The sequence below is a fragment of the Anopheles marshallii genome, chromosome 2 (assembly GCF_943734725.1).
Source record: "Anopheles marshallii chromosome 2, idAnoMarsDA_429_01, whole genome shotgun sequence".
Lineage (NCBI taxonomy): Eukaryota > Metazoa > Arthropoda > Insecta > Diptera > Culicidae > Anopheles > Anopheles marshallii.
The window spans coordinates 32,385,519-32,672,176 of NC_071326.1; the positions used below are offsets into that span (position 1 = coordinate 32,385,519).

Consider the following 286,658-nt stretch of genomic DNA (forward strand, 5'->3'; position numbering starts at 1 on the left):
ATTTGGTATGTTTCTATTGAATGCACGTTTTTCACAGCATCCGAAATAGACAAAGGATATCAATCATTCTGGTTTATTTCAATATGAAACTACATGATGCAAGTGATATGTCCAGTATAATGATGCCTGTACGCGCGACGTTCCTTTCAACTGTACGTATGAAATTATATTTATATACGTACTCATAACAACGGAATGGTTTCATTTTAGCCTATAATATGAGAGCATTAAAAAAAATACAACGTCAATGTCATAACTACGTTGTTCAGTCGTCATAACACAACCTTTTGTTCAGTTAAGTAATGGATACATTTTAATTAATACTAATGGAATTAAGTTTTAGTAATATATAAGGAGTAAATTTATTTATTTTAATTGTCTGGTAGTATTGATTGAGTTGTAAGTTTATAATAAGGAATAAACATCTCACTCACAAGTGAACCTTCGTCTTGTGTAAATAATTAACTTATGGATATTGCCATCACTGAGAAAGAACATTAAATTTCATTAGTGAATTTTATGTGTTTTCAAATTAAAATTTTCCTAAAAAAAACAATTAAAATAGCTTATTTGTTCTAGTGCTTAGCTTACTCACACTTTTTCATTCAACTACTGTACATATTTACATACAAAACAATTGCTGCTCATTTCCCTCTCAACAATCGATTAAACATATAAAGATAGAGCCAAAAAAAAAAGAAACTCATCGCTTTTCCATCCTCCAAACTATCGTTCCACGAGCGATCCTTCCGCAGAAGGATTGCGCTCGAAAGGAAACGCGCCTGTTCGCCTAACATAACAATCGCCCGATGCTCGAATGCTCAAGAAAAACAAAGCGCGAAAGCCTTTTCGCTGCAAAACGCCACAACTTCACTGTGCGGGTAGGCAGCAAGGTCGGACGGATGGGTGCGCATGGTGTCTCATCCAACCAGCCATTTGTTGTGCTAAAGTCCTCCAGTTCTGTTGGCTGGTGGTGGTTTGTGAAAGAGTGTGCTGAGCAAAAGACAACAGAGAGTTTGATGAAAGTTCTAACGCGCGCGCCGAGAGCATCACCATGGGAGTGGGAAAAATCGACGTGAGCACGAGAAACAAACGAGTGAGTGCGTGAGCATGAGTGAGGCAGCGAGAGAAAATTCGCGCGCGCTCATCGTTCATCAACTGCTCGAAAAAAAACAATGCCTGATGAAATTGGTTGCGAAACTGCGTACATAAATCACACATAAATCGACCAGTATCAATCAGCTCGCCTGCTGGGCAGTAATTAATAAACAACACCGTAAAAATGTATTGCACGCACACTCGTGCCCGGTTTTGAAGGGCCCGGTTGAAGGCAAAGCTGGTGGTCAATATTATATCGCTTGGTTTATGGTTACGATCATTGCGCATAACTTTTTTTATCGGCCGATCATGGTAAAGTGTTTGGTAGCGGCACACCGGCTCCTAACCGGTCAATTCGTGTTATCATGGTGTGTTCCGTATTGGTAGTGGATGCAATCCCGTGCCTGCTGCCGATCAACCCCCGGGGACCGCAGGAGCAAATGAAAATCCGCAAATTAATTAACCGAATTCTCGTTCCAACCTACGAAAGTTCGCCTCTGCCCAGCAGAGGCACCGCACGTGCAGGTTGTAATAAGCCGAAAACATGATTTTTTCTTCATTCCATCCCACCCTGGACTGTTTTGTTGCCTTTTATTTGGGCCGTAGCCAAAGGGTATTCCCAGCGGGCGGTATGGCTTTCGGGTTGAAAAACAAATTTTCAATTAGAACTCATCCGTACGATTGTGGAGTTCATATGTTTGGCAATTGGAAAACAAAAGGTGGTGAAAAAGTATTTTTGCAAAACAGCACAGCGTTTGTTGACTTTCCCTTTAGAACCATCTTGTGAACCATGGTCTGACTTCTCATTGGGTAATGCCCAGTCCGTTTCTTTTTCCTGTGGGAAACCCTCGTTTCACTCATTAGGAAGGTGTTGCCTTTTCCGTGTAAGTGAAATAACGCAATAATAATTTACATCAATATACATGACTGTGACAGCAAGCATCTGCCAGAGCTATACCGCCCTTATCCATTTCCGTAAATCCTGGGTCTCGATGCTACTCAGGCAGGAAGCTTTTGTCTGTCGGGGAAATATCTCACAAAGTGCTTTCCACTTTCCATCAGCATGTTGAATTACAATTACTCTCAACGGCGCACCACCCAACCGAGAATGGTTTAGCCCCCCTCCTTCCCCCTTCCTGCTTGCCCTGTATTTCCTCGCATATGCTTTGGATACGTTTGGCCCCCCTTTGGAGCCCGGCATACCGAGACAGAGAAAAATGATCTGTTTGATTAAATATTCAACAAGCTGCATGCGGCTGACCCGATAGCCCACGTTCGTTACCGGAAGACGGATGCTTCGGTTCGCCCCGGTTCACCGGATTGCTGCCATGGTATGGTATGAATCTTTGTCGATGCACACAGGATTTATTTGAACGTCTGTCGCTTCCCTAATGGGGCCGGCAAGGAAGCCAGGGGCCGGGTGGCGTTGTGTTGTTGATGGCAGTGGGGTGGAATACATTTCGTGATTGGCAGGGATCCAAGTGTGTGCGTTGGGTGCGATGGTTCAATGTGGTCGGGTGTGGGTACCGTGTTGGTAATTGATGGGCAGCAAGCAGGCATGCAAACTGGTGCCCACCTGTAGTAAGTCAGTGCCCGAAGCCATATCCGATAATCGGGTGATTAATCTTGGACAGGTGAAAAGATGTCCTTCGTACTGAAAATTGCCTTGCTAATTGGCGCACTCTACTCTGTGTGTGTGTGTGTGTGAGTCTATTTGCATTAGCTTTTATTCTTTTCCGTCCAGAACAAACAAACAGAGACATGATGAAGACAACTATCGGCAACAAGATCGAATGAAGATCGTTTTGCTTATCGGAAGACCTAAGGCAGTGGAGACACCATTAACATACACCGGGGGAGTTCTTTATCAACGCACGGCACGATATGACAGGGGTGAAGGTCAATTTGCAATACAATCAGCTGCCCGTTTGGTGGAATTGTATGTTAAAAGCTCATTTAACTTATTTCGGAGCGTGTACGAATCACCCGGGGCTAACTTCCTCATGCCAATCCAATTAGAGTGGTCTCATGTAAGCACGATGTTTATAGCCCGGGGTCATTCTCTAGCATTGGCAGTCCACATGCTACATGCGGTCTTAGGTGGTGACATAGAAAAAGAAAACTAAACTAATGCACCAGATAGCATAGAATGTTCATTCCACTGCTCTTTGTTCGGTAACAAATTTGTGCGTACGTTATCGTTTGCAATCCTTTTACGGTTGGCCTGTTCTCAGAATTACATCCGGATGGGTGTGAAATCGGTATGGTACTGTTTATTCATGTTTGTTGCATGTTCACGAAACAGTGTCCATAGAGAAGGTTTTGCTATGATTTAAAAGAAGCTAGACGTCTTGAGGCTGTTGTGCCGATAAGGAGAAGGAGTTCTATAGTTATTGTATTAATTAGGATTGTCATATCATATAATGCAAATTAAGTATGTGTATTCCAAGGTCTATAATATTAGTTCAATATATCTTATATACATCTTATGTATATTTGAAAAGAAAACCCAATTTACCTGGGAAAAACACCGATTGGTAAATCGGGATTTTTCCCGTGGGAACTTTCCCCAAATTTGAAAATACTTGATTTGGTACAACACTTGTTGGGACTTATCTACATCATCATCAGTAAGTGCAAACAGTCTTCAGCAAACGGTCACGCAGAATTTAGAAAAAAATATGATAGTTCTTGATACTGTTTATAAACTTTGCATAATCAAAAAATCCAACCGGCACGGCTATTGAAAAATTTTCCGGTTAAATGATAAATAAAAACGATCAAATTATTCGTCTTCAATCAAATTTTTAATTCACAAGAAGTATACCTTGAAACATGCAATGTAGCGTTCCTGGAAGAGAAGAAGCAGGAGTTTATCTGGTTTTTATCGTGCGTTAATCTAGTTTGAAATAATAAATTGGCTGTAAAGAGGAAGCAATCGTAAGAAGAGGACCAGTTAGCTAATGCAGTAGAAGCTGAGTGGTCTGATGATGGTCTGTTCGACGAAAACAAATCATAATAATACAATTAGATTGTACTTTATTTTATCTTCACGTTTACTACGGCTGAAGAAAAATGTAGAGAAGGTCGGTTCTTCACCAGTAAGTCAATCTAGCCCAACACGCATAATCCTGCTAGATTACTATCATTGCTGCCAAGTTTAGCAGACCAGCAGAAAGCAGCCCGTACACCGACTACCCCGGATGACGGGTTGCATACGGTGACTGCTATTTTTCTCCAATCCTTCTCATTACCTTTTACTACTTTTCCATATAATTTGTTCGCACTGCCGAGATTAGCTCTCGTTTGGGAGCGTATTTCCCGGGTTGCTTTGTTGTTGATGTTGTTGTAAAAATCCCTGCTCGGTTACGGTTAGGCGTTGTAGTCTAATGCGCGGAAGCGGCATTATATATCGCCCGTGTCAGTTGAATTTATTGTCTCAATCCGGGAACCGAAAGCAAATCGGAAGAATCCGGTGTTTGAACTTGGCAGCTCGGTTCAAATATCGAATCCGAAGAATCCGCTTCCGAAGCGAGATTGATGGAGATCATTTGCATTGATTGTGCCCGTACGGCACTCGTAACCCTACCCTACACAAACGGGGGGACAGTGAACAGCATACAGCAATGGTCCGTCGGTTTAGAGCATTTCACAAAGCGGTAGATTCATCTATCGCAGCGGTACAATTTGATTTCGGGGTGAAATGGATTGACTGTTTCGGAGGCAAATGTCCGAGCGTTCCTTCCTGATCCGGTGAGCGCTGCTCGCGTTGCCACGGTAAAAGGGATGTCGGTTCCGTTGTTACGACCCGGTTGTCCGGTCGATCGATAAATTAGATAAATGCAAAAAGCGGTCTCCTTTATTCATTTGCAATAATTTAATGTGCTCCCTGCTGAGCAAACAAATGCCGTATTGATCGAGCGATGGTATCTGCGATGCCCGAACCCAGGTTATGCTGCAGAGCTGACCGAATGCTGCGGTAGTTTTATCTATGATGGAATATGTAGCTACCGTGTGCGGACAAACAAGCCCACAAGCATTTGAAAGTGCTTTGTCCTGCCAGCGAACCGAGGGCAAGGCAACAAGTTGCTGGTTTTAGTTATATTAGGTCACAAATAGAAGGGTGCTGTGTGTGTGTGTGTGTGTAAATTAAATCTGGCGCATGGGTGGCATTCACACTGGCAGTTGTTTACTCTAGCGGATTTGAAGTTAATCTTATGAAACATTGAAAGTTTTTAATTGTGATGCCATGGAATGGGAATCGTTTTTTATCACACGAGAGCAAAACAAAAAAAAAACAACTCCACCCTGTTGAGAGTGTAGCTCGGTCACTCTGTTCATTAGCTATTATTATGTGTTGCCTTGTGTGAAGGGAAAGCATACAGCAAAACAAAAAAAATAAATAAATGGGGGTAAGCGAAGAGTCTCTTTATTACGCATTTCTTTTCCAATACCAATTAAACACCCACATCGCACACCGATAAACGTTGATTGCTCTCACAGCACGACACAATTAAAACGATAGTGCATAATGTGCTGCAAACGAGAGCCAGGGGAGTTGACTTGCTTTTCGAGGGATTATCCGCTTGGACGCCATGCAGCGTTGTAAAACAATATTTCCCCTGTGTGTTCTAGGTCTATCTATCCATCACATACTTCGCTACCATTCTCTTACTCGCTTTCTGTCCCGATACTTTCGTGGCAATGGAATCGAGCAGGGTTTCAACAGTGCTAAAGGGTATTACATCGGTAAAATGGTTCATCCATCGCGTCCTAAGCGCGGAGCGAAACTGCCACTGCAAACCGGTTCATTATTGTTCACAGACGGCACTTAATTAGATGGTGACGGTGTTGTGTTGAGCTTAGTGGAATGGGTGATGTAAAGTGCATTAATGAAAACTGAACTGCTGAAAATAGATCGTGATTATTTCCGTTTTGTGCACTGTTTGCGAGTAAGCTAGCCATTGATTTCGCTTGTAATGAATGCCAATATTTTGTGTGCTACTTGTACGAAAGGAAGTTAAGTAACGTCTATCCTGTAATCCTGCTGCTAGTGGAGGACGCCAAAAAGCTGGGTAAGTCATTTAATACAGCTTCATTAGTGGACGTTCTGTACATGTATAAAGCGTCTATTTTAGTGTAACGATACTATGTACGGTTAGAAGTATCTTAAACAAATACCAAATATATATATATATACTAAAACAAATATTTCTCGCGGTACTTTAAGTATTGATTCCTTCTCCGGTATGCATAACAACTTGGAAAAGATTCGCTACATATGTATTAAAAATATGATCAGTTTTCAGGATCAGGTTTTCAGTTTTTTTCAATCGATTTCCCTGTTGCCTAATAAAGATCCCATTACTGCTTTGTAGCTATCCTATAAAACTGCTGCAGAAGTACCAGAGCGCTAAACAGAAATCATGCGCCTTCCTCTCGACGACAGATTTCACCATAAAGTACAGCAGCACATTAAGATGAAGATCAAAGGATAAGTGATCTCTTCGTTCCCTTTTCGTTCACACCAAGTGCTAGCCATCGGTCAAACAGTGAAGAGGAACACTGTTGTACTTTGTTGTTTGGAAATGTCAGTCGAGTCATCATTCTGGAATATCTGACCAGTAGGCAATCTCCTAGAAAGCTGAAAAATGTTGGTCCTGGTGAAAAATTTCATTTCGTTTGGTTTGGATATCACGTGTTACCGAAGAACAACAAGCCTCCTAATGCCGCTCGGAAGCGGTAGAAAGCACATTTCAATGCAATCTTCAATCAGAGCATCGAAGCCAACGCGGTATGATAGTTGATAGTCGAGGTCACGAAAATCTAAGAATTCCGATCCGGACCCAATAGGATTTTGGAGTATTTTTCCTGATTGTATATCAATCGTAGGAATCAAACGATTTTTATTGCACTCAGGTTGCATTTTCAGCTTGAAAAACTATCCAAACTTCGATGTATGCTACTATGGCGCTTATCAATTTTGTTGATGTAAATTTCGCGTGAAATATCCCAGATGTTTTCTACCATTTTTGATGCAGAATTGCAGAGATTTTCTACATTAACTTTTTGAGCAACAACACTTAGAATTTGGCAAGAGTATTTTTCAATGCATACGTTTTTAATACATTTTTTCTGTAGGAAAAAGAAGTAGTACATAACGAACGAAGTAGTACATATAAAATTTTAACTAAGATTAAGCTTGTGTACTGAACATTTTTGCTACGACTTAGCAATTTAGCATATTAACAATTTAATTTATAATTGTAATAAACTTTTGTTTCTCTTTCGCGACATGTGTTTCGAGAAGTAGATGATAAGCCATTTTATCTTTTCGGTATGGAACGTGTGTGCTCCATCACGTGAAATAATTGCGCTACGACAATCACCATCTAATCACTAGACTTACCACGATAGTAAGCCACCAGTTTCCAATTACTTTGGTGTTCTACGATGCCCGGGTACAGTGGTTTGGAGCCCATACGGTACGCGCTCCTAACGGCATAACAATAGCGCACCATTAAGCGTCTTATTATTCAAAACTATCCTCGGCGACATCTGTGATACGTGGCTTACGTATCAACTTCACCGAAGGCCACGAAGGCAGCAAGCGGACATTAACGGACGACTACTTTCTGAGAAAGGTCGTACCCTGGAGATCGATTTCTAAGTGTGATAGTGAAAGCAATCGAATGTTTCTCTTGCCCTGGGAAGTGCTCGAGTGTATTCCGTCCCACAAGGTACGCATTGTCATGCCCTCTACCAGGGACACGGGGACCGGTTTCCGTTCTTCTTCCGCACGTTGTCCATCTTGTAGTGGTGGTGATGTGGTCGGGTGAAAAGGGTCGGATCTTGTTTGTAAAACTATTTCAATTTGCCTGCTCAGACAACCGGTGTTGCATTCCCAGGGCGTCCAAAGCGTTGTTGCATCGCGGTGGTGCATCAGTGCAAAAGTGTCGGTTGGCGATGTGGACGGAACGGTGTGAACGACGTTTCCAGCAATATTGGCACAGCGCACTGCCTTTACGTGTGCATCGGTGGCACCGGTGGGAACAGGCAGGTTTCCGTGTTGGCGAGATACTAATACGGTCTGGAACAACGATCGCGCTAGCTGTTGTGCTGATAGCGAGTTGTTTTCTCCATTTTCCACCCAAATAGGCAAACTCGTGCTAGTACTCGACACATTCGTTCGAGGTGGTGTTGAGTGGTAATGGACTTTCTCCAAGTGGGCCATCGAACGGTGGCGGTTGGACCATTGCACAGTGCTCAATCGCCATTGTCTCGATGCAGCCCAAAACGGAGAACTGTTGAACGTCACACAGACACACAGATGGACAGAAGGAATGATGGCTGCCTTCCGTATCCATTACAAATTCATGCCGATTATTTCCAGCACGGTTAGATTATGCGAAGAATGTTTGCAACCATGGTTTGGATGTCATCCAATGGAGGTAATCCTTCATGATTGGATCGAGAGTGGGATGTAATTTGATACCCTTAAGCAGCACGTTTTGTTGTGGTTTTCTAATCACCCATACAACACAGCTTTAAGCTGTAAGATTTGCCATGTGCGGTTTTGGCTAACTCAAGGTTATCGTTTGTGGTGTATTTGATTTTATTGATCGCTGGCACGTCTAGGACGTACATCAGCATCGACTCGTTTGTTGCAAGGACCAGTGCCTAATCCTGTCTTGTTAATTGTTAATCATCATAAAGGTAGGCTAAAAATGACAGGAAACCATCTACGAGGTTGTATTCAAAGGCTGATGCTACGGTACACAATCATGTAGAAAAGGACTTTGCCTAAAGCTGACGGAACCCTCTTAGTCTCGTTCCAGAAGAAGTTGATCAGAAGGATTTTTGACCGGCCCGTATGTCTGGAAGCATCCGACCCAGACAGACAAGCATCGAATGTATTATTTCCAACAGTAAAAATAATTTTATGAAAAGAGACAAGCTCCTGCAACAGCTCAAGACAAAGAAGCGGTCGTTTCACCGGATAAGTAAGTAAATAAACAATACATTGGTTTATTTCTTGTCCCCTGGCCAAAGATAAAGCCTATATAATCAATAAATAATAATAAAAAGCATATTTTTTTATTCGATTGTTTATACATTTATTAATTTTTAATCTGCTTCTTGAATGATTTTTTTGTAGTTTTATTTATGAGTTAATTATTTAGCTTAGTTTTTAATTAAACACAGCACTTTACGCTTAAGAGACTCAACCAGGGAGCAATCGATTCCATTTTTAATGTAACATATTACTATTTACTTACTTGATAGGTGCTCTTGATCTGCTGCAGGAGTCCCCTAAAACGCTCACGATTAAAGGCTGTCGTCTGCCAATTCATTATCCTGGTCTTTTTGGTGGACGCACCAACGCCATCAATTCATCTCAATTTGGGCCTACCACACCTTCTCCGTCCATGTGGATGACTTAAAAGCATTTTACGGGCTGGATTGTCCGGTGTTATTCTCATGACATGACCAGCCCACCGAGGAGCCTGACGAGTCTAATCCGCTGTAGTCCATCCGTAGCGATTCCTCGATTGTCCTTCCACATATACAGGGCACGCTCCTTCCTTCTGAGCGGCTAAGAAGGTTTCGTTGGTTTGGGACAAAGTCCATGTCTCAGGGTCGCATGTAAGTACTGGAATTGCATAACTGCATATTATAATAGTGCAACATATTATAATAGTATACATTTAAACAAAATACGTTACTATTTCAACACATTCCTTTCCTTTCTTAAATTTGCGATTATGTTGCTGTTTAGCATTAATTATTAATCGAATTAGATTCAATCGCGATTGTAAGTACTAATCAATATTCACTTATGAAATTAAAAAATCAAGCAGACAAGCACACACACGCACACACAATGGCAATCTAACTCCCAGAATTACCCAGCAACAATGCAACAACATTATCACTCGCTGCATCTGTACGCGAAACACGTACGTTACGCCACAAATTGCACGGGACACGATATGATAAACTTAAACCGGTACCTCAAAGAGTTCTCACAAACAAGCGCCAGTATATGAAGTATGCACGATAATAGCGAAGCATCCACCCCTATGCAAATTGCATTTACCGCCCAGATTCAATACGCTCGGTGCCGGCGCTCGGTGCCGGTCGGTCCGGATTGTCTGCAGCGGTTCCGGCGTAAAACGACTCTCGACCTGAAGTTTGTCCGGAAGGGTCGGTTCCCATTCGGTGCCTTTGTTTGACGGAGGCTCTCGTTCTGTTTCCATAAATGATGAAGTATGGCTTCTTGTCGCCCAACAGACACACACACACACAGTGACCCGGCGAACTGTGAGCCAGCAAACCGTTGCAACCTGAAGCCCCGAAACAGATGAAAGCGTAGCGTAAGTGGGTTAGTACGGGTGCGATAATCCATTTCTCACCGTACCAGAGCAGGATGGGTAAAAGTGAGGACCTTTCCATTTGCTGAAAGCTTATAGTATCGACGTGGATCGGCCATACCCCAGTGTGCAAGTTCGTGTACGTATGGGCGAGTTGCATATTTTTCCGTGATCGCATCTAAAGCCAGTCAATTGAGGGGGGATGAATCGGAAGCTTGAACCCCGTTGCACTTTCGGTGCGGTCAGGTTAAACAAACTACCTAGCCCGGCAATTATTCAATCGAAGAACCACACCGACACATTTATCCGTGCAACAATGTGTTGAAATAATACGGACGGTGAAACGTGCACGTGCAAACGGCCGAAAATTTCGACTCATCATGTATGGGTAATGCACAAATTAAGTACCGCCCCAGGCAATCAATATCAACCTATCGTTACGGATGTACCACTGGTGCAGTATCATGCGTTTTTAGGTGACTTTCAGCATGTCTAAATCTTACCCGATATGAATCGTACTGATGTGCGTTTTACTTTTTTTATGACGCGCTATTGGGATAGTTTAAAGTAAAAGGAATTTAAAATCATTTTTTAAAAAAACAAATGATATTTAATATACGTTAGAAAATGTCGAGGAATTTCCCAAAGCTTATTGCTTAAAGCATAAGCATAATTATTAGCGTAGCCTAAAATAATTCGTTTATGTTATGAATCATTGGATTTATAAAAATGTCCTGCGTGAAATGAACTTAATTATAGCACAATTAAATCAGACACATATTATTAATCTCCGTCAAGTAGCGATAGGCAACATCCTATCCTAAGAGTATCTGTTTGGTTCACTGTTACCTTCCACAATATTGCTTCGGTTGATTGATTTATTAGCTTCGAATTGGTTTTTTAATTCAATTCTTCACACGAATGTTTCATGATTCAGCCTGAGTCGACTTGAAATATTTAATACCGAAATTTTATTCGGTAAAAATGTCAACTACCTCCAGTCGCGTTAACACCGCTCCAGCCAACCTCCCGCTCGCTACTAGGGAATCGTTTTGAAACAACGAACAACACACATTAATGTGTGGCTCTCGTATTCTACAGCTCATGAAAACAAATGAAAAAGAAAGAAAAAAGAAACAAAAGCAACCTTTTTCCGTACGATCTGCAAAATGTCGTAGGAAAATAATAACGACACAGCCGAACGACATGCCGCCTCGGTACAGTGTGACACATCGCATCGGTTGCATTGGGCGTCCCCCGATGGTGGGATGGGATGCCCAGGGTTATGCCATTTGCTCGGCCGGCATGTATCATCGGAATTATGTTTCGCAAACTATCCGTCCCTCGTGCGTTACCTTGTCGTCCCATCGCTTCCCGTGCGGTCGGTGGGATTTGGGCGTTTGGCTGTGAGCAGCAAACAAGGGTAATGGGGTTCCCGTTCTCGATCTTCCCAACGGTACCCAGCTCGTGATGATAAGTTTCAATAACCAAGGCATCAGAACAAAGGAATTAGCTAATGGGGAGGGCGTGCACTCGGGTGTGCTGGCGCTGGCGAACGAGACAAGCACGACCGGGAGGATGTTTTCAATAGCATTTCTTTCACGCATCCGTGCATATATATGAGCTATGCAGGCGTAATGCAAGCGTTATGAATGCGAGCGCATGAATTAACAGAAAAGAATATACGGATCCCGTATGTACAAATGCGCACATTGCTGAAGGTGCTGAGAATTTATCCGGCATTACCATACAGCCAATCATAAAAACACCGATGCACCTCCGGATAATTTTCATTGCATTAATCTAGGCCACTCATGGCTGGTGCGACCGGTGGGAAGAGAACACTTCAAATCACATAATAGGAGGTATTAAAATGTTTAAAATGATTGAGCATGTTTATAAATGTGTTGGTATTTTACGAGTTTCGACCAGTATCAAGAGCCAAAAGTATTTTATTTTCTGATTTTATGGTTGCAGTGTATTAGTAAAAAAGGGAGTTACCTTATGGGCGTACGATTGACCTTGGGCTAATATGTATCTGAAAAGAAGGCGCTTTGTTTTTACACATAGCCTAAGGTCACACAGACCTCCATACGATCATTGGTAGACGAACCAACCTTCCAAAAAATACGTTTTTCTATTTTTAATTTTAAGGGTTTATAAAAGATGATTTAATGCAACATTAATTAACGTTAATTAACTCATTCGTACAGTTTTGACATGTTTTGCATTGGTAACTTCTCTGTCTTCTTGAAGTAACGGACTACTAGGTCCATGCCTGCCATTTCTGGCTTACTAGACTTATTTTACCACGAAACCGGAGTGAAGTCAGCCCTTGCTTCGGGGGATTGGCCCGGATTCCGGGATTTTGGTCCGGTCCGTTTGTGTGAAGACCGGTGCCGCTATCATCATGCCACCGGGTCGCTCCTTTGGTAACTTTAAGCATGCTGAATTTCCCTTGATAAACAGTTTCATTTGTTGATTTTTTTAACGGTAATTTAAAGGGAAATCTTTCACTACAACACAACACGTCTATAATAAATGTTGTATAACGCTTTAACATAATTTTAAGGTGTTAATTAAAGTCTAAGCTTAATTATACTGCCTCTTTAACTCAGGAGTGAGTCTACAGACTGATGAAGAAAACTGCTTGAATGGATCAACTAAAAACCGCTATCTGGCTGGGTAACTTCAGTACTAAACAGTATATCTTCCTCCAACAGTTCGGCACCGGCAAGGGTGCAAAGATCTATGTTAGGGGTTTAGATCCAATAGGTCTTATCCCGTCAACAACTATCCCTCAGGAACATGTATGCGATGCATAAATATGATCCACAGCATCTTAGAATCATTATTCGTCCTAGAATCTGCACCGCGGAGCGTATTTTAGCAGCAGATATAGCACCATGCATGTGCTCCTCTTCAAATTGCCGTTGGTGACCTTCCCAAGTTAGGTTCAGCGGACATCATGGAGCTACATCAGTGTAACTGGACACTTCACCTTAACCTGAGCAATGTATAGACGATAGATGGCATGCGACAAATCATTCAAATTCGTGTGGTTAGAAGATTTTCGATGTTATTGTGCAAAATAATAAATCTTTTTTCTACACTAAGCTTATGTTGAGCAACGTCACAAGTGCATCAAACGTTGGTTCTCTGGTGGTATGAGTATCTTGGAAATTCCATATCTGGCCATTGATGCGATTTCGGCACCGAGCAGCAAACACCGAATGCAAAATTTTGTATAAATTATATCTTCTGTTAATCAATACCTTTCAAATCAATACCAGCAGAAAATTGCTCCCGGTGCAACATTAGTCAAACCATAGAAAATGTTTCACGATCGAAAAAGCCATTTTAATGCACGCATCATTATGCAGCTCATCCTGTCTATTCAACACATCGTCACGGTGAAGAAAATTATCAATCACTAACGTTTTGCCGCAGCACCTACGGCGATGTAAAACGATTTAGCCGTCACATCGAAAAATTATGTGGCAACTAACAGTTTTTCCTTTTGCTCTCTTGCACAAGGCCAAACTTTGAACGCAAAATTATTGACTGAACTTCCTGTTGGGGGGGGGGGGAGCGCTGCACAATTACCGCTGCCCAAAGATATTCACCATGCAGGGAGGCTTCCGGTCCTTTTTCGACGAGTGTGCAAGTGGAAGAACGACACGATGTCAGTGCGGCTTCAAAGTTGTTCGACACACGTTAACATGGCGTTAGGTATGATGGCACCTGGTTAACAATTGCATCCAGCAACGCATCGTACAGGTGAACTTGGGCAAAGGGTGATGTTTCCATTCGAGACGTTGGAGAACGTCTGGCCGTACACGTTGTACACACACGGAGTAGTTGGTTGGCCTGGCAGAGTGAAACAGTTTTCCCGCTAATCTGTGTGTGCGTGTGTGGTTTCGCAAAGTTTCCAACTGTATCCGCCGCAAGTTTGACTGATCTACATACTCCACCGTGCTATGTAAATAAGGAGCAAGTACTGCCTCGAACGTTTGCTCCAGTGGAGCAAGCTGCAAGTGCAATTCATTGAACCGATGGTAATGATTTTATTTACATTTCCCTGCTAGTATTATAGCATGATCAAATTCCAACCGTTTCCCAACCGAGCAATGGCAAATAGACTTCGCTGCAACAAACGAACAGCAAAACTTTGATAATCTGCAAAAACACAAATATAGGCGAAGAAAAAGAAAAAAGGCAAGCGAAATAGACGGAGGCAGCAAATAACACGGTACCGGTGGCCCAGACGCTAGGAAGTTTTACATGGTGTTGATACAGGGGATTAGTTGCGATCAGATAATTGTTTGAAAACGGTCAACCATAGTGCCACCGGCGCAGTGCACTCGAGATTAAGCGAGTGTGAATCTCGCTCTCGCTCGCCAAGCGAAACTAACATTTGTTGTCGGCAAAGTTCTAAAATTTATCATCAAAGGCACCACTTTTCGTGTGAAGATGGTACGAGAGTTTGCTTTCTTCCGCTTCTACTTGGAGTAACATTTTAGATGAAGTTTGAAATCACTTCAAAAGCTTCCACGGGCGATGGAATAAAGGTGAGGTGGTACAATGAGAGAGAGAGAGGGAGAGAGAAAGAAGAAGTTGAAACAACAGACTGTTACAAACAAAGTCGGATTAGTAATGCTTTTTGCTTACGGAAGCCCTTTTTCTGGTAGATCGTTTCGATACGAAAGCAGTGTAATATTTAATGAGATTTTCCATAAAATAGCATCAAGCGAGTTTTGGTAGGTAAGCAGGTAACTGATCGGGCTTATGAAACAGTACGGAAAGCTGTTATTTTTTTTTTCGGGGAAACAAAGTAAAGACGAGGATTTATTGGACATGGATAAGAAAAAGGATTGTATCGTTTTTTTTTTGCTAAACGCTAGAATGGTTAGACCGCATGTCTATATGAATCTTACATAACTATGTGTTTTTTAATAAATATTATTTATATCATCAGTTTTAAAACCATTTCTACGTAAGTTGGTTCACCTGTGTACTTGCTAACTTAAGCTTAAAAATTATAGCACATAACATTCAAATTTGACAACTTATAGGCAGCTAGAAGAATTTAGTTCGACTGAACAACACTCGTTGCATTTCTAATTTACTGAAATTCTATTCAATCGCTTTCATATGTATCTGATAGATAGCAGTATTAGGAAAGGATATTGTCGGAGTCTTAAACGTTTAGAATTATTTCAAAAACATTTTTAAAAGTCGCTATTTACTACAGTAGTCATATTCTGAAAATTTAATTCTGATTGAATGTAGAAGTGAACTCCTTAGTTCTACCGATGAAAAGTCAACACCCCAACATTTAGCTATAATCACCAATTGTATATTATAATATATAGTATACTCCCACCGTTATACCACCATATACTCCAGCAATACTTAATAAGCTTAATGGGGTAACTCAACAGCTTGAACACTTAATTAATGACTTTAAGATAGGACAGTTTAGTTCTAAAGTTGTTTATGTTTTGAAGATTTAACTGGTTCTGACGACAGTAGCTCAATTAACAATTTTAACAATCTTTTCTTTTGGACATAGAATTTGGTCGACTTTTACTGAACTCTTACTGAATTTCACCCATACCGAAAGACTGGAAATACCAGGGACTGTAAAAATTACCAGTTCGTTTGTTGGAGTCATCAAAAACATACCTTGGATCATAAGAACTCACATGTTTCCTGCTTGAAAACCAGTTACGCAATCAGCCTTGGATGAATGTTTGCTTTTTGTTTATTTCACAATGAAACTATTGATGCTGATCGAATACATAAATGTGTTATAAAAGTTTCGTCCTATTCTGAGTGTTTTGATATTATGGTTCCTACCCGTTGGCACATTTGGGTCTTGTTAGTATGTTTAGTTACTATAGCGACTGTTGCCTAACTTTATGCTGATTCCGTTCATTCTGGGTTGATATTTTACGTTTCGTTTGATATTTTAGATATTTCGTTCAATTTGTGCATCTTTAGTTTTCTGTGCTTCACTTTTTTTGTGATTTTCTAGCAATTGATTAGTTTATTTATATTTTCCGTTCTTATTTCAAAACCTCTTACCACATCAACGAAAGAAACACTACCCTCCTCAATAATGTCATCCTCGTTTGTTCGCACTTGTGGACAAATCGTTATCTGACGAAATTTAAATTCCAGATAATACCATATTCCGCACGAACATACATAAAGTCACACCATAAAGCGTTATGCAGATCACGGGCCGGCGTGATGTATTGCGATTGCCCTGTCTGTACCGTTCCGATGAAGGAAAATTTACCGTTTTCCATAGGATGTAAACGTGAGACCAAAATCCCGGGTCTAGGGGGAAAAAATGTGTGAAAGCAAGTTTGAAAAAAATAATCATATCCTCTATCAGATTGCTACAAGAATTGTCGCGATCGGGCTGAAGCAGTGAAGTTTTCCGTGTTCTTTCTCCGTTTATTCGGCGCACTCGCTTCTCAAAGTTCTAGTCCGAAACGGAATTCCAGTGTTACATGCACGGTTCCATGCCGTGGAAGTATGGCCGTACGTGACTAGTGGTGGGTTAGTAGTGTAGCTGTTGCGGTTTCCTTCCGACACGGACCGTCTCCCTGGGATGGGTTCCGTAAACCACGTACGCCGAACGCAACGGATGATGCTCATTTCCCTTTCTGGTCACACGCAATGTTAGCTAAATTGAGTGTTAGGCAAAATAGGGTACAAACTTTTGCACAAATCTTCAAATTAGATTGCATCAAATTGCGATAGTGTGAATCGGGGCACCGGCGAGCGTTTCTTACACTGTCGATAGATTGTGCACGACGGAACACGGTGGACGCCCAGCATTACATGGTTCTGATTTTCTGAACCAATGCATTCGATGAATTATTTTGTGCACAACCATCGCGTACGGTGGGTTAGTTTGATAGAGGTTGAGTTGCTGAAACTTTCCACATCCAGTTGCTATTATCCGTCGGTGCTCGTCCCGCTCGGAAAGCACTCGAGCGCAGAGTTTGGCTACAGTTTTCGCTCACCAGTTCACACCACACCAGACTGGGCGAGCTTTCGCTAGGTGAGCAGATGGAGCGGATGCCAGCTCACCTTCGTACCTTGGCGCACGGCTTGACCGTACCCGTTGGGAGGTGCACAAACTGCACCGGCAAATAAATAATGGAGGAGAAAAAAGGCGACACGAGCGCTACCGCCAACCATCGCATTGACACCACACTTTAATTAAAGAAGCTGGCTAAAGTTTCTCCGCGTCAGCCGTGTGCGCAAGGATTATCTTGTTTTGAGTTTTCGCGTCAATTAAATTAGGAAAAGTTTCTCCTTCATTCGCGCGACGAATCGGCGGATAAAACCCATCTCTCAATCGTGGCCGCTCGGTGCTCCGGTGCTCGGTTTAATTTCAAAAGAAACATCCGGCCCTACCGGCCCTGTTTCCCGACACGCTGCCCAAAAGAAGGGGCCGTGGGTTGGAAAAAGTTTCAAGCAGCTTCGTTTAGTTTGTTTTTTTCTTCCGTCTCTTTTTTCCGTGCTGTTGTTGTTGTGTGCTGAGCTTGCCCGTGTTATCACCGGTAGGGAGGGTGAGTTTACATGGGAACACGGGCCAACCAGCCAGACAGGTACAGCCACCTTTGCAGTGTTTGGAATCGTTTAATTTAGCGCCCAAACAAGATCTTTACGGTTCGTTGCTGCAAACTAACACTGTTTACAAGCAGCGGCAGGAGACGGTGTACCTGTCGACGGCCCGGTGACCAAGACCTTCAAAGTGCGCGATGATCATGTTTCACGTGTATCAAATGATGATCGCTTTAATTAAATTAATGTCGTTAAGTGGAAATTAGTGTTCGTTTGCAATATGCGTACCAAAAAAGGATTGGCGAGTTATCTTTAGTTTTACGCAAACTGTACGTACAAACTTTGGGAAACAGTTGATTACAGGATGGTTGTTTGCTTAAAAATTGTTACATCACTATTTATGTTTTGATGATTTTTTGAAACTCTCTCTACACCACGTTATAGCGTACATTATACACATTGAAGCTCTCATACTTGGACATTACACTTACGGACAAGCTTTGAATGCGCCTAGAACACAAACACTTACCATGCTTGGTTTCGCCATCAGAGTAGATTGTAGCTTGACTACCCGGAATTCCTGTAAACTTTATCGTGCGGCAATTGAATGGATGGATGGATTACAACGATGTTGGGTTAAAATATTTGCTTGTTATTTCAGTAAATAGTTTCTTTATTTGTTGAGAGGTTGATTGAAATGTTCAAACCCTTATTACTGTACTCGGTCTACTTAGATTTGTCTTTTGTGCGACATATTACTACACGGCAAAGAATAGATGTTATTGAACACACTTCATAAGAGTAACAGTACAATGAAAAGAAATTTATTTGTAATTTTCTACTTGAAGCATTTTTTAGGAATTTCTTACCATAACACTTACAGTAACGAAATACGAAAACAAAACTTCTCCTGCAGCGGCAACGCATTCACCATCGTACTGATACTGTGTTGCGTGTGTTGTTCTACAATTAGTTTATCCTCAAAAAGGGGTCGAAAGATCAAAGTAAACTTATCGTTGCCCTTACGCTGCTTTGTCCGTCACACGTTTGTGGAAAATTCGGTTATCATGCGAACCTAAAACCGACCTAACGTTAGGAGGGAAATGTGTTTCATTGAATAGTACAGCCTTTGAAATGCATCGTACCGTAACAAAGGTGCACGTGGTGCGATAGTCTGTGCTCGTTCCGGTTGCTGCCCACTCCCCCTGGTAGCAGAGTTTTGTTTTAGTTGGTTCGAAGGGCAGAGTTTTAAGAACGCGGTAGATATGAATTAATTTGTAAATGTTTGTTTGTTTTTTTTTGCTGCCTCAAAAATGCTTTATAATTCTACGAAAATAGAAATTGTCATATGGTGAAACCACGTTCCAATAGCCGCGTACGATTGATAGGTGTGTTACCATTGTCGAAGCATCCAATATTTATGGAAGCAATTAATATGCACAGTTTGTGGTGCGAGTGGCACACGTCTGAAGCGGCTATTAAAAATAATATTATTGTGCAACGTTTTAGATGTCTCGTGTGGTCGATTACAATTATTGCAATCGTTTCGCAATATTATGGAACGTGATAATGGTTTCAATGAGCATTGGCGGTGGTATTATCGAGCGGTTCATATTTCTATTTGTGTGCAAAATATTTTCCAATTTTTTTAAATTATTTCGTATTAAATGATTGAATTAAGTTGACGGTTTAAAAACGGTTAACGCTCAATTTTGAAAAGAACTTTGATCGTTTTTTTGTGTTTTTTTTCGGCATAATTTCTTATGAAAATAAAGATACAATAAATGGGTTCCTTTTAAATTGGTTTGCTTTAAATCTTCCATACCATCGTAAATAAATGGCTTCCTTTGAATCTTCCCGCACAGCATCTTTATAAAACGTACCTCAAATTTTCTTACAGATATGAGGGCTCACTTTCCCAGTGACCCATCAAAGATTCTCTAGTGGCCTGGCATTTTCACGAAATACGATTGGTTTTACGAAGTATCTAGATGCCCCACAGGCAAATTACAGTACACTAAGGTTAGGCCAGAATCTTTATGCACCATGTACCGGGATGGAATGAACTAACGAATACCTAACAGTGAAGTTGCAGCACTGGAACACGAAATTAGTCAAATTGGTACTGATGAATGGAACATTATGGAATGAATTGATTTATTGTAATTGAAACCTTGACCACATCCTAGCAACTGTGACGGATACTTGCTACAACACATTTTCTCAATTCATCAGTCTCAAATTGACATTGTTTCTATGTTGAGCTAATTGGAATGTGCCAGACAGATTGCAAGAACAGAAATTCAACCACTTAACAGAACTTTTTTGATAGGACGAGAATATTCGACAAGATGGCGGAACAAAAGCTGCTGGTGTTGCTTTTGAAGGCGGGTGTACGATGGCTTCATAAGATAGATTACATTCCAGGTAATGAGCATCTCTCAAGGCTCTTTGCCACTGTAAAGGGGGTCTGTCGATTCTATCTGGAAATCCTGGAAAGTTGTTACCATTAGCCAGGTAATCAGAAATCATTTGTTTATTGCTTCGCTATGAAACAGTTGATTAATCGATGAATCGTACAGATTAGAGATAAATTTCGGATAGAGATGCTTTCAGGATAAGTTCAATTCGTCGTTTACAATTCGGAACAGGGGCGTACATTATGGACTAAGCGGTACGAATTATAAACTCTGTGCCTGGTTGATGGTCTCTAGGTCATACTATTCTTAGATAAATTAAGTGGAAGCAACCTACATGTTTTGTAATGATATCAAGACCATGAAAGAGCAGAGAAATTAACAATTTTGAATGTGTCCATGTCGAGGTCCAGCTCAGAGAACCTGTGCAACATGGCACACCATCAAATGCTATTGGTGCCAAGGAAGTAATTCATTAAATTGTCATGTGGACAAAAATACAACCACAATCAATTGGGCCATTAGACTCTCACTCAGTTATCACCTCGTACATGCATTACAGTTATCACTTAATCACAGACACATTAATTCTTTGCTTACGTTTTACTAAACCTCAACCCAAAAGCATCGTTTCTTATCGCCTTTCGCAGGGCGAGGTTCAGGTGCATGCCGATGGAAAGATTATCCGGATTTTAAGTTGCTCAACAAGTTACATCGATTGTTGGACAGCATTTGAATAATTCCCCCCTCCAAAATACTGTCCGTTTGCTTGGTGGTGGAACACCGTGAGTTTCACCATCGTCCCGGGGATTCGCGATCGCAACCCACGCGCGCAACGGTCAGTGCGAGTCCCTGCGAACAGTCGGGACGAAGTCATCTCGCTTTAATTATGGAATAAATTTGAATAAATTGCCCAGTGCGTACCGAAATTGGACCATCGGTTCGAAAAACCTTGTTCCGTCCATTTCGTTCGCCGGCGGTCAAAACTTCATCGCACACCCGGTATGTACGGCTGGCTTAGGGGCCACGGATGTGGGGATGCGGTTGTAATGGAACGAAACTTCATTACCACCCGAGCCCCAGAGTTTTGGGTGGTGAAACTAGCCCGAAAAAGATATATTACTTAAGTTAATTGTTGGCAAATTATTCTCCAAGCATTCGCTTTAATTTCCGTCACCCTGCCATGGTGTTTCGGCCTGGTCTTACAGCTGGGGTGCGTAGACGACCCAGATGACAGCAGTCTCGTATGTTTGTGCGCCTAGCGAGGGTTTAGCAAATATTCATTAGTATACCGTTGTGGAACTGGCGGTGCGCTTAAGATCACATTTAGTACTTAAATTTACATTTTGTTTACGCCAATCCTGCCGACAAAATCTGTTGCAAAGTGATGTCTTGATTTCAACACAACACAGAACCTCCCGCAACGGGCTTTCACCATTTCGCTTCACCTGCCGTGGAGGGAGCGTACCGGGCGAAGCACCGACCGTAACCCATATGATGTTTTAAATATTTTAGCATCAGAATCTAGCGAAAATATGCAGACGGTGACCGAGCCTTGGAAAGCGGGGTTTTCGGCAGAGGAATGTTCACGGCACGGCGCCGGAGCTGTAAGCACCACGGGCCGTACGGTGCCGGTCCCCCGTACCCAGTCCGTTCATCACATTCGGGACATTAATAATGTACACCTTTCGTTCCCATCGGAAGTAAAAAGAAATATTTTAAGGCAATGCCGTCAGGTTTTGGAGGCATTCCTTACTACCTTCCACACCACAATCTTTGGCTTACCATTAATGTTTTCTTACCTTTTTTACCGCCATACCCGACTCGCTACCCTGTTGCTGTGCAGTGGACGAAGAAAACCAAAGAAAGGGAAGAGAGAACCAAGAAAAAAAAAAACACATCACAAAAGACAAATAAAAAAGGGCTTCCGTTTGCCCGCTTGCGAGTGTATCCTTGAACTCAGCATCCTGTCGCTTTCGGCGTTCGCCGCTGGCCACCGGATTGACTTTTGCCGGATCAGGGCGAAAGCATCGATAGCAGGGGATGAATAAATTACAGAAATTATTCTCCAACGAAACCTAACCCGCTTCGGTTGGGGACCCGGAGATGGGGAGCGGAAACAGCAAGGTAGAAAAAGTTTTGGCCAGCAGCAAAGAATAGAGAAGCGAAAAATTCGTAGTATCCTTTCAGAAAACCGGGAGGGACCCATTCAGACCGGTACGTACGCAACGCTGTAAAGGGGAGGGCGCCTTTGCGTAAGTCTATTTTTATCAACGTTTGCGGATTTCATAATCGTTTTCCCGGGGTTTGTTAAGGTGGAATGCAAAATTGTCCACAAATTGCACTTGCCGCATGGTACACAGGTTCCTATATCATTACCCAACGCCACGAGTGGTTGAGTGCTGATAATGTTGGTAGGGAGCATAAAAAGTGGGAAAGCAAATTACATAATCAGAAAACGACAAACAACGGCAGCAATTTTACTGAAAGCAAAATAGAACCGACAATCCGAGTCCGAGAATCGAATGGCCAACCGAAAGCATAACGTAATTATTTTTTTTTGCCGCCCGTACAGAGAACATGGACACATGGATTTCCGGGAAGCGAAAAGATATTGGACTCGGGCGGATTACGATGCGACCGCAGTTAAGAATGTATTTTTAAGTTTAAGACGATTTTCGTACAGTATTATGCGGGCTTGTTAAATTTTGCTGTTGAGTGTATGTGTGTTGGCATCCGAGAGATGGTTTCCGACACACGGTCGAGGCCCACGGGCACCGATGTATTATTATTGCACGACGAGCGAGCTTGATTTAATGCGAAGTCTATATCTTCTAATTAATCATAAATTAGATGAAAATTGTGTTAAATACTTGTTTCTCGTTGATGCTAACGAAGTCAACGATGTGGTTACAAACGCGAAACCATGGTACGTAGTGCAGAAACAGCTTCGAGGCGGCACTGGGTATGGGAAGCGTGTAGAACCATCGCTGGCAAAGTGTGTACAGGCGGGAAATTTATGATGCACGCCTAAGTTCAAAGCAGCAACGGAAGCACTTACGCTCAGGTTAAACGTACCTATGCAATCTAAGCGCTCAACATAGGCTTTTATGAAAATTTATATTAAACACGATAACGAGGGCCCTCCGCTAACGGTGTAGCCGGCGTGTGCCCTAGGCTCGACAATAGATTGAAACGGAACTCGATCGGAGCGTCTCTTGTGTCGATTAATGCGTGTATACCTGTCGGTTAATTGCTTAATTTGCGGATGAGTTATTGAAGCAACAAATCTCTGTATGGCACCGATACGGTTCAGGAGTTCGTTGTGGAGCGGCGAGCTCCGTCTAAAGGGTTTTATTTGTAAAGCACTTAATTTATTCAGTTCTAAAATAAGAATTTTCTTATTTACTATTATTAATTCTTATTCACACATTATAATTGCTAGGCAGATGTTAATTTATTTTGAAATTTTTATAATTCGATATTAATGAAATGTAAGCAAAGAGGATTTTTAAGATTAAATAAGTAAAAGTATTTGTTCCTGGATTTTCCTTGGCTTCTATTCTACTTTGCTTAATTGTTCTAAAGTGTTAGACCTTTTCCTAGGAGGGTTTTGCTCGAATTTTTACCAATTCTGTTTCATGTTTTCATAAAGAGTTTACTTTAGTTTTATCGACTCATTTAATTCTCAATTCTTGCATGTTTTTTTTTAATTATTCGAAAAATCCACCAATAAGGTTCCCCTATTTTTGTACTTGTTTTACGTTAACTAACAGGATGTAATTGCTTCCGTGTTTAGAATACACGTAACGGTAGCCATTACCACAATGGTTTCGGATAGCCTAGAATTACATTTATTATTTTAAGTAAAACAAAAAAAATACACTCTTTTTTAACATTTTCAAAAGATTAGACCAGTAAACAATATAAACCTTATTATATCAATAAGGAGAATGCGAATTTTTCAGCTTGAAAAAAACAATGTGCATTTTGATATCTTTTCTTGTTCCTGAACTTCCTGAAAACGGAAAAAACTTATTATATCAACCATTAAAGTTTTGCACGTTTTTCCACCTCTTTCACTCGATGGCGATAAATCTTTCCCTAATGTTGTCGCAAAGACAAGTGTGCGGAACCATCACCTTGATAAGTCGGACAGGAACAAAACTAACATTTCTGGATCACTGCCCAGACGACCAGAACTCGACCACCAGCATGAAGTGGTAGTAATTACATCGGTAGGCAATCAATTGTTCCACCCGTACTTGCACCCATCACCATCCACCGTATAGACACCTAGGGACGTTGCCATTAGCCGTTACAGGTAAATTCGCAGCCTTTCATCGTAATTACAAATCGTGCACATCACCAGACCTGACCAGCGTGACCCAAACCACCCCTGGCGAAGGTGAAGGATGGAAGACAGGAAATCACGTTTCCAAGATTAATCATTTGGCGGGTGGGTAAGGTTGGAAGCGTGGAAGATTCCAGCACGCGCGAGTTGGAATGTCGCGTAGAGCACACAGCAGATTCAGGCCCTGTTTATACGTAACAACAATTAGCTATTCTGCAACAAGATAAACATTGTTACTTGCCAACGATGATGACAATGGTCGACGGTGACCACCGTCGTCCCGTAAAACCAGAAGCGTCCAGGGGAGTGTTGTTGTCCTTCAAACACACCGTTGACTGTACACCATTTCTTGGGCTGCGGTTGTGGTTCACCAGCCCTAGTGTGCTAGCGGGTCAGAACGATTCAGCACAAAGCGCGGGAATTGTGACCAGCGCACTGGTGAATGGCATGCAATGGAGCCCAGGTGCCAAACCCCGCCGACCGAAGCACACCCGGAAGGAAAAAGCACCGCAACGATAATGCTGATGGACAGCCTTGTTCTTCGCTTCGGTAGCAGAACAAGACACCACCAGACCAAACCGACGGCGTCCACCCCGACCGTGCGTTGGACGCTGTTGAATATTTAATCAAATAGATCATTTTCCGGGTTATCCGTTACCGGGCGATCGTTCGCATCGCGTTACGCGATGCTGCAAAATCCTGACCTCCATGTTGACCAGCATTGATGAAATTAGTGAGTAATGGCCCGGTTGGTGAGGTGGGTTGATGTAGCGGAGAGAAATGTTGATTAAAAGAATGGTAAACAGAAGCCGGCGCTCACCGTGAGTACGGCGCAAAATGTAAAATTGACGATATTTACGATTATTTGCGTGGTTCGAACCGAACACCGGATAGCTCGGTTCGGGTTTGTAGCTAATTCGAATATTACGATAAATATTTGCCTCCCAATAGCCACATGTTGCCAGTGGCGGCTATGAAGTTCGAATCGCAATGCGCCGTCTGACGACCAGGGTGTCCCTACAGGGGTACTGCCCCCACCGTGTGCTTCCACGGTTCGGAATGTACATCGGCCGTTGCATGTTTTCTCGGGAGCATACACAGCAAATGTGTGCCGCAAGCATACGTACGCTCACGGCCATCTCATTCTGTAGCGCCGGATGCTGTTGTTGTTGCTGGGTACCAGTGTACCTTGGGAACCGGATTCCATTTAGCATGTGTGGCAAGGTATTGTACGTACATACGGGACTGATTCCCATCCCCTGGCGTGCACATGTTCACGGATGATTGGATGTAATTGAAAGTGGAGAAAACTTTACCAGACCGCTGTCAGGCCTCGTCCAAGCGCAAAAACCGGTGTAAAATAATTAGCATTCGAATTTGTGTGCGCACATTTCGGTGTTAGCATGGTTTTTAATAAGCAAAACACTGGTTCGGAGATATCTGTGCCGTGCTTTTGAGTATTTCCGTCCATCGTGACCGGGTGTACTAATGCTGATATGTTACAACACCTCCATTATCGTGTATATTTGGGTGTTTTGTTGTTAATTTTCCTCGTCTTCAAAATAATCCGATCTTCTTGTTTCATTTCAGCTCTTTACCCAACACAGACATCGTGCTAGTGACGTGCTATCTTCATCTGTCAATGTTAATTGAATACCTGGTACCTGTAATAGAAAAAAAATAATTAAGTGAAAATCATCGCTCTTTAATGGGTCCCTCCGCACTTTAATGCTTTCCTCGCCGATTTTCTTCGCTCCAGTAGAAATTGGGCTGTTCTGAGAGCAAACGAAACAAGCAAAAAAACAAAAAAACAATGCACCCAAAAAAGAATGCTCCCAGCATCATCTAATCCCCCATAGCCATAAGCCGAAAAGTAACCGCTGTCTTTCATTGCTGCCCTCGCCCCATTTCGGCCCATGTCTGCGCGTCTGTCACGTATGGGGGCATGGGGGTAGAGTACCTAGGGGAGGAAAAAAAAACCCCACACAGCAGCCCGCTCGCTGTAACGTTGCTCAGCAACCGAAACAAATCACACGCGAACGGGCAGCAACATTCGTGCAGCTGTAGTAAACAGTGAGATTTCACCATTTTCGAGCAGTTTACCAGCGGGTGCTCATTTTCTTTAGCTGTTCCTGCTACTTGCCGCTCTCGCGTATTCACTCTCATTTTCTCCGTAGCGCTCTGGATCTCTTTTTTGCCAGGTGAGCAGGAGGTGTGTTGGTTTGCACTCGACAGAAGACGCTTCCGGTGACGAGTCCAGCTTTGGTGCCGTTCAGTACCGTGTTATCCTTGACCGCGTTCGCGTTCGGCGAGGGAGTAAACCGTCAGCGTCTCGCTGGTTTCGCTTCAGGAACCATCCGGCCAGCTCGGTGGGTGTTAACGGGCGTCAGAACAAGCACACCCGCAATCGTTCCCTGTGTGCGCGTAGTGTCATGTGTTTCTCTAGGCTCTCGCATCAACGATCACGTGTGACGCACCGGTCCGAGTGTGTGTGTGTTTGTGCGTAGAGATGTTTTGCCTGCGTCTGTTTTTGTAGTTGCTCCTGGCTGATACCGTCCCGCAGTGTGGTAGTGGGTGTTTGATGCTGTAAAGAAATATATATATGTATACATCTAAAAAGAAAATGTTGCAATAAAATGTGACAGCTCTCACTTTCGCTGATGCCATCGAAAAAACCGTACCAATGTCAACAGTCAGTGGCAGTGTACCGTGTCACCGGTCGCTGGGGCCAGACAACTCGACGACACGCAGTTGGGTACGGTTCGGTACGACCGGCCATGCCGTAGTGTTTCGCCGCGTGCGGGGTTTCGGGTGGAAAAACAAGTGTCACGATCCGTTGGGTAAACAAAGGCAGTTCGCACGCGTGAACGCGTTGTTTTGAGTGGTGTGTCTGTTAAATGGAGTGTACGTAAGTGACGGAAATTAGCTCGCCCGTAAATAATAGCACAGAGCGCAGTTTGTGGTGAAAAAATCGGTGCAAGAAAAAAACACATAAATCTGCCTGTGGTAAAAAAAGAGAGTAACAAAGTGCAAGAATTCGTGGTAGGTGTCAAAATTTGTGCGATACCTTCGGGCAAGTTTGGCAAAGTGTACCCAACAAGGTGGCACCTTTAAAAATAATTCCAATCCGCACCCTTCCTTTTATGGTGCCAAGTGCAATTTTTACAAGTGGCAAAGTGTTCCCAAACCATTCTGTGCGTGTGCCCTCAATAGCAGTTCTCGTTCTCGGGCACTGGTGCGAGATTCGCTTGCCGTGAGAAGGCATTTGCAAGCCGTATTTTCTTTTGCCCACCCACCTCACCCGGCCTTGGTTCATCTACCGCAAAGCGTATTACGCCAGCACCAGGCAGCAATAAGCGGATCCCGAACGGGGTTCGAATTAGCATAATAATTCAACTTCAACTACTCCGCGTACCGGGCGAAACCCTGGCCGGAACGGGGGCAAATATTCATCCGAAAAAGAGGTTTTAGTGGCTGGTGTATGAAATATCGGTCACATTACCGCTAATGCTGCTGCCTGATCCTTGGGACCGCACCGAAACCCTACCGAAGTGTTACGGGTGGGTTGGCCACGGTGCGCACTGGTGCTGGTGGTGAACGTGCTGGTGACTAGTAGTAGTAGGCGAAGAAAGATTTCTTTTATTTGGATGCCAACAGACACAGCGGCCGAACGGTTACCAGCAGCACGGCCATCGGTCCCGTAACCATGAGGTATTCCATCGCTGCGAAGTGGAAATTTATCGTCTGTGGATTAATTTTGGCAGCATCCTTCATTACCGGTTCCGGTACGAGTAGAATTTTCGGTAAGATTGTTTTGCATGTTTCGATCGGCACTAGTGCGGCGCCCGTGAAGCGAACGAACGGTACCGGCCACTTGAATGCGGCTCTCAGCCCGGGGGAGAGAAATCCCTGCTACAAACTGCAACTGCGGAACAGAAACGTTTGCTGGGCACGGGAGTTGATGAAGTCGTGTGCCGACAAAATGACGAGCTGCTTAAAAAGCTATTCTCGACACTCTTGGTTTGCAATTTGTTGCTTCGACCGTACGTACCCTATGGGCAAGTGTTCCACCGAAAGTGCTTTAACGTAATGCTGCCTCGCAACAAGCACTTAAAGCACACATTCTTGCAAAAGATGTTCGCTTTATGCAGCAGCAGCAGCAGAAGTAGCAGCAGCGACAGCAAATGAAATGCTACAACAATTCCCCGATGCGATAAAACACACTCCACTGGGGAGGGATTGAGAATCAAAAACACACGGCTGGTTAGCGATTCCCACCGTAGTACCGCTTCTTCAGGTCGGCTCACCATAAAGGCAGTGGGTTGGTCCTTTCTGCCTAACCGGCTTGTCTTTATTGGATTTTTATTAAACGCTCTTCTTTAACTTTGAAGCGTTCCTGCTAACGTTATTACGTGCATCATATCTTGAAACAGGGATAAGCAGTTGATGCTCACGGGGTATGTTGGCTCACGCGTTAAGCTGGTTGCTCTCCGTGTACACACCCGGCGGTGCGGTTCGTCTTTCACGTGCACCTACACGGGTACGCCACCTTTGGGGCCCTAAACAGGCAGCTTAGTGTAACCAAGTGTTGGATGGATAACGAGCTGATTGTAGCAAACAAGGTAAAGTATCCGTTCAGTCGGTGAAGCATAACAGCACGGGTTTGTGTAACTCGATCGTATCGTATCCGTTGCGATTCCATCACCTTTATCGATCGTTAATTATCGACCCCCGTTGCTATAGGAGAGGAAGTAGAAACGAACAAAAAACAAAAATCACCACATTGAGAGGAATGGCTTAAGACTGTTTTTTATGCAACCTACTTATACTTACGAATAAATACCGTTTGGGTCAACCGCTTGAATACTGTGATTTCCCAATTAATTCCATTCACAGTTCCTTGTGCGTTGAAAGTCACCAGTAAAATTAGTCATAAACAGAACAGGACATTAGAGTCTTTGGACGTTAGAGAATCTTTGAAGTATTGTTTACTAGCAAAGTACATAAAATGTGAATTCAGAATACTGTTTTTTTTAACCAACTCAAGTTTATGTTTTAGTTACAAACGAACTATCAAACGGTTTTATTACTTTCTTTCCTGATAATCTTTTTGTAAACAATTTCGATTGATTTTGTGGAATTTTTCACTATGTTAGACTTGTGTGAAAGACTACTATAACCTCATTGTTTACTACACACATTAACGTGTTTTTCAAGCAACTGTCTTAGTCAATAATACTACTGCGGTAGATCTAGTGCTTAGAACGCTAACCTAAACATTTATCAAGGCTTCTTCTCTTTGGACCGTTCAATACATACAATCAAAAATTGGATTTTGGCAGCTTTCTAGATACGATTTCAATTTGCTCGGAATTATTCTTGCTGCAGTAGTACCTTAAGCTGATTTTTTTTTCACTTCGCGTTATATTTAACGAAAGCTTGTAGAACGCTGCGACAAAACTGCTATTATACAGCATGTATTTGCTACTAGTATCTGATGATCGTATAGAATTGCTCTGTATAAACAAACAAACCTGCATTTAACGTTGGAAAGAATGAAGTTCTGTTCCCATGGCCCCGGACTAATTTCAATAGAGACCTGAAAAAGACCTCGTATATTGTAGTGCTTCGTACATGAATGAAGTCCAGATAGTCAGGATCTTTCGGTCATTAGAATCACACTAGTCGATCGGTATACTTTGCTTCAAAATGATTGGCGCGATGAGTTATTGTGTATTTTTCAAAATTTCCGGTTTTACAACCACTCACCAAAGATAATAGCAGTGCTAAAATAGAAACAATAGGATCTAACCTTTCTATTTGGTCCAACATTTTAATGGTAACCATTGTTAAGTTATACAGTACTACGAAATGAAATGCAATTTATTATTTACAATCGCTAATTATTGAAGTTTGAAATATTGAAGTTCATTTTAGAACTTTCTTTTTCTTTCTGACGTATTAACATTACACGGACCTATGTTTCCAGCGCATGTTCACGCTTTGTAACATCTCGTGCGTTACAAGGATAATTTAAAAAACAATAATCCATAGAAGCGTATTAGAAACATAGGACAAAAAGCCATACTTTTTTTTTGTTTTTTGCATAAATCCATCACAATGTAATCAAATGAAACGTATGGCGGAACATTAGCAACAACAAAGGTTAACCCGTTCGGAACTCAATATCATCGCTCCCGGGCGCACACATGCCAACCCCCGTGCGTGGTAGGGTTTTGGGCAGGGATAGGTTTCCATCGGTTTAATATTTCAATATTAGTCAAATATAACCGATTGACTCGCGACGCATCGTGAGCAAAATCAATTGGAAGCTAAACCTCCGGTCGCCGGTGTAGCCGCATCAGGGCACACTCCAGAAGGGGGTAAAAACCTCCCCGTTTTGCCACTCGCAACACACGAGTTTACGCAAAAGATGAAACACATCATCAAATTCCCAACATCCAACAAACGGCACGGCAAGCCACAGCGGGTCTGGTACGACAACAGTGCTGTTGTCGGTCCCGGTGGGAGGAACGATACATCCTTGTCAATATTAGCAATTTAAATACACATTGCCCCAAACGTTTCGATTCTGCCTGCCGCTCCCGGTCACCTCCAATACGCAAAGCAACCCGGTACACAACGAATCGCAAACGATACGAGAGACGATGTGGGAGTTTTCGGGGGCCTCTTTTTGTGTACTGAAAAGACCAAACAAAAAAAAAAAGGGAACACATTCAATGCAACCCCTTTCGACCAGCGACCGGCAGACCTCTAAATTTTCCCTCTGTTAATACCTTCGTTTACTTGGCACTTGCTGCTTCCCGCCTCCCTTTACGTCTCCCGTCCTCGCCCTTCCTCCATCGCATCCCAACGCTCGGGGAAAGTTTATTCCGGACATTTAAACGAGCTTTTCAAACCATCCGTCGCAACGAGGTATCGCGGTCGGCAGCAGGCATCCAGCCGTGTCCCGGGCTGAAGTGTTTCGACAATTTATTCGACGATACATTACAAATGATTGATTTCGGGACGAGCACGACAAGGACGACTGAATGTTTGGATGTTGTTGTTGTTGTTGTTGTTGTTGTTTTCCTCTTCCTCTTCCTTCTGTTTGGCCGTGCGCAATCGAGGCAGAAACGTCTCCCGTTTTCATGGCCTACGCTTCGTGCGAACTTTCTTGCGGGCAGCAACCCCCGCCGCTTACGAAAAAGGTGGAAAGGGCCGTTCTGGGCAAACAAATCACAACTGAATTAGGATGAATGGTGAAGTATTTGGTTGAATTATGGTTCACAATTTCGGGCGCACGGGACGTGTGGGCGCGCCGGCGGGGTATTGGTGTCGTCCCAATGTTGTTGAGGTTAAAATGAACGTCCTCTGACAATCGTTTCAATCAGAACCGGGAGCGCAGTTGGAACGCCACCGGCTGGATGTTTTCTTGTGTTCTTTGCCGAAATGGAATATAATTAATGTACCTCTTTTTTGTTTGGGCCATTTGGAAGACGATGGTACATTTTCCGATGAACACTGATTCAATGGTATGTTTTCCCCATTGCGGAAAAGTGTTACTGCGCGAAGTGTTTAGACGACTGAGTAGTAAGGTGTGCAGTGTCTTTTGAATGTATTTGTTGTTTTAGATTTTATAAAAACCATTCATTTAATGGCAAAAGACTCAATTTATGTTAACGCATGGTTGGCTGAATCTTAATCGTTGTCGAATATATAATGGGTACCTTATTGCGTACTGTGTGGTGCCTTTTGTTGTAACTTCACAAAACTGTTGGGATACAGAATGCCATGTTTGTTTTTGTTTTAGTAACGTTAGGCCAGTATATTGTTAACTTTGTTTTTTTTTTTACGCATGACAACCGATCGGACCGTATCGCTTATAGCTATTAGTAACTTAATCTATTACAATTCACGTTAGTTTGAAGATTTTTCCTTCTCCAAAACAGCGGAAAGGCACCTTATCCCGGGAGTATTCGGACGTGTAGCTGCGAGTTACTCCGTCATCCAATAGAATGGTCCTTGGTGATCTGCTTCGTCGTTGATATGCCAACTGTGCCATCGGGTGAATATCGATTTCGCCGGTCTTCCATTTATAAAAATTTACAAAAAATCAAATTCGTTTGCATCGCTGATTCACCGCGCATGCAGGGCACCGTGGTGCCGAGTTCACTATTTAAGTTTAGATGGCAGACTTCTTTCGAAATGAACCGGACACCACGCGGAGTGTGGAGGCATTAATATCCTTTAAGCTCCAGCCATGTTCCTCTTTCGCTTGATATGTGGCGACTTTGACTAACCAAATTTGATCACAACGAAACTGTCCCTATAGGGATTGCTGATGGGAATGATTTTTGCAAATGATTCAGTGTGTCTCCCAAAAAATTAGGTTCATTATAAACCAAGAATTTCAGGCAGCCTGGTGGATTATTTGGAAGGGACGCTTATACTGACACGACAGGACCAGCGCAAAATCCCATCCGGACTGATTATGGACTGACTATCCTTCTTCTTCTTTATCGGCACAACAACCTCAAGAGGCATGTCTTTATCTTTATTCTTTATCAGCATCATGCGGCCCCACCGCACCGGGACTGACTATCCAACTACGGGTAAATAAAGTTAAAAAAGCCAAAAATGACTGTCATAGACCCTTTGAGGTTGTTGTCTACAAAAATATGCCAAGCAATTAGTGTGGGTTTACGAAAGAAATATTTAAATTTTGATAAAAAGTACGGAAAATTGGAACAAACTATTGCAATAAATGCGAAGGCTTACAAATCACTTACTATCAACACTCATTTAATACACTTATTCGACACTAATTTTCTCCATTCACTGAAAGATATACATCGTCAGTACACAAACACAGTCTAATTTTGATTGACTTCTGTTGCATAACGTTAGTGGGACTAACAACGCAGAGAAAGTCCCAACCCAAAACCAATTGCCAGATTTTCCCGCAACGATATGTAAGGGATGCATCCAGCTTTTCTGCATCATTTAACACGCACACAACCAGACGAACCGAACGTCGACACTTATCTTGTTTACATATGGACAACTCCCCAACAAGTCTGCCAATATGGGGGAAAAAATCACCAAAATCTCCCCCTGTGTCCACAAAACAGGGAAGAATCATAGAGGTGCTTGAGCGCTTGGTTGGGCGTATCAACAAACATGGCATTAAAACATTTCATTACGCGTCAATCGTACGTGTCCGTATTCTTCCAGCTTTCGCCACATAATTGACAAATGGCTTACGACTCGTAGCTGGAACGCTCATTTGCACCTTCTTAATAATCCAATTAATTTAGCCCGAGGTCCTTCGGCAAACAAGATTATCCTTAAACCGAAACGATCCCCGACTCGCCGTGTCGCCCGCCACCCCGGTGGCCCGGCCTTATGATTTGGTAATTTGATTCTGGAGAATTTTCCATTCAGTTGCGAAGGAGGGACGGTCGTCTGTGACCGTACCGTTCACCCTGCGCCCGTACTTGTGAAACCTACTTCTTGCCATGTGCTCCAATTCGGAACGGCTACAAAATGGTACCGGCACCTTCGTGCGCTCCGTCACCACGTCTCCAGCATCCAATCGGGGTGGACGAAATATTTATAATCCTACCTCCGATTGATACCAACCGACTGACATAATGGGAGGGCCAAGCGCTTTGGAACGACGCTTGCTAGAACGCTTCCTTTTGTTGTTCGATAACTGTGTGAACGAAAGGCTAGAAGTAGGTTTACTTATTCGTTCTTTTTTTTCGTTTTTTGTTCGTACGTTGTCGTGTGTCATTCCAGCTTGATAAAATGCCACAGCCGGTACGGTGCGGATTCTGCATTCGACAGGTTCTTGGTTCTGCAACGTCAACCACTCTGACCGTCGCTCCGGCCGAACTGCAAGCCCCCCCAGCTTAACGGGGGGTTTTCTTTAACGGCGAAGAAAACGAACTGCGCGAACAGTTGTCTGTTGCAGACGCGCCGTGAGCTACCGCTCTCAAGATTGAACGTCTTAGTTTTTTTTTTAACGTTCACTAAGAACTCTTGAGTGTTGGCGGGCGTGTATGGGAGTGCATGTGTCTATATATTTTTCGCAGCGTGCAGATTCGTAAAAACTGATAAAACTGCGCCGTGGCGAAAGGAGAAAGTTTTTCCCCTTCGGAAAGAAATACGAATCCACGGGTCCCGTGCCCCAACGGTTGCTGATCGAAGAAATCTGTGTGTCTAGGTTGGCATCTTCGCGTTCTAGCGCGGTTTTACCGGTGGAAGACGGTACCGTAAGCCAGGTCAGAACAAAGAAGCCTTCCGACGGTGGACGGTATGGGCGAATGCGCCCCGGGGGTCGGGTTCCGATGGAAGATCAGAAAAGATAAGTTTCACTTCAAACAAGTTTTGCGAGCAACTCAATCAACCGGTTAAACGAAACCTTTCCACTTTCCACCGACGCAACCGAGCCGAAAACGGCGGTAGATTCCGTTTCGTGTGCCTGCTTCTTGTTGTTTTTTTTTTGTTATTTTCTTATTGCACTCCCAATGTGCGTCTTTCGCGCGGCGGTGAAGTCAGCTGTGTGCAAAAAAGCTGTTTTCGAATGACTAAGCATTCGCGCAAAGCGCTGCGTGTGTATGTTTGTTGGGCGTGTTATTGAAGCTTATCCCGAAAACTTGTCCCACACTATTGCGCCCGGGCTGTGTACCTACTCCGTTGCTGAGGGTTGTTGTTGTTGATGTTGAGGAACGCCGGGAAAGGGAGACTAAGGTTCGTTTTATCAAACAATTATCTGATCCACTTCCTAATCGTAGTGCGGAGTGTGTTCAAACTTTTGCCCGTGTCTGTCTGCACTGATTTAATGTTTGGATGTAGTTTGGCCGGGGATGCTGTTTTTTTGTTTTTTTGGTTGGCTTCTTCATTGGTTGTACAGCAAGTGGGCGAGATTTGTGGAACGATGATTCGTTTGTTGGGCGATTGGTTACGTGGAAAGAATACTGAAATAATGTTACCCTTGCTCGGGGAAAGTTTGGGAATGGTTAAGATAATGTCAATCGTGATTATACTGTGAATGAAGCAACCAAGTAAATTACACCAGATTAATGTATTAAGGGCCATTAAAAAACATTACGTTGAACACAAGAAAAAAAACCGCAACCTGATCATTGGTGGTCCTACAAATATCAAATTTTAAAACATTTCCAAAACAATCTATCCCGAAACATCCTTTAATAGGTATTTGTTTAGTATACTAAAATGCGTCCCAGATTAATAGCCACTCTCCTGGTGTCAAGAAAAAAAAATCGAATGTTTTTCAATAATTTCACAGCTTCTGTACAGCCTCTTACTGTTGCTCAGCTTCATAGACCTCTTGAATCTGTATTCTCCAAACATTAGCTAATGTCTTATGAAAAGGATAGCCAGGACATTGTGTTGATTTCTAATGGTTGTAAGTGGGCTCTTGTTGTCTTGCTTGGGTTAATGGTAGCGTTGTCCTGCTGATAATATGTCACCTTATTAAAACAATTGTCATATCACTATTACCATGGCTGTTAATCGCTGCTCAAAACATGACAAATTTCTCGGTAATACTGAGTTGGTAGGATTTTCTACCAATTAAATAACGACTGAAGTATGCCTTTTAAAACTACATGACCTTTTCTGAGCTTTTGAGTGTACGTATCCCGTTAAATGCACAAACATGATCGGATCGACATATAATGCATTCAATGACTTTGGCTCCTGACACAACGGTACTTAAATATGCTCATTTCGTTTCATGTCAAATGTGCTTTACATGAGAAGAAGACGAGTTGCTACTATCTTAACCCCCTCAAAGCATACAACACATAGTTTTCTAACACCGAAGGACTCTTTTCGAGCTCTTCTCGGCTGCCATGTTGCCCACAGTGATTTGATTTCTTCAACTTCGATTATAATACTATCAATAAATCAAAGAGAAAGTTTCCTTCCGTCACAGAGCAAACACAGTGCCGGATGAAAGGGTTTCACGCAGACGAGATAAGTTTTCATTGCATCATTTGTTTTCACTCGCAAAAATTGAAGCAAAATAAACGTCGAACGATTTCACAATAAAACGGATCGATACGGTTTCCTAGCGTCAACCTTTGTGGGTAGTTTTTTTTTCTTCCCCAGCAATATGCTTACAGTAGCAGCAAACATCGATGATTCGATTGTGGATCACGGGGGAATGTCTTTTGCAGGTAACCAGTTGGAGTTTGATCCACACTTGAGATGTTTTTCTCCCACCCCTGGTAAATGTAATCAAACTTTTGCAAATGGTTTCTTGGTCCCATTGGTATTTTTTTTTTTGGTAGAATATTTGATAAACTACTTATTGTACAAAGAGTATGTCATGTAACAAGTTATATCCATAAAAAACTGATTAGTTATAATGTTACACGTTTAATGTTGTTGTTTTGTACTAGAACCGATTACATTGCACTAATGTATGCTTGAATGGTTCATGGTTCTTCATAAAGAAAAAAATGTTTAATGACACTCTATAATATTAACTCAATAATTAACGAAACAAAAGCACTTATCAATATCGCCGTAAGCTTTATCAATCAGTGCATGCTTTCACGAAGCAAAACTCGAACCCATCGGCACGAGTTCTTATGCTTCGACAGATTGCCGTTCGTAAGAAAAACTATTTCAATTAATTCCAAAAGTTATCAGTCATTAAGTTGCTACTTCTCAACCGTAAGCCACCGGTCGTCCATGTGGCTCCATCCGTCGGCCGTGGAGTAGCATAACAGAAACCAAAACTTTCTACCGTACCGGAATCTTCTGTCGGCTTTCCCGGACTTTCGCCCGTTAGTGGGAAGAAAGAGGCCGGCGGAATAGATTTCATCCCTGCGTTTGTTGCTGGCATCAACAACAAAAACTCATGACCGTGCGTTGCGAGCTACCGGGGATAGCGTAACGCGCATAGGGCGTAAAAAGAAACTTCCCAACAAACTAATAACATCGCCCCGAATGGTTTGCTGTGGAACGGATTCGATCGGAGGTGACATATTTACAGTGTGTTGCAAAATTCGGTGGGTTGGGCTTCGCTACAAAACAACCTCGTCGAGTGAAAAAAGGGAAGAATGCGTACAAGTAGCCAACCGATATAGGCTGAGATGGATGAGCGAGTGTGTATGTTTTCGAAGATAATAGTGGCTCGATGTTACCAATGGGAGAAGGGATGAAACGATGACTTTCCCCGAATGGGTGCCATATTGTTCACAAACAACGGGGCTGTCCTCACGTGCCGTTGCCGAGATGTCCTTTTTAATCGATTTAAACACCACCCATTGTGCACTGTGGGCAACGACAGCGGACGCATGTCAGCTGCAAAATGTCTGTGGGATTGTTAAATTAACCTTTCGATAGTACAACCTGTGTGTTATGTGTGTATATATGTGCGTTATTATAACCGCTTTTAACTGAAATATAAGATATAAGAAGATATCGACTGCATACTGTGCACATGTTGGCCATTAAGCTATTGAAAATAAATTATTGGTCTGATTTTGATGTTGTTCCTAACCTACCAAATGAACTCATAAATATTTTCTTGCAATCTGAAATTGCTTTTAATATCATCATTTAACCTACCCATACTACCTGCACAGTGTAGGCCTATTAAAGTTAAAATACATTATTCGAAAGCAATAAATCCTAACGCAACCTGTGTTATCCACTGTGTTGCAGGAACCGCCGAGCCCGCGTTGCTTCGCAGGAATCGAAACATTAAATTATGTTATGGCGTAAAGCCACTGGCTTTAAATTTACGCATGTTTGATGTCACGAAAACATGAAAAAGAGAAATCCCACAGGTCAAGTGCAACACATTTACCATGACGGCCATTAATCATCGTACAAAAAGTGGCAAGCAATCGGTAGGGAAAACGAAAAACAAGGCAACACAAAAAAAAACCCCACCTCCCCATTGAAACGGCCAACGCGATCCGCCACGTTCTGTAATGGACATCATCATTTTTCACCCAGTTGCTTCCGCCGCCCCGACACACCGGACCGTCCGTTCGTTTCGCTTCACTTGCGTACCGTTTGGGTATCCACCGTACCCGACCAAACAGTGCATAACTCTTTGCGCCCATATTCGCTGCCCTTATCGTTGCAGATATTGAAAACATACCCGTGGTCAAGTACGTGGCGGTAGCGGGCAAAAACATTACCCTCGACTGTCCGGGCGTTAACGAGCGTTCGCTGGTGGAGACGCTGGTTTGGCGTACGTCCCATACCATTGCCGAGTACGTCAACGGTTTGCCATTGGTCAGCAATCAGCGGGTAAGTGTACGATGCTGTTTATCGTCGTGTATTATGTTGAGTGGCCACCATCGACGCAAAGCGTGTGATACACTGTGGAGTATTAAAGGTGCGCACATAGCGGGAAGGATGGTAAGAGAAAAATTCATCTGCTTAACCTGGTGATTAAGGTCGGCATAGTTATGTTCTTTTCTAGAATTTAGGAAAACTTTTTAGAGTAATTTTCCATGGAAAACGGTTCCGATTACCACACCTTAGAGAGTTTCTGTTCGTAGTAAACATAACTGAGTATTGTTTGTTGTTGCAGGTATAAGCAGAGTGTAATGTTACATACTACTCTTAATATTGAGTCGAATTCTCCATTCTTTTTATATCTTAAAATTCCAGTAGCGACATTCCATGCTTCGCACACGTGTCCACCACTGGGCGTCTCCATTACAATTTCTAATAAAGCACCAGGCGTCTCCATATTTCATACTGAACTTCTATAAACTAGTCTTTATCGTACATGGAAGTAACCCATTTTTTGTGATTGTAGCTTGTGGCGGTTCTCCTGTAGCTGATACGTTTTTAAATTTCCATTTAAAATGATGTGGTGAATTGGGCTGCTAACAGAAAATCCAAATCATTATTTTCGACCAGGTTCTCGACTAGTGTTAAAAGAAATCAGTTTTCAAAGTCGTTAAACAAAGTAGGCTATCGAAAAATCGAAACCAACATGCAATAATAATTCGTACTAATTGATTGCGATACCAATTAATTTTACGTTCATTTAAAAAATGAATGAATTTTCCGTTATGTTTTCATGGAAATTCGCCATGAAAATCCCTTCGGTACAATCATTTGTTACAAAATCAGACAAAAAGGTTTCGGGGTAGAATAAAATAAATCCTGCAGAATGTTACAATCTGGTTTCAATGGAGCGCTCCACATCTGCTCGATTTTCTAGTACATGCCGTATTAAAATATTAGCATCCTACCTACAGAAAGCATAGCCACAAATGCGGTAAAACAAATTGTTATTGACGCTTATCAGCTTTCTAGTTTATCTTCGGTAGGCTCTGTGGTATTGCTTTTGTTTGCGAGAAAAACTACTTTCCATAATGTGTTTCAATAGAGTTTACTCAATAAAGCTCTCGAATTAATCCACTGGAGTTGCATGCCTTTATCGGCTCACTGCTTTTACTACCAACTGTTTACTTTCTTTCATTCTGTTCTATAGCGCTGGTACTTCACTATGATGCCATTATCGCGTCTTTTCATGAAACAGTGTAGTGCGTGTAAGATTAATTAGTGCGTCTTCGGTACAGCAAATATACTAATGAATAGAATTAGTCCAATCGTACACATTTCACCGGCAGCCTTACAACGTGCCCAATCACAGCGTACCGTGAAACACACATACAAACGCTTCCTCCAAACAGCTTAGTGTTGCTTGAGCAGCTATTAACGCTCAAAACCATAACCCATAAGCCTGGCCGCCCGGTCACCTTTTGGCATCCCATTCATTACCGAGCAAAGCTGATGGTCGGTTTGCTTGAGCGAAATTTCGCTCATTTATCCCAGCCTTGAAGACACTGACATCCATGCTGACCTTTCCTGCACTGTACGCCCTGGACAGGGTTGTTGCAGGAAAGCAACAACAACGACCGGGGGAAAAAAGTACTCCCCATCACATCCGCATTCAGTGAAATAATGATGTAACTCATCATTTCGCTACACATTCTGGTTCCAGCTACAGAGGTGCCCACGCTCAGGGTGGACCCCCGTGTGTAATGATGATGCTCGAGTGTAATTATCGTCAGCTTTATCGACACATTTCTGCTCCAACACTCGTGTGTTTCCCCGTTTGTGCGTCTCTTGATGGTGTTCACGTCTGTTTTGTCACCTGCCTTGTTCCTGTTTCCGTGCGTCTCCGTGCGGTACACTAATTACTACAACGACTTCTTTGTTATTACCCTTTTTGCTCGTTTCAGCTCACACTGGTGGTTGATAATTTTAGTTTAGTTCTCAGCCCTGCCGCGGCGTCAGATACGGCCGAGTACAGCTGCCTGCTGAACGACCGGCACAGTCCGGACGCCATCGTTGACTTGCTGGTACAAGGTAAGCACAGTAGGTAGGATCAAATTCTGCGTGCGGACCTGAAAGGTTGCCACAAGCGGATGTGGAGGCTCCGAGCCACCCCTTCCTTCCTCCCTTCTCCTTTCCTTTTCCCCACGACACCACGGCAGCCCCATCCGGTCAATGGGCGGATGAGCGGTACGGAGTGGCAGTAAATCTCTTGCAACGTTGCCAAAGCATGTGAAACTCGCGGACGGTACAGATTGTCGGCATTTCTTCTGGCCACCTACTGGCTGACAAGAAAATGTATCATTTTCTTCCTGCCCCCCCCCCCCGAAACCTAACGATCCGACATCTTGCCAACGGGACGACCAGGCGCTTGGTTTCTTGCTGCCATGCTAACACTTCTACTATCTTCTGCTTGCTTGCTTCACAGATGTACCTGACCCGCCCGGACGTCCGCTGGTCGTAAGCTTCACGTCACGTTCGGTCGATTTATCCTGGGCCCACTCGCAGGACCCCCGAAATGCACCGGTTACAAATTTCATCATCGAAACACGGTAAGGACAAACGCCCCGTGAAGGGGGTTTGGGGTAACCCATTTCGTCGACATTATGTTTAGATTTACACCGACTTTCCGACTCCCGTGTCTGGTTCCCGGGTTTACGCCGTCCGGGAGCGGTACTTCCGGGTAGCTGCTAGAATATTTATTTTACAACCTTTTCCTCTTCAGGAACAAAGACAAAAAAAGTAAATAAAAATCCCACTAAAACCTCGGTAGCACATACCTTCGCAAACAACGAGTTAAGTGTAAGATAAATTGATTCCACTGGCAACTGGTTTTGTGCCGGCGGTCGTACATGCTGGCGGTTTGATGCTGGTGTGAGGTATTTACGCCGGGCGCCGGTTGGATGCCCTTGCAATACTATAAATTCTCTTTCGGTATTGATTTAGGCAGGATCGGTTAGCGAAGGTTCTCTGGAATTTATGGTAAAGTGCGGTGTGCAGCGTGTTTGAAGAAAGAGTTGTCTTTTGCGCTGCGAGTGGAGCGAATGGGGCTGTTGGACTTTAGCAGATCAATAACCAAAGGTAAACACTTGGCCAAGAAATTGGGGAAGAAGTGTAGCGTTTTTTTTTTACACCCCGTCCCCGGGTGGGCTTCGTTGTATTCATGAATGAAGTAATGAATGAAGACTTTATTGGGCGTGTATTAAGTGGAAATGTAATCCATCATTAATTTTAATCATGCCAGTAGTTTGCATTTCATAACTCAAGCAGCAATTTATCATTTTGTTTTTTTTTATACTTTATGTATGCGTTTTATGTATGATATTTTTTTAAAGCTTTTCGTTGGTTTGGTTTATTGAAATTTGAAATATAAAATTAAAAATAAAAAATGTATCATAACTCGACGTAACGAATATGAATACACACAACAATTAATGAATACAAGAAATATATATGACAAATTTGTATTAGAGAAGCTATACTTTTGTTTCATAAATTTTCTCCCTTAACGGACAAATGAGTGATCATTGTCAATCAAAACACATGATAGCAAAACTTACGCTGTAATAAGACACTTTTATTACAATAAGTGCTCGTCAAACGTCACTGGAAAGCCAACAATTTAACAATATTATGAAAAAAGAAACTTTAAACTAAACCCGAGCCGGATGTGGAAAATTTCAATTAATGACATAATTGTGTTCGTTAAAATAAAAATATGTTACCACTTAAACTTTTATGAAGCTACAAAACGAACCAACCCTAACATAAATGCTCTCGTCAGTTGATAGTAAAAAGGGTAAAGAACTCTTGATGAAAATATGGACGCCTTAAAAGTTCTGGGTAACGATTTAATTACATGCATTTGCATTAAAGATTCAGTGTACTATGATTTCATTATTTGTCGGTGTATTGATTCAATTTTCTTTACTAAATATTTTTGAAACTAAATTGTTTGAGCAAATGCAATTGATTTTTTTCGAAAATGCTCACTGTAAATTTCCGCTTAATGTGTGCCTCACATTGCTTTGGCATGGGGCTACCCCTAGTGTAGTGCGATGGTAGGGGCACCGGGTTTCACACGGCAGTACCGGTCCAGTGTGCCATCCGGGTCAGTAGCAAGGACTAACTGACTATCCGGCTACGTGGTCTAGTAAGTAAGTAAGTAAATTCTAGTAAGTTAGCAATAGTAGGCATGACCTAGTAGGTCGTTACGCCAAGAGGAAGAAGAAGGGGATGCCAAGGGGTGCTTAGATAAAATCATTCTTCTAGCTATATTTGAGTAGCGACACTACGAAACACGAGTGCTATGATTGTTTTAATGATGAGACTGTGGTAAGATATTGCTACAGATACAAGTGACCAATTTTTGTAATTTTATTACAAAATTTATTTATCTCTTTATTTATTTAGAAAAAAAAATTGTCTACCACATTAATTATTGAAAATTACGGCTCTTCACCGTACTGTATTTTGTCTGCCAGATGTTTAACACAAAATTTGTCTTACCTGCAAAGGAAGATGAGAGGGACAGTATGACAGTGTTCTGTTAAATCCTTTCGTTAACTTCAACCAAAAGCTTTTTGTCTAGTGTTGCTGAGCGGACTTTCGAACAGGCCCCACGATGGAATGGCCTCCTAGTACGAGAGTATCGCTGGCAGCAGCAAAATAAAATTGTGAGGGAATCTGTACGAGCAAGGCACCGTTGATCTCCAAGGAGGTTCCAACCTTACCGCCAGTTGTTCCAGATACCAAATAATTTTGGGGAATCAATGCCGCAGAAGGGGGAAGATCGGATACTAGACAGTTCGGATATGGGCAGAAAGCGTTTCGAAATGAACGATTACCTCCTCGTAAGAGCGATTGATGGAATCTGCTTTATTATGTACAAATTTGGTTCTTACATAGTAAAATTTCACGATCCTCCTTCCTTTCTCTTTCTCCATTCTTCTGCCTGTTGTTCTTTTCCATATGCACATAGCATTCCGGTTTTTTTATGAATTGTTATTATAGGCTGCATCGTGATACGTACGCATACCAAAATTTGTGAATGGCGGTTAAATCCTGGAATCCTACCCAAACATCCATCAGCGATCTCAATGGTGGATATATTCCAATCGGTATGATTTATGAGGCGTTTTGTTTTGCGTTTATAACCGATTTCCGCTATGTCATAATGTGCATATGTTGATATGTCCTGTTGTACCCTATGCCCTTACTTTTATTTCTGACGCGTTTGTTTCCAGTCTCGTGTATCGCACCCATCGATTTTCGTATGTTTATTTGGGCAAACGATAACGATCCTTCCACAAAATTCACAACACTTTTTCAAACTGACCCGTTGCGTTCGCAACATCCTGAATCTATGCACAACATAAAGCAACAAGAAATTGAAAACGAACATCACAGAATAACCGATGAGGCTGCTACATTTTGTTCCATGGCTAATTAATGGTTATGTTATATCGATGAATACAAAATCTGTTAAACACGTTTTTACCACCAGAAGCTAGAAAACGAAATCTTTTCTTACTAAAATTATAATTACACAATTTAACCGCCCTGTTTCGGCTCGCCAGTGCTCGAAGCGTGCTTCACGGAGATTTTCTACTTAATCATGACACTTTGGATTTTGTTTGAATTTCAGAACAAATATCCCTGAAATTATTTTCACCCAACAAGGGCCTCGTGCCGTCGTTGCGTTTATGTTGCTTAGCTCCTTGACATACCCCCGGTGGGCATGAGTACAGCGAAACCCGATTCCCGCCCGTAAGCCCGGCCAAATCTGCATCCCGACCGAATGAGCATTAGCAAAAGTGGAAACTTTCCGAAGCAAACGCCATTGTGCGACCGAACCGAAACTTCGTCCGAATCTTTTGTTATTATTTTCCACCTGGCTCACGGAGAAAAGACAAACATAAACTCTCGGAAATGTGATCCACCCGCCTCCCGCACGAAAATACGCACAATCACGCACATACGCATACGCGCACGCCGGCGAAACGCGGAGCACATGTCCTCCTCCTGCCAAGCCACCCAGTATGGTGAACGGTGCCGGGTGCAGACACCAGGGAACGTCAGACGTGGGTACGTTCTTAAAATGGGGGATTATCAAACATTTCCTCGGCCTCGGCAGGCGAACGTACACTTGCTGCCTCGCTACCAGGTTGGCGGTGTCGTAACAAAAGTTATCTCTATCAGCGCGGGAAAAGTGGGAAATTGTGGCCATTCGGTTTCGCCGAAAACCACAACCAAGATGAAACGGTTTCGGTGGCACGGTTGGGTGAAATTTTTAATCTTCCCATAATACCTCAGCGTACTCGGCTTCACTACGAGATAGGCTTTCGGTTTCGGTGTCTTGGTCGGAAGGATGTTCGTAGCATTTCTTTTTTCCCGTTCTGCTCCATGCTTTTTTGACGTATGTTTGCTTATGTTCTCCGTTAAACGGAACTTGGAAGGGCTGCTGTTGTTGTTTTTTTCCATTGCCATTCTTTCCTCTGCTCATATTCATTCTGTTCTCTCGGTCGCCGGAAAGCTCTGTGGCTTTGCCGGCTTTTAAAACGTGTGGAGTGGAACGGATCAAAGTGCGAGGCAAAAATATTAAATCCATCGGGAGGTGTGCGTGCGGAGACTGTGTTTGGTGGTATTTTTGTTTTCAAGCACTGCGATGAGTTGAAATTTATGACTTTGGCTACACCTCCCGCGTGTGGATCGCGACTGTTTGCCCAGGCACGTGCAGCCGCATATTGGTTTGTTTGCTGACGGGAGAAGAAGCTCTTATCACAACGTTGGTTTGCTACACCCGTCCCATGGAAACGAATTTGTTAAATGCATCGTAGCCACACAGCATGAGCAGGATGATAAAAATTAGTATCGAATACAAGCGAATTACTTGAGAGCAAGTAATGGGGGAACGGGCGTAGAGGGTAACGTGTAGCAGTAAACACCCATCTTTAAATTTGCAATGTGGGTTTCGAATTCAAAACACGACTGAACTTGCATGCGATAACGTGCCTGGGGATCAAACACTGCCCTGTGACTGCTTGCCGGACGCTCTCACCATGGTAGAGCGTGCGTTAGAGACAGAGCAGAGGTGTCGTTGACGATCTCGAGATTTGGTATGGGGAATTTTGCTTCTTTCGTACGATCGTGCATACTTTCTGTACATACCATAGACATCTAACTTCTATGATGTATAAAAATCCATCGCGATCCAAATTGTGTAACGATCAATGTGCAACATACATCGAGTTCCTATTCGTCAGGAAGTGCTTGAGTGGTCTTGGACAATACTGTCAACGCTCTCGCCATTTCGAGCAGTGGATGCTGCCGTCTATCTTTGATGGCATTTGTAACCATGGCTACCAACTACCAGGGTTTGTTCGGTGTATCAGACATCCTGACCACTGCCGGGCGTAAATGAGGTGGGAAAGGCTGTAGGAGATCGAATGGTGTAGGAATGAAGGTGTCGCATAGCAATTCTGCACTGTAGTTCCTGGAAACCTTGTACCAAGAAGAAGCGGAATATTATTGGTTCGCTTGTAATATGTGGCACGGTTTTCGGTATGTTTCGTCATACGTATGCATCAGGCGCATATTTATTTGCACGCGCGAACATATTTTACGAGAGCGTTATTCAGTTCGCGTAACTTTTGAAAAAGCTGTTCGCTGGAATACTGGAGAGGATTCTCTTAATTGAAGCGATGAAATCGTTGAAGCCATATTTTGGGTAGTAGGACATTCAATACTTTGGGAAGTAAATACAATTTGCATTGCAAAGTTAGGATGGATACCCTCCAGTCCGGATGGTCTAACAAGTTATGTTGTCTATTTCGTTACCCTCGTCATGGAATGTTCTCGTTATGAATAATATTTCTGGTGAAATGACGACGGAACGGAATTTGCTCGCTTCGCACAATCACAGGTCAATTGCAACAAACTTACGTTAATGTATGAAAATATTTTCGAAACGTTTAGTTATAGAATAAAATTTAATTGCCTCACGTGTTACATGTAAATTCAGCTTCAATTTGAAAGAAGCATGGAACACTATCCCCTTTTCAAGTAATGCGATTTTGGTTTTTTTCTTGAATTTGACATAAAAGGATGTTGAAACTCTCTGAAATAAGTATTACTTACCAATCTGACTTGTGACTTAACCTTACCTTTTTTTCATCTAAAGTACCTTTTTAATCATTATGAACTTTACTCCAACGTAAGCTGCACAGTTTCTTTTGATATAATGCATAATAATTTAACGTGTAATGTACAACACCTTCTTCTTTCCGACGTTTCTTGCAGAATTGGCGAAAATGGTGACTGGGAGCAGGAACCACCGATACACACCAAGGGAAGCCAGGCCGCCCACCAGGTGACAGGACTGCAGCCCTTCACGGTTTACAGCTTCCGGGTCATCGCCGTCAACAAGCTTGGCCACAGCCAACCGTCAAAAGAATCGTACTACTTCGTCACATTGCGCGAAGGTACGCTCCTACCGGTCGAGGTGTCTTTGGTTCGAATATTTCTTCGCACGCGCCACCATAATTCAGCACCGTCCCGCGTACATTTCCCCCTCGCACCGGCATCCAATTAAGCTGTCCAAATTGGCAAGGCCCTTTCGCACAATTTAAATTGACCCACGGTACAGGAATGTCGACCACGACGGTACGACCCCCTGCCCAGCGGTTGAATTCGAGGCCGTGGGCAAAGTAACACTTAAATTCCGCGCGTACGGAAAGCGTGAAATGTCTGTGCCCATGAAAGCCGCCTACGCCACGGACTTGGTAATTGTGGAATAAATTTAAATACATTGAATACCTGTGCCGGCGCCCGTTCCTATTGGGTTGCGTGGCGTGTTTTTTTATTTCTCTCTCTCTCTCTCTTTTTGTCTCGAAATAGTTGATGTTTACGCGATGAAGCAGTATGTCCGGATGGGCGCTGTAATCGTGTCGGTTGTACGGTAAAGCCCAAACGCTCTACCGATGCGCTGAGGGTTAAACCGTACGAAGGAAGGCTCCATTTCGAAGGATGGACCAATTGTTAGCGCGTCTCGATGTCGGTAGAGCCCGGCAAAACGGCATCGTTGCGTGAAAATCAATTAACGTTGCCGTAAGTGTCAAGGCGAAGCTGCTTAATTTTTGGGCTGCCCGGCCCCCAGGTTTTCGGTGGAAAGTGGACGATAAAACCTCATTTCATTGAAATTGGAAAATGGAACCATTTGCCGGATTCTCAGTTGATAAACGTTTTCCTACCAGCAGCTGCTGGGAAGGCCATGGGAAGAGTATTTTACGAGCGTTCAGTGCTCTAGCGCTTATATAGGTATCTCTGCTACATTACATAGCTCTAGCCATATTCCCATGAGTAAACTCATTCTCATTTTACTCATTTCACTGGTCTTCTAACGACAGGACCGGTCAAAAGTCTCATCCGGACCAATCCCCCGTACGCAGGAGAAAAAAATGTCAAAGTAATCCAGATATGGCAGACCTAGGACTCCTTGATGTTCTTCTTCTACTTCTTCTTCACTAAACGACCTACTAGGTTTGCTCTGATATTTCTGGCTTACTAGACATATTTCATCACGTAGCCTGATAGTCAGTTTTGGCTGCGGGAGATTGGTCCGGATGGGATTTTGAACCGGTCCGGTGGTGTGAAGACCGTTGCCACTACCATTACATTACCTTACTTCTTAAGATTTTTGTGCCGATAAAGCAACTCACGACGAAATGCGAAAGGGCTTCAATAGCCTCAATGTTCAAATGGGGTTTTCTCCTTAAAACCTCGTTTTGCACATCAATACGCAGAATATTTTGAAGTCCTGTGAATCAATGGGTTAGCTATTATCAGAAGTACATTACACATTTTAATAGTGATTTTCATTCGTGAGTTGTTTTCATTGAAATTCTCTGGGGTTGGGATTGTTCTCTGGGCAATGTATGAACTAATGTTTAGTAAAAAATCGCTTTTTTATTTAAAAATGTCCCCTTTTTATAATAAATTAGAAATTCTATAAAACCTACATTTCAGTTACTATTATTTAAGTTATTTTATTAATTTTTTTTCAGATTTTTTGATTGTATGACTTTTAATGAATATCCTAAAGGGTACCCAAAGCGCAATCCCCAAGGAAAGAACTGTAAAAATGTGTTAGTATGTGTTCATTAACAATTTCATTACGTAGGCTTGAATATGTATAATTTTGTTTATTTCTTTAAAAAAAACATCTCAAAAACTGTCTTATAACAATGTGTATAATAATGCAAGATCAAGCGTACCTATGCACGCCAAACCACTGATATCTATTATTAACATTCAGTAGTGCTTTTAATTTAATTTAATTACCATTAAGTACGTTCGAAATCACTCGAAAGAGCGTAAGCGCGCGAGAGAGAGAAACAAAAAATTAACAACTAAATGGGCTGGTATTTTGGGATAATTTTTCCCTTCCGGACTTGGCTGTGGCGCGTTTGCGGTTGTATACCACCGGAAACCGCATCCTCGCCGAAAGCGGAAGCACGCTAAAATAGATAGTCCACCGGGGCTTGTCCTAATGATCAAACTTAGCTAATACCATTACCGACCAACTTGACCGACCCCTAGTGTCCGTATTCTTGGGCTGGCACGGGCTGCCCGCAGTGGCGCTGGCCCATTTTTCATTTACGTATTCTGTTTCGCTTGATATTGATTTTTTTTTTTCGCTTCGCCTGTTACTCTCTTTTCAATTTACTCCCAATTCCAGCTCCGACGGGAAAACCGGTAACAACAATCGCACACAACACGTCCGCCACCTCTGTATATATCTCCTGGAAGGCACCGCCACCGGAATCGATACTCGGCGAGTTTCTCGGCTACCGGATAACGTACCGGCCCCGGGACTACCACACGGACGACGTCAAGGAGATCTACATTCGCGATAGTGCCGTCGAGGTGAGGACGACCAAATTCGATTTGCTCGTGCCGGGGTTTTTGCTGGCGCCAGCCGGGCGTCTGTCCGCACGATTGAGAAGATGGGGATGCGGGTTAGGGAAGCAGGCAAGGCCGGCCACGGGAGCTGGACAGCGCGGAATCTCCGAGTGGAGAAAGTGAACAGCTTTCCGGTGGAAGTGCGCACGGAATCCACACGTTGCACGCGCGACCATGAAGTGCAGCTGCGACTGCAATTGCATCGTAGTGCACGGCGATGCAGATGGTTCCGCGCTGGCACATAGTTCAGTAAATTATCCAATTTACAAAACCCTGCTCTGGTGCGCTACCGATCCAATTCAGGGTTGTCCGCGTCCCGGAAATAGGAAAGTTTTCCGTAGTTTACCTCACGAAGTGGTACTAGCTAATGGCCAAAAATGGAAGTAGAACGAAGCGACGAGAAAAAGAAAGTTAATTTCTAATAGAAATTATCACCATTTCTCCTACCCATGACATAAGCAAAAGGAATAGTCGCCGTTTTTTGCCGTGTGAGGACGACTTTCGACCCAAAAAGTTAATGTTTTCAGTTCAGGCTAATCCATTTACCAAACCGGGCAGCCCCCAACCCGACACGGCGCGGCTTGCAGTGGGGAGTTCATTTTTACACGACATCATATAGGAATGGTTCTGGTCCGGTGAGGACAAGGACCAGTTGGCTAGTTGCATTTTTTTTTCTCTCCCGTTTTTAGCATTTTTAATAAAGATTTATCTTCATGCCGTTTGTCCGCTCTGTCTCGTGTGGAACAGCATGTAGTGGAAAGTTTTAATGCTATTAAACTTGTTCATTTGCTGTAAGGAAAACTTTCGGCACAAAACAGCCGAGCGTAGGCTGTAAAATGACGTTCTAACGGAGGTGCATATAATGCGCCACATCGATCGTACCGATGCGAGCAAGAACACAGTCACCAACATGTGTAAGTTGGCACCCCACATGTACGGGATGTGAAACAGTGAATTTGACGATGCCGAACACTTAAAACAGATTATAGTTAGTTGGCCATCAGATAAAGCCGGATAAAACAGAGAACATATGACAAAGCCAAATGGAACAGTCGTTTTTCCGGAACATATTGGAGAACTTCATCATTTGCGATGCTGCAGAATTAAGTATCAGATATGTGTTATGTTGTTTGCTACCTTCCACACTCTCTCGGCCAATTTCTCACAGAGATTTCAACAACATATTCCCAGCCGGAGAGTACTGAAGAACTACAGGCCTATTTTAAAGGTCCTTTTGAATGTTCAACAGGGAGCAGGAAAATTGATAATCAATCCGTACAAAAACTGGAGAATACTGCAGATGTTGAAGAACTCCCCGGTCGAACTTTTAAAATAGTATTGCGACAGCATGGAAAATATGTCGTTATAGTAAAGGAGTATGGTTTTACATTGCTAAAGTTTCCACAACGAATCTAAACTCGTTGGGAAAGAGCCAAGACAGGAGGATTTACCGTCCGACTTGGCGAGAACAGTCAAACGCTAGTTCTTGTTGAGTTCTGGTTTGAAAGTCGCTTTATTAAAGAATTATTCTAGCTTATATACTAATTTTCTGCTGACCGATCGTGGTCAGCAGTTTTATACAATTTTCAGTTTTGTTTAACTTAATGCTGACCGATCGCGGTCAGCAGTTTTATACACTTTTCAGTTTTGCTTAACTTAATGCTGACCGAATCGCGGTCAGCATTTTTATCCTGCTCGATATCGTTTGTTTTTTAAAGTTGTCTTGCATGCATTTTGTTCCGTCGACCGGCCGTGTTGACCCAATCATGCGGTGCTGTCGTCAACAATTGCTGATGAGGTATTTCCACTTGAATCGACAAGCGCTTCTAAGGACCTTCCGGAGATCCTCGTTTATATTTCATGCAATGTATTATGCCCTTTTAGTACTATCGAATTGGGTGGCCCGGTGATACATTGGTTGCGGCTCCCGTCTTCACACGACAGGACCGGTCCAAATCTCATCAGGCAGAAATCAGCAGGCCTTAGACCTCTTGAGGTTGTTGAGGTGCCGACGAAGAAGAAATTCTATCGGATATAGGTGATCGTCTTTTAAGGAGGGAGATCTTGATCTTTTCTGAAATTGTTCGTCTTTTTTTACACGTAGCTGGTTTTTGGAGCTTACGGGGATGATTATGGATGAAATTTGGTATTGTCCATGTCGAGTGAAGACCCCTTACGCTTCCACTTTGCCACAGGGAACTACTAACAACTAAGCCTTTTGTGTTAGTATATCATTATAAGTCAGATATACATACGATATTATATGACCGTTTGTAAAACGTGAGGAGAAATTGTATTTAACGCCAAACGATTAAATTTCCCTTTCAACTCTACAAACCAAATTACAGTGTCTGCAAACCGGTGCATAATGTCAATCAATTCCATAATTGTTTTGTTATCACGGTTGGCATAAATAACTTCCTGCCAGTTATTACGCTGCACCGCCAGGTTGGCGACTGTACCACCATGTACCGCTTTGCCTCCACCGAACCATTCAAACGGGAGCAGTTCGATTATAAATTTGCAAAAATAAACCACCTACTTTTTGTACACTATTTATACACACGCCGTTGCCGTTCTATTGGCGGTAGAAAAGTGTTGGCAAAAATGAAAAGCGGAAAAACACCGCTACGCAACATTAAGGAAACCCGTGCCGTCCGCCACGGAACGGCACGGAATTCAATTAAACTTTACGCCCCGGCGTGATTTGCGATCACTCATTGTTTGCTGCTCATTGTTAATTTTTTTTTTGCTTTTTCTGCTGCTTCGTCTTTTTATTCTTCTGCTTCTTTTGCCTTTGCTCCAGTTCTACTCAGTCCCATTGCTTTAGATTTTCCTCGCGAGAAGGTTCTCCGGTCGCTAGGCAAACCTTCCCGCTGCCTTCCTAATTCCGAGCATAACCATCCCGGGCATCTGTGCCGCCCTCGACGGAGTGCGCTTTTGGCGCCAGTATTTGCACAAAAGTCGATGCTCGACATGGTGTTGCCGATGGGTGCTGGTTCCACAGCAATAGGCATGGCCGTCGAGCGATACCCCGCCACTTTTGTTTTCTTACTCCTTCACTACGTTCGATGTGCTACGGGGCAGAAAATGCATTCATCAGCAAACAATGCATAATAATTCTGTTTACACACGTAAATGCACCCCGTGCACCGAACTCCTTCCGGCCTTCGTATCGGCACGGTGGCAATGCAGTTGCTGCTGATGGTGCTGAGTGCACGAACGAAATGCTTCTTTTATAACCGGGCGTACCCCGCCACGACCCGTGCTGATGGCTTTGGCCTTGTACAAAGATCTTGCATCCCTTCTAAATATGGCGCTGCTGGGCAGGTTTAGATAGCACACGAGCCAGCGTACTGGTAGAACGCAAACGCAAAACCGGGCATACGGTCCACTGGGTACCGGGTTCTCGGGCAACGCGGAAACGGGAGATCCGTTGGGGCATGAGCAGGCTGAGAAGCCAGCAGTGTTGGCCGTATGTTTTATGGTTTAATGGCTTCCGTCGTCGTTGCAAGTGGAAAGTCATGTTTTCGGGAGCTTTCGACACGGGTCCGGGTGATTCGCTTCATCCCGCCCGGGCCGGTTGGTTGTCGCAGGTCTGTGCGCTGGTGTGGTGCGATTCGGACGGGGTAGTGGAAAATCATAATTACCACTAATTTAATGGTGCAAATTCTAACCGAACTGTAACTGCAATTTCGACCATTGCGGTAGTACGGTACACACCCCGACTATTAGGAGAAAATTCCGATGGTTCCGTTTTTGGGTACGCACATCCGTACACCCGCTCCGCTGGTTCGACTCCCACCTTCAAAGCTTGAAGCAAAAGGGATTAGAAATGTTCAAATCCCCGTCCGGTTTGTCCGGAACGAAAGTCCGGGCCGGGAGGTTGTGTAAGTATTTCAAGGGTTGTCAGGGGGAGAAGCAAAAGAAATACGAAAAGTACGGAACCACCATCACGAGGCCCGTTGTAAAATGGGCTTTACATTTATTTCTCTTTCTTACACTCGCTCTCACTCGCTATCTCTCTAACATTTTTCCATTTCTTCCGTTCACCCCCAACACCGTTACAGAACCACGAAATTCATAACCTCGAAACGTACACGCAGTATCTGGTCTCGATACAAGTGTTCAACCCGGAAGGATTAGGACCGCCGACGACCGTTCTGGTTATGACAGATGAAGGAGGTAAGTGTAAACCCCATGGGCCCGTTGTTGTTTGTTTGTTTTTTCCACTCCTGTTGTATGCATGTTGTTCGTTCCATTCCTTAACAACGTGCGTCCCATGTAACCGTAAAGAGCCAAGCCTAATGGAAGCAATTACAAGTGCAACTCAAAAAGGATTTGGGTATTGTACATCCATGCGAAACACTAGTGAACGTTTACCAAGGTAAACAGAATGGGAGCAAAACCGCGGAAGCATCCAAATTTCATTCACAAATCGCAGATCGTTTACTATACACTTGTTGTTTAAGTAATATAAATGCAGTGTGTGACTCTGCTACACGTCATTAATCGTAAACTGTTCGTTGAATATGCTCAATTTGTGTTTAATTGAAGCTATTCCAGTATTACAGTTGCAGTGGTTAGGCTACGCACAAGTCGCATAACTTTTTATGTGAAATCATAGATTTTAATACATGTTACTGAATTGTTACCATGAAATTTGAGTTATTGAATTTTATTAAATATTGGTGAAATAGAAATTAAAATCTCATCGATCTCACATCGGTTTGTACCGAGTCGAGTTAGTAATTTACGCTTAAAATAATATAATTATTAATAATATAATATTATTATAATATATATAATATAAATAATAATAATATAATATAAGTTTGTGTGTATTTATTTCGAAAAGCTCTTACGTGAAACTATATCCAATAATTTCTCCTAGTCATCCTTTGATATACAATGATTGTGATAATGTGATAGAGAACTCTCGTGCAAAGATAACGATGTTGGGTTTGTCCATTGTCACATCGCAATAACATTAAATTTTATCAATTTTTACTTATTATTCCAATTTTTCCCTATTCAAACTTCCATATTTCTGTAGAAATTATATCAAAATTTTGTAAAGCGCGCTAAACTCCAACATATTGAGTTAAAGTCTAAAGACCTATAAGAAATTAAAATTATAAAACAAAAACTATCAATAAATATGCACTACTGCTACTACTACTACTACTGCTATTACTACTACTACTACTACTACTACTAATACTACTACCATTATCAATTTCTACCACCAGTATAAGACTGAAATCATAGATTTCTTCACTGTGGGCAAATAATCAGTTAATTTGCAAATTTAATATGCGTTGCTCAAAGTTCTTGAACCCCGTTATGGTATTTTTTATGTTTAATTGACAAATTGTGAGAGGTTGAAGCTATTGAAATATTTATTCATAAGTATGATGGCAGCGAAACATTAGCAAATAACCTCTATTTAGCTCTAAGACAAATGGGTAGAGAATAAACGTATTCTCCTCTCGAGTGCAAACAAAAGATTTTCGTCAATTTTGCACACATGTCACACGTCTTTGGTCAGAAAGAGTTCTCGATAGTCTCAGCTATCATCGTTTCTACAAATATTTTAATTGAGAAAGCATTTTACAGCACAAAAAAACAGAACAGAGTGAATGTTTGGATCATCGGCATATAGTAAACAACCCGTGCCAGAAAAAAACTATATATTTTCCATACATTTGAAGGACCACTCAATTTATTAGCTCTACCAAATGAAAAACAAATGAAAAACCCCAAAATCAAGGTCTCGCGCCTTGTTGTTTAGTTTCGTACAGCACTTCGCGGATTGCACCTCATAGCGATCGAATCTGAGGAATGCTTGTTCAGCAATGTGGTTACAATAAATCTGAAAAGCCATTACGTACCAACGTATTATAGGTCGTTAGGTCAAACAATGAAATCATTTATTTGGATAATGGCTGTTACTGTAATTGGGTGAACAGCGAACAGTAAGCTCGTTTCGGTTGAGATCTCTTTGTCATTAACATATTTACTGGTTGAAATGTTATTTCGATTTCCTTTCGATTTCTCGCACGAACCATAGATCAGAATGCATTGATAGTGCTCATATCAAGTACGATCACCTTCTTCAGATAAAATGCGATTCCAGAAACAAACCAAAATGTCCGATTAACCTAACAACAATCTTAGCAAAGTGTGACAAGGATCAACAATGGTTAGTTTAAAGCTAGTTAAAGCCGGCCTTGGAGTGTAAACCGCGGCTGGAATGTAGAAAAAACCGACTTGCGGCTGCCTGCTCTCATACCACTAGTCCACATTTAGGATGTTTCTACATTGTGACAAAGGTATTTCCTAAGGAATATTGATTATAAAAACTAATACCATGTCTCACAGGAGACACCAACACCAACCCACGCAGTAATGATTAGCGAATAGATTGCAGAAATAGCTATGCTCACAAACGTACTGTTCGAAAATATTATCATTTTATTCTAAATATGCGAAATGAAAAGAGATTTTGTAATTTCATTTTCCTATGACGATCTTACGATCCGATTTTCTGCGACTAGACTTGCTCGATTGATCCAGAGAGCTATTCGTCGTACTTAAAAGATGAGGGAGTGGACCTTCAATGTCCAGACCATTGGCCTTGAATTAAGGCAAATATGCTTTTCATCGTGCACACAAGCAGAAGGTTGATTGCTGAAAAATTGTTCAAACCATTCCTATCCTTCCACTACCCCGGTAGTGATGGTACACTCTGAAGTAATATAAAATCCATCACTACTATCCCAAATATGCTCGTTTCTTTGGATCGTAAAAACAATGCTGGTGAAAAAAAATAAATAAATACATCTCAAAAAAATGCCCCAAAAAACATTCCCCACACGTACAGGGGTAGGAAATTCTTGTCCGGCGTCCGAATATCTATCACTGATGCTACCAAAGTACCGGGGAAAGGCTTTCCGGCTGGTGATTCTGTTTTTTTTTTGTTGTTGTTGTTCATCTTTATTAATTTCACACCTCGTACCTAACGGTTCGCTATTCGAACAGCAAGTTTTGAACGGCTTTTTATTTACATCACGCGCCCTATTCGGTGCTGGTATAGAAATAAATGGATCCGTAAGGTTCGAAATGTTCCGATACAACCAACCGGAATCTTACGGAATGCTTTGGAATTGCGCCACCATTGGCGGGGGGAGGGAGGAAGCCATTGGAAACTAGCACATGAGCGGGATCGTTGTGTATCTGCATCGTGAAAAAGGGAATTCGATTGACGCGTGTTCGTGTTTTCGTTCTTTTTTCTCTTTTTGTAATCCTATTTTATCGTGCTAAACCATGTCCATGCGGGTTCTTTTTTATTGTGTTTTTTGTTTTTGTTTTTGGTTTTACAACCAACACCATTCGGTGGAAAACTGTCAATGAGAAATAGAGACATCCCAGTGCGGGGTAGCAAAAAACTTACAGATGGTTTGCCGGGCAAATACCTTTTGGTACACGGGCCATGTTTGAATTTTATGAGCTATCGGTGGGTGAGCTCGAAGGCTTTCCCGCGAGTTCTGTTTGGTTCAGTGTTTTTTTTTTTGTTTCTTTTGCTCATCCAGCCCACCGACATGGAATTTACAATTTTATGTGATTGCACGATCCAGCAACGCACAGTAACGAGATCATCCAAGAACGCAACAAACACCGTCGTTGCATCGGGCTGATGATGCGCCGTGTAACGGCAAAAACGGCAGCACCATCGCCACGGCCAGCCCGGGCGTAGAACGGCAAGCCCAACGGTGTCCGTCCAATACCGCGAAGCCGGTTTGCTTGTTGCTTGATTTCGTGCCGTTTTATCGACCTTGCCACCGATCGGCGGATGGCAAGCAACCGAAGATCCGCCAGATCGGTACGTACGTTGGCCGTGGCGAGATAAAATTGACCCGACGTGTCAAAAACGTTTGTTTTGCCAGTCGTTTGATTTCTGGTGCACGTTTTTATTGGCGAAGAATTTTTGCCCGTCTGTACGGGGAGTGAAAAATTCTACACTTACCGAAAGAAAAAAAAAAAAGGACAAACCCAAGCATCGGCCCGGTGGGGCTTTGGGGTTTTGGGGATCATGCTTTTAATTTTCATCCCCATTCTATCCGTTGCGTATGCAAATGGAGGGCCAAAAGCACCCAAAGCCGTGCATCGATGGACGGATGGACATCGCGTGGTATCGCATTTCCTGCTGGGAGATACAGCGAGTTCCCCGTTAGTTCGTTAGTGAATGGCAACGGGTTACTTTTTTTTCTGCTGTTTCCCTCTATGCAATTGCACCACGAAACGGAACAACCTGTCCATTTTGCATCCGCTGTGTGTGTATGTGTGAGTGTCGTTTATGCAATCCATCTGTTATGCAATTTCTTCCGCTGCAAAACATAATCATTATTACGGTCGAACAGAAAAATATCTCTCTAGCATCGTGTGGATTACATTCTCGGGCCTCGCAAACCAGGGCCTGAACCTTCCCACGGATCCCTCCCGTGGGAGGCACCGGCATAGGGGGATGGCGCGGAGTGGGTGGTGGTTGATGTCACCAAGGCAAAATGCAAAGAACGCGAACGCAATCGGCCGGAAGGCATGCGATGCGATGGTACACTACAAATATCCCGAACTACCCCCCCCCCCCCCCCCCACCCACCGCCACAGCTCAGCCCAGGGAAGGGGGTGGTTGGTGTTTCGTTGGCACGAAAGGTAAGGTACATGCCACTGCACTGCAGGCGGCTTCTAATGTACCGTTTCGGGCGTGAAATGATGTCAACGGTAAAGGCAGTAAAACTTGAAAGCAACATCATCTTCCGTGCCGCATTAATCCTCGGGATGTGTAACAGTTTTGCAATTTGCAGCCACCGAAACCCGTCCCAACCGAGAGCGAAACGGTGACAGTTCCGCGCCCGTTAGGTAGAACGTGCGGGGACGGGGGTTGCGGTGGGAAATTTCTCGGGAAAATGCAAGCATTGAAGTCTTGTGCTTTGTCTTGTTGCTGGGCGGGGAGGGAAAGGTTTGGTGCGGGATGGCAGACGGGAAGGTGAAAGGGACACAGAAGTGATGTGTTGTCCTCGCCGGTGTCATCGTCGTGTGCATATGGCTGGGCGATGAAGACAAAGGGCGTAGAGGTTTTTTTTTTCTTCTTCCGTGTCGTGATGAACACGAACCATTGCAGTGCCGAAAGGGGTAGACAAGTTTTCCGCCCACCTTCCACTCATGGGCATCCGCCGAACCGGGTGGTTTGCGAAGGATCGAGACCAGGCGACGTATAAATGGTTCATCATTAGCAAAGTACATCTCGCAATGGGAACAAGAAGGCATCACATGTACGGGCCACACAGAACCGCTGGGATCTCGATTGCAATGACGTTAAAAGGTTGGGCGCACAGCGGGCTGAAATGGCGAATCCCGTCCGGACCGACCATCACGAATTGCAAGACACGCAAGGCATCTTCTCCGGGCACGTAGTACAACTAACATGACATACAGCAACAAAAAAATAAAGGAAAAGAAAACAACGATTCCCCGTACCTTCAAGGTGCAACCTACCTACTGCACCGTGCAAGATGAAAACCAGACGCTAGATTAAGAACGACTCAACGCTCCTTTTGGCGAACTGGCTGCTGCTTGTACCGTCCCCACTGTCGTCCGTCCCGGCACTTGATGTCTGTGGCTGTGTTCGCCATTCGCTCAAGTGGACCAAGTGGGCGAGAAGAACGACAGAACGACTGGAAAAAAAAATAGTACTGACATCCATATAATGAGCTTTGTTTTCCATTCGAGCTGTATGATTGCAACGTCTCCATCTTGCTAACGCTAACGATTGCGGCAAAGGAACTCGGAAGTAGGGTTTTTAGTGCTCATGCTTTCCCGCCCATCCCACCAAACACACGCCCACACATACACCATTGCATGGTTTTGTGCGCTTTCCATTCTGCGATCAACGCAATCGAAAGCTTTTTAGCCCATTTTTTTCTTTGTTGCATCGTGGAGCATCGTGGTCACAATCCGATCGTGGGGCACGATCCGTGTTAAGTTGCGGTGCATTTCAAAGTGCGCTAGGGAAATTAATTTACAGATTCGGTGTTATTTATAGCTGTGAAAGTAGAAAGCGTATTTGCTGCAATTCGGGTTTCATTTTCGGATGATAATGTACTAGTGATGGGTGAAATCCATTTTTTTTTTTTGGGAGTTAGAACCATCTCCAGCTCCAACCAACTCCAGCACATTCGGAAGTTTAACTCCGGAACAACCCCGGGTGATTCTGTGTGATTCTGCGAGAAAACCCCCAGGAAAGGTGTTGGAAAATTCGAGGAAAATTGGACGAAAGTTTACGCGTGGAAAACTGCACAAGATTGAAAGAAAACTGCAGTAAACTGTTCAAACTCTCCATCAAAATCATGAGTGGTATTGACAGTGTGGACTGATAAATAGCGTCCGTGCTTTAGCGCAACACAACAAACGCATAGAAACTTATAGAAAAATCCCTCCAAACCAATTCAGCAAAACTTGCCCATAAGAAAGGAAAACATTGCTGTCTGTGGAAATCTCCATGACGAAAACACCATGAAACATGAAATGATAGTTCTCAAATACGGGAAACTGGGAAAACTTAACGAAAATAATTAGAAAATTCGAGGAGATTTGTAAAAACTCCCAATGCTATATTATAAAAGTAGCAAAGTACAGTCATTTCCCGAGTTACACGAATTCAAGTAACGCAAATATCAAAATTTTGACAGTTCATATAATTTTGTACCAAGAATTGAACTTTTTATTTATCAAATATCAAAATTTCCTCCTAAATAGGTTACGTTTTCACATTGAAAACATTAGCTTTGATAAAAACTTACTCTAATTGTCCAAATAAACGTAGAAATATCAATTCATAAAGTGTTTCATAACGTGAAAACAATAAATCGATTCACTGAATACTAAATATAAACGATATTATAATGAGAATTCGAGTTACGCGAATTTCTCTGGCTGTATATTACTCATTCAAAACTCGTTGGACAGTTATGCAAAAGTGTATGACAAAAATACAACGCTACACTAAGAAAACTCTAAAAAAAAGTGAAATTAAAAATCTGAAACTGAATTAAAAAAATTAAGGATGAAAACAGAAGTCAAATCTGGGGTCCAATCCGAAGTGCTAAGGTCGGATTAATTCGCATGGTTTCGCGAAAATCGCGTTTGAAGTTTTGAGTCCTTTGTCAGAGTGCTGCGACTTGTCCGTCTGTAAGTGTACGAGCGTAGTAGCTAGTGACTTGGAGGCTGTACTATCCGCTTAACCACAGTACAAGTGGCATTCCGAGTAGTACTTTACTTTTAGCTAATCAATTCAAATTATTGCGTTTTGTTCCTCACACACCTATACCAACACACGGCACGAACGTGACTCCTCTTAATGCCACACGTATCGGCTACACCAATGCGCGCGTATTTCGGGTGAATCCAAAATTGCTCCAACTGGAATCACATTCCGTTACGGGTTTTGGTCTGTGCCAATAGAACGGCGGTGTCTCCAGCGATGCCTAGACTCATTGGCAGCCCGTTTAACGGAGCATCATCGATTCCACTTTTCGTACTGCGGGTTTGCCTAATAGGATTACCGAGAGATGAAATGGGTTTCATGGTTAGGGCGCACTCTCTACCGGCACTGGTGTGAAAAATGCCCCGCTCTCTAGAACATCACCGACATAGGCCAGACACGGGAAACTCGACCCGGCGGGCAATCATTTTCCATCGAAATTGCAAGCAAAAAAAAAAAAACGAATTGAACTTTCTACCAACTTAACTCATTCCATTCTGCGGTGATCTGGTTGGATAAGTTTGTCTCTTTTTTTTTTTTGGTGGCGAATTTTGATTACCTCTCCATGTTCTAGATTCTGCTCCTTCCACGGTGCTCCCTCGTGGATTGGAACTGGAGGCGGAAACATTGGGCATTCAATTATAAAAGAAAATTATCACATTTCCACATCTTGGCCCAATGTGTAGTTCCTTGCCCCTGGGGTAACTTTCATGAAAACCATCCTTCGCTTAATTATTATAATCGTCTCGTGTGCTTCTGGTATGTGGCTGGCGGTAAAAGAAACGATTGGTGCATCTTGCTTCTGTGGTTAGAATTCTAACGAAGAGGTCAACAGTTTACGATCTAATATTTTTGGGAACATATGCTCTTATTACAGTGTTAAATTCATCTGTTTGGAGTAGTTACTGAAACTAATGGTAAATTCTATTTTGTTCATCTTATACATATTTCGATTTCTTGAAGGTTAATAGGAAACATTGAAACTTGATAATTATTGATTTCGAATGCAATTCAACCAACAAAGGACGTTATTTATTTTTTGCAGCTGTAGATTAATTTGAACAGCTGAGTTACGAAACCCACCGCTAGAGAACGCCCTGCGCGTTCGTACCCGGTGCGAAAACGTTTTTCACTGAGTTCCACCCTGTGTCGCGGGAGTGGCATCAAGCGCTGAGCCGTGTACGATAAACGCACACTGCGGTGACAGCCAGACTGTCAAAACAAATATGGCTTTCGGGCAAACCCCGTACCGTAGGCAGGGTAGTGTTTAAATATGCTAAAATTTAAGGTGAAAATGCGTGCACTAAATTAGACGCTTGGTGGTAAATAAAACGAGAAAGTCTTGCGCTCGTTTCTCTACACTTTGCTACAGTGCAGTGCGGGCCGGTGTGGTGGGTTTTGTTCGCACCCTTTTCCGTGCGGGCTGAAACAGAACCGTGAAGAATAAGAGCAAGAAGAGGCGCACGCATTGAAATCGATCGAAACACCAGTGCGCCCGTCGTACGCTGGAGCAAACACACACAACAACAACAAAAAAACCCGCCCTGACCCGTGAAAAGTTTGCACCTAGGCCCTTGATGCGCCCGAAAGTGAACCGCTACTTCCCGTTGCACCCCGTCACTTGGCATCACGCGACCCGCGGCCCCGTGTGTGTAACGCCTCAATTGATGGCAATTGAAAGCTGTGAACGAAACATCCGCCGAGAATTAGTGGGGCGGCCACTTAACTGACCTTTCCCCGTGCAGTTGACTTTTTTCCTCTTTCCTTTTTTTTGCTTGCACTAAACTGATTACACGTATACGGCCGTACTGATCGAGTGGAGAGTGTGCCGTGGTTAGTGTTTCTAGTGAGACATATGGTTCCAGCGTGTGTATAATGAAACGAAAATCGAAACTGTCCCGTGCAATGTCTATGGCACAGTGTGCCCCCATCATGGAAGCGGTGCTGTTTTGGGTGTAGGAACAAAGAACTTCTTCGCTGCAGGAAAACACGACGGTCTTCCACAAGGGAGCATAAATCGGCAACGCGAAACTTGTGCTTTCCTCCCTTCCCCAGCACGGTTTGCGACAAGCGACCGGCGCGACGTGGTGTGGGCAAAGTGAAAATAACGCAAAGAGTGCAAAATCACACCCGAATACCGGCCTACGCATAGGCGTTTACGCCCTACAACCCCTGTACCGTCTGTCCCTAAACGGGCCTATCGGTAGCGAACGAAAAGAGAAAAAAAACGGCATTTGAAATGAAGATAAAAACTTTTCACACAATGTTCCCGGTGTTACGGGTAGTACTGATAATGGGTGCTACTGGTCCCAGCACAGTATGGGCACTTCCTGCGGAATCGTCATCGGTTCCGACACGCTCGAACAATTTACCACTGGACCTAATTTCGACAACGACACCGTTACCTTCGGAAAATTCCGAGAGTACTCTACCACTGGCCGCAAACGAGCACGAACCCATAACGTTCAATCTCCACCCGTATGATGCCGGCGATGGTAGCACTGGTGACGACGATTTGGAAGAGCAAGACTTTGAGGAACCCCGAGTACTTCCGCTGAAATCTTCCGCCACACCGGCAGTGGTCCGCGTTGTACCGATAGAGCAGTCGGCGAGCAACGATGAACCGCAAACTTCCACACACGATCCGACCTTTTCCGCGGATGATGATATTGGTAAAAAGCATTCCGTGTTTAGTAGCTGTATCGTTGATTGATTTTAAAATACTAGCTTGAACGAAAAAAAAGATAGTATTTGTTTTATCACGTTGTGATGTCTGATAAATGGGACACGTCTTTGCCATCAGCACATGATATGACGATCGTGTTTTTCCCTACACTTTGATAAACAAATCAACGAACGGTAAGCGATATTTAGTATATGCGTTTTGTTTGTTTTTATCTTCCTTTCCCAAACAGAACCAAGCCCACCCCAGAATCTGACCGTGCTGGAGGTAACATCCACCACCATCAAGCTAACATGGCGCGAACCGGAAAAAGCGAACGGAGCAATCCATGGATACCGGGTGTACTACATCCATCAGAACCAAACCGATCTCCACATGCCGATCCTGAAGCTAAACGAAATGCAAAACTCCGTCTACCACTACACGCTTTCGAATTTAAGTGAGTATCAGTGTACATCTTGGTTCGTTTATATCTGGATGGACAACACATTTTACCACTGCATTTTGTGTTTTTATTTTTGTAGAACCCTTCGCCGAATATCGCATCCTAGTGACGGCATTTACAAAGAAACACGACGGCAAACCGTCCGAGGTGACGCAGCGTACCGATGTCAGTGGTCCGAGCGCACCGAAAGTGGTCAACCTGACGTGCCACTCGCACAACGCACTGTACTACGGTTGGCGCATACCGCAAACCTTCTACAACACGATCGATCTGTACATAATCAGCTATCGGAACGTTGCGTACCACGAGTTTCGCGAGATTCGCATCACGGTGAATGCTTCCATCATGGAAACTTCGGTACGGAATCCGCTCATTGTAGTTGTACCGTTGAATGAACGATACTGATTTTTGTTTCCTTTCCTTTTACCACCAGCTGATCATTCCAAATCTTACGAGCAATGCGGTGTACGAGGTGAAAGTGCGTGCGGCATCGGCAAGCGTTATCAATCCCAAACAAATCATTCTCGGATCGTATTCCGAACCGCGCAAGGTAAGCAACAAAGACAGTGCCTGGGATGCTGATTTACTAATTACTGTGTTTTCTTTTCGTGTTCTTTTGTCAGATTTCTCTCCAACCGAACTGTGAAAAGGCTCCGCTAAAATCGCAGAGACAGGCATACGATGATTACGACTTGGCCGTACTGGCCGGCATTGTGTTTAGTTTTTCTGCACTGCTGCTGATCGTGTTGGGGCTCATCCTCTGGAAGTAAGTTATCTTTTTGTTTCTTCTATAAATTTATGCTCAACATTCATAAAGCATTTCCCGAATGGTATTTTGTGTACCGTATATGCACAATTGCTGTCAACTGGTCCGCGACGTGTTTGGGTACGTTTTGATATTAACCGACAGTATGTTTTGGCGTGCAGGCATTAAAGAGTTGTAAACGCACCAAATCAAGTGTGGCGATTGCGTGACAAGTTTAGTAAACAATTGTTGAGCACGTGCAGTTCCGGGATACACTTTCGATTTTTGAGAGCGCATAATGCGGCTTATCGCTTGGCAGCGAGGAGTGCGTTGCGTGAAATTGGTGCACATTGTTAGCATTAATTTGTCACTGGATGTCAACAAAGTGTGGGACAAAACAAGAAAGAGAGAACCAAAACATACCAGAAGAGCAAAAGGTAGAGAGCGTTGGGGGTTTTTGCTAGAAGAACTGGAGTAACGCAGTGCCATATGGTCAAGAGCGTTAGAATGAACGAGAGCGTAAAGCGAATGCCGGAACACTACACGCGTATCCAATTTCAAACATTATAGGGACTCATTCAAAAGGTTGTCTAGTGTCGACTTCGTAAACTGCGCGATACGACTAATGAAGCCCATATAGATCCACCTATGAGTGATGAATCTAATCTTAAAGTGTGCTCTCTCCTAACATGATCTTCCGACAGTCCCCAATTCTTGGGTCAATCATGTTGAATTTCACTGTTTTCTTCAAGTTATTCAACAAATGTAGCTTATGTATACGAGGAAAAACATGGGCGACGATCAATCGTTAGCTTCACTCCGTTCCGTGCCAAACCTCTTCGTGCCAAAGCAGGTGCCGTAAGAAAGATAACAGCCTCGCAGCAAATCTCAGCTACACGAACTGCTCCCATATCTCAACGCTTCTCCGCGGAGAAGGTGAGCGAATGCCGTGAATGTGCTGTTCAGTTTTAGTTTTGCATCACACGCTGCACACTCGCGAGCAGCGTCCGGTGAGTCAAACCGGTCGAACGGTTTGAATTCTAAGCAACGATACAACGACGACACAACCGTCGGTCAGCAGTGACAAGGACGATCATAAAAAAAATAAAACCTTGGATCTTTCGCAGTGCAGTACGCAACCGTTTAATGACGGAACGTGTGCGGAACGCGCCGATGTGATGAAGATGTGTTTGATTTAAGTAAAAAACTGAACGGTTTGGTGCTATTTAGATGTAAACTGTGTTTTATTCGGCCTGCTCATGTTGCATGTAAGAAGTGAATTAGAACTCGGAAACTGTAACGTTTAGAAAAAGCTACGTGGCACTAATCACGGCACCCAGATAAATGGTTGTTAGAAGATATAAGTTGTATCTGTTATCTATGTGGCGAGACAGGCCAATGTTTTATAACTTGTGTAATCACTTGTGCATTTGCCTCGGTTAGGCGGATCATTGTCGCTTGCTTCATTGCATGCAAACCACAATGCCTTCGTGGTGTGGATGGATGAGGTGAGTTTTACAACCATTACACGAGGGTTTCACGAGGGTTTGGATCATTGGCAACTGAACGTTCGCTATGCTTAAAAAATGGCCACAATTGGATAGTGATTGTAAATGGTTTGTTTCACCCTTATTTCCTAAAAGCCTGCTGTAATACTACGGTTAACCTTACGATATCATTGGCTGTGATAGAACATTTCGATGACTACGATCACCTGATCATCTTTATACCTTGACATCGATCTTACGTTATGAGATCAATATTTGCAATGTATATCAGCATTCCTTCGGTCGCTTACCTGTACATAACAGAACACACACCAACTGGACGGGAAACCATTTGGTCAAACACTTCGTCTAATCACTTTCCGGTCACGTCAAACATTTCAATTACGATGGAATGAATAATTGTGGTAAAGGGGTGATGCGTGATTCATCATCCATCGAAGGGGGTGGACCTTATGGAGAAAAAAATATACACAAATGTCATTATATAACGTTATCTCACCTGTACCGAAACCTAAATTAGCGTTAAATAATTACTCAGTCGCGGATCGGTTCAGACCCAGGGGTCGGCAACGAAAAGGTTTAGCTCTCCAGCCGATTCCGTCAGCAAGTAGTCGTCTACTAGATTGTCAATAAACTTCTTCCGATGACTTTCACATTCATTTTGTGTTCAATTCCATTTCTCTAAGTTTTCTTTTCTTCATTGTTTTGCTCGATAATACATCCCCTGAAGAATCTCAAGCTCATTTCCAGCTGCATTTGTAACCTATTTATTTGTGTTTTAGAAGTCAAGAACAAAATTGTTGAACAAAAAACCTAGCTGATAATTAGGGACTGATATTGTTGAACTTTTCCTCGACGAGTAATATCTTTTCGCAGTCTACAAATCATCCCCATTTTCATAACCACCTTTTTATTATGTGATTAATGTGCCTCGTGTAATTAAGGTTATCGTAATCTACAATTCCTGAATACTTAACTTATTTACCTACTTCTATTGAAACACCGTTTCGATCATGTTATTAGGGTTTCTGATCGTTATCATACATTTTTCTTTTTTTTTTTCTCTAACTATTTGAATGTTTTTGCATGGTACGCATGTAATGAATTAGTCAGTTCGTTCTATTACTTTCGTTAATAAGAATGACTGTGTCAGCGGCGAATAAATTAATATCGCAATGCTGTGAACATATAATTTATGTATATGAAACTTTAAATAGCTTGTTTTTGTAGGTGTTCATTTTATTCATTTATTGGTCAACTATAATGTGGTTATTTGTTCATATATACGAGATAGAATTGTAATATAGTTTGTACATACTGAGCGTCAAGCTTAGTCCAATTTAAAAAATATACTGTCTGGTAAATATAAAAACAAATTAAAGCATTCCATCGATTATGTAGATAACAAGATGTTAGCTATATTGGAACTACTGTTGCAAACGTTTGCCGGCCCCTGACCGTCGTGTTCCCTTTCAACATCGCGCACTCAAGATCATGGCATTGGGTGACAATGACGGAAATGGAAGAAGGCAGCGCTTTGCGTAAAGGGAAAAGGAGATATCGTGTGTGTGTCTGCGTCTGTTGGACGCTTTAATTTATGGCCTGTTTTGGGGAGTGTTTAATGCAAACTCGTTAGACACTAGAGCACGATATGCCTCATTCTAGGGTGGGCGGACACTCCCAAGTGTGTGCTTCCTGGTGCCTTGCACCGCCGGCCCCCTGAAACTCTGGCGACGGATACTTTTACGGTTGCTTTGTTACGGTAATATCGTGACAACGATCAGCTTCTTATCACTTTTTTTTCAGTGAGATCGTATCACGGACAACATTCTGTCGGTGGCCAAAATCTGATGATAGAGCTGAGGGAGTTTGGCAAAAATAAAATATATTTCGTGTTTTTCATCGCCGACAATGACCAGAGTAACTGCACAGAAGGTTGGAAGAAATAAGGATTTACACGAAAATGCTTCGTTGGTCACCAAATAATTGATAAATAATTCCTGGTGATGTTAGAATGTGGAACATAATGATGTGACACTGAAACAATTCTCGTTTAGTATCTGAACTGCCGTAAACTTTTATTTTAATTCCGTTTTGCTTGTCATTTTAGGAAGTGCTTCCATGCCGCCTATTACTATCTCGACGATCCACAGCCCTGTCAGGGCGCGCAGGCGGGTCTCATAGACTGGGAGGGACCGAGTGAGGTGGGAGGTGAAGTACGCTGCCCTGTTCCAGTGGCAGACTTTGCCAAACATGTTGCCCAACTGCATGCGGACGGTGACATCGGTTTCAGCAAGGAGTACGAAGCGATTCAGGGTGAGGCGCTGAACGATGAGTACCCATCAGAAAACTCTCAGCATCCGGAAAACAAGGGCAAGAATCGATACTTGAATGTGATTGCCTGTAAGTATGGTTTTTTTTTTGCCGAATCTGTATGCAAAACAAGCAAAAACCTTTGCTACATTGCGATATAATCTGTTTACAGACGACCATAGCCGGGTGCATCTGCGACAAGTGCCGGGTCAGAAGAAACATCTTGACTACATTAATGCGAACTTCATCGATGGTTACCAGAAACCGCGCGCATTCATCGGCACGCAGGGTCCGCTGCCTGGCACATTCGATTGCTTTTGGCGTATGGTGTGGGAGCAGCGCGTCGCTGTAATCGTAATGATAACGAACCTCGTTGAACGAGGCCGCCGGAAATGTGATATGTACTGGCCGAAGGATGGCACCGAAACGTACGGCATTATACAGGTACGGTTGGTGAAGGAGGACGTGATGGCGACGTACACCGTGCGAACGCTTCACATCAAGCATCTGAAGATGAAGAAGAAAAAACAATCGCAAATGGAAAAAACCGTTTACCAGTACCACTATACGAACTGGCCCGATCATGGTACACCCGACCATCCGTTGCCGGTGATCAACTTTGTGAAAAAGTCCACCACCGCTAACCCGTCCGATGGTGGTCCGATTGTGGTGCACTGTTCGGCTGGCGTTGGCCGAACCGGCACGTTCATCGTGCTGGATGCAATGTTGAAACAGATCGAAGCGAAGGGTTCACTAAATGTGTTCGGTTTTTTGCGATACATTCGCGCGCAACGGAACTATCTGGTGCAGACCGAGGAACAGTACATTTTCATACACGACGCACTGGTGGAGGCGATCGCAAGCGGAGAGACTAACATTAAGATGGATGCGATTGGAGGATTGGTAAACCATCTGGATTACATCGATGCACAGTACAAGGTAGGGGTGCAGTTCCCTGAACCGTAACACTTAACTTTGTATCGAAAGCACAGATTGGATAATGATTTTCGCCCCTCTCTATCTCTAGCTTATCGTGAGTTATCAACCAAAGGAAATCAATTTGACCTCCTCGTTGAAGCCGGTAAATGCAATCAAAAATCGCAGTTCGTTGGTACCGCTGGAGGGTAGCCGGGTGCATCTCACACCGAAGCCGGGCGTTGAAGGAAGCGACTACATCAACGCAACGTGGCTGCATGGATTCCGCCGGCTGCGAGACTTTATCGTCACCCAGCATCCATTGATCGAAACTTTTAAAGACTTTTGGCAGATGGTATGGGATCATAACGCTCAAACTGTGGTGCTTCTGTCGTCGGTAGATAATATGGTGAGTATTACGATGAGCAGAGGCACTGCTGTCACTGCTTAAATGTGCGTCATTGCTTAACCGCTCCGCTATTTTTCCTTCGTTAGTCTTTCTTGCAATTTTGGCCTAACGAGTCGGAACCGATTGAGAGTGACTATTATCGCATTCGGATGGTGTCGGAAACGTCGGAGGACAATTACATCGTGCGAAACTTTGTCATCCAGTCGATACAGGATGACTATGAGCTGAGCGTTAAGATGCTGGAAAATCCGGCCTGGCCCGATATGAACAATACTCGTTCGATATTCGATTTTGCCGTGCGCGTCCACGAACGCTGCAGCGAGTACAGGAATGGTCCGATCGTAGTTGTTGACAGGTGAGTGAATTGATCTTTCGTCACTAGTGATTTAGACGATGGCGAAGAAAGGAGTCCATATTCTGGGCAGCAAAATGTGAACGCAAAACTTTCCCCTTTTCTGTTTGTTTAGATACGGCGGATTCCAGGCATGCCAGTTTTGCGCCATAAGCTCCCTAGCAATGCAGCTGGAGTACGATCAGACCGCCAACATCTATACCTACGCCAAACTGTACCACAACAAGCGGCCAGGCATCTGGACGTCGTACGATGACATCCGGCAGATATATCGGATACTTTCCTACATGCCGAAAGATCTCGGTCTGCTCAAGTGCACGGAGCTGCGCACGGAATTCGACGATGCCGCTATGATGACGGCAACACCGGATCTGTACAGCAAGATCTGTAGCAATGGCAGCATTAACAATCAGCTAACGGGCGGTACACCGGACGGTGTAGGCAACGGTACGGCAACGACAACTACAACGACCACATCGATTAATCCACCGCCGGCGGGTATGACGATTCCGGGGTTGGTAGCAGGCACCCCAAATACCGTATGCCCACCGATGGTTGCAGTGGGTCCGGGTGGAACGACACCACCGCCACCAACCCTCCAGAACGGTGGTACGGTCATCGTGAAGATGAACGGCGACGACAACGATGAGCTGTCGGTGGTGGTGGCTACCGGCAACCATCATCTGAACCTGGACCACAATCAGGCGTAAATGGTAGCGTAGCAACACGCTACACAGTTCCAGCCAATGCTTCCTCAGAGACGGGAGAAAAAAGTATTTATTTGCATTTAAACATTTCCTCTCTGTTTGCATGGGGTTTTTTTTTCATAGCAAGTGAAGTTAGCGCTATACGTTGCGGTAATACCCGGACCCCACTTTCCGTCGGTTGATGATGCCGTTTTGTCATAGTTTTACAGGACGGGAATGACGCTTTTATACCGTTTATCGACCAATTTATACCTAAGTTAAGAACAGTATTTAGTATATCCGTAGCGTAAGCGAACACACAGGCGTTTGCTTGTGCTTTCTTTGCGGAACGACAGTGAAATGCACCACTGATGGTGAGATATTACCATATTTAGTACTCGTTAATCCTTAAAGGACCCGAACCTCCCGTACATCTTATTCCTGATAACAACTGCGAAACACTAAATCTAGTCGTCGAAAGTTCGATAACACACAAACAACCGTAATTGATGAGCGTTTTCTGCCAAATGGTTGTTTTTTTTTTCATTTGCCTACTAGCCCTAACACCGTATGCACTGCACATTATTTAACAAATCAGCCCAGCACGTTGCTTGTTTAGTCGACAAGAATGTGCTTAAAATTATACCGTATACAGCTCATGTGTTTGCGTAGCGTAGTTTTTTTTTTCTTCATCTCCCGTTGTTTGCTTACGTTGAGGGAAATTTCTATCGAGAAATAATCATATTGATTATGATGGCACAGTTTTTTGGCTGTTTTAGTTTTGGGAACCGTAGGACGCTTGCAGCGTCGATGGAAACAATCGTACGTACACGCTTGGTTCGGCTTCTTGCTTCGGAGCGTTTCCTTGCGTTCGCATTGTAATAATGATCGATATGTGTATGCGAGTGTTTGCAAACGCTCGTGGTAGCTGCTTAATAAATGCGTTTTATAATATGTTTTGCATTGTGTAAATAGTTCATAGTTTTTTTTTAAGCATAACGGTTAATAAGCATTGTACCGCCGGAGGAATAAGAATGGCACCCCGAAGGATCGACTGATGACGAAACAATCAATCCGCTGGTTGTGTTCCATACAAACCGTATCGTAAACCGATTGAGTAAGAATTCCATATGTTGTTGTCGTAAATGGCCAGCCGTTCCACCAATCACTTCTCACCACCGGATGAGATAAAGTTATGAAAGCACAATTGAGGGACATCCACTACTACAGCAACCATAAGCCATATATACCATTTACCATTGAAACACGAACGACGAATTATGGAGTAGTAGAAACATACTGTAAGCGAAGGAATCGTTACGGAAGTGGGAAAACGATGAGATATAAAGACTGGTTTTCTAAGCTTCTTGCTGTTGACATCACAACCGGGCAAAACGGACAAAAGACACAGCACAAACAAAAAGGACCGAACAAAATCACCACCAAACCACACACACACACACACACACACACAACCGCGAATTGAACAAAGGCCAGCATAAACTTTAGTGCATGTTGAATGCAACACAGTGAAACAAAGCGAACAAAGCAGCAAAGCATAACAATTAAAATATCAAACTGATGTAGGAACTTAGGAACGAAGGAGCGAGAATGGTCTGACAGGATATTTCATGAATCTTTGAAGGCGGACAAATTAAATGAAAAAAACAAAACAAACAAACAAAACAAAGCAAATGTGCCGTGTGCCAAAATGAACAAACTATAACATATAAATCATTCACTGCAAAAGACGCGGTTCGGTTAGGAGTGTGAATATTTCAACCTTGTTTGGCACTCCCGGATGTGCAGCACAAACGAGCTCCTCCTGTATTTCTTAGTAGCATATTAAAACATCTTGCAAACAATGTACGAACAGCGCCCGGCAGACGGAAGGGGACGCCGAGCGAATAATTTGTTTAAGGGAAAAAAAGCGCGTGAATTGTACGATTATTATACAATGTGATGAACGGTAGTTTATAGTAGTATAGAGAGCCGTAGCAATACGAAACCAGTCGGCCATGTGGGCTTCTCGCTGTAATTTGCGATCATGCAGGTGTGTCTTTTTTGTTTGTACTCGAACTCGTCCATTCTTTTCTAGCAGATTCACACGTTCTCTGTGCCACGTGCTGCCTGTACGGCTAGTTTCCATTTACTAGAGAGAGTACAACAGAAGTAGAATAGTTTAGAAGAGAAAAAAAAACGGACACAAAACTACATTAGCCCACGTGTAGCACGAGTAACCAACATAACTTAGAGCAAAACTAAAAACCCAGCCGGAAATTGGATTCTCGTTTTCGATGAAACGGAATGTTGTCTACGCTCATGCACATTTTGTTATTCATCAAACAGGTTGCAATTTATAGTTCCTTGCCCGTCAAATAACAGAAATCGCTACATCCGTGTGCGGTCAGATTCCTTTCCCTACCGGGTACACACTAGGTCAACAAATAAATCTAAATAAAGTCACAATTGCACACACATAAGATCGATCGAATGATAGAATAAATGCATTCCCTGCGATCCGTGTTCACCATTCCATAAAAAAACAAAAACGCATGGAAACACACAGTATTAGGAACGAGAACAAACAATGTCCCATTTAACTCCCCCCCAGTCCGAGTCAGTATTCCGTAGAAAACAATACATATTACGTCCTTGGAATAAAAGGGTCATACTTTTCAAACGATAGGCGAACGGGGAAGTAAGCATTAACAAAAACAGTAAGCGAAACGCGTAGTAATAATAACTTCGAAACGTAACGTAGCTAACGAATTGCGACATTCGGAACCTAGGACAATTTTTTGCCGATTTGATGCGGAAGAACACCGACGATCGACATCGACGCTCAAACAGCGCGCGGTAAACGATAAACGGACAAATGGAGGGTGGTGTAAGTAATGTTAAAATTAAAATGTCTCATAATAAATTAAAAAAAAGGCACTCTCAATGCCACACCGTGTACTACAACAAGAAGGTAAAACAAAACCAAATTTAAATTAGGCTTGAAAATAAATTAAACTGAAACTTCCCTGTGAAACAAAAAAAAACAAACAAACAAAAGGATAAAATTGCATAACGCCACAGTGAAGGGTGGGAAATGAACAGCAAAAAGATGACTACTGCGTATCAAAGCTGAAGGAAAGCAAACGTGCCGTAGAAGGAAGCCAATCGCTCACAACTGATCGAGGACAAATGAATCGCAGCAAGCATTGTTTTCTAATAGAACGCTCAAGGAAAGTTTGCATTTATGAGATACGTACGGTTCATTTGATCCTACACGACGAACTACCATCGACGAAAAGGTCACGGACAATGGATGGGCGAAAGTAATAAGAAATTATTCGACTAGATTAGAAATTAGATCGACCTGGGGCATGAGGTCCATACCTGACAGCACAAACAGAGAAATAGCTCGGTTTTCCGGACGCCAGCATGCACAATCCTTGCCCGAAAATGCATTCAGCAGTGGGAGAAAGTATGCGAAACCGAACGGTTCTCGGGAGCTGACCGGGAAGAAGGACAAGGCGAGAAAGAGGAGATAGCGAGAGCTTCTTCCTCCTTACGGTGCAGCTAGAAATCGAAATAAATACATGTAATATTTTATGTGAAAATTAAAACACAACTGATAATACAAACAAACGACCCGTGTCCTAAGTGTCTTTTTCGTTATGCTACTCTTTTTGTTTTTTGGTTTATTTTGTATGCAACTCAACTCAACCGTACGGCGGCTCGTAGTTTCGCGGAGCGACTTCTCGGATTTTCCGCCACCTCACTGTCCGTCGGCACCAACACATGCTTGTTGATCTGCTTCCAGTTCGGCTTCATCATCTCCTGCATCGTGTCCGTTTCGTGGGACAACGTGTGACTAATGTACTGAAGCGGAACCTTACTCGCAACATCATCCACCACGTGCCCCGTCAGATGGCGCTTCACGATCGTATCCTCCAGCGAGTGGAACGCGATCGTAACCAGCTTCCCGCCAGTTCGTAGCAAATGTTTCGCCAGCACCATGCCGTAGTTGATCTCGTTCAGCTCATTGTTTACGAAGATACGCAGCGCTTGAAACGTTTTTGTTGCCACGTGCGCTGGGCGGCGAAGTTTATCCTGCCGGAAATCGAACGACGGCCCACCACCGGTCTCACCCTGACTCAAACAGTGCGAAACGATGCTCGCCAGCTCGGCTGTCGTTTCGATACGCTTGACCGTGAAGCGTGCGCTGACGATAGCACGTGCAATCTTTTTCGCTTGCTTCTCTTCCCCGTACACCTTCAGGATGCGGACGAGATCCGGTTCCTGTATGCGGGCGAGTATATCGGCCGCCGACAGCTGGTCCGGGCAGCGATCCTTATCCATGCGCATATCGAGCGGACCGTCGCGCGATATCGAGAATCCTCGGGACGCTTCGTCAAACTGCATCGATGAGCAGCCGAAATCGAACAGTATGCCGTTGTAGTGTCGCTGCCGGTCAAACCCTTCCACCGTGCGAAGAAGCGCAGGCAGTTCGGAAAATCTGCCCAACAGCGGTACAATACGACCCGGGTACTCTTCGGCCATTTCGCACGCCAACCGGTGTGCGAGTGGGTCACGATCCAGGGCAATGATCGTCGAACCGGGTGCTGCCTCAAGCAGGGCTTGCGTATGACCTCCGGCCCCGAACGTCATATCAATAAACACCTGCTCACGCTGTGGTTCGAAGAATTTCACCGTTTCCGTGGCCATTACCGCACGGTGAAGTGGTGGTGTTTTTTGGCCAGCACTAGTATAACATCGTCCGTAAACGTTTAACCTAACTAAGCTAGCTTGACTAACTATTCTACCCAAACCGTGCCACACCATCGCACACGCTAAGCTTTCTTATGCAGTATCTGTAGAAACTCAGTGGAAAGCACCTCACGGCACTGTTCACCCGAAAGGCCGGTTGCGGTCGAAACTAGACTGCGCGGATAACGATTGGCGTGCACGTCGTTCACGATATTCTCCAACGAGCGGAACTGTTTTTGCAGCCGATCGTCCTTTACGGCAACAATGTTGGACGAACCAAGTACGGCGGTAAGCTGATCTCGCAGATATTGACCTAAATCACGGCCCACCTTACTTTTGTCAATAGGCCACCGCTCCAGAAGACTGAGAAAGTTCTTGTAGTGCTGGGACATAGTTTAACACGCGCTCCAACGATGAACAGGTGTGAGGTGGATCTATTTCAAATGATAAAGAAATGCTGTTTAAAGGTAATCCGAGGAAAATGAAAGTAACAGAAAATTGGTTACTTACTTTCGTTTGTGGACTAGATACGCTCTACATTGAAGAGCGATTTTTCGAAACGGCAAAAGATTACGCCAGAGATGAAATCTCCGTGTTGTGGGTTGGGAAAACAGAACGCGCAACACTTTTTGTTGACAGATGCACAGCGGTCGAACAAGTGGAACACCTGTCGGTCATGATGAATGACACCTATTTGAAAACATCGTTTATTATTGAAAGATATAGTTTTTGAAAATACAAATGGGATTTGCTCTTCTATTTTCGAAAAGGTCAAGACGTCTTTCTCAAATAATTGAATGCATCATTCAACACACGTAAATAAGACCCACATACATTTTTTGAATAAGGATTTGAAATTGAGCCCAAACGAATTCATAACAACAATCAATTAGTAAAAGATTGTAAGTTTTCCGAACTGGTTTGCTATAGATATACATTTTCCTCATTGCGCTTTAATAGTATTTTACTATATTTATAGCATACGCCATTCGCCGACAAACGACGGATTATCTACAGGCACATTTGGAGATCACACAGATATGGCTAGCTGAACCAAAGATGAACGATAAAATTACATCCGACACCTGAGACCTAACCGGCCGCCAAGTTATGACACGCGATCGGTTGCTATTTGCATGACTACGTCACGCTTCACATCGAACCGCGACGTTTGGCAAACCAAATTTCACTATCTGGATGTCGATCGTCAAGTTCGATATCCGATATCCCACCGAACCAACATGATCGAACCATCCAACCGTGAACCGTGGCCAAATGTCGCATGGATCCCGTTGGGTTTGGGTAGCTGGCATACGTTCGGCAGGGAATGAACGAGTTGGCCACCCTCCTCAGGGTTGATTAATATATCATTGCCACCGTTTTTCCAACGCCTTTGGCACCGGAAACCAACAAACAGTTGATGACGGTAAGCTGTCAGGGAACGATTTTTCACTGCAAAATCTCCCGGCCGCAAAATGCCGAACCTCCAGCCAACTGAACGATCTTCCGTCCCCTTGTATGCCACTTTGATGATGCCGCTGGGCTAGGTAGGGCGCAGGTATGCAAATACATGTACCGTTTGACGGGTACTTGCGCACAGAGCTACTCGTGTGTGTGTGTGACGATTATCTAGGGATGGCTTTCCTAGGGTAAAGTGGTCGCAATAGACAAGCCTCGCAACCCTTGGTAAAAAAGCGCGCCAAATACGATGACAGTTGGTTGCACCGCTCACCGAAAGCCAGTGCATTCGTAAAGGTGAAATTGTTTCCAGTTTGTGTATTTGTCCATTTTGTAACAATAGTTCAAAATGCAACGTCGTGGTAAGCAATACACTTAACGTTTATTCTATATGTGACCTGTACAATTAGCTCTAGAGATTGAAAATTACTCCCAAAGGCCAGTTGTTTTGATCGCAAAGCAACCCGGACGCAGCAAGCAATCTGTTTGTTTGCGTTTGTCATAAGCCGTTTGACTGATGTGCATTTGCGCTTTGTGTAAACTTTTTCATTGTTTTACTTTCACTTCTTGCTTTGCTTGCTTCGTTTATCCTTCATTTCACCTACGGCAATTGGTTTGCTTATTTATTTCTAATATTTCATCGAAGCTACCATAACTTATGATTTACCACTTTGTTTACCCTTGAAGTAATGAATTTCTTCTGATCAACCGGAAAAGTGTTGCACTCCAAATCATCCTGCAAAATTCCCCTCATCGATTTGATCGTCGATAATCGACCATTCGTCGCACGGAGCGTTCAAAGATGTGTCACGTCCTTGCAAAATCCCACCATTGGGGCATATAATCAACCATTTCCTGCCACTGGAACGTGGTGTGTAGCAGGCAGGCTACGCAAGATTAATGTGCCGTCGACGTCATCATCTTGCCGTCACGTGTCGTAAGCTCGGAGCTCATTTTTTGATTAATTTTTGCCACATCCCCCATCCCATAGGGGGACCATGCAGCAGTTGCTGCAATCGAAGTTCGATTAAACCTAATTTTAACCACCAAATCTGTCCCGTTGCATTATTGTGGTGTGACCCGCTTTCGATCGCCTATGATTTGCTTCTGGTTCAGCTTTACCCCAGAGCATAGCATCCCCATTTTTCGATTTATCATGTTCGTTTTTCTTCTACATGGAGATTAATACGGTAATTTTTCTACAATGTATTCAACTATTTTATAAATTGGGCATAATCTTTACTCACTTTTCGTTACAATGTTTACATAAAAGATGAATAAAAATCCTCATTGATTTATTTTTATTTCATTAAACAAAAAAAAAATTATCGTTAATCTTCCTCAAATTCCTCAAGCTTCAAAAGACATTACTTAGATTTATTAAGTGACTTTACTGTACTGGCTCCACCAATGCATTTATCAAGATATTCATAGAAGAAAGTTAAAGCACAGTTGATAACATAAAAAAGGCTTCAAAGAACTTCGATTGAAATTACATATTTTCAGTTCATTTTACCTAATTATGGATAGATGAGTAATGCGATCAACCTTTTGCAAAATGTTGTCTTGTTCTCTTCGAAGTCTTCTTGTTGTTGCAAAGCTTTGTCTTGTTGCTGAACTCTCTAACATTGCATTTGGAATGTTAAACGTTATAGCAGTTCTGTAAGGTTTTTTTCAAGGCCGTATTGCTTTTTCTCAAGTACTCTAATGAGTGGTATGGGCGAATATGCTTCAGTAACTAAACCCTAAACAAAATCCCAATACTGTCAAGGAATCCAAGAGATTCCAATTTTCTGCTTGTTGTTGCAAATCGACAAGCCACAAATACGCTAAGCTAAGCACAACATTTTCCCTTCATATGAGGACGTGTGTGATCTGCGAAGTGGTGAAGCTACCAACCTATCGCACCAACCCTCGCCTATCGCCATTTGATAGGGCACTTCGCAACCTTTCTCAGTCTCGCGCACGAAGTCACCCTTTCGCCCGATCCGCGATCTATCCCGTTCGATTCACCCAAAACCCGCAAACCCTCCGCGGGTTTCCTGGTTGCCCGTTCGGATGGCCGTCAGAATCGGCAGATGCGATAAAGCGGCATGATTGCGAATGACACTCGGACCCCGTACGATCCAGTTGCGCACCGAAGCTGCTGCGCGATTGCGATGCCTCGCCGGTTTCTTCGGTCCCTTCGGTCCGTGCGTTGGCAGGCAACGGCCTCCCCATTAACCCTTCTACCAACCCGTCCAACGGCCATCGGTACAGCGTACGATTTTCATTTTCAAGCGCACCAGTCGGCGCTCAGTACCATCGGAACACTGGTCGACATCGGTACGGCAGCACTAGACACGTCCCGGAAGTTTGTGAACGAGCTAGTCCTACGGCCACCTGACGTTGCTGAGACCGTCTCCCGCACGAAGGCACCTGGTGAACGATACAGTAGCAGCAACAATACCCGTGACACAATGCTGAGCGGTGCAAAGATCCTTTCCGGCACGGATGTGGCCAAGTGAGTTGCTGCTTCAACGCGTTTCCATCCTGTGTGTTTCCGCCTCTTTCGCCCTGTGTGTAATGGCGTGTCTGTGTGTGTGTGGGTGTGCCTTTTCGCAGGGAAATACGTGAGCGGTTGAAGAAGGATGTGGCGGAAATACGGCGCCAGATACCAACCCTCGTACCCGGGCTGGCGATCGTGCAGGTCGGTGGGCGCGAAGACTCGAACGTGTACATCCGGATGAAGATCAAGGCGGCGGAAGAGATCGGTATGTACGCCGAGCATGTGCAGCTACCGCGTTCTACCACGCAGGACGAGCTGTTGGCAACGGTAAGTGTTGTGTTATTTTACAATCCACCGATGATTTGTGTTCTTGATAAGATGCGGCAACATTGCTGGGCTAGAGAAGCGCCCCGGCTGTTTCCAAAACATCTTCGTCCGTGTGGTGAGATGAAGTGAAACGGGGAGAGGAAGGGATGAGGAACGCCCATGCAGCAGGTTCTATCACACTTCGATCCGCTAATTTCCCGCGTAATGAGAGCGTGTAGTAATTTGATGGAAAATCTGTTGACACCTTCACGCGGGGCCGCGAGCGTCTGCTTGATGGGTCAAATTGCTGAACATAGATTTTTCCCTTCGTATCAAGAGGCTCGAGAGCTCGAGACGCTACATGGTGGGTAAATTAGTTGGCCACCAAAAGAACGTCATCTCGCTTGGTAGCAAAATTAATGTCGTACCAGGCACGGTGATGATCGTGAAAAGCGGAAAACATGAGTTAATCCGTCGGTTGACATTAGACCGATCGCGATCACCACTTCCCGATCGCGATGCTTTGCTGCTGGCGGCTGGCTGTTATGGGCAACATTGTAACTCCGTGGTGTGGTAAGTGATGCAAACAGCTGGCCCATTTTTTGACCGATCGAACGATCGATGTTCAGTGTTTCGTTACAAACCGCTCTCAATATTTGTGTCGTAACGATAGTAAGCAAGGTTAGTTGCTGACGTATGAAAGAATGCGAAGGAAATGTAAATATTTTTGCCCACAACGTGCTCTAACCGTATCAATACAATGTCGAGGACACGAGAACTATCTCCACAGCGGTTGGCCGGGAAAGTGAAAGTTTCGCAAACGTTGTCTATAGTGATAACGTGGTAGAATATGATTAAACCGACGTGTACCATGAATCGATGATGAGGGTGTTGTTCATAAATGTTGTGTTTCTTTAACGAATCCGTCCTATTTATTATGGATCGTTTATGATCTATGCGATCATGACAAGTATTAGCATTATAATCAATTATGGTAATATGTATTGAATTATATCAACTACTAGTAGTAGCCTTGTATTAGGTATAACAGACACAACAACCTCAAGAGGCCATTCAAGCCTGCCATTTCAGGCTTTTATTGACTTCATTTACACGTAGCCGGATTGTCAGTCCTGCGTACGGGTTTGGGATTGGTTCGGATGGGATTTTGGACCGGTCCTGTCGTGTGAAGACCGGAGCCGCTACCCATACACCACCACTCTAGGCCCAACGGAAAGGCTACTCAATTATATTCTTATTAAGCTTTCGAGCCTATCGATTCCATTTTTTTATTAAGTTGCGAATCAAGAACATCTAAATTATACAAAACTTAGCTAAAATAACATTATCTGAAAATATTTACATCTGTAACATGGACTCTGTCCAATATAGACGAGACCCTCTTAGCCGCATTCGAGAGGAAGATGGTCAGATGGTAAATCTTAATTCGGCGCTTTCTTGGATGGTAGTACAATGGAGCAGCCACAATAATATCGATCTCTACAAATTGTACGAATAAATAAACCACCGTGCAACGTATTAGACTCGCCAGGCTAATTAAACGGCGTACGTTATTAGAGGTGACAACTTAAATCTTTCCCATATGGACCAGAAGAACAGAGGAGGCTCGGTGGATGGTTCGAATTTCGGTGATGCAATGACATGGATGCGTCCACCGGAAAGGCCGGGATAACAGATTGGTTGTCGATGGCACTCGACCGTACAATCTCCTGCTTTCGAACTTGACCAAGAAAGTGGCAGTGTCCCTGCTAGCAGATGTTACAAAATTTCCAGGGTAATCAATTTTTGGAAAAAGTACTAAAGATTCATTTTTAAAGTACCATCTAAGGGCCGCGTACGTGTTAAACAGCTTCAAAGCTTCATTAAGGATAATTTACTTTTTAAACAACCTGAAAGAGTTTGATTTTCTTATGTAAGGTTCCTTTGGGTACGAAACTTTCAACGTATTCGATTTTCTGATTTGTAATTTAAAGCACTCCTCGCTAAAGTTTCATATGGATGACTCTTTTCAAAAGATTCATGAAGCACAACAGTAGTTAGAACCGATTATCAAATGTGAATCGCGTCAGTAGCAGCGTTTGATTTGCAAGCGCCACGTCCGGCACGTCATAAACGCCAAATATTTCAATAAATTGTCCAGTAAACGAGAACGAGTGTCAACGGGCAAAGGAGGTTTTCGATATCTTCCCGCACGGTCCATTTTTCATGCCAAACCCCCTCCGTAATACGGAACTAAGTGCTGGTTTCAAAAATAACGCCACCGTAAACATATCACGCGCAGCGCGATTTGCGATCGTGCCAAAAACTAAACCGAACAGAACGTTTGGTCGCGCGCTCGAAGTGCCTTGGCATGCCATCCTCTGTAGTGCAACTCCGCTGTATGTCTGTGGGATCGATAGGAAATATTATCTGTGCACCGTACTGGTGACTGCACGCACTTATCTTCAACCGATGCCAAGGACAATGATTGACCCTTTGCTCCCTTTGCTTTGCTTTTGCGCCAGGTCAAGCGACTCAACGAGGACCCCTGCTTCCATGGCATCATCGTGCAGATGCCGCTTGATTCGGAAACACCGATCGATGCACATCTCGTCACCGATGCAGTTTCGCCGGAAAAGGACGTCGATGGGTAGGTACATTCCGTCCCACTTCCATATTGACATCGTTTTTTAATGCCCCCTTTGCACTGAATCGAACTCACACACAGACTGAACACCATCAACGAGGGACGTGTCGCAACGGGCGATATGTCCGGATTTTTGCCCTGTACGCCCAACGGTTGCATGGAGCTGATCAAACGGACCGGCACACCGATCGCGGGCTCGTACGCGGTTGTGATCGGACGCAGCAAGATCGTCGGGACGCCGATGGCGGAGTTGCTGAAGTGGGCCGATGCCACCGTAACCGTGTGCCATTCGAAGACGAAGAACTTGAATTTGCTGATCAAGAAGGCGGACATACTGGTGGTGGCCGTCGGCCGTCCGGAGATGGTGCGGGGCGCTTGGATTAAGCCCGGTGCCGTTGTAATCGATTGCGGCATCAACTCTATCCCGGGTGAGTACTTTATTGGCGGATTTGCTGATAGATATTCGAATGATTTGTTGGTAGGAAAAGGGAAAAACTTCAATATAATCAGTAGAGAATCCTCGCGTATCATGGATGGTCTGTTCGGTTACATGATAAATGCATCTCCAATAAGGATTATTCAGGCAGCATACCTTATTACCGACAAGGTCTTTCACATAAACAAAAAGAACTCTCAATGATGAGGTTATAGAGTATACTCTCCTAGACGCACTGATATTGCGGAATTGATACTGCTCAAACTGTGATTCTTCAGTCATTCCTCATTGTACTTCACTGTTAACAGATTCCTTAACACAAATCCAACGAAGTTCACTAAGGTTTCAAAATATTTGCTGGATTCAGGATAATTTATTCTCTTTATTTGTAGCTTATCTTAGAAGAGAGTGAAAGGAATTTAGAAAAAAAAGTATCATCCCAGCTTGTGTTACCTGATGTGGTCCTAATCGTATTGAAGTCCCAAAATACCCTAATGATCCCAACTGCTGCAACGGCTGTTAAACACGGCTACGTTTGACTCATCTCTGACAAACCGATACGGCAGGAAGATTAGAATGTTATCAGTCGGCTGGGCGCATGGTTCGGCACTCACCCGAATGTCCTCAGCGAATGTTCGCACGATTCGTCAGCAGTGGGGATGCATCTCATCTCCTAGCGGAAGATCTTAGCGCACAGTGCTGCCGCACGCACACATGAAATAATACACTGTCCGTTTTCTGCCCCATTCGCCGTACAGATCCGACGAAGAAGAGCGGTCAGCGGTTGGTCGGTGACGTGAAGTACGAGGAAGCGCTTCCCGTTGCGTCGCACGTCACACCGGTCCCGGGAGGCGTTGGACCGATGACAGTAGCGATGCTGATGCAGAACACCGTTCAGTCTGCCCAGAGAGTTGCCCGGAGATTGATCGAGATGGAGTTCCGCTGGTGCCTGAAACCGTTGCCGCTGAAGCTTACCGAACCGGTTCCGAGGTGCGTGCGTGTGCGTTGTGCACAGTTGTGTGCGGTGCTGTGTTTGGTTGGTGTTGTTTTTTTTTATGTCGCCTAACATCCATTTCTTATCGGTACACACAGTGACATCGAGATTGCGCGTGCACAGGAACCAAAGGATGTGTCCGTGCTGGCACAGGAGATTGGTTTGATACCGTCGGAGGTGTCGCTGTACGGTACGAAGAAGGCTAAAGTGTCGCTGAAGGTGCTGGAGCGTTTGCAGTACGAGGACGACGGGAAATATGTGGTGGTGGCCGGGTAAGTTCCCCCACGAAAACGAACCACGTGATGACCTTGAAACGAAACGATACGTGTACGGAAGCTGACCCGTAGCAGTTGATTAGAGCCACTTGTATTCGCTTTTATTATCGTATTAAGCTACACGATTGCCGGCAGCTTTTTGGCTGTTCATCGAATGAAATTAATTCGATGCGTTATCAGAAGAAGCGCAGCACGATGAGTTCTAACAAACCTATGCAAAATATTGTATTGTAGAACCATTGCATGGTGATGCTCTGTTTGGAAAGTTTTACATTATTCTAGACTTGAGGCTACGCATTGGTTTAGATTCCACATTACTAGGCGAACGTAATGCTGCATGTAAATCCCCCAAAATAACTCCATCCACAGTTATACAAGACTCCAGTGCAAGTCTTATAATAATCACTATCTTCTACCTAATCACGCTATTCCGTCTTTCCTGTGGTGCTCGTTGTTGATGCTAAGACTAATGATTTTTCATGACTTGCCGTTGTTGTGCGGCAGTAGAGATAATGATGCCCATTTCGTAACTCGATCGCACTACGGACATGGGTGTTATGAAGAGTAGAATCAGAATCAAACGCAGCAGCAAAGGTGGTCTTTTTAATGTCTCGATGAATGTTTCCGTTTCAGCATAACGCCTACTCCGCTGGGCGAAGGCAAGAGCACCACCTTGGTCGGTTTGGTACAGGCTCTGACTGCGTACAAGCGCTGCAACTCCATCGCTTGTCTGCGTCAACCGTCGCAGGGACCGACGTTCGGTATCAAGGGTGGTGCGGCTGGTGGTGGGTACTCGCAGGTCATCCCCATGGAGGATTTCAATCTCCATCTGACCGGTGACATTCATGCGGTCACGGCGGCGAACAATCTACTCGCCGCACAGCTGGATGCGCGCATCTTCCACGAGGCAACCCAAACCGATCAGGCACTGTACGAGCGGTTGGTACCGGCCATCAAGGGTTCGCGCAAGTTTGCTCCGATTCAGCAGCGCCGCTTGAAGCGGCTTGGCATCGAGAAGACGGATCCGTACGCGCTCACGCCGGACGAGATCCGACGCTTCGCCCGGCTGAACATTGATCCGCACAACGTGGTGTGGACGCGCGTGCTGGACGTGAATGATCGGTATCTGCGCAAGATCACGATCGGGCTGTCGCCGACGGAGAAGAACCTGACGCGTGATACTAGCTTTGCCATTTCTGTGTCGAGTGAAATTATGGCCATTTTGGCGCTGGCCACCGGGTTGGAAGATATGAAGCAGCGTCTGGCGAAGATGGTGGTTGCGTTTGACAAGACCGGTGCCCCGGTTACCGCGGATGATCTCGGCGTTACTGGGTCGATGATGGTGCTACTGAAGGATGCCATCGAACCGACGTTAATGCAGACGCTCGAGGGTACGCCGGTACTGGTGCATGCCGGTCCGTTCGCCAACATTGCCCACGGTTGTTCATCGATCGTGGCCGACGACATTGGGATGAAGCTGGCGGGTAAGCGCGGTTACGTTGTGACGGAGGCCGGTTTCGGGTCGGACATTGGTATGGAGAAGTTCTTCAACATCAAGTGTCGGGCATCGGGCAAGGTACCGAATGCGGTTGTGCTGGTAACGACGGTGCGTGCGCTGAAGATGCACGGCGGTGGCCCAATCGTGACGGCCGGCGCACCGTTGCGACGCGAGTACATGAGCGAGAACCTGGATCTGCTGGAGAAGGGACTACCGAATCTGCTGAAGCACATCGAAAACGGACTGAAGTACGGTGTGCCAGTGGTGGTCGCGATCAATGCACACGGTACCGATACAGCGGCCGAACATGAGCTCGTACGGAAGGCGGCAAAGGCGGCCGGTGCATTCGATGCGATCGTATCGAACCATTGGGCAAAGGGTGGTGAGGGTGCGGCCGAACTCGCCCAAGCCGTGATCGACGCCTGCGATCGTCCGTCAGAATTTAAGCTGCTGTACGAGGTGGACATGTCGATCGAGGACAAGATCATCCGTATCGCTAAGGAAATGTACGGTGCCGGTACGATTGAACTGAACGCCAAGGTCCGGGACGCAATTCGTCTCTACACGGAAAAGGTAGGTGGAGTATCCTCATGATCCTATGACATCCTCAGCCGAGCGCAGTTATCGATTTGTTCGGTATACTTACAGGGTTTCGGCAAACTACCCATCTGCATGGCCAAAACGTCCATGTCACTGACCGGGGATCCGAGTGTGAAGGGCGCACCGAAGGACTTCAAGCTAGTTATCAACGACATCTGCCTATCTGCCGGCGCCGGTTTCATTGTGCCAATGTGTGGCGAAATATCGAAAATGCCGGGTCTTCCGACACGTCCCTCCATATTCGATATCGACCTCAATACCGAGACGGGTGAAATCGAAGGACTATTTTGAGGAACGTCCCAAACGATGGGATAAGCAAAGGGATGACGCATGGTAGATCTTGTGCAACATTTTAGTAACGACCACCAACGTTCATCGAATCGTCTTGGTGGGACAGATGACTTTTTTTTAAAGAGGTGAAAACATACACAATGTTTTCTTCCCGTTTTTTTAGACTATAGAAATAAATGAAACAATCTCACTGAAGCTTTGTTGTTGAACAATTGTTTGCTGATCCCGTGATCTTATCCTGCAACAGGGTAGTACTGGTTCATACCCGAAAGAAAATATCCTAGGGAAGAAGTTGCATTTCCAGCAAATAGGAGATCTTCACTAATACTATTACTATCACTATTACTAAATGTTTCAGAAACAATGCATGGATATAGCTGCAACTGAGCAATGTGTTGCACATCAATGTAGTTTCATGTTTATGGAATGTATGGCACACTGAAATTTCAGTGCGTGTTGCTGAGCGGGCTCTCGAACGGGCCCCGCGAAGGAATGGCCTCCTAGCACGAGAGTATCGCTGGCAGCATCAAAATAAAATTGTAAGGGAATCTGCCCGAACCTATGGAACCTATACCGCAGGAGGGGGCGATCGGATACTAGACAGTTCCACATGCTCATAGCATTCCGGTTTTTTATGCATTGTTATTTTAGGCTGCATCCTGATACGTACGCATACCTAAATTGAGAATGACGGTTAAATCCTGGAATCCTACCTAAACATCCATCAGCGATCCTAATGGTGGATATTTCCAATCGGTATGATTTATGAAGCGTTTTGTTTTGCGTTTGTAACCGATTTCCGCTATGTCCTAATGTGCGTGTTGATGTTGGTATGTCCTTTTTACCTGTTTAATTGCTGTCTGGATTTTTTTGGATAAACCCGAACGCGCTTGATTCGGTTGAGTTGTTGTATTGGCACGGGCCTTTACTTTTATTTCTGAAGCGATTATTTCCAGTCTCGTGTATCGCGCCCATCGATTTTCATATGTTTATTTGGGCAAACGATAACGATCCTTCCACAAGTTACAAGTATTAACGAAATCATTTCAAACCGACCCGTTGTTGTGGTTCCGCTAGGTGTAGACGCACGGTAATAAATTTTATCGTATTCATAAAAAAAGAAACGAAGTCGGATAATCCGTAGGTTTGACACGCCTGCTTTATGTCAATCTGTCGCTGCTGTCAAAATGTGTTTATTGTTCATTTATTCACCGAACGGGAAGCCTCGTGGACGTATGTACGGAGAAAAGAACGCTCTCGTTAAACTAAGGAAATATAAGTGACCAAAATGGACGACGGAAACGATGAGCTGTTGGACTTTTTCGATTTTTCCAAACCCTTCAAACGTAACATGATATCTGGCATAATCTCCAATCGGCCAGGAATTCCGTTAAATGTTCAATCGATACCGGAACGGGAACTACATGGCACCGAGTACGCGAAAGAGATCGTGAAGGTTGAAGAGTCCAGAATAATGGCGGTCAGTAACGTCTACAGAATGCGGTAAGGGGGCAAAGGTGCCGGTGATAATGTTGCTTTCTGTTTTAGGATTGGGCACGCGAACCTATTCCCAAAACGACAGCCTCACGTATGGATGACGTAGATGATATATCGTCGATGGCCGAGGTCGATGATAACGAGCACTTGAACCACGTACGGGCGAAGGAGCTAATGGAGCCCATCTTCAATAGATACAACCTCATGGTGAACCACAACAAACTAACGATTCATCACTCAAAGGACCAAATTTTGAAAGCGATCCGTGAGAACCCGGTTGTGGTGATTCAGGGTGCGACAGGATGCGGTAAAACGACCCAGGTACCGCAGTACCTGCTCGAGGACGCATACAATCGGAAGGAATGGTGCAATATCATTGTCACACAACCGCGTAAAATTGCCGCCACTTCGATCGCGCGCCGTGTCGCGGAAGAGCGTTCCTGTGAGCTTGGTTCGCTAGTAGGATTTAAGGTTGGTCTGAAGGAAAAACTCAGCGGAGATACGCGCCTACTGTACGTGACGACGGGCGTTCTGCTGAATAGTTTAATTTCGTCGAAATCTCTCAGCCAGTATACGCACATCATTCTGGACGAAGTGCACGAGCGTGAGGCGGACATGGACTTTCTGCTCATCATCGTACGCCGCCTTCTGGCACAGTCACGCCACACAAAGGTCATCCTGATGTCAGCCACAATAGAGTCGGCCGAGTTTGCCCAGTACTTCAAGATACCGGGGCCGAACAGTCTGTTTGCGCCCCAGCTGGCTGTCACCAACGCTCCGCAGCACGATGTGACGGTGTTCTATCTGGAAAACCTGGAAAGGCTAAAGATCGACTTTGACATCAAATACGAACAGCCAGAGGTACATGACAAGATGTACTTCGTTGCGGCTAAAGTGGCGATCGTGTGCGATCGCTATATAGACGAATGCGAAACGGAGTCAAACATAGATTACAAACCTTCGATCATTATGTTCCTACCGGGGATCAACGAAATCGAAAGGATGGCGGACGTGTTGCGTAATTTCGTAGGTGACAGCAATCCGAACTTTCTGCAGACAAAGTTTACGGTGCTGAAGCTACATTCGTCGCTTCCTTCGGAAGAGCAGGCACTGGTATTTCGCAAACCACCACCGGGATATCGGAAAGTTATCCTGTCCACGAACATTGCTGAAAGTTCGATCACTATACCGGACGTGAAATTCGGTAAGATTGCTTGGATTAGGCTTGAATATTGCATTACTGTATAGCTGATGTTTGCTTTCTTCCTCTCCATTGTTACAGTGATCGACTTCTGTCTGCATCGTTTGCTGGTGGCCGACACATTGAACAACTTTACTACACTGCGTACACAGTGGGCCTCGCGAAACAACTGCATACAGCGGGCTGGCCGTGCGGGTCGCGTGATGAACGGTCGCGTCTACCGCCTGGTGAATAAATACTTTTACGAGAATGGAATGGCCCAATCGCCCGAACCGGAAATGGTGCGCTGTCCACTTGGCTCCGTTGTGCTGAAAACCAAGATACTGGACATGGGACCACCGCACACAATACTCGCCCTAGCCATGTCACCGCCGAACCTATCCGACGTATCGAACACGGTGCTGCAGTTGAAGGAGGTCGGTGCATTGCTGCGCACCGCCAAGGGCGTGTACGACGTGCAGGACGGTGATATAACATATCTAGGACAGTTAATGTCCCAGTTACCGCTGGACATACATCTGGCGAAGCTTGTCGTACTGGGCTACGTATTTTCGGTCCTCGAGGAATCCATCATCATTGCGGCTGGCATGAACGTGCAGAACATGTTTTGTTCGATGCGGACGGTCGAAGCGCTGCGCATTAAGCGCTACTTTGCAAACGGCTCCGCCTCGGACGGTATTGCGATCCTAAACGCGTATAATTGGTGGCGATCGGTGAAGGAACAGGGCACGGGTGGCGATACGGTCGGCTGGTGTCAGCGGTACATGCTAGATCTGAAATCGCTCACCGAGATGGCAGAGTTGGTGCAGGAAATAACGTTTCGGCTGAAGAACTCGAACATACGTGTTGTGGCCGGTGCGCGTAATGCGCGCTGGAACGATCGCGAACGAACGGTCGTGACGAAGGTGGTGATGGCTGGTGCGTTCTATCCCAACTACTTTTTGCCGGTGTCGTCGAACGAGAGCGAGCTGGGCGATCGGTCGGTGTACACGGAGATTGGTGGCCGAAATCCGTTCCGGACGGTGTTCTTCTGTGGGTTTGACCATGCGAACTATATCGGACCGCTGTACCGAAACGACATCCGTGCGTTGCTGACCGAGCGGAAACACGATCCGGAGCGAGAATCGCTCATAAAGATTGATTTCGAGCGGAGCACCAATAAAATATTCGTGCAGTATGAGTACCCACCCGATGTTCAGCCCGGCCAGAGCTTGTACGACGAGCGCAACCTGATGGACCGTATCCATCCGGGCGTGTACGAAGCGATCAAGCTGCGCCAGGTGCGCCGCAGCCAGTCGGAGCTATTGGTGATGCACCACAGTGATGCTGTTCGTTTTGCGACGCAGAACAATCTCGGCGCTTGGAAGAACAACCAATGGCACCCGCGCAACATCGAGATCCCGAACATGGAACTGTCGGTCGAGCCGCCTATCTACTGCAGGCAGCTAATTGCCACCGTTACGCACGTGCATCATCCAAACAAATTTTACCTCCGTCCGAATGACAACCATCACGTATACGCCGATATCGAACACAAGCTGAGCCAAAGCGTTCCAATTTTGCGCCCTTTCCCGCCCGAACATGTGTTTAAACCGCGCGACATAGTGGCTGCTCCGTTGCCGCATCTAGCCCTGAGAACGATTGGACGCGCAAAGTTGCTGAGAGAGCGCATCATTCGTGGAGTCGTGAATTGGGCGGTATTCTTCATGGATTTTGGCTGCACGGCCATCATCTCGGTAGCGAACTTTCGCCAACTGCAAGGCACAACGTTGGACACGATCACGAAAATTCCCGACCGTGTGTTCGAGGCGTCGTTGGCGGAGGTACAACCATCGGCGATGCGATCGCCCAAAGATGTTTGGACGGAGGACACGATTGCACACTTCCGGCAGCTCGTGCTGGGCAAGCGGTTGCATGTGGAGGTGTACTCCGTCGTGAACCGGGTGTCGATGGTTGTGTTGCGCCGTGCACCAAATGAATCCACCGAGCAGACCATTAACAAGGAGCTGATCGCGTCCCATCACGCGCAAGAGTCGGAAGAATCGTACGTCTCGAAGATGGACCATGAGAAGCGGCTGCGTGTGCAGAGCGACATGGCGATGGATCCGATGTACGCGGCGCAGATACGGAACGATCACTCCGAGCAGCAGTGCTATCTGGAGGACGATGATCCAGCAGTTTTGAAGTTGCCACGGGACATGCTGAAGGTGCGACTAATGCTACGTGGTCCTTACAGCCCGCTGGAGATCAAGTGCAGTTCGACGGTGTTTTCCGGGTACCGGAAGCGTGTCAACATCGAGAACGGCTCACTGAACTCGGTGCTGCTTGACACGCACCCGCAGAACCCGCACAGCAAGCTGATGGTGGCGGGCTGTGTTAACGAATCATCCGGCAATACGTTGATAGCGCGGTTAACCACTATGATGCCGAACATTCCCGGTCTTCCGGTGCTGATGGCGCTCATCTTTGCGCCCACCTGTCTGCTGAAGAAGGATGCGGATGAAACGCGTGTGGTTGGTGTGCTGGCTGGGTTGGGAGTGGATCCACGTACGGGCGCATCCCTTTATCCGGAACATGATATGTCACTGGCGGTGGACATTAGACTCGACGAGGAGGATTTGGGAGATGTAAGGTTCAAACAATACTGTCGATACGTAGTACCTTGGTTTAATCGATGTTTTACTGTATTGTTTCAGATCAATGCATTGCGTTATACGATGGATTCCATCCTGCACAGTGGACACAACGAACAAACGCAACTGTTTGGCGAGTACAGCATCGAGTCGCTGATGGGCAAAGTGAAAGAATACATAATCAAGTATGTTCACTCTCGTTACCTTGGAATTATGTGAGTCCTAATCTACGTTCTTTCCCCTTCGTAGAATCCTCCAACGCGAACGAACTGTCCAGGATAATCGCAGTATGGCACATGATTTTAGTTGGAACACGGGTGCCAATGCGGCTAGTTCAAGCCGAAAGAAATCTCAGAATGCGTCGATCGATATCTACACCAAGGCTATTTTTCCACTGTACGACAAGCTGAACCTTCGTCCTTTGCCGGCCAGTCGAATGGAGTACCTGCGAAAGCATTGCGCGGAGTTGCATTTGATAACAGAATCGTACGTAGATAAGCAAGCCACCAGCAAATCATTTCTCACTCATTCTTTTTATTACATTTTTCCATCTCTTCAACACAGGCGAGTGTCGTTACCGAAAGGTGGCATATTGTGTCAGCTTTGCAATGTGAACCTAGAATCAGAGCACGCCTTACGGATTCACTTCTGCTCCAAGTTGCATCGTGAGCTGGAAAACCAGATCCACTTCCGACGTTGAATTATGCGGGCATAATGCGTACGTTCATTTGATTTACTTTAATTTCTTCCTTTTCTTCATCCATTTTACTATTGACTTATTTCATTTATTTTTGTTTACGAAAGGGTATGCACTGCATACGTCTGATTTTTTTTTCGCAAATTTGTTGCACTCTTAAAGTAGATGAGTTATAGCGGTAGCTATTTCACAAATAAGCTATTTTTCTTGAACTTTTAATGACTTTGAGACAAGCTGAGTTGAACTAACTATACAAAGCAATTGACATTCTCATGATGAATGTTTCGTGATTGAAGTGAACTAAACATGATTAATATTATGGTGTATTGCATCAACCATTATATTTTGACAAAAACCTCCCTAAATTAATAACAATTAACATGCTCATATGGGAAGTGTAGTGATGGTAATGGTTGATGTATTATACGAAAGATAAATTTACAAAGCAATTAATCGAGCTGATTGATATCTACATGTTATTTTTTAGAACTTTTAATGACGCAAATTTTTGCTGCTAGTGAATTTTTTACCAAATATATATAAAAAATAATATTTTCTTGTCGTCGGGAATTTGTCGTGTTTGACTTGTTATGTGTCGCTTGATATTCAAATCTTAAATATTATTTACGTCACATTTTCGCACCAATTTAGTGTCAACAATGTATTTATAAATATGTTTGGTTTGTATGTATTGTTAACATTTTCCGAAACTTAACTATAAACTGTTAGGATTAATATAGACAGAAAAGCTGTTTCACTGATTGAAATTAGGTTATGCGGACTAGAACTGGCTTACTAGTATTAATTTTGGCGTTGCGTTGCGCGAGCATTGGCGTCCACCACCTGTATCGTTCCAGTTTCCAGAATTCAACAATATTAAACAACAATAGCTCATTAAAGAAGGCTTGAGTAATTAAGCAATATCGATCTATAATTGGAAAACCTCGAAAAATTTAAAATTTAAAATATTAGAAAAGAATTTTTAAAACATCAGAAATTGCGAAAGCTAAAGCTGTAGTGTCATTCTTTCGAGTAATTCGTTGTGAATGAGAAGCTTTAGCATTTTTTTTGTTCAATAGATTCGCCATCTTGTGGTGTTGAACCGATGCCTAAATTTAGCAATAAACAAACGTTAGATTACCATTTCTTATCGTAAAAATGGTACATAAAATGAATGAGGCACGTGCAATGTCACATCAAACTTCCGGCCTGGGTGTTACGTGTGCTTAGAAGTGTATGAAATGCACAGTTTAACTGCTCTGTTTACTGTAGCTACACGATCCATTAGTAGTTATTACGTTATTAAAATTTACAACCAATTTAATAACATTCCTCACACGTTTGCAGAGGAACACCGAAAAGCGGAGGATATATGTGCGAATATACGTTTTTAATACTTTAAATTGAATTCCAGCCACTTAATATGCAGCTCTGTGTGCGTCCAGTGATTGCGTGTGTGGTGAAAAACTTGGTGAAAAATAAAGTCCCGTGGGGAGACGACGACACTGGTCAGCAACGTTGATACACGCTCAAATATCCGTCGACCGTTCCGATGCTAGCTGGGTATGGATTGATCCATATTTTATCCTTCCCATCGTATAAAGTGTCCGTTTTAATTTGCATATATTGTGCACCTCCCGAGAAAGCGAAAAGGGATTAACAAACAAAAAAAAAAACCCCTAAACCAAACCCCCGAACCACAAACTCCAGATAGAATGATGTTTTACATCCTACGTTTCTTTATTACATACAAAAAAAAAAAACTGTCACAGCCGAACCATGCCTGTTTAGTAGCTTTTACGGCGCTTGTGTATCGTTGTATCAGCAACAAAATGGCCATGTTGAGGACTCCATATTGCTTTTCGGGTGGGGGAAAAAAGGCCCATCCACATATACGCACGCATCTGATATCATTCGTGTAGGTGGAGGTTGTGGCGATTAGAAATGTGCAGAACACTGCTCGGCACCTTCATTATCACCACAGTTCATCCAATAACAGTAAAACGTATTTACAGCTAAAAATTAATACGGAAACAAGCCATTAAATATCCCGCATCGGTGCAGCTAGAACCGATGGGACAGTTCGTCGTCGGTTTCGTCCAGTTTTTTATGATTAGTGCCATCGCCGGGTTCGGCGCTTTTGTCCCGTCCGTTGGCCATTGGATTTAACGAGCGCTGGCGTAGATGCTCGAGGAAGGCAGGATTGAGGCTCTCCTGTTGGTGGAAGGTGGATGGAAAAAAAAGGGGAAACGTTATCGCTCTGTCCGCGTTCATTATGGTGCAGTGTTGAACCATACCCTTCGCTTCGGCGAGAAGATATCCTTGTCCATATCGTTGAAATCAGATTCTTCCGATTGAAGGCTAATGGTAAGAGATCCAGTGCACACCCCACAACACAATTAATCGTTTTATGTTGTCCTGCATCAACGCTAAACCCCCACCACCATTCGACTTACCTAAGATCGTCGTAAACTCCGCCACCCTTACGGCCAAACTCGTTATCGTTAAGCACGGGGTTGGACCCTTCGATGGAGAAGATATTCGTTGTCGGTACGTTGCGCGTCGGCTTCCCGTTCAGCTCGGACGAAATCGAACCAAAGTCCGTGGCGGACAGTGCTTTGAGCTGACGGTTCAGGCTGCGAATCTTGATGAAGAACGCCACGAACAGAATCACGCACAGCACGGCTAGGGCCGCGGCCACCACGATCAGAATGATCTGGAGCGTTTCGTCCGCTTCGGTGAGCGATTCCGCGGCCGGCGGTGGCACATCCTGCAGCGTCAGGTTGCGACGGAACAGTGCGGCCTTTAATTCGGTGACGAAGGTACGGTTCGAGGAACGCTGCTGTATCCGGCTGGCCTCCACGGCCTGATTGTCCTGGATGAAATGGGTACGGACATCCGTCAGGGCGGTGCTGCTGGAACCTTCCTGCCGGTCGGTGAGCGTTTGGTCGATATCGTCTATGTTGCATTCCATGCCGTACGATGCTCGCAACGTGATGGCCAGCTAAAAAAGAAAAAAAAAAACCCGCCCCAACCACGCGCCGACACAAATATTTAGTTAGGATGGATAGAATCACGAGGGCAAACCAGCTTGGTTTGGGGCGTGCCAATCTTACAAACTCTCGCACGTCCGGCTGATCAATCTCCGGGACGCTGTTCATAAACACGAATGTCACACGGTTCGACTCGGACACGATGTACACCTTCGCCTCTACCGTATCGTTGTGCGTATCGTCCTTATCGAACGCGATGATGGTGAACTGATAGTATCCCTTCTGGTTCGGTTGTACCTTCTGCACCAGCGTCAGCTCCCCGGTGGTCGGATCTAGCTGGAAGGGCAACGTGTCCGTTGGCAGGTTATCGCCAACCGCCTGTTCAGAGCCGGCGACCACCTCATACCGGATGATTTCATCCTCGTCCGGATCTTCGGCGTACACGCGGAACAGTGACTTCTGCACGCGGTCGTTCGTGGTGATGCCGGCCGCGTAGAACCGTTGCTGGAACACCGGCGGATTATCGTTCACGTCGTTCACCTTGATCCGGACAACCAGCAGGGACGAGGACGTATCGTCCAGCGTTGCCGGTGGACCGTTTTCGTTGTTGGTGGCTACGATGCGTATTTCGTGCGCCGGTATCTCTTCCCGGTCCAGCAGCTCGGCCAAACGGAGCACATTCGCTTCCGCATCGAGCGCAAACAGGTGGCTGGCGTTGCCGTACTTCTCTGCGGGCGGTGGAGTTGAATCAGAATCGTAAGTGTGAAAGCCCTGCTCTACCTACCGTCGATGAAGTAGAACACGTTGGTTTGGGCACCTGGTGGCAGACCGGCATTCTTCGGATCCTCAGCGAATGGTAATTGCCGTCTCTCGTCTAGACCGTCTTCATTTTCTGCCGAATTAAACAGACGTACGGTGAGTGGTTTTGAGGTAGGTCTTTCGACTGCTGCACGCTAGCTTTTTCGAGCCAGTGCCCTTCCCGGACGTAACGAACTTCCGGGTCAATGACGGGCGTAAAATTACGTAGTAAACTTATTTTTGGTACCCTTGTTTGATATGACTGCAAGGGGGCTGGTCTAGAGATGCGGTTCGATTCACACCCTTGTTTCGACGCGTGTTAGTCCGGATGCCAAAAGGACAGAAAACCCTAGAACAAACTTTAACGGTGTACTGAAAATAACCTCAGGTTTAGTGTGTAAAAACAAAAAAGTTTCACATCACCGTCCCGTGCTAATAATACTAAGATGTTTGCTTCGTCTAATTCAAGATTAAATCCAAGAATGACAAAAAAAATGCATAAATTGGTGTGATTTCGACTGAAACCGTGATGTCTCTATTATATCCAAAAGTTCGTGCGGAACATAGCCTTGAGGTCGGCAAGAGTCGTTCAATTTACCTGTGAAATCCGTATCGTAGCTCGTTTGCGAAAAGACCGGTTCGCCCGTCATATTGATAAAGACGATGTAGATAGCCGTCTCCGACTGCCTGTCGCCCCCATCGCGAGCAATCACGGTAATCTGCGGGAATAGAATTGTGTCAATAATGACAATCATCCGGGCAGCATCTCGGACCCCGGACCACGGCATCGTTTCTCGCCGCCCAATACGTACGCTGTAATTTTTCGGAAACGGTTCCACTGCTTGATCGTTTTCCAACACCAGCCGGCCCATTTTCTCGTCCAGCTTCTCCACCCGGAACAGCTCGTGGTCTTGCCCGTTGTCTGGCGCCAGGGAACGTAAAAGTTCAGTTCATTAAGGCGTGTGAGGCACCACAAGCTTTCGATGGCAGTTCGGTCCGCTGTGTGTACTCACCGTTGGTGCTGCGAAGGGAGAACGTAACGTGTCCGTATATGCCACCGTCATCATCGACGGCGACAAAATTCGGCAAAGTAGATCCGTTGGTATCGACCAGGGCCGTTCCATTTTTTAATGATTCATATCTTAACGTGGCAGAAAAAAAGGAGAACAAAATGTACACGTTATCGGTCGTAGTGTCTCGTCACCAAAGCCGTGGTAGCAGCTTACTTCAGTCGGAACTGTGCATTTCGCGTGGGGTAAATAATGGTTGGGCTGTTGTAATTAAATGGCATAACCACCACTTCGTAATCACGTGTTTTGCAGTTATTTTCCGCTGGTTCGGGCAGTTCGATAATCGGATTGTACTCGCTACCTCTATCGCAAGCCTACAGAATGTGGGGATTTTTATTTTTTGGTAAAGAAGGGTTTAATTTAATGTGTAACCACATTTGGTACATTTATCATCAAAGTCTAACCGAACGCTCACCTCAACTTTCAGTGCCCATGTTCCGTGGAAGCCTTTTAAATCTTGTGTCACTTTTAGCGATGCACTGTACTCGTCCACCCGGTCCAGGGAGAATAATTCGTTATCGCGCGCTAAAGATGAAAAGCATAGCTTGCTTTATACTGTACCAAAAAAAACAAAGGTTGCTATGAACCACATGAACCCTACCCGGTAAAATCTCTCGCACGTAGTAATTGATCTTTGCGTTTGGCGTTTTCCTGTCATCTAGATCGGTGGCAGTAAAATCCACCTTTATGGTGTGTCCCTGTTTGGCGTCCTCCGATACTTGCAACTCTTCGGCCGGTAGCTCAGGCAGTTCCGGAAAGTGGTCGTTGATATCGAGCAGCATCACGTTAATGTTAGTTGATACACGGTTTTGAACTGCATTGGTAAAAAGGCATTGTGCATTAGTGTTGGATAAGTCTGGTAGAGATGCTGACCGAATGCATGACGCTAATTCATGCTTCACGCTTTCATGAAAACGAGATCTTCTGAGATGTAAAGTGTTGCATGTCTGCTAACATCTGTTAAGCATTTAAACGTTGCATATCCATCAGACGAAGGAGGGAACCAAAAAACCCAAAAACCCGAAATCTAACACCAAGGCCACACAAGAACTACATGACCTACCGCACAGCTCAACCTTCAAAACATTTGGCAGAACTGACCATAAACAAGCGTTAGGTTACAAGACCCGAACAATCAGGAAACCCTACCCTATGGGAAAACACGGAATCCTTGCAAACGTGCATATCATTATACCGAACTCCGAAATTTTTTTATGAGGCATCAGAGAAAAGTCCTCACACATGTCCAAGCACATGCGGAAGAGTTTTAGCGTGGGAAGGTAGGGCAGTTAGGTTTCCGTCCAAAGAAGGCGCAAAGGCGTCACACCAAAACACATCAACCCATAGACAATGATATATTATAAAGCCTAAACCCTTAGACGGACATACTTAATCTGGATTGGACCCACGGTGAGGCCTCAATGATTCTACCGCTATTAAGAATCCGAAACGTGATGTTCGCTTATTCGAAGTCCACCAAACGATGGTTTGAGAGTAGAAGTGAATCGTTGACTACTGGGAAGAGATTACACGGCAAGTACCAGTTTGTCACAAAATGATGTCCCTCATCAAATTGCATCGCGGTTGCAACGCTGTGGGAAATTAATTAGTTAAACGATCCTTTTCAAACTTTCAGGCAATAAAATACATCCCTTAAGTAAACTTTTGGCATATTCATTTCATTCATCTTCCATACCATAACCGTACGATCGTACCTTATAGTTAACTTCACTCATTAGATTCTGTGCAACATCTGGCTGCAATATATTCTGAGGTTAAACTCACTTTTTTCTTCATGTCTGTTTAAGATTTGTCCACTTTGGGATTCTTATTTAGTAGGTACTTCATAATAGTATGTTTCGATGGGTCTTAATTCTGGTGCAATTGGGGAGTTCATGTCCTTCGGTAAGAAAGTGAGTGACTTGGGTTCGAATCACTCCAGTAATAGGGAATAGTGGCACGAAGCTAGATCAGTTCAGAAGATCGTAAGGCACTCGTGTTGTTTCTACAGAGATAACACACGCAACTGTAGACATGTAGAAAGTAACGAGCTAACAAACGTGCATTAGTTTGAGCACATGAACAGATCGCTTCATGTATTTCCTGGCAATTTTGGTAGGATTCTGATACTTCAATTCATCAAGGATTCCTCAAACTTGTCCTTGGCGGTGAAGAACAGTAGCCCCGGATCCAAGATGAGACAACGAGGCTTCGTCAACAGTTGGCACTGAGACTATTTGCCACAAGTTTGCACAACATTTTTTCGTGATGTTGTTTCTAATTTGATGACATTTTCACCAATTTTTGAAAATTTTGTACCATTTGGAATATTACTTATCCTCCTAATCATGGACACCACCAGACATCATTGAACTCCAAGCGAATCACCCAGCTTTTGACACTCGACACATGATTCTAATGACTCTTCGCTAAAAATCATCTGATTCTTTAAGCACAACAACCGGTCACTTCGCATCCGCATACTTACTGCCAAATCCGCCCGCATTGTCCACCATCACGATATTGATCATTATACTTTCCAGACCACCATCCCGATCGAGCAGATCGTTGTTTTCCTTCACATACACCCGCCCGGTACCGTCGACCTCAAAGTATCGCTGCAGCTGCGGGAAATCACGATAGTTGATCTCGTACGACACCGTATGGTACGGTACATCGCGATCCTGATCTTTGCCCACCACCTGGACGATATCGGTGTTGGAGGGTATTTTTTCGAACTTGTACACCAGCCCATCGTCCGGGAAGGGATCGTGATACGGTTGCTTGTTGTTGGTGTCCATCAGGATGATCGTAAACACGTGCCAGGTGCCCCATTTCCAGTCCGACACGGTAATGTTCTGCCGGACAACATCGGTCGGCGGTGTGTCGCAGTCGATGGATTGGTTCGCTTTAACCCTTATGATACCGTTCTGATCAATATCCATCCAATCTTTATGGGCGGGATCTATTGGTCTGTTGGTGGGGAAAGAGAAGTGTACAAAGGATTACCCTGGTTGCATTCAATTTTCCGGTCCGCCACTTACTCCATTGTAAAAGTCATCTCGTTGTTGCCCGGTCCATCAATGTCGTATGCTATAATGTTGCCGATAGTTACACCGGCATCGGACTGTTCCCTTACCGAACGTTCGACCTTCAGCGTATCCTCATCGAAGAAGGGTCGATTATCATTTTCATCATCTATCTGGATCGCCACTACCATCTCCACCATGTTGGGCATAATTGTTTGATTTCGATCGAGCAAACGAATCGACAGGAAGAGCGTATCGTACATTTCGTAATCTACTTCCAGCTCAAACTCTGGATTCACCCTAATCGTTCCAATCGTTCTTTGGCGACTTTCCTTAACCTCGTGTATGTAGAAACAACTAAAATATCAACAAGACCAGCATTATGCAACTGTGCAGCTGTAGGCGGTAGGAATTAAATGATTACTTTTCGTATGTTTCAGCCTTGGCACGAACTCCACTCTTTGTCCCATAGCTGTTGCTCCAATCGATGCTAAATTCCAGCTCCGCTTCCGTATCTGGATCGGTACCGATGATCTGTGCCACTTCTTCCTCACCAATGATAACCTCACTTTCTGCGACTGAATTCTCTAGGATGTGCATCGTACCGCGGGGCTACAATAGTTAGCAGAAAAAACACCAGCATTGCGTAAAGATCGGTCGACCACATCGGCAGCAGATAACTTACCAAGCTAATCTGCGGAGGTTTGTTGTTCACGTCGATTACGGTGATGGTCAGTTGCGAAAAGATCTGATGTACTGGTTCATTCTTTTCCGTACGCAGCGTATCTTCACCCTGCAGCTGTACGATCACCTCCTCGGCGATGTCGTAATCGAAAATGTCTGCCTGCTTGGTTTTTACTTCAAACCGATACAACGGTTCACCGGATGTGGGATCGGTACCGACCGGCAGTTGAACTACTTCCAAACTTTCTGACAAACGTCCCAAAACGGTCAGCTTGATGCTATCGTCAATGTCACGATCGGTAACGGTGACCGTCGCTAACAGTGTCTCCGCACCGGTCGTTTCTTTCACGCTGGTCTGATAATATTCCTGCCCGAACTTCGGCACCTCATCGTTCCAATTCCGAAGCCGTATCGTAATGGCTTGAGTGTTCTGGTGCGTCTCGTCGATCGGTTCCTGGGCGGTAACGTGCAGCAGAAATGTCTGCCGCTCGGGCAGCTCGTAGTCCAACAGGGAAGCGTTGATTATGTTGATTGTGAACGACACCAGCTGGTAGCCACTCTCCGGGATGATCGTAAACGTGGTCGTTGCTTGCTGTACACCGCTCACCGTTTCCGCCAGGCGTACATCGTACCGGGCGTGTTCGCCCAAATCCCGATCGTTGATCGTAAACTGCTCGAACTTTAGCTCCATCACGGTGTTTTCCCAAAATTCCAACTCAACCGGATGCATAGCTATTTCGGGGAAGTTGTCATTTTTGTCGTTCAAAATGATGGCACCCTCGCTGGAGGTACTCAACAGCCTGTTGTGGCATTTGTAGGCTTCAATCTGGTTGGATAATTGCAACAGATGAAATCATTAAACAATTATGCATTGCGTTGGCCAGTACACGCGCGTAAACGTACCGTAAATATGTACAGTTCGTTCTGTTCCTCGTCACGATCGATGGGATGCACCGTGAGCCAACCGTCCTCTCGTCCAATTTCGAAATATTTTTGGTCTATATGATACAAAGCCATAAGTATAGGTAGGAACATTGCTCGTAGTGTAGCTGTGTATGCTTACATTTCGGTTCAGCAGTCTTCAGTTCGTAGCAGATCGGTTTGTTTAGACCGGTGTCTCTGTCGATGGCGACCACGCGCGTCTCAAACTTTTCCTTTTCCATGATGCGTTCGCTCGTGAACGGGCGACTGAAAATTGGTGGACGGCTATCGACGTTCAGCACCTGCACGATGGTGCTCATGCTGAAGGAGTGTGTCCGATCCAGATCGTACACGGTGGTGATAAAGTTGAAGATAGCTTTCTCGGTGTAGTCTAACGCTTTGACGACTCTGAAATGTTAATATTTTAGCTATTTAATAATCGCCTGGTTGTAATTAAAATCGTTTGTGGCAGTGATGGGAAAGTTCCACATGGGATGTAACACAGAGTGCAAGCATACATCAAAGAAGTTTTTGCATGCTAATCATTAGATTCGTATGTATTTGAAGGCTTTATTATTTCCCTGTTTTAAATACAGGTAAAACCCCGTTTGGTAGTTGGTTGGTTTGTTGAATATGCAACATAATCAACATTCAACTAATTACCCAACCAGCTTATTACATTGCATGAGTTGAAAAATTCAATTGTAATGAATGTTGTCGGATGTAATAGGTATTGTTGTAATTAAAATATGAACCGTAATATAATATCGATTTTAAGAAAAAACCTCGACTGTTACAAAGCTCACATCAAAGGCAACATGACATTCACGCTCAAGGGTTCTAATTAGAAATCTGATGCATTACTGTGCATGGAAGCTTAAATTAATGGGTATGCAATATAAAAAAAAGATCTTAAACGATGTTGGGTATTGACGAAAATCACAGATGAGCTGCTACATTCGAAATTTAGCTTTTTATTTTAGCAAAGTGCCCAAATCACCATTAGTGAGGGTTTAGTAGGCTGTGTTTTTTATGATCGATTCGTAAACACTGAAAGACAAGGATGATGAGGTACGCTTCGTAAGTGTATCTACTCTTTTCTGTTATCTAAACGAAGACTGCAAAGCGATCAGAAAGAAAGATACGTTTTGTTAATAACTCGTCCATTAACTTAAATAGCTCTTAAAAGGCGCAGTTGAGAAGGTTTTATGGTTCTCTAGCAAAAGAATTTGCTATGAGCCATTACAATTACGTCAGTTAAATAAAGTTGTCTATTAATTGTAACCTTTTTTTACAACAGCACAATTGTATTGTTAAACTCTTGTGGAAAGCAGCACACCGGGTGAAATAGGACGTAAGAATTTGTTTAAGTGTCTGGGTACTGGGTACACACAAAACTATACGTTGGACTAGATTGTAAGCCTTTGCGGGGGGAAATCCTGGAGCCTAGATGAAACACCTTTTTCTTTTTCATTTCTTAACGGTGCATCCTTGGGGAGCTTCTTCGTGTTGGTTTCTTTATTCTGTCTAATTAGTAAAAATACAATTTTCCTTAGTATCTTAGATCCTAGTCCTTGCTCGACTGGTACCATACAATAGTACCACCGAAATAAGCGCTCCATTGAGACTCTCAGAGAGGTCTCAAACATATGAGGCAAAAGAGAAAATAGTGAAAAAAGCGACGAATGCAATCATATTCAACCTTGTAGAAGGAGAATATAGAAAAAAAAACCCTGATGAACAAAAGGAGTGTAAACAAACGACGCATATTGAATGACAAGCAAACAGGAGCCAATGTCTTACGTTTGGTTTATCTTCAAACCCTAATTTTCCAGTGTCAAAACCATAGCAACCGTTCTCAACTACGTATTGGTGAGAAGTGCTGCATTTCGGTGAGAGATGGCAATCAAATTCGCTTATTTCGCGTTATTTTTCTAAGACTGTGTGTATCATATAACATAGTTATAAATAGAAGCCTCAACATTAATAGACCAGCTGTTATAGCATGCTTTACACGCCATGGGCAGATTAAGTTAACAGATAGCCTATCATTTAGATGCCTCTAAGTGGAGTCAGACATCTGTTGTAAAGCCATCAAATATAACTGTTTTAATTTTAAATTGGGGTTGCTATCGACAGAAGAGGGCGATTACGTAAAACACCGGAAGGGATATTTAAAGGAACGGAGGGAAGTAAAGTAGGAGCATCGGTATGACCAAGAAGGAGAGTGGCTATAAAGGAGTGTTCAGTATGGGAGTAGCGGACTTCCAGAAAGTCCAATTCAAGCAACCAACAACTGGACTCATACCGAGGAGAAGTGGAGGACGGATTTGCTAACAGCAAACCTGGTGAATGATCGGTTACGAATACGATTTATGATTACATTCAACTGGTTAAAGTTGAAAGTTGTCGATAATATTTAATATCTTTTGTTAGAAACACTTTTTTTTGTACAAAGTTAAAGCAACTTAGGTCTGCAAGCAAACGCAATCGCCACTCACCTCAAATAGTACAGCTTGTTGTAGTTGGGCTGGGGATGCGATGTAGCTGCCGGCTGGTAATTAAAATGCTCACCAGCACCGGCCGCATCGTCGATCTCGAACGACAGCTCGTTCGTGCTCGAATTGCCAATGCCGTTCACTTGAAACCCATCCGCATGGTAGACGTTGAACAAACAGTCGGAATCAAAGTCACCGCGCAGCTCTTCGATTTCACAGTTGCCCTCCGCCGTCATGATGGGCGCATTGTCAAGAATGTTGACCAGCGTCACCGAAATGATGTACGGTATGGCCGGGTTTTCCACCACCAGCAAAATGATGTTGCTCCGTATGTCCACCTCGTAGTCCTGGCGACGATTGATGTAGATGCACCAGCGGCCATCGTTGGCACGCTTCAGCTCCACCTCGAGGTTGGATGGGGCCGCCCTTATGCTTGGCTCGGGTGGTCCTGGTGCAAAAAAACGGGGACACGTTGCGTTTGAGTCAACCACCGGCTGCAATCGTTGCGGGCCACCATCTGTCACTGCATCGGTGGGTGACGATCCATCTTACTTACCTTGGTAGTTGAGACACAGCAGTACGAACGGGGCTTGCATCTCTTCCACCATCCACACATCCTGCTGCAGCAGCGCATCGTCAAACGCGGCGAGCGAAATGTTTTCCGTATTTTCGCTTACAAACTTCGGTTCACCCCACTGCTGGCAATGTACGGCAGCGATGGATAGCAGCACCAGCACGGACCACAACAATGCCGAGTACTGCAAAAAAAAAAAAATGAGTCGGCAGACGTAATTACCGTGTGGCAGTAAAATCACTCAAACACACGAATGGAACCCGACACACTTGTAATCTTATTTGTTTGTACGGTCACGCCGATACCGCCAAACGGGGATGCAAAACATGCTGCCCGTGTCATGTTTTTTTTTTACTTCCTGTATCGTTCGGAAGCTTTCTTGCCACCTTGCCGCGATGCCGCTGATGACGGTTTTCATCAATCACGGTGTGAGTGACACATGACATGGCAAACGTATGAGACATTTCAAACCCCGAGGAGACGAATATTGGCGAACAATTGTGGTAACGCACACCCATCAATGAACTTGCCAGTTTGTTTGAATTCGCAAAAAAAAAAAACATCCGTGTGAGCTGTGGTCAATCCAATCTCGTGTGCCTTATCTCGTTGCATTCGATAATACGGCGCAGGCGGAAGCGAACACTGGCCGTAAAGATTGTTGTCTATTGCTGGTATTTTTGATTAAGAAAATCAACCGTGCAACAATAGGCCGATACAGTCAAGTACCACTAGAGTGGTGATTAGTCACCCGGATCTGGTTGCTGGTGGTGGGACGTTATCGACCGTAGCCTTGTTTTTTTTTTTTTTCAAACGCAAACAATTTGATTTTCTATAGAATTTCACTACAGGTGAGTAGTTTTAAACCGTTGAAATCGATCGCAGCGCACAATTAAACACTTCGAGGTGCTTTAAAGGTCCTATCGCTGATCACGATGGGAATTTTCCATTACACTAATAACACATTTGGAAATTACCATGGTGGAATATCTTGCATCACATTTCATCGCTCTGCATTCACACACTGCTCACGTTTGCGGTACACATGCAAAATCGCTTCTTCTCACTATTCACTCACTCCTTCTTCTATCACTCACTCACTCACCACACTCCGACACTACGAACTACTGCGAATGCGAAAACTAAACAACAAAAAAAAGGCCACACTTTCCCGACAAAACGGTGCACGGGTACGGTCGACGGGTAGGTTGGTATTTGTTCACAATTAATCATGCGCCTGCAGAAGACAGCTTTCAACTGCTGACGCGAATGGTCTACCCGATTGTCATCGATTGCTCCTCACCGAACGGGGCATCGTCGGCGACGGCCAGATATCATCCGCTATCGGTGATAAGAACCGTCGATTGCTTTTCACTATTAAAAACAGCCTCCCCTGTGATAAGATAACGATGATGGTCGTCGAATACACGCTACCCCGGTTGATGCAGGTAGGTTAAACTTTATCACTAAGTGGAAAGCGAAACAAAAAAAAAGAGAGTCAGAGGGAGAACGAGAGGAAGAAACAGAGATTGTATATTATACATTCACCAACTCCGGTTTTGTGTTCTATTGTCCCCAGCTGGTCGGTGCGTTCGGAAATTATGTTGCCCGAGGAAAGATGCATTTGGTGTGATTGGCATTTTCAAGTCGAATCGATCATATCTGCTTTTTGTTGTTTTTTTTCTTTTTTTTTTTTCTAGCTACAAACTCAGACACACCTGACACTAAGAAAACTTGCAACACTGTGTGCATTGGCATTGGGTGGTGGAATGCGTCGAATTGCGTTCCGGAATTCGACTTCATGCTGTCAGGCTGTAGCAATCTCTTGCCGCTACCGTGAAAGTAGGTCACGAATAGTAATAAAGGCACCGAGTTATAACTGAACTATCTTGCACGGGGTTTTTTAAGGTAGTTCTTTCCATGCATCTTCGAGCGCAACTCGATTTCATCTGCCAAATCGTTCAATAAATGGTAAGAAGCACTGAAATGTTCGCACGTCATAAAGATGAATCGAAATTTGACATAGGAACAAGGAAGTCATTTTTATATTAATTACTATGTCGTGTGTTTTTGATTTTTTTGCAGGTAAATTCTCGTCTACTTTTACACTTTGTCCAAAACTTACGACACCCTCTTAGCCGCGTTCGATAGGAAGATGCGCGGAACGATTTTTTAGGCCCGTTTGTGTGGAAGTACAATGGAGGAACCGTTACGATGACGAGCTTTTAGAGCTGTACGATGAAGTCACTATCGTTCAACGAATTAGGCTCGTCAGGCTCCAGTGGGCTGGTCATGCCATGAGGATGATGTCCGGGGACCGTCTTTTTACGCTGTCTTCATTGATATAAAGTGGATGTGTTTAAAAAACGAAGGGGAGAATATTGTATTGTTTAGCAATGGCGCTTGACTGTGAGTCATTGAGACCATTATTAGACTTTTGTTAAACCACTTAACAAATTAAAAATATTTTTAGTTAATTACTTGTTATGCTGATATGCTGACATTGACATGTTGTTATGCTACATTTGGTATTAAAGTAACCGATACGCCCTATATTTCATAACCATCATAATCACAATATATTACTAAAGTAAAAGAAAAAAATGATAGGCCAGGATAGATTGAGCTTGTAATGTTACAGAAGAAGAAAAGACAACTGATCGCAGTTGGCTACCAGGCGCCTCCATGAGCGTGACATATATTTTTATGTTTGGTTAACGAATGTTTTAGACTTCCACATTTGAAAAACATAAATTAATAAGTCGAAGACTACAGTACCTTTTGAAACTCCTGTATACTTAGGAATGACAATAGTTGTTTGAAAAAAAAATTGGAAATAGTTTTTGAGCACATATGACGTCCTTTGTCTCTCTTTTATTTATAACTCTTTCTATTTACAACTCTTTTATTTTATATTTATAACTATTTTATGTTATATTCATGACTCTTTTATATTATTTTAATAAAAGTGTATGGCAACACATTCGGGTTAAACACTGACCTAACGCATATTTTGTACATTTGATGTGGCGTATAAAAGAAGAAGTGAATTTTTGAACTTGGACACCGAAAAGTTGAAAACAAAAAGGTTGCAGCGTTCCTTGAAGCTTCTCATAAACCATACAAATGCTGACGAAGTTGAGGAACAAAGAATTCGCGGTTTCTTAAAGTACGGGCTGGGACACATAAGTTTTGTCTAGCTAGTAGGTCCGGGGCATCTATTTCCCCAGTTGATAATTTTGCAACATAACACATTGAGCGACTTCACGGATGTGGTCAAGACTTTTCAAGTCTTAATAATACACAGCAGGTTCTTTAGTCCAGATGGGAACAGAACATTACTGAACAGAAATGAACATAGAGCAAATCGTGTGAATTTTTTCCAAATTGTATCTATTTTGTTAGTCCACATTTCAAAGTATGGGCGCCATAACACATAATTTTACTCTGGCACAGAACGAATAATTTGGCAACCTTATTAACGATTAAGGAACGATTGAAACCACAGCACGAGAGATAAGGACACAGCCACATCTTATCTTATCTTACCGCTTGATCTTATCGCTAGTTTCTTTTTTCGGTTAAGATGCGTATTGTCCCACTGAACATTTTATGGCAAACGAAGTAAAACCCAGTGCATAAACTATTGCTTTGAGTGCCTAACCGCCTCACTGTTTGTCCATTGTCACTATAATTGGTTCTCATTATCTTATTAAATCACCTTACACTATCCTTTGCATGCTTAGCTGCCTTTGCAGTGGGTCGGTTTGCGCTGAGTGGATTGTCCAAGTTGAAAAGTTTGTTCAACCGTCACACAACAGCTCACTCGTCGGTTGGTTCGTCAAGTGGCTTCATTCCCATGGGGGAACGCATTTTAATTTCGATTCTTGTCTTAAAATTCTGGTTAGACGGCATGAAATAATGAATGAATTGGATCACGCTGACAGTCAAACTCAATTAATCTCAAGCATTCAAATAATTGAATTACCCTTTGTGCATTGTGAGCCCGTCGACGCGTTAGTGACACTTGACGTTCACATCCGCCCTTACATGGGACGGATAGGAGGAACCAGAGTAGCGCCTTCGTATCATCGAGCGCTCGGCAGGGGTAGGTGTGGGTATGGTGAGGGAGAGAATTTTCGCTGCACCATTCTTTCACACCGATGAAACACCGCTTGGGGGCGGGCCGAGAGGAAAAGCTCTTGCCTTGGGACGAGTCCGATGGCGGGGGGTGGGTTCTCTTGCGTACATTCCAATTAGGCCCTTCTCAAGAATCCCGTATCCCAAAAGTCCTGGCACTCCTGCCAACAAGACACAAGCATGACAGAAGTTTCGCCCAAGACCGGTCGGTGGTTGTTGTTGAGTTTAATTTCTACCCTTGGCAGCAATGCTAGCCCACTTGTAATTCTAGGCATTGATGGAGAATCTGGCTAGCTCACCGTTTGGAATGGGCGTTGATTTTTTTTGTTTGTTTGGTTTTGCTTTTGTTATCGTGCTAGCATAGTTTTCACAAAATATTGTTCGCCGAACCAGAACCTGAACTTTGCATAGCAAGAATAAGTTGTGCGTTCTCGGGAGTGCGTTCGGGGTAACATCTTCCATGCGAAGGAAATACAAAAGGATTGGCGAACAATGGCCAAAACGCATTTTTTAAAGGAAAAGGAAGAAAGTGTTGGAATCGCTTACATTTTTGACACATAAAATTATTTATTTTGTTTGTCATAATCGCAAGCGTATTAATCTCAAGATTGCTCATTGTTTATCTCATTGAAGACTGATTGTTTAATGATCAGCTAGATGGTGATCATTTTTAAAATAATATTTTGTGTTATATCGAATTAGATACAATATAGCGTGTGATCATAGCTAAGGATCTCAACCACAGTTCTTCACAGTTCTTCAGTAGTTCTCATTGATTTATTTACTGATTTAATGGTTGATCGATTTACTGATGTACTAATTTATTGATTGCATAAAAGTTTGTATGGTAGGGTATGGAGAGGGTTCGTTAAAAGAGTAGAATTTTCTTTTACTTTATTGTTTGTTCATTTTAGTTTAGTTTGTTATTGTTGTTTATTGTTCGCACAAGAAACACTTTTTCTTTCAAACACATTTAATGTAATGCTATTCGACTTTTCTTTTCACCCGCCAGCGTTGTTGCAGTCAATATGTCATATTTAATTTGGTACTGTCATATCCAGACTGCACAGATAATCAGACAACTGGTTAAATGGCATCCAGATAACCGGCACTCCACGGTATTTTTCTATGAAAAATTACGACAACCGACCCAGACAGACATTAATTTACTCTTTCGAGCAGTTCTCTTCATCAACCTGTGTGCCATTCGCTCGTGTTTTGTGGAAGCAGTGTGATGACCTCCAAGAGTAGCTGAAACAAAACAGTGTTTTTGTGCTATTTGTTTGTTGGAAATGGTTTTGAAACGTTTCACAGCATGTACTCTACCCGTGGTGCATGCTAAGGGTAAGAATTTCCCTTAATTTACCGTTTAATTAAGCGGTTAACGAAGGGAAAATCAGCATGCCTTTAAGAACTAGTGTCAACATGTAAGAACTGCTCGAAGTGGTACACTAACGACTGCTGGTTTTTCCATCCTTTACCTTTAAATTGTCCGATAAATTAGGGTTAAATTTATGCAGAATCGTATTCGGAACAATAGTTCTTTACAGTAAAATACAATAATAAATACAGGGGGTGAGAAAATAATTTACACTTCTTTCTCTCTCCATTCCAAAAGCGAACCACTACCGGCGCTGATATCGTTGCGCAATTATATCGATAAGAAAAATAATTTCGAAATTCTCTACTTTTTACAGAAAACTTACATTTTAAAATTTTTAGTTAACGTTATACATTTACTATTCATTAACATTCATCTAAATGTTCATCTAGGAACATTCAACCGGATTTTTTTCTTTCAATCTTTAATTAATAAAACCAAGCCAATGTTGATCGTTTTATTCCTGACCTGGGATAAGAAGCGGTTGCGATAAAGAACAGCATTTAAAGTAAAGAACCTTTTTTCGTGTATTTATTGTGGGCAAATTCAAATAATGACCTCGCCTAATCACTTCGTTTCGCAACGCAATCATATTGACAGCGAGCGAGATGTTTCAAACCGTCCTTTCCTTCTCGTTCCACTTATGATTTAAATATTCCACTGTTTAATGTCTGCTGTACAACTGGGCGGTCGGTTGGGTGGGTGGTGAGCTGCGTTAATGTAGCAATTAGCCTCCTCCTGCCTGTGGCACGGATAATCTCGCGGCATTGGTTTAATATTGATTGAGCAATTACATCCGAGCGAGTTTTGGGCGCCGCGCGGCTTGCGCTTAATTATTGGAGCGGTTTTTTCACCGTGCGAGGCAACAAGCGCGATACCATGGCAACAGCTGGTAGAAAAGCAATAGAACGAGCAGAGCAACAAAAAAGTGATTGTGTGTGTGTGTGTGTGTGAAAGTGGTACATTAACGGGGACTCCGTTCATAACTTACCTATCACAATGGCACCGATCATGACAAACGGTGGCAAACACCCGAGCGCCATCAGATACGGAAACACGACATTGCCGATGATGGAACCCGTCCGGCCAAACATCATCGTTAGCGAGACCACCATTGTCCTGTGCGACCCGATCACCCGGTTCGGGAAGAGATGGGAAAGCGCAACGGTTAGAGTGAAAGCAAGTAAAATCTATACAATCGACCGGCACGTTATAATGGGCAACATTTTTGGCCCTAGCAGCTCCGTTTACTGACCTCATCGATGTGGGGAACATGGCGACAACGGCACCGACCAGCGCCGTCGATGCTATGCTGCAGATGGTGATGTAGCAAGACGATAGGATCAACGTTACGAGCGAACTTCGGGCCCAGTACAGGGCGGTACCGCAGGATCCGGCCAGCACCAGTCCGTACGCTGACGAATACGAAAAGCGAAATAAGAAGCCACGCCATTGAACGACCCGTGCGCTGGTTAATGTGTCTGTTATGGGTGCTAATAGCGGCACTAAATCATACTCTGCTGCGCCGCCAGGCTAGGATTCGGTTCCGATTCCGATTTGTCGCACCCAAATGAAGCCGTAGCTAAACCCCGAGAAAGCACCTGTAGTCCTTGGCGGGAAACAAACGGCGGCTATGGTGTACGGGTTGGGTTGGGTTGAAGTATGTTATTTACCATACCTTCCCCCCCCTCAACGTCTCCCAGCATCTCAGCTCGTTACCCACTCGCTGACAAGGAAAACTTTGCCCGTTTGGTGACATCTTCGGTGACATCACGTACGTACGCGAGCGTCACTGCCAGGTGGTAACGTTCGCAGACGAACATAAACTTTCACTAACCTTGCCCACGGTTCGTGCCAAAAACCCCGCAAAGTGATTTATAAGCAGCTACCACCGCAATGGTTTTACCCGGCACGCACGACAACGACTGGGCATCTTCCATTCCTTACTCTGAACGACCACAAATGGCGCGAGGTTTGGCCAAACCCGTGCCAAGCTAACCCGCCCAGCTTGAATTGATTTATTTTTCACAGAATTTGCGGTGGTGCGATTGTGCGGTAGCGATAATTTTACACACGTTTTTTTTTTTAATCGAAGAAGGCCAAGGGGTGTTTCAGAGAACTTTTGTCGGGGTTTGATTGACACGCTTTCTGGGGACAAGCGATCTGTGGCCGTTAGTGAAAGGGTTATAAAAGTGGCTCAAAACGGGGTTTGTAGCGGTGTGTGGAGTGTTGAACGATAGAGCGCTGGAACTGGACCACTTGGAAGGGTTCCAAAGGGTAGAGCCAAGGTTTCGATCGAGATGTTACAAACGAACAACTTTAATTGGAATATTGAAGTTGAAGGAGGATAAATTTATGTTTTTTTTTTATTTTCCAATCGCATGTTAAACGCATATGAACACAAAACAAACACCACCGCGTCTGTATGTAGTAAGGGCTTGCTGCTTTAAGGGGGTAATACGCTCAGGCAATTTTTCGCACAAGAAAATTGCTTCTTTGAGTGTCTCCTTTTGACGCATTCGTAATCTTTACGCAAAGTTCATGAGACACTCCGGTGTAAAGTGACAGATAGAAATGTGAAACATTGAAGCTGCGTCCCAAATGTAAATCCTTCACCACCATTGTGGTTATTTTGAGAGCATGTTGTCAAAGTTGGCGATGGGAATGATCAATAATATGATAAATTTCGACGTGATTTTAATGTTTGGATTTTGCATAGTTTTGCCTATCGTCGTGCGTAGTTGATTTTCTTTACCTTAAAGAATGGCACTTCAGTAGCCTCCATACGCTTTTATGTCCATTATTGGGTTAGAAAATCTCCTTTCTTGCCCTAAAACTTAAACTATTGAGGGGAAATTATCGATTCCGTTCAAGAACCACCAATGCTATGCTATGATACCCACCGTCAAGCAGAATGGCGATAGAGGAACCCGGTGTAGCAGTCGCACTAATGTGGGTCAAAATAATATTTTTTGTTGCCATAAAAACTGCAAAATAAACATACGTGTATCCGGTTTTCAAACCAAACCCCTGTCTTCGGGCCATCTCGAGTAAACTACCCCCTTTAGCAAAATGTAACCCAACGTTGTACAACTTTTTTGGCGGTGCTGCATTTTTTTTTTTGCTTTTGGCAAGCCACTTCCTAGAAATAGAAGTAACGCAATATTGGATTTGTCGAATCAATCACTCCGAAACCGTTCAGCACAGTATCGCACAATGCCCCGGGATGGTTGTTGTTTGCCGGTGGGGGTGTTTCACCCCCGGCTGCCATTACAAGCCATTCGCATTCAACAGGCACTTCGTAAATTCCGAAGAAATCGTGCCCGACAAGGTACAAGTGCGAAAGAAAAAAAAAACAAAAAATTTTCACGAAAAAAGCTACATTCATCTTAAAGATATTGCGATGCGGTTGGATGGCAACGCATGTGTGTACGTTGGCCAACAAAAAAAACGGTCAAAGCAAGCGTAAGGTATGATGTGTTTTATGTTTAAACAATACATTATGCTTTTACGTCAGCATGCGTGGGCATTTCCACAAAGGGAAACGCTTTCAACTTGAACGCGATTTATGGTCAACCGAATCCCGGGGCCCCCCGGGGATTATGCCGGACGCCGGAGCCGTTCGACTATCGATGAAAATTATAAGCCAGAACGCAGCAGAATACAGCAGCAATAATTTCCACATCAACAGATGGCTCACGTTGCTGGTCGACGACATGAACGTAGCGTACAAATTAAAGGAAAACAGCGGAGCACCAGGTTGGGCGTTATGCTTTGTATGCAGCCGAATGACCCTTTCTCGTGCGCTTGTTTGCTTTCCATTTTCCTATTTTCCATTCCAGCAGTAGCGAAATGGCACCGTGTGATAATTAATGCAAATTAAATAAAAAAGGAAAATATAAAAATTTATGCGAAATGAGACAAATTAACTTCGGCACGGTCCATTGTTGGTTTCGAAACAGGTTTGCACCTTCGGTTCGAGGTTCATGGTCTGTACGACGGTTGTTTAACGCTCACACCGGTCACATTCGAAGTGTGTGGCGTAAGGCGTAAAGCAAAAGCACAGCATATCTTATCAATTTAAGTTTCGCCGTCGTCTGCAGCCAGACTGTCTGGTCTGATGGAACGCGATTGTAAGGAATTTATTTTCCCCTTTTTGCAACGAACCAATGGAGACTCTTATGGAGCTACACCAGGGCTGGATCGTAGTTTGGCAGGAAAAAAGCAAAGAGAGCTCGGTCGGTGGACAGGCCCATTATGTGTCGATTGAAATTCCAAGCCAGTGCCACGATATCCTTTGCTCCGGAACGGTGCAACCCATTAGCCCCCGTGGAATAGTGGATAGAGCTAACTAGCTGTCTGGTAGCCGTACAATGGACAGTGGTAAAATCACACATACACATCACAGGGATCGGGTCAATCAAACACCCAGCAACCCGAACATCGAAACGCACTAAATGAGCATCAGCCCAACGCTCTGCCCACACACACACACACTTACTCAGTATGTTCCGGTTGCCGATGGAATTAATCATGACGGTCGTAACCGCGTACGCTCCGATGCCGACGCATCCAATGATTAATGAGTACAGATAGACCCGGCCCTCGGTTGTCTGCACGTTGCGTTCCGGTGTGTGCGTGTGTGTCCGAGATGCGGCGCGAAAGCAAGAAAGGCAAGACGTAGATTGGCATTAGTAAGGCGACCATTTGCTAAAAGACCGCAGCCGTGCAGGGATTCACGGGTGTTGATCACGAGAACCTTTAAATTTACGATTGGAGACAGGCGCCCCGACTTGGTGAAGAGACTTGTGCTGCCTAATTGATTGTAAAGCTGGGAGAGGAATTCTTGAAGCAATTTAGACGACTGCATGAACCAATAATGAAGTGAAAAGTGAACTGAGCTGGAGCGTTGAATAGCCCTGCCAATCCAAGGATTGCCTCAATGGCGCTAGTTTAAGCCCTACAGCCCGAGCTATACATCGTACCGCGGTGCACTTGAAGACATCGTCCAGCGGTTCCATGGCGACCGGATCGGGTCCGTGAAGTGCTCTCGAGACGTCGTGCTCCAGCCATTGTTGCTGCAACTGCTCGGTTTTGTTAACTTTATAGGCCAACATTTCGCAAAGCGTTGCCTCCCCGGCTAGCGCCGGTGCCGTTCCACCGACGGGAAGTAGGTGCTGCTCGTGCTCGAACTCTTCGATGATGGTGAATAGCTGCGGCACCCAGAGCCGGAATGTGTTTAGCCTGAAAATAAAGAGGTGCGGGGCAGGGTCAAGGGGGTTAAGCCACGGGGGAAGCCACGTAAACACAACCTACAGCAGCCTCTCTACCTACCCGAGCAGAATACCGAACTGGATACCGTACACCAGGCAGGCATTCTTCAGATGTGGCTTCCGGAACATAATCCCTAGCTGGCGGAACCCTTCGCCCATCCCGCTGCCGGACGCTGGGGCGGCTTTGGCGGATGATGATGGTTGTTTACCGGACGTCGGTTCGTTGGTCGGCCCCTGTCGCAACTCATCCACCAGCTCTTTGATCTGAATCGCGCAACGGCGAGGAGAAAGCAAACGGAAACCGTTCGGATCGTTCAAACGTGTATGAAGTGAAATCGTCCATTTTGCACTACTCACCGGAAACTCCTGCCGGTCCCCGGTGTTGATGGTGTACAAGCGCCGGAAAATGGCCATCGCTCGTTCGTTCTGCCCCTTGGACATGAGAAACTTGGGACTCTCGGGGAGAAACATCACGCTGATGCCGCTCAGCACACCCGGCAGGCAACTGACGGCCAGGAAAATCTGCCACGAATGTATTTCTGCCGAATGTGATATCGAATGTAAACGAAACGGTGTGATCTTTCTCGTGCGCGTTTGTGTGTGTGTGTCTGTCTGACTGTCGCTTCTAGTGAACTGAGCAATGAATGTCATTTGTCAACTGGAGGCTGGCTACGGCTAATGCCTCTTTTGATTAGCCTAAACCGTTGATGTCAAGGCGAAAACATCAGCGACCGTCTGTCGGTTGACGACGTAATGCGACAAATATGGGTACGGTTGCCACGTGCCTGCCATGGCCTGGTAAGCCTGGAGCTCCTCAGCATCTTCACTACTACAAACGAAACCTAACGCAATAGGCTCATCGTGGCGAGGAAATTCAATTGCGCATCACAGCACAGTGGTGCACAGGTAAATTAAATATTATACGCGCGGTACACACCGATCGCTTCCGGCCTGTGTCGGCCGTTTGGCCGTGCCCAGTCCACAAAGTGCTAAGTCTGTCACAGTTGATTAGAATTCAATTTACATCCTAATGCCCCGTTCGAATGGTGGTTCGTTTCGAGGCGGCACACCCGTGTGTTTGCATCGAGCAACGGTGTCGCTCAAGCACCAGTTCGGTGGAAAAGTGTTTAGACATCCGCAATACCTTGGAGTCCGGAATCTCGTCACCGGGATTGCAGAACGGAACACGTGGAACTCGTGCAGCGCTTAGGTTGCTTTTAATTTCGAAGAAAGTGAAAGTGGATAGCATAATCAGCACTAATTAGTGTACAATGATTCGCTTAACTGTCCGTCAGACTGACACTTCCGGGAAGTTTAGAGCTGGTAAAGAAATATGGATGCGCCGTGGGCACCGAGTGTGGACCAGTTACAGGTACCGCCGGAACACCCGTTGTAATGGAAATGAAGTGTTGATTCGAGGCTAATGACTGCCTCCTTACTCGTCTTGGCCCAGCTGCACGGTCAATGTGTTTGACAGCAGGCTATTAGGCTATTTTGAAACGCAAGAAAATTCACAAAGAATTAATATTTTCAAGTGATGTTTTTTGCTGCTGGAGCTTTTAAAGCTACACACATTCTTGGCACAACCGTCTGTTCGCTAACTGCGCACAAACTTTAGCGCTCTCCCATCCAAACTGCTGCCCAAATGGGTGGAAATGCTTAAATTCATTGTGCGCAAAGTATGTCTTCTTCTGCATTTTACCCGTTCGCATCCGTTCGGTGACTACTCAACGATCATCGAAAAAATGGTTCAAGTGATCGGTTCCGCCAACGTATCAACGGTGGGGAAATCGATTTACAAGCAGCACACTCAAACCGAAACCCGAACACCGGAAACTGCCGAATATAGACTGTTCAGAAATCAATTTCTCCATCTTCTCTCTCTCTCTTTCTCTCTCTTCGATAGGGCGGAAGCTGTTGGAACCCATCAGTATCCAAGCCGATTGGTGAGTCGTATTCCACGAATCACTTGATTGGATGCTTTAGCTCGTTTCATTAGCAGCAGCCGTGGAAACGGTGGCGCACCCAACAGCCTGATAAACGGCAACGGCAGTTTTATCTTTATTTCGTTATTAGGTGCTCCGTCCGTCTGGTGCTGTTTTGTGTTTTCGTTTATTTGCTTTATTCACCCGGTAATTTAATTCGTCTCCACTCCCCACAGGCAGAGCGCAGGTGACGGTGTGGTGCATGGCTGCCGCAGGTTGCGAACCCGAACCCGAGAACCAAGAAAAAAAAAAGCTTATTCTTAAGTGTCTGCTCCTGGGCTTTTTGGCTTTTTGAGGTAAGGGCAATAAAGCTTCAGCTTCGGTCTCGTTCGACCCATTATTGAGCAAACTCTGCGCGGTGCTTGATACGTGCCCGTTTGAGTTGTGATACTACTGGTTTAATGGGCTGGAGCGAGTGATTATGCCTAATAGGATTCTTTAAAGTGCCAAACAAACGCTGCGAGAAACGGGTAACGGGATGAAATTAATATTGCCGTAAATTGTTGCTGATGCGCTGTATAGATGGGCCAAAAATCTATTGGAAATAAGGTGTAAAATTGTATTGCAGCTAAATTTAAAAGTACACCTTCAACGTTTTTATAACGTCTCCCTAGCCATGGTGTCCACGAGGAGGATTTAATCCGACCGATCACTGACTACTGCTGCATGCGTTGGTTTTAAATTTGCAGCATCCTTTCTTCCTTATCAGGCACCACAAAAGTTTCGTGGGTTTGGCCAGCAGCAAGAGTACCCAAAACCATTCACGATCGAGCGTCGTTGTGTGACAATTCATAATCCCGATGTTTCTGGTGGACGCATAATGCCATCACTTCATCTCAAATTTTGCCTACTACGCCTCCTCTGTCCATATGGACGGCCCAAAAGAATTTTACGAGCTGGGTTGTCCGGTGTTATTCTCATGACGTGACCAGCCCACCGCAACCTGGTTAGAATCCACTGTACGACAGTGAGTTCTTAGTACAACTCATAGAGCTCGTCATTGTAGCGGCTTCTCCATTGACCTTCCACACATACGGGGTCAAAAATTCTTCTGAGCAACTTCCTCTCGAACTGAGCTGAGCTCTCGAACGCATCTGAGAGGGGTTTTGGATAAAGTCCTTGTACCAGAGGCGTATGTGAGTACTGGAACTATATAAGTTCTATCCCAGTTTCGTTTGTCGCGACTGGTGCTTTGAGTAGAAAATTTGAAGCTCAACAAAGATGAAATCACAGCATGTTATCGTCATGCTAAAATTTCCATATGTCAGCTCATAGGAACCATTACTCCATTCAACTAAAACAAAAAGAAACTTATGTTACAGCTCACAAACATTGTGTCCATTTTGTTAGCTTTTCAATCCGAGCTTTCTACCCTGGGGAGGTTCACTTTACGAAATTTCCATTCCACACGGGATGCTTTGAATGCTATGGATGGATCGGCACAAGTCGTAATCCCGATGGAAGCAGACTGGGACCATCACTCACTTCGAGCACAAACACACAGACACACCATTTCGGGACAGGGGGTTTTCCCCCATCAGCTATTGGCTAATCCTCCGGCCTTGACCCCGGTCAAACAGCGTAAGCAAACACAGGCCAACGGATGGTAATGATGGTCAAATTCAGGAAGCTACTTACCCAGCACACCGTCACCGAGCACCAGATTCCAGGACTGCGGTATGATCAGCCAGGCCAGCGCGGGCAGCAGCATGTTCGCAGCGCTGTAAAACACTCCCAGCACTATCATCACGCGGGATCGGTGCTGCAGGCTGTGAAACTCGGACAGATACGCCATCAGCACGGCGAACGGTCCACAGATGCTGCAGATGGAATGGCAGAAAGTGGGTTAACTGTCCGCAGATGGAGATGGAAAAACGGCACACATCAGCGGCCCGTCCGGTTCACCCCAAACTGTTCGGTTGCTATTGGCGCTCACTGAAGCACACGCTCACTTACAGGGAAGCACTCGCTGGCTTTCGGTTTCCCGTTATAAATTTACGTTTACTTTTTGGGGCATTTGCTCTAACACACACTCACACAAATTCCGGAGCGCAAAAGAATTGTGGCTGTTGGACTTTTTGTCTTTTATTTTTTTGTGCCGATGCGATGACATTTAATCATGGCTGGATTTTCGTCGGAAAACTTTTGCTACAATCCTCACACAGTAGGCAGGGGCAGGAAGGGGGAAAAGGAGAGGAAGGGAGAGGCAGAGAGAAAGAGAGAGAGAGAGCAAGGCACTCATCAAACGTCTAAATCGATTGACTTTCGTCGTTTTTCTTCTTCTGGAAGCGTAGTGAATTTAATACGTTTCCCGCTTAAGAATAAAATCCTCAAGGCTCAAGTCTGTCACACGCCTGTTGAGTTTTTTTTTCTTCTAATGTTAACTGTTGTCACTTCCTGTCAACAACCGACAACCCGAATGTTAACGAAAAGGTTTTTTTTTTGCTTTTTTTAAATTTTGTTTTGCCATCCATTGCCTCCGTTGCTCCACAATCGTCCAGTGTGACCGATTTCACGAGCTTCCGGTAAGCTTCGTGAACTTGGCGCGTTATTTTATTTACTGCCTTTCACGTTTTACACTTTTGATAGCTCCCCATCGCAAACTTCGCTGGCACTTGATTAACACACACTAGGCAAACAGAAGAAAACCATTTATTGGGCTTCCTGCTTTGTGTTGCGTACCGGAAATGATTGCACCGCTCGTTAACACTCGGGTTGGAAATGAATTGCGTCACGAATCGTTTCGTTAAAAGCACCGGCACGATAAGCTTTTGCAGGTGATTGTGAAATTGTTCAGATGCTTTCAGTTAGTTGGATGTGGGTAAAGACAGGACGGGAGGAAAGATGTGTGAGTGGCTAACGTAGGTGGTTAATTTCCATATCACACAGATTATCTGCTAGCTCCACGATTCTATGAACACAGCAACCCGTTGCCACATTTGCCGGACAGTATGATAAGATCCCGCCCAGAAGCGAGCTACTTACACAAAGCCACCCATAAATTTGAAAACCATTATGGCCACCATGTTCTGGCTGAGTGCGCACAGGACGTTAAAGGTGGCGTCCAGCAGGAAGCCCACGACCAGCAGCCGCTTCCGGCCGTACGTATCGGACAGGAAGCCCCAGAGGAAGGCGGATGTGATCATTCCTGGAATTGTGCCACCGGGCACGAACGAAGCGCATCGAAAGAAAAGTGAAACAATCAAGCCCGGTTGCAGCCGAGAGTGGGCATTAGGGTGCAGCTACAAATTGCCGCCCCTGCCGGTTTGGCTTCTTACCGGTGTAGGTGATGGCATTCAGCATGCCCTTGTCGGCTAGCGAAAGGTTTAGGTCACATTCGGCGCTCGGCAGCACGTACGACATGGTGGTCGTCTCGAACACGGTCGCCATGCAGCAGGGCATCGCCACCAGCAGCAGCAGGTAGTTGAAACGACCGTACCCGGTCGCGGCGATGGCCGTCTCGAAATCGGCCGGTGCATCCACTGTTGAGAGGGGGAAGGGAAGAGAAACAAACAGAATGATGGAAGTGAAGCTTTTAATAATAAACTGTTTATTAACCCTTGCACCGTTACGGTGCGGGCTCGTTCTAGCTGGTCGGCGGCCACACAGCTAGATGAGAATTAATTTTCCACCAGTCTCTGCTGGAGCGGGCCGCTTTTTCCTTATGCAAATGGGCAACGCAAACGGGATGCTGCAAGCAACTTTAACAATATCAGCAAACTTGGTTATGGTTTTAGACGTCAAAACTTATGGCATAATTCGCTTCCTCCTGCGTGTACCATTGTCCGGTGGGACACACAGTGCGAACACTACCGTGCATTGCAGAGCAACATTTAAGCAAATTGAAATATTAATCATTGTTGAGTTTAATTTCACCGAACCGATTGTGGGAAGTTTGCCACGTGTGCTACAACTATTGGAGAATGTAACGATGATAAATGACTCTCGTCTTGCAGTTGAGACCCACGAAAGTATATCCAAGCGAAATAGCTCTAGCTTCCGGTGTAGTTATTCGCGGTTAGCTTGAAACGAACAGCAAATTTGTTGAAATTGAATGTTGCAATTGAATCAGCTTCTATGAATTACACCACCCATAGTGCGACGAACACTGTTCATCTTCCTGTATGCTGCATGGCACATTTGGCCAAGGATAAGGTTGCGAACCCCGTTCGGCGGTCGCTTCAATTAGACAGCTAATTGTCTATCGCAACCAAAGCGCCCAAAGCTTGCAAGCTGGGCGTAGCTAATTAAAATTAGGCAAGGGTCGTTCAACCGCGCCCCTATTGCACGAAAGCTTGCAGAAATCTGAAGCGGAAGCGGACTAACGTTCGCCCAACCCAACGGCGACTACGGCCATAAACTTTAATTTTACGATTATGTTCGGTCGGCTGTCGACACTTCGATGGCTTTAAGCACGACACACAGCTGCTACACCGGTGTACGGTGAGGATCGTAAGATCGGTAACATAAAGCAGGTCTCCCGCTGCACTTACTTCCATCCTCGACGGACACACCGGTGGGAGCATTGATTTCTATCACTTTGGAGTGTTTCTCCTTCGACGGTTCCATCGTTTGATGCGTTTGATGTTCGTTTCGTTTCGATTGACACTGATGCTGTCCGGAGGCCAATACGAGCCGTAATTTGAAATTGTTTCCCTGAAAGGACGTCCCACCGTCCCCTGCACACTATGCACGGCACGCACGCTCAAATCCTTCAGTTCGCCCTGGTTGACGGAGGCGCTTTCGCCGACGCAAACGAACCGTTCATCGTTCACGGTTGGTACACCGTGCGCGTGCAACACTTGCTGGATTACTGGAAGATGCTGCGCCAATTGGGGCTCACTTCGCACTAACGAAGCGCGTCCGTTATCTGGCTAATCCCCCGGTCACGGTGCAATGTTTTGCCAACGGACGGGCTGCCGGTATTTTTATTCCGCCGTACGCGTCTCAGTCGTCCGGGCAGGGTGATAACGATTTGGAGAAGGTATTCGTCCAGCGTGGGGGCTAGACGACCCCGAATACATGTGCCCAGCGGGTGGTTCGCGAGCAAAACAAACTCTGTGTCTCGTCCCTCCGTTCCCTCCGTGCCCCGATGGCGCGTGGCGCGGCGTGACAATAAACGGGGCCAAGATTTTCGTGCCATCGTGCCCCATCATCGGGCCTTTGGCATTGTGGCGGGTCCGGTGCGTGACGGAAAAGTACTGATGATAGGTGAGATTTCACCATCGCAGGCAGGTGTTTACCATACTCGGACACTTTCGTCACGCGTGCTAGATGCGTTGCCATGGTGATTTCCGTGAAGGTCCTAAAGAAGCAACCACCTTCACAGCACATCTGTTTGGTTAGGTAGAAAGAAAAAAACTAACAAAAGTCAGTCGTCTCACAAAATTCATTCATCTGCATGCTTATAATAACTTTACGGGAAATTTGGTTCCTTGTAGAGCAACACTTTTTCCTCGGATGATGGGTTTGCTATAGATAGTTGACAGTTACCTTACATGAATCGACTACTGTTAATAGAGTGACGTGTATAAATACGATGAACAATAATTTCAAAATAAACTTTCTCTTGACTTCTGGTAGTTTTATATTTGGAACTTTATAAATATGTTCGTTCTTTGGAGTGAAGATCATGCAGTAGGACAATATACGATTTAGGAGAGCCATTTGCCTATATCGCTTAGATCGATCCATCGAGTAACCGAATGGCGTGTCTGTAAAGGTTATGAGGTATGCTTATTAAGGTATGGTCATTAGTTATTTGCACGTTTAATTCTGATTCTGTTCAACAAAATTTTTCTAACAAATTCTATGTCATACATCACGCATGCATTGTGATGCTCTCCAGCACGGTCCCATCCCAAGTGATCTACTGCTCTATTGCTTCACTGTACGGTTAAAATTTTCATGGTTAAAAAAGAAAAAAATCAGCATCTCTTGTTCATAAGCCATTCAGAATCGAAGATATAACAGCTAGTAGTAAAATGGAACACAACTCATTCATTCTTTTCATTTCAAAATTCAAGGTCAATCCCGTCCCTGTGTTGGCCAATACGACCATATGTTTCGCATATCAGCAGTATTTAATGCTTACTCAGATGTGTTTGACTTCAGCACTTAATTGAAATTCTTCAGAGACTTCTTGACATGACCTTCGTAATTCTGAGCTCTCACTGTTGTTTTCAAGCAAATTATAAATATTTGGGTCAATGTTTTCATCCACGCCATCATAAATTCCATTGTCCTCAGTGTCAGATTCTAAAAGCTGCTACCCGCATACAACAAATGCCTAAATTTGACTTTGGTCATTTTTGAAGTACATCTGTTGTTTGAAGTACATCATGTAGAAATGGAATATTAAGCTCTCTTCAGGTTGTTTAGCCAAAAAAGAAGAAAATAAGAATGTTATATCGATGCACATTCGCATTACCAACCAGGAAAAAAAAAACTCAAAATAGAGATTTGTTTAAAAATATGTGAAACACTTGAAACGATGAGACATGTCCCATTTCATTTCCACTAAGTAAAATTCATCGTTGAATGTCCACCACAAGCCCATTCTAGAAGACGAATGAAAGTTAACTTCACAGATCCCGCTTCTTGCTGTCGTAAGCTGTTTAAAGGATTCGCTCTTAGCACCGGCAGTTCCGTTTGCCCGTGTGCATTCTAAAGTCCCCGGTGCATTCATTCATTGCATCATTCATTCAACGAGCGGACGCAATGCATGAACGAACCGAATTTAGTATCTCTATCTCCCTCTCTCTATCTTTCTACAGTCAAGGAAAACGTTTCATAATTCCACCCCATTCGTAGCCTACTGTGCTGTCGTCTTGCTGCTGTGCGCTAACATGACCATGTATGAATGACCTTTTTTTTTCCTTGAGCCTTCTCTTTTCATTTGCCACCGTTGTGTAGCCATTTGGGTGCGGTGTGTTATGACGGCAAATTTGTTGCATTGGACGGTTTTACTGCCATCCCATCCCCCGTACCGGGATCTGACCAGGTGCACTGTCAAGAATGGAACACTTTGTAGCGGGGATGAAGCGCGACATGCCGGTCGCTTTGGCAGCGAGCCAAGAATTCCAAATGCACAACGCTGCATCATCCAATCTCGCATAAAGCACTCCAATTTGATTGTGTCTGTCAGCACGTATCTGCGTCTGCTGGTCTGTCTGCTAGCAGTGACATGTTTTCGCTATGCAGAACCGAATGCAAGCAAAACATGGGCTAAGTGCAGATGTATGATAAAACCCTGGGTGGGATTGGAAAAAAAAAACCAGTTTCTTTTCCCAGAACGATTGCGGACAAGAATGTGCTATATTTGCCGGTGAACCTAAGCCGAGCTTATCGTGAGCGAACGGAAAGCACTCGTTGCACTTGATGAGATGCAACAACTGGGAAATTAGGCCGTTACGGTCCGCTACTGAGAAGCGTTTCTTCAAAGATCAAATTGTGTATCAGCTGGGACAGATGATTAATCGTGTCTCGTGTGCCCGGTACCGATTATCGATTGTACGATCCGGTGATGGTATGCACACGAGACTCGAGACCTCCGAAGCAAACACATTTCGGATCATGTTTTAACATGTACGTCACGCAGCATTATGCGTTATAATAAAGCGGGTTAGATAATTACACCGATACTACGAATAAGAGCACACACACACACACACGCATTAGTGTGACGCAACTTTGGGATGAGTTCTGAAGTTTCTGAGCAAAAACAGTCCCTACCCTCCCCTCATAAAACCGAAATCATGTTAGCTCATCGCAGATTCTGCCAGCATCTTCTGACCAGACTGACGCAACACAACAGAAAAGCTGAGCTGGTCGGAATTAATGGGACCGAACCGGGGCTTTTTTTTTGCTGATGCGTAAAATGCTTTCTCTCCTAATCAGCACTATATGATTTACTAGCTCCAACCGAGGGGTGCGATTGATAAGAATTTTCATTCCAGCAGCAAAACAGCATATTGCCACAGCCGATCGGTGTGCGTTTTAATAATCTGTTGGTCACCTTCCGGACGGGGGTTTTGTTTTGTTCGTTCGAAAAGGCAACCTGCTGTTGCAGAAAGACGTCGAGTGTACGTCGAGAGTCATTGTGATGCGTGCTTTCGTATCGTGTGCACACTGTACACAGCATGAGTAAGTAATGTGTTTGCCTGTGTTGCTTCGTTCCAGCGGTCCCCGAACCGAAATGCGGCATGCGTTCCGGATGGACTGTGCGATGCTCGGTTGCTAGCCGGTAGTGAAATGATGTCTTTTCGATTATCACTAACCAAACAAGCGGGAGACCGTCCCGGGTTGATGGGACACGATGATGATAGCCGTACCGAAACGGTACAGACTCGATATCGCCGGTGTCGGAAAGAATGGAACCTACCCATCACGCAGCCACCATTTGACCGGCAGGTAGAACGTACCAGGCCAGAACCGGACACACACACACACACATGCACACGCCAGCTAAACTGCGATGACACCGGGCCGACGGTATCGGGCGGATAACGTTATGTTGATTGTTATCTGGAACTAGCCCACTTACCGTACTGGCGCTTCACCGATCGCCGCACGCTTGGGACATTTCGTTTTTTTTTGGTGCGGGGAACTTTATCAGTGGCGTGTGTGACGGTACAATATGATTTGCATATTCTATTTCGGAGTGAATGCAGAGATAAAAAATAGCCCGAGCATCACGGCCAGCGTGATGGAACCATATCTCGTTTGACTTTCACTGTGTACGGTTTCCCTTCGGGGAAGTCCCGCAACGGCCGAAATCCCGCGCGTGACGAACGAGATGAGTTTTGCAATCACCGGGACATAGAGGAAGAACACCCTTTTTCGGCGACATTGCGGTTAACCGACCCGGGACATACCGAGTCCAGCACGTTTTTTTTAGGGGGGGGGGAGATATTTGCTTATCCTTCGCCGTAGAGAGCAGCATTCAATAGTAGGGTTTCGATATTGAATTTTGTTGCGGTTAGCATTTATGCCCCAACACTGTCTCCGTCGGTCCGGGGAAGAGGTCGAGCTTTTTTTGACCGTTGTTACGTAGGATGATGTAAACAAATTCATGGAAGGTGTGTGTGTGTTTGTGCCATCGGCGAGAGCTTTTAATGGAGTTGATTGTGATGAGGAAATTTGCGATAATCCACTCTGCTGACGCAAGGGACATTGGTCGATCGTTCGATTAAGGTGTGTTGAGGTGCGTGCCAGCGTACCGGCCGGTTATCAACCGTTATCGGTTGGGTTGATCATAAAAATCGGTACCAGATCTCTACCTGTACATCGTGCACAACATTGTAAACGAGGGGTTTGTTGTAGCTCTATACTTTTACTGGATGATGGTAGAGTGGTAAATTCTATCCAAAGCGTAGGGATTTGAATGAGGCTGGTCATCAGACGATTAAACTCTGGGATGCGTTAGACCTCAATAAGGCCACATGAAAAACCATTTCAGTGAAAGGGCATTCAATGTAGCAAAGTACAGTTAACTGGTAATGAGAAAGTAGAATGTTGCGAGCATGAACAATCGTACGGTAATGTTACGTAGGTGTAAATTATCTGTAAGGAGTTAACGGGAAGTATACGAACGATATTATGTAATTAATAGAAAATCTACTAAATAAAACACTCATGCGCTCATCCACCCATAACAGTAGGCACTGCAAAGCTTACCGATGGAGACGCCTAGTGGTTTTTACGATTCGCGCTAAAAGTAAATGGCTTTGTTGTGAATAATGAATGAACCGTCTTGGTGATGGAGCATTTTTCTTGAAAGCATTCGATGAAATTACACATTTTGCATGCAAGTGCATCTATTTATATGCATTCGTGGAATGTTTCCATGTTACCGAAGATTTAAATATTATACGGTCCACTTCAGTTTGATGTGTGTGATTGAATGCTGTTGACGTTCGTTGGGAACAATGGGTACGGAAACTGAAGGATAATTTTCTGTAAAATATAAAAGAATGAATTGAAAAATGAAAATTGAAATAAATGAATAAATCGCACTGCCTCGCTCCTCTTCGGGACGTCTCTATAATAATTCTCCTTACCACACAGGGTGATCCTTATTATTATTTTTTAACAAAACTTCTTTACATATGTACAAATATTTTATATTTTTCCACGATCCACGATCATGTCAAATTTTGTGCAGTTTGTATGATATTTTTGATTATGTCTGCAAAAAAACGTATTTGAGGATCGTAAATTCTTGCGGATGAGTTTAAGCCTGTCGAATTGCTCATATAGCGTTCCGGTTGACAGACTGCTATATTTCCTGATTTTCGCATCGTGGTTTATGGCTAATTCGTAATACAGTCAAAAAGGTTTAGAAATGCTGTTTTCGAGCAGTTTACTATCGAGTAGTTCTCTATCAATTTGCTATCGAGCAGTTCTCTACACGTTTTTGGTATTTAATTGAAACCGGTTGCAGCCGATTTCGAATACCGATGCGAAACATTATTATTAAGCCAAAAAGAGATCTAAACCATACATAAATACTCGGATGATTCATTTCTAGTATTGATTTCACATTCATTCACGTACGTAAAGGATGACGAACGAGCAGAGGCGTCACAGTACTCAATTATCAATTAAAAGGTTCAGGAAATCTGTTCGCGGGTAACGATCAATCAACAAGTAACTATCAGCAAAAGTTCGAAATGAATCGGTCATGGAACAAGAGCTTAAACGATCCAAGATCAGCAAATGGCACTGGACGCGGAAGCAAATAGGAAAAGAAAAATCGAACCCCATTTAACTCATGTATTCGGCATGTTCCACGAACGATGCCCACGCATAACTCACGCAGTGGTTTATGTTTATTGGCCCAGTTTCTGGGAATTGTAGTAGTTATTCTATTTCAATTCTCATGCAAATCATTGGGTAACAAATACAACCCTTTCGAAATGGATAGGGGTTTTTAGGAAGTCCCTAAAGCAATTGAATTGAACAATATAAATATTGTTCATATTCGGAATGTAAGCGAGGATTTTGGTAAACTGAATCTCCCGAGCACCATATGGTATTTGCATTGATTTTTATTTAAATAAATGTCGCCTGGAAAATAATTTGAATCTAAACAATAAAATACAACCATCGCAATAGCTACATAATTATACCGGAAGAAACGAAGTGACTAGTTTATATGGTTATGCAACATTCCGATGGAGTAAAGCTTAAAAGACTTACCAGTAAATTTAGCTTCTTTTTCGGATGGCACACAAAAGGGCTAGAAGACACACACATACACACACATAAACGCAGATATCGATTTTTGAAATCTCTATTCTTTGCTGTATTTTTTTACTGACATCTATGTGAGCTTTAAACCAGTATTAACCTAACATATGTTAAAAACTCTTTTAATTCCCTTATCGTTTTACTTTTTTTGTACCATTCCTTCACTCGTCTCACGTTTGCTTACTGGCTTTACAAATGTTGTCCACCTCGTACGGCTTACTGAGCGCACTTGTCCTGTTTTAACAGCTCTTAGTCACTTGGATTACCAAACCCACTAACCCCAAGCCGAACCTAACCTGCTCTATAGGGCCGGCCCAAGAGAACCGGTTGGTTCTGTTTGTACCATCACCAGCAGGCTTACTGTCCCGATCGTTCCACGGTCATGTTAGCAACTAAACCTGCACTTTGCCATAAATCTACTTGGTACAATATGGATATCTCTTTAGTTAGTATAGCACTTAATCCACTACGCCACCATCCCTAGGTTGAAGTAAGGGTAAAGAAGGTTCGGTCTAGTCAAAGCCCTCCGATAAACTCTCAAGAACACGAGCGATCAACATGATCTAGGCTATAAATAAACTTTGTTCATTATTCATCTCACTTGCTAGGTTTACTTTTGTTCTGTCTTGTTTTTTTTTTTTTTTGAAAAGTGTGTCCCTTACGAGCATTAGGTAGTATTAACAACAACCGACTTACCACGAACGTTTGTGGTGCGATGCAGCACCCCGTTTCTAAACTACTGTTAAAATCCTGCTTAGGAAATACTTGTTCACCCTGTCCTCTACAACCTCTACAAGCGCTCTCACTGCACGAACACGCAACCATCATCGAACGTTCATTGACTGTTTCCCACCGACATAAGCAAAGCAATTGCATTTGCTTCCAGTCCCAACATGCTTTAGATTCCTGTGTATCTCGATAACACCTGGGGAAGAAAATGTATAACAGTAAGCAGAACGTTGCAGGTGATTAGAGCTACATGATTGCCAACACGTCTGGAATGAAGCGGTTTTGTGTGTGTGTGTGTTAGTGTGTTTCCTTTTTTGGCAAAGAAATGTTCCCTTTTATTCGAGAGCACTTCATATTGCAGAGAGAAAAGCCCTTCGAGGTTGATTATCTTGTTGAGGGATTTTTGTTTTTTTTGGAGTAGTAATTGCATTCAGAACAAATACAAATATCTTCAACGAGATTTAACCTTTGTGTACGTTGGCTTGTGTAGGAGCAGTTCCTTGTCTTGCTCCGGTTGAAAGGTAATGGACATGGGTAGATTGGTGGTCAAACATAAACAGCTTGACGAATTGTTTGTACTGACCCTACAGCAATAGTACCTTGAGACCGTTCACGGTTCGTTGATCACATCGGCGCTTGTCTTGGCATTTTTTCGTAACGGTATTGACCTAGACATACTTACAGGCTTAGGAATAAATCATCAAAAAAGTTGAACTTGTGAACCAAATAATACACTCCGTCCTGCCAAGGTCCTGGGGTGAAACGTGTTGATAACTCCATATAAACCTACCAGCGTACAATTAAAGCACCGTAACGAACGACGAACAATGTTCGATTTATGAGCTAGTGTTATCCATTGAAATGTACACTAAATTGCTGATGCACTACCAAGGCAAAATGCAATTATTCAACAAAATAATGACGCACAATTTAAAAACAAAACTTTTGATAGAAGTCTGTTAAACGTGTTGCTGCCAAAAAAGATTTAATTTTTCATAACAACACTCAACTGTATCAAACGATACGGCCAGCAAGTGTACTTTGTGAAATAAACTGTACTCCAACTCCAAAACACATGACCGGAGTTCCCCTGCCGTCTATTCGCATGCGGTGCAACCATGCAAGCTTGTGTGGTATTAGCTCGTTTAGAACCAGATGTACCGTTCGAACGACATGAAATTTCCATTTGCTCACCACTCTTCAGTGGTCAGCACCAATTACCACTCGGATTGATAGCCAACAAACACTCGTGCGTTTCGATGGGCGTGTGAGTCCGGTGTGTGCGCGCGTGCAAAAGTCATACGGACATTGATTCGGGCGGAAAGTTGTAATCGGATCGAAAAGTCTCCTCATCGGGATGGTAGGTTTTCCAGCTTACGGACCGTTGTTGCGGTAGACCGGATTTCTTCATTTTATATTGGATCACTCAAATCGGTCACCACGGATGGTCAGGAGCTTGGAATGAGAAATCATTCCCCGTGAACACCTGCTGGAATGGTGAGGTGTGGATGCTTTTACCAGCGCGCTACGAATGACGACTTACACTAGCCCGTTGGCAGGAGCGTTTGGACCGGTCCGGTCTTACCGACCACGCACGGGTGAACGCGTGAACGATACCACACGCACCGGCCATTCGTCATCATCATCTTCACTGGCAAAGATTCGTCTCGCGAACTACCGCTTGTCGCGCTGACCCGGCAACCGTTTGCCGGTGACCGTGGGCTTAATCGTACTGCGGATGTCAGGAGAATTCGTGACTGTTGGAGGAACTGTGCTGAAGCTCGTTCGAGTTGTGGTTCAGGTGCAGGAAGTTGATGGTCTGCAGTTCGGCAATGTCGGCAACTGGTTGTTTGTCGCTGCCACCGTTCGCCGCACTTTCTAGCACATTCACGCCTAGATGGGCGGGACGGGGTATGCCCGTACGCATCCGGTACTCTTCCGTGCTCGGCGGTCGCCATCGTACCGAGACGGACCGTTGTCGATCTAGCCATCGAAGGATGGCACGAGAAAAAAAAATGGAAAAGAAAGGTAATGTATTTTGTGAAATGATGTAACGTTCGGTATGGATTTAATTGAGTTGTTGAATCACTAGAGATAGTTCCCAGTCATTACATCTTCACAAATATCAAGGTATCGACCTTGGAAGGATGGGGATGGAGGAAAAAAGGTGCTCCCATTTTCAAAGGTCAATCAACTGATAGTCATTGCTTTAAAGGACCTTTTTCAATCACTCGATCACACGGAACACAAAATGGTCACCTATTATTGGGAAGCGTCGGTTGGTTTAAATGCCGTTTTTTTTTCGATTCACTCCAACCACTTCCCCGCACACCGATGAGTGGTTGGGCGGCAGGTTCAGTTCGGTGCTTTCCAATTTATCCCACACGGCCTTTAAGAAACTTTTTTTTTTCCGACAGCAATTGATTAATGATGGAAAGTTGAGACCCAAATTTTGGGTATTATCGATTAGCGGCACGGTCGGGTTTGGTGTGTACAAAAAAAAACCTGAGTTTAAGAATGCCGGCCGCCACAGGCACAGCGCAGAAACCCCACAAAAGTTGACCATGGCGAATAAGTTTTTCTTTTTGCTAGCGAAAAACTCGCTTGGCTATTAGAAACATTAACGATTTTTGAAAGTAAATATATTGATTAGCTCTATAGATGAATAAACGTTTTGCTAGCACGAAAGTTTAACTTTCTCCTCGTCAGGTTTCTTTGTGTGTAGCTTAATATTGTTTTGAGATATTTTATCATTCCCATCCCTGTCAGCTCTTGGACGTTCGTCTCGACGGCAGCCAATCACCCTGAATAGCCAACCACTTGTGCAACTGTACCCTTTTTGAGATTAAATATTTATCAACACTTCAGCACCTTCATAAATAATCGTCAGAAGGTGAATGTAGCAATAAATGCGACCGATTGGGCGTATGCTTCAGTTTGCTTCCAGCTCGCCTGTTTTGCTCAATCGTTTTACGCCATTTACTCCCACCGATGTCGGCAAAGCGAAATATCGATGGGAAAGCTTTTGCCAACAGACGGATGCATTTCCCGGGTAACTTCATTCTTGGAAGGTGTCAATTGAAATGCTTACTAGGAAGAATGAGTGTGTGAGAGAGAGAGAGAGAGAGAGAGGGAGGGAGCGGGGGGTGAATATGAAGGGATAGGAATAAAAACCCAATTATTTCATCGCTTTCACTAGAATGCTGGACATATCGACACCAAAGATAAGGTGGCAGCAAGGTATCCCATCAGATGTGATTGAGGAACGTTCCACTGGAGGATCGCAGCGTGAGTTTAACCTTCAGGTTAAACGTACCATCGAGAGATTGGTTTTATCGTGCGTAGGTTGTTTTTCGAAGGGAAAACACGTTCGGAGTTCGTGGAAAAAGTAAAAAAAACATACAGCGTTAAGTGGTTGCCTTGCAATTTCAGGGAGGAAAAACCCCAGTCAAAACACTTTGACCCGGGAATGGAAACTGCAGGTGAGCTATTGTAACCTGTGATGCCTCCCCCTCGGGAGGCAAGTTTATGTTCGTTTGAGAAGCGTCTTGAGCGACCGAACATGTAAAATTCATCCGGCAAAGGAAACATACTGCCGGTGTGACAGCTACATGCACGCGCTACTCGTACCTCGCTTCGACGGCAAAAAGAAAAATATAACTCGGTTCGGTTTTGTACTGTCCTTTCATAAATTTTGCCGTGCACAAGTCATCCAGTCGAAACTTTCTCTCCTCAACCCCAGTGTGGCTTAATGTTGGTCTTCCATATTTCACCGCTTTCGGTTAGTAAGGGCTACCGTAATAACTATAGTTTTTTTTTGTACTAAAAAGACAACCCTTGACTGTGGTACGTTAGCAAACGTGGTGCTTTCGGTTGTCGTACCCTTTTTCGCCCGGGTTTCGCTTACCCTTATTCAATATTCTAACCAGCTCTGGTGAAATAGTATCGACGTGCTTACCAGCACATTCGGCGGTGTTATTCTGTTTGCTGCTTGATTCACAGAATCCGAACGATTTGTGAGATTTACAGCGGGCGGAAAACTTAATTGAATCGTGCTGTTTCGTTTGTCCCTGCCGCAAAAAAAACACACACACACACCCGCAACTAATCCCCCGGGAGCTTAGGGGGCATTACTTACACGACCGATAGCGGCCCAGCTCGGAGTTGGAGTTTTTGTTCAGCAGCACGCCCTGGGGCACACCATCGCGCATCCGCGAGTTGATGAACTGCAGGCAGCAGAAGCAGATGATTTCCTGGAAATACACCCGGAAGCTGGCGGCCGGTGAAAAGAGAGACGAGAAAGATGAGAGGATATTAAATACACGCGTTAGAATGTATTTGCGCTTGACACGTGAGCAGTGTCACCTACCGGCCATTCATCCAGTAGTAGATGATGGGGTTAACCATTGCATTGGACATGGCGAGCCAGTAGAAGCCGAGATAAAGCTGCTGCACGTAGCTTGACGATGTCATCTGGTTGTTGTGATACGCGTAGACGAAGAACAGATGATATGGTAACCAGCAGATGGCAAATATCGTTACCACAATTATAAACATTCGCACAACCTGTGGAAAATCGAAGCAAAACCCAGTTGTGGGGCGTGGGCGAATGTTCAATAACATTGAATAAATTGTGACCTGTTTGGGTTGGTTGGGGAAGGAAAGCAGAACCGGACGGGTGATGCCAAGGATTTAATTTTACATACATTACTCACAATTGACGGTTGAATGCAGAGCAATAAATTACTGTAATGAAATTCATATGAAAAATTTCCCACATTGAGTTGAATTTATAAGACACAGCCGTGCGGTTTTCCTCTATGAAGTCATTTTTTTCTGGAACGTTAGGGGAAAAACACTTGAGTGGACAAATAAATTTCTAACCTTTCGAGCGTTATTGCTTCAACAGCCGTTGTTTGCATGCTAAGCAACTACTTTGCCCGTAACCAGTGTAAACCAACCAGCAAGACAGGCCGAAGCCAGTGGGGGAAATGTTATTATTTCTCGTTTCTCAGAGAAGCGACTGTCAGGCTAGGAAAGAACCGCCTCGCATTCCGCACAGCACACCACATTGCTACGTTTTTTTTGCCTTTTTAATACAAGTTCCACGGTAACTAAAAACGTGAAAGAATGCAAATTTCGCAGCATTAGTGGACGGACAGATAGCCGGAAAGGTGGAACCATTGCCTACGTTCCTACGGACGTACGGTGTCTCCTTTGCCTGTGCTTATCGGTCCTGCAGTTGTGTATGACGGGCAAACGAAACAGCTAACACGAAACGGCGTGTAATAAGGGCAGCATCAAAATTCTTTTCCCTTTTTCGGTGAAACGGGAAGCGAATGGATTAAGCTTTTGGGCGCTGATGGAGGCTGCTAAAATGTGGAAGTGCCGCTGTGTGTTGTGCCACTGTTGGTTGCACTTCGTGTCGCAGAAGGGGCAGCGGAAAGTTTAATGGGCGACGACTCGCTCGTAACGATTAGGGAGACGCAAACGTGACAGCTCCAACGCGTCAAACGCACGTGGCACGCCTGACACGGAAAGGTTATGTGGAGGCAATTTTCATACGGAACCCATTAGCATGAATCTGTTTGTGGTTGTGAGTAGAAGAGAAACGGCGGAGCGATGGTACCAGCGATGTTTTGACCTATATTTAGAAGTGAAGAATTTTTAGCAAAGTGGAGCTGTTTAAGGTTGAACATTTTAATAATACTTTGTGTTTAAAATTTTTTTAAAGAGATTTATTTTTTGTTATTTGTTATGGTTCTCCCATAAAATGTTTGGCAAACACAAAAGGTGAGATACAAATTTGATTCGCTCTTCAAAATTCAATTTGAAAATATGTAACTTTTCTTTTGTTACCATACCATTGAACATTTTAATAATACTGTGTGTTTAAAGTTTTTTTTTAATGAGCTTTATTTTTTGTTATTTGTTATGGTTCTTCCAAAAAATGTTTTGCAATAAAAATAGATGTGATACAAATTTGATTCGATCTTCAAAATTCAATTTGAAAATATGTAATTTTTCTTTGAAATTTACCTTTGAGTAACTAAAAAAAAACTACTGGTTTAGTCATGCGTTTTGTGACGTAAACCAGTGACATGCACATTTTCTCGCTTTATCGCTTCCGTAAGCTCGCATTGATATGAGCATCATGATTCGCTCCAGTTTATGGCTGGGTGCTCAACAAACTGCAGAGACGCTCTACTCTAATGTACCCAGAGGGAATACTAACTTTAGTACGTGTCTTGCAAATACGCCAAAAGGAACGGAAGTTTGTCCTTTTTTTATTTTGGTCTGCCACCGAATGTGGCTGTACGATCTTATGATATGATTATCTCACTGGACAAGGCATAAAAAGCGCCATAAGCAAGCTACTCGAAATTATTACTTCTTGTAAGTGATGGGGAGAATTGTGACGCTTGTAACTTTCTCCGAGCGAAACAAGCTCGCCGTGGAACGAAATGAGGCGGCAGCGAAGTCATGGAATACGGCGAAACAAAAAGCCAAGTGGAGCACCATCGTACCTGTCGCCGGTAGGTCGGCGAGAAGCTTCGCTGAACGCTATAGTCATAAACTTTGAAATGAACTTCGCTCCCGACACAAGAAACTGCCGGAAGTAAACAACGCGATAGAGTTGTAACGAAGATGTCGTGCGAATAAAATGTCACACCGTATGGCATTCCAACACGGGTTCGTTGTGTCTCGAATAGCTGCAATATTAATTGCAGCATGGGCTCATCGTTTATGAGTGATGGACATTGTGGCACCGTCCACGATAGCCTACGGGGCGAGTGTCAGTGAAACAAAGTTTGAATTATGCATCATATTGACTGATTTTTGCAACAAATTTTGCGACAGCGCTCATCTTATGCAATATTCATACAGCAACAGAAGGAAAGTAGTTGACTCGTTTTGTATCTGTTTTTTTATTTCACAGTACAAGTCGAACATATTTTATCCGCTACATTTAACGGTTTGTTTTTTAGATTACTATTGATTGGATATTATTTCAGTCTACTGCATGGATTTCGAAGAGAGGTGAGGTTGTTCTGAGAAAGTATTAAAACTATTAATAACAACTTCTTAATTTTATATTAATTCGGAAAAGAAAGTGCTGTTCTTATTTACTTTTAAAAGTCATTCAGTATAATGTGGCCTACATAACCTAACTAAACCACGCAGAAAACATTTGAGCAGACTGAAACAGAAACACAACAATTCTTACAGCTTAAAGTTGACAGAGCTGTTTTGAGAGCAGTAAGAGCTTATTGTTTATAAAAAAATGGGTCGCTTGGTTAAATTTCTGCCAGGAGCCTGAAATGTGATTTGTTTTAGAGCATTCATGGAGCGTCAATGAATTTTTAGTTAGAGTAACAATCGTCTTTGTTATGTATTAACCGATTTCAGTTCGAATAGTAGTGGAATATGTAGCAAAACGAGGGAAAGAGGCATTATGAGACCAAGGCAAACGAAAGAGTACACGTGTAAATTTTCTTTTGTTTATTCAAGCCTGTCTATTCTGTATTGATGTGTTGGTGTTCAAATCATGCTGGGAAATTCTAAAGCTGGCTTATCAATAACGATAGATATTTCACACTGTGAGGGTCCTTAAAACCTTTATCGATTTTACTGATCTTTAATAGTTATCACATGGACAGCTGCTCATAATTGGTCGGTCCATTCCATAAAGCTAATTTTGATACAGGTAAGGTTGAAACCCATGAAAGGTACTACCGAAAGTTATTAAAATACTGTTCTATTCAGCACCACCAGGTGATAAGGCTCAGAACTAACCATAAACTATATAATGGTTTTTTATAAAGTATCTGTCCGCCATTCGATGCACAAGGAGCAGTATGAGGTTGTAGTGCCCTTGGAGAAAAGAAGGAAACTCATCGTGAAGATAATCGATATCGATCAGCATGGAAGAATCGATTATGGTACTCAAACTTGGCGTGATGTTGAATCGGGCTAGTGGATTAAATTGACCTTTTCAGACATGTTCTCGTGTTTAATGGTAAACAATTGAAAACAATTGAAAAGTTCGAAAAAAAAACAACTACAGATTCTTTTCCAATAATAAATCACACAGAAATAATAAATTATACACCAAGAATAGCCTTACCCATAATACATTATACGCTGTTTTTTTTATCATAAAAAGGAGATGTATCTATTACCCGGTAATCTTCGAAGCCCTTTGAGCACGAATAATCGACGCTCCACTGTAGTCACATTAAATGGAATCATAATCGAAATATGGCATTGTATTGTACATGTCATTAGGTCACACTTTTCGTCCAACCCAATGACGTGATTCGGGCGTGTCAGAACACGGGTAAGCAGCGAACGATAATGACCGCTATTCCCATGGCAGCCCAATAGGACCATTTTCTACACCGTTTCAAATCTGGCAGCCATTCATTGGCAACGTGTTGTCACGCATTTCAATCCCTTTAACCCGTTCCATGTCCATCCCATCTGCAAGAAGTCACATTTAATTTGGTTGTTACTGCGAATCGATGAGCGTGTTGTTTTCTAGAAACTTTCGGTGAAAGAAAAAAAGCCATGCTAGTGAATGCGAATGAAAAATGCATGCAACCTGCGAGGCTTGTTGTTTGTGCTGGAAGCTATACTGGCTAATTTGAAGCACGCAGTTTCGCTTATGTATTTTAAAACCATCGCACTTAATTAGTTCGTATAATATGCAGGAGAAATATTAATTACATACCCCTTTTTTGAGTTGTTAGACAAAACATCCTTTTTACGATAGAAACCTTCTCGATCAAGTAGAACAGATAGACTTTTTACGCGAAAGCTTTTGAACATGGGAACGCTAACGCACCTCGAGCGGTACAGCAAATGATTAAAAAAGTTTTCCAACAGCCACCATTTTGTTTTTCTGCTCTATCTACAACAGCAACGCACCGTGCTTGTCCCTTTTGCCCGTGGGTAAACATTTCCTTGAATACGATAGGCACCCATTTTGTGAGACGAACCTTATGTCTTTTTGCACCTCATAACCGGCAGGCAAATAACAAGTGCGCCGCGCAAAATTAACGGATCACGTTTGAAGTGAGTGGAAAAAAAGAAGAAAATTAATTTTAAACATTGTTTTTATTTTGTATCCGCTTAGGCCATTGTTTTCATGACATCCAAGACAATTTCCGGCCAGTTTTCGTAATCAGCTTTACGGTTCAACGCTCTTACAAACAGTCCTTGTCGTATCGTAGCACGGATAATTCGTGATTGTTGTTTTTAATGTTTGCGTATTTTTCATTTCATAAATTTGATTTCTTAAAGTCTATTGGTGGATAGCTAATGGCAAATTTTGGTAATATTAAAAGATGTGCTGCACAAAAAAATTCTCTCATTGAATGTGAAAGAATACCACGCACTCAGTTTTAGGAATGGGTATGAAGAAAGTTTGCCTTTACCTAACATTTTACACAACACGGTTTTTGGGCAGAGAAACTTTCTTCAAAACCACATCTGCCACAACTATTTCGTTGGCTCTATATCTATGAGCTGCAAAAAGTATAGTGAAGGGCTTTAAAGACTAGCATCCAGATCCAACAGCAACTGTCCTCTCGTAGATCTTGCACCATGTACCATGTACAGTAGTGAATAGAGCATTCTCTCTTTCATAAATGGTTCAACATTGGTTGGCAGATTGCTGGTGGCTAGTTTCTGGGTTTACCCATCAGTTCGATGTTATTTCGATACAATGAAAATCATCTGCTAACAAACTTACTCCAAATTCTACAAACACAGAAAGCGTCTTTACCTTTCAGCATTCGCTCAAACGAACATGCTTGTGCTAAAGCGCATTCGAGCAGCTCTTGCTTCAGCAGCACCAGCAGCACCCATGGTTCGTCCCTGTTCAATTTCATCTTTTAACAAGAAAAGCCACTTCGGTGAAAGTTCCTTGCCAACCTCAGCTAATTCAACACGAAAACTGTACACAGCTTCCTGACAAGCTTTGTTTTTCTGGACGACAGGAGGGGCATTGTTTTGTTGCTAATGATGCCGGCGCTAGGATGTTGGAGCTGTGGGAATGAAACACTATGGCTTATTGAAAAAATGAATAGCTGTGCTTGTTACATTGGACGAGGATGCGCAACGAGAATGCCTCGAGACTTTGGTCGTTTGAGTAAATCAGAATCAAAAACACTAACGCTTTGAAATGTACCCTCAGATTAGTTATTAATGATTTGAATCTAGTGAAAATTATGTCCATAGTCCATGGGGCTAAGTTATCATTGGTTTGCAATTCGTGGGCAGACAAATTAATAAATGCGTCAATTGGGTTAATAGTTATTTGTGGAAGTAGAGTAGTATGACCTATTCGACCTAAGAGAACGGTTTGTCGTTAATCTTGTGACGAGATTATTTAATTATTTGCTTGAATTCCGTGAATTACCTTTCTGAAGCGTATGTTCTTCGTGATACTTTACATTAGGAATGATTTCTGATTTAACCAATAGTCAACGCTTTGTTCTACTTTGACAATTGAAGAGATTTTTAAAAGAATTGGACCCCTATTGTGGCTAATGATGACGGCTGATCCTCAGCCAGTTAATGATACAAAACTCAATCAGATCAAGATCAACAAAAACGCATATTTCAAACAATGGGCATATCTGCACACTCGTTCATCTCATCATAAAAAAAACATAACGAATAAGCCCTCACGCTTACCGCGTTGAGAAAACTGCGTTAGTTGTGTAAGTGGATCGGAACATCCATGGAATTATGGTCACTGATTTGATACTTCACTACTGAGAATTCACAATAACATAATACCAATAACAATATTGCTTGAAAGCAGGCTTCCCTTTACTTTTAACTGTCCAGTCCAAACTGTGTTGCTTTAATCAAAGGCTTGCTGTCCTTAAACTATCTATAATTTGGTGTCGATATTACTCTATCGATAAATTACACTGTTTTTTCAATATGTTCATAGTTGTAGTACTTAAATTGAAGCAGCCCTAAGTACAAGAATAATAAGCATAAAGTTGTGCCCTTTTGAGGATTTCCATCTTCACAATGGAAACAATTTCTTCAAGAATTTAACGCATTACTGATTTGATTTCAATGGAAGATATCTTCGTTGATTTCATCACCTGCTCAAGAATGTTTCACGTATTGTTGAAATCATACCCAACAAGAGTGTTGTTATGTGCATCCATAGCATAGAATATGTTGAAATTATACCGAGTTATTCAAATAACCTGCAGTCTTCTCCTGTGGAATATACAACCAACATCATCGATACTAATGGGATTGATGTTTATTCATTGCAAAACCACCATCGATATCTCATAATGACACCTCAGGCTACAGCAAAGCATCATTTCCTTTTGCAAAACTTTTTCACACCGAAACGGTTGCCCTCGGGAGTTGAATTGCCTCAGGCAAATACCCGGTGTTCGTATTTCTGGAAACCTTTTCCCCACCAAACCTGTGTACACGTCAAATATGATTGAAACAGATAGAGTGTCAATTTGTTTGACGGTTCATGGTAACCAGCTTGATTCAATGATAGTTTATTTATCAACACACAACGAACCATCCGCCACGACGTAGCCTAAACCCTGGTGACAATCGAGTGATCCTAGCGTCCCAATCCGCCAAACGTTGACCGATAACTGTCAGTCATTTAATTTATCTGCCCAAACTCTCCGCTTTGTGTTCGCGTCCCAGATTTTGAGGGATTTCGCTTCCACTGATGAAGATTGTCACGTGCCGAAGGTGTCGAGCCGGTAGAGTGGCCACTCTTTTACATTAACGATTGGCCGTCGGGAAGCGGTAATTGATTAGTCCGCAGCCGACCACAAGGTGTGTCACAGCCTCTTCGGAAGGATCAGGAAGGTTTAGTGTAATTTGATTTCGGAAATGAATCACTCTCCCAGCGAGCGGGACCTGACCGGTGGATGTCTGGTGTGGGAGATTTGGTCGTTTGTTGGCGGTGGCCTCCGTTTGCCCACTGCAGGGATCCAGCTCGGTACGAAGAAATTGGATCCTACCGTAGATTACTACGGGTGGCATAAAAAATCGATTTCCTTTTGACTTTTCGCACACGGAAAACGACGTTGACGCACGATGAAAGTGCCCGGTAAACTTTGTGCTACCGTACCTTTGTGTTATGGTTTTAGCGTTCGGCTTTCATGGCCTTCATTGGAAATATCAGGTGCACATTGCCGGTCATAGCATATCAACGCGTCATAAACGGATATGGCGGTTGTTCAAACTGTGCTCGTTCGGGATTGCTACGAGTTTCACATTATAAATGAATACGAAGTTGCTTCACACGAAGCAATTTAATTGAAATAAAAGTTATTTGGAAATTTGTTGAATACTCGTTGCAAAATAACTTTGAGCTACTATCGAGGACGCCTATTTCCTCATCCAACCGTGGAACTATTGTTGTGTTCCTCACGATACGTAAGCAAGCATGCAGAATAAAACAGTACAGTACATAACAAATGTATAACCAATTTAAAATTCCATCGTCCATCCTCGATTATCACACTTCTTCAGTGTTATGCCCTTGTTCAATATGCTACGCCCGTCCGTGGAACGGTATAATGGCCAACCTTGTCAGTGTACCGTATTCTACCCACGGAAAATAGAAGTATAAAAAAGGACCTAAACAACGTAAAATTTAATTTCCATTCAAAGCAGGCTGAAACAGGGCACATCCGGAAAGGAGAGTACAAAGTTCGAAATTCTAATCATCCGAAGTCGACCGGAGGGATGCAACTAAAAATGAAATATCCAAAGGTAAGAATCCAAGTGAACATACACACAGCAGGAAAGGAAAAAAAGGAAGAAATTATGGTTCAAAATTAAGAATTAAGATTCGCTTCGCAAATAATTCGTATTACAGTGAGCCACCCTTATAGGACGCGTCCAACCGAGCCACAATTGAAACGGCGAGGGTCTACAGTGTAACGACATAGGGTATTTTAATCCACGTTTTCCTTTCGTTGCTAGATGGCACAGTGTTTAATTGTAATGGATATCGTAGTTTTATATATTTTATGTTACCGATAAATTGTTCCAATAAGTTCTACTATTGGTAGCGCTTGCAACTTAAAAATGACAATTAAAATGTTCGCTCTAAATTAAACAGCTATTACGACACTGGGCATCATCGATTGCGTAAAGGTTCCGTTTAAATATCAACGAAAGGTCAGCTAACGAGTGTGTTTAAAGTTGCGATTTGACTCCATTGCTAGTCTTATTTTCCATTGCTTGGCACCGAATGAAATTCTCGCTACGGTTTCATATTCTCCCAAGTCGTTCATGCTCGACTGCTTATGGTGATTGTCATTCGATCGAATCGATACCAATGTTCGCTGGACTTTTTTATTATCTTCTAATGGCGCACACCGACCAGCACGGTACCCGGATCGTTTGGTATACATTTTTAGCGTCATGCTTCGTACCAGAACCATTCACGGAAGTTGAATGAATGAAAACGAGGAAGTGTCGTAGAGAAAAAAGGGTAATCATCGGGCAAAAATAATATCGGAATGGGTTATCCTCCATGGCTTATCGGAGGGCAAAAACGGACGAACGGTAAAAACCAATAGCTTTCCGTTTGGACAGTATTCGCTTGTAGTGTGTCAACAGTTGGGAAAAAAATGGGCATAAGACCAAACGGAACGCTCACATTGTCAACTGGGTAGATACCAACCCATGGGAAGAAATCACCACCGTATCCTAACTTGGTCAGCTACACTTACCTTCTTTTTCGATTTCATCGACTCCAGCTGCCGTTCGGTGTGTTCACCAATCGAGCGGCTACCCCAAAGCTCACGGCCCATCAGCGAGTAGCAGACGATCATGATCAGCATCGGGATGCCGTAGGTGAGTATCAGGAACACCAGGTTGTAGCTAACACGTTGAAAATGGAAGGAACAAAAAAAGCCAAAAACAACAGTGTGAGCAAAACGAGAATGAAATGCCGGCGGACTAGCTAATTGAGTTATTGTGCAGAAGCACCGGCTTAATTGAAAACCATCGGGAAGGAAGGCATAGTGCCATCGGACATGGCATATCGTAAGCTCAGCATGAAACGGTGAAAGGAGCAAAAGGGAAAGAAAAGCTAAAGATGAACATATCGTACGAGAATGTGCTTACGGACAAAAACACAAAAAAATCATACCTACCCCTTCCGGCGCATGGCCGGGAGCATCGACAAGAGACTCTTCTAGGGGATGATTATTAAGTTAGCGTAAGCATGATGAAGAGAGATGCTTCCTGTAATGAACGTTATTGCTATTCCAGCGCGTCTAGTGTGTCATGGTTTGGAAAATGAGTGATTCTGCGAAAAGTAAATTAATGCCTGCAATGGTTCGTAACGTATTGTGATAATTTCGTCGAAATGGAGGATATTTTCACACCGAAGTAGGAAACATGTATTGCGCAGTTTGCTTTACCAGCACACAACGCTAACAAACCATCCATTAGGAAATCATTGTTTTTAAAACTCATGATGATAGATACAAGTTATTCATAGTTAAAAAAAAAATAAGGAGTACAAAACAGTTCTTGGCGGTTTGATGTTGGATGTCACCACCGGTTGATTATTGTATGCTGATCTTTTGAGTTCTGTCATTTTGAAGAACCTTCAGTATTACTCTCATTTGCACTAACAGCCATTACGCAGAAATGTGTACTACATGGTTGATGAAAACACCATAAATGACTATTTTTGTTTCTACCTTTGCTTCATTAACTCAATGTGATGAAAAACGCAGCAGAAAGCCATCTAGTTTTAGTGGAAGCTCATCATAACCTTGCTCTAGCTGGAAGTAGTTTGTAACGTTTGAAAACGGTCACTGTCCCGTACGAAGTGTCACGTTTTCCGGGGTGTCGCGAAAGTTTGCCGATGGACAACTAGAGACGATGCTCGATATAGATTCTAGAATTGGAGTATCCTAGCTAGTCATTTCCCATCCTTTACAGGCAATGGGAATGATCGCGTGCCGTATGTACGGAAGCCGACAGAAGTCGAACCTTATCCTGGTTCGCCTGGTTGTGAGTAAGTGCTTCAAAGGATTTTCTTACATGGAATTGTGACTGGCGATGAAATGTGGCAGCGTGACGATACTGCAATACGTCGGACAATAAATGAGTGAGCATCATTGTAGACAACTAAAACGACTATTTATGGCCAGAAGATCATGCTGTTTATTTGTTGGAATCACCATTATGAGTTATTACAGCCAAAGTTTATATAGTTATTGTTGCAGATGCAGACTTTGTCGCATGTTTTGCGCTCTGGGTTGTTTGCGCCATGCGACAACATCCAGATGTGTGCGTGACACAGGTGCGTCGCTTACGGGTCAATGCGTGATTGACCCGATATCAACGCGTATGCGTAATCGGCGGGCGACTTCGGGTTGAGCATCAGCGGTGAGCAGACGTGCTGGCAACCGCTGCCGCACGTCACAGTGTTTTATCTATTTATTGTTAATAAATGTAATAAGTAAACGTACAAACAATGGTAAACGATCTGTGCTTCCGCGTCCATCCGTCCGAACCCCAAGAAATAACAGTTATATAGTTAGTTTTTAGTTAGTTGTTACGTTTGAGCCATAGTCCAAATATTATCCGTTTGGATTAATAGTTTAGGTCAATGAAACATAAGCAGATTGATCATATTACAGGCATTCTTTATCCACTATCCACGGAAAAAGTGGTGAAAAGCGATGGAAAACTATTTGAAGGATGAACCTATGGTTAACAAAAAAAGTGTCAAATTTTGATTAAAAACACTCATGAATCATTCGTACTGTGTAATACTTTTCATCAACCAAAACATTCTCGTTCAACATAATTAAAACGTCACAGTTGCCCTCGGGGAAAAATGACACTTCATAATCTGACCGCTTAGACACACCATGCACAACCTGCCCATTAATTCCCGCACGAAGAAACTTGCCACCCTTGCTACCGTTCGCGCATTTTCAATTAGTGCACTTAGTGCCGCCTTGGAAACTAGTGCAGCGACACCGAGTTTCCGTATCCGGCAGCTGCTACTTTGGTGCGTGTTGGTTTTGCAATTAGTGCTGCAGCTTCTTATTAGGAAATTATTCCATTCCACGAGGGTGGCGAGCCGGTGAGCCGGAAGTGGGTCGAAAGTTTACCAAGTAGCTATTAATTTGCATACTGCCATGGTTTTTGTGCCGGCAAAGGATTTTGTAAGTGAGCTCGTGAACGTACTAGGCGCAAGGCAATCATCTCGGTTCCGTTCTACTGTTTAACGTGGTTCGGTTTGAACTTTTGATAGCTTTCTCTTGCGAAAGATTGATTTCGTCCTGATGGAAATGGCTGAGTTACGGGTGTTACGCTACAATAAATTGATCACATTTCCTCAACGTGCATCGTACCGTTCTCAGAACGCTTGGAAAATCGGTTACATGAAGTGCATGGTAAAAAGCCAATGCTTGTGCAACACTATCAGGCGACCTTCATAACGGTCTAAACGGTCGAACGATTTCGTTGAAAATTGGCAATTGGTTTAGTACTTTTTTTTGCGTTTGCAATACGACATAAATCACCCACTTTACCGGTAACATGACATACAGCACACAGAATGGCTATAGGCGAGGAAAACAAATAGGAAGAAACACTTTATCGACCGATAAACAACACAGACCAAAGAAGTTGTTTGATCTTTTCTGTCGTCCCAATCAAAGACAATATCCTCCGGAAATTTGTACCGAACGTTGATGAGAGGAAAAGTTGTGTTTGGTTTTAGTTGAAAACAAAAAAAAAACAAAATGCCAACCAACCGGATGATAAAAGTTCATTATTGTGCTTCCCAAGTTTGTGATGTAAATCGTGCCGTCTGAAATTCGGTGGGATGGGAACAGAACAGTCAACAGTTGTTATCTAATGTTTGGTTGCGCATTGTTGAAGTTTGCAATACGCAAGGCAACATATTTTATCCCCTCCCCACACGAATTAACGCCGGTTTTGTATTCCATTCATCTTGCTGCAAAAGCTGTGTTTCTAATATTGCGCATCAGAAACGTGTTTAGAATCATACAATTCCTCCGTTGAAACACTTTTGCTTTCATGAACGCTTTAATTTGAAGGAATCTTAATTAAGGGCTCCATTGAAGAGGCGAAGAGCGTGCAAGTCGCGCCAAGTTAGCTAAGCTATTTAATAGACCTGAAATGCTGCTCTGCCAATGGCAACGGATACTGGCTGGTGTAGGAGTTTGTGCAAACAGAAGCTCAACCTCACAAAACTCTACGGTGAAGACAGAACGTTTCAGCTTCAAGTGTTGCTTCCGCAACCCGACAGTTCCATTCTATTTTGGTCGAAAAGAGTCCTTCAAATCAATTTTTGCTTCCAGCTTCAAGTTGAACTTTTGGCCCGAAATATCAACATCAGCTTCATTCATACATGAATACGAGATGAATTTCATGCCGCGTTGCTGAATGGTTGGTATTGATTTAAGGCACTTCATTTCGTTGAGTTCGTAATGAGATTAATTTTTAATCCATGAAGTACCGTAGAAACTCTAATTACTCGTTGGCGGAGATGTAGATTATTATTTATTATCCGTTCACGGCCCAGTACATCATTAACAATGATGTGCAAACGAAACAAAAGGTAAGCAAACAAGGACCGGTAAGACACGGCTTTACACCATGTAGGGTTTGAGTAAAATCTAATTTGGGCTTATTTTTTGTACGGCGAATTGATTTTGAAATTTTTTATAATACTTGCAGAGTTTTTGAGATAATGTGATGTAGTTGATGCATATCGTTTCATGATTTTCTTCAATTTGAAATGGGATATTTGGAGGAAGATAAGGATTTTTTTTCTCAATACCCGAGCTGTTGGAAGACGAATTCAGTGCAGTGCAAAGCATTCTCGATTCACACATTTGCACAAACTTTTGTGCATGACGAATGTGATAATGAAAAAGCACTGAATAGAGTCGATTTCATTCTGCTCAAAACTCAGAAAGTGAGGAAGATGTCACCTCTAACTCCGGCAGTGGTCACAAACTTCGGCAATCGTTACAACTATCGCACAAGAACTTGACAAATCTTTAACTTGCACCGAATCTGGGTCGAATTGAAAGAGTAAGCTGAGATTGTTGAAGGATGAAGAGCATCAAAGTGCTTGATCACAGTGCTTTAGGGCAAAAAAAATCGTGGAAAAACAAGCATCGTAAACCTTAAGTTCCAACCAACGTTTGTAAGATGTAACTTGTAGATATGTCCGGAGGCATCTAGATTAATTTGAGACGTGGAAATGACTGCAGTGGAATCAAAGATGTCATTCTCTAGCCGAGACCAACCAAGCTTTATCTGATTAATAGCTCAGCTTTTAAGTAGCTTTTCATAAAGCTAAGGCGTCTCGCTACAGTACCGGTACCGATCCGTGACTGTATTATCCAGTTGTGCATCTCTGGGAGTGTATGAAAAGCACATTATTGTGCAATCCAGCGAAAAATGTTCACAAATGATAATTCCCTAGAGCTTTATCACCCGCTTACACGCATAATCACTGATGTAGAATACCTACAATAAATGGCACCAACCATCGTTGTTTGTTTTGAAAGCCATTGCACATTGCACAGCTATCTACAAGACGGGGTTGTTGTGCATTCGACCATTCTGTCCAGATAATAAAACCGGAAGAATAATTGTGGTCGCTCGATGATGAATCTCACAGCTTTATCCCGGGCGCAAAAAGTGCTCGGGAAACTTTGACGCCTTTAGTAAACTTTGCTAACTCACAGCCAAATTTCCAGCCCCGATGCTAAGAACTTTTGTGGCCGGTGGTTTCCTTACTGGGGGCTGGGCAAATTGTGGTGGTTGACCGCACACTTTGCCACGTAGCCGATGCCTTGTATCGCATTGTAGGCAATTTTTGGTTGCACACACAGAGCAGAGTGTACATCCAGGAAGGACAGTACCAGATTGCGACCGTATGCTTGGTGAGCATGCTTTGTTTTGGTCGGCGGTGAACTGGAGTCATTGGACGAGTAACGAAATTTGAAATTTCGTTGATTGCATTCCAAACCCGGTACCGGTGATACTGTAGGCGGGTTCGGGAGTTGTGGTTTTTTTTGGGGGGGGTTGGAAAATATACGTCCACGCAAGAGGAAAGGAAAATACTCTGCTGGATGTAACGTCAGTTTGGCTTTGTTGGATGATGAACTCAAAAATAGATTATCTGTCATAATATTTTCACCGCACAGCGCCATACCGCCATACGTTTGGGTTGCAAGATTACACAAAAAATCCATTTTCCGAACGTGGTGCACGGAATGAACCTGCCAAGGAGCTAGCGTGTGATTGATTCTGACGATTTCGGGGAAGTTTCCCCTTTTTTTTTTAGATTCCCTTTTATCCACGGAGGAACGAGAAACCATACAGCAAAGAGTCGTGTAATTAGTATACGCTTCGCATTTCGCTCGTGCTGTTCCATCCCTACGCACCGGAGGTGTGTGAAGTGAAGAATCAATGCGCAGGAAACGGTTGGCCATTGTTTGCCGATTTCCTTCCGGTCGATCGACGCACCGTTTGAACATTTTCCCCTCACACAAACGATGTACAATCAACGCAGTAAGCAGCGTGAAATGAAAAGCGAACCGACCCATGTCTTTAAATACGCTTACCAAAACGAACCGTTATTGTTCCGCATGTGAGAAGCCATCGTACGTAACGAGCTTTAAGCTTGCGCACTTTATGATGTATCATTTTCCTTCCTGAAAAGCGGGTCAGGTTCCGTTTTGGGGATGGTTACAATTTGACACATTTCACTCCGGTTGTATTGTATATATTGTTGAGTTCATACGGTGGGGTTTCCTTACGGGTGACCCTTATCCAAAGGCGATCTACGCATTCAGTTTATGCTGCCATCGGATATTTATTTTCCCACTGCTCGACAACGCTTCCGAGCCAGGAGTCTGACAAAAAAGGGAAAAAAATATATCGGTTTTCATGGCTCTATGTATCAAAAAGTATGAACACAAGGGTCATAGCCATGGCGCACGGTAACTTATAACGGTTGTCCCCAACTAGGATCGATCGGATGCGCATCGTGCGAGTGATACCGTTGTCGGAATGTATATATGTTTTTTTTTATTCATGAAGAGCGGCCAGACCGTACCGCTATCGTTGTCGGAATATGCGCATAAAAATTTATCAAGATGGTTTTTAATAGGCCCAACTGGGAACTTTTGCGTCTTCATCTGCTTCGACTGCCCAGCTGTCGTTAATTTTCATAAAAGCCTTTCTCGAAGTCTGAACGGCACGCGGCAGACGAGTTTTGTTTTCGTGTTGTCTATTTTGATTTGTCGGAGCCGATGAATCCAGCGTCTTCGCCGAAGATCCACAGTTGAAGTGGCTCAAATCCCGACCCCGAATTCAATGGTGAAATTCGCCCGAAATTGAGTTTCGTGACGGTATTAACGAAACACAAACAGCATTACAACACGCAGCAAATAATGCGTCTGGTGGTGGCGATGGCTCACGTCAGAAGGATGGGCCGTGGGATGATGCGTTGTGATGAACAACAGGGTCTGGCTTACTCAATTATCCAACCGGATCATGTGTACCGGTGTAAGCGGGGAATGTTTCCACAGCGGGTCCGTTGTTGGCATGCGGTCAAAGAGTTACTAGTGAGGTTGGGTGCGACGCGAATCTGTTTTAGTGATCATTTTGTGTGCCTTTTTGTGAATTTGTCCGTTTCGGGAAACGGAAGAACAAATCCCAAACCCGGTTCGGTTTCGTCACACACAGCCTTACGAAGGAATGCTACTCGCTCGTTTGACGCACTTACACACTTTGTTTACCTTTACAATATGGCGCGCTTTGCCGGTGCTGATGATCCGCTGGGAATGGTAGCACATTTTCCACCAGCGGCACCGAACAAGATGCCTGGCCGACTATTGCGTTGAAGGCGTTTCCTGTGCTAACATGATGGGCAATGTTATGAGCATAATTGAATTACGTCGAGAGTTTCTGGCTCTTGTGTTCTGAAGGATTATGACGTAATTGTGAATTCATTAGCTCGGCCGATGCCACGTGTCGAAGGTGTTGGAGCTCCGTAGCTTTATGTGCATGTGCCTCGTAATTCGCATAAAAGATTCCACCAAACTTTGGTTTGCTGAGTTCACGATCCGGCTGAACCGGCGGCAAAAGATGGTCCACAATTAATGTGAAGGTTTTATTCAGGGCGTAGGAAGCTTACTGCAAGCAGCATGGCAGTTTATAGCAGATTATAGTACCGGTATCTTTCATAACGTTGCACATCTACAATGTTCTTCATACGCGTGTTGTAGTTATTCGTGACAGCAGCTGGAAGTAATTAGGGCTGTGTGCGTCATCTTTTTGTTGTGTTGAAATTCTTTCAGAACTGTTCAAACCCATGTTAAGTGGTACAATGTAGAAAATTAACAAAATAGAGAACAATTAATTATCTCATCAAATTTGGTATAGTTGATTCCCTGGGAACATGCAAAACTTTCATCGCACAAAGCATTGCTTCAGCTGAGTATTTATCTTATCCCCAGAGATAGGACGCTAGAAATGGAGAAGCAAAGCACCCATACAACTTTCCATCGCGGCACACGGATGCTTGGAATAAATACCTTAGAGAGATGCATTTTTTCACATTTGTATTCACCGTCCTCGTTCCATTTCTTCAACATACAAAACGGTGCGGTGCGTCAACATCCCGGATGTTGAACTGTTCCTTCCATTTCATCAACCACTAGTGGTGGATCAACTTTCCTCTACTGAAAGGTTTCTAGCAAGCATTCTTTTTGACTATTTTTTAAACCGTTCAACAACTTTTACCTGGTAGCACAGCTTTTCTGACAGTCGGTAATTTATTTAACAAACTCATAGTCTTCAGGGACTGCACAGTTTGGTTCATGCGAGCGTATATTTACCACCCAACCATGAGCAGGGTTTGCCGGATGGTAGAGCACGCCTGATGCTTCGCACAACATGTCCGGTATCATGGCATGTACATTCTTGGGGGAAAAAAAACTTTCCGATATCCCCGTATGCTGCGTCACCACGAAACCAAATGGTTCGTGGCTCAAATGTAGGATTTCCTCTCAAATTTTGTTTGCCTTTCTTCTTCCCAACTCTGCGCATTGGGACTCAGTTCTGCATTAGGAGGAAAATTCAATTATTAACATTCGAAGGATTTACGGGACGGGGCAACCCAAAACCTGACCTCCAACAATGACCGTTCGGAGAGCGTCCAAATCACGATGTATTCATTTCTTTTCTAAATTCCAGCATCGCGACGCCAACTGCGTTCCGTAATTTTTCAGTCCCAGGCTGGTCGGGCGAACGAGCGGGATGAGTGTCAACGAGCGGTCAACGAGCGGTCAGCAGTGATGTTGTGGACAGGCCGTGTGGTTGCTCCGTTCGGTAGCATCGTTTGGTTTTGCAGTGATGGTTTTAGCAGTTCCTTTTCTAGCTGCTTGCTGTATCGATGTGACGCGGCAACGGCAACGAGTTTGTTATTCGGAGTGGAAAAATTTGGGTATCATATTTTGGAACCATGACAGACCTGCTGCCCTGGTTGGCCGATTGGCTGTCATGTGCTTTGCGTTGTGCCACGGTATTTCGGCGACATTTTTTGACGTGCCTTTTGACTGAATAAATTTGTTTACCATTTATTTCACGTGTCCAGTGAACGGTGAAGCAACGAGGTCAGATTTTACAAAAAAAAAAACAGTAGTAGCTGCAATACGTTCCACACAGCTTTGGACAAATTTAAGTCGTTGAACAGAACATATGCAATCAGTATTTTCATTGAATTATTAGAAAATATATTTGATTCACATCCAGATCTGATAATTGTTTGGTATACAGTTCAATTTATTGGTTGATAATAACGAAGACCAAACTTATTATGACGCGCTTTTTAATTAAGAAATCACGACGTGCAAATCTGTCAACTGGGCTAAAAATATCAACTCAAAAAGTTTACGCTTTTACAAGTGCTTTTTACAAGTAATTGACATTAGCTTTCATTTTCAGACACAGTCTTGCTGATCTATTAGTAACTGATTATTACAACTGGTCTATTCCTAATTCAAAGTGTCAGTAAATGTTTTCATAAAAGTTAGAATTTCTGTACATTTTCGACAAAATACCAGGGGGTTCCACAAACCTGTTTTTTTTTACAGCGTTCGTGTGCTGGGCTTGGAAAACGTTAACTTTGGTATGTTTTCCCATAAAGTTCTGTTCGTGTATTCTTGGATGTACAAAGATTCTCATTAAAAAAAGAAAACATTTCGAAAATTTAATGAGAAATATGTTGTCTTTTTGAGCTGAGTTCCTTGTAAGTTTTACATTACACGGAATGATATATTAAAAGCGGTTTAATTTCGTTTACTGGAACATCCGATACGTGGTACGTGATGACATTTTTGAAAAGTATTCCGTGGGTCATATTTAATGCGTAAGAATTTGCTTCTGCCAAATTTTGGTAGAATTTCTTTGTCTACTTTATGTTCATGCTTTTGTTTAGTGTCGATTTATGTTTTTTTGTGTGTTATGATTAGTGTATTCAACTTTGTCGTATTTTTTTTCTAATAAATATTAGAATCATTTGCAACTATGCAACAAAATAACCATTGTATTTTTTTCGAATAGGGGTTTCGTTATCGCAAACAAGCAAAGCAAGCGTGTTAGAGCGTTGGTGCCGATACATGGATGGCAGGCACTGTACATAAGTTTGGCAAACCGAAAAGAGCTGCCAACCTGTTTTTTTTTTTCATTGTTCCTGCCCAGTATGCTACGAATGTTGTGCCCACTGTGCTTCGGTATGCAGATGTGTTGTCAAACCGTGATGTTAACTGCTACGAAACAAAGCCCGCCCGTATGTTTTCGGTCGCGGAAAGACCGGAGTTCAGGAAGTACGGTTGCTAAAACATGTCAACGAATATCGGATAGACACAGTGATAGAAAATGTTGCTGACGGAAATCAGACCATCCGTTTATCGGCAGTGACGTAAAATGCATGGAATTTAGGGTATGAAAATAAATGCATGGAATGGTATGTCAAACATTCGAGTGGGCTAAACAATGCGCATACCGAAATACTTACATGTAATCTGCCATGGATGTTGGATAACGTCCATCGGGCCAAAGCATGTAGCACACTGTTCGCGTTTTGCCGTTATTGTATCTTGCGAAGGAAGCAAAGAAAAGGAAATGGTAATTAAAACAGTTGAATTATTATTATAAACTGAGAATTTTAATGAAACATGTTCTACACAGTCAACAAGTGTTAATACAATATTAATTTAACTATTTTTTTGCATTGTGATTGTGCTTTATAAATAATTTAATGCTAAAAAGGAAATTTAGTTTAAGCGAATTGTCGGATTAAAGTTAATATTACCATTGCATTATTATAACTTTAAAGTCACATTGTCAATTTTAAATAAATAATTCCATAATTTCTATCTTGTATTTTTGTTTTTCTACCTAACGTAAAATATATTCTGCAACTATATATTTCAAGAAATAAGTTAAGCCATTTAAATTTCCAAAACGCGAAGCATGTGTTATAACAAAGTATCATGATTAAGCAAAAACTAAATTGCACAGTCATGTTGCACTAATTCGTGGTGACACTTCCGGCGCACTCTGCACTAGCACCGTGTAATTTAATACAACTCCTTCTTAGCAAAACTATCGAATTTTATCTGCAACTACCATCGAATAGTGTCCTTTTCAATTTGATTTGATCCTTTATCGTTACGCCGTACAGTCCCTATCTGTGTGCGGCTATCGCTTTCTCTCTCTCTTTCTCTCTCATACACACGCTCTCACTCTCTCTCTCTCTCTCGTTCTCTTTCTCTTGCGCTCTACTGAACGTCCTTTGCTCGTTTAAACTTACCGCTTTGTCATCACAGTCGAGTACATCAGGCACGGTGCCGCCAGAACACAGCTCAGCGCCCAGATGATTAAAAGAAAGATCCGGGCCTTCTTCCTTGACGTCCGGTGGCGTAACGGATGCACTATCGCAATGTACCTTCGATTGGGCAGGATGCAAAGCAAGCAAGCAGAACACATCGGGCCGAATGGGTTGTTGTAGATGAAAGAGAGAAGGATGGAAAGGCCATGAGATGATGGGGAGTAACATTGTGCCATGGCGGAATGCGATCCTTTGAAGACAGCTGCCAACCTTCGTCCCACGGCACGCGGTTTAGCATTACGCAATACTGAGAAGGCGTCGACGCAGGCGATCCCATTTCCGGCAACTCTTTTATAATTGAAAACGCTGGTGAAATGGTGAATTCCAAAGAAAGTGTTGGTCGACGAGAAAATGCTGCTTGTTGAAATGTACAGTCTCAGTTTACACGTTTTTGGTGCTATTTTTTTGCGCTGTGCTTAGTTTTCCGAGAAATTGTGTAATTGTGATATCGAATTTCGAACGCAGCAGCAGATGCAATTATTGATGCAGATGCAATTATTTACCAAGGTGTACGAAAATCAGGTGATCTCATACCATGTAAATTGAGATCTAAAGCCAGGAAAAAAAATCAAATTTTGACTGGACGGGTGAAAACAAAACTGGTAGAAATTGCTCACGCACATATGTAGTGGCCGTTGATCGCCTTATCAGTGATTAGTTTGTGAACGAATTATCTGCCTTTAAGTTCTCCCAAAATCGTTTATATGTGTGGTTGGCATTATGTTAAGTTATATTTAAGATTCTGAGACGTAACATCTGTGTCGTACTTGGCCGCCAATGTGCTGGACGTGCTAGATTTAGATCCATGGAGGTTGATATGACTCAAGTACACGGGATAGTGCTGTGTGATTCGCAGACAATGCGCAATCCGTAGAAAGTATATTTGGTTACAAGCAAGAAAACGAATATTTGAACATTCTAAAACATGCATTCGTTTTCATATTTATATATATGTGTGTGTGTGGCAGTATTTTCACCCGTTCCGTGAAATGTGACAGCCAAGTTTGATAAAAAAGAAGGCTATGAGACCGCCTAATCTTCATACGCTTTGCGCTTTACTACTGAAACACATTTGCTTACTGCCATTAAACCGCTGTGAACATACGACAAATGCCGTCACTGGCCAAACAAATTAACGTTCCAGCGCTAAATTAATCATACCACGGAAGTGATTGATTTCCAATAGGTTAATCCCATTAACAAAACCACATTGCATTAGCACGTGGCATGGTGCAGTGAATTTCTCGTTACACCAAATTTTAATAATCCAATTTAGGAGAAATAATAACAAAGAATTATCCAACCAACTTTCTTATTACGCCTGTACAGAACAGTAAATATCGGGTGACAATTTTCCGCGAACTCGTGTACTCCCCTCGTACCGTTTGGCACGTGTTCAAGATGCATCGTACGGATAACATCACACGGTTGCGAAAACTTCATGGAATTCGACTTTATGTCAAAACGGTAAAGCCATTTTGAGTAAAAAATGAAACACAGCAAAAAACACTTCCGCCTTTTAGTCGAAGTTTTGTAAATGGAATTCTGCTCAAAAAAAGCCATACTAATGAAATTCGATTATAGCTACGCGTGTATCGTTACGCTCATGCAGTCATGCTTATTTCTTTATATCGCTCCTTCATTCGCTTATCGCTTTCTAGGTAATGTGAAAATTGAAAACTTCAACCATCGTTATCGATAAAGTACACCACACAATGCACGCACTCGCGCAGACATTGGTACCCGTCTAACATCCTACGTGTGCCACGTGTATCGATGCGCCTTAGGGATACATACATTTTATGCTGATTCCAATTGTGCGAAATTTCCAATACAAATATCATGTTTTGTTTTGTTTCCTCTGTGAACGAGTGTCACTCACAGGCTTTCATGCTATTTTGGACGCTTCATGCCACCGGCAAGCGTATGGTGGGAATTGGTTTGAGCGTGATAAAATCGCTACTGAGACCCCCTGGGGGTGATAAAAAAAACAGGCATACATACCTCCGCTAGACGAAGCCGCTGCTCTTCTGTTGCTCGCTTTTGGGCTAACCGCACAATGCGCGATAGCGTCGCGTCAGTCCAGCTATATTTGGACAGCAATGTTGTTGCTGCGTTTGGTATATTTGGCTGCCATGGCCACCGTGTACATGTTGCATGGTGGTGCGCCCGGAAGACACGGAAACATTCCAGTTTCGCGCTTGTTTACATTCATCGTATCGTCACGCTAAACCATGACCTATGCAGTACGGGTGGATAACATTCGCAGAAGTCTGTTGTGGTCGTAGCTTACCGCAAGAGACAAGCGAGCACCAATGTTAATGAACTGCTACCGTTCTTTGGGTGCGTTCCTGTCGATAAGAGAGGTTGGATACAATCCGTCCGACGAATTATCACAGATTGTTTGAGGTTCTTGCTATCACGGATTCGTACGTACCATTGACCTTTCGTGCGCGGCGCCTTTAAATGGACTGCTATAAAAGAATCTGTCCCCATTGCGGCAGTCGGCATATCGTGCGATAAGTTCGACACGTCTCGAGTCGGACGGAAAACCGTCCCGCATTGCGTATCCTTCGTGTCCTGACCTACCCGTGCATCGTTGTGAGACAAACGGCGCGTGTGAGAGTGAAGTGTCCTGAGGTGAAAGTGCAACCAGAAAGCAACCTCAAGCCGGCGCTCCAACAGGATGGTGTTCGATAAGAAGCATTTGCTGTTGCTGCTGGACCGACCCCGGGAACCGGTGTTCATGGGCAAGGGCCGGGTAGTGTTCGATGTACCGGACAACTATCTTACCGATCGGTACCGACCGATTGGGCCCGAAATTCAAAACCGATTCGGCGAGAATGCGGAAGAGCGGGTAACGGTGCGCAGCATCGCCCTGCCCGATCTTCGCATACCCATGTCGCTCGGTCGCCAGGAACAGTTTTCGCTCTTTATTCCACGCCATCGAAAAATAGCCGCACGCTTGATTGACATCTTCATGGGTAAGTGGAATAATAGCGCCAGTGAGGTCACTGTACAGTGTGCTACTTGCTTCGATGCGTTGCACACACATAATCCCTTGCGACCTTGAAGCCAAAAGGCCCATCACTACGATACCAAGGGGCAAGGATAAAACATTAAGATAAATTGTCTTCCCTGTAGTTACGTTTTTCCGTGTGTCTACCATGTCATGCTGCTTCCAACAGCACGCTAAATTGCTTCCACTGTACATAATGCTAGGGCCACGTGTGGTTCCGCTTGGGGCGCCATTATTTGGAACGAATTGGGTTCGGACACCAGAACATTATTATTAGTTATTTAAGCAGTTGTACAAAATTGTAACAACTCCGTGTGATTGCAAGCGTTCGGTAGGTATCGTGGCAGTATAACTAATTCACAAATTAGTAGTAGCAAATTATTGCGATCGTTAGTTCAACGCACTCCATTGTGTGTGTGTGTGTGTGGTATTTCAATAAAACTCTCCGAAACAAATTGCTACCAAATTGCTAACGCGAAATCATGGTTCCATATACCAGAACGCAGCAGTGCACGAAATCACTGCTTCACGAACAAAAAATAGCGTCCTTAACAGTGTTAGTTCCTATTTGAACCGGAAGGCAACAGAGCGTTCGAAACGGCGCCATTTCGCACTCAACAGTATTTGATGTTATTTCTACCAAGTCAGTGTGCGGAAATTCATCATTTCAGTGTAATAAATCTCTTTGATCTGTTGACAATATCGCTAAAGTTATGCAACCTGCGTAACTAACGCTACACAACAAAGCCATTGAATGTGGTGAGCATCGGTAAAACCCTGCATGCTGATTCATTCTGTCGCTAGTTCGAGTATGTGACACTCAACCATAAACGAACAAAGATCAATACAGACAAATTATGCAGATGGTACCCACACGCCCATTGTTCCCGAGCAACAAGCAATTGATTTCCTTTGCCGATGGTTTCGATCGATTTGTTTCTTACTGTCATGTCGGCTTTTCATTCGACTACGATTATCCTCACCCTCCGGCACATTGATTGATACTGGGTCCGATTTCCGCAAACCGAATGATTCCCCCAGTCGACGGTAGTTTCTGTTGCCAGCCATGCCGGCACGGGTGACAGAACCTCATTGAGAGGTGCCGGAAAGAAGCGATAATGTATGCAAACCACGCTGGAGTGGCTATGTTCGCTGGAAAGCTGTACGTGGCACAGACCGCAATCAGTTGTTGGTTTGCTTCTCTGCTAGTTTCATTATTCACAGCATGTCGTCCGGGGGTGGGCACATCGGTCCCGAAGCGCAGCAGAACATTAGCGTAAATGGCGTACGAAACCGAGCACCTTCAACAATAAATAGCAATCGGACTAATCATACGTACCAGCTTTGGTATAGAAAATGGCTATCCAACTTGATTGCTATTGGGTTTTTTCAATTATAAAGCTATCCAACTTTCTTCTTCTCTCTCTGTCACACACACACACATCCTTGTCCATTCTTTTTTATACTTCGCAAAGAGTTATCGCACTGCTTATTAGATCGTGAACCGGACGGGTCTTTACACTAGGTCTTCCATCCGGCAAAATGAAACCGTCAGTCAAACCGACTGAAAAGTGTTTAATATCGAGCACCCCTAAGCACCACATACACGTGGCTGGTTGAAGCTTTCAACATCAAAGCACTGCACAATTAGTGGGAAAAAAGGTTATTTCACGCGGAGAAATGTATGCAAAAAGGAACACTTTGCAGCTTTGCAGCTCACGTATCGTTCGGGGTCGTTCACGGGACCAAAGAAGGAATGTGCTACACCGGTAGCGCTTTAGCGATAAGAGGAGATTGCCGGTAATAGAGGATGATCATTTAATGCCGTCACCAGATAAGGCGTGTTTTTTTTTGCTGTGGCGATGTGCTCGATGAGGTAGAAAAGGCGGAACTGATTTGTCTGAAGCGAAATATGAACGGAATGTTTAATTTACGGGTGCAGCGTTTTGCTGTGAACGTATAAATTTCATAAGACATTCAAGATTATCTGTTGAATAGGTTGGGAATGTTGTTTAAAGCTCTACCAGCACGGTATCACATGCATTGGTGGTAGATTTGCTCTATGAAATGAAAAAAGAAAAACATATTACGATCATGTGTTTCGCACATAAACATTGGAGTTAATTTTGGCACCCTGCTGAGTGATAAATGTATGTACCCCAGTTCCCCAGATGCATGAATGCTTTTAGACGGTGCCCTATCGTACCAGTTGGCACGCTCTGTTTTAATCCTACGCAACGATTTGCTACGCTACGATGAAAAATCAATTACCATAAAAGCTTCTTCGTGGCAAAATTTGTTGATATTAATATTGCTGGTAAAATTCACCAACCTTTCATCAACGATGTACACACGCAAAGAAGGAGAGACGAAAGATTTTTCTGCAACCACTTTCCGCACGCACACACACACAAAGAGTGTGAGCAGAAAAGATGTCGCCTAACAAATGCAGGCTAGCTTTTCCACCCATCCAATGTTGCCTGCTGAAAGGTTCCCAAATAAAATCTATCCTTCCTAGGAATAACCATCCACCATCACACCGTGGATGAACGGAGGGTGTGAGAAATTGTTCAATTTTTGCACCTACCGCGGACATCCTTCTTCGGACCAAATCTAGTTAAAAGTTAACAAACCCGAACAAGAAATCCATGCTGAAGAAGCACCGAGAAAGCACTTGCGTCTACCGCTCAAATGAAGTCCCATTCATTCGTCGCTCGGGGGGTTTTTACTTTTGGGACAAACAGGTTTCATGTTCTGCGTCGTTGTTTTCTCTTGTTTCGTTTTTGCCCATTTTACTCGGGAAACATTTGTCTTTCGTGGACAAATTGAGCTGCAGTGAGATTTGTTTCCATTAGCCGTTAGGCCACCGCTTGGAACCTTGGTTTGGCTCAGAACGAGTTTGCTGCGAGACGGGTTTAAAAATACCGCCAATTGTTTGTCTTGCAATTTAACCAATTATGTTTTAGGATGAGCGTTAAAAAGGCTGTTCTCGGAGAATGAAAATGGATGGTTGATTTTTTCCAATTTACCATAAATTTACACAAGAACTTAAAAAACGTATATGATGTGTCGTGCTTGGCTGTTGGTTTTAGTGATGAAACGCTCCGAAACAGGATGTAAACTAACGGTTCCAGAGCAGGTTCTGCACTAAAGGCGGCGGATTCGGCTTCGAACTAGCTTTATTCTGCGTCCACATCACGTTGTATCACAGTTTCTCTTTAATGAACTGCCATATGCTATGTTCTACTAACACTCTTTCGCACGTTAAATACACCTTGGTTGATGAAGTTGCCTGGTATATACTATAGCTTGATGATCGACTGGGACTCGGTTTTCTATCTTTAATTGCTCATTTACCTTGAATGGAAAAAGATACAATACATTGACCGCTTCTTAGTAATAAACGGTGTTTTGAGGAGTCCAAAGGAGTATTGCAGCGGGCTCTTAAGCCATTTGTTCGTAGCCTACCCCAGAGCCGATAGTTCTGCTTACTTACTTATCAAGCGCAACAACCGCAACTACAACTTTAATCTTGTTATTTTTAAATTTGACTCAAAATTGGTGACATTTTGGAAGACTTCAAAGGTACGTCCAGCTATCTGCATCACTGCGTAAGTTAGGATTTGGATTGACTTGTAGAAGATGATCCACCGCCGATTCGCGGATGGCCCTCTTTAGCGCTAGGTTGAAGAGTAGATAAGCTAGTCCATTTTCTTGGCGCAGATGCTTGTCGGTAGCGAAGGACCCTGAGGCCTCTGCGTCATTGAGTCGTAATATTTTCATCTGGCTATGCTGTCGTATGCGACATTGAAGGGAATAAAGAGATGGAAGGAGTGTAGCTGCTGCTCCGCCATCTTCTCCACGATCTGTCTCATGGTGAATATCTGATCAGTGGTTGATTTTCAAGACAAGACGATCTTGCAAGTAAACGAGAGAATATCTTGTAGGCGGTATTTAACATTACGGTGTAACCTCTGTAATTGCTGTACTCCAGCTTATTTATCTTCTTGCACAAGAGGTAGATGATACCAATATGCCAAACATAAGACATTGATTTAATCGTTTGTTCAGAACCTTCTTATCCCTAAAAAATCCTCCAATGTGTGGCAACAAAAGTTGTCATGAGTCAGTTGGTACTGGCTCTGGTCCAAACCAGAGCGCTCTGGTTTAAAGTTCGCTCATCACTATTTTGTTTTCCAGTGTAAACTAAAGCCTTTCTCAATTTCGTCAGGTATGCGTAACGTGGAGGATCTACAAAGTTGCGCAGTATTCGCGCGCGATCGTATCAATCCGTACCTGTTCAACTATGCGCTATCGGTAGCGTTGCTACATCGCAAGGACACTCACGATCTCGATCTGCCAACCATCATTGAGGTGTTTCCGGACAAGTACGTCGATTCGAAGGTGTTTTCCCAGATCCGCGAGGAGGCAACGGTTGTGCCGGAGGGTATGCGGATGCCGATCGTTATCCCGAAGGACTACACAGCGTCCGATCTGGACGAGGAACACCGGCTGTGGTATTTCCGCGAGGATATTGGCGTGAATCTGCACCACTGGCACTGGCATCTGGTGTATCCGTTTGATGCTTCCAACCGTGCGATCGTGGACAAGGACCGTCGGGGTGAACTGTTTTACTACATGCACCAGCAACTGGTGGCACGGTATAACTTCGAGCGGTTCAGCAACCGGTTGCAGCGCGTCAAGCGGCTGAACAACTTGCGCGAGCCGATTAGTGAAGGTTATTTTCCGAAGCTGGACTCACTCGTAGCTAGCAGAGCTTGGCCGGGACGTGTCGATTCGAGTGTGCTGAAGGACCTGAACCGTGAAGCCGACCAGATCAAGCAGGATGTGGCCGACCTGGAGCGCTGGATTGATCGTATCTACGAAGCGATTCATCAAGGATTCGTTGTTGATGTAAGTTCTGCACCTTGCTCCTTCTGTCATCAATGCCATGCAGTCTAATGTTTTGGGCGACCGATGGATTTTATTAGGAATCCGGTAACCGCATCCCGCTGGACGAGCAGAAAGGGATCGACCATCTCGGTAATATCATCGAGTCATCCACCCTGTCGCCAAACAGGCAGCTGTACGGCGATATGCACAACATGGGGCACGTCTTCATCTCGTACGCTCACGACCCGGACCATCGGCATCTCGAGTCGTTTGGCGTGATGGGCGATGTGGCGACGGCGATGCGTGATCCGGTGTTTTACCGCTGGCACTCGTACATCGACGACATCTTCCAGGAGCACAAGAACAAGCTAACACCGTACACCCGGTCGCAGCTCACCTTCGACGGAATTTCCATCACCGGCATCACGGTGCAGCCGGAGGACGGTCAACCGAACACGTTCCAGACGTTCTGGCAGCAGTCCGATGTGGATCTGTCGCGCGGCATGGACTTTGTGCCGAGAGGCAATGTCTTCGCTAGGTAAGGTTGTCATGCATCATGGCATTGCTAGGGTTGGGGTTATTTAAATTCTCTGCACGCGTTAAATGGGTCTACTTCTACGAATTCCCATAGTCACCAACAATTTGACTAATTAATGTCAAGGGTGTGAGTTCTCATATGACACTCGTAAATGTCGCAATTAGAGTGTCCATTTCTCCATCACCCGTTGTCCTGCTGGGTTTGTTGTCACAGGGCACATAATTGATTCCATACAATTACAATTACGATAGCTAACGAGTTTCTAAGTGGATAAAAGCTTACATCAAACCGACATGAGAGATCAGTTTCCAGCGAAAAAAAATAAACGCATAAGCATATGCACGGTTGACGGGCGATGCAAAACATTTTGCGCTAAGCAACACAACAAAAACACAAACACTCAAACATCAAACCATTTCCCACTAATCCTAGCACACGTTTTTTTTTTGTTTTTCCTGCCATCACTGCCAACAGAATGCTGTTGATGGCACATGGTGCGTGCCACTTTGCATTCTGACTTCCCGGTACCGGTATTTTCGGTGTCATCAAATTGGTTTCATTTTTCAGCATCTCCCAATCGTGGACGGTTGGATCATGGTGCCCGGCACATGTGGCACATCCCAACTTTGCTTGTTCGATTGGAATTTAATTGAATTAACACGACCTCCCAAACAGTAAGAAGCATTGAACGGTACCAATGTGTGGATAAAGAAGCGTAAAATGATGTGAATGTGTAATGGTAAATACCGGTACGCTCGGACACCCTTCGGATGATGGATGTGCAATGAAGCGGTCCTGTCAGGTTCAGTAATTTTCCATGTGAACACAGCGCAACCATTTGGGTATTTCTGTGGGGATATTTGGGGGAGGGGTTAGGCTCGCATGTAAAATGATCGTTTAGCGAGCTGTTTTCTGGATGAAGCACAGTATATGCGCTGCAGAACATGCTCCACATTCGGTGCACCATTCGTATTTCGTGGTAAGCGTGCAAAAAGAAAAAAAGAATTTTGTACAAGTTTTCCACACACACATTTGGATGGATAGTGATGGATGCTGTTGTGCAAAATATTGCGCTTAGTACATGCCAAATTTCTATAGAATTGCAATTTCATAATTACACACCTTTTACAAGTATGAACCATGGAATCACGTTTTATTTCCATATCAAATGGTACAGTGCATGTAAAGAGATTTGACCAATCTACCTAATTAGTTATCAAGCAAGCATTTCACGCTGGGAAATTGTGATAATTTATCTTTTCGCTTTATTTTTACCGCCCAACGGTTAGCGCTTATTACGCCAAACAAATACGCTGTTGCTCGCCGAGTGCGTGGTGCGTGTGTGCTGTGCCGTTCCCAGGCATCGCATGATTACGTCCAATTTTCCACATACCATCGCTCTGAAAAGTTCTCCCCTTAGATTCATTACATCGCCGAAACGAACGGCGAATGAGTTTTTCATTCACGAACTGCAATGTTTCACCGTTCTCTAAATGAACTCTTTGGCCACACGATACGCTTTGCGTACATTGGTTACGCTTACGTAAAACATGAACGTCTTCCAGCTTGCAGCATAAAGCGATGCTAGTCGCGTGTTTGGGAAAGCTATGCGAAAAAGGAACCACCACAACAACAAAACATCACACAAAACGAATCTCTTGCGTAGGTACGTGGACGAACATGAAGTTGGCGAAAGTAATTTAGCCCGAAAGACAGCAGCGCATCGCCACGCAAAACACAGTGGAAAAAGTTTGTTCGTTTTAATTACCGTTTATTCGGGCACATGTAACGAATGGCGGTGCGAATGTAGCCGTGCAACAGCACCGAACTAAAACCATTCATCTCAACCACGTCCATGGGGCCGGCGTGAGAGTGTGCGACATAATCTTGGCTAACTTCGAGGCAGCCAATTTTTTCACTGTCAAGTGAGTTATGCCTTTCCTTTGAAGGACTTCTACGATTCAACGAACGCATTAGCGATTAAGTCACTTCCTTTCCGAACGTTTAATTGAGAAATGGCCCATTTTGTTCGCTGGTTGGCTGTTACATGAGTAACGGTGACATTTTGGCTAGTGTTACTAATTTACCGTCAACAACTTTTCTGCCCGCCATCTCGAAAGGTTCACCCATCTGCAACACTCTCCGTTCGTGACGACCATCATGATCGAGAATGATTCGGACGCCCAGCGCATGGCTTTTGTGCGCGTTTTCGTGGCGCCGAAAAACGACGAACGCGGCACACCGATGGTGTTCCGCGACCAGCGCCTGTTTATGGTGGAGCTGGACAAATTTCTGGTTGCCTGTAAGTATGCCCGGTGGTGAACTCGTTCTTTGCTAGTGTCTGTGAGTGTTCACTGTACGTCATGTTTTTTTTTTCAGTGCGACCTGGTTCAAATCGCATTCGGCGGCGGTCGAAGGAGTCCACCGTTACCATTCCGTTCGAGCGCACGTTCCGCAACCTGGACCAAAACCGGCCCGAACCGGATACGCCCCAGGAGGCTGAGTTTAACTTTTGCGGCTGTGGATGGCCGGCGCACATGCTCATACCGAAGGGTCTGCCCGAAGGACTGCCGGCGGATCTCTTCATCATGGTGTCGAACTACGAGGAGGATCGTGTTGTGCAGGATCTGGTCGGGACGTGTAACGATGCGGCATCGTACTGTGGTGTACGCGATCGGCTGTATCCGGATCGGAAGGCGATGGGCTATCCGTTCGATAGGGCGGCCCGTAGCGGGGTGGACAGTTTGGCTAACTTCCTGACGCCCAACATGGCCGTACAGTCGATCACGGTTGTGCATAACGATCGTACTGTAAACAGGACCAGTTAAAATTATGAATACGTTCAGCAGGGAAGCCTTGTGTATGGAGAGCTCAAAATATTATTACTTTCAATAAACATGTAACCTCTTCTTCAAAGCTTATTTTCATCTATTTCTATTTTTTCATATATATCTATTTTTTGTTTGTGTACTCTAATAAGGCCCGTTAAAAAGTTCGCGGACACCATTGAAATATTTCCGTAACGGGTGCACGCGCGAACATACTTTCTGGGAGCGATTAAAAAAATCTTCGATACAAAACCTCTAAGTTGTGTCGATCATCCAGGTGATAGTTAGAGACTTGGACACGGATTCCCTTACCGGGGCCGTTGAGCACATTGAGGCCTAAGGTAGGGGGACACTCAATGGTCTTGAAATGAGAAGACCATGAGATTGAGTTGGATAAGATCCAGCCGGTCGGTCCAAACTATCCTATTCCGTGTGACTGCTCAGACGTGAATGAGTCGCGCCATAATTTAGCTGTTTCTTCGGTATCTCATTAATTTGATTAGATGAATATTGTCTTCCGTTATCTATCAATCCGTGTTTTTTTTTCGAGGAACATCTAATATGCTCAAAGTTGGACCGGACAAATTAAGTGGGACTAAAACACTTCGGTAGAGTTTAATGACTTTATCCCCAAAACAAGACGAATTAAAAGCGGTTGAAGGATGAATTTGGAGACATTTTTCAATTGATTGCCACCTTTTTAGCATGTCCTTTCGCAAAAGTATTGCCTTTCGGAATGAGTAGCAAGTAAATGGCTCCAAACCAACTAAAAAAGACACTTTTGAGGGATATTGATGCGATGAGAACGAGAAACTGGAAATTTTGAACGAAAAGATAAAAAATCAGATGTCAAATAAAATAATATCTACATGATACCTAAATAACTTTCTTCCAACTACTTATACACTCTGGAGGTTAAACTTGGAGAACTGTTCTATTGTATGTTCTACGCTTGTGAGAATATATTATTGGCTCAAAGGTCGTGAAGGAGAATCATACCACACTACTTAACAATTAAGTAAATAAGGCCGAGAGGAAAATTATCATCGCTTAGAATAATATCGCATATGAAATACAATATGTTGAATGCTAATTTGCAAACACAAGATCCATCTGTTCACATTCGCGGTTCACATTCTCACCGCCAGAATTGTCAATAACGATTGAGTAGAGTAATTTGTTTCGTTTTGGGAATATATTTCAACCGCAAGATATCAATATTCATGATAGCCACGTATTTGTGGCTGGGTTACACTTAACGAACAAACCCGCCATTGAGCCATTGAGCAAAATCTGTATGGAAATGGGATGCTTACACCTGCCATCCCGTACCCACGGACCAACATGTACGAAATCACGCACGCTTCTGAAGTGTCGCATAATCGTTCAGCGCATAAGCAGCACCCACCGAGCAAGTGGATATGTTAACGTAACGCAAGACAGCTGTCACACCGTGTGCGAAACCAATTCACCGCCATGGTACTGTGATTCGTTACTCACCGACAGGCGATCGATTGCATTATCGTAGTATCGCAATCGTGCCTCTTGTACGTGTATGTGTAGCTGCGCATCAGTGCACGCGGTATGTGAAAGTTTTCCTACCGTGCTCCGACGGAAATCTTTAACTTTGGCAAATGGCATTTCTTATGATAACCCGGTACAACTACGGTGCCTTTTTATCCGTTCAAATTTGCCTGTCGTCACCAACGTCGAGTCAGCTACACGCAACGAACGGTTTGAAGTTCAAGCCCCCTCGCCCATTCCGTACGCTTTTCAAACTTAATTTTCAACCCAGATGAATCGAATGACGAAAACTTTTACTATTGCATTACGACCATTCCATCATCAGCGGAGCAGAGCAATCAGCACGAGTTGTGATATTCAATCCCTTCAAAAACTTACGGCGAACATTTAGCAGACCTTTTGAAGCAGACATATGCCTGACTCTGTCGTGGTAGGCAAAGCCCACGACAGCTTGCATTAGCTTGCAGGTCCGTATGACGATTTAACGATTTTAGTAGTTACGATTTTCAAGCATGACGATTTTCATTGTATTCAGCAGGAACTCTGTATAATTTTTAAGGGCGATGTTTGCCATTGTCCAAGCATGGGTAAAAATACGCAGCCAACAGATCAGGACGGCTAACCCCCTAGGCTCATGAAAACATTGCACCATCAAAAAGCAACTTACCGATCGAAAGATATAGCGACGAGCGTAAACACGGACGATGCGACGGACATGTTGGCCATGAAGTTGTTTATCGTGCAGTACACCGACCCGAACGGCCAGTCCGAGTTGAGCATGAAGATGAAGTTAAACGAACAGTTGAGCGAGGACATCAGCAGGTCGGCCACACTCAGGTTCAGCAGGAAGTAGTTCGTTACGGTGCGCATACGACGATGGGCTGTAAAACGAGATAACAAAACAACGGTGTGCAATTAATTTTACACGACTTTTCGCTGGTGTGGGTCACTCTTGTAGCTTCAATGGTGGGAATATGGATTACACAATTGGATTGTTATCAGAGTAAAAAAGCCTGTTAATTAGTATCAGCATTACCAGCAGTAAACTGGTGGTAGTTACAATGTGAGCTTATTTTGCACCGGTGAATAATTTCCGAAATCCATTAAACCGTAAAACAATGCATGCACTTAATGGGCAAACCTTTTAGAACGAGATGAGAGCAACCTATTTGGTTTGTGTCCCACTCTTTACTTGTGGTTCCCTTTCAGTTTACTGAACCTTTCAGGCTGCACTCGAAAAATACACCTTTTTATCAACGTGGATGCACTCTTACGATTGATGTTTTTTGGTAACCATTTTTTGTTGTTGCATGCCAGTGCAGTGTTTGAAAAAGTGCCAGTTTTCGTTGTTATTCTAAAGCAAAGAATACGCGCTGGGCGCAAACTGAAGTACATGGAACGTGCTTCATATGCAGTATAATAAATTCCACCAAAACATACCGACCATGCGTGCAAGTATGAAGGCAGCTCTTCGATGCTCAAGTTGTGCAAACCGGACGCATCCTCCGTGTTTCTTATTTCCACTGTATCATGATATGGAAAAGTGTTGCGAAACCATGGTTAAACTGCGAAGAGCATACGGGTGAACTATAAAATGCTGCCTGGTGAAAAATTCGTACCAGCCATATCCATTAACACGCAACGAACGTAGGACGGGACGAATGGAAAATCACCGAAAGGAAGTTTATCGGAAGGGTAAATGCAATTTTTCACATCAAAGAAATGTTTCCAATCAATCATGATCCCACACGAATATAGTGATTTCAGGAAATTAAAGAACTCGTGAAAAAAATTTCGAATCTGTGTATGGTTGTCCCCGTGTATTCCTGATTGCTCACAAAATTTGTTAAAAAATAATTTCATGCTTATACTGGGTATTCTGGGTGTACCCATTTTTAATAATTTATTACTCCTCAATACCGTTTTGGATTAAATTACATACACTTAAGGTATCTTTTGCGCGTATGATTTTGTAGTAAATACAAGTTAAATATATCACTCATTTCGGTTGACTAGAGAAAAAACTCATACCCTCATTTAGGAAAAAACGAAAACTGCCTAAATAGACATAAAAGCGATATGTCTGTCCGCAGTTTTGCTCGCATTCTTACTCCTTGAGAGAAGTTCAATTTTGCAAACAAAGCAAAACACCTCGCGGTGACATTCCAATTGCGGTTTTCTTCTGTAAGACGGCTGTCCGGAATAGCAAAAAAAACATTTATTTGGACATTCGTTTAGGCAACATTTAGATGAAAAACAAAATTCCCCATGCGAAAGCGCGCTGTTAATTTATCCATTCGAGCGGTTCGTTTCGTCAGGCTGTATGCTGTCAGGCAGGCATTCGCTCGTGTGTTATGGAGGCTGTGTGATGGCGTCCCAGAATGCATAACATAAAACAATGTTTTTGTGCTGCTCATGCTTTTGAAATGGTTTTTATAACGTTTAACAATATTGACTCTACCGCTGGTGTATACGCAACGAAAGATTTTCCCTTAATTTACCGTTTAATTAAGCGATAAATAAAGGGACAATCGGCATGCTTCAAAGACACAATCTTAACATGTCAAAACTGCTCGAGATGGTACTACCCCATAAAATAAGGGTGATTTGAAGGTAATTTGACGAAATTTGTCTCACTAGGTTGGGACCTCACAGATGCCAATAACTTTATAAATTAACTCCAGTATATAATGGCAATAGGGTTGGGTATGAAATTGTTCAGCTAAAACGTGCATAATGCCCGGGATTTGAAGCTGTCCGCAGTTTGATCCTGCGCGATATTTTCTTTACTTTAACGAAATACTGAGCGGCTCCAGTATAACAGTTTAACACTGACATTAGTCAAGTACTGGGCGCCTCCACTAGGTGTACAATTACGTGATAAATGTTTGTAATTTCTGCGATCGGCTGAATGAGAATTTCTCAGATATAGTTTACCAAATGTAATACCTATGTAATGTAATAAATGTAATATATAGTAAACTCATTCTGCAAAATTGTCATCAAGTTTTTTTTTGTTCTCTCTGTTAAACGACCCTTGCCTCAAAGGCAACCAACCAAGCTTGATCATCAAATCAAATTTTTGGAGGTCAACAACTTTGACCTGCGTCATCGTCAGCATACTTCCGCATGAGTCGACCTGCGTTGCGAATCAGTGAAACACGCCGCAGAAAAAAAATAGATTCTACCTAACGAGGTGAAAATCGTTGCATGCTTCCTACATGCAAGACGCACCATTCGTTCGGGCGACGAGTGTTTGCCGAAAAAGTTCAGCCTCATCGTTAGCGGCCGTGCCTGTCAATCAAGTTCACATCCGTCGCAACCAACTTTTTCGTTGTTGTTTGGTTTAATTTTTGTTTTGTAAATTTGTCGGACAAGTTTGTTGACTGTATGTATATTTTTCTTTCCGATGCTTTATTATCCATTCAAGCTTTGAACCGTTTTAGAGCGTTTTCAATAAAATTTTCTTCTGCCAGCATGTGGCACGTGCAGCTAATTATTTTTACGCTGGTCCAGAAGAATCATTAAATGTCAATTAAGTCAATCTACCATTTCGCTCCTTATGTGTCGTAAATTCAACGAAGTTAAGCATGGTTTTTCATCGCAATTTTTATTGAATTCCCATCCCTACAAGCAACGAAAACGATAGCTTTAAAACAATTCTGTTAAATCGCAAAGCTTAACGAACCCTTGCATGGCGTAACAATTAAGATTGATGGTCCTCTCTTATCCTTCGTCAATTTTAGCCAAAAAGCGCCATCCCTTTCCTTATCCAATGACTTTAGGAGCCTAATTCCTTCGGTAGAAATTAATCCAATTAATTTGTCCAGGAATGTTTCTTCGCAAACATCAAGATATGGTATGATTGCATACTGGATGAATTGATGGAATTAAGCACACATAGGCAACTTTAAAGTTTAGGGAACGATTTGAACAGGCTACTAGGGCTTGTAAACCAAAGTATTTGTTTTATACTTTTATTAAAATTAACACAAATTACAAATTATCTTCAAGTATGCTGACCGTTAGCAGTCCTAATACTCACAATATTCATCAAACGTTGCATAATATGTTACTCTTGACTTATGATCTGCTAACAAAACATAACTTACGTTGCCTGTCCGGAATTTGCGTAAAGCATAGCTTAGTGTTATCTTCTGTCTAAGAAGTTCTGTTTTCTTAGCATCTTCCTGGTGGCCTCTGGTTGGATTAGTGGAAAGTTTTGCAGCACTTAATCACCGGCTACCGGTTGACAGACGGCGTAAAACTATGCTACACGATCGAATGTCTCACACTCGGTCACCGGTACCCGATAGCGAAACCTTCTGCAAACTTTGACGGAAATTCTATCCGTGCCCAAAGACAAGATCAAACTCCAACTCAGCTTCAACCTTTGATGTTTTGGGAAACACAGCTTACGCTTTTGGCAAACAAGCCATTCCCAAGCCGTTGATTATGTGTGGCACAGTCTTTGGGTTTACTTTTGCTAAATTTATGCTAACGATGAGCATGAGTTTGGCAAATTAGTTGTCTTATACCGCTCGAGGAAGAATGTTGCTTACCATGATATGTGACGACACATTTTAATCCATGTGGAGCAACATAAATTAAAGCTTACTTCATGGGTGTTTGAAGATACATATATGTGTACGCACAGTTCTAGTGCAAATTCTCACAGTTTGTTTTAAGCAAAGTTTATGCTATTAAATGGCGCACAGCATTTTGAGATGATACTGAAACACAAATATAAGATTACACAAGATTTCAAAGCTGCGTAGAACAAATACTTTGTTCCATACGCTGTTTGAACATTTTGTTAAGCTGTGCGAAATCACCACCTTGCATCCGGTATGTTAACATCAACCCATCCCTGTATGTTGTCCCCGCACGCCATTTGAGCAGGGCATTAACAATGCATTTACAATGCCACCCAGCAATTATGTATCGATTATATTCAATTTTGCAAATTATCATTGATCTCGTGTTGACATTGGCCTCCTCCAAAACCAATTACCATCACGCAAACGCCGCCTACCAGACGGGCGATCGTTCTGATGAAATAAATGATGACAATTTCTTCCCCTCTTTCTGCTTCAAGCACCAAACTCCAAACCGCAAACCAGTTTGATTTAACTGACCTTAATTAGTGTGCTGTTCAGCAGGGTAGGCCTTTTGCCCGTGCCAATAGTGATCAGTTTGAGGTGCAGAGAGAGAACAATGACGTTACACGGTGCAAATGTTTGGTGGAAGCGCGTAATGACTGTACGCCACTTGCAAAATTACATTAGTCAGGAAGTTGATGAAATTATCGATCGTTACGAAGAAATGTCACGAAAACAAGTAATGTTTTATGGTACTTTTTTTATCTGGGTTGTACCACTTTAACATTACGTAAACTAAGTCAAATTTCTCGCAAAGTTTGACAGTTTCCGGTTTTTGTAATGATTTATTATTAGACATAATTTTATTCGCTTACTTTTTTGTATTTTTCCTAAATTTGTTTGGGGTAGATATACAATCAAAAGTAAAAAAAAACATTTAAGAAAAAGATCACACTTAATTTGATCGTCATGCAAATGAATGAATATCAAATAGTACTTGAAAACATTAACCATCGTTTTTAGATGCCTTTTATTCGTGCACAGCTTAAAAATTTTAATTCAATCTTTGAACAAATTAGTAATTTTCATGGATATCAATTTACCATTAGGACAGCAAAATTGATATTTGTTGGAGCATTGATATGGACTTCTTACTTATCTGGTAATTTGAAGCTTAAGAAACTTCAAATGAATTGTTTAAACTGAATTACCTTGTATCTCCGCATAATCAACGTACATTTACTCTTGCTTAAACCATGCCATACTGTTGAAGATGAATTTATGTAATGCAAATAGTCCGTAGCCCACTGACTGATGGAAAAAAAAACATCAGAAAAAGCAAAACATTTCTCCTCAACTTGAGAATGATGAGCATCTTTAATTATGCCAATCTTCTTGTTTGGCTTGTAATGTTATTTGTTTCTGTCGCTACTCAAAATCAATGTATTATCCTATCGAGATTGACGGAGGCGCACAAAACAGGGTGAACGCCGAGCATCCAGCACGCTACTAGACAACCTTGAAGCGTACCGTGCCCTAGATTGATGCTTTCTAATTACTTGCTTCAACCAGAAAAGCACAAAATAAAATTAATAGGTCGGACAAATACCGGCTGCCAAGCGTCGCGCCGAAATCCACTTACCGAGTACGATCCACAGTACGATACAGTTGCCGGTGATGGCCACGAGCAGCATCGCGCCAAACACGACGCCCCAAGCGGTCTTCAGTTGCCAGGGCAGCTCGTACGGGCTTTTGGTGGTCGGGAACAGGCATTCCGTAATGAACTCCCTGCGAAATGGAAGAAACAAGCGCAAAGCGTAAGCATCTTGTCGCGTGTACGTTTATATGTGACAGCGTGTAGGTGTGTGTGTATGTTTATTTGAGAGAAAATTCACTATTACCAAAATAGATGCTCGTGTGGTAAAATTAATCATCACTAGCTGTATGTCGGACAAAGCATTGTTGACAGACGACAACGTTACAGGCGCACTGAATCTCAGGAAAACCATCGGCACCGGGCGGATTGCCATTTCCAACCACACTCGACCAAGTCCTCGGGAAGGTGTGAAGGTGTACGGGCAAGCTTTCTTCCCCGTAGAGAACAGCACGAAACACATTCCCATTTGATTTGATGCTTTGCGCTATATATTGTTCCGCCACAAATATCCTAGCGAAACAACCCATTCACATCACGTCCGGGGTTTAACCACAAAGACGACGATATTTCTGTCGCTCAATTAATTTCCGTTTAGTGGCTGACATGGACAAAAGGAATTGGAGAAAGGTATAGTGCCAGCGTACTTCTGGTACAACAACCACCGGTATCACATGTGTGTGTGGGTCCATATTTCGCTCAGGCTCATGTTACTCCAAATGTTATGTCGTGAAAAAAACACCTATACAAAACGGGAGTGCTATTCAGCGATGGAAACATGATAAAGCTATTTCTGCTGGAATGTATCGTCACTTCCTGCTTGTAACCGTGCAATGGCTTTAGACCGCGTAGCACGGCGAAAGAATGTAAATAAACAGCCACCAACTATTGATGTGATTTGCCAACAAATATTTATTCATTATTTACCGCATTGCAGCGCATCGGACGAGGTGCGTGAGGAATATTTTCAATTTATACAAATAAACTTTATCCGAAATTGATGAGCGGCAATATTGACGCATCATGGGACGGAGTTTATGCTGTATCATCAACTTCGCTTGCATTATATTTATTAGATTGGTTTATCAGCATATCAGCAATTCACTTATTGCTTCAGTTTATGATTGCTGGGTTGTGGTATTGAAGCGAATGTATTCATTTTAAAATAAACTTCAATCGATGAAACCGAAATTCGATCATGAAGTTTCCTAACCCTATTTTCTTACAACACCTGAATTGGGCGAAATCATAAACCCTTAGTTGGGCTGTACGGACAGGCCGTACTACTTAAAATAAAAACCAGTTAATAAGAATCCATGCTGGGATAATTACAAGTTGGTTAAAACGTTGTTCAACAGAGTGAATTGTTTGACTAATTCTGCCTTGATAGATATGCCATAATCAAATGATGAATAGGAAGGATTTCATACAAGCTTATGTTAGTTCATTAGCGCACGCGTTCTGAACTTAGTGATCAATTAGATCAGGGGTCTCCAAACTACGGCCCGCGGGTCGCATGCGGCTCTTGTGAGTCCTTAATGCGGCCCGTGACAATTTTGCTAATGCTAACATCGTAAAGGATTATGAAGTTAAAATATTTTTTTAAATTCAAATATTATTTAATGTTAAAGTCAGTAAATTTCAACACTAGAACTTGAGGTAAAAAAACACCTTGAACCAAATAGTTTTGCAAACGACCCACAAGTTAATGTGTAAGCGTTACGGTAGTTTTAACCAATGCGGCCCGCGCGCTGAGGAGTTTGGCCATGAAGCCCGGTTTTACGTCAACCAAGAATCAATTGACCCGGAACAAATTATCGAAGCACTTGATGAAGTAAATGAAAACATATTTAACACATTTGGTATCAATGGTTATTTACACGAAATACTATTTTGATTTTGTGGTGTCGAAATCGAGTGGCATTCCAAAATATTCTCTCAGACCGAATGAAGCCATCTGATGGACCGGTCTTTTCTAAACCCCTGAACTATGGTATGAGAACTTCTAGGTCTTTGGACTGACTTTGGAAAAAAGTAGCCTTGAAAACGGTTTTGCTTACACCTAAAGGAGCATAGAGCAATAATTAGCTGCAGACGTTCCGATTTTCTAAACTGAAGACATATCCTCGACTTCGAGGGAAGTTTTGCGAGATTAAAATAAACAAAACGGAATTGAGAAAACTTCAACAACCGTTTTGTTTACATCAAATGTACACTACACTGCAAATTACTGCGAGATCGAATCCGTTGCCTTCAGGTTTTACAAGTCTTTGTATGTTTGTAAAAGTATCAGACAAAGAGAGGAAAAAATAACTTGCCGTAACACGTCAATGTTCATCCCTAGTTGACGTACCAATTTTCGATTTTCGAAAACCTTATCAAGCACTTCGTGAAATAAACTTTACGAGTAATGTGTAAACAAATATGTCGAACCAATCAAACAATTTGCCCTGAATAACTCACGATAACTTCCCATTGGCACCACCAAAGCTACCTCAAGTAGCGGGTTGAACGTTTAGATTCGCTTACGGTTCTGATAGTTAACGGCGATCGGAGCGGGTTCGGTGATCCCGCATGCATCGTGTGTAGTAAAATGAACGTTTTCCAACAGGGTTGATCTGCATATTGCATACATTTCTGTACCCGGTCGGCAACAATGGCTGACGATGGCAGCGCCTAGGGAGTGCTGTCAGTGCGAATCGCATCATGTGCGTTTGCACCGGCGTTCGGACATGGTACAACCATTTTTGGCCCCTTTCGTTTGCTGAACTATTCGCATGCTAGGGCACAGGCAGGAAACCTGCCCAATGCAGCCAAACTTCGTTTGCTGGGTGAAAATTGACAAAAGGTTACATATTGAAATATCGCTTCGGGGAGCTGGTGCCGGTGCGGCAGCCTTCACCAAAACCCACCACACACGCCGTAACAATTGTGATGCTGTACGGTGGTGTGGTGTAATGTGCTTAAGAGTTGAACTGTCACCGACGGTCGAATGTGCGCACAGGGTGAACGGCATGTACCGTTGTTACCTCATCAATTATTCGGTCCATGCCGAAACCGTACACAACGCCACTGTCATTGTAGACAGCATTCTAACACATTTTAATTTAAGCGATTCTTATTTCGAATGTGGAAATACCCGGTGGGAAATGAATTGACGTTTGTGTAGCCATGGTGTGGGAATACATGCGATGGAGAGCATGTAAACTCTTTCCAAACTGCGAGACTTGAGGTAAATGCCGTTGAGCTTTGCCTTATTGTGAACGTGTTCTCGGTGGAGTTTTACACACACTTGAAAGAAACTCATCTAATCTTAAACTTTTCCTTTCACTTTTTTTTTCAAAAAGCTAAGCAAACATGCCTCATTTGATGATGTTTTTAACCTCAACGCGAAAACTTTAACAAATAATTATGTTTCCCGACCGTCTCAGACAGATGGTTTGAAACAAGTTACCTAAAAAAAATTATTCATACAACCATGATGTAATTCTTCGTTCCAAAAGAAAAAACAAATTATCATACTTCGTTTTTTGTTTTAAACGACAGTAATGCGTGGGGTATTATTTTGACGATCTTGATCCATGCCGTATCCACCCGTATATGCTTCCGATGCTAATATTTCCCCAGTCACCATACTATCGCATACTGCTTTATTTTCCCAAAGTACCACTTTGTAAGAAGGGAACATACCAATTCCGTTCCGTGTCAACACGATGCCTACGAGCACTGAAAACCTGCCGAAACGAGCTGGAACATATAACCAACAAACAACTTCTACCACCTGCCCCATAACGAAACAGTACTTCGATGCTTTCCGCTGTAATCTCCAGGCAGAAGTAAAAAGTGTTTCAAACAACAGTCGCTTGTGTTTATCCGAAAAAGTTCACTGCCGTACTCAATCCACTTCAGAGTCGCACTGTTTTGTTGTAATGTTTTTGTTTTCTTGTTTTTTGCCTCTTGGTTGAAATGTTAAAGGGCCGAATGCATAATGTATCGGAGTTCCGAGACAGTTGACTTTTCTTTGGCATTTTGCCCATTGCATCTTTTATCCCGTAGCCATCCGGCTCAGCTTGATCTCAGTTGAGCCACGTATGCGCCGTCACCCGACTTTTCCGCTGTCAACTTTTCTTCACAAACCAAAAGCGTCATGGTTGCAATGACAGATGTGCGGGCAAGGAAAGTATATTTTTGAAGCAAAAGTCCAAACATTCAGTCGGACGAAATCTGAAAACAAGCTTAATATGTAATGACTATGTATCGCAATGCTCGAATGACATAACCAATAAATAATAGAATTGGCTAACGTGAAAGCAATTTTCGCTTTGCTTAAATTACCTTTAATTTTGCCAAACGTGGCCCAACAAACCCCGCTTGGCAAAAAAGGAATAAAACACAACAATACACCTACAATCTCAACCGGATGCAGAATTTTCACCGTTCCGCTAACTTGAAGTGGTTTCATGATAAGCGCAAACGGCGCGTGTCGTGACATAGCGGGGTTTCGATAATTTCCGTCTATGAAAAACAATTTGCTTCTGTCGTTCAACGTCTCGCTATTATACATGAACTTTACCTGCACGGATGCCAAGGTGCACGATGAACACGTTACACCAAAAAACCGCATCGACCGTAAGCATCATGCCTTCGCACGTGAACCGTAACAAGACAGGTTTGCATAATTTCTTACGAACCAACTGGAAGGCAGACTAAACGCTAAAGTATTTTCGCGCTTTCCATTGTTTAACCAATTTCCGATAAATTATTCAACAATTCCACCCTCACCTTCATTACACCCTTTTCTTTCCCTCAGTTTCCCCCCCCTCCATAACAACCCGGATGTAGGGAAAGCTCCACAAATCGCTTACCTGAGCGTTAGCAGGTCGGTTGACTTTGGCACGTACCCACGGCTTCTGGTAATCATTTCGCCCAACACGTCGAGCACTTCCGTCCGATTCAGCTCGCCGATCACGGTTGTATTGAAGTCCGTCGACCAGGGAAACCGCAGAATGGTCGCCTGGGTACAATTTATCAACAGCTCCAGCTCGACCGACTCGCTCATTTTGGTTGGCGCTTTTGTACTGATGCTGGCGCGTGTTACGGTACGTTGGACGAAGGTTTACGGGTGCTTAGCTTTTTCACACCTTCCCAAGCTTCCGGCGGGGAAAACATTCACTTCTTATCATACACACACACACACACCCGCACGCATCAGCAGCATCCGGCCCACAGCTCGTCCGGTACGAGCCGTTCCGCCACCGGTCGAAACATCTGTCCGGGTTTTGGCTGCGGTTAATGGTTTTACACTGAGTGCACAGCACAGAACATGGCACAAATCAGTTCTGGCAACACGTACCCGAAACCTGATTGTATCGTAATTTTTCTCCCTATTTACCGGACGACACAAGATGGGGGATTTTTGTTTCCTTCCGAGCCCGGGACACACTGCTGACTAGATGGAAACCAGGATTTCAACTTTTCAACATTCCGGTCACTGATACACTGATTCGTTGAAAACCGGGTCACTGGGGTGTCGTAATTGGAAACAGCCACGGCATTGAGGGAAACTTTATCTCCTCTTTTACACTTTGTCGCCTTTTAGATACGTTTCATTCACAACACCGCACAGATTAGAGAAAAGAAGCACATGTACACCATGGTGATAAATTTAAATGTACTGTTTGTCGTTTAGAATTTAAATGCAGATTTACTCGTAAAAATATCACGTTTCCGTTTGGTTTTTTGTTTATTTTTTGTAACATTATTCTCATTTAAATTACAGCAACATCAAAATGGTTATGCTCAATTTATCGAGTAATATTTGGCACACTGTACATCTAAATCTGGTAACATTATGCAGAATCACATTTTAAACAACATTTAATTCACATGTGATGGTGTTTATAAATTTGCTCCAATGGAACCTAAAAAGCTCTCTGGGGGTTTAAAATACGGTAAATATTTGCCTTTTAATGTTTAATGTTTATTAGCTATTTCGTTCATCGAGAATGGTTTGACGAAGGTGTTACAGTCAAAACTTTTACAATAGCAGACACTCACATTAAGTACAAAATATTTTCCTTTTGGGACGCTTAGACGAACGAATTGATAGAGTGACGCTAGTGGGACGTTAGTATCGGATGCTATTTTAAAGCGAGCTTCATGTAAAATTTGACGGCATTTAAATTTGAAATGTTAAATAGTTTGCACAATGGTGTTTGTTAACCTTTTCCCCATGGATACAAAACGAACATGCAAAATTCGTTTTGGAAAAAAGGATGGATATGATACGAACAACTCCTACCTTATAATGGTCTCTGTTTCCACACTCGACTTCTACAGCTTTAATCTAATTTGTTTCGAAGTATTTGACCAGCATGGATACACGGCATACAAGCCGACTGGACTAAACTGTCCTTTTTTCAATGGTTACTTTTTTATATCAACCCTTGTATGTAAAATTCGGAAGATCATGTTCAGATAAATTTACCAGCATCTTCCTACATCTTTCTTGAATATTAACAATGTCTCTTCAGTGTTACTATGTTATACGCTGACATAGGATGTGATGTACCCTGACAACTTTAATATTTCCCTCCCTGTGAGAATTGATTGGTGGACAGGTGTATTGGTAGCGGCGTCGGTCTTACCACGACAGGACCGGTCCAAAATACTACAATCCTCGGTACGCAGGACTGACTATCCTGGTACGTGGTAAATGAAGTCAAATAAAGCCAGAAATGGCAGGACTCGATCGGTCGATGTTGTAGTGCCTTTTTCTTTATCAGAAGAAGAAGAAGAAGAAGAAGAAGAAGAAGAAGACGAGTAGTTGTAAGAACTGTAATGTAAAAATATGTATACGCCATTTGCTTTGTTTGTTCATTTGGCGACCATAATCATCACTTCCTAAGCATCTGTGCCTGTGCGTTGTGGTCATACATTTGTCATAGGCACCCGATTCAGCATGCTTAAAACATAAATATACTAACTAAACAACGAGATTGTTGAATTCGGGATCAAGGTGACTTGTGAGTTTACATATTATCTTTTCATGGCCGCTAAGATCGAATCCACGTCAATAGGACTTTATCTATAAAGCGTAAATTCTATGCTATCGTTTGGCGTACTTGAATTAACTTGTGGTTTAAGTTTATCGAAAAAGTTCAAAGTAAATAGTATCAATCAGCTTTGAGATCTCGTACTGTTTTAAGCCCAACATTACCCAGATAGTTTAGTTTAGATTGTCGACTTTCAATATAAGTGAGGTCCTTCACGTTGGAATCATCTAGTTTATAAGGGCTTTGCGATTTTTCGTGTGAAACCGTCTTAGACGGACAAAAATATTTGTAAAGATATAATAAACACATTAAAATGAACAACGAAGAACACGTGTATAAAAAGTTGTTTTAATATCAGTTTCTTCGTGTAACGTTCTCGGATGGCATCTAAGGTTTATGGTATTATCATTTGGTCTAGTAGATAAATAAAGCAAATGTTGTGTAGATCGATCTAAATAAAACCCTCGTTTTCATTTGCTGTTAACTATGCAATTGTAGCATATCCAATTCATAACTATCCAGCTATAAAACGCTTAACTTGATGAAACTAAATGGAATAATATTTTATAAAAAACAATTCTTTTGAAATGCAAACCTTGGCGTACCGCAAAGAGGATGGAAAACAAAACAAAACATTTGCAACAATTTTTCTCAATAACGCAACTCACTGAACATACTGCCTTGAGATGCGTTGAGTCAAGTAGAATCTGTCGTAGCGCAATATTTGCGAAGCATTTCAATCGAGAGTATAGCTTGGGTCGAAACGAATCTCTGCCCGATTGATATTGTGCGGTGATCGTTTGTTATTTTGCTTCGTTCCAGCACCATTCTAATCGATCCTTTTTCCAGTCGCTGAAGATGTGGTGGATGGTAAATAAATAACAATCCCGTCTAAAATACCCCATCTGTATGATGCGGTTTGTCTACAGCTATTTGCTCAGTGCCTTCCGTCGCACAAGTTCTGTTGGGGATGGACGTTTAAGTTGGGACTTAAACCCAACTTTGCAAAACAAATATAATTCCTATAATATCCGTACCATATAATTCGTGCCATTTTCATCCATTTTGTAGCGTTTAATTATCGTCCAAGCATCGCTTTCGAACGTTAATTAGGAACGTAACGGAAAGAGGCAAAATAAATTCTTGTCAAAATAAATTTCCGTCGACTACATCGCACCTTGTTGGCCCATTATCAATGCTTTAATTGGCCATTAACATTGGGCCATGTTGAGCGGCTGATGGTGTTCCATGTGCGCATCCAAAAAAATATTTCCCATGCAGCTCATTGTTCCACAGAGGAAAACGGAAGCACCGAAGCATGGACAGCAAGGAATTCATCGCATAGCATTTTCGTCAAGCAGTTGGCATCTTCCGGCCAGTAATCCAATTATGTAAGCATCATGGTAAATTGCATGTAGTATGTGAATTTTCTTTTGAAAATATTCAATCTTGCATGGCTACCAGCAGCAGCTTTGATTCAGTATTAAATGTTGGAAAAATTAGTCGGAAATGAGTTTTCAATCTCCTCGAAAAGGTAAACGAAAGGTTTGAAAAAACGTTTGCAGTTCAAAGCGGAAGGTAAATCCATCAGAAATGCGCAAAATGGAAATAAATAAATTATAATGTTGTGGTTTTGGTTATGATAAATGATTACGAAACAAATCGTTCCAAAACCACAGGCAAGTGGGGAAGGGATTGCTGGACCCGCTTCACCCGAACATGAAGTCGCACCACACACAGAAAAAAATAGTTCACAAAAAAGTTATGCCACCCGCAAGCTCATTAACACAGCCACGTAAATCTCACATCATTTCGGGTCCATTATTATTTCCCACTAAACGCTGCATTAACGTTTGCCAAACAAACAAATTAAGTGATGCTTTACTGCCGGTTACTAGCTGGATGGATAGTCCCGGGTTGTTTTTGGGAATGGTTCGTTCGAATTCGCTGACGCGGAATAGCATGACAGCACCCACTTTTACATGCTGGATTTGGTGTGTTTTTTTGCCTTTCATGTGCGTAATTGCTTTCAGCGTTTTCGTGTGTGCAGCAAGGATACACTACCGTGCCCTAAGTAACCGCAAAATGGGTCGATCGATGGTTCACTGGTACGCAGCAAAACCCAGCTTACAGGCCCCCGCCGTACGTCATTTGTTGAATGAAGAGAAAAAAAGAAGCGTTTAACCGTTGCCGTGTTTGTTTACGAGCCCACGAATCAACCAGCCGATTTATTGCCTATTCGCACCAACATCGGGCCGGCGTGCAAAAGGGACACCAACCCCAACGGTGTAGTGGCAGATGTACGATCAATCCGCACAGTATGCTAATGGCATACGGAACAGTAGGAGGATGTTCCACATGGTCGCATGTACACACCTACATATGAGGGAAGGGGATTTGATTGACGAACGAGCCCAGTTTCAGCGAAACTCGTAAAATAAACCAATCGATGATAGTAAACATAAAGCCTTCGAGTATGATTTAGTTTGTTGATAAGGTTTTTGCTTTCCGGGGGAAGCTACGAATTATGGAGCGTTTGATTTAACTTATTGCGTTAGCATTAGATTAAAGAATGGGGAAATTGCGTGGCTGAAGAGCCCACTTACAAAGGTATTAAAACGATACAGTTAATGGTATTGATTTATGTAACCGCCGGTTTTAGTTATCTGTCCTCGTTAAACGGATTATATTGGGTATATACGTGAGTTCCCAGGAGTCCACTTGCATAACTATCACAACGATACAGCTCCTGGCATTGATTTATCCGTCGGTTTTAGTTTTTCGGGTTTATTCATCGAATTATGTTGAGTACACATGTAAGTGTACAGCGTTCTTAACGCAAGGTTTGAAGATTTACTATAAAAATAATGTTATACAGTTTTTGTTTTGAAAATTCAAATAGTTTTTAAACAATAGTTCGAGGGGGACTTCAGCAGAAACTTAAACTTTTGTAAGCTTTGAACCTGCAAACGATTTGATCCACTTTATGATTGCCCCATACATTATAAAGCTTATTGTGGTTAAAACAATCTACATTGAACCAAACAGATGATAGTTGAATGGCTATTAATCGTGAAAGAATTACCCTGTTAATTAAAGCTTTATAGAATCAGTACCCATCTTTCTATTTCTGAAATAGTTTTAGACAAGAGCTGGCTTCGATAGAGCTGTTGTATCCTGCAACAAAACTTAGTCCAGTAACCTCCTTTTAGGTTTGTAGTGGATTAGCGGAGAGGTGAAGATTAAAAGCTTTATCTTCAGCTTTATCAGCCTCAGCTGGGGATTTGTTGGGAAAGAAACTTCCTTTTTGCTGTCGTTCGCTTTTAAACTGCACGTCGTTCGTCGTTTTTTAGTGGATCGTTCTCGGTAAAATCGATCGTCGCACAGGATCCCTTTTTAGCGGCGAGCGCCACCTAGTGTAAAACAAACGAAACTACCGTTGCTGGATTGTATCCAAACGTGTCTTTGTTTGTGATTTAATAAATCACTAACAAAAGAAGAAGGCTAAAGAAAGAAGTTAAAGTTGTCGTTTTGATGCAATCATATTGGTAGATGTTGTGCATATGAATAAGATACATAAGATCTGACCTTACTTCCCATAAACTACGTGTTTTACATTAACATAGTTCAAATGATTTCTAAACTAATAAAGTTCAATTTCTTTTAAAATACAAGGAACTGCTGAGCTTTTAATTATCACACCAAAATCACAATTACAGACGAAACATCAAACAGCTCTGTTTACGTTTTTATTTCTTATCTGTGGTTAAGAAGGTCGCAAAGGACAACAACTAAAAAAGGTTTAAATCAGGGAAGGCTGTTTACCTTCGTTTTTTTTTAGAATGCAATAGTTACTTTTAAGAGTACAGCAAAAACGAAAAAAAAACATTAATGAAACGTTCTGCTGCTTTGGCCCATAGCCTCACTAAGCGCAGCTTAAATCTGCTGAAACCAGCAAAACAAGCAAACAAACACACAAAACACACAAAAAAAAAGTTTATACAGCACTCCAGCAACCTTCCACGCGACAAACATTTAGCTCCCGGTCGCTGTTCTGCTTTTTTGGATTCATTTTCAACATTTTACCATCCCGTTTATGGTTCTCGATGGGCTTGGATGGGTTCTGACGGGTTCGCTGCCGGTATCCGATAAGCGAACCGGTTAAAGAACGTTCATTCGGCGCGTAGGGTCGTATTTGCACCGTTTTATCATCTTCGCCTGGATTTTGCTCACCACCGTTACCACCCCGGAGGGCGTCAATGCGTGTGACAGAATCCTTAATACACTCATCAAGCGGTGGTTAATGGCGGCACCAGCTGCGAAAGGATCCGACATCCGATGCACTCGCTGGAAACTGAAGGAGGGAAAATCGTGCAAATGATATACAGTCGGCACGTTTCATTTTATTTTTCAGCTTTTTTTTTTTGGCCATCGTAAAGCAAGTCATTGCAGCCGTTGTTTATTTTCCGAGAATACATTTGCACTACCTTACTTTACCCGTTTTGTGACGGGGGAAAATGGTTTTGCACTGCAGACTTGGGGTTTCGGTAAAGTGGAAAGCTGGTTTTTTTTTTTTGAAGAAACGCTTTTAATTTCTGTAAGCTGTCGGCGAATACGCATTATGGAATGACAACCGGACGTCTGTCAGAGTGTAGCAAACCAACGAGTGGTGACAAAATCATATACTGGTCGACTGGTTTATTCAAAAATAAACTTATTGAACCGTGTCTCTTTGGAGCTCTAGACCATATCTTAGACAATGGTTCTTTGGACTGGAAAGATTGTTGCTTACAAATAATTTACATGACGACTGGAAAATGTCAATGATTCCGGAATGAATAATTCTATCAACTTCAGTCAATTTGACTGCTTCGGTTCCTCCTAATCACAGTAATCCTCCTAATCACAGTAACTGATAAAGCAATTCGATCGTAGTTCTTGTATTTTTTTCTTCTCCATAACAAAAATAGCCTATCGTTTGAGTGCAAAAACCCAATCCAGCTCTTCAAAGTTGTTTATTAAGCAACCACCACTACATCCCAGATTTCTAGAATGAAACTATGCTTGGATTGAATTTTTTTGTTTATGGTGACAATAAATATAAGACAGATACAATGCAAAAAACTAAAACATCAACTCGTCTAATCGAAACCAAATCAATAGTTGCTCTCTTCCGAACTGGCGCAAGAAGTATTTCATTCAACGTTTTAATTAAAAGCTGGTTCGTTAGTATTTTGTACAACTCGAAGAAAACTTGTAGGCATACTTTCGTTCTAATTCGATACCATTTTCAGCTTCAAATCGATACAAACCTCCAATACTGATGTGCTGCACAACACAATTGGCTTGCATTTTGCTGGCAAAGAATAGTCATCTCAACTTTTGTTCCCTGTCCTTAGCTCCGGAATAATAGCCGGATTCTGGAATTAATTTCAATTCCCAACGGAGCGAGATTTTGTTGCTGAACTGTTGTGAATACATCTCGTATCATATCGTTGAATATCGTTTTTATTAAAGTTTTCGTTTCTATCAGACTTTGTGTGGAATTAAAGTCACAATTGTCAAAAGCTTTAACATAGTATGTGGAAAACATATTCGCACATAATAAATACCCTAATGCCGGTAATGTGAACAACACAACAGTTGAATGCATTGTGTTGCAACAAAATGGCAACAAAAAGAACATGCTAAGTATAAAACTAAAAAAAAATCTAGTTGTTTTTTCCATCCATCCATTTTCATCCAGATATTATTTAATTTTAACAGTAAATATTAATTTAATTTAGGATCGATAGGCATTTGTCCATTAGGGGCGGCTCGGTGAGATATTGGTACTGGCACCTGTCTTTCTACGACAGGATCGATAGAAACCCCATCCGAACCAATCGCAGTACTGACTATCCTACCTACTGGTAAATAAAGTCATAGAGAGCCACAAATATTAGGAAAATGGCCTAGACCTCTTTAGGTTGTTATGGCCAATAAAGAAACATAATTTCAAAGTCAGTTTCACACATTTGTGTTCGGTTTTTCTTTTAATAACTCAACTTGCTTTTCCATGATAATATCATAGTTTACAGACATTGTGTGGCTTCGTCCTATTTTGATCAATCTATTCAGTTTAATGGTTAACGAGAATGAAATTTAAAAAAATAGGAACTATTGAAAGTTTAAAAACCCGGCAATAATTTAAAAAAATGGTGATGCTGCTACAAGGAGAGCACAGAGCAGTAACTAGCAGCAGCTAGGAATCTTTCGAAGCTTGCGACTATCGGATTTCCAATCAAAAACGCGCTAGGGGGCAGGTTGCAAGTATATCGATGACATTATACACTACGCACGTACTGAGTTTTACGCTCTTTTTCAGTAATCTTCGCTAGATCCCTTATAGCAGTGCGACAATAAAGGTATGACAAACTTCATTGATTAATAATCTTCTCTTAATCTCCACTTTAAAAAGACATCCAAAACACATAAAGCAAACCCTCTGCCAGATGTGACTCCCTCTCAAATGTTGCAGTGAATTAAACTCACCGCACAACAAAACGTAATTTTTCCGGTAAATTCGATAACATCGGCCAAAAAACAAAACAAAAAACCATGTGCAAACCACAGGTTTCGCCCTTGGCTCGGTAGCTGCCGTCACACTCCGGTAACACGGTTGGGCTTCACCCACCGTTAAGCTCTTGCTCACGTCCCGTGGCACGGCTGCGGACGCTATCATAAATTCAGCATCGAAAAAGCTATCATAAAATCAACCGAATGGTGATCAAATCTCCGAAGCCGAACCACAAACATCAATCAGTTACAGTGGACTGTTTGCCACCTCCTTGCACCTGGTCCGTCCCGCTTGCGAACACGCAAGGACACGAGGGAGTGGAGTCGAGAAGATTTCTTTATTTGGTTGGTTCCCTGCCTATCAGTTTTGCCCTGTGATGGGTAATAGCTTTCGCTGTTACGTACAGACAGATACGCTGACGTTCGGAAAGGGGAAGAAAGTAATGTAACTCTCGTACCCTACCCGCAGAAAGCCGTTAGATGGGATGTGCGGTGAGGCGTACCGTTGTAGGCAACCCGGAACGGATGCATCTGCCCTTTATCGCAATGGTGTAGTCCGGTGAGGTGTAATCGATCGACACCGGACAAGCAAAGAGCAGGCTGCAAATAATCATACCGATTTTGCTTCATTTTTTTTTGGCGTGTGATTTAGCAATATTTTTGATGGCTTATTCCTTCGTTGGTATAATCGAGTAACGGCCATCGTAAAAAAAGATGCCTCGCCTGGAAGTACCATAAAAAGCGAGGAAATTGGAATTCTTTCTAGAGCAGTATGATTCCGTACCCGTGATACATAACCGGTGGATGAGTGGGCATGCATCGGGCGGTCCATAACGTAATGAGAAATGCAAAAACGATGTAACGAATGCCACAAACATACTCGCACACACACACACACACACACACACACACACACACACACACACACAATCCAAAGCTTTTTACCGAGTACTGGCAGCACCCTGTCTACTTTGGGTTTTGCATTTTTATTCATCTTCCGTTTCAAGTCCATTTTTTGTGCACGTATATGTTTATGTGTGTGTTTATGTGTGAGCTTTAATACGGTATCACGTAAGGAATATTCGTACCGTACCGATATAAACTTAAGCATCGGTGCAAAAACGGTAAATTCTCTCCATCCTTCTAGAAATACACACACACACACACGTATATGCATAGCGATTTGAGCGATCAAAATGTTTGCCATTCCACCGAGGGTTGATACTAATCCGATGGGAATGTTGTGTGTGTGTGTATGTCTCTCTGCCCGGCAGGAGAAACTTCACCTGTAATTTCCATCTATGCCGAAGCCGGCGACACCGGAAGCTGTGACCAGCTGTGGCAGCCACACAATCCCCACTACCGAATGTGCAATTTCGCAACCCAACATACCATTCCAACAACGACCGTAACGCCGGGACAGTTAAATCTCATCCGAAACGCACCATTGCCGGGTACCATATTTCATACCTGTGATGCCATTTTTTGTACCGTCGATGAACCGGTGTGCGTGTGTGTGTGCGTGTGTGTGTGTTGAATCCCGTGGGTCAGACCATGTAAATTGTAATGAATGGGCCAAAGGGGGCAGCTGGAGCTTTGCAAAGAAATCCGTACCGTATTCAAAACCAACCATTCATATGCATAGGGTTTGCACACATTCTATCACCGGGTCGTAATAATAATTATCAAAAAGAAGAAAAAGAAGGACAGAAAAAAAACATATGCACGTGTTAATGGTGTGTGTATGTAAAAGATGGGGGAAGGGAGAATTGAATAAGCGATTGTGATGGAAATGACACCTGGCCCGGGTTAACATGTGAAATTTAAGCAAATTTATTCATAGTTTCATAAAGTACTGGGCGCCTCCATTGCCCATCTTCGCTGTACTTCGCTGTCGCACAAAGTTTTGTTGCTTCCTTTTATGCGTTCGTTTTTGCTGATTCACCCTGTTTTCCACATCGAAATCTTTCCACAAGATACGCTTGCTGGTAGGCTCTACAAAAAAGGTCAATTTTTTCGTGATAATGTTACCCGATTTTTTGCTGGCTCCTTTTCCACCGTCGTATTTCCCATCGTGGCACAGGTTCAATCAAAGGTTTGATTGAACGTGGTGCGAAGGCTAAACTTCTTGCCCATTCGGGTGGTGGTGTTTGCATTTTCAAATAAGGTCTTACCATCCTCCTCCTCCGCGTTTGCTTACCTTGCGCAAAGGTGGTGCTAATTTTTGCCAGTAAGAAAATTAAAACCGAACCGAGTTGCCCGTACCCGCACCGTGGTACCGCACTGTTTCGAAGGCATCAGCAAAGCGGCAACATTGCTGGATGAGCAAACCCATAATGGGCTTCACCGTTGGCTCATTAAAGTTTAATTTATACACCATCCAGCGCCTTGGGGCCAATGGGCAGGATTGGCCGGGAAAACGAGCTGTGCACGAACAGTTTGCGCCACCGCCCGAATCTCGCACGGCACAAAAATGGCGCTGCAAATATAAATAACTCATTGTTACCAAGCGCGATTTGACCACAGCCACAAACACTTTGCCGTAGCATCAACTGGTGATACTTCGGCAAGTGCATTTTAATAAGCGCTTTTGCGAAGTTTGGCATCCTTCCGCGAACAGAAGCACATTGCTCTTTGCACAGCTGATAAAATTGTGAAATTTTCTTTATGGAAAGCATTTTGCCCAAACTCATTCCTCAAGCTGTCTAACTAACAGTTGATTTTTTAAATTCATTTTACACACCTTCAAGCCTTGCAGATTGGAATAAAATTTTAATTCCATTTTTATAACCCCAATTGGCAGTACCCGTGGTACAAAACGGTCAATGAATAATGCATACTTATTACAGGTAGTTGCAGCGCTACTGAAGTTAAGCAAAACTTTATCCAGCTGCAAAAACGATAGCGAAAGGGTATATGGTTTTGTTATCTATTACCACAACCTGTAGCAAAATTAAACGAAAGTTGATGGAGCTTAACCAAACAAAAGCACAAACTTTTCCATTTTGTTTTATTCCATTCCATTCCGATGAAGTGCGGTAAATGTTGTACTAAAATTAACAAGGAAACTAGTTGTAATTCTACTGATGTTCTCTGTGCACCTCTGTATGGATGAGAATTCTCTTCACTCATAATCTTATTTTTTTTGTAAGTTTTCCCATCATTCTCACATTGATTTTGATTTTGATAAAAGAAAGAATGGAGTTCAAAAACTTCTGGTTCTGACTTCCACTTCTGCTCGTCGGTGCTACTAACTCTTGTTCCTTTTTGCTCATCCTGGCCCTTGCTCATATTCGCGTTTACTGCAGCTATTCTCTTATTTATATTATATTTGGGCTTCATTGCCTGTTGGGCATATCATTAAACTTAGAACCAAAGTTAGCACATTTAAGGTACTTTAAGAGCCCGGATAAAAATAATTTAAGCGTTCATACACCTAGACCTATCCCAAGCTGGCCAATAACATTTCTGTTCATATGCAAAGTTTAAGCTAAAGCCCTATTAAAAACTAAAAGCTATTAAAAACTATTAAATTGAATCTTAGTTTTGTGCCAAAAAGCTGTCATCTTTAATTTCAATATAAATTCATGAAAACTTGTTGTTAACGCAGGCAATGTTGTGACAGTAGGTAGTATGAGTATGAGCTCGAAAATTGTCGGTGGTCAGGAGCATTCAGCTCAAAACTATAAATATGGGTGACAAATAGTCATCTGCTTTCGCTACCAACTGCTGCATCCAACGCGTAGTGCCAATATTAAACAGTGCAAATCGAACGAAAGAGAGTTATCTAAATTCCTTTACTTATCTTCCACACGTTTGTCTTTGGTGGAGGCGCATGGATTAACCGAAGGAGTAACTCAAACTGCATTACTCAAAGGGTAACGAATCAAACGAAGTTTTTCGATCCAAATGGAAATAATAATGAATTTAAAAAAAACCTGTTTATCGTCAACGTATTTTTGTTCACTTCCTGAAGTACATTATTTTAATCCCGAATTTCGTTGTGATGCATTCGTTTCATTATACACATTTTCATTGGTTTTAACACATGAAATGAACTGAAAACAAGCTTTAAAATATTCCCGAAAATTTCAATATAAAAGGAATAAGTCGACAAAATGGTTGCACGTGTTCAATTGGTTTTTGATTCGGGAAAATCCGAAACTAAGGTATAAAAAGGCTTCAATATTCACCGGAAAGGATCAGTAAGCAGCTTCAGTCCATCAAGTGCACATCAGCGATCCATTCCACTTCCACAGTTGCCACTCAGACCAATCTTCAAGAGACTACACCCACAGCCCAATTAATTGCCACTGCAGACGAAAACGGGTAGGACTACTACAGCGGGATAATCAAAATAGCTTCGAACAAAGCTCTACCTGTGTTAACGAGCAGTGCTACGCATACGTGTAGTGACAGACCATCCGGAACCGTTTGTAACATCCAGTTAGAGTGCTTGTATGTGTTGTGAATTAAAGGTGCACAGTTGCACCACTTTAAAGGTTTAAACAGTTTAAACTTACGTATCCGGTGCTGTAAACACTTCGCGGTTTTGGCTGCTCACGGTCGAACGCCGTCCTAAGCCATTACATTATCGCGGCCTTTCTGTTGTTAAGCTCACTGAATACACTAATGGATAGCCAAATGGGATGTATGGCATCGCCTCATAAGACCAATAAAACAAGTCTAAAAAAACTAGTTTACCATAACAGTGCTACTACAGCCTTATTTAATCCTGCACATATTATCGCCACTTGTCTTTATAATTATTAATTTTTGTAATTTCCACCGAAATGCCATGTTTCGCGTGATGAGTTTTTAGGAACAGAACTTTAACCAAATTACAAGCCATTGAGAGACAGTTTGAAGGATTATTATAATTTTTGATCATTCGCACGACTTGAACTTATTTCATGCCACATTAATTGTACAAAATATTACCACGATTAAGACCCTTAAAGTGCAATGAATTGTGCCATTCCATTAGGAAGTCTTCAAATACAAACTTTAGATCGTTAAAACGGTTCCATTGTACCAAGTGGCTGTTCATAGTAGAAATGAAAACTTCCACTTACAGCAAACTTCGAAATGCCTTTCGACAAGACTTTTTTTTGTATTTTCTTCTCCCATCAACAGATGAAGCATCAACGTGTACCACGTGAATGCAAAAAGGCAACCCAATGGTGACATCGAAGTTAATTGAATTCATTGCAGCACCATCGTTTCCTTCTTGACAAATAAAGCTGGAAAAAATGGGGGGAAAATTAATTAAACTTTTAATACTACATGCTTGAAAGCGCACAACACATACAGCCGCAATCCACCATGAGAGGCTACGCTCGGTACACCCCCGGGCGTGGTTTACCGTCCAGTCCTGGCCCTTGCACATGCTGGCCATCGTGACTCGCACGCTTGTTTGTTGGCAACATACGGGCCAACATTCAACCGGTATGGAAATGATTTACGTCGGCCTCAAACTTTAACTGCCGTGCGGTCTCTCCTTGTACGCTTTTTCAACCTTATGGCGCTGTAAAGCAAACCGCTAAAAAAAAAATAAAAAAGAAAGCTTAAGGGTGTGTGTTGTTGGGTAAAACTTTTTCCCACCATTAGCCCACGGTCGAAAGGAAGCAGTCACGTGCCTTATGATTGTGGCTTACGGGATCGCACACTTCAGCTGGGCGATTATTATCGAGTGCTGGTTGGGAAAGCTCTTGGGCGCTTTTTCTTCTGCACGTTTATGTTTTTGTTCTAAGCGGCATATTGTACGGTTATGCAACGAAAGGAAATGTCACATCAATCAGAAAAGCTTTCCTTCTGCCTTACAAATCAATTGAAAATTTGGTTCACCTTTTTCCTCGATAAAGTAGACGATTGTATAAGTAGAATAGAGAAAATAGAGGAAAATATAGAAAGGAGAGGAGTACAGGCAGTCCCCGAAATACGCGGTTCCTCTTATGCGCGTATTCGGAGATACGCGGTTTTTTTTAATTTGACAGCTGAGTTAGTTTATAGCAGAAAATCTAATAAAAAAAGGTGTACAAAAGGGTTTAAAATAGTTTTCTTTGTCATATAAAACATTTGTTATCAGTTTATTTCAATGTATTCTATCAAAAAGTAGCCTGGTTTGCTGAATAAATTAAATGCAGAGAAGTCAACTATCTGACTTTGAAGTATAAACGATTTTACTCCCGGATTCGACTTACGCGGAACTCTTTACAATAGATTTTCACTCTTTTACCTAAATGAAGCACTTTTCGCTGGAGTTTTATGACTAATGTTGAACAATAAATTAAGCAAGATCATTAATGCACATCACTGGTGAAATTTCCACAGCAACAACACACATTGGCACATTGGAACACAGAGGCACAAACACACACACAGTCAACCCTGAAGCAGCATGAACAGCACAGGAAGAAAGCCATCAACTGGAAGTACAAAGATGTGAAAGAATTTCCACAATTCGCTGCATTTTCCGGGTTGTCAATTAATCTTTCCTCACACGGCGACCTTTCTACGTTCAATCATGATCAACGGTGTACGGTGGCTTTGCTTTCACTGCCGTTCCCGCTGTGCTTTGTACAGCGGGTGTTGAGGCTTCACATTGCCACGGTCTGATTTTTCCTTCCCATACCATTAACACACACGGGACAGTTTCCAGAACGCAGAACGATCATTATCCAAACGGAACCGCCCCGGGTGGGTGGTATAGGGGCGTGCACAAACGGTACCACAACAATAAAACCAATACCGCCGCATTGTGGATAAAAGAATTGATCGAGATTTATTCCTTTGCTGCTGTGTGCGTATGCACCAGTCGTTGTTTGGTTTTGTTTAGGCACGACGTACCAGCGTACGATGGAGGCGCCCGGTGGGACTTATATTTGGATTCAAAATCACACACTCAAACACGCACTCACACACCTACACGTGGACACATTCACAATTTCTCTTCCGCGATTCTCTTTTGCTAATCTTCTTGCCACAGTGTACACTTTTGTAATTTCCTCCCTCCCGCTCTTTTTTAATTCCCTTTCACCACTTGCAAGAGTTGAACACTCTTGCCATTCGCCCCCGAATCGGAAAACAAATTGATTAATGAATTCCTTGTGGTTTTGTGGTGGCATCCAATAGGCATAATAAAACACTGGAAGGGGAGTACCTTAAAAAACAAATCACCCCGAATTTCCAACATATTACATTACTCACCAAACACACACACATACACGAACACACAATAGGGCCCTTTTTTCGGGGAATTTTCGACTTGGACCTTTCCGAAGCGCAATTTAATCTTGTAAAATCGTTCCACTTCACTGTTCAACAGCGTGTTGCACGGGTTAAAAGGAATGATGGACTGTCTGTGTGCCCGGTTTCCGATCGGAAGTGTTCAGTCCACCATCGACGACAGCTAGCGTCAGACTGAAACGCTTCAATCGCTTTAGCCTGCTTTGATCCTTGCCAGCACGTCGAGCACAGAGCAACCTGTTGTGTTTTCTGTGCTGTGCGCTCATACGCCACGGTACCACGTGCACGCTCGTGTCATGTTCGGGCCCGTCCCCCTCACCTCGTCACACGTACCACCAGCCCATGCGCAATGCAACGCTAGCGTTGAGATATTTACCCGTGCCGTGTTGTCTTATGAATGGGACTCGACCGCTCTGGGTGTAAACATTCCTAGCGCCAAAAAAACCGCATACGGCGAACCCTGCTTCATCAGGTTGAACAGGTGTTTGCGGAAAGTCGTACTCCCTGCGCTTGTTTTGTATCACTTGATGGATCGGCAAATCCATTAAGCGGGTTGATTTTTGCACAAACCCACCATGCAGCACCAGCGAAAAGCGAAAGTTCACATGATGCGAAATGGCTTTTGTATGGTTTTTGTTGTTTGATTCGGATGAAGAAGATACGTTTTTGTTCGCGCAAAGCAGATCTGCATGAAATGAGGAACGTGAGTTTCATTTCTTCCAACTTTCTTGCTTTGAATTGCGAAAGATGGATGGAGAATAGTCGGGGGATGTTGGGAAAAAAATCGTAAACAAAAAAACACTTTCCATCACAATGTTTCATCGCATTTCTCACTGAGGCTGATTATTTTTTATACATTTGTATCATCGATGTTTTTTTTTTAGTTAAATGTCACATTTCAAGAGGTTTATATCGAGTGTAGGCCCATTTCGTCCCTGACTTATTACACATCTGTACCATTCGTGGGTATTACATCATCAATTTATTTACATATTTTGAAAGGTTATGTACACACCATTATGACCGATAATTGGACTTGGAATGGGTGATTGGGACAGTGAAACGAAGAGCCTTATTCTCGGAACATAATATTGTGGTTTGGAGGTACATTCATGACTGACATCATCAGAGAATTTAACACATTGCATCAAAATGTAATTAGAGTAATTAAAATGCTTTAGAACTAGTTGAGTTTTTGAACGAATTTGGAATTAATTCTACTAGAAGAATTTTCCGTAAGCGATCGTTATGTTTCGCAACGTTTAAAAATTTGTTAAAATGTGTGTCAATACATGCAAATCAATACTCTTTCTTTTCTCAATCACTGTCGTATAGTTATGGTACGCACTGTATGATTTATTAAATTTTGCTTAAAGTTTATGTTGTTTATGTTTCCCGTTAAGCGTTTCATACTATCAATATCAAAATATGAAAAACTTCTTTGTGAACAACCAAAATCCAAAATTAAACACAAACATATTGGTTTTGTGTGACATTTTTGAGGCGAGTATTGCCTTTACAATTTACGCTTTGTTTCACATTCGGCTCCAGATATATATTATTATTCTTATACTTTTTTACGCCATAACAATCTGAAAAGGTCTAGGTCTACCATTTCTGACATTCTCTGACTTCGCTTTTCCGTGGGATAAGTGTTTCGTTTGTACCAATTTTGTCGAGCCAACAAACAGGCGTTAGAGCGTTACTTAAGGCATTACGTGCTGTTTTAGTCATGTTATTGTTTTTTTATGTTAGTTTTATAAAACAAGTTTTTGTTGTAAAAATGGGTTAAGGCTTGTAAAGTACGGCATTTTATCCTTTGCGATTATTTGGTAGATTGAACTACGTTACAAACGATGCCATTTTGAATTCGACTCTATACGTTATAATGTCGTAACGTGCAGTGGTTTGTGTCTTAGGACGGCCAATAGGTGGCGCTACTTTGTTTAGGTGCTTTATGGTTTAGGTGGTTGTAGATAGAGCTGTTATAGGCACGGTACATGATTGTGCAGTTAAATTAAAGCTTATTTCCACAGTCGGAGATGGCATTGTGCTACATACGATTACCGATGTAACTCTTGCAGAATTATGACAATAATATGATTTTACACTTGTTTCTATGTATCGAAAAATATTAAACTTATTAACGCATGTGGAGGTTTTCGACGACAGTTCTCGGCAAAGAAATGCCAGTTAAGGTTGTCAAATTGTTACAGTTCAAATGTGTTAACGCTTTATTATATGTCCAAAATATCATCCAGCCACTGTTGAATTTCTTCCTTCGTGTCTTTTGATGAACCGGCCGGCTGTTGCGTTGTTGTAGCTGTTTGGACAGTTGGCACAGTAGGTAGTACAACTTTGGTTACACTTTTACTCAACGCCGGTTCAACCGCAAGCTCACTCATTTTTGTTTGCAATGAGTTAGCTGAATTTTTATCTAACGAGACATGTTTAGTCTCCGTACTTGTTGCAGATAAATCATTTCCCGGTTTTGCAAATGCACCAACGAAACATGGTGGCGGATGAGGCTTATTCGGTAAAGGCATATTTGCTCTCTTGCTACGCGAAACAGGCCCTGGCTGTGATTTCGATGGTAGCTGATCCCCGTACAGTTGTTGGTATTTGTTTTTCTGTATTTCCGCTTTCTGTCGCATTAAATTGAGCTCCAGCGTGCTGAACAGTGCTTCGTCGTAGCCGTGCCGTTCGTAGAACGGAATACTCCCAAGACTTGCGTTCAGCAGTTTGGTATCGATTCGAAAGTATTCACTGTAGCGATTCTGTTCATCCTCTCCCGGTAGATCCGTATCCGGCTGCAGCCAACGTTTTTCCGAGCTTAGAAGAAAATGATTCGCACTCGATGGTGGAAGTTCGAGCAGCTTCTCAAAATCTTGCAGCTGTTCGTCATCCGTGTCGCTTGACGATAGACTCTGATCAATGGTTCTGTTTTGTTGCAGCTGACGCTTGCCGTATCGAGCATCACAGACGACGAGTGGTGCCGTGTGTTGTACTTCAGGTGCCTTCTGGCTGCTCTTTTGCTTGGCTGGTTTCGGAGCAGGAGCCTTCTTGTGAAACTTATCTTGCCGACGTTTCGCCTGGAAAGCAATGAGCGCTTAACTTATACGTCTCAGTTTGGATGCATATCTTTGTATCACTTACCGCATAGGCAGCTTTTTCCATTCTATTGCAGTAAAATTCACCGGTTAAAAGTAAATAGAAGCGAGGAGATGACTGGCTTCGGAACAATAGTTTAGATTCATGCGTACCACAATAACAAGTTGTTTCCGAAGTAAACAAACGCAGCTGCGGTTGACATGTCAGGGATTGTGCAGCAGCTGGGAGACAGAAAAATGTTGAAGATTGTTTTTCATTTGAATTTATGCAAAATGGTGGTGAGACTAAAACCAATATCGGCATTCCAAACAAAGCTAAAGTAAAGTATATTTATGAAGTAGTAAAAGATAAATAAACCACTTTTTCAAACGATAAATTATCCAGTTTGACACACGGTACCTTGTGAGCACCTTGGTAGAGCACAGTGGGTGTCACAGTGGACATCTTAAGTACAGTGGTAAAGAGACGTTTTAATATTTCCCACAAAAGATTTTAATTTTGACAGTTTTTTTCAAAGTAATTTCTATGGTTATGAGTGAAATGCACAAAAATGTTTCGAAAAAAAAAATATTAGTCATAAAATAAATAAAAATACATGATCATCTGCAAAACACAGTTACATAATTTAACGCTTATGTGAATAAAGGAAAAGCAAATATCATAGTTTATGTGCACCGTTGATTGAAAATGTGTACATGCAAATTAAATAAAACAATAACAAAACTTAAACTTCTACAACAAAATGAATTACCCAAACAGCAAATAGGACGATACGCGTTCCGTAATCGTTGCGGAAAGTTATATTGCTTTCGTGTGCTAAATAGTCAATCCTTGCAATGGGGGAACGGTCTGGATGGGAATTTGTATCGGTCGTATCGTGTAGGACCGACTCCCTTTCCAAATCACCATTACCGACACCGTTCCTATTCGGGATAAATCATTCAGCTCTTTCAATATTTTTTGCATTAAATAAGGCCGTTATAATTCGATCACAATGATGATTGAAATAATCAGTACAATATCGATATTAAGAAAAAAAGGCTACCAGACGATTACAAATATCAGCTATTCAACACCTTCTTCCTCCCGTTTTGTACCGTTTGCATCAGTGTTTTCATAAATATTCTGCCCTACTTGCAAGCAGGGTCCCATTCCTATCGCCCACTAAAGTACATTAGCTTCTGGTTTATTTTTAAGTGTGGAGTGCTAATGAGCTGAACTAACAGATTATTAAAGGATTAAAAAGGATTGTTTGCATTGCGCGTTTGCCCATCTCTGTCGAGTGAAATAGGGTTCGGTGCTTACGCTGTAATCCTTTAACAGGATGATGTTGATGGAAATGCTTGTAAAATTGTGTAAACCAATCATTTCCCATTTTATTTTCCCCTAATGTTCCATCGCGTGTGCTTAAATGCTAACGAATCAGCGTTAAAAATTTGGCGTTCATGTTTTTATTTCATTTGAACCATCGTTACTAAATCATCTCACATCAAGTGCATATATGCCATTAACTACAATCGTTGTGCGATTAATTGCGGCTAACATGTATGATCAATAAAACACATCTTTGTCTATGATTTACGAACACAACATGAATTCCCCGGATGAAATTGATACAAAACACTATGCCCAAGTGAGCGGATACAATCTCAACCAACCCCAAGTGTCTCTAGAGTGTAAGAATGGGCATCCCCTGTGCACCGCAGGCACAGGGATTTGCCGTAATGTGGAATTAGCTATTGCTTTGTGCTCTATTAATTAGAAAAGCATTGGATATTAGAGTAGTAGAAGAAATTTGGTGCTTGTTAAGCACTCAGCTTTCAAGTCCATCTCGTTACGCTTTTTTTATTTATTTCAAACAATTATCCTGCACCAAATGTTCATAGCAATGCTGCCTTCGCGAATTCATCATCTTTCTGCATGCTTCATTTATTCAACCACTCACGAGTCCAGATACAACAGGCAAACGCATCCAAACAACAACACCGACTGTTCAAATCAAAGCAGAGTTGGTTTTGTGCGCTTTCGCTTTTTATCGCATTTCCCTATGCCAAGCTTACTTTTCACCGAGCATGGTACCCTAGTGGCGCCTATACTAAGTACACTCGTCAATCGGTACGGTTGCATCCTCGTACTTGGCGCGTGGCCACCGTCGGCTCTCTCGGTGTAGCTTTAATTGGCAGCTAGCGATGGCGCTGCCGTAATAGGATCAAGAGATTTACGGCAAAGTAGATTATTGATTGAAATTAGACGCCATTGCCCAAGCTCTGCCGGACTTGTCAGCCCCGGCAGGATGGATGATAATAAAGATATATAAAAAAATAACACTCATCCAAAGACACACACACCGACAAGTGTACGTTTCGGTTCCGGGAGCAGCTCAGCAAAGCCTCACACTCAAACTGGCCAGATGAAATGGAAATGGGTACCGGGTAGTGGGAGCCGTAATGGAAGATAAAGTACCACCGGATGAGACGCACGTTTTAATAGGATTCTTGTTCTTGACTGTGTGATGGTCAACGGGCGATTATTCCACCGTGCCTTGCCGTGGCGTGGCAAGTTACTTAGCGCTCTAATCAGTTGCCTTTGCATGATGATAGAGAATTCGCTTGAAAATGTGGCGTAACAAGCACATTCAACTAATATCTACACCGGTTACACTAGATGCTAGGCGTCTCCATCGTTCCAGGTTGTTTGACATTGCGTATTTGAGAATTCAAAATTGAGAAATTTAGCAAATAAGAACACGAATTTTACATAAACCGAGCACGAAGTACTTACGTAGGAAAAAAATATCATCCTTAGTAGGCATTGTAGATTAAATGAAAAATATAATCTCGATAGTTGGGAATGCAGCCCAACTATTGAGCAAAGCCCGTATAGGATACAAGTCCCCAGTTATTGCAATTTTGAGTTTAATGTTGGTATTTAGATAAAAAATTGTTCACAACTCTGTGGCGAATTCAACTCATCGAAGACCCTGAGTGGAATGATAGTTAGAGCTCAACAGTAAAACGCCAGACGCCGACCTTCAAGGAGCTCCTTTCCTCTCTCAACTCATATGAACAGACACAAATACAAACACTTTTTACACTCCAGCTTTCTTCGGAGTTGCCCTTGACAACGTGGCCTTGTTTCAATAGATATTGGTAACTTTGCCACTTGAAGTTCGGGACCCTAAATTACCGCTTAGTCCGCTCTTCGGAAGATCCGCCTCTGCGTAGCAACATTTTTAAATGGACGATAAATGTAAACAGTTTTTCGTTTAACTGTGAAGAAAATTCCCACGGCTACTTGCAAATTTACTCTACATGCATCGACGAACTTTGCTATTGAGGTGCCAACTGTCGAGTAACCCAACTAATATAAACCCAACCAGTGAGGGTTGACAGTATCTTAAACATGCTCTGCTATGTGGAATGTTGTAAGAAAGATTCTATATGAAGGTAATAAATAAACAAATGTCATAATGATTATAAAGATTATAAATTATTTAAACCATTACAATTCACAGAAAAGATACACAATACTTTTAGTAATCACTTTCATCCAAGGTCATCAGATTTGTTGGAGTTACAAGTAAATCGTATGTGTACCATTAAAATGATAAATGTATTTCATTATATGAACCCTTAGGGAAAATTAAGTTAATACCTTTATTCATCGTAGCTGTATTTCTTATTGTTGTTGACAATCGAATCCTCCAGAGAAAGGTTTATTTGACAACTAGCTTAGTATCTGTATGTAACGCTGTGTCTACCAAAAAGTAGAACACGAGCACTTCTTAGCATTCGTGACCTAATGCTCTGTCCACATTGTTCTGATATGATTAACTCTTTCTGGGCGCCTGATTCCAACGCAGTTTCCCCTACCTTTGCTATTTGCAAAAGTCACCCAAATGACAGATAGCATGGTACTGTCACCTTAAGACGCCTTCACAGCCGTACTGGATGCGAGTTATACCGACGGTAAGATGGAGTTGTTTTCAGTGCCAGTTGTCGTACAGTTATGTTCCGCCCCCAGCATCATTATTGTTTCGTTTGCCATCTCAGAAGCTCATTGCCGGGCGAGTCCATTCCTCGTGGGTTGGTTTCATCCGAAACGGAAGCTCTCCCCTCGCTGCCTCGCTTACCGTTGTACCTTGTGGGAAGTGGTAAAGAAACCAGTGGCATAGGCAGGAAGAGCAGAAACAAAACATAACAAAAAAACGAGCGAAAAAAACAAGAAGCTTATAATAAAACACAACTTTATGAAGAGAAGTTAACTACGGACAACGACTGATCTAGCTGCAAGTGACGTGTGTCTGTTGGGAGGGTGGCAAATAGAAAATAGCCAAGCAGCAAAACTTCAAACCCCGAACGACGCAGGGTTTGTACGGTTCCCACCGGTGCAGACCCTGAGGAAAAGAAAGCAAACAGCTACAGTCCGACGTGTAACGGTGGAATTATTTCCCGCCTGAAGAAGTGTCCGGTCTGGTCTGAGGGCTGAAGCCAGGACGTTTCGGCGTCAGGTAGGCATCTTGCGCTCGTGGCCTCGCAGCACGCAACGCAGACAAGGTGAGATGGTTTTGTGTCGTTCCGTTCGGACGAGATAACGCCCGAGAGCGTGTCTGTTGAAGGCTATCGCGCAGTGGGTCGTTTGTTTAAATGAACAAACAGAAACCGTATCAAAAGCCGAGAGCCCCTCGAGATAGTTCACTCGTCCTAGTAGTGTGATGGCCGGTTGCTAGGGATGGTTACCTGGTATTAAAATAGTGAAAAATAAACAAACAGGTAGGGTAATTGTTGTCATTTATGATAATTTAATATTTAGGACTACATTATTATTTTAGAAGTTTAAAACTGAGTTATTTTATGGATTTGATGCTTTTAGCTGACTTTGGTTACACGATACAAATCATACTACTGTACTGAGTAAATGAACAATGATTTCTAACATTTAAAGCTCCTCAAAAACCTTACAGTACGTGAAATAATTATAAGGCCAGTATGTTTTTTGCTGTAAAAGAAATGATTTAAATAAAAAAAATACATAAAGCATTGAAAGAGTATTCCCGTTCAATATCATTTTAGCCATTAATTAGTTAAAGGTCGAAGAGAGGTCCTCATATTGGGCCACAGCAATATTTCAAATTTCTTGGTTTCAACTGATGATTTTGTTTTGTTTTCGGATATTGGAATAATTAAATTTATAAATGAAGTATGCAAAACTATCAATGAAACATTTTGAAAATAAGAAAAAAAAGATCTCATACATTTCTCTCATGGTAGCAGGAAGAATAATAAAGGTTGGCGAGGTTAGTATTTCGGAATGCAGTGTACGTATTTTATTAAGGTATTTTTTTAGTGTTCTTGCTTCTAACTTTTAAACCAAAATGTCTCAATCTGTGATAATAATACGCTCGAATAAACTCTTAATAAAATATAGATACAAACAGCTGTTTAGATGATGCCGAATCGTCCCGGGGGTGAAATTGTTAACTGAATTCCATCGTTTTTAGTAGCTTCAGACGGTTCGGCGAAATACACGCGTTCCCGGCAGCATCAAGGCAAGATAAGCAAGGAAGGTGCTGTGGGAGAACACTTTCGAAGTATTCAAACAAATGCCCAGATCCATCCATCCGGTCTAGCGCTTTTATTTGCGGGCTAATGTAACTAGCACGGATCGATTTTCTACCTGTGAAATGGGGTGGGAATTCAGGAAGGGACTGACGGGGTGATATGAAATCTGCAGAAAATATCCAACATCGCTGGAATGTCCTGCCGGTTTTGTTTGTTTCTTTCTTTTTTTACCCATTTTGCTACTGTCTTTATTTTCGCTCGGTACGTGTCGCTTTGCCCTTTGCCGGATATTGATGTTTTCCTGTGGTCACCGCTTTTCGCGTGTGTTAGGGATTTTGCGTCCGACTAGCATCACACCTTACCGAGGGCAGCCCGTTCCGGGACGAGTTTTGCCGCTGCTTCGTGACCGGGAGCAGCATCCGTTTGGGAAGCTGTTCATGCTATTTGAACAAATTTCTCCCCTGAGGAAGGATACAACACAAACAAATACTATCTGCCGCCCGGATGTGCGGGCTTTTACTGTTGGTCGAGATGTGGCCACCACCTCTTGGACACTGGACGGAACCGCTAGCTACCTGTTGCTTGACCGTCGTCCTTAACCGCTCCTTCCACCCGATTCACCACGTTTGCCTGGATGGAGATCATGCACCGATGGGGCCCGTTCGTGATGAAATCGTTGGAGTTTGCCTGTTCTGTTACTTGCCGCCATTCGACCGTCGACAGGGTTTAAGTATTTATCTTCGGCAGTTTGTGCGCTTCGGGAGGGTTCGAATGGTGATTGAGTAGAGAGCGAACACTTTGCGCTAGTGTTTTTGTGCCCATTTTCTCAGAACACGGCCTACTTGGCTGGGCATGCGGGACGATGCGGCTGTTTGCACATTTTGTAAGAAGCAATTTTTAAAGTAAGCAAACCATGATTTCAATGCCGGCTTTTTGTTCACATTCTGGAAAAAGTTGATCACAGTAAAGTGTGGGCATTGTTGATCGCGGTGCGTCTTTTGGGTCCATACTAGCGACGAGGGGATGTACTTTCGTTTTGGGATCTTTATTTTTTCGGGTGAGATCGTTACGAGTGGATGAAGCAAAAAACTAATTTTACGGAAGTTATCGGAGGTTCGAGCATATGGATGTAATAATTAATTACAGCAGCACATCTAGCCTTACTTAAGGTAGGATTTGTTATAAACTACAAGCTAGTAGGTGTTATGAGCTTCAAATATTCATGAAAATCTATGAATAATCAGACCGTTCGAAAGCAGGTAGTTTGATAACGCTTTGAAGGGATGATTGTGGATGATTACGAATTGTTTTAACCATTGGTTCTGTATCAGTTTCTACATATAAACAGTTTTATTTAAAAGGGAGGGTGAAAATTCAAATCTAGAACGCGCATGTTATCTTCGGTGATCTTGGCTCCATCAATAGGAAGGTAAACCACATGCTTAATTTTACACACAAATTATAGAAAGCGTTTGTTACAAGCAATCTCCGATTAAAATAAAACCATGGCGTTAAGTTTGAGATGTGCAGGATGGCAGCATTTACTGAATTCGATGAGCATTGGTGGGGAGGACACTAGTCTCATTAATGTAATTGATACATCAACTCTGCCAAACACCATGCACCTTTCTGCGTCGTGTAGATGTCCAAGGATTAACTAAATAATCCGAGTTGCTCATTTGTAATCGCATCAAATGTACAAAAAAGGTAGCTATATATAAGCTCGTTTTTTTAAGATAATATTTATGAGTACATCGTACTTCAATTTGTCTAGTTAGAATCTTGGAAATTCTTTTAGGCAATTTACGACATTGTTAAACAGTTTATTAAGACACACGCAACCCAGAAGAATATGTGTTAAAACAAACAGACTTCGGAGTTCCTGCATAATTATGTAATTTGTTAGGTTACACAACATTCTTACCATTTGGTTTGCCAAACAACCTAACTGAAAAAATAGATTAAAGTAAATTATTTCTTTCTGCCATGTTTGCACGAGGTTAGTCTTAAAGAATAGAAAAGAAAAACAGGAATGCTCTTTTTCAGTAAGTGTAGCGAACCGCTAATCTTCAGTCTGGTAACGTTAATCGTGAATTTTGCCCATTAAATCCCTCTGCACTGTTACGGTAGAGCACGACCGGTAGAGCTAATAATGGAATGCCCAAATATTTAACAAAACAACAGTGGAATGGTACGACGTAGCTTCCTATTAGCGACATAAACGTGTAGTGCCACATCGTATCTAACGTCGATTGGCGTTACGTGTCACGGTCGCACTTGAGTTGGTTGATTCAACAAATAGACAGAAGAGCCAATATACCTACTTCCCGTCAGTAGAAGCTACCCTCTAGGAAAGGTACTCAAGTGGAAAGAAGCGTTCCGTGTTTGGTTCAGTGGACTTTTGTGCGTGTTTTTTTTTTGTCTTAGAGTCAATGAAAATGTCAGCGACGAGAAAGCATTATTTATAAACAGTATCTAGTTGGCCAATCGTGCTCAAGTTCGTTGTCGTTATAGTCACTACTGAAGAGGCTGGTAAATCTATCTAAAGTTCCTTCAGACCAGTACCCAATTTGCGTAAGTTGTTTATCGATTAACCATTTCGGGGGGATTTTGATTCATCTTGAATCTTGAAACTATCCGGCTACGTGGTTAAAATAAGTCGATACGGCCAGGCCGTTCTGACGAAAAAAAAAACCAAGTAGCTTGGACTTTGTTGTATTTTTGTATTCATTACTTCATCCTTGGTAAACTGTATTCTAATACTATAGCATTATTCGAACTATCTGTTACATTTCCAGAATTGAATTGTATATTTGTTGATACAACCGGAATAGTTTCGTAGCTGTGAGTCTTAAATTTGATATTCAGAAGTCTATTTACGTTAAAGTTTATTCGTTGTAGTTTAACAGTTTGCCTGAAAAAAGTTAAGCTGGCGCTTATTTCGTCGCCTACTTTTCGATCATTCCAGTTAATTCACCAGAAAAAATGATAGACTTTCACCGAATTGCCGATATTATTCTATTGTTTTAACATATTGAAACTAATACAACATTCGTGTAATGTCCTACGCTGGAAGGTATATTTGCTTAATTTATTATTAAACATTCATTTATTTTACGTATAATTAAAGGGTAAAAGCCGGGAAGCTGTTAATTTACCAATTCGAGCGGTTAGAATTGTAGACGTTCACTTAAAGGTATCTTAAAGACTCTTTAAAAATCCACAATGTTTGTGACACTTCCTAGACTTCGTTGTGTGGCAGAGCAGATGCGAAAGATATGGCATAGCAAAACCACAATACATCACAGACACATTTATCGTACGCCAAGCACAATGCAATACGCGCGTTTCAATGCAATTGGAGCGGTTTGATCAGGCTGAACAGTGATAGGAACGTAAACATCAAACGATGAACCGTTCCGGATGGAACGACTTACGTAGTACAAAGTGGATGTTTACATTGGGAATGTGTTTATTCGGCCTATACGATGTATTCTACATGATTACTATTTTGCATAGCAAGAAAAGTTGTTAGAGGAGATGAATCGTATTAGTAATTATTTGATTTAAGATAAAGGATTACTAAAAATCTATTAAAATACTACTAAAAATCAGACAGGTGCAAAGTCTAAATAATTACACTTAACTTTTTTGCAGGATAAAATGGCTTCATCGTGTTTTTTTTTATATTTGTATTGCTTGTTTTGTTAATTAGTCTCTTTAAGAGTGGAGTCTTTCTCTGCAATTGATTCAAGCATTTATTTGCGTTTTCCCTACGTATTCATTCGTTAGAAAACAAACGAATTATATTTTTTGTATCACAATACTATAATACTAATACTGTATGAAATTTAATTAGTATTAGAGAAAAAAAACCAATAACAAAAACATTCAGGCAATTCGAAATCAATTTTAGTGTTTTCAGCATGCTTCAGCAAAGGCTACAATGTAATTCGTGAATTGACCATTAATCTGAACCGAACTACAACCATGATTACTATCAATTTCCGATTTCCGTGGCATGTGTTCCGATGATTTAATTATGCGATGAAGTAATAATATTAGTAATCAATCTGATTTCATTCATGATATATCAATTGCATTAGCTGCTCGTTAAAGTTTTGTGTTTTAAAATATTTACACCGGTATTTTGCATGTAAATCATTGAATATTTTTTTATCGAAAATTTGGTTTCAAAAGTAAAATCTATATGGATTGTTTTTGTTTTTACTATTATCAATTTTAAACAAACCTGCAAACAAGCATTGCCATTCAGTAATGAAAACGTGGAAAAGTAAAGCGTTAAAGTACAATACAATGATAGCGATTCAGTTCAATTCTAGAAAATATGTACGTATATCATCCAGCAAGGGCGCAGGGAAATGGCGATAAAAATAAGCTTACGTCAGGGGAAACCATGGCAACAATTAGCGTAGCAACCTCGCAATAACACACATCGGATGTGCAAGTTTTACGTGCATTTAAGTAAGTTAAGTAAGTAAGTGCACGTTATTTTAACCAAATCTAGTTGCTTCTACATAACATGAGTGCGTAGGCGAAGTAAGAAAAGCATAGGTTAACGTGGTATTTATAACCATTGTATTACAAGGACCGGATATGAACTGCCATGCATAAATATAGTCATGTGTCCGTTTAACTATGGTCATGCGAGTGGAAGTTTTTACTCAAAAATAGTCGTTGTGGAAAGTTACGTCGAATGTATGTTTAATTTTATTACACAACTTCGGCTTACACAATAACCCGCAACCTACAATACCCTTTCATTACAGCGAGCGATAAACACAGCACAACGGGAATCATTTATGCCTTTTTACAAGCGGGGAAGTATTATCATCAAACGCGACATACAATTGAAACTACCACCTGTTGAGTATAAAAGGCTTTTTTGAATTGAGAAAATATTGCTTTATTGGTTCGAACAGAACTTTCAACGTACAATATAATGAACTTGCTGTGCGGGATTGAGGCTTGTGAAAATGAAGCTTGTGCGGACATTTTTGTTTGTATTATAGAAACATTATAATTCATATGGAGTCACCATGAGGTTAACAAAATTTAAATTGTCAATTCAACCAAAGCACCATGTGCAAAAACATAACACAAATAAAGTTTTCTTTTATTGAACACATTTTATGAAACGTTGCAATGAATTGTATTGAAACTATAATACGATACGACATTTAGGTGAAGATTGTTGGGTCTAGCAAATCCATAACACCAGAATATCGATAGCAAAATAATGTTCCCTCTAGCTTTTAAACATTCTATTAAAAGCTAGTGGTACTCGAGGGACATTTCATCTGACATTTCATCAGCTTCCCAAGCAGTTCCACGAAATGGAGGCGCCCGGTGTTTCATGCCAGTTAGATGAAATGTTTTACCAATGGTTCGTGTTGTTGTTGCAATAAAATTCTCCTTCGCGTGCACTACAAAGCTTAAAGGCATCAGATTTGAAGAAACTTGTAAAACATTCTCTGTTCGGTATTTGAGCGATCTGCCGTTTGCGAAAGCAAGCTTTTCATTGCCCTAGCAGCCATTCCGGCGATGTGTGCGTGAGTGCGTATTGGGCTATGAAATTAATTATACTGTCATCGTTGACCGACAAACCCGGAAGGCCAGATAGCCAAATACTGGACATTATTTTTTACATAGCATTGTTGTTTTAACATTTTACCCGAGAGTACTTCTTTTTACCCATGAACAGTACAGCAGAGCTGTTGTTTGTTTTATTCCATTGTTTGATGACCACGGGTACAGAATGACAAGGGCAAAAATCACTGGTATGTCTTTAAAAATGCTCCTGAATCTACGCAGCCTTATAAACATTTGGCGGCGTGGATGCAATAAACATTTTGGTATTTGTTTATTAATTTACTTACTACAAACACCCATGCGCTATCGCATGATATTAGAATTTAATTTAACAAAATGAAAACCGTCCACAGACTTCACTCTTCAAGCTCATCCATTCGTAAGCCACTTACGTGGGACGAAACGATACCCCTGTTATGGTTGAAATCATGTTGATTTGCTGGCCATCACTAATTGGCCGCGAGATGTTTGTGAAGGATATCATTCCGGTCCTCAGTCAAAACGGTACGTGGGCGCAAGGTTTAGTTGTAGGTTTTGGTTACATTGGAGGTTTGTTATGTTAGAGATTAGGTGGCTTAAGTGAATTGTTCAATAACACCATTGAAACTACTAGAACGAAAACCCTTTGAGATGATTAAAAGTACTTTGCAGGCTACATACCTGTTAGGAGTAGAATTGCCTTCACTAACAGCACACTGTTTAAAGAAAACAGCCTACTAAAGGGTGACAAGTAGCCGTACTAGTAGGAACTTTTTTAATAGTTACCCGGAGGTATACAGTCTTTGAATATTGAGCAAGAACTGTCAAATCGTATGGAAAATGATGTTCGGAATGAAAAAAAAAATACTATCACTACAATTTTGCAGCTTTTTCTCAATGTTGAATGATTACAGTCATGTCTACATCAATGTCTACAGACCACCGGAATAAATGAAGAACTGTTTACGTTTATCGTCTATTTAAAAGTGTAGTTACGCAGTGGTGGATCTTCCGAAGAACGGACTAAGCGATCATGTAGAGTACCGAACTGCAAGTGGCAAAGTTACCAACAACGAAAAGCGGATCCCACGGCATTCGATGCAGGACCGCTTAAAGCCCCGTCGTCAAGGGCAACTCCGAAGAAAGCTGGAGTGGACTTTTCCATGGAAGAGTGTTTGTATTCGCCCCCTATGGCCAAATACAATCGTGGCCCCTGAATGTTGGCGCCTGTAAAGTGGCCCCTTGAAGGTCGGCGTCTGGCCTTTTACTGTTGAGCTCCAACTACCATTGCGCACAGGGTCTTCAAAGAGTTGAATCCCAAGCAATTGATACATATTATGCGTATTTCGTTACTTAGTTTTTGCAAACAATGTTTCATCTAAATGTAAAAATCAAGCTTAAAATGGCGAATCAGATCATGGACATGCATCCCTGTATCCTATACAGACTGTGAAACCCCATCAGAAAGAGTGTGAAAAACAGCGGTGTTTATAACGGAGGATTGAATTCTTGTACGGATTAGGTCAATGCGCTGGGTTTCGGGATGGCGGAATATGGGATGGGAATGGGTTATAAATGGGAGCATGGGGAAAAATAACGGACATTATTCGGTGATACAGTAGACAAGAAGTGTAATTTTTGTGTGGTATTTGAAATACAATTGTAATCTTAAATAGTTGCTCCTTTTCTTTATGTCGATATGTAACAATAACTATACCATTTCTTACCTGTCGATTCAGTTAATATTTAATTTCAGGCTTTCATTGTAGGTATTGACTTGCGTGAATTCTAATTTTAATATATCGAGAGATTGCGCAAATAATAATATGAAATAACATGTGAAGTTTCAAAGCGCCAGAGATGAAGTAAAATTAGAATGAAATACATTTTTAATATTGATTTGCTTTATGGGTAATCCACAACTGTTTTCCATTTACAAATTTGCTGCATTGCTGCGAACCGAACAATGTTTCCCACCCTTCCCCAAAGCTCCCTTATTCAGTGCCAAAACTAGACACCAATCACGGTTACATTTCACGTTAGGGGAACATTCAGCTGACGCCTGAGCACCACATGTTGCCGATTTACCTCCACATTCGATTCCAGTGCAACGGCATTGGAAGCCGGGGTATTTCCACAGTTTCCACTGCTCTTCCTACAGTGCACCCACAGAGATGACCCACGCTTCCCCTGGGAGACACAGGTCAGTCAGGTATGTTGGCGTACTGCAAAAACCGAATCCGAAATTCATTCACATTCGAAAAGGTCAGAACACTGTACCCACGGGCGGTTCTATCTCTGGTCCCGCAAGGTCCCGCATATTGCAATGTTGCGTTGCCCTTCGCTCGGTGGCCCGGGAAAGCCGTTGAGCGGGGTCATTTCCGTTACTCGAGCATCGGCCGGGCAAGGCTTGCTGGAAGCATTTTGATTTAATTAAATTCTCTCCCTGTTGCGCTTCGGTGCGTTGGTCAGCAGCAGGAATTTAATTTCACAAAATGCCGTCGAATGCGGGGACAAAGGAAGGAAGGCAAATGGGGCCAGGGGAAGGGACAGTACAGTCAACTCTCCGTGTACGGTTGATTTCCTGTACACGATGTCCTGTGCAGGTGAATCAGTGCTTTCTCTCTGTTTGGCATGCTGCATCCCGGGGGATATGCTGGGAGTTTTTGCTTTCTTTCTTCGTAGTTAAATGATGAAATTATTTTCACCACCAAGCTGCTCCACAGCACGGTGTAAAGGACGAAGGGAAGGGTCACCGGCCGTCCCCATTAGCTCTTAAGAAGTGCAAAGATGGATTGTGATTTCTGAATTTGGTTCCATCGCACCAACACTGTTCACTGGCTGTTGTCATTTTCTTAAAACGTATACAGAGACAATCACGTTGGTCGGTTTCAGTGTGCTATTGGGTTTACCGTAAACCGTCCACCAGCATTTCTCACCACGCCAGTGACCGGTTTGCTGGGAAGCTACTGATATTTCACTGTTTTTAATTGGCTATCTTCATTAAGGTAAATAGATAGCTTCTCTCGCACCTCTACCACCATCACCGGTACAACGGCATTGCATTGCAAAATCTCCTCCCTCCATCTTAACCGAGCCGGATGTGCATGGAAGCGGAAATCGAAAAAAGACAGCTATGCAACCACACTGTTATCTGTTATCTGCCGAGCGTGACTAGCTTCCGCAACCGGCGTCAACATCCTGCACTGGAAGTAATTTCCCGGGTTTTTGCTTTGATCTGCACCGGACTGGATCTGGAATGCAGTGTGTAAGCGGAGCGTAACAATCTGCCTGGGTAAAGATCCTAGACTAAGACGCTGCAATTCACCAGCAGCGGAACGACTAGATGGACTAACGCGATTGTGCAAAACCCGCAATACTGATGCTAAAGCAACGTTGGCAGAAATTCGATAAGGAAATGGAAAAATGTAAATGTATTAGAAGGGGAAAAAAGATGTCCTTGCAAGTATCGTTATTAGGGATGACGAATGGTGGAAACTTATTTGTTCATTATGAGAGTTTTTTATTGGTGAAGTGACGAAGAGGAAACGTTCAGGAGCGGTCTGTGAAGGTAAATGTAAGTGGTGCAACCAGTGCACTTGGTTGACCGTGTCATACGATCATGGACGGATGAGATTAAATTGGATGCGGACAACCTAACGCCGTCTGCGATGATTAATCCTGGTAAAGAATTAATTTGTATTGCATAATGCAAAAGTTTCAGACTTTACTAGTGTATCTTTTAGTGATGTTTTTTAACACCATCAATCCAGGTGGTGATCGAAGATCGTTATAATATTTTAACAAAACGATTTAATTAAAGCCATTAGAATCTCTTGCTGATCGGTGTTTGTTTCGATGAATTTGCCATCCGTTTCGTACTCTGTTAATCGAAAGGAAGTAAAATACCGTGAATAATTATTAAATCAAATAGGTAATAAACTGACTCACGGATCAGTACGTAATAATCCTACTTCCTAGATTGACAGAGTAATCACTATTGACCGAGCTTAAGAAACTCTTAGAAATCTGGAAAGATGTCTAGATAACCCTGTCTTCTGGGCCATCATATTATTGCGTCTTTCACGATCAGCGCCCAACGTTCTAGTTCTATCTTCATTCCGATCCTTGGTTATTCTTTTCACAAGAAAGAATGTCATTTTGTTTTAAACGCCACTCATAGCTTAATCATTCGCGAAGCTCTGGCAGTATAATTATTTTTCTCGCAATGGCATTATAGTCCTGTTTCAAGGAATCGTTCCACGAGTTAATTACTGAGTTTATTCCGATGTAACTCTGGGAGTTACTTATCGACCAATTGCCTACCTGGAACCTGGCTGACCTGGAAGTTTTTTAGATCGTTCACGGTCCAGCGCTACCGTGTGGAATTCTGATCTTTCTTGTCAATGTATTCATACCATCGTCTTAAATAGAATATTACTCCATAAATCACAATGGAGAATGTTTTCCCCATAAGCAACTTTTCCGAGAAGGACTTCCTGCATCAACTTTCAAAGGAAAATATCAACTTTCCAACAAATTTCCTACAACATTTTATCGATTCCAATGAAATCACCAATATTCTTCCACATCAAGCTTCTACTGAAAGTCAATGCAGATCAATAACAACTTCATACAGTACATATTTTCAAATTGATGTGAAAACAAACACTCACACACATTCGATATTGAAATTATTTACACACATCGGATAGTGAACAACGTTTCCGGCAGATGATTGAGATCCGATGAATGCTTTCGATGCAGTTCAATATAACGCGATATGATTAGCGGATCGTGCAATCGAAAGCTTTTATGCTCATTGTTTTTTTTATTCGTGAAGAAGATCACATTGCGTTCTGTTATTATTGTACATACAACACAACTTACTATAGAAATATACACCGATGGTCTGTGCCGATGTGTGGAATATTTCCTACAGTTGATAAATAACTGTGTACTGTGTCTAAACGTTTTTAATGTCAGGGTTTCTAAACCACTCTTCCACCACTCTTCGTATGGTTGACAATAAGAGTGCAATTGTAAAAAAGTACAGTATTTAAAATGTTGTTAAATAAACCTAAGCATAAAAAAATCCACGAACGTATGCCCCATCCAGCAAATTACATTGCAAACATTCCATAGTAATGTTTGCGAATGTTCCATGATTTGTTATCGATCTAAAGCTATATGTTGCGTTTGGTTTTTTTTTTCGTTCTATCGTATTATCGTGCTATGCATTCCGTCAATTAAAATACTGTCATTTTCCGAGTTACGTGGCATTTGAGTTACGCGAATTCGAGATACGCAAATCTTAACATTTTGACAGCTCGTGTAGTTTTGTACGAGGAATTGATTATTTATTTGTCAAATTTTAAATTTATTCATCATTTATTTAACGTATTTTACGTTACATTTTAATATCATAAACATTAATATTGGTAGAAAATATTAATGAGCTTTGTATCGTGAAAAGAAGAAATCGATCACTGAATGCAAAATATAAACGGTATTATGAAGGGAATTTGTGTTATGCGAATTTATTTGGCTCGCAATATTCGCTTAACTTGGGAAAAGATTGTAATCATTCGAATAAATAATCATAAATAGAGTCGATGATTGTAATAGCTATGCTCAAACCAAATAAAGTAAAAAAAAGTAATACAAAAAAACAGATCCCATGTCAAACTAATAAAAATATACGAAATAAATCCGAATCAGAACACACTACATACTGTTCTGATTGTTTGTAATCCATTAAACAAAGCCATGCTGGTTTCCGTTTAATGAACATCTGTTTTTTTTAAACAAGTTTTTTTTATATCGTTGTCCATCCCTCTCTGTCCTGCTCTTCCAATCAAGCTGATTCATAAAATGCAACGCATTTGATAAATGTTGTCAGTTTAGTAAAAAATAAATCGTACACACAAATAAACACAATATCCATTGAAATATGCAGAAATCGACCACTTTAATAATGTGTGTTGAACATAATATTGTTACTTTCATTTGTGTAACGCATTCACATTTTTTTTAATAATCATACATTGTGCTTTGATGATATGGAACGGGACCGGAAAAAAATGGTTGATTGTGATGCAACGTTATTGAATTCGTATCCATAATCGGCCCATGGTCTTAACCTCCCATTCTTAGCTGTAAAACTGCGGTTGCACGATACGATGCCAGGGCTACAACATCAAAACTGAAGCAAACAAAAAAACAAAAACGGAAAACAACTACACACGCACCCGAGAGCGGTTGATTAATTTACGGTGAAGCAATATCCATGAGTGTATCCGCTTTTGTGTGCGGATCTTCAAATATTGAGCTGCAGGCGATAATCAGATAATGGAACAGCCCGGCTGCAACCGAGCTAGCGATAACAGAAATGGGTATTGTCGATGCAAAAGATGCATACCGGTGATGCACCGGAAACATTGGTGCAGCTTGGACGGAGGGCTTAGTGCGGGGCGATGGTTGATGTAATTGGAACCATGCTTACATGTAGCGGTGTGCGAGCTGATCCAGTAGCTGATGGGATGTGATGACGACAGGTGGATGAATTACTTTCATCAAAAGCGTCCGCTTTTGCTGTACCGTTTGCTGGACGTGTGGATTGTTGTTGCAAGCAGTACCACCATGGCTTTCGATGTGTCACTGTGGCTTAGCATTTTAGCACCACTTTGCTGAGATGAAATGAAAGTGTGGTGCTTAAAGCAGGACCTAACGTGTGATGTGTGTAAAGAACTGGGCTAAATTAGTGTATGCAAATTGTGTTGCAAGAGAAAATGGTCAGTAAAAGTCAACACGTTAAGAACATAAACATTGGGTGAGTTTAAATAGAAGCAGCTACATTTATCCTCATTAAATCGTTTGCTCGCTCTGAATCGCAGTAAGCAATAGCTGAAACATTAAATTCAATCAATTCTTTACTCATTTCGTTACGAATGAAACGCGATGAACTACAATGCATATAAACTGAGCTTTTTGTTACATATTTCATGGGAAACACTGCTGAAAATGTTCATATTATCTATGTATGATCTGAATCAATCTGAATCCCATGTATTCCATCTCTTTCGTGGCTCCCTAACGTCAGTTGTGTGGAAGAGAATTAAACACACTCTGCTCTCTCAATTCAACTCCGAATGAATTGTCCGATATGAAGCATACGATGGGGATGAATTTATCAGAAGCGTATAAATTTGGGTTATTTTCTAATACATGTCGATATTGTAGCAGCGTCATTAGATAACGGTGAATATGAAGGTTGTTTTAATACGTGATTAGCACGTGTATCTTTATTTTTATAGTAACGGACAGGCAATACATGTTGTACATGTAACATGCAGTTTACTTCACTAACATCCGTACTCCGGAATAAGCTGTTAATTTCGACATTTATAAAAATTACTGTCCAATCAGTTAACTAACATTTATTGAAAAATAATTCGGACATTAATCCTTTTTAAAATATTTAACAATTGTATTAATCGTACTGGCATAATTTACAAGTATTTATTGAAAATCCAACTTTGCTTACATGTTACCTTTTTTGCTACAAGTTGGTCTAGCTATTATAGGGAATTGTAAGAGATATTGAGAACCAATTACCTTTTGGAAACTTTTCATACTAATGAGTAGTTTAATGCAGCATGGTTAATCTAGTGAATTTTGCCCACATGAAAGTTTACTCTCCACAATTCGCTGTAGCTAAGTATAAATGTCCAGATTTTGTCTTATGCTTAGCACCAACAACGCAATTCAATCTATACTTTTCAATCCTGCTAGAGTGTAAGGCATCAAATGCGTGTGTTCTTTTTTAAAAAAAAACGGAACGTACGGAAGAACGGGGCAGGAGAGACTTCGAAGGAAAATAATGAAAAACCACCAACTGGCAAATTGGTGCATTCCACCAGAAGCAGTAATGCAAACCAAACACACCAATCGATAGATGTGTAAGTGTATGAAGCAACCACTGCTCCAGTTCTGCGCTGTTCTATTGGTTTACTTTCGTTTGGCAAGAACGCACATTAAACGAATCCTTTCAAGCAAGTTCGCTTGTTTCTGTCTTGTTCTACCCATTTTAATATGCAACATACTCGCTGCCGAACGGAAAATATGCTTAATGTTTTCAACGGAGCGTGTTGCGTTGAGCTGGCAACGGGTTCCGGAGCACGACCAAACGAAAGCACACCAAAACCAATATCAGTAAACGATTCCGGAGCATCTAATCTAAGTCCTCGTCGAGTCACCCGGTGCCGGTGCCCGAAAGATGCGAAACAAATTAAAAAGTCGGTTTGGCGATGGATCGTTTTAAATGGCGCTCCACCCTCGTCACGTTTCGGTGTGCTTTCGCTGAACCTTACCGCCGGGTTGATCCGTTTTCCCAAAATGCCAGGGTACCGCGAACAGCAACCAGCAACAGGAAGGACGCGTGCACGGGGCTAATGCTCTTCTTGGTGCTTGGTGTTGTTCTTTGCTGCTAACATAATCAGCAAATGATTATGATTACTCGGTTCATCTCATGGTAGCAGATTTGGTGGTTGGGCAGTTTTTGCGACACCCAAAGCTGGTTCATTTTACTTCGATTTACCTTGAACGTTTCTGGGAGTGGCCAGTAAATGGTGTGGGCTTTTGCTTTTTTCTTTTCTTTTGCTGTATCCTCTTGCTGCGGTGACACTGCGTAGAAACATCACAAGTTGATGAAACGATAAGAGATAGAGTGTGTAAGTGTTTTACCTTTTACAGAGCGTGATACAAGGATAATAACCAGTCAGTAGGTTATTAGTAGACAAGCAGCACCATTTTCTTCGTACCATGTTTTTCTTACATCCGACTTAGATCAAAGGGGAACATTTTGATGGATGATGTGGTATGATGAGAAGAGAAGGATAGAATTAAGGTTTAAATCTGTCACATATACATACAACCACAAACTCACACCGATGGACACAAACATGCGAGCGATAGCAGGAAGGATAAGGTAACCATCGGTAAGCCATCTTCCAGTGCGACATCGAAGATTGATGGGCTGCAAGGTGGATAAGGCCTACATACATTAAGGATGCAGACAGGGGCCAGCTGGTACAAGCACTGCAAAGCAAAAGCAAAAAAGTAATGCCAGTAACACCAGCATCGAAACCCCCAAACAATATAGAATTGATTAGGAAAAACGCGTTTATAATTCAATTACGATTCGGTAATTGTTATGAAATTATGTCCCAAATCTGTTCCTTCTGATGCTCCACCGTGCCATGCTGGCAGCGTTCCGGTTGGGATAGTTAAAGCTACCTGGCCAGATTATTATACGGCCAGGGCTTATATTTCTTCTTGCACACCATTGTAAGCAGTGGGGGCACACGGTATAACGATTACAGAGCTCCCTCCTGGGTACAGGCACCTGGGTACAGTTCCTTAGACGTGAAATCAATTTATATATTTTGAAAAGGCAAAAGAAAAATGATGAATAAAAAGCAAACTTTTATCTTCGCCACACTGTCGCTCGGCATTGGAACGGGGAGTGACTGTTTGACAATAACTGTAAAAATCGCATGCAGCGAGAAAATCCACCCGCCCAACTTGCCGACCGGTCAGTGCCAGTGATTGCGAAGGACGCCGGAAAGCGTGCCGTGAAGAATGTTATCCGTAGCATTTCAACACCTTGGCATGCACAAAAGCGTAAAAGTTCATGCCCGAATAATGATGATTTAGAATGTGTCAGTCTTCGCTTGGGGTCTTCGCACCTCCCCCAAACTCCATTCCAGTTCTCCCGGTCGTGGGAGTACGTGGTGAGAATTAACTCACCGCATCCTTTTTGGCGACAGCTGCGTCATCGTACGCATGAGGCGACAGTATTCGAAAGTTTAGTACCGGTGACGATGAAATTGGTCAAATTTAGTGACCGTTTACTGGTGGGAGAGTCGATTTCTTCCTCTTTTCGGACCCAACCTAAACGGCAAGCTAGACCGTTCCACCGGATTTATCGATTACGGTAAGAAAGCGATTCAACAATGGTGAAGTTTTATGGTGCGTTTACCCAATTTTCATCGAAAAAAAACGGCTTTCGTGTATATTTCTGTTTTGGATTTTTAAACTGTTGGATTATTTTATTCTGTTGCATAATAAAAACAATCACTTGGTAAAACTGCTTAAAACAACATAAATCAAGGTGAACACATCCCCAACAATCAAACGTTTATCTCATGCAGTGAGCTGTACGCCTCACTAGCTGCATCGGAGCAGACACAAACTCAAAACGGAAAACGAACACAATGCTGAAGCTAATGAGTATCGAGTACGGCAGACAGGTATAAATTAACCGTACCGCAAGCAGGATGTGACCTGGAAAAGCTGATAACCATAGACAAACAGTCTCCCCAGCACACGGGGCGCGCATCTGGGACGCAACAGCTCGCTGGTGGTCCAGTTTCCAAGTCGTCAGCACTCGCCCATACCGAGGCCCTGGCGGGCGATTCTGGCAGGCCTTGCAAACCGAAGGTCATACAAAGATACACACCTTCCCCCACCGGGGTGCGGGTTGCATTTCGCGCATTTCCATCCCACATTCATGAGCGTGTATGCTGTCCAGTTCACGTGACGTAGCTAGCCTGCCGCGGCCGGTACGGTTCCTACCCTTCGCTACCCGCTTATGCAAGCAGACGTTGTGCATGAGGATCTCGTTATTGGTTCATGGTCGTTGGCCTCGGCCCCGAGTGGCATCTTGTTCGGGTTCGGGTCCAACCAGACGAGCCAGAGCGACCCGAACACAGCGCCCGAACACACTGCTCAACAGGCGAAATGGCGCGAACGTGTTGCCTGGTGTTGTGGGTGGCCCAGGGTTGGGATGGACACAAAACGAGGGAACACCTGAATAGGGTGCCACCGGTCCCGTTCGGTACGCCTGAATGAAACCGAATCCAAAATCCGAAGAACACGTGTGTGTCCGCGAGCATCTTCAGATGATAGCCGAAGCTTCCGAATTACGGTACATTGTCGCTCGCTCTGCCCGTTTAAGAAACTAACCGATGCAAAGGGAAACCTCTGAGAGAGCACATTTTCCTCGATTGCGGCTGGAAATTGGTTCACCATTTTCCCCGGGAGACTTACATTGTGAAGGGGCCGAATGGAAAACCCGATGTTCTCCTGGCGCTGGTGACGCTACTCTCCGAATGCTTATGCTCGTTCGTTCTCTTGCCCTGTTCGCTCAGCGGCAACCAGTTGCGTCCGTGTTCATTTCGCTTTTCCCAACCGCTGTGTTCATCCCGTTGTGCAACACGTGAGCACCTGTGGTGGAAATGAGCGTGTTGTGTGCCACTGTGACAACAGGTGCTCCCCGCGTGGCAAAAAAAAAAACGCACGAGCCATCAGCTCCAACCTCCGTTTGCAACACCCTGTTGCGCACCGGGCGGATTCGGGTGGCGTGTGTGTGCCAGTGCGTGCCTTGCTGCGGGTGTATTTGTGCAGCCATTGCGCAATGGCGTGCGTTCCCGGGCAGACCGTACCGAGGTCTCCTGTTGCGCTTCGGATGAGAGCCTACGGGTGAACGCTGGCTACAACGCTTGGTTGCGAATTTCCCTTGGTGGTGGTCTCTCTCAACACGCTGATTAGGTGAAGGTGTAGGTGGGTATGGTGGGCAGGTAGGATATAAAAGTGAAATATGAGGCGCGCTCGAGCTCAGTCGCGTACGAAGGACTGCCCACGGTGGATCGGCCACGGACGGAGAAAGAAAACTCCACCCAGCTCCACGTTCCTACGCCCCGCTCAGACACGGTTCAGGCGGGTTATCGCACTACGGCGCTGTGTGACGGTGCAGCGGAAGCGAGGACAGATTACGGTTCGAGCTGTAAGACCACGTTACACACCTTCCACACCGACGGGAGCTGTAGTTTGGGTGCACTTAAATCTCTGTTAAGCGTTTGTACCGAGTGTGTGTGTGTGTGTGCGAAAGAGAATTATGTACTGTGGTTATGTTGATGGCCATCACAGACTAACAGACAGCTACATGCAATCGAACAAGCTCCCCGACACGAGCCTGTGCTGTAAATCTGACTTGCAAAACGGGTGTACCGTTAAGTGAGTGACTATAGCAAAACAAAACAAAGAAACAACCCCGAAAGCTCCAACTGCCGATAAAGAATGAATGGTTGGAAAACTATAATTAATATCCTTATCAGTGGCTTTACGACTTCGATAACAGCAAAACAATCATTACAGGTCGGATTTGCATGGCCAACTCTTGCGATTTATGTGCGCGCGTGTGTATGTGTGTTTGCAAATTAGTAGATGTTTGTGTGACTAGGGCCTGGGGAAAAATGCAGAAAGTTCCACCGATGTGTGTGCGTGTGACTTACGAGCGCAACTAGTGGTCAATCGCCTATTATACTCTTCTCTTTGGTGTTGCGATCATTGCGGAAATCTACGTCATTAAGCTTACGATGCAAGTACGCCCTATTAGCGCTAGTGGTTATGAACAAACATTGTATACGGATGCTGTGTCATAGTGCTATAAGATCCCCAAACTGAAACCCAACAAACTGGATGTACCAAGCTGAGGTAGTGAAGAGATAGTGTTAGATACTTATTGGGCTGTTCCGGGCCAGTTCGCAATCTACGCCAAGGGCAACAGTCGCCGCAACAGGGGCAAGGAACGCAACTAATTCACAACTTTCGCCATCATGTATGTAACCCGTTCCGAATCATCTACCATGGATATTGTTTCCCACAATCGAACATTGATGTCTTTTCCCTCCTTTTAAACCCTAAATATTTAATTCCATTCCGTAATTTTTTTAGTACCACATGGTTTCCCATGGTGGCATTAGGGGTTCATTTTCGTACCATTTTTGAAGTTTTGACCTACCGTTGTAATGAGTTAGGAAAATGTTGCTATAAATCGGCTGTTCGGTTCAGTTGCCGATAAAGATGAAACAAAACTGAAAATAATTTCATACCTTAATTTCGGTTACCGTGAGTTTACTGGTTCATTCACATGTCATCTGCTGGTGACAGCTGCTCAAGGTACGGTCGAAATAATGGCCCGGGAAATTGACTCATACAGGATGAGCCACATTCGTACCCATTTCACTGTTTCGCCATGGTTCGTGGTGGGCAAGAGTTTTTGATAACCCTCCCGCAACGAGTGTTGTGTGTGAGCCGGAGTAAGAATCATCAAACAACATCAAAGTATTTTGAGGTTCGATTACTAACCGTGGATAATTGCGGTTACCGAAAACGATGCGGTGAACCGTTTTCCATCCCCTGACCTTAATGAGCTCCGATGCAGTGACAGCCGTGGATGGTCCGTTCGAGCCAATGGCCTTGAACGTTGAGGTTACGCGTGGAAGCTTTCAGGCCTGGATGGCCTGTTGGATATGATCAGACCTGGGAACATTCAAGGCTGTTCCACGTACTGAATGTCCAGACGCATTTTGTTGTAAGAGTGAAATTATAAACGGTTGTCAATGGTACAACAGTTCTTGTGTATTCCATGACGACTGTATGATCCTCCTAACAGTTTGCAAATGGTTTATTGCAAGTTTACCAAGAAGCGTTAATTATACAGCTTAAAGGAGCGTAAAGTTGTGTACAATTTGGAGGTTGTAATTAAAATTCAAATTACTTCAGAGGAACATTTCGGATTAATTGCAATTTCCTGCAATTCAAAGTAATAAGCCCAATCGTAGAATTGGTGCAGTGCAGTTCATGTGGTTCCTGGTTGGTACAGTACCAACAGAGTCGAATGATGCGGGGGTTTTAAATTACGTAGAATGTAGTTGAAATGATCTGTGCAACTTTGATGTTTGAAATAGGACACCTTCAATTTATTGGGAAGTGTACACCAATTTGCCTGTAAAGTTCACCCAGTGGTGCCACATCGAACACTACCATCCAATTCGTGCCTCGAGTGGCTATGCTGCTGCAAATGGGCATTGGTCTAACCGTAACGCTTCCCCAGGTTGCCACTGGTTACCATGCAAACGCTACTACAACCATTTTAGAGTCATCAATATTTGGGCTCAAAATGGCTCACGTTACCGTATGTGGCTAACAACGAACCGAATGAACCAAGCACCGATTGTCGTAACGTTTCGATAGCGTTGTAACAAAGCCAAAAACACAGGCACCGCCTAGCCAATGACCTAATTAGCTGACTCACCGGGTTAGCGGTTAGCGGGTGTTCAGGTGTTGCTCCACTGTGTTCACTTTGTTTGTGCTTGGTACGAACCAGCACGCGCAAACAGTAAAGCAACCACCCACCGTACTCGCGGGCAGCTCTTAAATCTTTTATGCATTTTTGCCACCCGTTTAAAAGTGCTGCTGAGACCGAACATCCTTTTTGGCCGGCTTTTGACCGGAAAATAGGGTTTAAAAGCGCCTAACTTTATGCCTCACCCTGCACAAAGTCGAGAAATTACATCGTAAAAACATTGAGTCAATGCTCATGGACGCGCACGTCCTTAAAGCTAAGCGACCGTATTGCCCGTTACTATCCATTTCGCGCAGCAGTTTTCCAACGCTTTTCATAAGTCCAACACTTCATAAGAACTGGAAGAAAGTTGAAAAACAGGCACGCGTACTATGGAGCATGTCGAGGAAGTAAGTGAAGAAAGGACCTGCCAGCGCCAAACGAATGCCAGGCAGCTTGGTTCGCAGAAAGTTCCGACGCGTAATCCCGTAATCTCGGAAATCGCACAAATGATACCGAAAAAGGTTGTTGGCCGGATTGGGCCGAGGATTTTCGTGGGGCAAACAACAGCAGCAGGCAGCCGTTTATGGGTGCGTTTGTTTGACTCTAGCTTTCTGGCCGGTTTAGGTGAAATATGTTGCTGGACGGGCCAACGTCCACAGCAAAGAGCGCATTCAGCGTCAAACGAGCGTGTCGAAGTCTGGCCAGGGTAAGATTAGGGCGTATAAATCCAGAGCGAAAACAGACCGAGAATCAATTGAAATGGTTTCAAATGGATGGTATGGGGGACAGCTGATGATGATGATGTTTGAAGCAAATGAGCTCGGTGCGTTAAGTTAGCTGGTAAGTGTGGAGAAACGCAGGAATGAGATGGTTAGAGAGTGATAACGATGGAAAATGATAAGGCAAATCTGATAGAGACGGAGAAAAAAAAAAACGAGGAACCAAAGCAGTAGCACCTGCCAACGAAAAGCTCAAAAGACAAACTTTCGCTTCGTTCGTGGTTTGCTGTAAAGACGCTAGAAATAAGCTGTAATATGCTCTTTTTTGTCCATTAACAAACCATATCTCTTTGATGCGCGGGCGAGATAGGCAGGAAGCGGGGTCACGGGACGCACGGTTTCCCATTTCCATTGCTGATGATTAATGTTAATTGTGAAAAGTGCTTTGATAGCGTGGCTTTGGGAAATTTCATCCTACGATGGTCGAACCGGTCACGTGTTTAAGGATGAAGGCGTCTTAATCCCATTCTTCTCTGTGCCGTTTAATCCCTAATGAATTCGCGTCAGCTTTTCGTGGACGGCCCCCGCCTGTCAAGGTGTACCGGTGCGCCACGGATTCTAAAACCCTGCTGAACTTGTATCTCGGGGGAGTGTAGGAGAAAGAGAGATAAAGAGAGAGAGAGAGAGAGAGAGAGAGAGAGAGAGAGAAAGAGACATAGAGAGAGAAAGGCTGATGAACATGCGAGTGTAAGAAATGGGTATAGGTTTATCGTACGGTTCGCGGCAATAGCTACAGGGATTCTCACTCTACAAGGGTTGTGGAGATGGAGATAATAATTCACTGTTTAAGCGTGCCATGCAGTAACCGTCTTATTATAAGCTGGTGAAATTTACATCACAAGCGAGTGAGCAAGCACCAACGATGTGATCGGAATTAATGTACGGAGTTTCATTGGCGTTTCATTGAGGGTGTGGTGATGTTGTGTTGCAATTGAAGTGTTCCAATTCCATCGAAATCTAATCCAAATCATTCCTCAGTGGGTAATTTCAAACACTACAATATTAATATTCTTCCAAATAAATTATTCTACTATCAAAAGTGTTCTGCCATGTTAATGCAGAAAATTTAACGGAGAATAAGTACCATTAAAATATTTTACTCTCCAACTAAATCTCTAGACGGCACGAGCAACTCGCTTGTCTCTTTACTTATCTTGAATTTTAAACACTTTAAAAATTGTGTTATTCTTAACTTGTTTTCCTGTTCGAACAATATTCCACTTCCAAAATTTCATCTTTGTTTTTCCTCTTTCAACATAAAGCCTTTCAGCGGTTTTAACTCATCCATTTTATATCTCAGATAAATAAGTATACACCGAATAACAACCTAATCACTCTTCGATGAATCAAGCCTTCATAATCTTTCAAAGTTTTTGTAAAGTGCAAATGGAAACAAGATCAAGAATCGTAGCACTTACAACGTTACTTAATCTTCTTTACATTTGCATCGGTGGATACTTTTTTAGTGGACCGGTGGTGTATTTAGTAGCGGCGCCGGTCTTCACACGACAGAACCGGCCCAAAACCCCATCCAGACGTACGCAAAGCACAATCATAATTGAATTCAATTTTATTATGTCCCGATAAATTTGACTCATAATGCAAAATGTCGGAAGTTAAGCTTTTAACCTGAAAACAATCTGAAAACATTACTGCCACTTCCGTCCGTAAACACAACAACTCCATCAACTTCTCGATGGAAATGCAACTTCTCCATACTTCCATGGATACTTCTCCAGCGAAACTTTGCTTATAAAGCGATGAATATTGTTTAAGTTCAAAGCAACAGATTGTTGTTGATGGCAGGCAGCTGTCTGAGCGTGCAGCAAAAGTAATCCACTTTGAAACGAATAGTTGAAGCAGCCAATTCGAATACGCTGCTCTTTTCCCCGAGTGGCAAAAGCTTCCGTATCGTTATTTCGCTTAAAATAAGCTTTCCGCGTGCCGGTAGCACGGAACTAGGATGAATAAATTTGAATGCTACAAATTCAATCACTATCATCGAATCGACGAAAACGGCGGAAGAAGTACGGTTCGTTTCCACCGGAAGGACTTTCATTCGCTGGCTCTCTCCCACAGCCCTGCACCGAAAGACCCGCCCTGGACAGGAAACTTGGATTCCACTTCCACTTTCTGTGACAAGACGGAAAAAAGGGAGCGCAACGTTCCGAGGGCCGCTCGTGCCTGGAAAGAATTATTTGGCACAAATTTTGGTCGTGCTTTGCTGTGCATTGACTGGACGGATGTGAACGCTAGCGGGAAAATAGGAGGAATCCCGGGCGGTGGCCATAAAATATGCAAATTGAATTAATATGTTTTATGAATGCTGTTTTGATTTAGCTGACGATGTCTGGGTTGGCACGTGCTTTGGGAGAGGGTAGTGGCAACCAGCTGGTTGGGGAATGCGAACGGGATGGAGGGAATGAGAAGGGAGTTTGCAGATTCTATTGCCGATGGGTGAAGACACTTTTCATGGACACACGCACCAATGCACACACGGCCACAGCTGCCAGTTTTTATTGGCGTTTCGGATGCGTCTAGTCACCGGATTCCACGCTGGCACTGGAGTTTATCACGAGTACGAGTGTGTGAGACTGAACAGGTTTTGCAAAAAGACGTGACCATCAGGCAGCTCTATTGCGGGAGCCTTCTTCGTTGACACCTACACGAGGACGGTGATTGAGGATGGTTTTTAAAATGACTTTAATGGGAAAACAATGCTCGAAAAAAGGTCGAAAAACGCAGGAAACACAACGATAATGTTATCGTGCATTATCTTCAGCTTTGGAAAACTTGTGCTATCGACTTTTAATCGACAAAATGAATATATATTGGTGTTTTTGCATCGAGTTATTGTTGGAATTTTAGAATAAAAGAAAAAATAAAGATAATCCATTTTCGCTTCTTTTCAAATGACATTCCGTTAACATTGAATGAGCTTGATTGTGAATAGAAAGCACATTTTTAACAACTAGCGCTTTTTCTGAAACCATACGCTCAATTTCAATATACTAATAAATAAGTTTTTGCTCCAGGTATAGCACTACGACGTTAAAACATTGCTATTTAAGCCCACTTATGCCTAGACCAGTGTTCGCATCCTATTCGATCCACGCTGACAGTGAGATGTGCCGCAAAAAGCCGACTTCTTGATTTATGCAAAGTCAAATCTTTGCCAGAGGCTTCAACAATAGTTCGGCTGGATCGTGGAATATGCATTCATTAGGGCTATGCTCACGGATTCCTTGCCGATAGATTATGGAAATTTGTCATAATTTGGGCTGTTTTGGCATCCATGTCAAGCTACCATCGGCAACCGATGACTGAAGAAACAATGAACGGTTAATATGGCGCTATTCGTGACAATAAAGCATGAATGCTGCATATCGCATGCTTGGTGGTAATGAGTTTGAATGTTTGAAGAATAATACTCATAGTGGAAATAGATAACAGATGTTCTTTTCGGCACTGGAGAATTGATTGAAGGAATAATTGATGTTTCGTAAAATGTTTTCATTAAAAATATAAAAAAATGTAGATTAAAAAATTATGTGTGTTTTTTAACATATCAGGTTAATTTTGTTACAGCATTTTTTTTATTGTTTTCCGTATTATCTTTTGTTTTATATTTTTTGCCATAAATTTTCATGTATGACGCTCTGTTTTTCTTTTCATTTTATATTTTAATTTAGATAAAAACAGCTATAAAATTTTGCAATCGTTTCATAATTTAACTTCATTCGTTGCAAGGTAATTCACACGAATACGAATACATTGAAGTTCTCAAAAAATATGAAAGCTTCTTAGAGGATTGGAGTCGAAACAATCTATTTTTGGTCAACTTAGTGTGCCTTGGATATCAATCCAGGGTTGAAAGGCTCCTCAATGACTTTCCATATACTTACCCGAGTAAGGATTTAACCACAAAATTATAAATTCATAGCGCAAAATGGTTCACAATGGTAGTTGAAATTAATTTTTGACGAGTTTTTTTATACCTTACTGTTTAAAAAAATAAACGGTAGCCTTGTTAGATACGCTACAGTTCAATCGCGGTACAATAAGTGTATAAGTGTTAAAGTGTAAACAGTAACGGCACATATAAGATGTGCTACATCGTAGGCTTGTGCACACACAGCCTCACCCCTTGTGAGATTCTAAGACAATCTTGGTAGGCCGCCTCGGACGATGTATTTTCCTCCGAATCATACGCACGCCTAACGTCCTTGCTGTTTGACATTTGTGCGTACAATGCGTGAAAACGAATGGAAGATCATTCGTTTGATGTTCCCAAATCAGATTTCTTTTCACGCCAAATGCACGACACATAACTCAAGCGATATCGTGCCTTCTACTAGACCGCGGGCTAACATTGGGCCTGTTCTTGCCTTTCCTGGGCCCATGGGGTAAATCAAAGAAGACGAGAAAGAAGAAAGACCAGAAATTTCTTCTAACATTTAAAAGGAATTTTGTTTCCTTACTTTCGTTGCCTCCATTGCTATATGGTGAAGATGAAACAAAACGCCCTGCTCGTTGGTGTTAGCTCGCTGGGGGACAAACATTGGGTGTTGGTGTGGGGTTTCTGAACTATATAATGCAAAGAAAGATGGAAAAGTCTTTAATGCTAAACAATTTGTCCGTTTCGGTTTCTTGCAACACGTAGAATTTGCGTACTTTTCTGCTATTGATCGGACAAAAAATAAGCAAAACGTAACGTGGAGAAAGTACCGTAAAAAGTTGCTAATTTCAAGAATGAATGATGTCCAACCCTTTAAATGGGATGGTATGCTTCAAAACTACGAAAAACACCGTGTTTTGAATTTGGAATCACCTGAATTGTGAAGGTTTTTTTTGCTATTGCTTTCTGGTCTGTTTACAAGAAAGTATATCGCTGGGATGTTGGGCCGGATGCAAAATGGAGACAGAACCCCGTCCACCTGCCTGCGGACGGTGCGAAATCGAACTGGTTTGTGTCGTCCCGAAAGCGCACACGGGCACAGGCTAAAAATAAATCAAAGCATCGTTTTGCTCTGCTTTCGTCGTGCTTCCTTCCGTAGTTGCGGGCACACGGGTGGCTTCGGTTGCCTTATCCAGGACAAACGCGTCCATGCCATCCGCGTCGAGCCAGCGCACGATGGAATGTGAGCGGAGACAAAAACAGACGAAGGGAAACTTTTCCTGCTATGTCCTTTGCAACCTCCACCGGACCGGAGGATATGGCGTGACGGATTTTTTTACCGCCTGGCCGCCCTCCTGCACTTCTTGTCCCCGTTCCCGCACGTCCGATGCTGCTATGTTTCGCTGCTGCTCTTATTTTGCGAAACATTCCTCGGGTTTGGATTTTTGTGTGTGTGCTGCTCACTGTTATGCTGCCTCTGCTGGCTGTCATCGATGTTGCTAAAATTAGCTACATAAATCATCATCCCACTGGAGCGACACTAACTGGTGAGAGAGTAGCCCCGAGAGCACGTTAGAATGGAGCGAAACGAAGCGCGATAGGTATTAGAAGCATTAGGAATGTGGTTGTAGTGAAATAAGGAAAATCCGCCCATAAGTCATACAGACGTGCATGGGTTACATGGGTGAAGGCTGGCGTGGACGGCTTGGCCGGTATACAAACACCACATAAGCGAGGTTTGAAATCGATCGGTTTTCCATACAAAATGGTGACAAAAAATGGCTAAATATGCTTTGCTTTACGATCCTATCCACGGCATGTTTTATAGCTGTTTTTGAAAGTTTCTTCCTATGAAACAGGATGTTATTGTGTACAACCAAGGTTTTAAGCAGAGCGTGGTGTGGTACAAGGGGAATCGAATGGTACGAAAACAATATGAGCTATTTTGAAGGGGTTCGTTTTTAATTACAGCAAGATAAAATAATCATTTACGATACGACCCAGCAAAAGGAAACTTGTTTTTAAAATGATTTCAATGAATAAAAGAAAAAAGTACGAATCTTTCCAGATCAGTAATATACAATTAGAACCTCAAAGGAGAGGTTCTTTGCGTGAAGTTATTGAAAAACTTGAAAAAAATATAATTCATTATGTTCTTTTCTTCGGAAATTCGGTGATGATTTGCCTTAAAAACAATCAAAATTCGAAGCTATTATACAGCGCTTCTCAGATGATATTGTAATACTGTTCCCGTTTCTGGTAAAGACCTCGTTTGAAATAGCATTCACCGATAGATGGCGCTGTAAATGCTTCACATGTCATTGTAGGTAAGGCATTTTTCAAAAAACGAGAAAAAACAATTCACGTTAAATACAAGTTAACATGAGTGTGAGTTTCGCTTTGAGTTACCATTTAACTAATTGATAACATATTGATTTAAGCTTGATGTCACATACTTAAAAGTTCTTGACGTTCAAGGAAATGGAATACAATGAGTATTTCTAGTAAACAAACTGTGTACCTCCCTTTAAATTATTAATAGTTCCATCGTTAGGTAGCTTTACGGTGTAGTAGGTTCCCTTAAATGTAGTATGTTGTGCTCTTACATTTGCACTTAAATTAATCGTAAAAATGGGTAAAGCTAAATTAAATCACATTCAGGGCAAATTAATCGAAAAGCCCTTCTATTAATACTCAAGCTAAACGCTTCATCCCATCCCGTAAAGAGAGTATCCCGAAGCGTTCTGTTCATTTTGCATACCATCCATGGTAGAAACCAAGATCCCGATATCCTGCCAAACTTTCCGCCTTTCCATCAAACCATGCAACAAAGTTTTCGCGAAACGTATCCAGCGTTTCCGGGTGTTTTCATGGTCTATTGAAGCGTGTGAAATAGTACACGAGCTCATGCTACGGGTAAAACTCATAATTGCCAGCACGCACATCCAACCCGATCGCTACCACCGTTAACTCCGCCTTACGCTTCATTATGCATCTTTTGCCCATGATTCAAATGCAACTACAGCGCGGGCAACAGGTCGCAAATCTCCCTCCCTGCACGATGTTGGATGTGGCACTGGTGGAACTGGCGGTCGGCATAGTGTTTGCGGGTATGAGGTGAAAACTTCTTACACGGTGCTACACACGACGCTTAAAGTGCTCGCTTGCACTCGGCCAAGCGTAAATGATGCGGTGCGGAGTTGCGGAACGAACGGCACCATTCACACGGGCACGGTTGTTCATGGATTACGGAACGGAACGGTTTGTACCGCACTATTTGTGTATCGTCTGGTCGGATGAAGCGTCCTGAAAGTTGTCCTGCATCGAAGTGTGCTCCAAAACAGGCGGGCCGGGTGTTGCATCACGAGTAAGGTCGCACTTTAGATAGCAAACAACATTCCGTTTTGTGTTTAAAGCTAAAAAAAGAACAGCTCGTTATGGTGTGTTTAAAATTAATCCCACGAATATAGTAATAAGAGAAGGTTGCGATGTGATTTAAATCGTCGTAGATCTATATCAATTAGTGTTGATCGATTATGAGAGATGTATTTTTAAATATTCATAACATAATTGGAAAACATCAAACGATTATTCTAGTACAAGTTTCTATTTCTGCAGTGGGGTAAGTAATTGGAAAGGTTCACCACTTCCTTGGAGGGCTGTTTTCAATTTACTACTACATTTACCAACCTTAATAGCAACAGAAAAACAAAATACCCGTAAAAGGATCCAAAGATGTGGTCAACCTATCTAGCTCATAAATCGCTTTCGCTCACTAATGGGGAAGAGATTTAATTTCTTGCAGACCACCGTCCCGAGCTATCCTTTCCCCCACCCCAACTGGACGCAACAAACGAAAGCACCATAAATTGATGAGGGATTTTCGCAGGCACTTTTGCCATTGGTTTTGGGTGGCATACCCCGGGAATAAGTGGACGTTAAGGCTACAGCATTCAAGTGGTCGGCTACCGGTGCCAATCTTCACGATGGCACTGATGGAGGTTGGGAAATTTGATATTTCGTCCGTGGATACCTTTTAGCGTTTATTGGGCAAGTTCGGGTTGCCTATTTACTGGCATCCTGCACGGTAAAGCACGGCCATGCTAGGAAAAAAAAGGGGTGCTCGGTATTTGGTCTAGGATTGATGTACAGGTTTCACGGTTTTGGAACCCAAAAACCGGTAAAGCAGTAGTATATTTTTTACGTATCTTATGTTTCGTTCGAAGCAGGTAAGCAGGCGCGCACAGAACATAAATCAAGACCGATGATTTTTGTGAAGGTTGCTTTCGTGGGATCTATAGAAGAGATAGTGTACAAAAAGGAAAGAGCAGAAAGTCTGTAAAGACTTTGCATAAAAGTAAAGAACGGATTGCAATTAATTAGCGAATTGTACAGAATGAAAGTATCGTTTGCCTTCTTGTCGCAACGTGAGACGTAATGATATTCAACTGTTTTTCAGACGTCAATAGCAAGAAAGTCATTGAGAAAGCACAACATTCATAATGAGCATCTTTCGGTTTTGATTGAGACGATAGATTTCTTTATATTTAAAGTCAAATCTACAAATAGGTGCAGTTACAAAAAAAATGTATCGCATCTGCTCATACCATCTTAAAGTGGAATTTCTGCTTCCCCAAAATTGCCATCAACGTTACAGAAGTGGCTTAATGGAGTTTACTCTAATCCGAACACAATTTATCGAGTGGCGTAAACCATGGCGAAGTCATCAGTCATTTGCATGATTCTTGTAGTCCTTATACAACTTTGTTATTGGCGATATACATGAAATGTTGCTACATAATCTGTTGGTTAACGTTGAAAAGTCAACTGGAGTTTTCAACATATTTTATGAATTGATACAGCACGTTCTAAACAATACCCACCATGAAGATTGTGCTAAAAAAGTCAAAAAGAAATATTTAAAGAGATTTTACAAATCGAGCCTTATGGCCTACTTGGTCATGGAAGTTGGAGCTGTAAGAGTCTTACTATCCTTAATTATATCACTTAGCCCAATAGTCCCTGGCTATAGAGATACGTTTGGGGTGTGATTTGGTACCGGTTCTGTCGCGTGAAAACCAGGGGCTGTTGCACAAAGCAAACAAAATTTATTTCAAAAATCCAGCACGGTTTAAATATTAACGCAATACTTGCAGCCCGCTAGTCATCTTTCGCATCGCAACATTGTTTCCACTTGCGGGTGAAAAGTTTCGAAGTGAAGGGATATAAATTTTCATCGCAAATAGACGATTCCGCCGTGCATGACGCAATTCGTGATAACGTTGTCCATTTTGTTGTTGTTTGTTTGCCTCTTTCTCTCTCTCTCACACACAAACACACACACTCACTCTTTCGTAAGCCAAGAACGCTAGGTTGCTAATGATAAACTCCGAAAATGATCGTCATGATGACATCGGAGGTCTTTCTTGGGCACAGTTCTTCTTTTTTCTTCTTGTGAAGTAGTAGCAACCTTGCGCACCAAATCCGTACCACATCCATCCATAATCGAGTGCGTTGGATTAATTGGAAAAGTTTTTAAATTCATTCGCTGTGCCCAAGATGGCTCCGATTTTGATGTAATTTTAAATATTCCATTATGCTGGCAAATGCATGGAGCAAGGAATGACTGAAAAAAAAGTTAACAAATCCTCAATTAGACTGTAGCGAAAATATGACAATAATAACACGCGTGTATAAACACATGCCCGCACCTAAAAGCGCGCGACATGCTGACAAGACGATGAACGTGCTGTGAGTGTGTGTACTGTTTAGGTTGTCCTTCCCTTCGGCTTGTTGCTTGCTTGCATCAAACGTGTACCTTCCATGTCCATGACGGATTCTAAGCATACCGCGAGCTACAAAGTTTTCCCTTCGCCTCCACGCCAGTTACCGGCAGGGCAACCGGAGCCCGCTGCAACACGGCGAAAGAATGTAAAATCCTCAACAAAAAGGCGACATTTTTCTTGGCCACGTTTTCTTTCCATTCCCGGGTACCCTTTTCATGCCGAGGCGCCCGTAATCCGAACGGTTGAACTTTTGTGTCTTTTGCGTCCTCGCAAGCCCCTACCTCATCTTGCTTCCCGCAGTGACGTACCTTTGCCGTAGTATCTTGTAAGTGAGTTTTCGTTGCAGATGAGGGATGGATGTAAAAATAAGATATTTGCTACGAATTCGAAGAACTTGTGTTTCCAAATTAAATTCCTTGTGCCGGAAAAATGTACCCTCCCTACGGTGAATCACCCACCACCGGGGGAAAACCCCCGGCTACATTCAGATGACCGGTGTCGGTAATGGTAGGAAATGCGTCCCATTTTCGTAAGATGAGCACCGGCGAAGAAAATTTAACTAGCAAAACCTTTCCCTCGCTCTCGCAATCCTGCCTACCTTACCTTGTTGTTTTGTGTCCCGTGTAGAGCAGATGCGGGGAAAACCGTCCCCCCTTAAAATGGTGTCGAAGCGCAACAATTGACCCGAAATGGAGAGATCAAAACATAAAATAAAATATCAAACTGAAGTCCGTCTACCGTGTCAAATATTCGAAACCGAGCGTACTTTCGACTCCCCCTTTGGGTTTCGCTGTAGTTGCCATGGCTACCTTCGATTATCTTTTGTTGTTATTGTTGTTCGGAAGGGGACTTGAAAGAAATATCTTTCACCATCCCATGCCCATGCCCCATTCGGAATGGACCTTATTGGTTGCGTTTGTTTTTCTTTATGGAAAGGAAAGAGAGGGCAGCTTTGTTTGTATCTCGTTTCGGAGGGACAGTAATATAAAAGGTAAGCGTTAAAATACGTTTTTCCGGACACGCAAATTTTGTTTGTTGTTCCCAGCAGAAAGGAGCTGGTTCAGATAGTGGTTCCTGCTTGCGCTACGGGAACTGAGGTAAACTGAAAGCGACACAAAACAATCATAGCCATACGAAGTGAAGGTTCAACTTTTCTTATGGTAAAAACTTCAAACGGTCGGAGCAGTAAAATGCGTTGTCATCATAAGAAAGATCATGCTGTTACGGGCACAGTTGGATCATGTCGAATGTTTTTCTTTCTTTTACACTTCCTCCGAACAGCATCAAGGTTCTGGGCAAACCGCACACCGCAAACAGGGCGAATGAAAAAACAAAAAATCATCCAAAAACTCCACACGGCACCAGGCCGGCAGATCGTCGACGAGCAGAGCTGTGTCCGCCCGCTGGGTTTTGGATAAGTAATAAAATAAATTTAATAACACCAGCACGGTCCATTGCCAGTACCTTGTCACCGCGTCAAATCTAATATTGATTAACTTTACCCACTAAATTCCACGTCTCGTTTCGGGGGTCGTAGAAACCGCACAACGGCCAACATTTTGCTCGAGTTTTTGCATTGTGCTGCAGCGAATATTCAATTATAATTAATAAAACCACCCGGGCGGGATAGTACCCGAGCCGGACCGGGGCCTGGTGTTGCCCAAGGGTGGTCTATGCTGCGGGTCCTTTTCTTTTGTTTGCCGTTGGACGACGGAAAGAGTGTTTTGTTTTGTTTTTTTTCTTATGCTTGTCCCTTAAATCTATGGCTTTGTCCCTTCCCGTTTGTTCATGAGGGTAATGTTGTTTTCCTGCACAATTCCTTTTCTTTAAAGGTTTGTTTGAACAATGTGGGCAAAAGCGGTGGAGGGCACTTTGTTGCATGGAGATGCGAATACTGTACTCAAGCGTCCGAATGCTTTTAGAATTTATAAAATCTAAATGTGCCTTTTCGTTTGGCATGGGGTTTCTATCATGCAGAACCATACATAATTCATCTTGAATTGATTAACGACTCTCATCAAGTGAAGGCGAAAGTCTTTGAAAAATTAACTTGTGTCCTTTTTATTACTGTTCTTCGCTTAAGAGAAAACTCAGTGCCATCTCGAAATCAGTTCAACTACGAACCTTCATTTAGCATGCGCAAATGGTAACGAAGCTGTCGGATTTGAGACGTACAAACGGTTTCTTCTGTTTGATTAGGTTCCAATACACGAGACACAACTCGGAGCCTGCTTTTCATTAAAAGTTTTTTACCCATTGTCCAAAAAACTGGAAATGAGTCCAGGGGTAGGCTCTGGAGAAGAAGGAAAATAAATGGGAGTTAAAAGTAGGGACGCGATCGTACATCCGTTTGAATCCGAAACTGGGAAACGCTCCATGTAGCATAGGGTTGGCATTGTTTAAAGTTTACCCCACTGTACCATGAGAAGCCTGACAGTAACACAATCAAAGAATCCTTCAACAGAAGTTGGGTTTATACAGCATAGTTCACGCGTTGAATGGTAAGAAAATGTGATACAGACGAGCGGGAGAGCGATTGGGTAGTGTAGGGATTGGAACCGATGGCGGGCGTATATGTTACACCACCTCTGGGAAACAAGTCACTGGCCCGGGGCCTACACGGCAGAATGGTTTCAATCAAGCCTCAAACAAATGGCGTTTGCCTTTTTGCCATTCAGGAATTTCGCCCATATGCGGCAGAAAGATGGCGCCGATGGAACCGAGCAAAAGAAAAGCCAAAGCTAAACCATTCGCTTTCACCGTTAATGCAGTACAGTGAGTAGGGAACGTGTTAACATATACGAGAAAAAGCGACGCAGTATTGGTGGTCACACACACACAGAAACAGCTAAACCCGGTCCATACAGACAATGAATGGATCGCTTACAGCTTCGTAACATGGGATGTACGAATCAACCGAGCTTGTCAAGTGACCGGGAAAATTGGAAATTGAATTTCCCGGGTAAAGTTTCGCGATGTCTGACATTTCCATTGTTCGAATGATGACATTTGAGGGATGAAGGTTGATGTTTCGCGTGTATGGGTACGCTAGTTGGTATGTGTATGTGGCATTCGCTCTGGCACGTCCAAAACGTCGACCGGAACGGAGAGCGGAAAACCTTCATTTAGACACGTCCTGCCACTGGTTTGGTGATGAATTTAATTTGGTGCACTTCAGATATGTTGTTACAACAACAGGCAAACAAAAAACGAATACAACCAATACCCACACGGTTCGGCACGGAAATCGTCTCGTCAATCTCCAATTTTATCTCATCCGGATGGAACGATCGGATTCATCCCATCGCTTCTAAGCACTTGTTGCGCTTGGAGTTGATTGTTCCGGAAGCTTTAAAACAGTAAAGCACTAGTGGGAAACAGAATCTCACCGCATGAGGGGAAGTGTCAAAGGAACGTTAAATGATGCTTATGCAACTGAACGGGCCGAAACCATTTATCAATGGTCTATTATCCGCAAACCTTCAATCATCATCCATTGTTGGTACAAAATTGTGTCTGGCTGACGCATTACATCATTACTTTACCTTACATTCTAATCTCGTGGGACTGTCTAAACTGTCTAGGTCAGAGCGAAACGTAACTTTGAGCAATGCGTAAAACACAACACCCACGACACGGCGAAGGTTTGATGGGAGAGGCCGATGGAAAAAGAAGCAACCGCACTTTTCCTGGGACACCATCTGCGTCATCTAACTTTGCTAAGTGATTGCTGTCGTATCAACGCATGTACCGGGTCGTACATCATCATTATTACAATCGGTGGGTGTATTGCGGCAAACAGATAGAAACCGGCATTACAAAAAAAACACCATTTGCACACCGCTAAACATTGTTACAACAATGGCAAAGACAAATAAGCAACGATTGAAAAGTACACAAAATGGTCGGTAGATTCGAACGAAGCGTAACACTTGAAGCACTTTTCACCATTGGTTGATCGTTTTGGACGTTTTAGTTTAAACAATAAAGCAAAAAAAAAAAATACAACAAATAGCAACATCAGCTGAGAAAAACGTGTAATGGAAAAGTAAACACGGTGCACGGGCTTATTTTCGTGAGATGCAGTGTAAGTAGGAGCGAACCCAGAATCGAATCACCAATCACAGAATTGAGGTACAGTTTGACAGCTTTCATACATTTTTGCTATCGTTCACCTGAAATGGTAACAGCGTGTTGTTGTTGAAGCACCTAGTGAGTTCGGAGCGCTTTTCCGCCTTGCCCATTGTTTGTTCGTAATAAATTGAAAATCTTCTCCAGTCGTAAGCTGCTGACACGACCAGAACGCACAACAATCCGCTTTACTGGCGCCATGGTGGCGCATTCAATCTTTTGCCCATCGACGAAAGCATACTGCTGTCGAGCGTTTGCCAACGGTTGGAGCCATTTTTCACGTCTCTAACCGAGCTGCCGTCGGTGTGTGTGTGTGTGTTCCGGAGCTTGTGTGGTGAGCAAGTAAGAAAATCGAACATCTCACTACCCATTCTTCGATCGCCGACTCGTTCCGTTTTTGAGAAGGTGAAATATGTGCAAACGATTTGATTCGATTGAAGGAAAAGCGAATCTCCGGCTGAAAGGTGCCTCCAAGGACGCAGCGCAAGCACAAGCGGTCTCTTTGGAATAGAAAAACAACGCCGTATCGATTGTTTGCCGATGGCAACAGGTGGGAAATCACGAGCAAATAGTGAGCTTTTTGGTTGCCATTTTTTGTTTTTTTTTTAAAGCTAGCAAACAGGGAGGAAAACAGTGGGAAGAGCGCGTGGGGTATTTGTTGTTCTGGTGTGAGATGGTGAAGTGCTCGATACGTGTAGGTGATTATATTTCTTCAATTTTCAATCCTTGTATACGCGTAGGTACACAGACATAAAGCAATCGTAACGCCAGAACGGCAGAAAGGATTGATCGAATACGATGGTAACGATGGGTTTATATTTATATTGTTTACCATGGTAACACAATACTCTACTTGCAAACAATATATGCAGTTTTTCCCTCCGGGAACAAGTTCTTCTCCAGGGGTTATACTCGTTCTTGGAATCGTGGGTTCAACCGTGAAGAAACCTCAGCAGCACAGCAACGACGCTGTGAGCGAAATCGTTCGTACCTGTACCACGCAGCCTACCAAATGGAGTAGATAAGAACTTAATAAAAGCTTTAAAGCAAATACTGATTTCGACGGCAAAAGGACCGACGGAAGGACCTCATTTGGCAGGCACCCCACTTTCAACTGATGGGTTTCGTTTTGCATTAAAGCCATAAGCCACCAGGCGCCTCCATGATTTTTTTCTACGGCTCTTGATTACCTGGCTACGATTGCGATACCTACAAACCTATCCGCCCTTTGTGTGTACGTGTTACCATGGCAAAAAGATACTTTACTACTGCTTAAGCTACAGATGGAAACAAAAAAATGACAAAAGTTCTACGGATAAAACTGAAAGCTCAGCCGACAACTGGCGTATCGTTCGGAGACTGTCAGGTGCCATTAGCATAGAATTAATCATCACAAGTGCAATGAAAGTGAGGCCGACCAAAAGTAACTCATACATAGACTGCTGAAAATAAGGTAAGAAAGGCAGAGAAAAGAAACAGCTAAAGGAATATAATATTCAGCGACATCAAACATTGGCTTCGCTTGGTCTTTGTAATATTTGTTTCTCGTTCAGCAGGAGCAAAAGCGCTCGTTTTCGTGCAAACATTCAAATTTTTTAATAGTGTAAAACCAGAAAGTGAAAATTATACTTCGAAAACTAAACTTAATGTGTATAAAAACCCTACCCGAGGAACACACACCTTCTATCCCCAAACTAACATTTGTATAAAATGGTGCCTTATTCCTATATATTATCCGATTAACAACCAATCATACAATGATGAGTCGAGGCTCGATGAGGTGTTTATTCGTTCGTTGTTCGCACAAAAAAAGATCGATTATAGCGGTTACCGATCGTACAACGTTATTCCTCCGACACACACGTGCGCACATGCACTTATATGTGTCGTGCCGTTCGTTTAAAACACGTAGTCCTCTTCTATGGTCCTCTATCGATATGCCCTTTCCTTGGCATATAACTCCTCCGGGGGTAAGAGTCGAGACGTCCTCGTCTGACGAGTGCAGTTGTTCATAAGGCTCATCATTACATAAATTTTTCATATCATTTTTTCATAAACGTTATAATAGGTAATCTTAATTCTAGCCCTACCTAATCCCTAATCATTATTTTACCGCTTAAGGACGAAGGAAGATAAATTCGCTGGTATACTTTCAAGATTTTACAAAAATAAAGTCTGAAAATATGGTTAATTCTTGTTTCTGTAGTTAACAATCGGAATACATAACATTTCATAACATATTAGACTATAAATATAACGATAAAGTAATTTTAGAAAGTTCATTCAATTCTTAAGGTTTTGAGTCGTTTTATCTTACTCTTATGCCTTTTTACTCCTCTAATATTTTCAAACGTTTTTTCTTTAACATTTTTAGCTTTAGTTTTAATCGCTCTTGGTTGAGTTTTTGTCCTGATGTTTGGAACTACGAATACGTCTGCGGACTCCGTAATAGAGGGTGGAGATGTTTTCTTGATATTTTTGTTCAATTGTCGTTTAACCGCGTTCTCTAAATTATGTTTGGCATCAGAAAAAAGACGATTTGATGTTTCCAAAATCATTGCTGGGTTGTCTTGATTTGTTTGGTTGAATGTAAGTTCATTTGGAGTGAACTTAGTGGCAGAATGAATTGTATCATTGTATAACGCTACTGCTATTCTTATCATGGATTTTACATCATAGCCTTCATACTTGCTTTTGTTTGTATTGTAAATTTCAGTGATTGTGCTATGTGTTCTTTCGATCTGTCCATTTGATTCCGAGCATGACGCATATTTCAATGCCACTCCTAAAGAACCTAAGTAGTTTTTCAGTTGAGTCGATCTAAAGGTTGTTTCGTGATCTGTTATAATCTCTTTTGGTAAGCCGTATTGCGCAAAATACTGAGTAAGCTTTCTTTGTACTTGAATGATATTCTTATTCTTGATATGTAACATTTGAAGATGTTTAGAAAAGGAGTCTATTAATGACAAAAAACTGGTATTGTTAATGATATAAATATCCATGTGTATCCTTTCTAAAGGCTTGTTGGTTATTGGTCGTGGAGATATCTTTATGTTGTACGGTTTGCGATCGAACTTATGAATGTTGCATATTTCGCAGTTATTGGTGAAGAATTTTATCTGTTTTTGCATATTTGGAAAGAAATAAGCCCGTCTAAGCTTACATTCAACTTCTGAAATGCCGCGATGCGCTCTGTTATGTTCTGTACTAATGAGAAAATCTTGTTTTTGTGTATCAGGTACATCTTCAACTATTGTTTGTGTTATGATGAAATGACCTTTGATGGAGAAATTATTTTTGAACGTATCTTGTACTAGCTGAATCATGCTTTCTGGGGCATGGATTGCAGTTTGTTTACCATTATGGATACTTTGCAAATGACGCCTAATATCTTCCATTTCGAAACTGTGTTTAGTTACAATTGTCCTACGGAAGTTCGGGAATGGAGTTTCTTTTACAATCGATGGTTCCGTATCTGATTTTTTGAAAATCAACTGATTTCGGTAATAATTAATAGGCCTCTTCGTCATATGCATGAAATGATCACTAGAATCTTGAGCTGAATGAATGGTCTCACATGAATCAGTTGTTTCAGAATTGATAATTTCCAAGGAGTGCTTTTTAACGTTACAATGATTTTGAGCCAACGTTTCATTCATATTTGTTTCTTGGGGTATTCTACTAAGGGCATCGGCCACAACATTAGTTTTGCCTTGTTTGTACTTTACTTCGTAGTTATAATCTTCTAACTCTAAACGCCAGTTGAGTATTTTTGAATTTTTGAACGATGTTTTTATAAAAACTAGTGGTTTGTGATCAGTTACGAGAGTAAACTTGCTTCCATAAAGATATGCTTTGTATTTTCTAATTGCCCAAATTATAGCAAGGGCCTCCTTCTCGGTGGTTGAATAATTACATTCCGTTTTGTTTAACGTTCTGCTAGCGAATGCTATTGGCCTTTCTTTGTTGTCTTGCACTTGCGACAAAACTGCACCGAGTGCAAAATTACTAGCATCCGTTGTTAATATGAAAGGTAAATCGAAATTAGGATAAGCTAATACTTGATCTGAGGTAATGATATTTTTGAGTTCATTAAAAGCTTTCAGAAAGTTTTCGTGTTCATAGTTTATGATTGCATCTTTTTTAAGGCAGTTGGACAAAGGTTTAGAAATTTTTGCATAGTCGCGAATAAATTTTCGATAGTAACCTGTTAACCCTAAAAACTGTTTAAGCTCTGTTTGAGTTGTGGGCAACTTACATTTTGAATTTTTGTCTATGATTTCGGGGTTGGGTTTGACACCTTCTGAGGTTATTATGTGACCTAGAAAATATGATTCTTTCTTCAGAAACTCACACTTATCTAATTGTATCTTTAAATTGAAATTTGCTAGTCTTTTGAGAACGGTATCTAAATTTTGTAAATGAGAAGTTAAATTACTGCCAATAACAATAATGTCGTCTAAATAGACAAAGCAAATAGAACCTATAAGTCCAGTTAGTATATGATTCATCATTCTTTGGAAAGTTGCGGGTGAATTTTTCAAGCCAAATGGCATCCTAGTAAACTCAAAGTGGCCATGTCCGGTAGAAAATGCAGTTTTTTCCTGATAAGCAGGATCCATTTGAATTTGATGGAACCCGGACTTCAAATCTAATGTTGTGAAATAAGATGACTTTCCCAAGTTATCGAGAATCTCGTCAATTTGCGGTATAGGGTACCGATCGCTTATTGTTTTCTCGTTTAGTTTACGGTAATCTATAACGACCCTTATTTTTTTTTTGCCTGAGGCATCGTTCTTTTTTGGCACCACCCAAATGGGTGATGAATAAGGACTGCTAGAGTGAACAATTATTTCATTATCGAGCATTTCTTGAATTTGTTTGTCTACTTCTGATTTGAAATGGTGTGGGAAACGGTAAGATTTCGTATAAGTTGGTTCGTTATCTTTTGTGATTATTTTGTGTTTTATAACACTTGTAGATGAGAGTTTCTCTCCTTCTTTTAACAGTACTGAAGAGTTTTGAATAATTGTTTTAAGCAAACGTTCTTTTTCTAACGGCGAAAGATGTTCTGTTCGTATCAATGATTCTATGATTCTTTTATTTACCTCTTCACAATTCCGTATGGGAATAGGAGTAATGGTTTCAAAGTTGTTCACATTTAAATCAAAAGTTCTTAAATTCGTTGGTTGATTTTGATGATAACTTAGAACGTTAACAGTTGATTTTCCTTTTTCAGCTTTATATAAACCTGGCTTAATTAAACAACCTTTGTAAAGAATTTGAAAGGATGGTACTAACCAATCTCCATTTTTTAAAGTATTAATTGTAATCAAATGATTGAACAGTTTTCTTGATGGAAAATACTTGAAAAAAGGAATAGTAACTTCGTTAATAATAATCACTTCTTTTGCATAGTTGATTACAGAGTTGTTTTTGGCTAAATATTTTGAACCTATTATTCCATCAAAGAAGTTGTGGAAGTCCAGTAAATAGAACTTTTGTTTTGGTAATCCAAAACCAAGGAGATTAATTGTTCCCTTTCTATCTATGGGATGTTCACCCGTAATGTTTTTTATACATGTGTTATTTATCGGCACGGTTAAATGTTCTGGAATAATACCATTTCTCAAAATATTTTGGTTGGATCCAGTGTCTATTAACAGTTTTAAATTTCTTTTGGTTTTCGTATTCACACAATTTAAATATGGAAGAAAATCTACGGAATTTTGGTTCTTGTTGTCACCTCCCAAAAATTTGCCAAGATATCATCTTCTTCGTTACTTGAATCTTCAGCTTCAAGCAATGGTATTTCATTATTATTCAAAAAATTCTTATTGGTTGTGAGCCGACTTTTAGTTGATGTATCAACTTCCATTTTTTCTGTTGGAGCTTTGTATTGAGTTTTCCTAGGAAAGTTAGTTTGAACATTTGGTAGAGTTGTCCCCTGTGTATTTGTAAAAATCTTTTTACCATTTGCATTAGGTGTATAATTGTTCATTGTTCTGTTTGGTATAGCCGATTTCTGATGTTTCACTTCGGTTAATATTGAAGAAATTTTTTCATTTGCGGTAAATTTGCAAAGGAATGCATAGGCGCTTTCAATGTTTTCAGGCTTAGCTGCTTGCACGTAACCAAAGTATGGATGTTTTAGTCCGGCCATGAATGCGGCTAACACATCTTCTTCAATGAATCTGCAGATAGCTGACCAACTCTCACTATAAATTCTGTTCTGCTTTGCGATCGTTTTAATGTTGAGCATTATTTCTTTTGTTCTTTTGTAATACGAATGGATACTCATATCATCATTTTGTTTATTTGACCAAAGCTGGGCTTTATATGTGGCTAATTCTTGACGATCACCAAACGCTTCTATCAAAACTTTTTTTACCTCATTGAAATCGCAAGGATTTCCTGCTAGACATAACGCGTCTTTGGCATTACCGGAAATTTTATTTAGTATTGACTGAACGTAAATATCATACACCTGGCTACTCACTAAACTTTTGAAAATACTAAGCGTGTTTTCTACCACTATTATCCAGGATTGTAACTGCTTACGATTTCCATCATACGAAGGGATCGATTTGATTGGATCAGGGATCCGAAAAACATCACCAGTAACAGTAGTAGACGGTACAGGCATTGTAAAAGAGTTTTGAGAACACGTGTTTTCAGGGTTCATCAACCTGTGCAGTGCATTTTCATACGATTCCTGTTTTGTGGATATCTGTTGAATATTCTCATTTAAAATGCTTATTTGCGACATTAATTGTGTCAAAACATTATTCATCGCTTGTGTTTGCGATTGCGATTCGTCGAGAGACATCGTTCCTAGCTTAATATCAAGATTTGCTATCGGAATATGCGCTAAACTACCGGAATCAATAGAGTCGACACTGTCACTGTATTCACTATCACTGACGGGGTCACGTCTGGCGGATAGTATCTTATGCAGGTCACTCATACAAACGCACACGCAACGATAGAAAAAAAAATCACACAGACCGTCTATCTAGTAGTGCGGTTTTGTGCCTAGATTTTGCGTCTATCTAATAGTGCGCTCAATCTGTTTCGTACACGGAGTACTTTGCTTTTTTTTTCTTTATTTGAGGTTAACTCAATGTGTGCTCATGTGGAACAAAAGGCAAAAATCGTCTATCTCGTAGTGCGATTTAGCTTGCAAATTTTGCGTCTATCTAATAGTACGCTCAATCAAATTCCAACGTTAAACACCTCGTTATTGTTTTGTTCTGGAGTCAACGGTCACACACAAAAGACTCCGTTGTAAGCACGTGTTTACAGGACGGCGGCACCGCAAATCACCCGAACTTTAACGATCGAACGGAGATGAAATCACGCTTAAATTAACACAAACGGACTTCGGGTACACTTATTAAAGATTCAATTTCACTAGTAAGCAAAATCTTTTTCGCACTGTTTTTACCTGTAAATTTTCAAATTGTACTCACAACTACCGGCTGCGCCAATGATGAGTCGAGGCTCGATGAGGTGTTTATTCGTTCGTTGTTCGCACAAAAAAAGATCGATTATAGCGGTTACCGATCGTACAACGTTATTCCTCCGACACACACGTGCGCACATGCACTTATATGTGTCGTGCCGTTCGTTTAAAACACGTAGTCCTCTTCTATGGTCCTCTATCGATATGCCCTTTCCTTGGCATATAACTATACTTTAATGGATGAATTTTTATGTATGTCTTAACACAACATTTGAAATGCAATTATACAAACTATACATTTATCTTTTTGTTCCATGTATAGAGATATATGTATGTATGTCATAAGTATGGCAACCATCGAACGCCGCTCTTTTTACCATTGTGTAGTTCTAATGATAAAGACGAGACATAAATAATATAAAACAAATATCTGTCTTGGCACGATGTTCAATGACTGGTGACCCAAAACGCCCACATTTTTGCTCTAAATACAATATTCGCATATTTGTTCTCACGAATTCCTATCTTGTCTATACACCTGGGTTGTAATATTGACAGTCAGCACTATCGAATAAAAGTAGTGAAAACAAATTGAATCTTAAATCCATCTTTGTGCAAATGATCGATTGCCCATTGTTTTCACTTTGCTGTACAAATATTGTTTCTTTTTGTTCGGTTTTGAAAAAAAAAATGTTTATCGGTTTTATTGCTTCGTTACCAAGCTATGGAGGTCTGTCAGCGGTACCGTGTGTGTTGTGCTGTGGGGAAAAATTTACGACCCGTGAAATGGAACGAGATCCAATATTGTACGAAAATTGGATTGATTTGCCGATTTGATACTGAAACGGTCAGTTTTTCCGATACTGCCGCACCAAAAAAGCAACCAGTGGGCGATTGAAAGTTTACAACAACCACCACCAAAGATGGCTCAAGTGTACTGCCAGTCGTTGATTGAGTTGTAAGTTTAAAAGTGTTTGAGTGGGAATCATTTCCGAGAGTGGGCGCCACCAATTGACAGGTTTCATAGCGTTGCAAATGCTTTCTAACCCCCGGTGGGCGTACGACAGTTGGTTGATCCAAAATGACAGTGAACCAGTAACACAATTATTTGCTAAACGCACTAGTATTACGGCCGGTAGTAGTATATATTTTTCATTTAAAAAACTTTACAATCACACAAACTAAAAAAAAAGCAGTAAAAACACAGTTCACAAATCATCTGAAAAACATTCTTACAAAAGGTACACACACAAACTTTCCTAATTTGCCATGAGCAGGGTAAAAAGAATAACGAAACAGAAAGTTTACCGGACAGTTTTCCGGTCCGATTTGCAAAACATAACCGCATCTGTTCATTCCATGCACGTTCGTTTTGCAAATCTCATTCAAAGTCACTCCGATTTGTGGACAAAAGCTAAATTGAGGTACTTACAGGGAGGCCGCTCGTTGAGAGCAGTTGCTGCTGGCAGTGTTTGGCTTGCAGCTCGTTACGCTGAGGCTGCCGGGAACGAACCGAACCGGGCCAAAGGCGGCAGAGGAAAAGTTTCCGGAAATGGGTTAAGTTTGCACAGAACGTTGATCGGAAATTTTCAATCGACCGATCTGGTTTTTCTTACCCTATGCATTTGCCTCCCCCTGTTTGATTGATTTCGGTTTACTCCGGTTCTCGGTTTCTCCTGCAGCAGGACCACGGGTGGTTTTGACTCGGTTTCGGTTACCATTGGATATGAATCGATCGGAGGATGGTGCTGAAAGCGGTCATAACTAACTTTTGAAACTTTCGTACCCTACTGTCGGTTGGTTGATATTCCCCATCCCGTGCGCCATCGGTTATCTTGTCCGTGGCCATTCGTGATTGCAGGCTGTCATTCCGGCCCGCTTGCAGTTGGAATTTATAGAAAAAAAACAAGCACTCCATGCTAACGACGATCGTCACCCGGGTCGGGGATTTTGCCCGTTCAGCTCAAACCGCCATTTCCCGAAGGATTATTCGATGGTAAATGCATAGCTGTGCGACGAGAAAAGACGAAAAAAGAAGAGGATTAGTGAATGAATTGAGCGCTATTTATTTCCACCACCTCCACTGTACGAACGGCGACCACTGTAAGCCATCTCGACGAATCAATCGCGGATGTACGGAATGTAGCGCGTACGAACCATTGAGCGCATTGAGCCATCAATACCGGTGGGTGGCGAGAATTACCTTTTGCACATATCCAGCGCCCCGCACCGGCATCCTTCCTACCCGGTTTTTCACCATCCGAGCGGCCAAGCATTTGTCCCAAGTGTTGTATTGAAAACGGTGCCACGAGGCCATTTATCACCCGGGGCTTTGGTAGGAGCTGGGTAGGTTTCATAAATTTCACTTCCCGAACCTTACCCAACATAGCACCACGTTCCGGACGGTTTTTGGACACCGACAGCCATGATGACGCCCTCGATCTAGACACTAGTTTGCCCCCCGCTATAATCGTTCGTGGTAGAGTAGGGTGAACGGGTGCGGCGGGACGTGCGGCTAAGACAAATGACTTTGTCGGTGAAAAGTAATGGCCACCGAGGGTCTCCTTTTCTCACCCAATAACAATAAACATTCTAGTGGTACCGTGCTGTATTCCGAATTTAGGTGTGTGTGTGTGTGCGTGTGCGAGGGGGAGGGAAGGGTGAGGTTTCTTTCATCCTACCTTGAAGTGTAAGCGCCTTTTCAGTTGGTGAAGCTCATGTAAAATTCATACCGTTTCGAAAATAAACTTTACCCGTGCAAAACCTTTTGCCATACACCTGAACCTGACGGATAGAGTGAGGAATAGGGCAAAAGGACAACGAGATGGAGGGGGTCCAAACGGGGAAAAACTTTTGTCTGTCGAGATGGATGGAAACATCTGTATGTGTGTGTGGCTGTTATTGTTCGCCGCTAGTGGCGGTTGTTTTCCGTTAAAAGGTATACACTGCGGGAGAAAAGTCAAACTGACAAGTTTTTCCAGATGGTCGCTACGCCGTCGAGGACAGCCGGGCGCTAACGATCTGCCGGGCAGGCACCATCTACCAAGGCGCCAAGAAAAGGTCCCATCCCATCGATTGGTACGCGTGAGATTCGACTATAAATGTTATTCTTTGTCGCCTACTTCTTTTCTGTATCTTTGCGGATGCGTGTGTGTTCATAGTTGCGCAACACGCGCAAGAAGTTTTTACACGCGTGCTTACTCTCCCATCTCCTCGGTGGCGCTCCAGGTGAATCGGATACCTGCGAGAAAGTTTTAGCGCAACAGTAACAAGGACATGACCAATCCCAAGTGTCGCTACGCTAAACCGGGAATCGATGGGAATTGGCCGACAACCAACTGGGTTGAGATGGGACAGGTCGGGGTTTTCCGAAGCTTTGCGATCCTTTACCACCCGAATGCGATGCGTAACAGTTCAATTGTTGTGTCCTTGTAGTTGTTTTGTGGCCAAAGGAGCTTTATCGCTTACGGATGGTACTACTGCTTCGAACGGCTGAGTTTGTAGAAGTTTTGTGCGTGTGTCAGGGTGAATGTTTTGCAAACAAGCTTTAGAAAACATACATCAAAACACTAGTGCTCGTTGGCGTGCGGTAAGTTGCGGTTGGCAATAAAAGGTAACACCAGGGATGGATTGTTCCTCTGTTGAACAATGCTTTTATTTTAATCTTTTGAAGGACAAACGGTGATATTTCGCGTTGAGGATTCGCTCTTCTAACCTAATCTACTCTTAAAATTTTCATATTGCTTGCTGTAAGTGTTAAATACCATTAACAAATGGGGACATCCATTATTCGATAGTGTATTCACACACTTTAATCATAAAAAGTGTCCCTAGAAACCTAACAATTTAGCACAGCTGCTGTCAACAATTTATCGCCGAGTGGCGTTACGGTACGATTGTACCAGAAAGCAATGGCCCGCTGTAGAAATCGCGCTTCCTCTAGCACAATTGCACCCGCATTGTACATTTGACTGGTTCTCAAAAAATAAAACCTGTCACCGGTCAAAACGGACCATTGTAGGCACTGCCCAAAAATGTTCAATTGTTTACGACGTCCATCTAAAGCCTGGACGGGTGGAAAAGTGTCACCGAGCATGGGACACGCGTCGTACCAGCACGGACATCAATTTGTTCAAATCCATTTGGTTTGATCACACCACTTATGATGTACCATCGAGACCAAATGAACGGTGGTCGGCGGTGTAAAGGCATGCAAGGATAATTGCCCATTCGCCCGAGTGAACACACATGAAATGAAATCGATGGCGAAGTACAAAGTACGAGACATAAAGGGAATCGGTGACATATGTATTAGCGAGGCGGATGTTATTCTTGGCCCCGTCCGTATGCGTGTCCAGCGCGTCGGTTCAAACAAGCTAACAACGTCTAACGCATTTTGTCCGCTTTGTCTCAACCTTCCTTCCAGCTCTCGTACTCGGGGCAACATTGTCATTAACGGGCAGCCATGATGTCCGCCATCGAGGCGCGCGCATAAAGCAGTCCCGGCGCTAATGAAGCATTTAATTTCCTTCCATTCATGATTAATTACAGTAATGCTTGGTGTCGGAAAAAAAGCATATCCTCCAGTCTCCGGTACATGCCGTCCAGCTGTACCGTAACGAAACGCTCAAGGGATCACTATAATCCGGATTCGGAATGGGACAAATCTGAACCGTACGGGCAACGCCAACAAGATCATATTGCTCCCCTGGTTATAGCATGGTGTGTATTTCCATTTGGCGTCAATTAGGTGTCGCTTATCCTGGGGCGTAGTAACATACCGAACCGGCACAACGTGTTACGGCTCATTAGGTGTGTGTTTTGGTGGGGCGCAGAATGTATCCAAATGTGGCAGAATAGGGCAGTGGAAAAGATCTTCTCATGCAGCTGTCACCGGTTGGTCGAAATGGTATGGTTCTATTAGTAGAACACTATATTATTAGTACTCACTGTAGAATCATATTGTTAGTGTATTGCTGTATCTTAATTTCGTTCAACAGTTTTTTTTTTTCTAGCCGTTATAGGGTGGAAAGGAAACACAAGTTAAAAAACAAAAATGTAGCAGGTCGTTGCGAGATAATTGAAGTGCTCCACGTATCGATTGGCTGCAGTCGTAAAATTATCCAATTTTCTTGCCTATGGTATGAGTTTCTCGCCCGAAAAGCATACCAAAAGGAGCTAAAGAATTTGCCATTTGTTTTTGCTTTCTTTTCTAAGCGGGTTTTTGGGTTATATTTTCAAGAAACAAAATAAGGCTTGTGTGCAACTAGTCAATGTCAGGTTTTTCGTAGACTACAGTGAAATTAAATAAGAGTTTATGTAAATGATTTACGTTACGTTACTCTACAGCATTCCAAACCTATTTTGTGTAGTACACGACTGCTTAACTAAATTTAGTAAAGGTGGACTTTTTTCAATTTGTATTGGCTTAAAAGTATATTAAAAAATAACCTTATTTTTATTCCCCGGCAGAATATATTTTAAACGAAGACCCGTTTGAGAATGCTTATTGATATTTTTTTCTTCTTCTTGTTGAATCAGGTTGGACACTGGTCGTGCGCTGGTTGGACCAGGACATAGCTTTAGCCTGGTATTGTGGAGAATATAGAACAACATAATAACATTATGTTAAAATGGATGTTGATGAACTGATCCACCGCAAACTTCTACATTTTCTTCCTACACTTCAGTACATACCACAAACACTTGGCCATTTCATAAGGCGACACAAAACGATCATTCTCCTCCTCCTCCTTGAGAATCTGGTGAATTCAATGTAAATTGATCATTTTCGTATAAGTTTCAAGAAGCTTTCTGAAAAAAAAACACAAAAAACCAACAAAATTATCCTCTTAACTATCCCGTGTTCCCCATTCCTCGCTAGGCCATGAAAACCGCACACCAAGTTATGAAACCACAGACACCAAAAACAATCGATTATCATCAAGCAAATCGGCGATAAGTGAAATCAGTTCCAACCACACGACCAAACAAATTGCCCAAGGGCACGATGCCATACGCATTGAGGACAGCGGGCTACGGTCGTGTTTCATGTTGTGTGCTTTATCGTACGGCTGTGCAGTTTGTTTCAGCTGTGTATCAGTAAACGATGGCCGTTGCGAGTGAATCGTCCCATTCGTAAAGATACGGATTTTTGTTTTAATGATTACGCTTTTCCCATCACCACTACATGGCGTTGGCAAGGGTAGCAGAGAACCATGTTCTCAGCCGATAAGATAACGTTGGCAGTCCGGTTGCGAATGTACAAAGTAACAGGGACAAAAAAAAAGGCTACACAAATTAGACCTGAACAGCAGGAACCTTTTTTTGTCATGGGAGCAAATTCGATAGTTCAAGAAGGGAAAAATAAACCCTCCCGAAGGGCCCTGTTGCAGAACCATTTTTAATGTACGTACCAAGACACACGTACAAGAAGGATGCGTAAGCTCGAGTACCTCGACCCGGTGGATTTTCCTTTTCGCAAGATAAGTTCCCATCGGAAAAAGGTCAAATATATTCCGGCTTGTCCATACATTCACCGTCATTCGCCAAATTTCGTTGGGAGCGTTGATTTTTTTTTTCTCCCCACCTTCCTGTTGTGTGGTTCAATTCATACCCAGCTGTTGGAATTCTCACCGCAACCGTACCAGCAGCAGCGATGAATGGTTGGCCGCTTAAAGCTGCTCATCCACACTGGCGATGGATGGATTGCGTCGTGTTTGTGCACGGAACCGAAACTAGAAAGTAATGTAGCGCACGGGGTGATGAACATTTCCGAGCGGACTTGGGTGTAAAAACAGGATCTGAAACAGTTCAGATAAATCGCTCTCCGAGGTTAGCCTGATGCGTTTATATTTGGTGTTACGGGGGTTTGGGTACGGTCGTGTCGACACTCACAGCAGTTGTTGTGGATTTCCATCAAATGTTGTCTTGCACATAAAAATAGAAGTAAAAATCCCACAGAGTTGGTCATGGATATGGCACAAAATGCGAATGTTCGCCTCGTGAGTGAATGCCAGAGGGAGGGGGGGGTGTGCTAATGTTTATTCATCGATGTGTCCGGCCCAAGTGACCCGAACATGACACTAATAATGACGGCTCTGTCCGTTTTGGGGAAAAATGTTGCTTTGCCTCCGGGGGCTGCGCATTTCGGTGGGTCAAACGTCTTTCGTGACCGACGGAATGCTCAAACGGCTGTTTATGGAGTGTAATATAGACGACACACTAGCAAAAGTGGTACAATGCTTCTACCAATGTTGGTTTAGCCTCAACGGGCTAATCACAGCTAAACACTGCTGGTGTACGATTTTCCGCAATTCAATAACATCGTTCAGTTTTCATCTTTATATTATATGTTTTTATCACTAACTGTTTCAAATCAATAATATGTGTTGTTTACTAAAAAATATTACTGTGCGTTGGAAAAATAACTTAACATAATTCTTAAACAGATACAATATTACTCTTCATCGTAATATTTTGGGAAAATATTTTTTGTACGACTCTCGGTCTTCTTCATGATCGTTATAATAGTTAAACTTGTCACATTTAAGCTATTTGATTGGTATACAATGTATAAAATATTGCCATGAATGTGTGTTTCTTGTTTCATTAAATTTGTTATGTGTAGCTTATTTTGTCTACAATTTTCTAAAAGTTTTAGAATGTACTGTCAATTTAGAGTATTCATATTATATTTTTGCAGAGGCATATGTCGTTTACTGGTGATTTAGTAAAAATTATATTTGAAAATTATATTTTATAAGCGATCTGCACATATGCATAATTTTCCATGAAAGATTACCTGTTAATATTTAAAACATGAGCAAGGATTATTACATATTACATATAATGCACGCCATAGCCAGTTAGCTACAATAATCAATCAGTGTATCATGTCCACATCCCAACAAAGCCCATCAATCGATCCCTGTACGCTAAGAATGATAAAGCACCAACACGTACAAGTGATACCATTAAGAAAATGCATCATCTCTCCATCAAACGATGGAAACCGCTTCGCACCATCCTCCACCGTCATTAACTCCAGTACGTGTTAATGTGACATCACTGACCAAATCCATAAATTTTGCCCGAGATAAGCAACAATTTCTGCCCAAACGATTGAACTCTTCTTTACGGCAGCAAAGCGATGTAGATGAAACTAAACTATTGCGTAGGCGAACGTTATCATAAAACAAATTGTTCCAAAAAGACGGACGTTCTCCTTACGCAAGGTACACACACACACAGACACTAAATGCCACAAGGCATCACGACCGAAGCCAACAGGACAACTGGATTCGGTTTGATAAACTTTCCCGCTGAGCCTGCTTGTGCTGTGTGGGGCTTACTGGTGGCTTCTCCCACTTTCTTGATGGTCATCAATTTTCCTTCAAGTTTATTTGCCCTTATCGAACCATCTACGCCTGGGTGTTAGGAAAAGGACACAGGGACGAGATACGAGAACGCGTCCCAACGTGGTGAACATTGAAGATGGTACACGCTCGAAAAGAAAATTCCCTTATCCACACACACACACACGTCGTATTGTTGAGTTCAGGATAAGAAGAAAAAATGCAGCTCGGACTGGACACGGTTCCACGTTTGGGAGGAGGTGCTTAAAGAACTCGTAAGAAAACGGTACGCAAGTGGGAAGAAATTCCTGTACAAATATATTGTTTCCTTGTTACTTGTGGGAAATTGTTGATATTTCCGTGGATAAATTCCTCTGGAGACTTCGAGTCGTTTTCTCGGCTGTTGGATAGTGGATGAATGCTACCCAAACAAGGTTGTGTTGCATTCTTATATGGCTGACGAACGGATACCTGTTGTGATATTGAAATACCGGACCGTTTGAAATGGTAGGTGGATTTGCGCTTGTTATGGTCATGCAGTTATTATCGTTACACTTCACTCAATGAATTGCTTTCCCTTGTCCAGAGTGGTCCACTGAGGAATGCCGGTTGTAGTTCGTAAAGATCAAAGTGTATGAAAAAAAAAACTATTCAAAGATCATGATAGCAGAGGAGAGGTTAGAAACATGGAGTGTGTCCCGTAAGTAACCCGTCGCAAGATCTCGAAAAATAAGCAGCCTAATAAGTACAAGAGCTGCTTCGAAAATACCGTAAACTATTTCGAATGCCCACTGTATAATACGTTTGAGCTTAAGACATGGGATGACCGCATAGAAAAGCAGAGTGGCATATGGCAAAGCTACTCTATTTCTCATCGATACAACTTCTGAAGAACGGTATGATTTTAGTTACTCAACACATTTACCCATATCATGCGTATGCTATTTCTGTACACTATTTTTCCTGTCTTGCGTACGTACGTGAGGTGCATGTTTGATGCTTCTACCCACACTAATTGCTCGGGACTCAGCCCCGCACCGGATGGACTTGCTGATCTAGTAGCCATCTTGCACAGATGAAGCAGTGGTTCCGTCGACACCCTTTCATCTTCGCGGTAATCCGTGCACGTACGCACACGCTGGTATTTGTACCTGCACGCCAACCACAGCGCTCGTCAAAACGATGTGGAAGAAGCTTTTCTGATGTGCGTGCCGGGCTACATTCGCAGGATTAGGACTTTTGCTTTGTTGCCTACTCATATCGTGGGCAGATACAGGGTGTGCTTTCGTTGCTTCATCCCACCGATGCCTGCAGTGGAAACATTTTCCAAGGCGTACTTGATCTTCCTTTGCAAGCTGTCGAACTACCGTTGGTGAGCTCGTGCAGTAGGAGTGGGTTTGTATTCATAATTCTTTTTTTATGTTCTATGCTGCATGACGTCAAGTTCGGTGCTGGTACAAGCACCGGCAAAAAATGTTAATGTATGTCACACACAGATACACACATCACCATGATCATCATCATCGTCGCGGCATGGTGCACACGGTTTTGCCGCCATTGTGGGCTGACGGCGCTTCCAACCGGAGTAAAGTCATCAATATTTATTGCCTCGTAAAACTTGGGCGGATCAAGACAAAGGGAGGAGGAAAAAAACGCTAATAAAATCGACATCTCCCATCCCAAGTTTGGTGCTTGGGAAGCTTATGCATGCGATGGTAACTGACGGCAGGCACTGTTCGAATCCAGAGTTTGTTGACAGATTAATACAGCAAATGCAGCCTGTTGCTTCTCTTTCAAGTATAGTTTTTATGTATTTGAAAATAGTTTTAGTTTATGTGCTAATGGTAACAAGAACAAACTTTATTATAATCAAGTTTGTGCTCTTAAACACGCTAACATAATTCTTATATTTTCTTAACCGTGCAAACGGGATCCTATTCAACGAAAGTATATTTATTGTAGAAATAAATAATAAGTTAAATGGTGTACAAAAATTAGTAAGTTACAGATGCAGTCAAGTATCAGGGTAATTCAAACGTTCAGACAACAGCTCAAGTGTCGCTACTATTTTCTATATGCAGGACACAGCATATACAGAATTACGAATATATCCACCCACCCAAAACTGAAGGAAAACGGCTAGCACAGCAACGAAATCGTAACATATACTCCTAAGCAAACATCTACCTACTTGCACGCGGCACAATAAAGCCATTTATGTTGTACGTGACACAGAAGCTTACATCGTACCGACGTACGGATTCACTCGGCTTAAGTGACCAGTAGTGGTTAAGAAGTAACCAATGCCACTAGTTGTTTTTGTCAAGCGAAATACACAGAGGGGCCAAATAGCCCCATTCACCGTGGACGTTTCCGTTTCCATGACGAATCACGACGCTCAGGGATTTCCTTTTGTTGCCCGGCTGCTGCCTAATGCCGGACGTTCAAGGCTACAAACGGCCCGAGCGGCTGGTGCTGCGAGAAAATGCTTTTAAAATACGCAAGAAATTGATGGAGAAGTTTACGGCCTGCTGCATTGGTGCTATTAAGTAATGAAGCAAGCGGGTTTGTTCAATTACGATTTTACGACCGTGCTGTAAAGAGGCAAGATTTTACGCATTTTTGTTTTGTTTTTTGAGCAGTGAGCGGTAAGCGTAACCAGTTGATGGGGAAAGTAGCCAGGATAAATGGTGTGATTGTTAGTAAAAGTACGCAGCGGGGAACAAATAGGAACGATCGAAAAGGAGAAGAAAACCTGAAGGGATTCAGCTTATCGAAGATTATCGTTTAAGCTTTACTGGAGGGGTAATCAAACTTTTTGGTGGTGCAAGTTCTCCATTGATGCAAAGTATCATCGCTTCTGATAGTGGTGAATGTAAACACAAGAAGCTAGATGGATGTTTTATCATACAATGTACACACCATATGCTACTTTTTCTTCTTTATGGGCACAACAATTCCAAGCGGACCAAGCGGGTTGTCGTTTCCGGTTTTCTTTGACTTTATTAACCCGTAGCTGGGATAGTCAGTACTGCGTACGGGAGGATCGGTCCGGATGGGATTGTCGACCGATCCTGTCGTGTTAAGAGCGATGCCGCTAATAAATATGCTGAAGGACCATCCCAAATATCGTACATATGTTTTTCGTAAACAACGGCTAGCGCTTATCGCTAAATCATATTACATTTTATAAAATTAAGTGTGCTTAGTGAAATAAAAATGTTGCATTTATCTTGTTTTGCTCTAATCTTTTTAATTTCTGTTTTGATTCATTTTAAACTGTTTCAAAACAGTTTCCATAAATCCCCGCATTCGGATGATGTGAATCGGAACGTGTTAATTAATTGGTGGGAACAGAGTAAAAATTTTGAAATCATAACAATTGTGCTGTTCCGCATATCATCCCAAATGGGTAAAATTGGATTTTATTTGCACTATTTTTTTCATTTTTCTTAGGAATTGTGAGGAAACAGTTCCATCCGTAGAGATGGATGCAAACGAACGCGAAAGTTCTTCGTTAACTTACATCCTTCAATGTACATCGAATCACTCTAAACACACACGGATCGCTATTCATTCCAGTTTGCTCTTGACTGTCAAGTAGATCGGTCGTGTTTTTTTCACAGCAAGAGTACGCATCGTTTTCAAAACAACAACAACATCATTTTGAAATGGAAGCAACAGGAGTGAGGCCCATAAGGGACAAAACGTTGAAGATATTGTACGAGGGTATCCCAAAACGGCCTTCACGAGCCAATGTGATTGATTTTATTGTCGATACACTGAAGGCCGGAGAAATTGTTACACGGATCCAGATGTGTACGTCAACGGCAGTGGTCTACGTAGAAACGGAGACGCTTGCGCAGGCGCAAAAACTGGTGCAGGAGCATCAGGGCAAGCATCATCTGGAGATCGACGGGACATCTTACCCGTTGCCGATCCTTCTGGAGGACGGTGCAACGGAAATGCGACTGCACGAACTGCCCCCGTACGTCACCGAGGAGCAAATAAAATCAGCGCTGGCCAGCTTTGGGGAAGTGATTTCAGTAACGGAGACAGAGTACGGCCAGGAAAGCAAAGTGCCGGGGATAAAGACGGGCATACGCCTGGTCAAGATTATCCTGAAATCACCCACACTACAAATCGGACCAATAATCACGGTGGCAGGGGAGCGCACCACTGTAGCGTACAGTGGCCAAAACCCATACTGCCGCTACTGTTTGATGCCGGAACACGTTGGCATGGGATGCATGCAGAGTAAGCGTAGCTTGGTCAAGGCACAAGGTGTATCGTATGCTGGAGTGATCAAGGCATCTCCAACAGCACAAGGCCCTAAACAAAGCGGTAAAACAAAACAACACGAAAAAAGTGCGTTAGTGCCAGCACCGAAAGCACCGACGACAACAACAGCCAACGCACAAAGTGGTGCGGCTGCACCGAAGGCTCCGGCGATAGCACCGAAGGATCCGGCTGTAGCACCGAAGGCGCCGGCTGTAGCACCGAAGGCTCCGGCTTTAGCACCGAAGGCTCCGGCTACAGCACCGACGGCACCGAGCACTGCACCAACAACAACAACAGCATCAACACCAGCAAAGCTCGAAGTAGAGAGTGTGAACGCACTCTCTACGCACGCTTTCAAAGCGCCCCGAGTTCCTTCCCCCACTCCACCTTCCTCAAAGCCTGATCCTGATTCAAAGGGTAAGCGTAAAAACGATGACGAAACGGATAGCGACGCGTCTAACGCGTCGGTTGGAGGAACGGTTAGGCGCAAGCCTGGCCGTCCGCCGAAAAATCCAAAAACTATTCCACTAACAGACACACACACTGAGGGGTAATCATTTTATTTGCGATGGATTCACATGCTAGTTATGTATTTGCTTCAATTAATTTGAACGCAATTTCCAACGTTACTAAATTGAATGCTCTTCAAACATTTATACGAAACATAGACGCCGACATTATATTCTTACAAGAAGTGTACGACAGCAACATTTCACTTCCTGGCTACACAGTGCTTGCGAATGTGAATGTTGATAAACGAGGAACAGCGATCGCATTGCGGGAACGCCTAAAATTTTCTCACGTCGAGCGTAGTTTAGACTCACGTGTAATCTGCGTGCGGCTTGAGAATTCTACCACACTCTGCAATGTTTATGCCCCATCGGGTAGTCAGCGTTGGTCAGAGCGAGAGGATTTTTTCAATCGCACGGTAGCGTACTACCTGCGGAATGCATCTAAGCATGTTATTCTCGCAGGAGATTTCAACTGTGTGTTGGATCCAAAGGATGCGACGGGTGAGAGAAATATCAGTCTTGCTCTGAGAAACGCGATAAACACTATGGATATGTGTGATAGCTGGGAGGCTCTCAAAGGCAACAATGTAGAGTATTCCTATATCACACGTGGTTCGGGTTCTCGCATCGATCGTTGTTACGTATCGTCTACATTGAAGACACATCTACGCACAACAGATTTACACGTACTGGCCTTTTCTGATCATAAAGCTCTGACGGTTCGAGTGTGCCTGCCAACCAATAATTACACCAGATCGCGGAGTAATGCTTACTGGCAACTAAGGCCACATATATTGACCCACGAAAATATAGAGGAGTTCAAAAGCAAGTGGAACGTATGGACAAGACAACGAAGGAATTTTGGTTCCTGGATGGATTGGTGGATTCATTTCGCCAAACCAAAAATTAAATCGTTTTTCTGTTGGAAAACGAATCAAAAATACTCCGCGTTTCGCTCGCGACAGAATATCCTCTATAGAGTGCTCAAAAACTCATATGATAACTACGTTTCAAATCCCGATGAGCTAGTTAACATTAATCGTGTGAAAGGAAAGATCCTCTCGCTTCAGAGACGTTTCTCTGAAGAATTCTCACGTATAAACGAGACACGAGTTGCTGGTGAAAGTATCTCCACGTTTCAGTTAGCGGAACGTAGGCGAACTCGAACCGTGATTGACAAACTAATGTCTGATGATGGCGGAGTTATTGATCAGGAAGAGGAAATCAGACAACACATACACACATACTACAGACATTTATACACCGACGAACACTTACCGACGGACGATACGTTTACCTGTAACCGAATCATTCCAGAGGATTGTAACACCAATAATAATTGCATGGAGGAAATCACACCTGATGAGATCCTCGATGCAGTCAAGAAATCCGCTTCGCGAAAGTCTCCTGGTCCAGATGGGATTCCGAAGGAATTTTATCTTCGTACTTACGAGATAATTCACAAAGAACTTCATCTCATATTGAATGAGGCTCTTGAGGGTAGGTTTCCGCGGGACTTTGTTGATGGTGTCATGGTTCTTGTGAGGAAGAAGGGGGCCACGGGCACCATTTCTTGTTATCGACCTATATCTCTGCTTAACACAGATTATAAGCTACTGTCGAGAATTATCAAACTGCGACTTGATATGATTATCAAGAAGTGGGGAATAATATCGACAGCGCAAAAGTGTAGCAACAAACCTTGCAACATTTTTCAAGCTGTACTCTCTGTTAAGGAGAGAGTGGTTGATCTCAAGAACAAGCGAAAGTGTGGCAAGCTCGTGTCTTTTGATTTATCACAGGCCTTTGACAGAGTCAACAGGAGTTTTCTGTGGCGAACTATGTCTTCTCTGGGCTTCAATCCAGGACTTGTGCGGCTTTTGCGTACGGTTGGGGAACAATCCTCTTCCCGCATCCTCATAAATGGAAACCTTTCCACACCCTTTCCCATCCAACGATCCGTCAGACAGGGCGATCCCTTATCCATGCACCTGTTTGTCCTTTATCTTAATCCCCTCATCACCAGATTAGAAGGTATATGTTGCGATCAGGACGACCTGATCAACGCATATGCTGACGACATCTCGGTGGTGACAACATCCGTAACCAAACTCGAGCAGGTGAAAGAAATGTTTGAAGCGTTTGGCCGAACCGCTGGAGCTAAGCTGAACGTGGATAAAACGACAGCACTGGACATAGGATTCTTGACACCAAACACCCGGAAAAATGTTGCATGGTTGCGTACTGTGGAACGTTTGCGACTGCTGGGGATACTGTTTACGAACAACATACGGGAGGCCATGGGACACAACTGGGAAAACGTTATCCAACATTTCCGTTACTTGGTCAGGCTTCATCGTGTTAGGGACCTAAATTTGGTGCAGAAGATAGTCCTACTAAACACTTTCCTTCTGCCCAAGCTATGGTTTGTTGCATCGGTCTGTGGCGCCCGATCAATGGACATAGCTTTGGTCTCTAGCACAATACGATCCTTTCTCTGGGACGGATCTGGAGGATTCCGTATCCCATTGCAGCAGTTGGCACTCCCCAGACATCGAGGCGGACTGAACCTGCACATTCCAGCTATCAACGCTACAGCACTGTTGGTGAACCGGTATGTTGCCGAACAGGATTGCCTGAGGGTCGGAGCCCAACACATATCTCGTGCTGGTAACCCTCCCAATATAGGCTCCATCTCGTCGACATATCCCTGCCTGAGAACGGTGATCCAGCAGTTGGCGTATTTCCCATCGCAGGCAAATTACAGTACGAAAACCATACGTCGAAGCATGGTCGAGAAAATTCCAGACCCAAAGGTAGTCCTGGAGTCACCTTCCACAAACTGGCGATGGATCTGGAAGAATATAAACTACCAACTGTCCTCGATCCAGAAATCAGCACTCTACCTGTTGGTTAATGACAAGGTGCCACACGGGATGCTAATGCAGAGGATGAACAGAGCATCGTCGGCCTGCGCGGTGTGCTCCCAGCCAGAGACCCTGGAGCATAAACTTGCTAAGTGTGTGAGGGTTTCTAATGCTTGGAGCATACTGTTGCACGAAATTGCAGTCATCGTTCCGAACCATTCCCTAAACTTCCCTTCCCTCCTCTTACCTGTCTTAAGTAACATTAGTTCAAGTAAGAGGACTCTTATCCTACGTTTGTTTGCAAACTACGTCATCCACATTGTTGGAAACAACAATGCTGCGATTGATGTAACAATCCTTAAATGTTCTTTGTAAAACTCTGTACGTCATCCTTACGTGTTCCCCTTCATTTTGTTAACTAGGATGTAAGTTGTTTTTTAATAAACACTTTTATAAAAAAAAAAATTCTGCTTTCAATTACATAATGCTGTAACATTTATGCGAGGAATAAAATATCATTTCTCACAATTCCAACATGCTTTGTAACATTCGCCCCTGTGGGTAGTTGGTACGATGGAATCTTTCTACCATGTTATGCTACATTGAATGCGCTTGTTTTACTTGGTAAACGATGCAGGAAAAACCGACAGGGAAATAGCAGCATAACCATGAGAAAAGTAAAGATTAATTTTACAAGGTAATAAACCAACAATGATCACGAGAGCTTCATTATTTGCATTGGACACTGGACTTTGTTCACTGGAACTTTCATTAAAAAAGTCCGGATAGTTTCCAGTTTCAGATTTAGTTCGGTTTTTGTTTCGCTTCTCACAAATCATTTGCTTGTGAATCATTTGTGTTCGTTTTGAAAACGAATGAGAAGCATTTTTTTTCTTACATATCATCATAGTTTACACAGAGCTAATGAGCATGTGGGGAAAATTAAAACCGTACATTTCGAATGCACTAGAGTATTACTTTGGCACGTCCATTTATTCCACGCACGTTGAATTGACGTGAAAAAAACCGCTCATGGGTGGTTGGTATTATGTTTTCAGTAGCTGGTCATTGTAACATTTTCCTTAATTTTTTTAGCTTACTCGAGTTGTTGTTCGAACATGCCATAAACATCCCTCGTGAACACCTTTTCAGTTTTAAAAACAAAACTACTGCGGGAATAAGTTCCGTTTACCATTACTGATTCCTTTTCTCTTTCTTGTTCCTTCACTGCCTATTTGCTATCAACAAGTTCAGCTTCCATCCCATTGGCGGGTGTTGCTGTTCATTTGCTCTATTTCTGCTAATGTCCGACACTTTTTCGTGCCGTCGGTTGTTACGCCATTTAACCAATTAGCAGCGACACTTGTTGAACGGCTGCTGCTGTCGGCTGCAGCCATTTGCTCGGTGGGGAGGTCCCGGTCATAATTCTTGCGCTGTTTGGCCGTTGCTCGATAGCTGTACACTGCGAGCGAGAGACCGGTCCGGTACCGCCACCGGATCGTGGGATCGTGAATTATTTAGAGGTGTCCCGGACTAGCTGCAGCTATTCCACCCGTTCCCGGTGGAAAATCGCGTGCGGAAAACATACGGTACCGGTTTTACGGGTGGATGACGGTCCGAGTAAACTGGTAAATGACCTGCCAAACAGCCATAAATCATTCCATTAGTGGCCGTACAGCGGTGGCCCGAAGCCTGACGGTGCCGCCGGTGCACGGGGAACCGTAGTTCGAAAGTTGTACTTATCATGTTTTATGGAGCTCATTCGCTTCTGCTCGTGCTTTTAAGCGTTGGCGTTGATGGTACGCGAAGAAGAAGGTTACAAATACAACAACAACACACGACAACACGACAAGCTCACTGAAATCACCACCTATTGCTCTGTTGGGGAAAAGGAGAATAAGGACACAAACTTTAACTGACTAACCGAACCGACCGAATTACGCTAAAGAAGCTTTACGTGATGGACTTTAATGTGCCATGAGTATGAATAAACACTTGCCAAAAGATGTATATTCGTAGGACCATTATCATAATTAAATATTCTCTTTTTAATCGTTTTCCAAATCGACCAAAACTGTACGAAACGATGCAAAGTAAACGCTCGCAGCGCACGTAAACACTTAGGCAGCGAATTACAATGCATAAATAAAGCCACCACAAAGGGTCCTTCCCCATAAGCCGCTGGCAGAAATAGCAAAGAAATACATTCAACATATCGTATTGTTTGAAACACCGAAGCACCAAAAGACCGATCTGAATGGTTCCGTCAGTTCTCTCCGAAGCTCATGCGTCAGACCTCAGACTTTCAAACATCACACGCGCGGCCAGCCATGAAGTAACGCAAGGAAAATATTTTTCCAACTGTTGCTCCATCCACACACACACACACCACGCGTTACACGCCCGGTCGCCACGTTTGGAGGATCTTATTCAACCGGGCATGAGAGCTCCCGGGAGATTGCTTTTCTTTGGCCCCGAGCACCCACGTGATCCCAGCGGTTTCGCTATACTCGGCAAAGTGTCTTTCTTTCCTGGACCGGTTTTTTTTTCTTTTTCCTGTTGCATGTTTGGATCGATTTTTGTGCCAAATTCTTGCCACCGTTTTTCTATCATCGCGCGCCATGAGATGATGTTTCCAGTTTAATGATTTGTGCCTCAGCTCTGGTGCGACCTTTACCTTTTTTCGTGTCAAGGTTTAATTTCCTTCACGGAAACGGTACTGCGTCTTAGACGGATAGCTGAACGGAGGCAGGAGAAATTCCTCCAACTCTGCACCGGCTACGACATCGCCGTAACAAGTGCTTTGTGATGAAGTTTTGTGGCGCACGGGCCGCCGGTGCGGGCTAAGTTTTCTGGGGAGTATCGTGAATTGCATCATACTTGTCTTTTCTTTTTGCTATATATCTCTCCTATCTCTGTTTTGTTCGGATTGCATCCGTAGCAAACAGGAGGATTATCTGAAGCAGCAAGCTGTATAGATCGGGACAGAAAGTACAGCAAAGCTACAAAAAAACACACACACACACACAAACACAGAAAGTGGAGCAAACAAACTCACCAGAATGAACTAGTCAAAGTGTGCAGCCGTTCGTTAAGTACATCTTTTGAGTAAAGCAAAAATAAAATAGCGAAAGTACCGTCGAAAGAATCTCCGGTTCAGTTTCGCTTTTACGGGTAGATGGCAGTCATGCGGTTAGTGTTTTTGTTTGCAGTTGCAGAACCGAGTTATGCTTTCATTCTGGCTGTCCCCTGCCTTTCGGAAAAGGCAACCTTTCGGAACCTTCAGCTAAGGTTGATGGATTAGCAGCTCTGGGCAATGGTTGGGCGGTGGTTACTATGGCAGCTACCCGGCAGAAAGCAGACTTCGTCGCAGAAGCTACATTTTTAATGGTTTACAATGGCTTTCCATGGAAGGTACTCTCGGTTTGGGTAAAACTGGGTTTTGCAAATTCGAAGTACTGTTATTGTGTCATATTTTATTCATCATTTGTGTTTACATTGTTGACAATATGAATTATTCAAATCTTGTGGCTTATTGAGAAAAAAAAACTTCATTATCAACCTCTTCTAAGGTAGATCTCAAGAATATGCTATTAAAGATACGCTTGACTTCATCAAATAGAAGCTGAATTTTATTACAGAAGAATAATTTTCGATTTGGCTGACCATAATCATTGCAGAATTTTCCAAACAATCATGGAGAAGAAAAATATGGCATCTATTTAACGTGTTTAAAGTTTAAAGTTTTAAAGTTACTCATCGAGAGCTTTACAAAATACTATGTATAATTTTGTCGACATCTTGTAGACATTAAGAAATACAATCTCCAACATTCGTTTGATCTGCGATATTTCAATAAAGTTTATAGTTAAAACCATAAACATAATTTCAATACTATTCAATCAATTTTAAATGCAGTAGTCATAAAATTTGTACCATTGCATTACACTGTTACAATAATATTCGAATGTGTTCGTCAGCATTAAATAAAAATGGATTTACAAAAAAAAATCCGCTTTTAGACAAACAGATTTTTTTTAGATATCTGAAAATTTTGATTTCTAGTAGAGTTCCATTAACAACTGTTCATAACTTAAGCAAAGGAATCTTGCAGTACTATCTCGAAGATTGTTCTCAGGTCCCACAGCACTAGACAATTACACATGCACGATGAAAACAGATAAAAAAAAGATACTGAAACAACCCTAATCTGATAGACATAACCAAAAATATCAATTTTTCTCCCTCTTTTTCTCTCCTACACGTATACACTCCTACACACTTGTACTCATATATAAACATATACCAACACGTTCACACATTTCCCCGACGCACGTTCGACCAATCGTCCGAAAGTGATGAAATCTTACGCAAAGATTAAGTCCACATGATTTCGACCCAATTTGGGCCAATAATCGAAACGTCAATCTCGGTCTGTGTTGGTCTGTCGGAATGAGGGCGGTGGCACGCAGCAGCACATCTTTCCGAAGCTACGCGTGTCCATCTTCGAGGGTATCATCCTTAACATCATGATTACCATTTTCACCAGTTGCTACACCAAGGACGCACATCCGCGCACCGAGGAGGAATCGATAAATTTTTGTCCCGAAGTCATTTCCTACCCGGTCGTGTCCGAGAGGGTGGAAGCTCCAGTCCAGCCCCATTTGCCATTAGGAAGGATCAAGAGGTTAACGTTTTATCTGACTGACAGCCGTGAGTGACGGTTGCAGATTGGAAGGAGCGTAGCGCTTAACGGCGTTTGGATGAAGTTTTTCGGGGGGCGACGTTTGGGGACGGTGGGGAACTGACGTTTTAAGTTGACAGCACATTTGGAACAAACACCGACCGTAGATAATGTATTCGCCAAAGCGAGGTGCTTCAATTGGTTGGAACACTAAAGTTTGTAGCATCTGCGATGTGTTTTACAGGTAAACTTGCCTTAATATTACTAAGGATAGGATTTTTTTTCTCCTAGACGTTTGTCCTAGATTGTTTGTTTGAGATGTTATTGTTTGTCCTTGTTTGTGTTGTGTCCTAGATGATGTCCTAGGCTATGAAGATGTTAAGGACTATGCTCGGACCGTATATCGGACACAGCTTTCCGATGCAAGAGCAACTGTCAAATGAAATAAAAGAAAAGCTTATAATGATAAGCATAATGTCTACACAACATAAATTCCTTTAACCGGTTTGTACTTTCGCTTATAAGGCACTAAACGAATTACCCACAAGACAAGAATTTGATTCGTTCTACTGAGAAACAGTCCAACTTTTATCGTTTTTTAGAAAAGAAAGTACTCCCATTGTGAATGTTTTCTTCAGATGTACAAGATGCTCCACTGATAAAGCTGCCCAACATTACCATAGGTCGCAACGCCTAGCGGGATATCAAACTTTGAAGACCGTATCTCGGCCGTCCAACAGCAGTTCGAGCGAAGGATGCAAGAGGATGTCGAAAATTTATTCATGGAAAATTTGTAAGAATTGATTTATAAATGGCGCAGCAATGTAGGCGCTCGGTATTATTGCCCCGAAGAAGCGTTAAGTGCTGGCGGAACTATGGCCGTTTTGTGTCGGTGCCCAAAATCAGCGTACTAGGAAAACAACTCCGCAGCGGTCTTGCTAGCCGGAAGCGCCGAAAAAATCTTTTCTAAAAACAATCTCTCACTCTTGACGCGAATTCAACAGATTGAACACAGCTGCCTGTTGAGCTAAATGGTTTTGCTGTGCCAACCAAACACATGAGCGAACACGAAGGTAAAACTAAAGCAACAAAAAATAAAGAAACAGAACGAACGATTATGAAAATGGACGCGACAATGCTGAACCGGCACCAGATAAGACGGCGCTCTGTACATAAACGTTTGGCGTGTGTTGGGGTGCTTTCGTTTAACGTTTTGCGGAAATCGGACATTTGGACTTAATTCACTTTCCTGGCTCCATTTCCTTTATCGGGACGCAAGGATGGGGTCGAAATTTAATAATGCCTGTTAATTTAACTTCGGTGCCAAATGGGTTTTACAACCACGGGGTTCGACACTTGTTTTGGCGATGGTGTTCCTCCGGTAGGCGCTTTGCGCTGTACTGGTATGAAAACATACTTGCTAAAAAAGATTAACTTTTGAAGACAAATTTTAACTACAAATGGTGCCATATTTATCAAGAGAATCCGACAGTAAAGTTATGAAAGTTAACAGGAATAAAAATAGAATATGTCGGCAACTCATAAGCTTCTTACCGTTATAATCATGTCAATCACGTCGTTCTTACACACATCACGGCATGCATTTAAGGCGAATTTAAGCATGAGAGTTGACGAACGTTTAGGTGTTTCATTTAATAAAAGAGCCTCGCTTCTACGTTCATTTCGTTCCCATTTGGCTTTGCCGACACACAAGGCGGAAAAACGGGCCACAAAATGGGACACAGTACCAACACCAAGTTCTTAAAGAAGGGAATCGGGACGGGTCGAACGGAAAGAATAACCCGTATGCACACCTATTCATGCGTTCAAACTTTGGCTTTTCTTACAGCCATCATCAACACTCAAGCGCCGCTTGTCTACGCCGAAGGCGGGAATGGTAAAGCAATGGCCCGGGGAAGGTGAGTGCGCGGAAAAGGGAAAACAGATTGGCAGGGGGAGGTATTGTTCTTGCTTCGAGAACGGTACTGGTAAAAGCGGCAAAAGACGAGAGTGCATTTTCTCACTTTGAAACACACGCACGCACACACACACACATGCTCACAAAAACACAAGAAGAATGGCGACTTTCCATTGTTTTGCCCCATCCTCTTTTCGCTCGTTGTTCGGTTTCTCCGTGGAAAACGCTTTTCCAAACTGTCACCGCGACGAAAGTTAAGCTTCACTTTTCACTGTACGTTTCACTGAACACGTGTGGCGGTGACGTTTTGCGATGCCTGCGAACAGACGGACGGATTGTCTCGTCGGGACTGTTAATTGTGTGACGTGAGTGACGCGTGGACCCGGGACCCAAATCCGGATGTCGCTACAAAAACCTCGGTTTAGATGGGGTTGGCAACTCTTTGTTCTTCTGGCGTCAACACGTGGTTGCCGGAATCGTACTGTGTCTATCTTTTATCATTTTCCACGCTTCCGAAATTATCGAACATGTTCATGGAAAACCAGGGACCGGGAAATGTTGAGTTGTTTGTTGTTTTGGCATGTTGAGGTGTAGTGAGCAAATTTAAGCAAACGTGTAAACGCGCGAAAACCTACCCAGAAACACGAATGATGCTCCGACAAGTGGTACCACTTTTTTGAGGTTAAGTCCCCTGTTATAGGATACGCCATCAATCGCGATGGTTGGGTTGGGTTTTGTTTTCTAAAGAGAAAGGTATAGAGATTGCACAAAGAAGAGGTGGTGAATGAGGAACTCGGGTAGCGAATATCAAACGCAATGGTGGAATGTGTAATTATAAATTTCAATAGCAAACATGCTGCTACGGTGAAACACTAGAAGGTCTGTTTGACAGACTTGCGGCTGTTGACTGAAGTGTCACATCAATGGAAGCTGAACCGAACGTATGCGGGCGTTTGTGTGTGTTTTTGTGTAAATATTGAATCAGTATCTGCCTGTCTTCCAATCGAGGAGAGTAGCAAGAGTTTACTCAATATTTAAATCTTTGAAGTTTGTTCACCGTCATTTGTTAGTGATTGCATTAGTTGTGCTGTTTTGCTGTAACCAAAGCAAACAAACACTCGATGCATAACTGTCGTAAAATAAAAGCTCGATTTTAAAAACTGTTCTTTGTAATCTGGTAAATTTCCTTACAAAAAACCCGTTTGTCATTTTCCCAGAAACCCGTTAAAAATGGGTTTTCCCGTGTTTCAAGCACCTGCAATTTGTGCATCTAGCAAAGATTGAGTTTATGGCCGATTTTTTCCGCCTTCTCGCAATGATGATTAAAAAGGGGTGCCTGTCGGGAATGAAACATGGGACAAATATGCATGTTTCGCGGTTGCTTCCATACTCACCAAACACACAAAGCTCTCAGCAAACACCCCACTACATGCATTGCAAATGTGGATCCAAGTACACTGGGCAGCGTGTTGTACAAGGCAGTGTGTGGTTGACAGGAATGAAGCTTCCGGTTTTGTGTTTGTGTGGCTGTTGGAGCATTTTTTTTTCGTTGTGCACCACCCAGTACAGACGATGCAGCAATGATGCAAAGCTATCAACAAGTGCATTACGTATGGTCGCTTGTTGCAAATCTACAAAAAAAGCGAAAGAAATGTTCGAGCAAAGTTTATCTACGTGGCGTATATGTGTGTGTGTTTGTGGGAGTTTTTTTCCTCCCATTCAACAGTTAGCGGTTGATGGACAAACAAAATAGAAAGCAAATATATAAATAAGGTCAGGGTAGAATGAAACCCAAAAAAAACAAACAGTGCGAGTGAAGCGATAGTGCACGTAAGCGCCAACTCGTGGCGAGGATGTTTTGATGGTACTGTTTGTGCAATATTTGTACGCGGGAATTCATTAAACTAAAAGGATCGTTACCGGTGTTCAGTTTTTACTTTCGCCCTGTCAATACTTTTTTTTTCAATTGAATGTGTGTATTGTTTTTAGTTTATTTTCGCTCCACTGTTCCGGCATTGTGTACAGTACAGATTTATGGTATTGTGAAGTATTTTTTCCGTGTTTTCCGTCTTTGGACGCATTTTTTATATAGTGAAAAAGGATGGTAAAACAAGCATCGTATTTTGAACATCGTTTATAAAATGTTTACAAGCTGTTCATAATGAAAAACCATTACATAAAATCTTAAAAAGTTATTTTTGTATTCAAATCAACTTTGAAACATAATCATAAACACTAACATACAAAAATATTTCAACAGTTTCATTTGTCTTTTTTTTTTTGTTAGTACGGCCAAGCCGATCTTATTTTACCATGTAGCTGGATAGTCAGAGCTTTCTACGGAGGAAAAGATTTTGTTTCGGTCCTATTGTGTGCAGATATGCGCTGTTAACAATAAACCGCCACACCACACCTTATACAATTTCATGAAGATTTTGAAGAGCAAAAGTTAAGCCAAACAAATTGCCGTACTGTACGCCCAATTCCATCAACGAGAAGATCAATATTCAGGCTTGTGAAGAATGTTTGAATGAAGAAAAATGTTTTAAATAAACACATTTCAAACACGAAAGCAAAGGAAAACGAATCCTACCCAGTGCCGTTCAATACAAGCAACACAGCGTTAGGAAAAGAAACATCTTTAAGCATTAGAAAAGAATGGCTGAAAATTCCCATTACGCGGAGTTACACCCCGCAAAGAGCAATTCGCCAACACATCGCTCGAGGAAAGGGAAAACAAAACAACAGCAACGAAGAAACACTTTTCTTTCCGTTGCGATCGAAAAGAATTATAATGTGAGCTCAAATTGAATTCCATCGTTTGGAACGTGCTCACGGCACTTGGTTCGTGCTTTGATTTGCGATCCAACAATTGTGCTCGTGCGTTCATCGTTGGTCCATTCGTTTGCGACGCTTCGATGCAGCCAGAAGCGGACGACATCTAACCTGTTTCCCCCCTTGCCGGCTTCCAAACCAGCTTGAACGCAAAATGTGGAACCCGGCGACGCTGCACTCCAGGCGTAACAAGCGTATCAACTGGAGTTTTTTGCGTTTTTTTTTGTCTGTTGGTGCAATTGATTGGCAAAATAAAGTGGAAAAAGCTTGGATATGAAATATAGCCCCTTTCAACCGTTAAGAATACGATGAACTACATACAGACACTCGAAAAGAAATATTTTAGCTTGAACATGCTTTATGTTGAGTTTTTTTTTCATTTTATAAAAAACTAACAAATAAGATCAGCTAGAAATGATCATATAATGTCGTGCAAATAGAACATCTCCGGGATTCATATATGCAGGATGTTATAAAGTTCATCTCATGTGTAGCAGCATGTCCGAAGCTAAACCTGACTAAGCTGATATGTGCCAATTATAAGGTTATGAGGATGAGCTAGGAGACTAAACAGTCAATAAGACAATAGAATGAAAATTAAAACATTTAATTGAATATCTTTTCATCTGATCCAAAGTGTTATTTGAGGATTTGCCTACATGTGTGACAATAAGGTACGAAAAGTACAGGAAACAGTTCTTTTTTTAATTTAAGCATATTTTTAAAAATATGCACTACGGACGGGTTTTTTTTATTTTCAGTGAGTTCCACATTATTTCCACGATCACGTCTGTTTTGTAAAGGTTATAAGAACATATTGATGTGATTCATTACACATAATTGTTGGTCATTTCTTGACACTTTCTTATTTCTGAAAACAGTTAAATTCTTCACAACAGAAGGGCTTTCATTATTGATTAATTTATTGTGTTAATTGAGTTTGACTGGTTTGACTTTCTTTGACTATTTCATTTTTCTATATTTTACAATTTAACAATTTTTGAAATGCATTTGTAGCACACGATGATCGATTATAAAGTAAATGTTGCAACAAATGTTACAATTACTTCAAATGTTTTCTGCTTAAAAGCTGGTATTTATACTTTACAAAAGAACGTATCTCCACTTTTTACAAGTGGGGAACCATACTTAAAACTTCTTTATTGCCTAAATTACATTACTTTATTTTACTTGCTCTCCATGCTGTAACATTCGGCCATTAGCCTTTTATGAATAAACTGTCAAACCATTTTAATTTGTTTCTTAAATATGGCTTTGTTTTACATTATCGACTGCATAGAGTGAAAGGATGAGCGGCCCGGTGTTGCATTAGTAGCGGCGTCAGCCTTCATCCGACAAAACTGGTCCAAAATCCTGTTCGAACTAATCTCCTGTACGAAAGGGCTAACTATCTGGCTACGGGTAAATGAAGACAAAGAAAGCCAGAAATGGCAGGCCTAGACTTCTTGAGCTTGTTGTGCCGATGAAGAAGATGAGTGAAGTGATGGAATTTTATATTTACTTAACACTCGAAAAACAGTTGCTTACTTTGTCCTGGCAAAATTTGGTGAGCTAAAATTTTTGCCAGGTTTTTCCGTGGTACGTAAATAATAAATGTATGTTTATAAAACTTATCATAGACTTATAGTTTGAGATTAAACAAGCTAGTAATTATTACGCGAAACTAATAATAAGTAAAAGGTATGTCGATTTTTCCCGAAAATCGGCTAAGAGAATGCCGCACTCAGTCAGATGCGTTCGTAGCAACGCAATATTCAAACACAAAAACCATCCCCGTCCAAAAGTTACTCTCCACAACTCTAAAAGCTAAACAGTGGGAGAAAGGATACCGCGATACCTGATCCAGGGGGAAGAAAAACAAAAACTTACCCACCTGTTTGCCCACCCACAACGCCTGCACAGTCGACAACTTTTCGATCATCTTGAATTCACTTGTATCCATTAAAACATGCAACGGAAAGATAATCTACTATTGCCACGCCGGGTACCACACGAGCGCGCAGTTTCCGTTGTGTTTTACCCTGGGTCCAGCTGATTACTCCATAACGTAGGTCGGCCACTGGTCGTAATCGCCCGCCATTAACCGGGTGCTAACGACTCTTCAACTCCAAATGCGCTAGGGCGGCAGGTGAATAGGACGCCCTTCCGGATAGTTGTTGCTGTCGGTAACAACACCAAAAAAGAAAGGGACGTACATCCCGGGGCAAGGGATCGGACTGGACGGCAAGGATCGGACTCATTTCATCGGTGTGTCGCGTGTGTGTGTGTGTGGTTGACTTAATGGAAGTGTAATCCTGAGGCGGATGCGAACAACACCGGATGCTTGAGTGCACGGGAGTACCGCACTCGAACCGTGCTGCCCAAACCATTAGCCTTCGTCAGCGCCGATGGACAGTTTCGGAAGGTTGCTTTCGGATTCGAAAGGATCGTAGTGAAACCATCCACCTCACGCTAACCCCCGCGAAGGTGCCCGTGCCGGTTGGAAGCTTGTGGACATGAGCAATGGTATCGACCCTCCACACCATACACTACCGTAAGTGGTTTATTTGGGGTAGAAAGAATCCCTTGTACCGTTTCGGCTTTTGAGAGAAATTCTTCTGGCCAACGTCCGGGCACAGGCAAACACATACACTCGCGGCAGTGTTACGCTTGTTTTTGCAATTATGGAGAGGATCTTGTCTCTTCCACACCACACCTCGCAATAGCGCACAAAGCCAATGAAATCATGCTCTATCTGGTGTTCCGGTCTTTATGAAGTTGAGTAAAAAATAAATAAATAAACCGACACCAACCAGCAACCGGGCGTATGTGCTTTGCGAATGTACTTAAGGGCTCAGCGCCATGTCACGTGTGTAAGTGTGCGCGGGCGCTCGTACGCTTTGCGAAAACAATGCATATTTAATTACCCTTCTGGAGCCCAAGAGCAAAAATCCTTGAAGCATTCGGTTGCCACACTTACGCTGCCTCCAGGACTCACTTCCAAGGGGGGCCCGTGTGGGTCCACCTTGCTGTTTGCGAGGTTGGGAAGCAAACAAGCTATCTGTAGTCACGCGTTGTAACTGACTGGAGATGATTACGGTTTGGATGTGATGGTCCGGTACGGTGCTGCAGTACCGTGGTGAGCGCACGTTCCCATACGCTTCGTGAGGGTGTTCATTTGGGGCTGGCAGGGAACAGATTTCAAGAGTTAATTTTCCTAATGTATGGATAAAACCACCCGCGACGGCTGGTATCGCTCCATTTTCCGTGCACATCGCACATGGTATGGGTTAAAAATTTGCAATCATTAGAACTAGTGCTTCGGTTGAGTAGTGATAATTGCAGCGAAATGGAGAATGCGCCATTTTAGATCGTTCGGAGACCGGATGCGCTACAGATTGGATTGTTGCGCTGAAAATTATTCGTTCATTGAACGCGTGCGAGGTTTTGACCTAGTTTAGAGTCATTGTGCCATTTTCCATTTTCTTTTTTTTTGTAAAGGAAGCTCTACCACTTAAGCTATACAGTCGGCACATTTACAATTTTTAACGGTCCATAAAACAAGTATCGAGCAATATTACATTGAGTTTCTCATCAATCGCATTACTCTGATATCATTGTAACATAGTTTAAGATTATGGAAATAACTTCTCAACAATCAATCCTCAATTGTTGGTTAATTTTGCGTTACCTTTCATTAGAATTTTATAAGTCTAACTTGTTTGTAACGATGAATCATTAATTGTATCATGCATTGTAACTTTGCTCATATGGGTTTCAAAGTTTCAGACTGGCGCTGATTTTAAGTATTTTGTTTATTTAAATTATTAGGAAATGAATCTTTACAGCTTTAAAGTTTAACCGTTTTCAATTTAAATATCATAATTGCCTGCCGAAACGTTTAACAATGAAATTTAACTGACGTATCTAAACCTGTCATAACTTAAACCGAGCCAAGACAATTAAAATAGATTAAAGATAGACGACATTCAAGTAGATGGTAAGATTAATTATAAAGCATTATTGAGACTCCTGTTACTCCTCCTCCTTCTCTTAACGATCTCTGGAGTCTTTTGTACCATGTGGGCTGGTACGCCATATTTGCAAGACTTCAATAACAAAGTGACACAAATTTCATCAAAAATAATATGAACAATGATAAACAAGGCCAAGGCTGCCTTATGACGCATCAATCCTCAGATGAACATTTTTCAAATATAATTTCCCAAACATCTTACCCTTGGCTGCATGTTTGCGGAACATGGATCCATATCTAGCCCGCGGATATTCTAAAAAATCACTTCTCCCTTCTCGGAACAGGCAAACTGGGAAAAGAACTCCTTGTGTTTATTTTTGTTTTATTATGTTTTCGCTATCCCTGTTATAAAACATTGTTTGCTCTCTTTAGGTTTCGTTGTTCATTGCTTTCTGAATTTCTTCGTTATTTTTGTTGTTGTTGTTGTTGTTTCAGCCCAATATACGATCCCCGCCAAACTGTAATGAATCGGGTGCATAATAACTCTGACGATCGATTGAACAATACACGCATTTATTTCTCCGACACACTTCAAAGCACTTCCGTGGATGAAATTTGAAGCGAACATTGTAAATGGGGCCGGATAAGTTATGCGCCTCCATTCGGGCTCTAGCGAACGTACGACAATCGAAACGATCCGTTTGCCGAGACTCATTCCTGAAGTCAATCTGTGACGTGATGTCTGTATTCCGTGCTAATGAAGGAATTGTTTCTTTTGTACACCACAATCACGCTCTTGTGACAGGCGTACACGACGAAAGTATTAAAACGCGAACATGCGCCAAACCATACACCAACAGGGCTTTAAGCGCGATAGTATAATAACTGGGACGAAAGCGGTGATGGTTTTGGGGTTGGTTTGGGGTACAAAAATATTGTGGTGATTAATTTTGGGCCGCCACCATGTACGGTCCTAGGCAGCGTAGCTTTATACCATGGTTACTGTAGCCGGGTGTAGAAAAGATCTCACCAGCGTACCTTTACCGTGGTATTAATTCTTCAAACCAAAGGACCCTCGGGACGGGACGTACGTACAATGTTAAGGGCGCATCTGTGAAGCGATTGCTGAATGGGGGAAAATAATTTTTATTTTTACACCACCATCATTACTTTCCACTTCATTACCAATTTTTTACATCCCTCTGTTGCCTTCCTTCCTGGCTTGTCTTCCTTCCTGCTCGTTAGTCTCCTTGGAGACTGATTACATTTAATATTATTATTATTATTTTTTGTTGCGACTGTAAAGGCTAAGCCCGTTGGGAACAAATGAGCAACAGGAAGCAAATTCTGCCGAAAGATAGAGACAGAAAGAGAGGGAGAGATAGAAAGCACGAAAGCTCTTGTAAAACTTATGTGTTGATTTAAGCTTACCTCTTACCTTTATTCCAATACGAAAATTTCCCTTCACAATCTCTCCGGTATCAAAACCATTCCTTTCTCATCTCGACCTGAAAGTGAATGTTTTCACTTGTTTCATTTAGGTATCATCCAGCGGAAAGACCCGAGCAATGGTTCCTTCCAATGCTATTAAAAGTGTGTGTCTTTTTCGGTGCTGTTGCCTCTCGCTTGAAGCAGATGGTATACGATGCTCATATCATCGAAAAGAGCAACGTTTTGGGGTATGTTTGGATTGAGCCGGTGGAAGCGAAAGGAACGCTGTACCGTACACGAACACGCCAGTTAAATTATGTTCCCCGATTTGCATAGCATGCCTTTTGCTGCTGCTTTATGACTAGTACGGCTGGTAACATGGTTGGTGTCGCTTTCATTTAATCACGGTATGAATTGACATTTAATGCTGCGAGCGGATGGTTTGATATGTTGGCCCTTCAGTTTTTAATTAACACAAAAAATGGGACATCAAATCTATTATGTATATAAATATTATTTCTATTTACTTTATCACGAATGAAATTAATTGTTTACTTATTTAATGATGGTTATTATTTATTGTAACAGCATTGCAACAAAACATATTGCAATATAATAAATATTATAAATATAAATATTTGTCTGTTTTTGCTATCATGAATTTGCCGAAATGAATTTAAAAATGGTATTAAGTTGAGGTTAAATTTGCATAACCGTAAAAGCATTAAAAATTAAGCATACTTTGTGTGGTGCAAAACAAAAGGTAAATTTACACAATACGATTTTTTGACGACAAACCTTGCGCACAATGCCACAAAAAAGCAGCTCGAAAAAGATTTTAATCTTTTTGCATTCAAACAATACGATTCGGCCATGTGCATTTTTCCTACATTGACGTCCTGACACATGACAATTTAATAATTCATCTTAGTAGCCTTTGGTGGCTTTTAAAATATCAAAAGTATACAACCAAAAGGGATGTGTTTTCCATTTGGTTAGTAAAGAAAGCTTAAAAAGGCTCGTGATCCCTTGTAAAGCTCATCAATATTTTTACAAAAATTCGAGCACAGATCGTTTAAATTGAATATGCCTGAAGAATATGGAACTACTTTGTTTCTAGTATGACATAGTTAAAAACAATTAATTTAAGATATGCATATTCGATTTTTTTAATCACACACGTTTTTCAAATGCTATTGGCTTTTTTCAAGCAATACTAACAAAACGCATAAACCACATTATAAGCAATGTGTAAATTGAATTTCTTAACTGCATGCTCATGTTTAGCACATATTAAAATGCACTAGCAAAAACATCGCTCCGCTGATATTCCAGCACCACCCACCATACGCTGGTCGTTCGAGAGAACAACGAAGTATGTCCGCATGTAGCACAAAATGGCCCCTCTACCATCCGTGCGCGTAAAACCAATGATGCAATGTGACAAAAACAACACCGTTAACCGTTTCGAATGGCGCCCAGTAGTGACAAGTGATACGCCATCAAAGTGAAAATATGAGCCACGCAATTTTCTCCTTCTCACTGCTGCTAGCATCGCGCACAGTGATCATCAAAGACGAAGCAACAGGATCACCGTGTAGACACACAATAGCACCAAACTAGACTGTTTTTCCAATGTTTTTTTTTTCTATTCTTTTCCACCGTGAGAGTGGTTGGTTTTTCTGCCCTGTCTCTTTTTGTAAGAAAGTGTATATTCATCAACCGACAGGTTTAACGTTTCACACGGCAACAATGCAAAGTGTGTGAGGATGCGATTGGCCGTTTTTTTTTGTAGCCTTTTACCGTGCTGATGCTGCAGGGGACGTTTTAGCGGGTAATGGTTGAGTGGCGAAGAAACACAAAATGCTTGCCATCCGCCGATGCTCGTCTCTTGCGCTAGCGAACCGTGTCACCGCGCACCGTTCGACCTATTTAGTCATTTTGGTGAGGGAAGTTTAGCATTTAATTAAAAATTAAAATTGCTTCACCAGCGGCTGCTGCCTCACGGTGGAAGTCAACCGAGTCACTCGTGACGCAGCATCACGCGAAGGAAACCTTGCGTTTTACCTTCGCGTATCAAACCATGGGTCTTTGGGTATGGTTTGCATATTGCCGTGCCAGATCGTTTCAATAGTGCTCCACGCAAACAGGTGGAGCAAAACAACAAAAAAAACTGATATTAGAATTCATTTCGATGTTTCAGAGACCTTCGACCCGAGTAGGCATGAAAGGTTTAAACAAAAAAAAACCATGCTGTAATAAAAGCTGCAACATACCCTGTCCTTTTAGCAATGTAATGTTCAACAAGGCACTTTTTTTGCTTCCACAGTTTACAACGAATCGACATTGGAAAATTGATAATTCTTCTCAATTTGACACACAAGCCATACGCATTTCGTGTAAAGTGTATAGAGCAGAGCTTCGGTTGCATTTTCATCATGTAGTTGCTACAAAAAAAAAAGAAAAACGTTCCGTTCATGTTTCTTCCATGTTTATCCAAACACAACGTTGCATATGCGCTTGTCATACATTCGCTACAATGTCCCCCATTGCCGAGTCCCGTGTGTCAGCTTAGGCCCCACATCGGGAAGCTGACGATTATGTATTCATGAGTGACGTCAAGACGACACTCGTGCCAAACAGGAGTGACGTTTAGCGTTGCTTTTTTTGCGCGAAACAAAAAGCTGCAGTGACGGGTAAGCTTGAAGCAAATGAATTTCCGGAAAACTGGCGCTGCTCTGCGAAGTACAAAAGTACCTCAAGTGCATAACAGCATCAGCATGGTGATGGAAGTGCTGTGTTCGGCACATATTTTACACCAAACGAGAGACGCTTCAGGTGTAGCTAGTACAATTTTTTTTTTGTAGTATCTAGACCCTCCACATGTTGCAATCGTTTTTTGACGACATGATGAACCAACAAGACAATAATGAAAACAGTTAGTGATGGGCTTATTGTGCTGAAAGGGATTGAACCTTTTTCGGAATAAGATAAAAAATCTTGTATCTAATCGTTATAAATATTGATAAACCATCCTTTACGTGAACTTTTCTTTCTTAAAACACACATTTCATACCATTCATAACAAATTTATTTACACGTAGGCCAACAAATTAACCAAACAATTTTTAGAAACAGGTCGTTGAAAAAGTATTTAATTTTTCTGACCACATTTATTTATATCACATGTACTGTATGTCATATAGTATTTACGGAAATTACGACATTGCTTTAGATGTTATATGAAATGTGTATTTCGCTAAAATGCACAATACATTTTGTTTGTAAGCAATTATACAGGCAACATGTTGACCACCGACCATACTTTAATGCTCTGATCCGATTAGTTGCTTTTAATTATCTTATTGCGCAAAATCATTCTAAGCGCTAATGGTGCAGCGAATTTCGGATTACAATTCGTTCTCTAAAAGATCCCATCGATTTTGCATCCATAGAACCATTACACAAATGGCTTGGTCCAGCTCGCACGCAATTCGACTTCATTCATGCTGCATTCCGAGTCAGCAGCATTCATCCGTCTCCCCATAACTCTGCTCCAAATGGATGCAAATCGCAGCGTTATGCTCGCTTTTGTTCGTCCCCGTATTGGGCTTCAAATCCCACCTACTTGTTGTAATCTAAAATTAGCCAAAACCGATCACCTTCAAAAGTGAAACCGTGGGAAGGGAAACCGCTGGCTAGTAGAATTGCCTTCGCCTACCCACCACGTATCGCGTAGGAAGTGAACGATTGTAATCCAGATTAGTTGAGCAAACGGCACACCTGACAGGCCCCAATTAAACAACTTTCCCACCAACTCGTTGTGTTCTTCAGCATCGAAGGACATTACATTATCACTTAGCTTCTACGAGCCGAAACGATGATGAAGCACTAGCTAATAATTAATAGTAAAATTGTTTGATGATTATCTGCGGAATACCGGGAATTCCCTTTGTTTCCTGCAAGCTGGTTGAAGCTGGTGGCATCAAGAAGATATTCTTGCAACCATCCTTGAATCCCCGGTGTATCAGCAATGTCCTACTCATGGTAGGCTATCAAACAGTTAGACAGACAAGCAAGTAGCGTTTGCACAACCAAACTGAGTCGCCTCATCTTCTGATCCCATTGAACAGGCTGGCCTGGAAAGTGTATCGATGTAAGGCACATCCGTAGGCCAGGTTCGATCAATCGAAGCTGATGACACGATGCCAAACAGGCTGGGTGTGTGTGTGTGTGCCTAGTTGCGCCACCAAGGGAACAATCTTTATTAATAGCTCGTCTCATCATACCTGTTGATTGGATTCATCGCTTCTGCTATCGGGAAACGCTCTCCGAGATGCCCGAAGGTGCTTCTGGGAAGCAAAGCAATGATATCCCGGGACCGGGGTCCTTACCCTTCGGTGGTTGAAGAAAATTGAAATCAGATCGAAAACAGATGAAATAATTAATTAGAATTGCACTGCACTGCGTTGCTGCTCGGTAACTTCGAGTCTGCTCTCACTTCTTTGTTGGTTTGTGGTTCTATCTCCCACACAATGGGAACTGTTGGTAGCTCGCAACGTCCAACGCCTACGGATTGATAAACCAATTTCCGACCCAATTCTTCCATTTCTGCGAATACATTGGAAAATCTGTTGCTGTAAACTTTCCACAGCCGTACCGGGATGGTTTGGTGTCGATTTTTGTAAAGAGGTCCATCATATCCAGCATCATCCGCCTCCCGGCAATGGCTTCTTGGAGTGGAAAACAGTACCGTTCCGCCTTCGCTCCACCCTCCACAAACAAACAACAATCCATCTTGATGTTGCATCGCTTCATCTACCATCGCCATGAATCATTTGGAATCGTTTCCTGTGATTGGCACGATCAACGCTCGAATCTCGGCTCGCAAAACGGGGAGAGCATTCTTCACAGGGAGCACAGGGTTCTACGAAATTCCTGCACGAATAGAATGTTGGCGGGAAAACAAAGAATACCATCCGGTAGCTAGCCCAAGCAGAAGGAATGCGTGGTGGAATGTTTCCGTATCGGTTCAGCGAAAAACATTTGCCCCCATTTATGTAGTAAGAAAATTCCTACGCTTACTTTCAGATCGATCAACAACAACAACTAAAATGGGCAAATCCGTGGGTGAACGATATTTTTGGGCGAATTTCGGACGGTTGGGAAAGGGGGAAAAATCCTACACACTCACCATTTATTCCATTTCATCCCAAGAACTACGTTCATCATTATTCAATCAGTGTAGTCGAAGGGATGCGGATAATAACACACGAGAACATCAAGTGTGGAAAGCCTTTGGGTGGTCTCACTCTGTGGTTAGGATAATTGAAAGCCTGATTGATGATTTTCGACGGTGGTGAGAAAATTTTCCGTGGAAAACAATAAAGAGCGAACGGAAGGCGTTCGGTGTATAAGTCAATGGTTGATTTGAGCATGTATAGTACATCATTGCTTTGTGATCAGCTTGTGCTAGTGTGCCAAAAGCAATACTCAAAAATCCTAATTAATTGCAAAGAAGGTCAATTGAAAGATGGAATTTTTTATGTTCTTAAACTCACACGCTACATTACACAGAGCGTTATCGAAAACGTTTGTAATGGAATATCGGATAAGGATTATCTAGCTAACAGATCTTTAGTTTATCTTGTGACTTTTTCGTGAATCCATGGTATCTGATATGTTTGTCTGTTAGTGTACAATCCTGTTTCATATATCAATAAATAAAAACAACAGACCTAGAAATTTTAAATATGCTCACCCACACGAACATATATAATTAATAGCAACTCATGATAAAATCAGACTATGTTTTTATTTTCCTATTTATACTCCAGTAATCGAACATACACGATCCGTTTATTTTTTTTCGGGTGGTTTTGCTGCAACATTATTTATTTTCAAACATAAAATATGCTTCGACAACATCACTTACTCGTTGCATCTATGCATTTAAACGTTTCTGCAAAAAAGCCAGATATAAAAATGCTGTGATAATTAATATATATCATACAGTAACATAAAAATAAAAAAAAAGTAACCCATCATCTTCAACAACAACAAGTAACAAGTCATCTTCAACAATGGTACCACAACATTCACAGTACAATGTTCGCTTGAAAGTTAATCGCTAGGAACAACCACTCTCGTTGTTCACAGGTCTTAATTTTTTGTGCGTACATATGTTCCATGTGGATTGAGTGACAGAGTATTAACCGCAGAATGCTTTTCTACACTGGTTTTCCAGTCCTATGCATGCAACCTTTCATCTATCTCTCTCACATGGTTTATCCTTCGCCATCTGTTTATTGTAGCCATAGCTCCCTAGAACCAACAACAATTATGAGCGTAAGTGTGTAGCTCCCTTTACTGACAAGGGGTTTGTCCCGGAAAGAAAAAACACCTTCCCATTCATCTTCTATCGGTCGACCTAAAGTGTAATCGAACGTCACTATCCATGCGAAAGGATCTCACCAGGTGGAACCGGCCGGATGGATGGATGGTTTGAACGGATGTGCTGCATATGCTAAAAATAGAATATTGACAATTTCCGAAGCACAACCGGGGTAGATCGGATGACCTCACCCATTCAGGCTGGCAGCATATTGCATTGCATTACAGTAACTGGATTATTGAAGCAGTGCGAAATGCTCTTCTGCTTCCAACAGAATGGAAATCATCACCTACCTAGCACTGGTGCGCTAAAATCGGTATCCAACTGTTGAGCCAGTGGGACCCATTAGGATGCACCCGGGGGCTGGTTTGCTGTAAGGAAGGGAAGATGTAAGCTGCATAAAACGGACACCTGAACAAAACGGGATTCAGCAAACCTCATCGTCCTATTGTGTGTCTTGTTCTGCAATTGAATTCCAGCTCCGCAAAATGCTCCTTGTACCATTATTGCATGCTACAGTGCTACCAATGGGCAGTGGGCAGGTGTCGCACCGATACGAATCGAGTGTACGTATAGTTGACATTTTTAATTGGCATCATGTTGCTCGGTTCACATGTGCTTTCGTTATTTTGTCGTACGAATTTCGCATGTAGAAATGCAATTTAATTTGAAAAATTGTTTGCTGTACGACCTTTTTTGCGCGATGAAGTGGAAAATCGAAATTGAATTGAAATGAAATGTTTCTTACGAAATTCATTCCAGCTCGATTCAATATTGGATGCTGATCACAAAGGACTATAGCTCACACTAATTATCTATATACACTACGCAAAAACCCTGAAGACTGATTGGTTCGGAAACGCTGCGCTCTTACCATGTTGCATCTGCTGTTAAAAGTTGTTCTCGAAATGAATATTAATGTTGCTATTAAATAAAGCTCCAAATGGCACCATCTTGCATTATAACTTTTGCGTTTTTGTAACCGAAATCTGTTGACGTTACCGTTAAAAGCATCACTTTGTAATCCCCAAAAATATCGCAGGTCATTTGCTCGTGAAACACTTTTCACACCTTCACCCGGGTATCTGGGAACGCTCGTAAGCCGGATGATTTAATCACAGCATGACGGTAGCAGGAAGAGGAATTATTAACAACAACAAAAAAGCTCATCCCCACCACTAATCCCTCGCAGCCCAACACGCCCGATAGTGCGGTGACATAAACGAACCGGAAAATCAGGTCGTCACTGTGGGTGGGTTGGGCGGACCGGGATTGCTTCCAAGAAGCGTTCTGGGATTCGTTCGTCCGTGGCACTGTATGCGCTCCCGGGTTGAAATTTATTATTCTCGCTTCATTGTCAGTATTGACCGCGAGTTCATTAAATTTTCCCCGACCGTTCCGTGGCGACATTTTTGCGGCGTGTATAAAATGGCAGGATTTTGACTATCGTATCGATGGTTCGTTTGATGAACATTGTCTATTACACACACGTCAGGAAACAAGCGTATTCAGTTAGTTTCTTCAAGTTTATTTTAATTTGAATGAAATTCACAACTTGAAAAGTGCATTCCACTTGGGTAAATACTGCGATTACTATTTGTTACCTGGGAGAAATCGCTATGTATCGCTAAATCGGCATAATTCATTTTAGTCGTAAGATAGTAGAAATAAAATGTATCGTTCAATACGGCAAACAGGTTGGAGTTGACTTGTTCATATCCCGTATTCCTGTAGCCTCCGGTGATCCTACAAGAGTCCATAACTGGTAGCGAATGTGTGACACCATAAGGCTTTCTCTGACGTAATCGGTTTCTGGCATTGCCAGGTTTTGATTCCTCCTCCTCATCCCCCTCCCTTGGTCAAGAGTAGTTCGGCTCAGTCTCACACCCCATGCCCCACCTACCAGGCATGTCACTCTATTTATCTCTCTCCCCTCTCCCCAACGACAGTCCAGATTGACATTGTCCACCGGTATGTTCGTACCTTCCTTTCCTGCTTTCCAACCAAAACCAGTACCTTCGCTGCAAGCGCCTACAAACTCCACAATGTTGATCAAATGTTGTCTTTTTATCGCTTGTTTAAAAATGTTTAAGAAAGGTATAAAACTGACATCTAACTTTTGAAACCCAATAGTCTGTTATTCTTTCGATATTCCATAACAAAAAACCGAAATGTAACCCCCCTGAACACAACCAACTTCTAAACTGGCAGTTTAGAAAAAAAAACTCCGAATCGTATTTTCCCAGCTACATCAAGTTAACGCTCCATCAAGTTACGCAAATAGCAAAAAAAAAACAATCATTTAAAAATAATATTCTATTGAAAAAAATCCTGAATATTCATGTTGCAATACATACAATTTTAATACATAAAACAAAACCCCAGTTTTGCTCTTGTCTTTTTAGTGATTCATTCATATGCACGATGATTTTATTAAGGTTAAAAAAGTGTCTAACATCTGCAATAAAAACTCATGCATTAATTTGATTGTTTGAATACGCATACTAAAGAATAGAATATTGGACACAGTAGAGCAACAGTCGAATGTGATTCTCACATTTTTCAACTATAAAAATTCATTTATGCCTTACCAATAATTTATGTTAATAATTCGTGAGTGTTAATTCCGATCTCCAACACAAATCCTTCCGAAAAACATCGGTTTGAGTCCAGTGGTTAAAAAGCACGATATGGAGTATAATTGTGCATTATGGCTTTCCGTTTAATAAAGCATTGTAAACAACACCCACGCGTAAAACTATCAAGCGAATTTGATTGGCAGTTTTTCCACATCGTTTGAACCGATGGTTATTACATTTCAGCACATATTCTTGCTTTTTTTTGTTGTTGCTCTTCCTAAGGATATTTACGAATTCAAGCTATGGTATGCATTTAATTGCTTCTCTTGTTAATTTGTTCCCCCCTCCCTCCCGTAGTGGTACGATATGCAGAGGGGGCGTTCGGTACACGGGGAACACATGAAACATAAATTACGTTTCAATGTGCGGCCGCTGCCATTGACGTTCTGGGCAAATATTTCGTTATTGCGTTTCGATGCGAGCGCCTCATTTTCCTGGAATGATCGTTATTTAAAATCATATTTAAGCCTGTCGCACGGTCGCAGCAAATGCAACAACAACAACAAAAAAATCATAACTTAATGGCGTTGCATTCCGTTGGCAAGGGTTTCATCGTTTTTATTAGTATTGTTGCGTACGTGCCACCGATGGGAATTCAGTTGATAATGAGAGCACCATTTACATTTTGCAATTTTCGCTTCTTTTGCTGCCTCTTTTTTGTTTGCGGAAATCGGCTTTTCTGACAACTTG

The 286,658-nt window shown here is 42.7% G+C and overlaps 10 protein-coding genes across 10 annotated transcripts; 4 read left to right on the plus strand and 6 right to left on the minus strand.

The window, feature by feature from the left end:
* Positions 1–28,539: 28,539 nt before the first annotated feature.
* On the plus strand, positions 28,540–71,553 carry LOC128709365 (tyrosine-protein phosphatase 99A). The gene is made up of 16 exons (XM_053804363.1): positions 28,540–28,636; positions 38,974–39,140; positions 41,096–41,222; positions 41,617–41,740; positions 47,490–47,671; positions 49,927–50,114; positions 54,221–54,335; positions 64,389–64,595; positions 64,681–64,958; positions 65,035–65,151; positions 65,225–65,367; positions 68,965–69,257; positions 69,340–70,106; positions 70,195–70,491; positions 70,578–70,846; positions 70,959–71,553. Exons 1-16 carry the CDS (start codon positions 28,540–28,542, stop codon positions 71,551–71,553), a joined length of 3,966 nt encoding a protein of 1,321 aa, XP_053660338.1.
* A 3,684-nt stretch (positions 71,554–75,237) lies between these two features.
* On the minus strand, positions 75,238–76,365 carry LOC128706851 (probable methyltransferase-like protein 15 homolog). The gene has a single exon (XM_053801793.1). It carries the CDS (start codon positions 76,363–76,365, stop codon positions 75,238–75,240), a length of 1,128 nt encoding a protein of 375 aa, XP_053657768.1.
* Positions 76,366–76,373: 8 nt separating this feature from the next.
* LOC128717871 (ubiquinol-cytochrome-c reductase complex assembly factor 2) lies at positions 76,374–76,682 on the minus strand. The gene has a single exon (XM_053811543.1). It carries the CDS (start codon positions 76,680–76,682, stop codon positions 76,374–76,376), a length of 309 nt encoding a protein of 102 aa, XP_053667518.1.
* A 3,534-nt stretch (positions 76,683–80,216) lies between these two features.
* LOC128710440 (C-1-tetrahydrofolate synthase, cytoplasmic) lies at positions 80,217–87,283 on the plus strand. Its single transcript, XM_053805493.1, has 8 exons — positions 80,217–80,251; positions 80,353–80,569; positions 83,074–83,192; positions 83,271–83,617; positions 84,384–84,615; positions 84,718–84,891; positions 85,528–86,965; positions 87,041–87,283. Exons 2-8 carry the CDS (start codon positions 80,474–80,476, stop codon positions 87,281–87,283), a joined length of 2,649 nt encoding a protein of 882 aa, XP_053661468.1. The 5' UTR covers positions 80,217–80,251; positions 80,353–80,473.
* A 1,288-nt stretch (positions 87,284–88,571) lies between these two features.
* Positions 88,572–93,314, plus strand: LOC128709528 (probable ATP-dependent RNA helicase spindle-E). The gene is made up of 6 exons (XM_053804531.1): positions 88,572–88,763; positions 88,832–89,984; positions 90,063–92,608; positions 92,678–92,799; positions 92,864–93,100; positions 93,179–93,314. Exons 1-6 carry the CDS (start codon positions 88,572–88,574, stop codon positions 93,312–93,314), a joined length of 4,386 nt encoding a protein of 1,461 aa, XP_053660506.1.
* A 2,061-nt stretch (positions 93,315–95,375) lies between these two features.
* Positions 95,376–107,190, minus strand: LOC128717872 (cadherin-23-like). The gene is made up of 20 exons (XM_053811544.1): positions 107,179–107,190; positions 105,861–106,062; positions 105,308–105,752; positions 102,949–103,214; positions 102,789–102,883; positions 101,887–102,711; positions 101,626–101,813; positions 101,217–101,558; positions 100,661–101,145; positions 98,774–98,986; positions 98,588–98,697; positions 98,329–98,486; positions 98,116–98,243; positions 97,915–98,024; positions 97,701–97,821; positions 97,089–97,196; positions 96,428–97,032; positions 95,768–96,315; positions 95,609–95,672; positions 95,376–95,525 (listed from the first exon to the last, which is right to left on the minus strand). Exons 1-20 carry the CDS (start codon positions 107,188–107,190, stop codon positions 95,376–95,378), a joined length of 5,175 nt encoding a protein of 1,724 aa, XP_053667519.1.
* Positions 107,191–112,229: 5,039 nt separating this feature from the next.
* LOC128707140 (uncharacterized) lies at positions 112,230–123,223 on the minus strand. Its single transcript, XM_053802087.1, has 11 exons — positions 123,148–123,223; positions 121,933–122,136; positions 121,640–121,802; positions 120,293–120,474; positions 117,027–117,208; positions 116,731–116,933; positions 116,382–116,640; positions 115,898–116,009; positions 112,652–112,811; positions 112,388–112,515; positions 112,230–112,285 (listed from the first exon to the last, which is right to left on the minus strand). The coding sequence occupies exons 1-11, from the start codon at positions 123,221–123,223 to the stop codon at positions 112,230–112,232; spliced, it is 1,725 nt and encodes a 574-aa protein (XP_053658062.1).
* Positions 123,224–132,377: 9,154 nt separating this feature from the next.
* Positions 132,378–179,755, minus strand: LOC128709754 (tachykinin-like peptides receptor 86C). The gene is made up of 9 exons (XM_053804773.1): positions 179,562–179,755; positions 174,685–174,830; positions 169,109–169,322; positions 155,562–155,696; positions 154,764–154,844; positions 144,394–144,544; positions 135,006–135,202; positions 134,775–134,908; positions 132,378–132,619 (listed from the first exon to the last, which is right to left on the minus strand). The coding sequence occupies exons 1-9, from the start codon at positions 179,753–179,755 to the stop codon at positions 132,378–132,380; spliced, it is 1,494 nt and encodes a 497-aa protein (XP_053660748.1).
* On the plus strand, positions 158,326–166,917 carry LOC128709753 (phenoloxidase 2). Its single transcript, XM_053804771.1, has 5 exons — positions 158,326–158,623; positions 162,890–163,572; positions 163,650–164,089; positions 166,210–166,391; positions 166,469–166,917. Exons 1-5 carry the CDS (start codon positions 158,326–158,328, stop codon positions 166,915–166,917), a joined length of 2,052 nt encoding a protein of 683 aa, XP_053660746.1.
* Positions 179,756–197,794: 18,039 nt separating the features above from the next.
* On the minus strand, positions 197,795–198,734 carry LOC128709062 (uncharacterized). Its single transcript, XM_053804048.1, has 2 exons — positions 198,714–198,734; positions 197,795–198,649 (listed from the first exon to the last, which is right to left on the minus strand). Exons 1-2 carry the CDS (start codon positions 198,732–198,734, stop codon positions 197,795–197,797), a joined length of 876 nt encoding a protein of 291 aa, XP_053660023.1.
* Positions 198,735–286,658: the final 87,924 nt, after the last annotated feature.

Coding starts and splice junctions, on each gene's coding strand:
- LOC128717872 (XM_053811544.1), bottom strand. Junction 102,884..102,948: donor GAAGACTGCTGAACCGAAAT/GTAAGCATACAC, acceptor TGTATCATATAG/ACCAAAAATATTTCGAAATT. Junction 97,033..97,088: donor CGTGTTCTACTTCATCGACG/GTAGGTAGAGCA, acceptor CACCGCCCGCAG/AGAAGTACGGCAACGCCAGC.
- LOC128717871 (XM_053811543.1), bottom strand. CDS start 76,682: ATGTCCCAGCACTACAAGAACTTTCTCAGTCTTCTGGAGCGGTGGCCT.
- LOC128710440 (XM_053805493.1), top strand. CDS start 80,474: ATGAAGATCAAGGCGGCGGAAGAGATCGGTATGTACGCCGAGCATGTG. Junction 83,193..83,270: donor CCGGAAAAGGACGTCGATGG/GTAGGTACATTC, acceptor ACTCACACACAG/ACTGAACACCATCAACGAGG. Junction 83,618..84,383: donor CGGCATCAACTCTATCCCGG/GTGAGTACTTTA, acceptor TTCGCCGTACAG/ATCCGACGAAGAAGAGCGGT.
- LOC128709062 (XM_053804048.1), bottom strand. CDS start 198,734: ATGGAAAAAGCTGCCTATGCG. Junction 198,650..198,713: donor TGGAAAAAGCTGCCTATGCG/GTAAGTGATACA, acceptor ATTGCTTTCCAG/GCGAAACGTCGGCAAGATAA.
- LOC128709528 (XM_053804531.1), top strand. CDS start 88,572: ATGGACGACGGAAACGATGAGCTGTTGGACTTTTTCGATTTTTCCAAA. Junction 92,609..92,677: donor ACGAGGAGGATTTGGGAGAT/GTAAGGTTCAAA, acceptor GTATTGTTTCAG/ATCAATGCATTGCGTTATAC. Junction 92,800..92,863: donor GTGAAAGAATACATAATCAA/GTATGTTCACTC, acceptor TCCCCTTCGTAG/AATCCTCCAACGCGAACGAA.
- LOC128709753 (XM_053804771.1), top strand. CDS start 158,326: ATGGTGTTCGATAAGAAGCATTTGCTGTTGCTGCTGGACCGACCCCGG. Junction 158,624..162,889: donor CTTGATTGACATCTTCATGG/GTAAGTGGAATA, acceptor CAATTTCGTCAG/GTATGCGTAACGTGGAGGAT. Junction 164,090..166,209: donor AGAGGCAATGTCTTCGCTAG/GTAAGGTTGTCA, acceptor CCATCTCGAAAG/GTTCACCCATCTGCAACACT.
- LOC128709754 (XM_053804773.1), bottom strand. CDS start 179,755: ATGAGCGAGTCGGTCGAGCTGGAGCTGTTGATAAATTGTACCCAGGCG. Junction 174,831..179,561: donor ACCGACCTGCTAACGCTCAG/GTAAGCGATTTG, acceptor TCCATTTCGCAG/GGAGTTCATTACGGAATGCC. Junction 132,620..134,774: donor GCTGGGCCGCTATCGGTCGT/GTAAGTAATGCC, acceptor TTCGATGGCTAG/ATCGACAACGGTCCGTCTCG.
- LOC128707140 (XM_053802087.1), bottom strand. CDS start 123,223: ATGGAACCGTCGAAGGAGAAACACTCCAAAGTGATAGAAATCAATGCT. Junction 122,137..123,147: donor TGTGTCCGTCGAGGATGGAA/GTAAGTGCAGCG, acceptor CCCTCTCAACAG/TGGATGCACCGGCCGATTTC. Junction 120,475..121,639: donor AAATTTATGGGTGGCTTTGT/GTAAGTAGCTCG, acceptor TTCCATCTGCAG/CATCTGTGGACCGTTCGCCG.
- LOC128706851 (XM_053801793.1), bottom strand. CDS start 76,365: ATGGTGTGGCACGGTTTGGGTAGAATAGTTAGTCAAGCTAGCTTAGTT.
- LOC128709365 (XM_053804363.1), top strand. CDS start 28,540: ATGAGGTATTCCATCGCTGCGAAGTGGAAATTTATCGTCTGTGGATTA. Junction 50,115..54,220: donor TTCGCGATAGTGCCGTCGAG/GTGAGGACGACC, acceptor ACACCGTTACAG/AACCACGAAATTCATAACCT. Junction 70,847..70,958: donor CCGATCGTAGTTGTTGACAG/GTGAGTGAATTG, acceptor CTGTTTGTTTAG/ATACGGCGGATTCCAGGCAT.